The sequence below is a fragment of the Manis javanica genome, chromosome 6 (assembly GCF_040802235.1).
Source record: "Manis javanica isolate MJ-LG chromosome 6, MJ_LKY, whole genome shotgun sequence".
Classification (NCBI taxonomy): Eukaryota; Metazoa; Chordata; class Mammalia; order Pholidota; family Manidae; genus Manis; species Manis javanica.
The window spans coordinates 141,307,144-141,595,501 of NC_133161.1; the positions used below are offsets into that span (position 1 = coordinate 141,307,144).

General features: G+C 44.4%; 2 protein-coding genes, 3 long non-coding RNA genes and 1 other non-coding gene across 8 annotated transcripts; 5 read left to right on the top strand and 1 right to left on the bottom strand.

Annotated features, from left to right (window-relative positions):
• Positions 1-9,902: 9,902 nt before the first annotated feature.
• On the bottom strand, positions 9,903-96,133 carry LOC108387968 (uncharacterized). 3 transcript variants are annotated; one of them, XR_012132661.1, is made up of 7 exons: positions 95,910-96,133; positions 93,376-93,443; positions 23,235-23,451; positions 22,337-22,843; positions 21,971-22,151; positions 21,762-21,835; positions 10,105-15,864 (listed from the first exon to the last, which is right to left on the bottom strand). It is a non-coding gene; the product is annotated as an uncharacterized lncRNA (long non-coding RNA). The 3 variants fall into 3 exon arrangements; XR_012132662.1 differs by lacking the exon at positions 21,762-21,835; XR_012132663.1 differs by lacking the exons at positions 10,105-15,864; positions 21,762-21,835; positions 21,971-22,151 and adding an exon at positions 9,903-10,082 and having other exon boundaries at positions 95,910-96,131.
• Positions 96,134-100,204: 4,071 nt separating this feature from the next.
• LOC140850023 (uncharacterized) lies at positions 100,205-123,175 on the top strand. Its single transcript, XR_012132664.1, has 3 exons — positions 100,205-102,125; positions 120,422-120,549; positions 121,873-123,175. It is a non-coding gene; the product is annotated as an uncharacterized lncRNA (long non-coding RNA).
• A 25,854-nt stretch (positions 123,176-149,029) lies between these two features.
• CLMP (CXADR like membrane protein) lies at positions 149,030-225,954 on the top strand. Its single transcript, XM_036992605.2, is given in 8 exon segments — positions 149,030-149,434; positions 208,544-208,701; positions 219,911-220,112; positions 220,795-220,962; positions 221,440-221,562; positions 222,106-222,244; positions 222,774-223,018; positions 223,021-225,954. Coding segments are annotated over 8 exon segments (1,116 nt in total). The 5' UTR covers positions 149,030-149,406; the 3' UTR covers positions 223,074-225,954.
• Positions 215,277-217,198, top strand: LOC140850024 (uncharacterized). The gene is made up of 2 exons (XR_012132665.1): positions 215,277-216,914; positions 217,003-217,198. It is a non-coding gene; the product is annotated as an uncharacterized lncRNA (long non-coding RNA).
• Positions 225,955-228,646: 2,692 nt separating the features above from the next.
• On the top strand, positions 228,647-233,255 carry HSPA8 (heat shock protein family A (Hsp70) member 8). The gene is made up of 9 exons (XM_036992604.2): positions 228,647-228,796; positions 229,472-229,681; positions 229,990-230,195; positions 230,443-230,595; positions 230,689-231,244; positions 231,472-231,674; positions 231,906-232,104; positions 232,308-232,540; positions 232,842-233,255. The coding sequence occupies exons 2-9, from the start codon at positions 229,477-229,479 to the stop codon at positions 233,025-233,027; spliced, it is 1,941 nt and encodes a 646-aa protein (XP_036848499.1). The 5' UTR covers positions 228,647-228,796; positions 229,472-229,476; the 3' UTR covers positions 233,028-233,255.
• Positions 231,312-231,398, top strand: LOC118967390 (small nucleolar RNA SNORD14). Its single transcript, XR_005054377.1, has one exon. It is a non-coding gene; the product is annotated as a small nucleolar RNA SNORD14 (small nucleolar RNA).
• Positions 233,256-288,358: the final 55,103 nt, after the last annotated feature.

Sequence of the window (288,358 nt, forward strand, 5' to 3'; positions counted from 1 at the left end):
CATAAGAATCAAAGAGCTAAATGGTAAGAGCTAAAAACTATAAAACTCAAAAGAAAACATAAGCATAAATCCTTGGATCAGGCAATGGTTTCTTAGATATGACATCAAGAGCACAGGCAATAAAAGACAAATAAATTGGACATCACCAAAATTAAACACTTTTGTACTTCAAAGGATAGCCTTAGGAAAGTTAGGACAACCCACACAACAATAATATCAGTCATATCTGGTATATATGAAGAGGTCCTACAAGTCAATAATAAAGACAATAAAGAAGCAATGTTAAAATGCGTAAAAGATATGAATGGACTTTTCTCCAAAAACAATATACAAATGGCTAATGACTACATTAAAAGATACTCAACCTCATCAGCCGTCAAAGAAATACAAATCAAAACCACAACAAGATAAGACTTCACACCCATTAGGACGGTTATAATAAAAATGACGATACCACATGTTGGTAAGGATGTGGAGAAACTGGAACATTCGTTCACTGCTAGTGGGACTATAAAATGGTGTAGCCACTTTGGAAAACAGTCTAGCAGCTCTTCAAGAGGTTTTACTCAGTTACCATGTGATCCAGCAGTTCCATTCCCAGGTATAAGCCCAAGAGAAATGAAAACATACAGCCACACAAAAACTTATACCTATAGCCGAGTTGTTCATAATAGCCAAAAAGTAGAAACAACCCAAATGTTCATCAACTGATGACTGGATAAATAAAATGCAGTACAACTATACAGTGGAATATTATTCAAGCATAAAAAGGAAATTCTGATGTATGCTACAGCATGGATGTACCTTGAAAACATTATGCAAAGCGAAGGAAGTCAGTCCCATATGGTACGATTCCATTGCCCAAAATAAGCAAATCCATAGAGATAGAAAGTACATTAGTGGTTGTCTACAGCAGGGGAGATTGGAGGGAATTATGGAGTGACTGTTGAGGGGCATAGGGCTTCTTTATGGGGTGATGAAATGTTCTAAAACTGACTGTGGTGCTGGTTGCACAACTCAGTGAATACACTAAAAAATGTCAGATTCTGAGGTAATTGTATGGTCTGTGAATTAGAGCTCAGTAAAGCTGTTATTAAGAAAAACAGACCACTAAAACTGTAACATACCGATCCTGCCTTTAAAGTTCAATATTTTGCTCATCATGGATTTTTCTGCATTAGTATTAGGTCAAAAATATATTGCATTAATACACTACTTATCTTGATTACTGAATGTTTGGTCAGCTCCTTAGATTTTGTGCCTGAGGCAAGTGCCCACCTTAGTGATGGCCCTGAAGTGGGTGTGGTGACAAAGACAATGTGTTTTAAAGAGCCTTCCCTGATCACCAGGGGAGGTTTGGAGGCATTCCTCCATTCTCTCCTCCTTTCTCCCCAGCCTGAGTTGTCCACTGAATGCTTCGCCATTAACTCTCCTGATGCATTTGTGCTGCCCCTTCGCTGACACTTCCTTCCACCGGCTTTGTACTTATGAAGATTAAAAAAAGGTTATAAAACTGAAAATGGACAAGTATCCTTATCTTCCCAAAAGGGGAAGAAAAGAAAGAAGATTCTACAAATAACAGACCAGTGAACATGAAATAGATCTCCTAGCAAACTGCAAGACTATACTATTTCACAAGATGGTTTTATGAATTCAGAAAGCAAAGTGGTTGCCCATAGTAGCCAGTAAAGTTTCACTAAAACCAAAAAATGTCAAATGACCTTCATCGCCTTTTTTGATACAGTTATTCGACTACAATAAAAGATGAGGGAATTGCTAAACACAGTGAATATCTAGCTGTTAGCAACGCATCCGGCAGCATCTTTATATCCTTATGAATAGGATAAGGAAAAGTAGGCAAAATGACTGTATATTAGGAAGAGTTGTAGCTATTTGATGACACACAAATTCAGTTTTACTATAAGCTCAATATATGTCAAGAGAGTGAAGCAGCTGTAAAAAAAAAAAACCCGAATTAATCTCGGTCTACATCCAAATCCAAATGTCTGACAAGAGGCCTGTTTTCCTCTCCAACCAGTTTCTCAGGAATACCGTACTCAGTTCTGGAGGTTCCCCTTTTGAGGGGACATTAACCAACCGACGTGTCTACAGAGAAGGACACCTCAGCTGGAGTGGAGAATCAAAGGATTGCAAAACATTTTTTATGAAAACTTGAGGTCAGGTAGTCAGCATAATGTAGTAAAGCCAAAAGGGAAATATGATGGCTACCTTTAAATATTTGAAGGACTTGGGGGGGAAAAAAAAAAGGAAAAATGAAATCAACTTAACACAACCCAGAAAGGCAGAATTAAAGCCAGACAATATAAGCTATTTTTTTCAAATAGTCAACTCAACAAAAAGAAGATTTGCACACACACACCCCCCGCCCTCCCGCCACAGCCTGAGCTGTTCCAGACTCAAATGGTCTGGCTTATGAAGCAGTTACTGTTCATGAAAGCATTCAAGTTAGAAAGTCTTACTGGGACAGTGGAGATGGGATTTAAGTAAGTAGATGAGGTTGGAGCTCATGTCTTATTGGGTCTCTTCCAAATTAGCAATACTATGAATCTGCATTTCGTCTTTTCTCTCCCTGCTAGCCTTTCATGTACTTCCTACGGCAGTATTTGGAAGATGTACTTCAATTAGAATCCGTGAGCTCTACCTTATTCCATTCCCCATACTAACTCTCCAGCCCTCCCTCCCCCCTTCCTCCCTGTCACCATCTTCCATGTTCCCCTTTAGGCTGACAAAGTACAACGCTTCTTGCTCTTCCCACAGTCTCCACTGAAACTGGTGATGTGAGAAGAAAAGCATAATAGGAAAGCCAAAAAGCGAAGAGGAGAATAATAGGAAAGAAGACTGAGCCCAGGTAGCGTATTATGCTGGTGTGCTCTGATGTTAAACCCCTACTGCTTGCCTGCTCTGGGACACATGCAGGTCTCTGAACTGACTGAACCAGGTTCACAGGCATTAGCCTCAGAAACGTCTACATAGCTTTTCTCTTTCTGCATAGCATTCAATGCTTGTAACACATTCGGTGTCTGTTTCCCCTGCTCCGCTGGTAAGTTCCAAAGGCCAGACCATGACAGCTTGGTCTCTGCTGAATCCCCAGGGAGGCACTCAATAGATACCAATTAAACAAATAAAGAATTTCTCCATATATTCCAGACTGATGATGCTGAGGCTGATGGAAATCCTGTTTCAGACCAAGCATTAGACCATGCACAGAACTTGAGAGCTAATAGGGGTGTCAGAAAACACCTAGCATAACCCCTATATTTGATAATGAATAAACTGGAGGCTGGGGCAATGAAATATTCAGCTAGGAAGTAGCAAGCTGGGAGCAAAAATCAGTTCTTCTGGTTTCTGGGAGACATAAGGTCATACGAGTGAAAAAAAAAGCAGAGGCTTTAGACTCAGATGAAACTGGGTTCCAATGCCAACTCTTCCTTTTACTAATTCTTTGATTTTAAGCAAGTTCCTCACTGTCTCCAAGTCTCAGTGTGCTGGAAAGTAGAGGGGAAAGATAATGCCTTTAACTACCTCACGGGCACACAGGCCGTGCTCGGGAAGCGGTGGCTTTGATAAGGATTCCAAGGTCCGTGCTCTGCGCACTACAACACATGGGCCCTGGGCTTGGTGCCTGTAGGAAAAGAAACTTATCCAAGCTAAGGGGGTGGGGGAAAGGACAACCAAATACTGGTGGCTGCTATGTGCTGCTAAGCACTTTCCCACAGTCGGTCGAAAACACAGAGTTGTACATCCAGAGTGGCTCCTTCCCCAGGAAGTCCTCTTTCGGCTGGGAGCTCATAACCATGGAAGGCAATCCATTGCGAGCTGAATACCTTTGGTGAGTCATCTCCTTGGGCATCTAAACCTTCTCAAGTTCCACCTTTAGGGTCTTCCATACAGAAAATAATAGAGAGCCACTGGACCTTCTGAGTGCTTATTATCTGTCAACTATTCTAGATGGTACTTGAGGGCAGAGGACCAGGGAGCATGTCTAGTGCAGAGATTTGTCACTGTGGGAACGTAATAAAGCAAAGAATGAATAAACAGGGCCCGGGGATGACTCGCCGCTGCCCTTACTATTTGCTTCCTTCCCTCCTCATCGACTGCTTCTGATGTTCACCAGACCAGCTCCAGCTTCCTGGGTGACACAGCCCCCTTCTCCTCTTTCTTGATGGTGTTCCTGCTGAGACGTCACACTCTAGAGATTCCTTGACTCACTTCCTCCAAGGGAACTTTCCCATTTCCTGCACCCAGCACACACTCTACTCTGTTAGGTCTGATGCTTTGTCTACCCAGAACATCTCATCAGACTGCGGGCTGATCATCCCATTCTCATGAGTAAGATCAATTCTGGAATTAATCTGGCTGCCAATGTATTGAGGCATTTATCTTTGGATTTTTTAAGAGCTATCATTTTGGTGTGAGGTATACAGGCAAGACAGAAGAGGTGCTTTCCAGAATAAATCAGCCTAGAGAAATGAATGCAATAATCTTGTCTTATTGGACTTATTTATCAGACTGTCAGAGGAATTCAGGAGCTGAGAGGAGAGATGGCTGAAGGGAGGTCTGGCTTGTTTGTCAGAATAGACACCTGTGTTCTTTTAGAGCAGTTCTTGGGGATGATTCAAGAAGGTCGGGATGGATGGGAGGGGAAAGGATGATGCTGATTAACATAGGTGGAACTTCATGTAACTGTTGTGGGTTCAAGGCTTACAGAACTGAACTACAAGAATCATGGACTACAAGAATTCCACATGTGTTCCTCTAGTTAACCAACAGCCACTGAGTTTTCAAAATCCCATGGCAATTCTAAAACACAGCAACTACTTGGAACACAGACTGAGCAGAAGAGCAGCCTAAATGAATCCCCTGTGGGAAGGGAGAATCCAGATTCCAAGGACTTGGGTCCTCCACACCCCTTAACCAAGGAAGTTCCTGCTCCTTGAAGAGCTGCCAGACAAAAGAGCAAGATTTAGGCAAATAGAAATGAAAAAGAGAATCATGCCCATGGTCACAAGAGATTGTCTTTGTATTTACCGTAGTTCCTCTTAGGAGAGGATGGCATTCCAGAACCCTTATCTCACTCCTGCCCATCAAGATTCCAAGTCTTCTGATTTCACGCTAAGATATTTCCAATTTCTATATCAGGACTCAATACTATAAAAGCAGCAGGCTGGGGAACCTTCATTGCCCCCATCTCTAAATAGAGAAAACAGAAGAAAGCCGGGGGAGGAAGGGCTTTCTTCCTCCTCTGAGAAGGAGTACATCTTGTTCTTGGGAAGACTATGCATCAATATTCATTTACTCAACACATTTTTAGGAGCTCTAACTCTGTAAATAAAGCAGAATGCAAAATTATACACACTCTGTGATTACAAGCATGCAGAAAAAACATTCTTTCCGTGCTAAGAACGACAAGAGATTACACCTCGGTTGTATGAGGGAAGCAGGATTATAGGTGACTGTCCATCTTTTTCTCAACATTTTTGAAACACTACCATATTGCTTTGATATATATATATTTTTTAATTTAGAAATAAATCAGTACGATGGATATGCCAGAGCTGTTCTCTTTCCTTCTGACATGTTGGCCAGGGAAGAGAGACTGGAGACAGGGCAAACGCCAGCAAGTGTGTGTACCTGTGAAGGTCACTGAGGGCTGCCGTCCAAACACCAATTCCGGACATGTTTGCATCAGGCAGAGCAGCCAGACACCTCTGCAAAGTACTGTCGAGAGAGGTACAGGGGTGACACCTGAACTTGAATCTGCAAACCCCAATCTATAGGAGACTTGAGGCCCAGGGCTGGGTTGCTGATACTTGGTCTGTACCAAGCCAGGCGCATTTGCACCTCTCTTCTCTTATACTCTTTTAAAATTGTTCCATAAAGAGAACACCAGCTATCTGAGAAATGACATGGTTCTTATTCTTCCATTGTCACCTCCTCAACTCCATCCTCCAGCAGTGCCAAGCATGATTCCAGCATCGGAATAAATAATTATTGAAGCCTAAAGAGGCATGCAAAGCAGTAAAAGAGAAGTCAGTTCAATGACAGAAAGCTGCATTTTGTCAATTTTCAGTGACCAGCCTAGGGAATGAATCGGATGTCTGCTGGTTTAGCAGGGAGAAGGCCCTTAGGTACCGGTCACAACCTATGCTAATGATACCCGGGCTCCAATGCCCTTCCTCTCTGGCTTTTTCTCTTTTAACAGATAAGATACATGTTGCTTTGAGTTGGGTGTCTTGCCTCTTCGACTGCGTGGCACAGAATGTTATTTACTGGCAAGTAGTCCAGTCTCCTGATATAGATAAGTCTGTGTGGCATACACTGTTGATTGGCTACGTCAATACTCATTTCATTTCAAATGCCATTTTTCCTTGCCCTTCTTTATTATGGAAACTGGAAAGAATAAATGTTTAGTTCCAGCCAGTAGTTCTCTTTCCAGATTTGACCAATGAGCAGAAAGAAGTGTACTGAGAAGCTTCTAGAAAAACCTGTGCTTCCTAGGAAAGGAACACACAATGCAGGCACCTCCACAGTCCCCATCTTTCTACCTTGAACATGAACGTGATACCTGAGCAGTAATAGCCTTCTTGTGACTGCAAAGTAACAGTTTGAGAATCAAAAACAAAAAACGGTGAGAATGTTGTACAGAAATGAGCCTGGGTCCTCGAGTGCATTGTCAAGTATCTAAACTAATGCCAGAACTACCTTTCTCTGGGCTTCTTATTGCATGAAAAGATCACATATTTGTTTAACTGTTCTTAGTTGGGTTTTTAGCAAGTTGAAGCAAAAGACATTCTTAACTGAGTCACTCTCTTGAGTCAATCATTTGCAACCAGGCAAGATCTGCACATAAATACGACTAAGACATTACCCTGCTTAACTCCTCAGTAGCTCCCCATTGTCTCTAGAATAAACTCTAAAAACTCTAAGGGTCTTAGCATGGCTCCTGATAATCCCACCTAGATTTGCTTATATATATATAAGGTTCCCTGATAATCTTACCTTGTACACCTACCCAGGCACATCTCTTTCAAGCCATCTTTGACTTCACACTCTAGTCATTCCAAAATAGCTTAATAGTTCTATAAAAAACACACTTTCTTTGGCCCTGTGACTTTGCTTATGTTTTCTCCATCCAAGATGTTCTTTCCATCTTTTTTTGCCTCTTCCCACTTATCCTTCAAAAATATCATTGCTTAAGCATCACTCCCTTCCAGCAAGCTTGTCTCCATACTCCCAGCCAGGGCGGAGTGCACCTCCTCTATATTATGGTAGCACTTGGACATACTTCTGTCTTGGCACTAATCAAGTTAAAGTGTCCATTTGCAAATCTGACTTCTTCCCTAAAGAGTGGGGTTTCTCTGACAGCAAGGCCTATCACTTCACTATTGTTTGCAACCTAACACTGATCACAGTCTCTGGCACCATAGGAGCTGCTCAGTAGGTAACTGTTGAAACACATCATGTTCCAGATGTGCGTATACACACACAGACACCTGTGTTCTTGGGTGGATGAATCTTTGTGCCAAATATTCATTCATTCATCCACTCATTCATTCATGTATACAAAAGAGAAAAGCTTCAGTAATCCCAAAGTCTAAAGTCACAAAGACAGAAAACTCAAGAAAAACAGCCAAATATGTCTTTCGAGTGTTGTAAACACCCTCAACATGAAACCCAACTGCTTGAGTAAAGAGAAGGCCTCTATAAAATATTGACCAACGTTGACATACAGTCATAATCCAGCAGCAGATGGGTTTAAAGCTATGGTTAAGGTCAGAGAACTGAGTGGGGGGTATGAAAAGAGGGGATACTGTACCAGTGAAATCGTCCAGTTTTTAAAAGTTCTACCCATCCAGTTATCATTAGAATATAAAGCTATAAAATCCCAATGCACAGGAAGAGTTCCCTCTGTTAAATCTTTTGTTTCCAGATTCTTCAATTTCTTCATCTATCAATATCCTACATCTTCAGATATGTACTTGTTTTGCTTAGTGTGAGAAAAAAACCTTTGATCAGTTCTGTGCCCCTGTGTTATTTTCATTTCTTTCTCCTTTGGCCACCGAACCTGTAAAATGAGTGGCCGTAGCACTGTGACCACTGTCTCCCGTTTTATTTATTAATCCCCTGCAACAGGGAGCTGTCCCCACTGCACTGCTGAAAATGTGTTCTCAGGATCACTGATAGACCAATTACGAAGCGCAATCATCAAATTCAAAAGCCTCAAATTTCTCTTGGTCTGTGATCTTTGGCCTTCTCTTCGGTGCCTCTAACGCCCATGAGCCCTTCCCCTCTATGCTTTCTTACTCTGAGCTTTGGTGACAACAGGAAGCCTGATGCCCTAATTCTCCAGTCTATCCTTCTTTCACTTTTACTGGGCTTTCCTTCTTCCCCCGTTCCCGGACATGGGCACTCTCCACAAAGGCAAAGGATGTTTTTGTCAGTGGAACGCCCACCACCCCCAATCTGAGGTCCACAAAAACCTGGAGAAGGGGCACACGACAAAGCAACCAGTTTGGAAATCTGTCAGAGAATGTTTTGAAATCCATCTGTAGCTCCCGGACTACTGATGATAAACTCCAGGTCTACAAGATACAGTCCCAACACCCAAACCTGCTGTCAGCGAGGCTCTAATCTACCTTTTCACCTTCTCTCTCATCCATCCCCTACAGAACAGCTCCATGGAGAAGGCATTCAGGAAATACCTGTTGACCAACCGGATGAATACACAAATACTTTATGTCTGGGTAACTCACTGTCTACCCCACCCCCACCACTGTGCATCCTTCAACAATGTAACAGGCCTTATACTTGCTCATCCTTAGGGTTTATCCACATCACCTTCCTTGCACGAAAGGCTTTTTCTGTTTATTTACCATTGATGGAAATCTCGTCCAGTATGCAAGGCCCAGTGTGAATCTCACCTTCTCCAAAGGCCTCCTCCTCATTTATATAATATTTCTGATATCCTATATTGAGCATGTAATGCATTATTATTTTTTAAATGAATTCTTGCCCAGCGACATTTGAATCCACGTGGAGATGGGCGGTATCATGCCTCTTTGCACCGTCCTGCCTATAAACCTAATAGGGCACCTTACATAGGGGAGATGCCTGGAAAATCGTTCCTGGCTGCCTTCTTTCAAGTACTATAGTTGTCTTGGAAGCTCTAGCTTGAAATCAGACCTAGATTTCAATCCCAGCTCTGAACACTAGTAAAATAACCTGAGGAAGTCATTAAGTCTCTGCAGCCTTGGTTTTCTGATCTGTAAAACTGGGTAGTTCATAGCACTGACTCACGCCCATGTTGTGAGCTTAGTGGGATCATGAAAGCACTGTGCTTATGCAAAGTGTTTGACACACGGTAAAAGCTTCAATAAAAGGCTGTTGTTAATGATGAAGATGATGATTCTTCAGTTATAGATTAGACCTAGATCAATGCCATGGTGAAATGAGTATCTTTTTTTTGAAACTCTGTGACCACTCTGAGGGAAGCTCAGTCACAGGAGAGTACTTGCTTATTCTAAAGAATAAAGAGTATCTTATTCTAAAGGAAGACAGATGCCCTCACGCCCCACCCATGCTATGGCAATGCAGCAGCAGAGCTTTAAATTATGTTTGAATATAGCCCATTTCCAGGATTGCTTCTCCCACAGCTGTCATGTCATGACCCAAGCACTCAGACAGAGGAAGACCCCATTAGCTCCTCACCAGGGTGAACAGGAAATAAAAGCAGAGGGTCACTGTCTCTCTCTATGCAATAATTTCACCAAATGGCAGACAAGTGCACCAGGAGGCTGTTACTGAAATAAAACCTGAAGGTTGTGATGACTATAGGGTCAGTGATCTGAAAGATGACAAGACTGTTTTTAACTTACCCTTCCTGCGTTAGATGGTAGCTAAGCTGCTCTCCAGCTTTTATTCCAAAGATAGCACATCTGTGGTGAGAAATCTCTGGACCTTAATGATATCCGTGTCTGAAAGATGGCTCTCTGAAACTCTGGACTGCAGTTTCATTTCAAAGTTCAACAGAGACCGTGGTTTATTATGAGAAAGGAAGAGGCCTGTAAGTAGTAGAGTGGTGTTTACTTTGCATCACCATTTTCTGTCTCCAGGTCTCAGGAGTCGAATGCCTACCTTGGAAGACTAGATTCAGTTTGACTAGAGCAGGGGAGAACTGGACAGACAAAACACAAAACTACTGAATGAGCAATTTAATAACATAGGGAAACAATAACACAGAAAACATAGGGACAATCCAGATGACGAACACATACTTTAACATTTTGGAAGCAGTTAATATCATTTGAACAGACCAGGAACATAATCAAAGCATAAAGACCATTGATATATTGAAACCCCTCCCATATCTCCCATTTCTCTTCATGGCTAGCATGTCTGAGTACAAACTTAGCAAAGCTGTTAACATGGATGACTACATGGCTGTTAACGGATCTTTTGTCCAGATGGGATTCTCTTTGGGCAAAGCAAAATCAGCAAATTAATTAGCAAATAGGAAACAGTTCTGCAAAATGACCATGAGTTCTGTACAGCTAAACTCAGGGACCTCAAGTCTGGCAAAAAAAAGCCCATATGATTTCTCCGAGGGTCCCACAATATAACTTTTTATTAACTCATGTTGCAGGGAGGCAGAGATGGGAGACCAGGAAACTTTCTCAGATTTTCCATAATTTTCTCACAGGCTATTTGATAAGTTCCCATACATTTTCTTGTCTAGAGTCAAATGTCCTTCTCCCACCTACATATGTAAGAGACATATGCTGGAGGTTTTCTTCTTTCTAAGTATGATTTACCCTTTGCCAGTATGCCCTTCCTGTGGGGTGACAACAACGCCAGAGTTAGAACCATTTGCTTAGTACCAGCTTCAAAAATCCTGAGGACATAACCCACCAAACTGACTGACTACAGGCCCAGAGCAATGACTTGGGAGCCCTTTTGACGAGTCAAACACCAACACAGATGCCCCTCCTAGTACAGGTCACAGGGAGAATGCGTGCCATACCTTAGCAGACCAGAAGCTGGGTGACTGATGACTGGCAGCAAGGGAAATCCATGCCCACACTATCGAAAACTCATGCACACCCCCAACCTTCCAGCTGAGCAGGCACACTCTATGGCTGCTCTCCCTGCTTCTAGCCTCTCTGCTGCATAAGAACCCAGTAATGTCTTGGAAAGGGTCAGCTCTCAAGTCTTTGCCTGTTTACAGAGGATGGAGTTATAAATCATCAGAAGGTTTTTATTTGCTGCTAGCATGCATATGACATTTAAAAGTATGGTGGTAAAATGGAATTTACCCATTCAAATCACTCTCCCTTACCTACATACAATGAGGGAAGGAAGGGACAGATTCAGTGGGTTAGGATGAAAACTTTTTAGGATAATCTAGATTTAGGGTAAACTGAGGCCTAGAAATGTTACCTGTTGCCCCACAAGCTGTCACCCAAATAGGAACACCATTCCACTTCACTTCAAAACACCCTCCTCTAGCAAATGGAGATTTAGTTGCTGAGGCTGAATTCTGTGTCAGGAGATGGGGGTGCTGGTCTCAGATCTTCCATCAACCAGATTTAAGGATGTGGAAGATTGACTTCTCTCCCCTGAGCCTCATTTTCCTCTTTTGTAAAAGGTTAAATGACCTGCTTCTAGGCTCCTAAATAGCCAGGAATATATAAAAGTGAAGCCACAGAAGGCAATGGAAATCCTAATTTTTAATAATTCTTATCCAGAAGCCACCCATAAAACTAAGACTGAATCATTAGAAGGACATGTTAACAGATTATTTCCTGGCAATTGTGTCTGACCTCTACATAGAAGCCCTACATTTAATCTCCTACTGTAATAGCTGTGAAAGAAACCAGAACTGCCTATAAGGAAGGATAACAGACCGACAGAAAGGATGTTTTAAAACCTGGCTTTAGGACTCTGTAATGGAAGCGAACCAATAAACAGGCAGATAAAACACAGCCGAGACTATATTTTTCTGATTTCTAGAGCTCTTTCTGGATGACCCCAATTGGTCACAGATACCTAGAGACCTGTGTTCTTTTGGTGATTGTATGCAGAACAGAGACATGCAGTCACACCAAACTACAGATGTTGCTATGATCCAGCAAACAACACTGAGAAACGGCCGGCCTGGAGGGTGGTTGTCAGGATAGACAAAGTATCGAGGATTCTAATAGAACAAGTCGGAAAGGGCCAGACACACGGGCCTCATCACCTGCAGCTGCTGCTGCCTGAATGACAGAACGATCCTTTGTCTGCCTCAGCAGGCCCATCATATGCTTGGCTTCTGGTGACAACACTTGTGGGAAGCATGTGGCTCAGGGGTAAATCAACCCCTTGGAACATGCTGGATCAGATGAAAATGGAAACCGTCATGTTATCTGGCTGGAGTGGAGGTATGGGGAATGGCCTGGAAAATTCACTTCACGAAACTAAAATTTCATGAAGAGAGACAGGAAATTTTCTCTGGAAGGGACAAATTTCTTTTAAGGCATTGATGACATAAAGTGAAATAAAGCCAACTAAAAAAAATAATTCTGTGGCTTAGACTTTTCAAAAGTCCCAGGTGGAAAAAGCTTGTGATCACATTTTAGAAACGCTTCAAAATATCTGTGAATTGGGCTCTGCACCCACACGTAATCATGAGCCTTGGTGGTAGACAGATGGCAAGTTATCTAGCACAGAACCCGATTCTGTCCCCAGAAAGACCTAACTAATCCCAGACAGACAGGGACTACTGAGTGTTGAATTCTACAGCCTTTCTTGGGCACCCATTCAGTAATAACAACCCCATCCTTGGATAATACAAAGACGACAATGTCAATTTAAGCTAGGTGGTCATGGCCATGCATCCTGCTGAAATGATCTTTTATCCAGATGTCAACTCCAGAATCTCAAAGGACCTCTGAGATGTGCCAAGATCTCAATTTCCAATCCTTTGAAGTTTCTCATTCTACCCCTCCCCTAATCTCTTCTTCCATCTCATCCTCCTCCCAGGTTACCAGTCACCTCCTAGCTCTCCTCTAGGTCTCTGCTCGCCTTCCCCCACTAAAGTGTCCCCAGGACTCTCAATGCCTTGAGGTTTTGCCAAACTTTCCCCATGCATCTCCTATCCCACCCAAGAGAAATCCCACCAGCCACTCTCCCTGCTAGTTCCTGGGCCGGGGTGAAGACACCCAGGTGAACAGTGCCCCAACAGAGGGCGTTTGCCAACTTCACCAGGTATCGGCGCGGTGGGGAAATCGCTTTGCTTGCCCACAGTCAAGAATGTGGCTCTTTAAAAACTTCTCCATTCTCCTTGAACTCCCTATCCCACTGTACTTTACTCTCAGAAGATGATGTCTCCTCCTCTTCACGGAGGAAATAGAAGGTATCTCTTAAAGTTACCTATTGAAGTAACTCTCAGAGGTTCTTCACATATGCACTTCTGAAAGTAGCACTCTTTTTTTGTGACTTTCCTACTTTCTGCAGGAAGGGGCATTCCTTTTCTCCCCTTGTAGGGTTTTAATGAGAATTAAATAAATCAATGCACGTAAGATGCCTAGTACAATGCTTGGAAGGTCATAAATATTGGTTCCCTTTCATTCTTTCCTCTATGAATTTAATTCTTCCTTTTTTTTTTTTTTTTGCCAGATTCTGTTACCTTCTGAGTTCTAAGGGACCCTACTCTCTTAGCTTTCTTTTCTCTTTCTTATATCTTCAATCTCTCCCTTTCTGTCTAGCTGTTTCCTCTTTATTGACAAGCCTACTCAAGTAATTCCTCGCCGTTTAAAATTATTTTTTCATTCTGACATCTAAGTTGTCACGTCCTCCTTTTGTTCAAATATTGAGAGGAGTGGCCCCAAACTCTCAGCTGCCTTCACTTCCTAAGCTCTGGGCAATGTCCCATTTTCCTTCAAAACTTCATTGAAACTGTGTTCACTAAGTTTATGAATGACTCCCTATATCTCTATACCAATGGCTTCTTTCCAGTCCTCACCCTGCTCAAATTTTTATCTCATTGACCTGTTCTTTCAACTACACTTCTTTTCTGGTACTTCCTATCTCAATTTATGGCGAGTGACCTAGTTCCAATAGCAGCAAGCTAGCATATTAATGCAACCTGTGGGGCCTCCTTTTCCTTTCCCCAGCCTACATCACCCACCTGATGTTTAATGACCCTTCTTTTAGCTAATTCTCAACCCTAGATAGTCCTTTCCAACCTTTTTTGCCAGAGTTCAGACCCCCATCAAATCTCACCCGGACTACTGAGCAGCCCTTTAACCATCTGGCCTTCACACCCTCCCTGTTTCTTTTCACCCTCCACACTGCTGCTGGAGTTCTTTTCTTAAAAATTAATCAGTTCTTCTCATCCACCTGCTGACAACCGCGAGGGTTCCCAGTTGTCTCTGTTGTGTACAAGCTGCACAACTGGACCCTCAGAATCTGCCCCAGCTCTCTGCTCCAGCCTCCACACCTCTCCTCCATCACACCTTATGGTCTGACTAAGTTACTCTTCACCGACACATCAAACGCCTCACAACTCCCTGTTTTCGCACATGCTAACCAACTGAAATGCGATTTCACTATTCTCCATCTGGAACATGCCTACTCACCTTTCAAAACTCAGCTTAAACATAACCTTTCCTGAAAGCGCCTCACAATCACCTGGGCTGTTCTGCTCACTGCTCTGAACTCAGTGTGCCTATGGCACCTTATTCTTATCTCTTGAGGACCATTAAGTCGTCTCCAACTCGTCTACCTTGTCTGGGTCATGAGGTTCATGAGCTCTTTGGAAGAAAGAAATACTCTATTCAACTCTGTATCTCCAATACCCATCTGGTTTCTTGTTTAACAAATGTTTATTGCAAGAATATAAAGAAAAGATAAGGTAAAAATGTATGTATAACAGAAGTAAACAGGAGCAGAATAAAATTGAATAAGGGCACATTATATCCTCTCCATGACTGACAGATAAGATACCCTAGTAGAAAAGAATAGGAGATAAGGACACTTCACCCATGCTCCGAAAACCTAGATTCTACTCCATCAACTCATTTCTTTCCACTGCCCACACAGGAATGTAATCCAGGAGAAGTACAAATGACTGTACTCTTCTCTCTCTTTTAGGCTTGTTGATACCACTTTTTATCCTCTTCCAAGATCAACTGTCAAAATCAAACTTGATCATAGTATCATCATTTTAATGCAGGTATACAAGACAGTCCAAATTCTCTGTCCCTAAATTAAATTTGGCTGTTGCTAAGAGACATCAGGCTTCAGTCCAAAGAGTCAAAACCTGGCACTACCACTGAACTCAGGTTCGTGAGGCACCCAGATATGTTAAGAATGCTCACCCTTTGGGAGAAATAAAAAATATAGATGAACTATTTTATAAACCCAGTTTCATAAATCCTCTCATCTCATCCACAGGCAAACACTCTCAGAAAACAGACAAGCCAAAATATATCATTCAGCATGGCTTAGTCTAACTGCTCAATAAAGCCATCAGCACGGCCTTACTTACCTGGGTTTGCACTTTCTCAGACACATAGCAGGAAGCTCATGCATGCAAAAGCCTAGCGAGGACCAGAAATCAACATTCTCTATTGATTGTTGCCAGCTGAGTTCAGATGGAGGGAATGGCCTCCGCCAAGACAAGGAAAGACCTCAAAAGGCTGATGTATACAGACTTGCATCCTAACAGACTCGCCTCAGCTCTCTTTTGGAAGTGGTAGTTTCCCTCAAATTCTGCTAGAATTTCTTTGCTTTGCAGAAATGTATTTAGCCACTGCTTCAACTGGAGCAGACTATGGGGCACGACTCTTCCTTCAGGATAATCTACAAGAAAAGGAGGGATATCATGGTTATAAGGAGCAGGTATAATGCCAGCTTCCATTCGGCATTTTCTTTGACTTAAATGTCAAGAAAACTCGGCAGTGATTAACATATCAAAACCTCAAAGAAAGGCAGTAGATGCAAGGAAAGCAATACAGTCTATTTTCCCTGCTCTAAATTCCTTTAATTAGGTTTGCACAGGTATCCATATTTTAGGGCATCCTTTTGTGCACGAATTACAAAGCGGTACTTATATACTCCTACTTGCAGAGATAGAGAACTAATGAAAGATTATGGGAAAGGCTATGAGAAAAAACGTGGCACTGAAAATTTAGGGTAGAATCCACAAGAGACAGAGGGGCATCATAGTATTTAAGAATGGACCATAATATTTAAAAACAGAACCCAATTTAAGTCCTGGCTCTACCACTTCCTGCCTGTGTGCTCTTGGGCATCATGCCTCTGTGTCCCAGCTTCTGCAACTATAAAATGTGGATAATAATAATTTATTCTGCACTGGGTTCTCAAGACTATTAAATAACACAAGAGCTCTATGAGCAAAAACACCTAATAACAGTGACATTTTGGTAGTGATAAAATAATAATTATGAAGAGTTCAAGGTACTTTTGTTTACTGTCACACTCATGAGATGGCTAACTCATGACACTCGTCAGAAGTCACCCTCACCAGGAGAGGGGAAACTTCTGGGTAAAGGCTTTGTATAAGTTCTCTACTTCTGAGCAAGTTGATGAACTCATTCTGGGGATTCACTTAAAAACAGACTTGAGCATGAAAACTCTCAGGAGCTAAGTACCAAAGTCTGGAAGCATATGACCAAGCAGTTGTGAGGACAGTTGTGTTCCACTCCAACGGCTGTGGGACCAACACCGTGGAACTGTGCGCAGCTCTGAGCACCGCTGGGCTGAGACCTGAGTGAGAGGCAGAGGCTTTACACCTGGAATGCCATTCTTTGAACTGGATGCTGTAAGGGAAGTTCTGGCTTGGGTTCATCTTTCTTTCCCTTTTTCCCCAAGATGCATGATAAGTTTCCTCAGCTTCAAAGCCATGCCTTATGAACTGCCTGGACTAGACAGCAAGGAAGAAAGGGTGCCAAGAGAAAACACACGTGGATGTGTGATTAGAGGGAAGAGAAGGAAACTGGCTTCCGCTTTTACTCTTAATGGGCTGTCAATCCTTCATTTCCTCGGGTGTTTGAACACATCCGTGTGGCTCATGTCAATACTCTCAATTGCCATCATAAACGAAGATACATTTTTATAGTCATTGCAGGGAAAAGTCTCTGATTAGTAAGACTGTTTAGTTCTAGAGGGAAAGACCAGCCTCTGCAAGGCTAGCCGGCAAGAAGAATTCCTTTCTGAGTCACACTGTCTGATCCATCGTCTTTCTGAAGTCAGAACTGACTCAACAGTAGTCCTTTTTGCTATCTTGTGTCTCTCTTGTTGCACTTGTCAAAACAGCATTTTAGAGGTTAATAGATGGGAAATCATACAAACATTCAATACGTTTGGCAAAAGAGCCCATAAATACCCAATTAAACACAAGCATGTGCATGGAAGTGACAAGCCTTTTGAATAGTCTTACATTGTTACATTTACCCAACCTTGTCTTACTAATTGGTTCCCTAAACACATACTGATGTGTGCAAAGGGGCATTCATTTAATTGCTGCTAAGTCTCCTGGGACTTACGGAAGTAAGTCCCTTTCTACACCAACAAAACATTGTCTGCTGTGTGTCCTAAGGCAGTACAAGGTATTCAACATCTTTATTCTTGCTCCCTAAGCGCTGTCACGTCAGCAAAACACACATGAGCTTCCAATGACCAGACTAAGTAGGGCCAATGCCCAAATTCTATGCAGGGCCTCCACTCAGGGCGGGTTCAGCCAAAATGAACCCCTTTTTGCCATCAATGAGATCTCCAAGGAGAACAGGACAAAGAAGATTCACAAGGGCTCGACTCAAACCCAACACCACCAAAAGAGGAAAACAGAAAAGGAGTATAGGAGGGGAAATGCTAAGCTCCCCCAGAATTTAGATAACCAGAATTCATCCTGTTAACAAGCCCACCCAAGCCAGGAGAACACCGTTCCTTTGCAGCTTCGGCCCACCTTCATCAGAGCAGCTCTTCATAGGCTGTTACCAAAGCCCAGGCTTCTCTCAAGAATGGCCTCTTATCTGATTAAGTAGAATATTATGCTAAATATTCAGCCACCCCAGCACTAGCTGTGTGGGTGTGCGGGATAAAATCTTCATGAGAAAAATGCCATCACAAGGTCATTTGTTTAATTTCGATTCTGCAAAATGTAAAAATAGAACAAGCTGCCGGAGGGTTGAGGCTTGACAGCTTCAATGAGAAGGTCCCCATGGCACAAAAACCACGGGCTCTGCCAGATCACTTGCTTTCTCCCTCTGCCAAAGGCTGAAGGGGAAGCCCACGGAGCTCAGAGCAGCCTGCTGCCTCCATGAATCTCCGGCTCTCTCCCCTCTTTCGCCTTTTCTTGTACTTAGTCTCTGCATCTGCCTCTTACTCCATCTGTTTCCTGTCTCCTCCCACTTTGCTTTCTCTCTGCTGCCTCGCTCTCCCCTCCTTCGTCATTTTTACATGCCATTTATTTCTTTTTCTCCTTCCCAGGGACAGGCTCTCCTCCCGTGCTCCAGCACCCCCACTTGGGCTGCGCTTGCCTTCCCAGGCAGCCTATCTCCAGGCTCTCTGGGTGACAGGATTGCTCTATCACCCCTTTCCCACCTCTGTCCCCTACACCTTCCCCGTGTCCCAGACACAGAAAATGTCTTGAAAGATGGAATCTCAGAGATCAACTAGATCAAACGGCAGAGGAGCCCTAGAGGCTGCCTTTTTGCGTACTCCTTCATCAGTCAAATAGCTTTGTTATTTGTCAGTATGTTGGACAATATCAAGTCACTGAGCTCAGCAACTCCTAGGGGAGGGGAGCAGGCGGGTAATACCTCACTGGTTGTGTGTCCTACGCAAGTCAATTTTAAATTTTACGGAGTGTCTTTTCAATAAATGCTCAAGTTGCACTCTCCAATTCTGATTCCTGAGGCTCAGAGCCATGCCTATATCAACCTTATTACAAGTGTGGCTCAGAAAAGGAAATTTCTCTTTTGCCAGGGGGTCCAGAGCTATACCAAAAGCCTACGTGGGTGCTGAGCATGGACAGGTGCCTCCTGTTTTGTGCCTGTGGGGGCCTCGGGAAGGTCCCACTATTTGCCCTAGTTTCAAACTAGAGCATTTGGTTGTTTCAAGTCTGTTAATATGACTGATGGAAGCAACTCAGTTCAGCACATTACTACGCCCAGAATGGGCTCCTTGACTGTGGTGTCCATGAACAAAAGGAGGTATCTTTTTCCCCTACCGTGCATCGCCAGTAACTTTCGCTCTGAAAACGGAACTTCACAGTTCATTCAGAGAGTCTAAGGGGAAAGGTGGATAGCAGAACACTAACTCACGGATTCACCAACATCAACCCACTCTAGAAAAGAACTTCAATTCGTGTTGCTACTGCTATCTTAGAGATCTGAACTAGAGTCCACTGCCAAGTGTTCTCCAGTCTAAAGAACTCTGTTTTCACACACACCAAATAAGCCGTCACTAAATTAAGATGGCCCTCACAACAGCATACGCCTACTCTGGATCCCGTTGCCTAAAATACCCCTTCCCTTTGCTCTGACAGTGTTTCCGCCCTCCGATGCTCATTTGTTATACAGATGTGCAATGCACACCCACCAGGTACAAAGCAAAGTGGATACCGGAGTGTCCGTTAGAAGCTATATTCCGAAATAAAGGGTATATGGAACCCCAGCATCTAAAAGACATATGCAGTGTTTCTCCTTTGTGCACATTAGGGTTCTGGATCAAATCGAGGAAATGGTCATTTTAGTACAATTCGTAGAAAGATCACGCCTGGGCAGGAAATGGAATGTGGTTCCTGATGTACCACTCCTGACAGGTGCAAAAGGGGGAAAGGAGTGGAAGAAAGAAAAGATCCTAATCCACCTTTTGAAAGAACAATGCAAACCAAAACAGGGTCTAAATTGCTGTCAAGCATCCCCTGGAGAAAGCAACCCCCTAGCAGGGCAAGTGGAATGGGGGATAATTCATAGCAGAATTGTAAGTAGCAGCCCAAAGCCATGAACAGCTGAAAACTACATGCCACCTGTGTGAAGGCAGCAGCCAGTGGGAGCAGAGCACTGGGAACCCCTCCGGAGCACAGCCGCACCCTGGGGCTGGTGATATGTTACAGGCCTACGCCCTCCAGAGGGTCTGATGGGAGGGTCCCGGCAGGGGAGTCCGCAGTGAGCTAATGTGCAAAGACAACAAACAACTGCTACTCTCCAAAAGCAAAAGCTGGAAGGAGGTGGCAAGTGTCACCTTTATCATGCGCTCTCCTTATACAGATGTGATTTAATTCAAGGCCCATGATCCCTGAATACAGCTGAGCAGGAAAACAAATAAGGCCCTCGCATTCGGTGACACTGTCAAATCGGGGTCCCACAGCAGCATCCCAACCCGGCTAGGTCTTGGTCGGTCGTTCATACTGCTTTCTTTCCAACAGTAACAACAGAGCCCAGCCCCGAATCTTCAGAACCAAAGAGCCTCTGAGTGTGAACAGGGGAAACCAGACCTTCCTTCCACATGGCCTTTGAAACCCTGAACTTCATGACCATCCATGACTCCCAGCAGAGTTCTTGGCCCAAAATGCAAGTAGAGCACAAGGTCTGCTGAGCTAGTTCCAAAGGAAAGAAGCCAAGGGGAGGGTGCCTCGGGCAATCACCGGTGACCTCACTGTACACCATCAAAGGGGGCCACTTCAAGTCGGGAGCAGCAGCGAAGGTGACACGGAGGGACATCACGTATGAGCAAGAGACACTGATCTTCAAGTAAGGAACAAAGGCAGAGGCTGCACTACATAGAGGAAATAAACGTTAACCTCACCCAGACCACAGGACTGAATTGCTCACCCGGGAGACACATTTTTGCCCTTTAACCTTCTAAATGCTGCTTAACTACAAACAAGAGAGGGAGTAACAGGTCACACTAGAACAGGGTAGATGCCTCTTTGAGCCTTCCAGTTAGCCTCAAGATCGGGTTAGGGGCAAAGTGGGAGCTTGGGGTAGGGATAGAAAGTCAAGATTACCTCTTTGTCCCCCAGTGTTAGTTTCCTGAGCTCAAAGAGAGAGCCGCAGCTAAGATCTGCCCCCCAGGAAAAGCCCCTGGGCTGCAGGCTCCTCATCCATAATCCATAAAACACTCTCTCTCCAAAAGGTGATGTGCCCACACAGGCATTGGCAGAGAAGACAGCTCAGCCCCCTGCACAAACTTCTCTGTCCTCTCCCACAGTGGTGGGAGTTACGCATCTGCTGCTGTCATGAAAACATTTTATTATTTTTTTTACAAGTTTTTTTTTTTTAATTTCCTTGCATAAAGCAGGGGATCTTCCAAGTATATGTGATGTGTACAATCCTCTCACCTCACCCCTCTTCAGTTCTGCGGGTGTGCTGGAGTCACCCCCAACAACTGCTCCAGGCCCACCAGAACTCAGAGCCTAGGACCATGTTCAGCTCCTCCCTCATGGGTGGCCCTGTGGCCTGTGCATCCTGCTAAGGAACTTTGTGAGGAATGAAGTTTCTCCGGGCATGGAGTGGGCTGATGGGTGCAGACAAGGTGTTTGGGCTCTAACAACATTCTATGGCCACACCTTTCCTCCCTTCATCTACTCCATAAGAGTAAGTCCGTTTCTTCTGGAATGGGGCTCCATGCATCCCTAGGTCCAAACCAAAATTCCTCCCATTTCTAAAGTCCTACCTCCACCCTAGGAGGAAATCAGGAAAAGCAGAACCTCTCCCTAGTCTTACTGGTACCTTCAGATAAACCCCATGCTGTCCACTGCGTCTTTCTTCCAGACTTGGGCTTCCACAGTGCCAAGGGAACAGGCCTGTGGGTGATGGGGGGGCCAGACGGGGTGAGGAAACTGCTGAGAACAAGAAAAGTCAGTGTCCCCCATCCAAACTTTTGCCAGAAGCCTGAAGAGAAGCAGGCACGACCCTGCTGCCCGCAGCCCTGCCCTCACCTCTTGCCTGAGCACATCTCCAGAACCAAATGAAGAAGCCAGCTCGGCCATCTCTGGAAATTCATGATTGAGGTAGTCTATCCCAGCGGTTTCCTAGGGACACCAACTTGCCGGTGTGGACACCACAGCCAGGCCACAATCCATGTTAATAGCTTTACTGTGCCCTCTGGTAACTTTAAGGCTGTACTGAGAAAAATTCAGGGGAGACCAAACAGCACACCCAGCCCCCAGCCCCACAGCCTCCAGTGCCACCGGGATCCTCATCACCACCTCCAGCCACCACCCAGCATCCAGGTGTGTCCTTCCACCCCCCCACCCCTACCCCCGGGGCCCCCGCCCCGCTCCCGAAGCGCAGGGCGTTCTCACCTGGGTCTGCTGGGAGGGGCACTCATGCGGCCAGGCGCGCGGGGTCCGTGGCGTCCAGGACCCACCGCTGCCGGCGGCTGCTCACCACGGCGCCCGGGAGCCCGGCTTGGCAAGGAGGAGAGCGGGTCCCATCGGGAGGAGGAGCAGGAGCCTGGGGCCGCCTGCAGGCGGCGGCCGGGGCGCGGGCCGGGCAGGAGGAAGCGGAACCCCCTCCCCGGGCTCCGGCGCCGGCCGTCTGCGCGGCCCGTTCTCGCCGCGTCGCGTCCCCTCCTGCTATATATACATCTGCCCCCCTCCCTGTGCCGCCCGCCGCTCTCCGCGCCGTCCTGTCCCTGCCTCGGTGGTCTGCGCCCCGTCTCTCCGGCCCTCTGCCCTCTCCGCCTCTCCCCCGCTACCCGGCCTCTCGGGGTGCAGCCTGGGTCCTCCGGGTACTGCCCCGCTCCAGCGTTCAGCACTGCAGTGTAACTCGGGGACACCAGCAGACAGCTCCTTTAAAACCGGCCGCGCCTGTGAAATCAGACCATCAAGTTTAGTGCGGAAACCGACACCAGCCTTGCTTGCGGCGGGGAGGAGACAGGAGCCCATCTGGGGACCAGATTCCCCTGTTTCACGCAAAGCTACGGAAAGGGGCCTGTGGAGGGCGAATGGCACCGAGCACGAGTCCACAGGTGACCTGCAGGGCCTTCAGGACGGGGTGGATTCGCACTGGGTAATGTAAAAAATCTGGGCACCCGCCAAGCAGGACAGAAGCTGAGGGGTCATGAGGTTCTGTGCACTCATAATGCACATGAGAAAAGTAAGGCTCAGAGAGGTGTGTTGACTCGCCCAGATTCACACAGCCAGCTAAGGAAAGGGAGACCTGAGTTACCTGATTGTCTGTGCATCCAGGTTTTCATACCTGAAAAAGAACGCCCTGGGTGTGGAGTGGCCCCGTCAGTCTCCTTCATTCACACTTGCAGGTGCACCCAGGTTCCTGGTAGGTCGCCTGAGCCCGCGAAGAAAGCATACTCAGCCAGCTTCCAGGTTGACACTCCACTCTCACCAGAACCACGTCTGAAGTCCCCCATTCCTCCAGGAAGGGTGTGAGGCATGAGAACCCCCAAGCTGCAGCAGTGCTGAAATGAAAAGGGAGAAATGACAAATCCGTTTTCATTGCTACCTTCCAGAAATCCAGCTAACAAGACCTACGTTACAAAAGCCCCGCGGACCACTTATTATTGCCCACCCCCTTTCATGACATCTGACCACTCTCTGACACAGATATTTTCACTGTAACCACAAAAGAAAACACCTGTTCCCCACCTGTTCCTTACACCTGAAGTACTTACTACCTGCCAGTACAGGTCAAAGGGGCTTTCTCCTTGGAAGACCGCCTTACCTCCGTTCCCAGATGTTACCCCTGGCGGAGTCTTCTCACTCACAAACGGCCTTCCCTGGGCATTTCACAACCCCGAGGACAGAGCGAGCTCCTCTGCAATGGCTTCTTAGGACAATGGCGTTTGGTGACAGCTCCGTCCCACTGGGTAGATGCCACTATTTTGCATACACTCATATAATCTCTTTGGGGAACTTATGATCCCTATTTCACAACTATCTGTACAGAGGCAACTGAGAGAATAATGAAACCTCCCCAAGAGTTATTCTGTAAATCAAGAAGAATTCCTTTGTCAAACGTCACTGAAAAGCAGGTAGCAGAGTGAGCGAGTTTGGACCCTGGCTTCCGCAGTCCCACCCTTTACCAGCTTTGTCAACTTGGACAAGTTCCTGAACCTCTCTAAGCCTTAGTTACCCTGAATGAAAACTGGAGAACGTAATAGAGGCTGTCTGTGGAGTAAATGAGATTCTGAATGCAGACTGCATGGAAGTCAGTACATCTTAGCTGCCGTGTATTGTTCACACTGCTATTCAGGGCCAGGTAGCCTTCTGAAGGCCTCATACCTGCACTTACTAGCTGGATACCCTGCCCATTCTCTCTTAATCCAAACTATTTTAATCTCTAAAATGGAGATAATAATAATATGTTCCTCCTTGGACTGTGGAGAGAATTAAATAAAATAATGTACATAAAACACCTAGCATGGTGCCTGATACATAATACATATCCAAAGTACATTAGTTCCATCTTCTTCATCTCCAGTTACCAGATGTGTGATCCTGAGCAAATGACGTAACTTTTCTAAGCCTCATAGGGTTGCAAAGATTGACATAACATCTGTAAATTATCTGGCACATAGTAAGCAACGAATACATGTTAATTACCTTCCTTCCTTATTGCAACTGCTCAAAATTTATTTTTACCTGGGAGCATTCCCACCACATCTCAGTCACTCATGATCTCATTTATTCTTTACTTAAGATCCTGTTATACCCACTTTGTTTCATTTAAATCAATTTACATCTTTTTTTTACCTTCTCTCACTTAGCGAAAATGTATGACTTAAGCATGTACAGCTAGGCTGTGCTCTGATGTGCATGCATTTCTCTTTTATGACTGAAAATTTCCAGAAGCTAGGCGGGTGTTTTCTATGTGTTTTAACCTTTACAAATGTAAGAATTTTAATCCTACAAATGTAGCCATAGGCATAGACTCATTGAGCTAGAAGGAGGCCCAGAGATTATATTAGACAACATTTTCATGTTACAGCCCGAAGAGGAAAATTGACTTACACGCATTATGAAAGCTAAAATGGTGTCAATCTTCTATCTCCTCATCCAGTGTTCTTTGAACTGTGCAAGCATTTCTGGCCATGTGTTCCATGGAACGCTGCTTAATGGGTGGCACCCCACTGAAGGGTGCTAAGACCAGTGTGTTTGATAAATAATGGGTTAAGTAAAGTAAACTATGTTTTATTTTGTTTGCTTAGTTTTGTTATTGTTTTTACTACAAGACTTGTCAGAGCCTGTATTATGTTTATGAGCACTGTGAATTTTCAAGGGAGACATACAGTATATTTCACTTGTTAAATATCCAATCAGGAAATCGTTTCTCAAAGAGCATTGGGGGAACTAGTGATCTAAGATTAAGGGAACACAGAGCTGCACCCTGGAAATCACCCAGAGCTAATTGGAAATCCCATCAACCAATGGGACTGCTCAGTTTGTGAGACCTCCAGAGAGGAGGCTAGTGTTAACTCATCCTAGGCATTCACTGAGTCCTCTTTCTAGGTCTAGGAACTTGTCTTATAGATGCAGTCCTCAGATACAAGGAGAACATCATTGTGGGTCCCCTCTTCCCTGAGCAACTTCTGTGGCATGGGAAACTGGAAAGCAGTTGAGAGACTACGGGGATACAGTTCTACCTTCCCTGCTGTGACTCTGGGCAAATTTCCTGACTGCTCCAGCTATAGAGCACAGTGCTAAGAGCATGGGCTTGGAGCTAGATAGTCCTAGGTATTAATCCCATGGCTATTTTTCACTGGCTGTTGGATATTGGACAAGTTGCTTAACCTAACCTTAAGCTCAGTTCTGTCATTTATAAAATCAACATAATAACATCAGATGAAAATATTACTGCATTAAAACTCCTGGCACCAGGCCTGGCCTAAAAAATGTAAGCACCCAAAAAGTCTCTTAGTACCACCAAGAGTTATAACAGTTACTACTAATAGTAATACCATACTACTTCTAAATAGTAGAGGAGCTGTTACAGCACTTAGTTGTCAACATACAGCGTGGCAATATAGCAGAATTTTGCTGAATCTGAGAGTCCAACCTTCATCTTTCCTCTTTCCCCATGCCATGCTGGGCCTTCAGTAGGACCCAATACCTGCTCTGCCCCTTCAGAGCTGGGAAGAAATGAGTAGTAAATACTCCTGGAACAAACTCAGAAATAAGCAAAAATGGATATTAATCACCCATAAGAAACTTCCTTTGATTAAGCAGCAGCTGAATGCCAGGCATGGGGCTAGGTGATTTTTCTTTATATTTACAATCATTATCCATCAGTATCTATATCTGTCTGCAGCCTCACAACCGCACTAAGAGGGAGGTTAGATAACGCATGAAGAGCGTGACAAATAAAGAAAATAAAGAAACTAAGGTTCAGGAAGTTTATGGGGCAAGAGACCAAATTAATCCAATGACAAAATGAACAACTACTAACTTCCCTGAGGCCATCTCTATCCCAGGGTATCAAAGGCTTATTGTGTACTAGAACACTCTTTATGGGACATGGCTGGGAGAGGGAATACCTCTCTCTTGAATGGGAGGGGAAATTGTGCAACAGATGTTAATTAACAGGTGTTAATTAATGCCCAATTAAGAAAGAAACGGAGCCAAGAAAATTCCTTTCTCAGCTGTCTCCCCAGAGCCCCCCCCCCCCCCCCCCCCCGTGTCAGTCTGGACTATGTAAGGCTGCAAGGCTCCCATGAGCCCACCAATAGGTACAGTATTACTGTGGGAATCATTTCACAATATATGTAAGTCATTATGCGGTTCACCTTAAACTTACACAGTGCTGCGTGTCAGTCATCTCTCAGTAAGACGGGAAAATAAATAAAGGAACTATGGTATCAGCTGAGCAGAGAGGACATTTTGTATAAACAGAAATGAAGACATAATTTTCTCCCCACTGTTCTTAGGAACCCAGGCATGTGGGACCATGATGGTGAATTAATGCCCTCTCTTTCCCTCTCCCTCTCACCCAAAATACCCTCTCATATTCCTCCCATCCACCTTACCTTTCATCCTCAGCAAGAAAGCTCCCCCTGGGGTGAGCAGGTAGCTCCTTGCAAACTAACCCTTCCAAACATCTAAGACCCAGCTCCTGACCGGGTCAAGTCAAAGCTTCAGGCCCCCTTTAGCGGCAGCCTCAGGATGAGAAAAGGGCTGCCTTAACACCATCCAGGAGGCCAGAACCTTAATGGCAGTCACAGCCATCTCCAACTCCTGCCAGAAAATACAATCAGGCTATTTTTTTTCCAAGAGCGTTTGGAAGGAAACCAAGCTAATAAGAGAGAAAAATCAAGAGGAAGAAAGAGAGCAAAGCTTTGTTATTTCTCCAGGCAAAAATATAACGAGAAGCTTCTGCAGCCAAAATTACACCTGCATAGTTGAGATTGGAGAGGACAAAACACCCAAATGTCCATGTTCTCTCATCAGAGGATTTTATATGTTTGTCCTTCTCAGAAATATCGGCTGTGTGGCTGTGTATGTGATGTATTAAGGGGCTGAGGTGGGGGTGGGCAGAACCCCACCATTTTGTAACAACTAATACAGTGTATGAGATCCTGTACCGAGTGCTATCAATCAGTGCAAGATTTCCTGAAATCCTCACAATAACACTATGATGTTAGTTTCGTTATCCCCACTTTATAGAAGAGAAAGTGTTAACAAAGATCCAGTAACGTCCAAAGCCACACAATGGAGTCAGCATCTGGGATGGGAATCGAATCCCTTATCTGTGACAAATAATAATCTCAATGAACTCACATTTGTATTTAGCATTTCAAGCATTTTCTCTCTAGATAGTGTGAAAATGGAAAAAGGGAAGCCTCCTTGAGGTGGGGGTGAAAGGCCTGCAGGGAGAGCTCTCAGGCCTACCAATCCTCAAACCAGACACCTTACAACTCATACTATTTTGATTATGTCACCACCCAGTAGATAAGGGAAGAGTTTCTGCTGCCCCAGCAACAGCCTGGCAATAGCTCAGCCAATGAGAGACTGTTACAACTCAGCCAATGAGCAGTCATGACACATGGGACTCCCAGTTTCCTCCAATGGACTTCACCCTTATAACAGTCCCTGAACCCTTTCTCTATAAAAGAGCCCCCTCTCCTTTGGTCTCCCACATGCCTGTGGCTTTGCAATAGCCTAACTTCCTGAACTATAATTCTCTGCGGTTGCAGAATAAACCCATTTTTCTGGTAAAATAAGTGATAGCTTTATTTTTAATGTTAACAAAAGCAAACAGTCTTGTGAGATAAATCAAACACCTCTCCCAACTTACACGTGTGGAATAGGGGCTTAGGAAGGTGAAGTGTCCCAACTGAAGTCAAACAGGTAGTAAATGACATGGGTAGGTCTTGGCTTATTCTACCACTCAGTCATCTTGCAAAACAAGCACTTTACAGATTTTGGAATCTTCATGTCCTGAAGAATCAGAAAACATGTCACTTCTGAAAAATGCCCCTGACATACTCCCATGGCCAAGCCAGTCACTGCAAAGGGTAAATGCTAGGGGGAAAATACAAACAACACAAAAAGGCCAGAAGAATCTCCGGGATCTCTGGACACTAGGCAAAGGTTCCAGGAACTGGAGCCCCTCTGCCTCAGTCTCTCATTGACCTTCAGACCAAATGGTCAGTTTTCCCTGTGTAGAAAAAAACTTAAGGATGAATGATGATAATAAAAACATATGCTTACAAATTAGGTCTTACAAATTTCAGGCACTGTTAGAAGCACTTTACATTTTATTTACTCATTTACTTGGGAGTCGTGCCATGAAGTAGGTACTATTATTATCTCCATTAAATAACGCACAGAGAGGCCAAGTAATTTGCCCAAGAGACGTAGCTGGTAGGGGAACAGCTAGAATTTCAATCCAGAGAATCTGGCGCCCAAGAACAAGAGCAAGGCTAGTTAGTAGCTATCCCGGATATTGCTAGCTGCTCTGATGAGGTCCTTGGAGCACCAGCTGACCAGAAGAGGTACGGGAGGCTCTGGGGTCAGTGCCTGTGTCTGAGGGAGGGTGCTCAGGGACGTCATTGCCCCTCCTCTGAGTTGGCCTTTGCCCATGGATGCTTGGCTAATTCCTCTGCCCATCTCTTTGCCAGCGTCACCAGCTGCCCCTTGTCAGCCCAGCACAAAGGGAAGCCAAATTGGCTGGGGGAGGGGTGGCAGTGCCGACACCGTCCAGCTTGCCAAGCAGGGGCTTCTCTTCCCCTCGCCCTTCTCCTGGGAGAGCCCATCTGGCCTGTATCACCGGCTGATTTGTGCTTTGAAAAGCCTGTTTTTAAGAGAGGGCAATGGGCTTCACTTCCATGAACCAAGTCCGTCAATCTGATCAGGTGTTTTTCCCCTGCGTCTGGGCAACACCCAGCCCCGCAGGGTCCGCTGCTGGCTTTGAAACGAGGCTCTACCAGGGTCCAGCCACAAAAAGCTACAGGGGCATTCAGGCCTTTTTCAGGGGGCACATTTGACCTCAGGGTTTTAGAATGGCTTCCTCCATCCTCTCTGCCCACCAGATTTGTTGGCACAGTTGAAAAACACAGGCAAAGGGCCTGAGTAGGGTGCAGAAGAGTAGCAGCCTGTGGCGGTGACCAACACAAGCCTAGGGCCCAAACTCAAGTCCAAAGTTCACTGGAAGCACGCTGTTTGAACTTGGGAAAATTATTTCCCCTTCTGCCCTTTACTCAAGGCGCCACTTTTCTCATCTATAAAATGGGAGAGTTGGATTCGATGGGCTCTGAGGCTCTTTCCACATTGTTTGGAATGGAAAAACTCCTCCAGAAGACGCTTTTCCAAGGGGAGGATGGGGGAAGAGCCCAAGGCTGCGGCCATCCCCCGAGCTCCTCCCTGGGGACATTTCCTCTGTCACCAAGGCACAGCACTCCCGCTCTCCACACCCGCCCCACTGCCGTGACCCTTGATGAGGCAGGCCCCCGCGCAGGCTGCCCGGCCAGCCTCTAGCCCTGGGGAGGACACCCCAGAGCTGCCCTCTGACCCAAAGCAGCAGACGCTCCTGTCCAGGTTCTGAGGAGTGCCCCACTCTCAGCCTCATCCAGCTGCCAATCTTAGGGTTCGGTGCTTATTTGCCTCTGACTTTGCTTTCCTCTTCTGAGCCATACAAAGAAAAGACTAATGAATCCTTACAAGGTGCCAGGCAATGAGCTAATCAGAAATACGGTTATTAAGCTTTGCGACATAAAGTGTCTCACAGAGAACATTTATCAGACTCCTCAACCATGTCAGACTCTAGCCCTGACAGGCAGCAGCTACTGAGAACAGTAGTCGGTTAGACACTTTGTTTCTAAAGGGCTATCCTCACTCTAATGGCCTCCAATCTGAAAGAAATAAGGCTAAAAAGAAACCAGGTCAGAGCACACGAGGAGAAAGCAGAGTTAGGAAGCCAGCCTGGTGTCTCGGGTTATGCTATAAATCTTAGGGCTGGGTGCTGAGTCTTGATCAGATGGCTTCCAGCACTGAGTAGAGCACCACACACCAACAAGCCATTGGTAAAGCCTCTTACCCTGAAGGCTCGTGATGAAATGCCCTGTCCTTTGTCAAAGTCCCGCCGCTCATTCTCTACCACCAGCTCCTACTGTTGGGGCTTATCGGACTTGGAGTCTGGCTGTAGGACATTCCAAAGAAAGGGTCTAGGAGCCAAAAGTCAAGTCTTCTGCCATGGATGGGATCTGTGTTCATGGACAGACATGGCAGCAGCTAATGAGAAAAACCCTCCTGGGCAGATGGCACATGACATTTGGAGAGGCTGGTGACAGACACTAGGCAGTGATCCAAGCAGAGAGGTCCCCAAACAGCCGATGCTCTGAAAGGTGGAGTACAAGGACACAGACAGTGTGTGGGGCAGGCAGTTAACAACAGGGGGTCTGTGGGGAGTGTCCAGTCTCTGGATCCCACCCCTGAGAATGCTAGTAAGAATGTATAGGGTTTCTATCCCAGAGGAACTGTGTTTTGGGCAGGTTATAAAGTCAGGACCATTTACTGATAAGAAAACTGAAGACCCAGGTTTCATCACCAGCGCAGGGTAGAGCTGGGCTGCAAACTCAGGGAGCTGGAATCCAGATCCTGGGTATTTCACACTCTACCGCCTCCCTGAGCGAGGGTGGAGCTACACATTTAGGCAGTTTAGGTGCCTGCTGGGAACCCAGGAAGTCAATACAGAGTCAATCCTGGAACATGTTTACTGACTGACTATAAAGCATTAGGTGAAGTCTTTCCTGTGGGTCTGAACAGGATACTACAGACGGGGCAGCACAAGGTGAGAACCGGGATGTGAGGCCCAAGTCAGTGAAGAGACACTAAGGAAAGCCTCTAGTCACTCTCATTCAGTTCAAGTGTCCACACTCAGTCAGATGCACCCCAGAGTGCAGAAAGAACATGCCAAATGCAATCCCAGACCCTCAGCAGTCATTCAATTGTAGTTTCCAGAAAACCAGAACTTGAAGAATCACTGTCAAAGTACTAGGAGAGATTATTAAACACATTACACTACAAAAGCAGAGTCAAACTAGATTCCTTAGGAACCAGTCACGTCAACATAAATTAACTTACCATTTTGATAGACTTGTTAGGGAAGTAAGATACTCATTAAATCCTTGTGTATATCTTTCATTCATTCAACAAACATTAACAGAGAATCTGCCATGTGGGACAACAGTAGTTAACAAGACAATTATACATCTTTTCTCTCACTGAGTCTGCTGGGAAAAGTCAGAAAATACACACGTAAACAAACAAAATTTCAGATAAGCAAAGATGCTGGGGAAAAAAATTTAGCACCGCCACAGACTAGAGATTGGCTTCTAAGTGAGGGGCTCCTTAGCTGGAATGATGGGGAAGCTTCTCTAAATGTATCTGTGCTGAGACGGGGGTGATAAGGAGCCAGACATGTGGGGATATAGGGGAAAGTTGTTTCAGGAAGAGAAAACAGTAAGTGCAAAGTTCCAGGTACTTGAGCAAATTTGTCATGTTTCAGAAACCAAAAGAAGGCCAGAGGGTCTGACCTACACAAGGGAAGGGAAAATTGAGGCAGATGAACAGGGGACGTGGGCAGCTTCCACTGGTCTGTAGACTGCGATCAGGAGGTTGGCTTTTGTGCTCAGCGAAAGTGGAAGCTGTTGAAGAATTTAAACAGAGGACTGACGTGATTCAAATGACTTTTTAAGAGGATGGCTTTGGCTGCTCTATGGAGAGCAGTTTGGAAGTAGAGCAAGAGTGAACATGGGACCACTTAGAGAGCCAGTGCATTTGTTTAGGGGGAAGAAGTGGTGGCGTGCACAAAAGTGGTCCTGGCAGAGAGGGTGCAGTGAGTCAGATTCAGGATGTGTTTTGCAGAGAGAGATGGTACCTTCAGATTTTGAGCAAATACAATTTATTTTTAATTTTCATATTTAATTCTTGTTAGTGACCTGGAGCTCTCTGGGGCAGAATTCTAAAGGAGCCCTGCTAGAGCTTTGGCCCCAGCCGTTTCCTATTTGTTAACACCATGCACGTCTCTCCAGGCTTATGACTTGCCCGGTCCCTTCTGGTGTAGTGTCTCCCTGATGGTGTAGTGTCTTCCATGTTTGTGGAACCATCCAAGCAACATCTAATCTGGGTTTTTCTCAGGCAGCTCTCAATGGGTAGAGCATGCATGCTTTGCTGTCAGTCTCTAGGCTGCTCTGGCCGGGGTGATGGAGGTAGAGGCCTGGCAGGTCAGTGATGGCCTACTGCGTAATGGCTGATGCAGAGGGGACTCCAGCACCAGGTGAAGGGTTCTAAGTCTCTAGCCTATTACACAATGTGTGCAGTCTAACTTTAGTCTTGGTCATTCCCATGACTTCTGAGCCACGGGTTTGGTGGACCTACTCTTTCCTAGACTGTGTACCATTTGCATATGTGGTATTTTCCCCCTGTACTACCCAAAAAGCAGCAGGAATGCATGTGGCTTTTTCTTAAACTGGGTGCAGAAAATTTGGTTATCCCTAGGCCTGCAAAGTCAGCCAGATGCTGCATGAGAAGAAGGGCTTCTAGAGGATTCTGAAGGATTCATTTTCCTTTAATATGCCCGTGAAGGAGAGAAAAGAGAGTTCTAATAGGGAAAAAAATTTTTTTTCATGAAATTTAAAGATTGTAGAAATGGCCAGGCTTATGCCAAAGGACTAACTTCTAATTTCATTGGAGGTCCAATGACTGAGTCTGTACTCAAAGCCTATTTCTCTTGCTGAGGATACGGCATATTTTACACCCCCCAAAGGAGCAGTTTACTTGGGAGACATAGAGTCATGTAGGATAATAATCCCTGCAGACAGATTGGAGGAGACAGCAATAATAAACAGCCCTGACGAAAGAGCATAAAGAAGTAAAAGCTTAGGGCATCTTGGGAGCACCAGTGGCTTAATAATAAAGGCAATGATGACATGATTCCTTGGCCAGGCTGCAAAAATATCTTTTAGTTACAGGTGTGAGAGCCCAAGTGTCTGGCCCTTGCTTTATTACTGTCACTTAGTATGCTGGCGGTGGCAGCTCCCAGCACAGACATTTCTCTCTGACACCAGAAACGCAAGGCATTTTCTCTCTGAATTCCCATAGTCTCCCAATCCTGAGGCCCATTTCCTTCTCAGTTTTCTCCTAGCCCAAGATGGTCTAGTCCTTTTTCTATAGAAAGTAAGGGGACCTATTTTCCCTAGGCTTACATAATTGCATCTGTATTCATTAGACTGTTAATCCCTATCCTGTCTGGGGGCTGGGGTAGGGTATACAGTTATAAAAATGATGATAGTAAGAATACGGTTTTCTTTTTTAATTCAATTCTGTCTGTTGATCAATAGTAAAAATACCAACTGTTTTCTTTTGAATTCAATTCCATTTGTTGATCACAAGCCTCAAGTGTTACAAGAAAGTGAGACAACTCCCTCAAAGAATCTGTGCTGTAGGAAGGTTGAGATAAGCACAGGATCATAATACAGGTATGAAACAAATCAAATGCAAACAAGGGATTCTAAGGGCTATAAGGGATCCCACAGAGAGAAATAAATCCATATGGCTGAGGAAAAGAGAAAGGCCAGGGACATCTTCATGACATTGGTGGCATTTGAAGTGAGTCTTGAGAATTAGGTTTACGGTAAGGAACAGAAGCAGAAGGCCCAGCTGAAACTAGAGAAAATCACCTTAGCTGCAGAGCCTGAACCATTAAGGATACTAGGACAGTGCTGGGCCCAGAGTTATAGAACAAGAAAACTTAGATGTAACTCAGGAAAGTATTGATATCAAGAAAGCCTTCTCTTTCCTGGACACAGAAATGTGAAGTGCTAAGTGGTCCAGTAAGAAGACTGAGAAAAGTAAGATGCATTATGATTCTAAGATATCTGTTCGTTTCCAGAGAGCATCTAGAGTTACAGGAAGTAGAATTCCATCTATCAGGGGAGAGAACTGGCAAGAGCTAAGCATGGTAAGAGTCACTGCCAAGTGGGCAGCACTGGGGCCAACATCTAATCCTAAAGAGATCATGGGACCTTATGCAGGTAGCAGACTGACTCCAGAACTGGGAGTAAGATCCAAAGAAAGAGTCCCAATCTGGGGCCTGAAACAAAATGAGGAGTTCAAAGATCGATTTCTCAGAAGTGTCGCCATCCAAACTCAGCCCGATCCCATCAGACACTCATTTCAGTATAGCAAGATGTCTTGATGCCAAGCCTCACCAGATGGTAAGGGTGATAGACTGACATTTTTTCTGCCCTGAGCAGACACTAGGGTTTGTGTGTCCTCAGGCAATACCCTGTGTCAGAGAGGAGAAAAGCAGAGAAAAAGGGAGCAAGGCAAACCTCTTCCTCTTCTGGGAACGTCTGACTGTGTTCTCCAAAGGGGCTCCAGCTATCGAACGGCAAAGCCTGGTGGGACACATTATTTGAGATATTACCAGTTTCACAAGAGGGAAGAGATAAAAGGCAAGAAAAAAAAAAAAGAAGTAGAAAGAAAGAGGTCAAGCCCTATCTACCAGAAGGTTAATAGTGGTTGCAACAGTACTGCCAGGACATTGAGTCTGGGACCAGCCTTGAGATAAGGAAAGGAAATGTCAGAGTTCACCATGAATAGAAGTCCTCAAGAAAGAGCAAGGTCACTGACATAGTCCCACAATGGCTGCACCATCTAGTTACTATCAAAAGCAAAAGAAAATCTCTGCAAGGTTTCTCCAATCCCCAATTTAACCCCTCAGATGTTTCACCAATTATGACAAACAATGAGTTCACAAAGATAAGTAAACATAGATTGCAAGCCACTGTTGCTGAGAGTTGGCAGGAATTACAATAATGGATTTAGGATCCTGTGGATTACAGATATGAGATCTGTCAGATACAGAACAGTGAGTAGCTATGCACACACAAGTGTTTTTCTAACCCACAAGAGATTTGGGGACTAAAAAGATGGATTTGTGGGAAAAAATAAAAACGGCAAGAAATAAAAGTTGCAATTGTTGATATAAAAATACTAATGAGTTAATTAGCAAATTGGTACAGCTAAAGACGGCATTAATGATTTGGCTGATATACCTGGTGGAGTTACCCAGAATTCAACGCTGAGAAGGGGCTGAAAAATGTGAAACAGACACTAAGAGATTTAGGAAGCATAATATATGTACTCAGAATACCAGAGTGGAGGACATGGAGAAGAAGCATTAGTCAAAGTGATATTGGCTACAAAATTTCCCAATTTATGAAAAATGTGGGATTACAGATCTAGAAAGAACAGTGAGTCAATATTTTTAAATATGCAGAGGATCAAAGAAAAGATCTTAAAATCATCCAGAGATAAGTTGAGCTGGTGGGCTCATGTGGAAATAAGAGCAGAAGCAGGTATGAGTGGACTAAAACAAAGCCACCAAAGTATTTAAGTCCCACCAAAAGTTCTGCCTGGCCCTGGGACTTGGCAGAAATGGTAAGTGTGAATGTTGGTCCCAGGGCTGTCTCTTTGTCTCATTCAGTAAAGTCCAGAATATTGTCATAGGCAAAAGGTTTTATTTTCTTATCTTTTCAGCACCAAAACCAACTATCCTTGACTGCCACATAACATGCCAGTAAACACTGGAAATAAAGAGAATGTCAATATCATGCCTTGCATCTTTTTCCATCCAGTTGCCAGTTTCCCCACATCTTCATCAGCAACAGAGAGGATTATGACAAGCATGGACTGCCATCCATCACTATGGAAATCCTCAAATGAATGGTGGCTCACCTTGCTGTCTGACAACTGGTCAGCCAGAGAGAGCTGGTCCCCAGACAGGGGAGCAATACCCTTGATGACACATTTCACCTTTGGGATGAAGTTTTCAAAGTGATAAAACCAAATAGGTGGCTCAGCAAAAAGCAGAGAAGGTCAGATTTGTGATAGAAAAGACTGACCCAACAGAACACATAGGCATCCTATCTGCCAAGGGCAACTCCAAAGCAGCTAAACTGGCCACACTGTAAGCTGCCTAGACTGAAAGCTCAGAGGACATTGTGTACCATCCTTCATGTACTTGAACCATCAGCTGCCTGCCTACCTCAGCAAGGCCTATTCTGATCCTAGGTCCTTCAGGTGACAAGACCACGGCTCCATTCTTAACATAGCCTTCCTGCAGCCCTCACCCCACCAAATAATTCTGAAATTAAATGACTGGTTTAAAATAAAAGGGGGAAAAATTATTTTAAGATCTCAGATGGGAAAAAAATAGAAAGAAAAAGAACAGGTTACCATGAAGGAATAATAATTAGAATGACAGAGGAACTTCCCATCACCAACCCTAGAAGCCAAAGATGGTGAAATAATATCTTCACAGTGTTGTTAGAGGGGGAAAAAAGTCTTCCAACCTAAAACTTTGTACCCAGCTAAACTATCTTTCAAAAAGAAAGGTAAAATAAAAACATCTATTGACGAACCAAAAATGAGAAAGATTATACCAAGAAAACTGCTATAATAGAATTTCTAAAGGATATATTTCAGGAAAAGAGGATATGATTCCAGAAGGATAACCTGAAATGCAGAAAGAAATGATGACAAAAGCTGGGAAAACATGCCAACCTAATATTAAGAAAATAGGAAAAAGCAGTGATAACAGGAAGGATTTACACAGCTGTAAGTACAGTATTAGATTTACATAGTAGCTACAAAGAAAGTGTTGCAAACAGAGTAAATGGCCAAAAGAAAATGGAGAGATAAGAAAATCTGGACACATTGAAGGCATGACAGATCTTTATGAGAGGGTGGCCAGGTTGCAAAAGGCATCCTCTCTCTTATTTCATTATTATTAGTGTTGGTCTTAATGAGAAAACTTTAGGATCTCTCTCTGCTCTTCCCTTCTCTCTTCTGTGTCCTTCCCAGGAGATGGTCTGGTTTATCAATTCCAGATAAATCCTAGTTTTCTAGGGTCTTGCCTTCCCACCAAAAAGTCAGTGCATGAAGATATGTCTTCTGTCCTGATTGCTCATAAGACTGGAATGGGAAGTCAGGGCATCTGTTGCATAGAAGCAGACCAGGAATATTGCTTGTTCTTTTCCTATCTCTTCCTTTTATACAAAATTTCTTTGAGTACTTTTCGCCATGTGAAATACTTCAAATATACTTACAGCCAGGTAAGCCTGCTGCTCCAGCAACAGCCCAAATCAATTCAACCCCCGCCGTCCAAGACAAATGCATTTTCTTTTGCCAGCTGTGGCTCTCCAGTTCCACCTGCTGCAAAGGCTAGGCTTACACAGCGCACCTTAGCAGTAAGATCTGTGGCATAGGAGCAAGGAAAGTAGGCTGGGAGATGGTGAGTCGGGCAAACCCCATAACCTGTCTGGAACTGGAACTTATACTAGTTGTGCCTAACTAGCATAGAAAAAGAACACTTTCCCATTATATCCAGCAGAGGGCATTTGAATTCTGTGCACCCATGGGGAAGGTCGATTGTGATTTAGAATTTAGGTATTTGGGAGTCCCTTGACTATGGCACCATATAATAGTGCCTACTTATTCTAAGAATTTTGACAATTTGTTGAGACTCTTGTAATTTAAAGAAAAATTTTAAAAACTTCTTTATTGAGATATAATTGCCATACAATAACCCATACACATTTAATATGTACCATTTGACTAACTTTGATGTATGTATATATCCATGGGGACTTAATCCGTAATAAAGAAATTGAATATATCCACCATCCTCAAAAGTTTCCTTGAGCCCCTCTCTTAGCCTCCCATCCTGTCTCACCTCCCCCTCCAATCCCATCCCCAGGCAACCACTGATCCGCTCTGTCACTAAGGATTACTTTCATTTTCAAAACTTTTATATAAAAGGAATCATACAGTATTTACTCTTCTTTCAGTCAGCATAATTATTTTGAGATGCATCCATGTTTTTGCGTATACTAATAATTCAGTATTTTTATTCCTAAGTAGAATTCCTTTGTATCTACTCACCTACATTTGAAGTTGTTTCCAGTTTAGGACTATTACAGAAAAACCATACTATGCACATTTATGTAAAAGTTTGTGAATGAGCAAAGAAATTTACCCATTTCTCTTTAATAAATACCTAGGAATGGAATCTGAATCATGAATCATATGATAGATTTATGTTTAATTACTTCAGAAACATCTATTTCCTAAAGTGGTGAAATTTCTAGTTCCTTCACATCTTCATTGACACTTGATACAATAAGCCTTTTTAATTTTAGCCATCCTTAAAAGTGTATAGTGCTACCTTACTACGATTATGAATTTGATTTGATTTCCCTAATGACTAATGTTTTAGGGCATATTTTTCATATGTTTATTTGCGATGTGTTTATTTCATGTGTTTATGTATCCTCTCTGAGGAATGTCTGCTCTTAAGCAGAAATATTATTTTTTAGTATATTAATCTGTGTCCTAAAAATTTACTTAATTCACTTACTAGTTCTAACAGCTTTTTTGTAGATTCCATCAGATTTTCTACATAGGAAATCATGTCTTCTGCATATAAAGACAGTTTTAGTTCTTCCTTTCCAATCCAGATTTTTTTCTTATGCTTTAAGAACTTTTAATAACACTTAGTATTATTAAACACTCAGTAATTTACAATTATACAGATGCAACAGAACCCAAAGAGGTGATATTTCAAGTCTGCTTTGTTAGTGTCTAAAAGACCAAATCTGCAAATTTAATGAAGCTGACAGAACCTACCAGGTACAGCACTTTTAGGCTGGTATATCAATTATCTACTATCATAATAATAGTATATAAAAAATAATTTCAAAATCTCAGTGGCATATGGCCATAAACACTTACATATCTCATGAGTTTGAGGGGCTTACCTGACCTTGGCTGGGTCCACACATGTGTCAACAGTCAGCTGCGATTGACTAGGTCACTCTACTTATTCTAGCTGGACTCACTGTCTTGTGTGGCGTTGGCTGGCTGATGGCTGATCCAGGGTTCAGTTGAGATGATTGGGTGAATAAACTCTGTTCTACATGTCTCACTCTCTATCAGGCTAGTCAGGTCACAGTTTTCTCATGGTAATGACAGAGGCTATAGTAGTAAATGGAAATGCACAAGTATTTTTCAAACAGTTAAAAATTTTCCAAATATTCCATTGGTCAAAGCCATGGCCAAATTCAGAGTCAGAGTGGGAACCTGAAGTTAAATGACAAAGGACACAGATACTGGGAGGCATGACGAATTGGAGCTATTGCCTTCCTGTCTATGTCTAAAGCAATTTACAAATTCAATCCAATCACCATCAAAATACCAATGGCATTTTTTCTATGAACTAGATTGTTTAAATGACTGTTATTTAAAATTTGAATTTGTGTTTAACCTTTCACTTTTAAGGTGATTTTAAGTATTTTAGAAAAAATTAACTTTTTGGAAACCTCTATGAAAATAATTTTATATTTTTATGTATTTTCTTTGTTTTCTAGATATATGTTCAAATTTTATACATTTTTATTACAATGATATTTTATTTTTAATTCCTTTAGAACCGGGGTTGACAGGCTATACAAACTACAGCCAACAGACTGATTGCCTGTTTGTAAATAAAGATTTATTGGCACACAGCCATGTTCATTCATTTATGCATTGCCTAGACTTATTCTCACAGTTCAGTAGTAGAGCAGTCATTGAGATAGAGACCACACAGAACACTTAAATATTCACTATTTTGCCCTTTAAGAAATAATTTTCTGCCAATAGAACACAAATTATATGAAAATATTAATTATATATAAAATAAATAGTGATTGTGCTAGGGTGAAAACAGGACAAATACATTTTTTGGAATAACTATGTAATAATTTGTGAAATATGTATTTTACTACTCATCTGGATGTTGCCAGTCCATCAACATTATAGCTAGATATGGAAATACAATTAAATTCAGTTGTATTGATTATTTTGCTGACTTCGTCATACAAAACCACAGTTTTACACCTAATTAATAATTTTGGCATCCTGAAAGTAAAACACAGCACATGCTTTATGTTACAGTTAGTTTGCTTAATATATAGCTTTATAATGTTCAGGTATATGGAGGGGGGGGCACCTCCATTTTAACTATTTTTCCTGGGTCCTGGAAAAGTTAGTAACAGTATGAGGGAGAAGTTAGATTCCCCAGAAGAAAACTAAGCTGTTGTTACAAATAGTAGGAGGCAGGGAGATTGGACTGATTAAAACAACAGTTGCCAATTAGAGCTGACAGTTTGCCAAATTGCCCTTTAAGAAACAATTTTCTGTCAATTGTAATATAGACTCCCCCCAGATATAACTCGATTTTCAGTGCAATTCTATCAAATGCTACTGTTCTTTGATTCCAGAACAGGAATTAGTGGGGGCTGGGAGGAAAATATTTAGACCCGTGGAACAATAAGCAAACTATCTCATGACATTTCTGGTCAGTGACATGTTTGATCAGAAGCTCAGTGTCATCCAGGCTCCTGCAGAAGGAACTCCTGCAGTGGGAAGGAGCCTGGACTAGGTTAGTTTAATTACCAAGTACTTGTTGGGATCTGTTATGTCCCAGGCTCTACACTGGGTTCCAAGGTTTGGACAATTTCATGATTCCAGTAACCACCTGCAAATGCTGGAAATGAATAGACCAGTTCCTGCTTTTGCAAATGTACACAGTTCAGAAACATCCTAACAGGCAGTCTAGCTCTGCTATTAAGAAAGCTCTGGGTCTATTTATGTACCAGGGATACACACACTCAGAAGCCATCACTGTACGAAGTAATCTGGGAAGTTAGCTGAGGACAGTCTATGGCCTTGACATTTCAACTTCAGAAGGAAAGATTAAGCAATCTTTGTAATATAGATTCCCCCAGATATAATTCGATTTCATGTAATCAGCTCACCAAATGCACAAGATGAAATTCTAACAAATTAAATTAAAATGCAGATAGGCCACTCATAAAAGCAGAGTTCAAAACAGATTTTTCTCTGATTTCCTGTTTGAATCTGGAAGTTAAGAGGTCTGTGGAGAGAAAAGGATACAACTGCCTTGATCAAAGTTACCAAATCAATTTATTCTGTTTCTAAGGAATTAATGGAAAGAGGAGAGACACCAGCATTTTATCTCACAATAAAGGGAAAGAACAGGGCTTCATTTTCATTCCTCGCAGACTAAGGGAAGTGAAATGCCCAGCATAGCCTGTATGATTAGAACACCATTCTCCCCTCCTTTCCTGCCATTTCCTCCTTTACATAAAATCATATCTTTGTCTTCTATCGGGCTCAGACTAAAGCTGTAGAACTATTGAAATATATTTAGAAATATATCTTCTAAATACAGCTATCCTCTAACTGAGGATTTTTTAAACTGGAAAAGGCTTAGAGATCATCTTGAAAACTTCTTTAGTACCCAGAAAAGTTAAATAAATGATCCTCAATTACCAAAATTTCTTGGTAACAGAAAAAATAGTCTGTGACCCAGATATCTCAACTTTCATTTAAATATCTTTCAGCTTCAAAAATGAATGAGATAAAACACAGGCCATCACAAATGCCACGGACTAGTAGCAGGTATATAAATGATTACAATGTAGAATGAGTATATGCATACAAAGCACTGTGGAAGCACAAAGGGATTTGCTGGTGTCCAGGTTCTTAGGAAGGCTGGGTAGCCAGAGTGAGATTCGGATAGCTGAATCCAAGTAGAAGCTCTCTACGCAGGAGAGGTCAGTGAAAAGAAGGGTGGAAATTAGGTCATTCCAGGCAACTGTCATGTATTTGCATGTTTACACAAAAGCAATTAGCCTAGAAGTGCTTGTACATAAGACATGACAACCACAACTATCTTCTAGAACGGCCTCTGAGCTCCACACTTTTCATTCACACTTAGAACCTGCACAGTGACCTTCCATGTTCAGTAGCATTGCCTCAAGATTATAGGTAAGAAAACGAAGGCTCTGAGAGGTTAAGTCACTTGACTAACATCACATAACTGATAAATAGGGAAGTCAGGTTTGGGACTTAGGTCCCTGTACTTTTACTTAATGTACCACAGTGCTTCTCATAAACAGGGGAATGTTAAGAGATGACTGACTGGAGATGTGGGCAAGAGACAGAGTGCAGAACTTGGAATACCAAAGCCCAGGAGGTTGGATTTTATTCTACAGATTGTGGGAATTTATACTGAAAGATTTTAAGCAGTTTTAGAAATCAGTCTAGGGCCAGTGCATAGAATGGATGGAACAGGGAGGAGACCAGAAACAGGAAGACCAGCTAAGCAATGTTACAATAATCCAGGCAGGAGAATATAAGGATCTCTGAAACTGTGTGTTTATTTGCTCACTGAGGCATGTGTGTGGCGCAGATGATTATTTCATTAAAAGACATTTATTATCTCGCATAACAGAAAGTCCAGAGGGAAGCCAGGCCCCAGGATCATCAGAAGCCCTGGCTTCTTTCCTTCCCTCTGCTCCAGTCTGCAGTTATCCTGATACAGGTTCCCTTGAAGACCCGTGGCAGTTAGAGATCTCCACGCTTCTTTGTTCACATCCTACCAGAGAGGATCCTCGAGGACCAAACTGCAATCAGTCTTCCCTTCATGGGGAGAATAACTACTGCCGGTAGAACCGTGCTCTAATGGGCTCAGATGAATCCGGATCCTCCTCTGGACCTGGGTAGGGTATGTGTCTCTGCATCTTGTATGGTAGATGCACGACTTGAACCAAATTACATCGGGTTAGCTGGAGATGGATGGTAATTATAGATTTGCTTTGTTTATGTCACCGTATTCCTATTATGTTAATATGTGAGCGCAAATTAGTTGGTAGTTTAAAACCTATACATACTTAAGGTACTCTACAAGAAGATATGTCAAAGAAATAACCAATCCTCCCATGTTTTCTTCCATCTGCTACCTCTATAGCTTTTCTTCTTCCTTCCTAATTACAACCCTTAAATAGAATTCGTGCCTCATATCGAATTTACCGAGTATCATAATTCCTCCAGGTGGTAAAGATACCTCGAGACAAGTGCTGGGCATAGAAGCCACAGGGCATAAATCTGCAAAGAAGTAAAAAGCTAACCTTTTCAAACAATATGGCTTCTCTCTCACTTACCAACTTTACATTTCCCTGTATGGCCCCGGAAGATGACTGGTTAGCCAGAGACGGGTAAGATTCCTCAAGGGAGGAACAACCTAAGACAGGCACAGTTGCAGGGGGGCCATCAGGTGAGAAATTGGGGATCAACAGAGGTGAGGCTCAGAACCTCACCCCCCCTGTTTTGAGAGAAATCTTCTGCATCCGTGGATGTTTTGCTGCTCTTGTCTAGCTTGGATTAATACTTAGTCCCTAGGCACACACCTGATCATCTACATTTGCCCTCTTATAGCACTAAACTATGTTTTCTACCTTTATCTTGCATCTACCTACCACTTCAGCATTTTATTAAAAATAAAAATAATAATAATAATAAAGGGAGAAATGTGGGATCCACATATAAATCAAGTATAAAAATCAAACGATATTCATATTTGACCTGATTGTTTATAGTTCATAATGCGTGATCAAAACCGAAAGTTTCTGTGATGACTGCCCTTACACTGTTCACCATGTAACTTATTCACTATGTAAGAATTCGTTCACCATGTAAGAACTTGTTCGTTATGCTTCAGAAGATTGGAGACTGACGAGAATTAGGCTTGAGATGGATTAATGATTGTACATTGAGCATTGACCCCCCTATACAGAATTTTATTGTTGTTAACAACCATTTGATCAATAAATATGAGAGATGCCCTCTCAAAAAAAATATATATATATATATCGTGTTAGGAAAGAGGAAGTGGATGCTGATGCCAAATGCAAAAAAATAACATCTACAACTGTCAGCAAACTTTGGGCAGCCTTGAAAGGAATGGATTTCCTTATTTATCTCTTTGAAAACGGATCTGCCTGAGGATGGGCCAGTGGGAAAGTCTCAAACTAGCTCCTTTCCGACTCCCCTGCCTTAATCTGCTCCTATTTTTCAAAAGAAAGGCAGACCTCTCATCTATCCCAAATATTACGGTGATGCCTTGGCTCAGGAAAAAGTTCTTCTGGGATGCCAAAAAAAAATTTTTTTTAACATTGCAGGTGGTATTGAGAAAGTGAATGATTATAATGACAACATAACAAATATTTTTGCAGGTCAGGTAGTTTCTAATTCTTGAAATTCAAAGAAGACCTAATGACCTAATGAAGTTGTTACCTGATAGATCACTAAATACATTTTTAATGACCCATCATAGCGCTATTTTTGTCATATAAAGTAGAAAAAATAGAAAGAATAGAATTAGTACTGAACCTGTTTTATTCTGATAATAATACATTATATTTAAACATAGATATGTGAACTGATTGGGAAAATAATCAAAGTCATATCTATCTCATTAAGTGATGCATTTCCAATAAAATGTACTTTGTATGTTTATGTTTAATAATAAAAAAAAGTCAGTATCTTTACAAGTTGATTGTGTATCGATAACAGTTCTCAGAAAAACTTTTTGTGTACTTAGGCATCAAAATAAACATTTTTAAAACTATATGTTTGTTTCAGAGAAGTATGAAGGGTGATCAATAAAAGATTTGCAAGCATTAAAGTGGGGAAGTTAAGTGGAAATAATAAGTTCAAGGATAAAATATAGAAAATGTGTAACCATTAAAAAACAGTTTGAGGTGTGGGTTTAGGGGGAATTGGAAGAAGGTGATCATAAGGTACACATTTCCAGTTATCAGATAAATAGGTACTAAGGATGTAATGTACAACATGGTGACTAACGCTAACACTGCCGTATGACATATGGAAGCTGTTGAGAGAATAGAAAGAACCTAAAGAGTTCTCATAATAAGGAGAAAATTTTTCTTCTTTTATTTTTATCTTTATTATATCTATAAGAGAAGATAGATATTAGATGAGCCTACCTTGGTAATCATTTCACAATTTATTCAAGTCAAACCAGCATGCGGTGTGCCTTAAACTTATACAGGGGTGTATGTTAATTATTTCTCAACAAAACAGGGAAAATCCGAGTTTGTTCATGTATTTTCCAATGAGTGAGTCTGAGAATCAAATTGGTAATTGAAATTTCACTGGATAAGTTTTTTAATGCCATAATAATTTTGTTTTAAATGTTAACACTTATGCTATGTTAAAAACTATATCTCTTGAAATACATAAACTTATAACAAAAAAAATTTAGATGTCAACTTAAAAATGCATAGGGAGAAAGGCAGTTTTTCCAGATTATTTTAGGGGATAGAAATAAAAAAATGTTGATCACCATTGGTTTAAAGGGGACAACCAAGATGCATGAAAGAACAGCAGGCTTGAGGCGGTGCCGGGCAGGTCACTCATACTGTTCCATCCTAGTTGTGCTGATTTTGAGATTCCTATAAAACATCCGAGTCAAGATGCCTTTTAGGCGATTGAAATTCGGCAGAGGAGTCTGGACTAGAGTTGTACTATTTGGGGATAGTACAAGCAGAGGCCAGTCAAATAAAAGACATATTTGCCTCCATCAAGAGAGAATATGGCAATGGAGAAAAGCACCAGAATCATATTTTGGGACACAACGATGGCGAAGGAGATGGGACAGAGATCAGAGAAGTAGGAAGCAAGAACAAAAACCAATGGAACAAATTTAAGAAAGAAGTAGTGGGCAAGAGTGCTAAAAGAGGTCCAATGAGATAAAAACTACAACATATCCATTGGATTTGGCCATTAGAAAGTCAACAGTGACCTTAATAAATGTCAGTTTCAGTGGAATGGTGGGACGGAAGTGATGACACTGGCTGTGGTGTTGGGGGGAAGGGGTGGTCAAGTAAAATACAGATGAATTTGAGGCTCTAACCATGAGTGAGAGAGATAAGAAAGTCAGAAAAGGGAGAAAATGACAAGAGTGTAACCATCTGACAGTTAACTTACTAAATGATTAATTCGGTTTTAGAAATTTGGGGATCGAGAAGATTCAGAATTAAATGAACAGGGAGAATTGAAGATTTAAAAAGAAGTTAGTGGCATCATATGTGAACACAAGAATTCATTGTTTTTTGACTACTACTAAATATGAGGTCTGCATTTGAATATAAATAAGACTCTCTTTGCTTCAGAGAATCATCTATGCTCTGTATTAGTTGAAGATGTACATAGTGAATAAGATCTGAGACGGCGAAAGACCTGAAGATCACAGTAGACCCTTGGAGTTCAGTCCTCACAATGCACAAGAGAGGGGAACAGAAGGAGAAGTGGTAGGGAAATCAGAAGAGTGAAGTACCCCAAAAGCTAAATCACATGAAATTTCAAGAAGGCGCTGGAACTGAATGTTGCAGAGAGAGCAACAGAACTGAGGACAAAGGAAAAAGTTACTGGATTTAGTGATTAGAAAGTAACTGACAACAGTGGAGAATGGAACTTCAGCTACAGAGGGTTAAGAAACAGGCGGATGGTGAAAAGTGGAGACTCTTGATGCGCACTGCTCAGTCAAGAGGCTTCTTGACGACACTCCCATCCCAAATATTCCTTGTGCTGCATTTGTATTCTGGTTGGTGCATGAGTGGTAGAGTGGAGATATTGCACATTTGGTAAATTAGGCCCCCAAGAACTTAATGTCTTTGAAAATGAGAACTGTTTTGCAAGTCATAGTCATATTACAGTTATGGACTCAGTAATAGTGTGAGTTTTCCCATAATAATAGTACTTATCTCATCATTTAAGGCAAAGAGGATATTTTCCAGCATAGATACACTTTCTAATCATTAGTTAGGCAAGTTTTCTTTCTGTGTGTGCACCTTATTAAATGATCTGATTCGGCTTTTATCTTTCCCCTAGAGACCTAATCAAATATGTGGTAAAACCACTTGGAACCACATTATGAATTTCCTTTCTTCTTTACTTATTTCTCCTTGGCTATAAAAGTTTGGTACCCATCCAAAAACATCACAAAACAAAAAAACACACACTTCACTGGCAAGAACAAGGGCTCTGTTTTCATTATGAAACCATTAGCCTCACACTCAGAGCCTCTACCATATGGGGTGAGCCCGGGACCTTGTATTCTGGTGGCAGGTGGTGGGAGGAAGCCGAGTATACCTTCCAGATGCTCACAGTCTGAGAACGCTGCTAAGAGCCCCAGCATAAGGGCGTGTTTATACGAAACGATAATGATCAGAACCTGACATGTTTCTTTCTGCTACAGATATTTGAAGACCTGAACTTGAATTGAGAAGCATGGACTCTCATGTTTGAAGGACCTCAAATTACAACTGATCCAACTGCCTATCTATTTGCATCTGTTCCACAACATTTTTGCTAACCGATAGGAACTTTCTAGCTCTTGAAGACAGCACTGACTCCTAGTAAGTTCTTCCTTACAAGGATTCAAATGCATCTCCTTGCACTGTTTGATCCTAGTTCTATCGACTCAGGCCATTCGGAACAAACGCAGTTCCTCTAAATCCATACATATTTTTAAAGGCAGTTTTGTTCCTCAAGCCCTTGAGGCTTCTCTTTGCCTTCAGCTTCTACCATGAGGTTGACTCTCAGTCTCCCACTGCCCTAGCTACTCCCTCGAATCCACTCAGGTTTTCCTCCGTCCTAAATATCACCGTAATACTGAATGCGATTCTGACTCCCCAGCTGTCCTGAGAAGGGTGTGGAGAGAGGTATAATTATCTCTCCCACTTAAGATTCAACAACTCTACCACTCTAGAGAGCAGTCGTCAAGGTACACATTATATTTGTGTTCTCCATGCTGTTCCTGGCTTGCAAGCCTTCAATGTCGTGTTCTTTGTTACTGAATCACATCTAAGGTTTCCCTGGTTGATCTTAAAGGTTTTTCCTACTGGCTTCATTCAGCTTTATTTTATATTCCACTTTAATGAACATCCGTCACTTGGGTCAGCCTGGTTTTGTCAATATATCTCAAACAGAGCATGCTTATTCATCTCCAACTCTGTACGCACTCTCATGTTGTTCCCTATCCAAAATGCTCTTCCCTTTGCCCATTTAAATTCCATCTTCTAAGATGTAACTCAAACACTACCCCCTCTATGGAGCCCTCCTATGTTATTCCAGCCTGAATTATCTTGTATTTTCCTGAATGTTTTTATCCCTCAGAAGCTGATAGAGCAGGACCCACTTTTACCCCATGACTCCAAAACATCTTGGTCATTTGTCTTGTATTATTCATAATAAACTATATGTACAGCTATTACACTCCCAGGAAAACATGCACCACATTTTAAAATTCACTTTGTTTTGTTAACTAGTTGTTATGGACTGACTGACCCACAGAGAGGATGGACTCCTCATGAATGCAATTCCAGTGCCTCATAAAAGAAACCACAGAATGAGTATTTAATAATATGGGTAAATGTTGAACCACTGTGTTATGTACTTGAAACCAATATAAGGTTGTATATCAATGATACTTCAACTAAAACAAAAGAGAGAGAAACCCTAGAGAGCTCTCACCCTCTTTCTACCAAGTAAGGAGATGATGAAGAAGGAAATCTCCAGAACTATGAGAAATAAATGTTTATTGTTTAAGCCTCCTAGTGTATGGTACTTAGTCATGCAGCCCCACCTGACTAAAACACTGAAATATTGCCAGCACCTGGAACAGTGTCTGGCACATAGTAGGCACATTTTGTGCAACGACAGAGAAGACGAGTAATGACTCCAAGAGCATCTTATTATGCTGATAGACAGTGACTGCAATGGGCGAGGTGAGGACTTGATAATGTAGGTTAATGTTGAAACCGCAATGTCATTCATGTGAAACCTTCGTAAGAGTGTATGTCAACGATACTTTAATAAAAAAAATTTGTGCAATGAACGAATGAATGAATACATGAAAAGTACCTAAGAAATGCTTGCTGGTGGACTGCCCTGGACTGGACAGATGATTAATCGGAACAGAGATTAAATAACATAGAAGGCCAGGATATCATTCTTAAAAATCAAACAGTACTCCACATGCTTGGGTCTGATTCAGATTCGCAGAAGGAGAGGGAAGAGGTGGGCTGTCAGCAGAGAAAGTCTCCAAGTTCTCAGGGGAGTAAGATTATGTAGGGAGCTCTGACTCATCTCAGGAAATCATCAGCAACCCTTCAACACTCCCTAAAAACAGGGGCTCCCGGTTGAAGCTTGGAGGCACTTTTGGATCTTCTCTTATTTTTCTCCCTTGATATGCAGGAGCTCATTTTGCAGAATGACTTGCCCAGCCTCCTGGCTGCTATGGGAGATACGTTGGGGTGGGTCCTGCTCTTGTCAGTCACCTTCGTATTCACATTTCTTCTGAAACCAGTAAAATATTGGAGGCAGGAAAAATTGAAGCAGAAAAAAAAGGGATTCAAAGAGGGACATAAACTCTAATGTACTGCCTAAACTCATTTTTTTCTGCCCACCTCGCCCACCTCCCAGCAACCTCATCTTACTCCTATTAAGTTTACGGCTCCACCATATCTTCTTAGCCCCAACTGTCATTTCCCATTCCTCCCACATTCTCATTTCCAACACCCAGGTGAGCACCAAATCCTGTCAGTTCTACTTTGAAATGTCTCTCAAATCTGACCTTCCCTGTGCAGCCCTACTGCTGTACCCTTTGGTAAGTTCTTATCCTTTCTCACCCAAATTATTGCAACAGCTTCCCGCTGTTTTGCCTGCCTCAAATCTCTCCCCTTCTTCACTGCATTCTTCAACTGCCACAAGTCAAATCACAAAAGACAGATCTGATCATGTCATTCTGTTTGAAATATTCGATGGTTCCCTGCTGCCTACAGGATAAAATCTAAAACTCTTTTTTTCTAAGGTTATCATTGATAATACAATCTTATGAAGGTTTCACATGAGCAACATTGTGGCTATAACATTCACCTATATTATCAAGTCCCCCCCCACCCACCCCACAATTCACTGTAAGATCTATAGAGTCACTACTTGTCTTCTCTGTACTATACTGCCTTCCACATGACCCACCTACATTATGTGTGTGTGGGCTTCACATATAAATCAAGTATAAAAATCAAATGAATAATCATATCTGACTTGATTGTTTATAGTTCATGATGTGTGATCAAAACTGAAAGTTTCTGGATATGACTGCCTTTGCACTGTTCACCATGTAAGAACTTGTTCATTATGCTTCAGAAGACTGGAGACTGTTGAGAATTAGGCTTAGGGTTGATTAATGATTGTGCATTGAGTCCCCTATACAGAATTTTATTGTTGTTAACAACCATTTGATCAATAAATATGAGAGGTGTCCTCTCAGCACCTCTCTTGTGCTGTTACACCTTGAGTCCCCTGGCTGGTCCTTTCAGATCTTTCATATCTCATCGTGTCTTCTCCCTTATCTGTGGGTCAGAGGCAGGGAGGGACCCACATGTGTGACAATCATAATGTCCCTTAATCCTCTTCTCCCTCCCTCCCCACTCCCCCACCCCTTCCCTTTGGTAATCTCTAGTCCCTTCTTGGAGACTGTGAATCTGCTGCTGTTTTGTTCCTCCAGTTTTGCTTCATTGTTATACTCCACAAATTAGGGAAATCATTTGGTATTTGTCTTTCTCCGCCTGGCTTATTTCACGGAGCATAATACCCTCTAGCTCCATCCATGTTGTTGCAAATGGTAGGATTTGATTTCTTCTTATGGCTGAATAGTATTCCATTGTGTATATGTACCGCATCTTCTTTATCCACTCATCTACTGATGGACACTTAGGCTGCTTCCATATCTTGGCTATTGTAAATGTGCTGCGATATACATAGAGGTGCATATGTCTTTTTGAATCTTCTCAGATTCATAGGGTAAATTCATAGGAGTGGGAGTCCCAGGTCAAATGGTATTTCCATTTTTAGTTTTTTGAGGAGCCTCCATACTGCTTTCCACAATGGTTGAACTAATTTACATTCTCACCAGCAGTGTAGGAGGGTTCCCCTTTCTCCACATGCTCACCAGCATTTGTTGTTCCTTGTCTTTTGGATGTTGGCCATCCTAACTGGTGTGAGGTGATATCTCATTGTGGTTTTAATTTGTATTGCCCTGACAGTTAGCAATGTGGAGCATCTTTTCATGTGCCTGCCACCTGAATTTCTTCTATGGAGAAATGTCTCTTTAGATCCTCTGCCCATTTTTTAATCAGGTTATTTGCTTTTTTGGGTGTTGAGGCATATGAGCTCTTTATATATTTTGGATGTTAACCCCTATTGGATATTTCATTTATGAAAAATCTACAATTCATCTAGCATTCAAAGTCTTTCATATCAAATCAAATCATAACTCATTTTTCTTCTGCCCATTCATGGAAGACTTCTATTTTGCCCGATTTCTCCACCTTAAGATTTCTCTGGCCAAAATTTTACCTATCTTTCAAAAATTAAGTCACATTTCACCTCCCCTGGAAATTCTGTTTTAATGAGTAAAAAACTAGGAGCATTCAGAAGTCACTCCTTAAAAAGCAGCAATAAAATTCAATTAAATCTTGGAGGCAAAAGGTAGATTTGAGGAGTAAAGCCAAGCTCAATTATTATGGGGTCATGGTCAAGTGTTAAAAAGCCATACCTGGGATGTAGAGAAAGTCCAAAGGACAAGTCAGCTTTGGTCCTAGTTGGGGGATCTAATAGATGGGAACTAACATTTGCTGAAGGCCAACAAGATGTAAGTTCTACATTAAGGACATGTACATATATTATCTTGATTAATCTTTCCAACACCCCTGGGAGGTGCTACTGTCACCATTTATTAGATGAGGAAATTCAGGATCAGGGTGTTTTCATAGGTTCAACATCATATAATGAGCCATTAGCATACCTAGAATACAAACTTATGTCCTTTTGACTCAAACAGTGTTCTCCTCACCCACCACAGTACCCACAGCAAATGAGAGCAAATCTCACAGTCAGAGTATCAAACACATACAGGGACAGGAAACAGTAAAGGAAAACAGGATGATGGGAAATAACAGGGCTTCTCAAAACAGCATGTGAGTGAGAGATGTGCTTATTTCCAGCAAACAGAGTCATGCTGAGACAGAATTTCCTTTCAAGGGTCTGTCTTAAGAACAGTTTTTAGAGCTTGATTATCTTCCCTGTTTCCCACATCTGCCCTTCCTACCCAGTTTCCACCCAAATTAACATCATGCTTTCCTTTGAGGTCCCATATTCCTGGTTCTGACACATAATGTACCTTCCATTTAAGGCATAATAATAATAATAAGCACCCCAAAACTTAGTGGCTTAAAACAAGACCAACCATTTTTTGATTCATTGTTTCTGCAATGTGGGCAGGCCTCAGCAGGGGAACTTGTTTTAGCTACCCATGGTGCTCCCTGCCGCAGGTTGTCTGGGTCTAGAGGATCTAAAATACTCCAGCTAGGGAGGCTGCAATGGATTAGGGCTGGCTGGGCCTCTCTCAGGCAGAGTGATTGGACTTCTTTGTATGGTGGCTGGTTTCAAAGGAAGAAAGAAGCTTCAAGACCTCTTAAGGCTTAGACACAGAGATCACACAGTGTCACTTCTGCCACAATCTGCTGGTCAAAGGGAGTTATAAGATCAGCCTAGAGTGCAAGGGCGGGGAGCAAAACTCCAACTCCAAAAGGAGGGATGTCAAAGTCACATTTCAAAGCACATGTAGGATGGGAGGGATTTTTCTGGTCATCTTTGGAAACAGTCCACCATCCTGATTTTTATACCCATCTGTTTTCTCCAGTAGATTATTTCCCTAAGGTCCAAACCCCATTTGTACTCATATGTCCCTCCCAGTACCTAAGGTGAGCTTGCAGCTGTCCTGCTCTACTGTTTCCTCCTCTCATGGGTAAGAGCAAGGACTTAGGTTGAAATCCTAGTTCTGTCACATAAATATTGTGTGAACTTGAGCAAGAAATGTAAATTTCCTACAAATGTTTCTATGTTGTAAACTGTTTCCTCATTGTAAAATGGAAATGAAAATTTGTATTTCAGTAGTGTGAGGATTAAAGAAATTAATCTATGTGAAGAGATTAGCGCAATGCCAGGGATACTGTAAATGTTCAAAATAAAGTCAATATCCCTCCTCTCTTTCTCCCACTCCCCAACAATCTCCACCAGTCCAGGCACTATGGTCCCCTCAAAACCATCTCTTCCTTGCAGCACAACCCTGATGGAAATGAGCTTTTTATCACCCAAATAAGAATTTTACTTTGGTTTCTTCCCTTGTATTCTAAAAATTATATGACATAGAATTCCAGAGCTGATAGGAAATTAAATCTTGTAGTCTCATATCCTTCATTTATAAATGTGGAGAAATTCAGACCAGATGAAGCAACCTGATCAAGAACTCATACCTGGAACTGAACCCCAAGACCTCCTCACCTTGCGACTGTACTGTGTTAGAACCCCAAATATCTTACTATATGTGCACTAAGCCAAAGTTCCGATATGAGAAAGGGTTGTTGGAGGGGGAGTAAAGGACAAAGGCTATGGTGTTCAATTCTCACTTTGAACCAAAGGACACCAATTCACAAAGAGGGGTGGGCTTGAGCTCACAGAAAAAATGTAGCCAGCATATGTGTTTTGCTTGGTTCACATACGTATTTATAAAAAAACATCTGAAGAACTTGCCAACATTTAAAAAAAAAAGTTCATATCAAAATCCAGATCATCAGCTTCTCTTGAAAACAACTGGATCATCCAGCTATCCTGAGCCTGCCTTCAAGTCTGACAACCATCTGCTGGAGCCATACGGCCGCTGCCCTGTTAAATGGGGCTGTGAGTGTCCTTGGTTTAGGGAAAGTTCAGCCAGCTTTCCTCATTTGTGTTAGCTGCCTGGCCAGTGGAGACAAGTGAATTTATAACTCCTGCCTTAGATGAAGGCATTGAAAAATTACACAAATATCTACGTTTGTATGACAATTATTTGCCTACATGTTCCATCTCCTTACAAATTATAAGCTCCCCAAGGGCACTTACCATGTCTCATTGACAGAAATAATATTTGCCTAGCACTGCATACCTCCCAAATCACATTTATGTACACGATCACATGTAGTATTTAGTAACTTACTGATGCGGGTTTTATTAAGTTTATTTATCTTCTTTTAAATTTTTCTATCAGATGAGAAAATTGAATCAGAGAGGTTGTGATCTACCAAAGCTCCTCCAGCCATTAAATGTGCAGCTGAGTGTAGAGGACATTTTCTGTCCATCTTCCTTCGGGAATCTATCCCTTTCCCTCACAATCCTGGTGGCTTGGGTGAAGCTGACCCCATAGGCATGTGACTCAGGCCCACCCAGTAAAAGTTCTGATTACCCCTAACCTCAGTGATTGGTTTAGATGTGAACACGTGACCCAAGCTGGACCAATCTGAGTGCATTAGTACAAGAACCAAGACTGGTTGCAGGACCTCCTTCTTCTTGCACTAAATTGATCACTCCTGGATTAGACTGTCTTCCTTCAGACTTCCACGGGAAGTGATATTAGAGTCCTGAGAGGTCCCCAGCTCTGCAAAAGACCAACCCACCTCCCAGACATCGCCAACGGGAGTCACATGGGCTCTGAACCCTGCCTGATCCTGTAAGAATCCTCTCACCTCCCTCCAACACTCACTCACCCACCACCACTACCTGCCTTGAGACGACCAGACTACAACTTATCTTGATATACTCATTATCCATTTACATTAGTCTCCAAAACACTGTAGGACTCCCAGATCATCCTACCTACCTTCCCAGAACACTAGAGTTCCTACTACCATATGGGCAACGAGGTGTGAGTGTGCGCACACACACACTGCCCTCACAGACCTTATCCCCTTTCCCTGCCATTTTCATTTTCCACAGAATTTTCATTCTGAGCATCTACACTTACTACTTTTCTTCCCAAACTTTACTGAGACTTAACTGATATGTAACACTGTGTAAGTTTCAGGTGTAGAACCTGTTGAAACACTTAAATATTCCAAAATGATTACCACCATAGCACTAGCTAACACCTGTATCATGTCACATGATTGTCATTTCTTTGTTGTGGTAAGAATATTTAAGATTCACTCTCTTAGCAAAGTGACTTACTTCTTTTATGTCTGTCTCGCCCACTAGAATTAAAGCCTTATGCGGGAAGGGACCTTTCCTGTTCAACTCTGCCATTTATTCCCCAGTACTTAGAACCGTGTTTGGGGCAAAGGAGAGGCTTGGTAAGGATCGAGTTAATGAGACCAGGTTATCAAGACCCATCATGTCTTGACAGGGATAAGCCTGCCTGGGAAAGAAAACAATAGAGAAGAAGGCAGATGCAGGAAGAAGAAAGAAAAATACTCCTGCTACATTTTGAAAACCCTTGTGTCTTCGTCTGCTAGAGCTGCCATACCAAAATGCTATACGTTGAGTGGCTTAAACAGCAGAAATTAATCTCTTCGTAGTTCTGGAGGCTGGAAGGCCAAGATCAGCATGTCAGCAATCTAAAAGCTCTACAGTTACATTGGATATTAGGGCTTCGCCGTATGAATTTTGGGAAGGACATGATTCAGTCTGTAGCACCTTGACCCCAGATGTGCCTTAAACTTTTCAGTCACGTGAAACATTCAATTCTTCTGTTTTGTACCTTAAACCCAGATGGAGTTTGGCTTCTGAAGTTGCATTTAAAAGAAGCCTAACCCCTCCAGAACAACAGAAAAAAACAAACAGTCCAATCTGAAAATGGGCAAAGGACTTGAACAGACATTTCTCCAAAGGAGATATACAAGTGGCCACTGAGGACATGAGAAGATGACTTTGAGGCAAGTCTTAAGCATTAAGTCACTCTTTCACTAAGCCCAGGTAACTTTTACATTCTAGATGTCTTCAGCCTCTCCATCTTCATTGCATCTCCATCATCACCTGTCACCCCCTACTTGTAGGATCCTAACCAGTATCCTTCTTTCTCACTACCACCCCAGCCCCCAACATCCTAGTCCATTCCCCACAGAGCAGCCAGGCTATTTTCCAGACTATCAATCTGATTACATTCTTCTCAGGCGTAAAACCTTGAATGATTTCCCACTGTAAACATCCAAGCCTTACAGGGAACCACCTTCTGCACCTTCTCTGGGATCCAGCCATATGCTCTGGGTCTTCCATGCCTAAAATGCACAGGTCTCCCCACCACAAAACTTTGTGCACACTGGCACCCCTCCCCTGTTCAATCCTTATTTCTCCTTTCGCTCTCAATAAAAATCTTTTCCTCAGTAAAATCTTCTCTGATCTCCTCCCACAGCACACCCAGGCCAGGTCAATTTCCCTTGTAATAAGCTGTCCTGCATCAGTGTCATGGGTCAGACTTTCCTCCAGGCACCTGCCTCAGTTAGTAATTACTCATTCCTCCGTAGCGCGATTTGACCAAGGACTAGGTCCCGTGCAGGGCAGATTCTAAGCTCCGTAAAAACAAAAGCTACGTTTGCTTTTGCCCATCACTGGATCACCATAATCTAATAATGCCTGGTGTATGTAACAGTTGCTCAGTAATGTGTGGAAAGAGAGAAGGGAAGGAGAGAAAGAAGCAAACAATGGTGTCCCCATCTGGAACTGCAGAAAACCATTCAGTAACATGTATATTTGCACAGCCCAGGACCAGTTGGTCATAATAGCTGCAATCAGGAGAGAGAGTTTCTGGTTTCATGGGTTTCGTGGGCTTGGTCAATGTTCAAATTGCCAATGTTCTCTAACTTTTTGTTTCTTCTACTTATTTCAGCTGACAGATGTAAAATTCCTACTAAGTGCGAGGCACATATTATTAGAAGAGTATGTTCTTCTAATGGAGTTCATTCTACTGGAAGGAATGCCATCCATAGAGTGGTATATCAGAATGTCAAGGGGAGTCTTACTCAGAGTGCAAATAAACCCACAGCCAATGTGATGGGCACGTATGAGGTGTGTGAGTGCGTGAGCAGGTGGAAGGCAAAGCCCGGAGATGAATAAGACAGTTCATGACATCTAAAAATTACCCTCAAATGTGGGGAAGACCCGCAGCTAGAACTATGCTACAAGGCATTTTGCTTAGGTTTGTTAGTAACTTCTAGAAGGCCTGGAGAGATAGATAGGTCCTTCCCAGTAGCCAAGAGGGACAGCTACCTGGACCTGTTTCCAAGGGAAGACGGGGAGGGCTAACTAGTTAAAGGCCTCGGAAGCCTTTCTCCAGAGGCTCTGTGAGCATCAAGTGCTGTTTCTTGAGAGCGGAGAATTCTAATATACGTAACTACCCAGCAACTGTACTCAGCTGACCAATGATATTACTCCTGCAAATTGAATGCATCTAAGCTTTTTCCTTCACTACCCAAGAAGGTCTTGATTTAGCAAAATCAGTTTATGTCCACAATTAGTCCAGCCACCAAGAGGGGATTCCTTGGGAGGAATTTACTGGCATCTAGAACTCACTGGTAATTTCTGCTCTATTTCTATTCTTGCTGGGCAGCCAAATGTCTGGCACTCTCTGTGGCTCTAACAGTTCAGTCTGACCCCCGGAGAAACACACGAACAAGGGCAGGTCTTTCCAGAACAAGTTATGGGGAAACAGAGATGGTGCTAGACAGAACCGTGACATCAGCCACATGTGTGTAGGAGCGCCTGGGCTCTTGGCTGGAGCAGAGCTCACTAGTAATAACAGTTCATCTTCCTGGGATCTGGGCATTATTCTAAATGCTTTGTATGCACTGAGTCACTGAATCCTCACCTCAACCCCAGATAGGCAGTCATCTCCAGCTACACTGGCTAGAGAAGAGAACTGAAGCACAGACGGACTGAGTAATGTGTTCAAGGTCATGCAATGGTAGGATTTGAATTCATGGCCCCTGCCTCTTAACCACCATATTAGACTGACTCCCATCCATAGAGTTGAAAGTAAGGACATTGGAGTCATGCAAATCTGGCTTTTATAAGGGCTTTTTCTCTTTCTAGCTGTGTGATCTTGGATCTATTATCTAACTTCTTACAGGCATTTGCATCATAATAAGCCTCAAAACCTTAAACTTGGGGAAAATTCCCAGCTGGAGGAATTTGCTTTCCCAACCTGCTAGCCAGCTTTGCTCCCCAACAAGTCCCCAGCCCTCACCCACAGCTGAGCCACTGCTTTTAATTCCTGCATGCTCAGCTCCACCTTTTTGCTCAGCCAGTTCTGAGTAAGGATGTACGGAAAAAGGCTAAGCTAACCAGATGGAGGCCGAGTCTTGAAATACTCAGTCCTTTGGTCTAATCCAGGCCCCAGAGCTCTAACGTGGGCCCCTGGGCTCCCATGGGGCTGCACCCACTTTCCACTTGTGTGGTTCCTCTGTCCTGTTAATGGAACTCTGGGCCTTGTCTTCTTTCCCCGGATGCCCCCATGCACTCTGATCTGTGTGACTAGGCTTCTGCTCTGACACCTCTTCCCAAGTTCTGGTCCTGGAAACCTACCTAACGCCCAGCCCTGGTCTGTGGGTTGGGCCCTGCCTTTCACTACCAGCCACCTTCCCCAGTTCAAGAGAGGAGCACGGCTCCTTAGCCGACCCTCAGAGCTGGGCCTCTGCCACCTTGGACGGGCCTCTTGGCTGACTGGCTCCTTGACCTCTTGCCACCCCTGCACCCCCCAAGCTGCTCTATCCACAGGCAGAGATACCTAGTATTTCTTTCTGTGTTTTGAGATATAATTCACATAACATAAAATTCACCATTTTAATCATTTAAAACATACAGTTCAGTGGTTTTTTAGTATGTTCGAGGTGCTGCGACCATCACAGTTACCTAGCTCAGAAATGTTTTCGTCTCCCTGTGAAAAGATTCCAGAGGACATTAGATCTGATGGGACAACCAGAAGGCCAGAGGGACCTGGCTTCCTGTGACATGGCAGGGTGAGTCAGGGTTCACTAGCGAGAAGTGGGGAGAGTATACCAAAGTCGGGGATGGGGTTCAGGGCATCCATCCCCAAATGTGGCACCTTGACATTTTGAATGTTTCAGGCTGAAGGAATTTGAGAAACAGCAGGTACAGAAAGGATCGTCTGACCTTCCTCTGAAGCAGGTCATAAGACCCTCAGATGAGAGGGGCCCTTCCTACACTTGGAGGAAAGCAGCACTCCAATCTCTGAAGACAGAGGGCGGCCAAAAGGAACTGAGTGGCTGGGACTTGCTGTTTCCCCTGGTTTACTACTCCCAGCTCATACTTTTCTTGTATGGTCATATTTTTCCATGACTCTCCAATCTTCATCAAACCTAGTGTTTTGATGAGTACAGTTCACAGGAAAAGAGAAAGAGACAGAGAGACAGAGAGACAGAGAGAAAGGGAGAAAGGGAGAAAAGAAAAAAGAAACCCCATATTCATTACCAGTCATTCTCCATTTCCCCTCCCTTCAGCCCCTGGCAACTACTAATTTACTTTGTCACTACAGATTTACCTGTTCTGGACATTTCATATAAAGGGAATCATGTACTATTTGTCTTCTTTTGTCTGGTGTCTTTCATTTAGCATAATTTTTTGAAAGTTCATCCATGTTGTAACATGAATCAGTAATTCATTCCTTTTTCTGGCTAAATAATATTCCATGGTGTAGATAAACCATGTTTTATTCATCCATTCATCAGCTGATGGAAACATTTGAGTTGTTTCTACTTTCTAGTTATTATGAACAATGCTCCCCTGAACATTTGTGTACAAGTTTTTCTGTGAATATGCTTTCAGTTATCTTGGGTATCTATCAAGGAGTGGGATTGATGGATCAGATCAGATGATAATTCCATGTTTAACTTTCTGAGGAATTTCCAAACTGTTTTCCAGTGGCCCTGCCATTTTACATTCTCACCAGTGATATACGAGCATTCCAGTTTCTCCATATACCTGTCAACACTTGTTAATGTGCTACCCAGGATTTCTTAGGTTTCCCCCTGGCAGTGGGTGTTCTCCTAAAGTTGGTGAGTTCTTGAACAAAGTAGTTAAAAGCATTTGATTTTGATGACAGAGTCCTAAGTGTGGATCTGCCCTACAGGGCTGGGCACTAAGACAGATATAGTTCTTGAGCAAGTTTTTTTTTTTTATCTTCCTAACCCTCAGTTTTCTCATTTGTTACAAGAGAATGATAGGGTTGATGGGCTAATTAAATGAGATAATGCATGTCAAATCCCTGGCACGATGCCTGTAAAGCCATACCTTTATTAATGATAGCTCTCATTATTATCATCTTTTTTTCTTTTTTGCCTGCACATCTAGGCCTCTAGTCAATAGGTCATCATCTCAGTCATTCGGCCTGTTGACCAATATGTCTGCAGAGCCCACCATGTGCTGAAACACTCTTTTAGGAACAAGGAATATAGTGCCAAACAAGTACGAGACGCCACAGTTAAGGAACTAATATTCTGTTAAGGCAAGAACCACAATAAATATGTAAATTCAAAAATAAAGAAGATAATTACAGCAACTAGAAAAGCCTTGAAAATTAAAATAAGGTATGCCGCAGTGAGTTGGGCATGGGGTTGCTCTGCCCGTGTGGCCCGGCCAGCCTCTTGGAGGAGGAACACTGGAGTTAAGACCAAGGGGAGGGACAGGCGGCCACGCAGAAGTCTGGGAAGAGGGGACACCCAGAAGGAAGGAGCCTCAGACAAGGGTCCCTGCAGCCAGGAGAGCTTGTGGGGGCCGAGTGGCTGACAGAAGAAGTGAGGGGAGGCAAGGGGAACGGCAGTAGCTCCCAGCAAGCCCGGAGGCACAGGGGAGGGGCAGCAAGAGCCAAGGAGCTGCGGAGGCACCGTGCTGGGGACAGTGGCAAGGAAATGCAACTAACAGCAGGCCCCCAGACAAGCTCGGCAGTGAAACTGGGCCAGACCCCGAGTGTGATAGTTGGCAAGAGTTCTGGGCACGAAATGTTCTCCGTAGTTGGCAGGAGTCAGAGGGCGCCTCATCGGACAGCTTCGGCGTGGCATGCCCCCTCCCTGCACACCACTGTCACTCGCTCTTGGGAAGTCCTGTCCTTGTTCAGATTTCTTTATTCCTGAGACAGAGCTCCCGATCACATGTCTGCTGCTGGTGTTTCAGCCCTTGAGAGAACCATGTGCATTGACACAAGCGCTTGCATTTGGGGAAGTGGAGAGAAGGAAGCCTGCACTCCCTCTGCCTCTCTGGGAACATTCTGGTTAGGGCTAGGGGGACTGAACACTCGTCCTGTGGTGCCATAGTGTCCAAACACAGGCAGCAAGGAGCCTCAGAGAGAGCCCAACCCACAGGTGGCCTGAGAGCTGCCTATGACCTCCGTGTGGCAATCCACACATCCGCGGGGAGACTCCAGGAACATTAGAAGAATGCATCGCCAAGGGCAAGGATTTGGGACTGGCCATTCATAGGTTTTACCTGTGCTCTGAGCTCTACCACTTCCCAGCGACCTGGCTATCAGCAATTTCTTCAACACACTCAATTTCAGTTCCCCCATTCGTGAAACACCTGCAAGATGCTGTACAGAAAGAGCTGAGCATGGAGCCCAGCCCCCAGTAAGCCCTCAGGAAGTGTCATTTATACCACTTGCTATTATTTTTATTCTTCCTCCTCCGACTACTATTTTAAGTGCCTCTACCCATGAAGGGACACCATGCTTTGAAAAGTGGAGAGGTCGAAGGTATCCCAAGAAGAACAGTGATCAAAATGATAATAAGAATTTGAAGATTCTTAGAAAAGGTCAGCCCAGGAAGGGCGAGGATAGAGTCACAGCAAACGACATCATGAACTAGCTTCTCAGGCATGAACACTGAAGAGCTGCAAGACAGGAAAGGGGAACAAAACTAACATTTTCTTGGCATAACCTACCAGATGCCAAATTCCAGACTGGGGCCTTTGCACTTATTATTGTATTTAATCCCCCTTACAACCCTCTGGGGCTATTGTGGTGGTGGTTCTTACCCTTCCCATCTTATAGATGAGGAAAACGAGTCTGAGAGACCCAAGCCAAAGACTAAGGGATATGCTGGCTCCCAAACCAAGAAGCTTCGGGCAGAGCGCAGGGCGGCGAGGATTCCTGCTGCTAAGAGTATTCGGGGAAGAGGAGAAGAAAGTCTGGAGAGGTTTAGGTGAGGCTTGTCTGGCGGGAAGGCATGGGCATGGCACTCTTTGCAGCTGGGGCCTGTGCAACCTGGTGTGGAGATGGGAAGGCACGTGGCTTGTTCAGGAAAACACGAGACCACCTGGACAGAAGCATCGAACAGGGTTCCAGGGGCAGAGGAGATGGAGACGCAAGGTGGCACCTGAACACAAGACTCCTTGTATGACAAACTGCAGATTTTAGCCTGTCCTGTGGGCAGCAGGGGGACACTAAGGCTCTTCGGTAGGTGAACAGCCTGATCACGTGTACGTTTCAGAGCATTTCCTCTGGCCACTGTGTGAAGGGTGCAGCAAGAAGAAGCCACCAAAGTCAGGCTCCTCTAATTCACTTTGCCGTATGCCTGTCTTTGGATGCTTGGGCCCCTCAGCATAAATGTTGCCCCTTTGAAGGCTACACACTTTGTGATACCCCTTTTTATAGCTTCATGGAAGATCTTAGTGCCCAGCTCAGGGTCACCCCCTTCACGGAAAGGCTTGCCACCATCCTGACTGCTCTGTCTACAATGGGGACCTGCCCCGTGGACACCTTCAGCGTCATGCTCACGTCCATCCCACTTCAGCCACTCACACTGATACCCACACCCTGGGCTTTGTCACCCAAAATGGTTTCGTCCCTGAAACCTTTGGCCCCAGGGTCCACACCTCTACCAAGTTTCTTACCTTTCCATTTTGTTAACTCCTTTATTCCCACTGCACCTAGTCTCTGATTTTAGTAAGATGTCCAGCTCTCCTGCCCCTCCATTTGAGCGATCTGTCTCCTTTGCTCGCTCGCAGGGTTGCTCCTACTGACCTGTCCCATGTCATCTTCCACTGCTCCCCATCCAGAACTGCATACTCAGCTTATACTCAGTTATTTATAGCTCCCAGAACATGTTACTATATTCACTCGTGCTTCCAGATTTTGCACATTCCATTCCGTCTGCCTACGTATTATTCGCACTTGCCACACCCTGTTGCTGGTGTGGAGCTCAGTCCAGAATCCACTCAGATGCTTCTTTCTTCCTCTGTGAGGCTGGCCCTCCCTTCTCTGGACAGCCTAGCTGACCCTTTCCTTAAACTCGCCGTAGGCTGCGTACAACATATCATGAAGGCAATTGCACCAAACATATGTGACTGATTATCTCCCCACTTAACAAGCCCCTTTTAAAGGAAAGCATTATCTCTCTTTTTTGAAGACTTAATTTTTTTTAGCAGTTTTAGCCTCACAGCAAAATTGAAGGCAAGGTACAGAGATTTCCCACATATCCTTCACTCCCAAAATGCAGAGCCTCCTCCATTATCAATATCCTGCACCAGAGTCATACACTTGTTAAAAGCCATGAAACTCCATTGACACCCCATCATCACCCGAGGTCCATAGTTTACATTAGGGATCACTCTTGGCGTCATGCAATCTGGGGGGTTGGATAAATATATAATGACATGTATCCATCACTACTGTAGTATTATAAAACTATTTTCACTGCCGTAAAAATCCTCTGTGTTCTGCCTACATATCCCTCCCTCCCCACTAATCCATGGCAACCACTGATCTTTTTATTGTCTCTATAGTTTTTCCTTTTCCAGATTGTCATATAGTTGGAATCATACAGTATACAGCTCTTCAGAAACATTATCTTTTAATGCTTACATCCAGTGCCTGTGACATCATTCAGCACAGAGTAGGTGCAAACTATTTACAGAATTAATGATTGACTTAGTGTGCGTGTGTTTAGAGAAAGGATATTCAGCCACCTGAAGTGCAGACGGTGAGAGCAGCTCTGCTCCCAGCCATTTCGAAGCTAGTAGACTGTGTCTGCTTCGGTTCCTCTCCAGCCCTCATCCCAGAGCTGAGTACTTTTAATATGATGGAGGCTCAATAAATATGGAAGGAGGATGCAGTCCGTGCCCTCAAAAAGTATACAGTCAACCAAACTATGCTCTTCCTGTCCTGCATTTTCAGTTGTAATTAACAAGTCCTACGACTCCAGTCACCTGTCCTTTCATGCACTTATTCAACAAAGCTGTCATAGGTCCAGAACTGTGTTCTTCCTTTTCATTGGAAACTTCTGGAAGGGCAAGGCTGTCGTTAGATGGCTGGTGCTGGATTGCACAGGCTAAGCATCCCACAGGAATAGACCCTTTTCCGCAAAGCGTTCCGTACCCAAGACCTGGGGGTGGGTCTGCGGGGAGTTTCTCCTGGCCCTGCTCCGCCCCTACCCCTGCCCTGCTGGGCGGACGGCTCCACCTCACCCCCCTCTCCAGTCTCTGGAGTCCCGCTGTACTCCAGTCAGAACCAGACAGTTTGACATGAATTGCTCTCTCATTGTTTCAAGAGTGCTATTTTTTATCTCCTCGGTTCACTGCACTCTCCTTGCAAAGGCCTGGCCTTGGAGTTTCCCGTGGCCGCTGTGCCCCCAGCGCTCCGTGAAAGCTCACTGGCCGATTTTCTATGAGCTGTAATTATTTCCAAGGCTGCCCTGGGATACGGATCTCTTCGGAAACCCTGTTGCTGCTTCTACCGCCTGCGGTCCTCCGCGCCAGCCCAGCCCCTCCCACCGACTGCTTCTCCGATGGGGTCACCAGGACCTCTTTGTTCTCCCCTCCGAGAGACCAAACCTTATGTCCCCGGCCGTCAGTGCCACTGAGGTCCTCGCGTGCTCTCCCTTTTGGCTAGTCCTCCGTTTGCAGGGGGCTCTCTTGGCAGGACATATTTTTACTGGCTGCCTCATGATCCATTTTTCTGTCTCCACGCAACGTACAAAATACTTATGGGACCTGCTGGAGTGAATGAACCTTCTGCTTTGATTGGATTTCTATGTTTCCTGCTTTATTATTTCAAGATACAGGAAGGGATTCTTGCAAGAAAGAGGGAGCTGAGGCGGGGTCAAGGGGGAAAACAGGCTTCTTTCTAAAAGGGTGAGCTATGATTGCTGACAGGAGGGGCGGGGAGGTGACATCCCCCTGGCTGCCAGCCCCTAGTTGTTTGGTCTCTGACAAGAAGACAGGAAGGTAGGGTAGGGACAGCTTGGCGCAGTTTCGGGAGTGCTTCTTAGGGCTCAGAGAACTACAGAAGATTTCCTCAGACCGGCCGTTATAGCTCTCCAGAGGGTCTGACACCGCTTTGCCCACCCCAGCAGCAGACAGAATCGTAAAGGTTAGACAGATCTGCTGGGGCTACAGGGGGGGCCTTGTCTGATCCCCCTCTGGATGAGATCTCCTGACAAACTCAGAGCCATTTTGGTGACTGGGAACCACAGATTTACAAGGCCACTCATTCTATGGGGAAGAGGGCACAGTGGTGGTGATTATTTTTCACATCAATTCCACCACCCTTACTTGTTGTCTAGGATGCTGGTAGCAGAGCATAGGCGTTAAGAGGCTGGGCTGGGCTTCAAAGTAACCTGGGTGTGGATCACAGCTGCAGCGTTTCCTGTACGGATTCAGGCAGGCTGCTTAGACTCTGAGCCTCAGGTTTTCCCTAGATAAGTGGGTGTAATAAAGCCCGCTTCATGGGGTTATTCTGAGGATTACTGAGACATGTAAAGCACTTACTGCAACGCCTGGTGCACGGTAAGAGCTCAGGGGTTGGTAGCTCCTAATATTATTATCCCAAGGGCAACTCTTACCTTCTTCCTAACCACGACTCCACCCCAGTGCTCACCCAAATTCTTTGGGAACCCAAGACAAACTAATCTAAATAGTAACCAGTTCTTGCGGATTTTTCTTGTGTGTCCAGTAGGTTGGGGAATTTAGAGAGGATACTGTGAACTTGAGCTTCTTGCAATGCTGTCCTGGGAGGTGGGAGTTCCCTTGGTCTTTCTGTGAATACAGTTCAATGCTATCCAAAAATACTCCATGCCACTGTTTAGCTTAAAAATAAAACTGTCAGTTGCTTTACCAGCAAAAATGGGTTTCTTTGGGAATAGTAAAGAATTGCAATTCAGGACATGAAAACTACAGTAAAGCCACAGGCAGATCCAACAAGCAAACGAGAGGAACGTTATTTTATGGAGAAGAAGGAAGTCGGAATGAAAGTCCATCGGAGAAAAGCCGGAGTTCTGGGTGATGACAGTTTCTCCCTGGCTGAGTCTCAGGGTGTGTGATCACAAGTCCCATCAAACCCCAGTGGTTGCAATGGGAAAGCACCGGAAAGACCGAAGGAACGAGCCTCCATATGAGATATGAGGGTTCACTGGGCCTTATGTACACAGTCCGGCAGGCTGGACGAGGTTGTGCACCAGGCCCTGGGCAGGGAGGGACCTGCTTATATGGGGGAAGGAGACAGAGATCCCACGTGTGCCGGGGGTGAGGGGACAGACAGTTTGCTTTGCTGGAAAGGACCATTCTTGAGCAACCAGTAGCCCAAGGAAAAAAACCTTGGTCACAGGGGTCTGCCTGTCAGTAAGAAGTTTCCCTAAGGCAGGCCTGGATTTGGTCAGCTTCAGGCCATCAACACACCACATACTTAGCGTACCCCTGCAGGAGGGGCCCAGGTGGACACGTGGTTCTTCCGGAACAAAAGGTTCCAAGCTGGCGGCGCTTGTCCTCACTTAGGGGTAGTTGGTTTCTCCTAGGAAATGAATATACCTCTTTTCCCTCTTGGGGCCTGTAATTGATGACACCTTCCTGCTGAGGTTCTTTTGTTGGGGGTCTGTAATGGACACATCCATTATAATTGACTATTTTTCCTGTAATTGACCCCGAAGGCTAGGGCTTCCCCTTTGAAGCTTCCCCTTGGGCTTCCTGACCCTACTTTAATTCAATTTACCTTTATTAATTTTCACACCATAAATGATTTCCCTCTCTTTGCCAGTCATTATGGTGATCTAGGTAATTTATTACCTGTTCAATGACAAACAATTTTTTAACTGATGACAGAGAAGTGGAGGTATAAAGAGCAAATGATCAGAAGATGGAAATCCCTGGATTCAAATAATGCCTCCATATTTACCATTATATACCCTTAGCGTAGTTATTCCACATCCCTAAAAGAGCTTTGGTTTTCTCATCTGCAAAATGAGGTAATAAAAACATGTGATTAAAAGAACATGCATGAAAAACACAGCAGAGTTCCTGGCACGACGTAACTGTTCAGCAGATGGTGGTGTCGTTGTCGGGAAAGGGTGTTGTTAGTGGTTGAGGCTGTTGCTCCCGTACTGGAACACCTGCTGCTTTTTGCTCCTTCCTTGCAAATGTCTGGTGCTCTTCTCCACACCCAGGACTTGAAGCTCAGTTTACACCAACCTAGACTTGAACCCAAATCAGTCTGCAAACAACCTCATCAGAGCACATCAAGTTACTGCATCTTCATCAGCTCAGCAGGTCCCAGATGTGCTCAAGAACTTGGAAAAGCTCCTTCTGGCTGACTTGGCACCACAGGAAAACAACAGTGTCAAAGGCTGCAAATGCTGCCTTTCACAATGCAGAGCAGGCGCCACACACCCAGACTAGCTCCTAATTAACGACGCATAATCAGTGTCTTTCAAATGTGCATTTGCTATTCTCTGCCCAACTGATTAACTAAACATTCCATGGTGGAAGATGGAGCCTGTGTTACCAAAAAGCCCCTTAGCACCAGCCCAGGTCCAGAGCTTAGTAGATGTGAAAGTTCCGATCCAGGTTACCACCAAGCTGTGGAGTTTCACATGGTCACTTAGCCTCTCCACCCTCTCTAAGCCTGTCTGCAAGCAGGGCCACAGAGATGTCCTACCTCTGAATGTTACTACAATCCGGCAGTCGTCATGATGTCCGGGAACAGGCTCTGAAAGGTGTAAAGACTTCACAAACACCCGTGAAAATCACTCCTGGCCTTTGCTGGGATGTTGTTTTCTAGATGGGAAGGATGGTCAGTGCTGGGTAAAAATGATGCATGTAGGTGACTTCTAAGAAGTGGGCTTTACAGTCTCATGCCATCCTCATGCCACCTGTAGCCAGGAGGAAAATAAAGCTCCTCACAGGTGCTTCCAATGGACTCACCCAGACTGGGAATGGCTGAGCCACAACATGAATCCAGGTTGGTCTGATTCAAAACACCCAGGCTTCATTCTCCTTTCTTCTTCACACAAAATATAATACTTCTTGTATGACTCCCCACAGATGGCTTTAACCTAACCTTTCTTTTCCGTTTTCCTCTCCTCCATCCCCCTGCTCCTCCAGCTCACCCACCTTGTCCCCTGTTAAAATACACTCTCCTCCCTCACACCGTCTGAGGGCCCTGCAGCCTCCCTTCCTCAGTGAGGTCTAGTTAACTGATAGAATATTCCATGCCAGCGTGCCAGCGTAATGCTGCCTCTCTCTTCCTACCCCAAGTAATTTAATTATTTTAATAGGAACCTTCTGGAAAGAATGTGATAATCTCAAATCACACGGGAGATTACCTGCGTGCCCCACCCCCCCATCCCCAAGCAATCATGCAGATGGAAACGTGCGTGACCATGTGAGGAAAGCCAGAGGCTTCGCTCGGTGAATTCATCAGTGAGATTAGTATGAGCCAGCGTCATAAGGTTGGGGGTAAGTCAGGGACACTGGGAGATAAAGTTGGCACAGCCATGATCGAATAAAGTATATGATGGTGGAGAGCTGGCTTTACCTGGGCAGAACAGATGGACCAGGGAAAAGCAAAAGTCCCTTCTCTTGGAAAGCCTGCATTCTCCCCCTCCCCCTGTTCTCTGTCCAGTGTCTTTCTGGTCACACACGCATCTCCCGAGGCAGTGAGTCGCAGGTGGCTGTTTAGCAGTAATTTTTTATTTACCACCAGGTTCCAGACAGGGAAGGGGTAGCTGACAGGGCCTCATCTGAGAGTTTTGCCATGGAATCAATTGCCAGAGGGTGTTTATTCCAGAATATTACACCCGAGAATCACTTTCCAAGACTGCATAATAAATGGCAGCTGGGAGGTTCTGTGTTTCTGCACATGATGGACGCCCACCACTTTGCATTCTCTCTCTCTCTTACACATACACACACATATAACTATAGAAATTGGGAGCTGGTGGACAATGATCATTGTTGTGAGACATCACAAAGAAAGACAAAAATTCAGAAAAAAATGATGCTACACTTTATGCATTTAGCAAGACAGTGCTGTCTCCACCTCCTGCCTGTCTGCTGTAGCTTTTGCTCAACCCCTCTGCCCTCACATCTGAGGTCTGCAGAGGGGCCCTGCAAGAAACGGCTGCTCCGTGATGCTGCGTCAGGAAGCAGTAGTCTGGGGAAATGTCCTGAACCAGTTGCCTGTGTGTTCAAACCTCCCATTTACTGGGGTTGCTGTTACCTTAAGATTGAATTAAAATCAGGTCAGAAATCACCATTCCCTCTGTCACAAAAAGCCAGTATCCCTGTAATGTAACTGGAGCTTTTCTCTGCCCATGGGATGGGCCCTGATAGCGCTTAATTTTTTATCCATCTTGCCAATAGGTTTCAGCGCTGGGCAAGTTCACTATGGTTTCAGTGAGACTGAGGAATGGCAATGGAATGTTCTTGGGGTAAAAGGGTTCATTACCCGGCTTGTTTTCCCGGCGATAGGTTGAGCACTAGAATCACATCTGCCTCCAGCAGTCTGCAGGTCCGTAATCCACCCCCATCTCTGCCTCCACCCAGAGCCCTGGGCAGAGCTCTTTATATAGTGACTTAGTAATAGCTTATTGCCTGCGGGTGTGGAAGCGGTAGCCTAGCAGCAGGCCATTTATATCATCAAGTAGTTTGGGTTCAGGTGAGGATCCTGGCCACAGGAACCCCAACTTTCCCCACATCATCTCTCTTCCGTTTCCCTCCTGAGCACACTGTCACTTTTCCTTAACAAATTGCCCCCACTGGACACCCCCAGGTCTCTCCATCTCTTCATTCCCAAATGGCTGCCCCATCCAGGCACTGTGTTGAACAGGTATTCCTAAAGAGTTGAGGTGCCAGAGGAAAGTGACACTACATGAAATGACTTACGACTAAATATTAGGTATTCCAGTCTTTGTAATTCCCTTGAACCACTTCTGTCACCAGAAGGGCTTCACTGCTCACCTTCCTCATGTTCTTAGTCACCAACCTCTTGCAGTGCTGCTGGACCTTTTCTCCATCAGCCTTCGTCCCTGTCCTTCCAAGTTAGATTGCCTCATCCCCCCAAATTCCTGCATATTTTTAGGCACAACCATGTAGCTGTCTCTTACTCCCTCTCAGCCATGTGCAAAGGTCTGAGAGACATCTTTCCACAACCCAAAACGATCCAGCAAGGTGTCTGCTACACCTGTGTTGCCCCATATTTAAATTTTAATTAACTAAAATTAATTAAATTTAAAATTCAGTTATTTGGTAGCTCTAGCCACATTTCAAGAGCTTAAAAGCCACATGCAGCTAGTGGCTGCTACACTGGATGGCCAAGACAGCAGAAAGTTCTGGTGGATGGCACTGTAGCTAAACAGAGATCTATGTCCCTTAAGAGACTGTGTCACCGGCTATTGGACCAATGCTTTCTCCTACCTCATTAATGCTTATTGAGTCTCTTTGCTGGGGGAGGCAGTTTTCATGTGTTGTTTCATTTAATCCTCATAACATTTCCTCAGAGTGGGTCGTTTTTGTCCTCGCATACAGAGGGAAACTGAAGTTCCTGCAGCCAGTCCAGCTCATCCATGTTCCTCTAAGCCAAATGCTGAGGAATTATGGAAACACTAATATTTGGAAGATAAATGGGACCAGAGTAACTGAGAAAAGAAGGAAAGGCCATGTGTCCTACCAGTGGGTTTCAGACCCGGACAAGTTCACTATGGGTGCAATGAGACGGAAAATGACAGTGGAACATTCTTGGGGGGACAGAGTTTATACCCAACTTTATTCCAACGGGGGCAGGTCAGTCACTAGAATCCCATTCACCCAGAGCGAGTCTGCAGGCAGCAAGCCGGTCTCAGCCTCTGGGCCTCTCTGCCCTCGCAGCCGCCTCAGCCTCTGTCCTCGGCACTGCCACCACTCCAGCCTCTGCTCTCCTGCAGCCCTGCAGCCGGGCCACCGTGTTGCCCAGAGCACTGGGCCGAGCTCTTATAGAGAGTCAGTAGCGACGTACTGCCTGCATATGTGTAGTGAGCAAGCCAGCCAGGGCCAGGTGGGAATCCTGGCCATAGATACCTTCACTTTATCCACACTATGTCAATCACGTTTGGTATTTTTATTAAAATTTAGAAAGACTTTTCTTACTCTTAATGGCTCAGTCCGAAAATGGGATTACTGAAAGGAAGGTCAAAGACTGTTTTGCCAGGGGATGGGATGTTTACTTTGCTGTGATGAATGCCGTTGCTTCTGGAGACTGGCCAGGCAGAACCACGTATGGAGGGAGAGATCAGAGGCCCCTTTGGGGGAAACGGGCTGTGAAAATGGACATAGGGGTGGTTGTAGAGCTACCGAGTCCCCCCCCCACGTAGCTGCTCCCAAAGCTTCCTTCTGCTCTTCCCTCTGCAGAGCAGCCCTGCTGGCCAGAGCCGCCCCCTCCTGCTCCGGAAAACCTGTCTTCCGGTAGGTTGAGCCCAGAGCTGACCCATTTCCATCAGCTCTCGGGGGAGGCCTGGCTTCGATGCTGGCGCCATCTGCTGGCCCTTTCTAGTGCTGCAGCCCGCTACGGGGTTCCTTCTCAAAGCTAATGCGATGATTCTCAAAGCGTGGTCTCTGGACCAGCCCCATCAGCAATACCTGGAATTTGTTAGAGATGCGAATTCTTAGACTCTGCCCCACACTTATTAAACCAAAATAGAGTGAATCCTAGCTGTGTGTGTTTTAACAAGCCCCTCAAGTGATCCAGGTGCTCTCAGAAGCTGGGGATCACTGATTGAAGACATCCAACTCCACCATTTATTCATTCATCAAGTCAATAATTACTGATGATCATCTTCTAGAAAAACATGACACCCCCCTACACACACAGAATGGACAACTACTTACTGCATCTTTACATCTCTGCAATAGGGAAGACAAGCATTATGATCACAGACAAGGAGGAAAAAGCAGGAGACTGGCCCAGGACCACACACCTAGTAAACAGCAAGCTTGGGTCCCATGCATGTCGAAGCCTGGGTTTATTCACCAACTTTTCCAGATTGGCTTGTGGTTTATTTGAGGAGAGGAGAAGAGAGAAGGGGGGAACCGCCCCAAATCATACACAAGTGAAACTTGTCACACTGCCTAACATTTCCAGCACCCACATAGGGCTAGAGATTTGTTTTAGAAAGCTAACAAATAGGCTGCCTAATTATCACTCTGCTAGAACCTTCCACTGAGCCTTCCCTTCTCCGTCTCTTCCATTGACGACATAGGGTGTTACTGACAGGGAGAGCAGGGAAGAGGCGAACGTGTCGGTGAGTGCTGGCTGAGGGACCCAGCTTTAGGTATTGGGGGAAGCAGGAGTTTAACTCCAACTGCCTATTCAGTATGAGAAGGAGAGACAGTGGGACTGAACAGGGGCAGAAAAATGCTGAAGGGAAGGGGAGGTAAGATGGAAAGACAAATTCCGTCGTCTTTGGCACTCCAGCAGTTTCGGAAGCGGCCCTTCAAGCGCTGATTGGCTGTCAGTCAACCACAAAGAGCTGAGGACTGAGAAGCACCTGTGAGCACGTGCCTTGCTCGGTCAGGTCCCTGCCCTCAAGGGACCCGCTATTTTGCAGGGAAGGAGAGACACACGGCTTAAAAATGCATGGACACTGTGTTTAAAATTGCCTTGGCCATAAAAACAGTTTAACAAACAAATAGCAACAGCTTTGTAATGATAATAACACTTTCCGCGCACTTCGCTATGTGCTAGGCACTCCGCCAGTCCTGAAATGGGACGAGGGGGCGCCAAATGACCACCTCCTTGAAAAGTCCCATTTTTCAGGCCGCTTGCTTTGCAGGCTTGGGAATTGGATTCTATTCGTTCCCTCTCTGTTTATCTGGCTCATGCCAGCAGATACACAAGACAAAATATTAACTGGAATGGAAATCTGTCCACTTGCAGTCAAATCTATTCCCGCCAAGTGACCGCTGGTCATACTCATGAGTCAACTCACCCTCTTTGCTTATGAAACCCTGTAGTGTTGTCACTTTGCGGGCAGGGAATCAGAGCAAGAGCAATTGGATGAAGGGAGTGGGGCGCTCAGAGGGCTACATGGCCTGATGCTCTCTCACCTTCAGCCCTGCAAACACCCTGAGCTGATGGCTCAGAGCACCGGCCTAAAGGGCTCAAGGGCCCAGGGCACCCGCTCCTGGGGTGGGGCGTGGAGACCGCGTCAGGCTGCCCGTCCCCCTGCCTCCCTCCTCGCAGGGGTTCAGCCAAGCTGCCATGGAGCTCGTCTGGTTTCAGCATTAGTCTCAAGGCTCTCCAGTCCTTTGATTGGTGTGTCTTGCCCCACCTCTAGGATCATATCCACAACTGTCTCTCAAAGTAGTCTCACCAGTAGACAGCTCGGTTTCATCTATTCTGTGCTGACTTTAAAGTTGCCCTGTGAGGAATAGGCTTTTTACTGACCACGTCTCCCAGCGCCAAGGCTGCCCTCCATGCTGGCTGGCCACCAGACACCCTGGTCTTCTGCTCTCAACTCCCTCTTCTCAACCCCTTGGGCTCTGACCCCCTTCCTCACCTCCCACTCACACAGACACCCCGAGATTGGGAACAAATGCTTACAGGGTGAGCCTCTGAACCATTTGCTTGCTTCTCTGTCTCTCCCAAGAACTGTTTTTTTCTTACTTATCTTTGTGTTCCCAGAGGTGAGAATAATTTCTAATGCTTGTTACCAATGAATAAATCAATAAATGTCTGTTGGATGAATGGAAAGAGTTCTGGCCTGCAGACCAGTACACTTAGGAGCGTCTAAAATTGTTTCAACACCACCGCTAACTTAATTTGGGACCTGACTCCTCCTCACTTCACGGCTCTGTACCCCTTTCTGCAGACACAGTGAAGGAGAGTCTTCCTTCCTGGTTCCCTCTTCAGGTGGACGTTAGGCAGAGGATCGCTGCCGGGCACTGGCACCCTGTCAAGCAGGCTGTCCATCTCTGCTCCCCACCCTTCCTCCACCCCGAGAAAGGTAATAAAGCACACACGCTTCTAGGCCTTCTAGGTTTTTCAGTTGCATCAAGACAGTCTTTCAGGGTTTCAAAAATTTCAAAACACAGGAAGGAATACCAGTGAGACTGTGGTTTCCCCGCTGAAGATTGAGTCAGACCTCATGAGGGATATAGGGTCGAAGGACTTGGACCCCCAGGCCTTCTTCCCCCATGGAGAAGCCACCCCAGGGCACTGTCTCATCGGGGACATCGACAGGTCAGTCCTGAAGAATGCGGAGGATGCGCCTGGTTCCTCCCGCTTGGCACTGAAGGCTGTGTGTGCTCTGCCCTCTGGCCAGCCAGGCATATACCCTTTCTTCTTTCACCCTGGGAAATCTGGGTTCCTAAGGACTCTAAAAGTATCATCAGGTTTCAGATACCAAAGGACACACATAATAGGCAACGATCCATTTCGAAGCCTGGGGCCCAAGTGAATAGCAGTAATAAAATGAGTTTTAGTTTTATAATTGCTAAACTCCCCAAAATATTTCCTGGTAATATCTCCCGATAATCTCTCTCCCCCCGACCCTCTCCCCTGCCTTCATTTTTCCCGCCTGCTCTATCTTCCTTGACTGAAATAAATCATTGAAATGGCTTTTCTTGTTCGTGAGTTTTTTAAATAAAGTTGTATAATCTCCTTTCCTATTTTTAAAAGCAGGATAGTTGAGCATTTTCCATCGCCTAAAAGAAAAACAAGTTGTTTTCTACTTTTTGTGGGGTGGGATGAGGGGTAGGGTGAGAGGGTTGATTGTGTGTATAGAAAAAATGATCCCCTGCCCTTGACACAAGTCTAAATGTTTCTGTTTGACTTTCAAACTTTTTGCTCATTTGGTGCCGCCCTACATAAGCAACTGAATTTCCAGTCCTATCCCAGCATGGCCCCTGGTCTCTAGCCTGGAGCCTCTACCTAAGGACTTTGACTTTCAAACCTTGGTGGCCTCCTGAAGGACAGGAGCTAATACCAGCTGGAACGCTTACTAGCTGTGAAAAGTCAATTTTTCTGAATTTCAGTTCCCTAATCTGCAGCTTGTTGCCTGACTGGCCTCACAGTCAACGAGAGAACAAAGCTGTGGCTATGCGGACGTGTTTGGGGAAGTGTGAAGTCCCCTGTGAATGGACAGCACTCTATTTCCTGGCCCCAGAATGAGTTTCCCCAATTTCCTGGTCAACCAGGTCCGACTCATCCTCCAGTGATCACTATCAATCCCCGCTCTTCTATTTTCCTCTTTTCTTTCTATTAAGAAAGAATTAAACATATTCAAAAGCAGAGAGAATAGCTTAATGAACTTTCAGGTACCCAGTACCCAGCTTCACTGACGGCAACATATGGACAGTGTTGTTTCACTTATACTCCCACCTGCCCCGTGATAATTTTGGGGGAAAAAAAATCTCAGACAAAAGATAAAGAACTCTTAACACACACACCTACACAATACCATATACCACCATGCATTTAAAAACCGCACAGTAATTCCTTAATATCTCAAGTATCTGGTCAAAATTTATTCCATTGGCATCTCTCTCTCTCTCTCTCTCTCTCTCTCTCTCTCTCTCTCTCTCTCTCACACACACACACACACACACACACACACACACACACACACACACACACACACATTTAAAGTTCCTTTGTTTGAATTAAGATTTAAACAGGTTTCACTGGTATTGGCCAGTAAGTCTCTCTCCTCCCTTCTATCTGCGTTATCTATGCCCCTATTGTTTTCCTTGACATTTTTTGTTGAAGAATCTATGGAATCTACCACATTTTGGACCTGGTTGACTGCATTCTGCATTCCTGTACTTTTATTTGATATTTTCTTCCTTCCCCTGTGTTTCGTGTGAGCTGATCCTTGGAGCCTGAGGCTAGACTAATTCAAGTTTGATTTCTTTGGTAAGAATATTTTGTGGTTGGTCTGAGTGCTTCCTGCTGTATCACAACAGGAGGTGAATGACGGGCGGTGTTGCCAAGAGCTGTTAACTTTCATCGATGGGTTTGGGACAGGCCAACTGAATCCGTTACTTTGTGAAGCTCCCCATCCACTTCTCTCTTGATTTTAGCACCGCCAAAGACTGTGGTGGCTTAGTAATGTGACAGCGTCGCTAGGAGGGACTAGATTTCCGAGAATCCCCTTTTCTTGTGTTTCTGGTTAGGATGGGACACAAGGGAAACTGTCGGGAGATGTGGAGGCCGGAGGGGAAGCAGCAGCCGTTCTGCATCTCACACATACGGGGCTGGACTCTTGGGTCCAGATACTCACTCAGCTTCTCCACCATCTGGCTAGTGTGTGTGTCACCTCACCACCAAGGCCCACACTTCTGCAGGACACTCATACCATCCACCAGAGACCCCAAGAACTGCGCCTCTTCCTGGACTCCAGCTGTTCTTGCTCTCTTGTGGTTGACATCCATCTGCCCTTTCTAACCACCTGCCCTGTGGTCTCCAAGCTCTAGCCCCGAGGTGGAGCCACTGGTTCATTAGGGATTGCAAAATGGTGATGTTCTCGTTGTAGCATTTCTTTGCATAAGTACTTGTTTCTTCCCCTTCAGTTTTCTTTACCAGTTTTCACAATAATGAGTTGGTTCCTAGGTTTCATTTATTTACTTTTTTAAGTGACATTTTGAACTCACGGATTTTAGTATATTTGATGTGGTGTCATAGTTATTACTATCGTGATTATTATTGCCATAATGTTCCCATTATCCCACTTTTGGCCAATGGGAGATCATTCAAGTGGGTGCCTGGATCTTTTTGATGCAGCAAACGGTCTATGACAGCTTCTTCGCCATCCAGTACAACAGAATGTTCCAGATCCCCCTTAGATGGTTCCTGTCCCAACCTCAAAATCAACATTTATCCACAGAGGCATGGTTCCTTTTAGTTGGAAATTCTATTTAGAAGATACCATCTGGGTGCAGGGATGTTCATTATTTGGGGGGTAAGTTATGGTTTCTAGACCTTTCCAGAGAACAAAGAAATACGTTTTTTTTTAAACTAAAATATGTAAGTTCTTACTATATGTTTTCAAATTTCAGGTTATAGGATTTTCCATTTGAATATTTATATACTATTCTATTAGAAGATTTGGATCCTAAATATATATAGTTGATACATTTATTTGATGCATACTAGTACACATACACACAAATATTTAAGAGTTACAGAATAATACTAATATAGTATTATACTAACACAGTAGAGATAGAGAATATATGTTCTGAAATATATACACTTGATACTTTCAGAATAATATTACTATAATTACTGAAAACAGTTCAAGATTTCTTTAAGCTTTTATCCTTTGAATATATTCTTCAAGGATTATACAGTCAAATTATTCTGTTTTAAAATAATTGAACTAATTACTACCTCTGTGTTTAAACTTGATATATATTTAGGTTCTTTCTTTCATTTTGTGGTCAGCGATTAGGGGTTATATTTACCTTTTTTTCAATTCTATTCAATTTACTTTTTATAATTATATATGACATTAAAATGTTAATGTCTTACATAATTGTATAATTACACAATAATGTCAAATGTATAAACTTGGATACCATAGTGACTTAAAATGTCCACGAATTCTTCCACACACCCTTCCAAAGTTGGTGCCTAATTCTCCTCTCCTTGACTGTGGGTTGGTCTCAGTATCTTACTTCTAACAAATAAGATATAAATGGCAGTGTGTGACTTCCAAGGCGAGGGCATAGAAGGTATTGCAATTTCCTCTGCTCTTTTTTTGTTGTTTTTGGAATATAGTTGATATACAATATTATATTGGTTGCAGATGTATAACATAATGATCTGATAATTACACACATTACTAAATGCTCCCCGTAGTAAGTGCAATTACCCCATTACCATACCAAGATACTACGATATAATTGATTATATTCTCTTTGCCGTACTTTCATTCCTGTGACTAATTTATTTTATACTTTGAAGTTTGTACCTCTTTATCTCCTTCACCTGTCTCACCCCTAACCCTCTGAAACCAACAGTTTGTGGTCAGTATTTATGGGTCCATTTCTTTTGTTTGCTTGTTGTTTTTTAGATTGCACATATAAGTGAAATCATATGGTATTTGTCTTCCTCCTGTCTGACTTACTTCTCTCGGCTTGATACCCTCTGGGTCCACCCATGTCCTCTGCCCTTTATAGATAAGTTGCACTGGAGGAAGTCAGCTACCATGTCATGAGGAGACTCAAGCGACCCTGTGGAGTGAGGCGGTCCATGTGGTGAGTAGCTGAGAGGCCTCATCGTGCAGGTTCTCTGTCCACGCAGGCAAACCTTTAGGTGACTGAGCCCACATCTTGACTACAATCTCACGAAATATCCTGAGTCGGAACCACCCAGCTAAGTTGCTCCTGGTTTCCTGACCCTTGGAACTTGTGTGAAATAATAAAAATGTATTGTGATTTTCAGCCATTAAGTTTTTGGAATAATCTGTTCTGCAGCAATCAATACCTCATTCGTTCAGACAAGTCTAGTTTCCATCCCTGTCTCCTTCCTGCCCCTAAAGTTCATCAATTTTCCACTTGCTAGTTTGTTCTCCTGTTGCTTTTTATTCTAAATGTAAGCTCATATGAATATATTTGTATTTTCCACCCTTTTTAGGTAAAAGTATATTATACTCTTCTGAACCTTGTGGTTGTCAATTAATTACTTTTACTGGAAATCATCTGAAACTAAATATAGACAGTTTTCCTTCTTTTAAACAGTTGCTTAGTATCCTGTTCTACTACAGACTATTCAGCTGATCCCCTATTGTTATGTTGTTTCTAGTCTTTAGTGTTGCAAATAGTGCATATGGAGTAGGCTGCATATGTTTCTTCATAGTTTTTCCACGCATCTTTGGAATAGGTTCCCAAGTGCACTCTTTTTAAAAAGTTTTCGCTCTTGCCCCCTCCCCTACCGAAGAGTCTCTTCCTTATAATTGAGTACTTATTTGCCCTGATTTTATTCTATTCTGAGTTTCCCATGTGCATCTTAGTTCTATAATCACATGATTTGCTGTTGTAGCCCAAGGAAGGCAGTTACAGCTCTGACCCACTGCTGTCAGAGACTGGGTTTAATGCTGTTTGTGGGATTGAAGATGTGACCTAGAAGGGACGGGGAGGGGAAGGACAGGGATCAGAGTTCACAAAAATGGGACATCTTCTTTGGTAGGTGATCCACACATAAAGCCACTCTTCTCGCCAAAGGGAAAAAAATTTTCTCTCCGACTCCTATCATGACAACAAGGAGGATAGTGAAGATTATCTTGAAGATTAATCTTCAAAAGTATTAAGACTTAAGATACGAAATAGAGGGGAACTCAGGACAGAGAAAGAGAATCTTTTCCTGGGCTAACCAGCAATGCAGACAGCAAACATTTTGTCAAGCACAGTGGCTAGAAATAAAGCTTTTGCAGAAATAGTGCTGCAGGAACCACGGGAACTACAAGGAGTCAGGACACGGAGGCGTCTGGCGAGAAGCAGAGTTGATTAGTGCTGCACAGGCTCAGTGGATACCTATCCAAAGGTTGAGCCCTGAGCCCAGCAGGACCATGCCGTTCATACATTCACTACAAGGTTAAGGGAGAGTCACCACCGAGGAACCATTGCAGTGGGAACTATTAGGTCACTATAGGTGTAGCCAGGATGCTAGTTGTATTTTAATCTATCTCTGTAAAGGTTACCCGGATGCCCTAGTACAAACTAATGGGCATGACTACCATCAACAAGCTGTTCCATACACTGGGTCCCAGTAGGGGGGGATACACTGATCACAGCCTCAGCTCCAAATCTCCATCACATTCTATTTGTATCCTTTCCTTTCTCCCTGTCTTCATGTGAATTAAATGTCAGTGCACACGAACCTTTATATATGCAATAGACGAAATCTTAAAAAGTTGCATATGAATCTACTTTTTATTATTGCAAGGTATTTTTATACACACCATGTGCTCGTCACAGAAAATGCAAACACATGTCTACAATAAACATAATTTCTGCATTTTGGAATTGATTGGTCAGGGAGACTGAGTGCAAATACAAAGAGAAAGACAAAAATTGTTAAATGAATTCAGCAGCATGAGAGTTCACCTAGGGCTCGCCTGCCGGAAACACCACTTAGGGGCTGGAGAACTGGCTGAATGTTGAAGGGTTTGACAACAGATGAATGGAGAAGCAGGAGGAAGGTTTTTGGCAGGAGGGATTGTGTGAGCTAAATAGAGAAACTGGTAATGTGCCATGTTGATGACATTAGCTGTGGTGAGGAAGGCGTGGGGTAGCAAATCCCATGAAAAATGAGGGCTTTTCAGCTGGAGACGAAGAGGGTGAACCGTGGAGGAAGATGAACAGACAGTGATGTGTGGGATGGATGGACTGGGGTGGGGGGAGGCGGGCAGTTGATTCAATGTCTGTAAATAGAATATTTTTCACACTAATATTGGGAACCCAACAATAATTTATAATTTCAGATAAGTTTCATCCTCACTTCCCATTAAATGTTAATACTGCTTCAGCCTCAAGCATCCATCCACATCTGTTAACCTCAGTGTCTATATATACATACTGGCCTACAGTCTGGCTTTCTATTTTTGTATATCCTTTTGAAAAAGGTGAGCAAGTATTTAAAAGGTAACTGATGGCTGGTGAATTGGTCTCTGGCTAAGTTCAGTCTTGCATACTGGGATTGCTCAAAGTGTCGCATGCCGGTTCCTCCTCCTGTGTACAGAGGACAGCCTGACCTAGGTCCCAGGTTGCGGTTTCCCACTCCTTTCAGGAATGTGGAAGGAATGGGAAGTAACATATGGCCTGCATTTTAACATGCACCATCTCATTCATTATCACAACAAACCTAGGAGTTGTACTAGTCCCAATTCACAGATAAGAAAAATAAGACAGACCCCAGTGAAATGACCCGCTCTAACTATACGCTGATAAGTGGCAAAGCAAACATAAAACCCACTTGGGGCTCCTTCTAAAGCTGAGGTTCTTTCCTCCAACCCACACCACCATACTTGAAGGGGGGATTGTGGGAGGCTTGGGGGAAGGTGTGGTGCCATGTTTGAAGTGAGAGGGAGTAGTTATTACCTAATGTTAAGGGGGGAATAATGAAACAGTGCAGCCATATACAGTTCAGCCCCTCCCTGCGCTTAAGTCATTAAGATTGGCTATTGCTGGAGATAAGGCTTTTTCTGCATACGGTTGTTCGTGGTAGAGAAAAATGTTTAAACTCTATCACTAAATCACTATTACTGCTCATGTTATTAGGATTTTTGCCTGCAGTGTCCCTCTATCCTTAACTTAGTCTTCAAAGTGAGTGAAGCTCAACGTCAGCTCACCTCTGAATCCTTTGGAGCTTTGCACATGATCTATCCCCTCATTTGGTCTGCAACCCTTGGCAAGGGATTCAGGTGTTCTAGAAAGAGAACTCTTGCTGCCAGCCAATCGCAAGCCTACGTGGAGTGCAGAGATCCCTGATAAAGGTTCCCTAACTTTTCTCATCAGTTGGCTTCTAGACAACCTGAGTTAAGTAGGGAGGAAGATATTTCCTCTACCCCTCGGGCTTCTTCTAGCTGGTCTAAGAATCAAATTGACATGAGACAAATTAACAGGAGAAGATAAAACATAAGTGTAATTATGTTCGTACAGGGAAGCCATAGACGTGGATTCCAAAGACAGTGGGAGAGAATGAGGTATCCACGCCATCCCGAACCAAGGTGTCGGGGGTGGGAGTCTGAGACTTCAAACGGAAAGGGAAGCAGTTCACAGGAATAGGAAAGAGCAAATATTTGGTAAACAAGATACTTGACACACAGAAACAATGGGGTACAGAGAGAAATTTTAAGAGATTCTGTCACATTCCTTCCTGCCTCTCACCCCTAGTTTGGGGGTAGCTCTCCTCGGGGAGCAGGTCCTCCACCGAAATCCTTTTTATGCAGCTTCAGGGTGGAGGCCAAACTATCTTCTAAGTCTTTGGTGCCATGATGGTTTTCAGCTCAAAATAATCCGCATGCCAACCGGGCGCATGGTGGAGCAGCCTGCCCTTGGTCCCCACAGCGGGCTGAGGGGTATCTGACACCCCTTTTCCTCCTTGTCTCTCTCTCTTTCTCTCCTCCCCTGCATCATCCACCATCTCGACCACCCTCCATCCTCCCGTCCAGGGCCCTGCCTCCATCGCGGAAACCAAAAGGAAAGCTCACAGTCCTGATTGTTCTTGGCCATGTTGGGTGGGAGTTTCGGTGCCAACTCGGTGGGGCATCCCCCAGGATGGTCCTGCACAGTTATGGGCCCATAATAAGCATGTGCTGGATAAAAGACATAAAGTATTGCTGAGGCCATTTGGATTCTACTGAGTAGAAAATACATTAGATTTAGAAGGTTTATTGCTTGGTTTTTTTTTTTGTTTGCTGTTGTTGTTCATACCATTTCTGACCTCTTAGCACAGCTTTGAAATGTTAGTGTAGTGGACACTGTAGTTTCCTTTCACAAGGGTGTACACTCCCCTTTAATTCTGTAACAAAATTCAGGTTTTCCTTCAGGGAACCAATCCTACTCCTCTGTCGGCCCACTGGGTTTGGGTGGGCTTGCTTTTGTGCACTTGTGACCACGGGACACTATGCCTCCCCCAGCTCACCATCATGAACTGACCCCCTCTGAGTCAATAAGTGTGAGACTCATGCGTCTGTGTGAACTATTGATAAAGCAATGTTGTTCTCTTCTAGAAGGTTCTAAGCTGGTTGGATACAAAGCCAGAGCAGCCTGTGGCCATCCTGCCACCCTATAGGAAGGTCCTGATTAAGAATAAAGTTTAACAGGAAAACACAACAAAGACGGAGAGACAGTCTCACTGGCTTGAGATATATAGTCGACCATGCCTGGACTTCTCAGTTTTGAGAGCCAACACAGGATCCTTTGTTACTTGGGCCAATTGAAGTTCTTATCATCTCCACAGAAGTCCTTAGAGGACAGTTCTTATGCTAATGAAGTCCCTGACCCTTTCAGTAAAGCCCACCTGCCCCTGAGCAATGAAGAAGGGGAGCTAATAAGGGCTGATGGGGGAAAGAAAGCATGCCTTGATGCAATCACATTGTGGCACCATGTCCACATGTCTGTAAGAATAGAAGCACCGTATGAGCACACATCCCCAGAATCTAGTACCATGTATGAACATTAACCTCAAAAAGCACTTATTTGCTGAATAAACTTGATTTGTTCATAGTTTTTAAGCTTTATGTTTGGATCCTGTCTCATTTACTTACCATGTTCATTTTGGCCAAGTTACTTCGCCTTTATGAGTTTGATTTCCTTATCTGTTAAATGAGCACAGTAATAGTATCTACTTCACACATTGTTCAGAAGATCACACATGGTGCATATTGCATAGTAAATATGCAATGATATGCAAAAGACTACTATTATTATTAAACGAACAAAAAAGAATGATTAGAACCTAGACTTTCTCATGTGGGAATTTCTATAAAATGGTATTGACGATAATGACATTTTACCATATATTGGTGTGGGTGAAACTGTAGTATTTCTAGAACATCTTGCCTGGCTTTAGTGCATCTACATACCAACAGGCATTCCTCAGGGGTGGAGAGTGGTAGTTCATCTCCATATCAATGGGTATTTACCTGGGCAACAGAGAGCTTATCTGAACCTGAGAGGTTTGAGGAGGACTTGATTGATTCTGCCAGAGCAGGACAGAGAAAGGGCCCAGACTGGACTGCAGTTTATAAGCAATAAATGGATTTTAAGCTGTATTTCTCCCTTTGACTGATTTTGGTTTTAGAGATATTTTGCCCGGGATTTCCTCTTCCTGGAGTTACAGTTAGCATATTATATAATTCTTTATGTATAGTCCTGTGATCCTAGACAAGTTACTTAACCTCTCTGAGCTCAACTTACTTTGGTTGAGCGTGACTGTAGTCCCACCATGCATATCTGTTCTCAGGTTAAACTCCATAGGGCACATTCAGATGCCTCGTTGGGATGCAGCAGTGGGAGGAGGAGCCTCCAATCTGGCCCTCCTGGGGGTTCAGGCCTCAACTTAATCCCCTCCCTTCTCAAAGGCTGCATTTCCTCCAAACGTGTTCTTTGTTCCTTGTTCACTGCTCTGCTTATTTTCACCTTCTAGCCTTTATTCTGGTCCCTTGTCTGGAGCCCACCCCACCCCTGGTCACCCACAGCTTAGATACGCTAGAGACCCATTTCATGCCATCTGTTTCACGAAGCCTTTTCTGATCCCTCTGCCCCAGTGCCTGCTGCTGGAAGTCAGTTTTTCTTCCCCTGCAATTCATAGCAAGTATTTATACCTTTCTTATTACACCATCTGTATTTTTACATCATATCAATTTTCATCATGCCTGATGTCCTAGAATGCTCACATTATAGATTTGAAAGGTTAATGTCCCATTCATCTTTGTACCCCTATTATATGCTAGGGCACAGTGACTTATAATAATGGGTGCCCAGTATGGGTAACTGATGCTGTGAGAAAGCATTTGAATGAATAGGTGATCACAAAAATAATGAAATTTATGTTCCTATTTCCTTCTTCTTGAAAAATGACATTTTCCATTTTGCCTTCAATATCTCCCTCTAAGTCATATTTCCAGGATTCTCACATTCATTAGTCAATTCATGAGCAATCCACCTCAAAGGAAATTGCAAATCAGCAAAAGGGAACATTTTTATCCTGTTATCAGGATAACATTATTACAACTATAATATTAAAGCATTTCACAATTTGTACTAAGTATTTATCCTTCAGTCAGTCAGTCATTTATCCAAAAAAATGTGTCTATCACCTGAAAATGGCACTGTGGAGTGGGATAAAAGCAGCAGAATGTATTAATTCCTGCTTTAGTGAAATGGGTACTAAATCAAAGTGTTAGAGGACAGATCTCTGCAGATAGGAGTCAAGGAAGACTTTTAGAGGTACTGACCAAGACATTGCAAGCTAATGTTCAGACAAAGGAATTCAAATCCATTATGATTCGAAGTTCAAAATTATTTTGGGCACTGCCTGAATTCAGTGCTCGTTGGAAGTCTACCGGATTTGACAAAAGCTTTCCCTAGCCTAGTAGGAGATGCATAATAATTAAAATGTCAGTAGAACTGCTTTTGGATTTCCATCAAATTAGTACCTGTGGTTCTGTATTTTTTTCTCCAACCTGTCCGTGTAAATCTGAGAAACCATTCAAACATGATTCCTCCTCTAATAATGCAGGTGTTACCAGGTGCTGAATACACAGGCGTCAGGATGAGGAGGGGCTCTGCTCCCAGGAGGAAAGTAAAGCCTTAGGACCCATCTCAGATACTGGGTTCTAATGTTGAGTGGCCCAGTTCTACATCTTCCACTTCTCAACTGTCTGGAGGTTTCAGGGTACCAACCCCAAGATGGAAAGCGCATTAAAAATCATTTCATGTCACATGCTGAAACCTGGATGAACCGTGAGGACATTATGCTCAGCCAAAGAAGCCAGTCACAAAAGGACAGATACTGGATGATTCCAGTTACATGAGATACTTAGAACAGTCAAATTCATAGAGACAAAAAGTAAGATGGTAGTTTCCAAGGGCTACGGGGAGGGAGGAATGGGAAAGGGTTACTTAATGGGTACAGAATGTCTGTTCTACAAGATGAAAAAGTTCTGGGGCTTAGTTGCAAAACAATGTGGATGTACTTAATACTTTGGCACTGTGCACTCAAAAATAGGTGAAATAGTAAACTTGATGGTATGGGTCTTTTACCAGAATTAAAAAAAAATAATTTCCATTCCTCCTCTGCCTTCAAACTGGACACAACTTTAATGTACTCCAAACATGTGGGAGTTTCCTGTGCACTTAAGGTCTTGAGACAACACTGTCTCCTTCCTGCAACCATGTCAGCAATAGTCTGAGTCCTTTCTATGAGGGGTTTGTTTTTAAATATGCCAGAATACCTTTTGGGCTGCGGAGGCCTGTTTTCCAGACTTTGCCCTCCAAAAATTGAATCTACCAACCTTGGGCACATGAGAAAGCCGGTCTGGAAAGCGCTGTGTGAAATCATTTTATGGGGCCTTTCTCCCTTCCTTCCCTCCAGGCAGGAGCCGCAATGGGCTACTGACTATTGGGAGGGTATCAGGTTCCACCATCACTAAGAAAGGCAGCTACGGGCATTCACGCTGAGAGCGCCCCTCCGTGCGGCCTCCCAGCAGGTGCCGTCACATGTGTTGACCCGTTCAGCCTGCAGGACAATCCTGCAGAGCCAGGACTCTGACTGTCATCCCTAGAAGGGGAAACTTTGGCAGAGATGTTAACTATCCAAGATCACACTCCAGGAAGTGATGAAGCCAGGATTTAATCCTAGGCGGTCCAGCTCTTGAAACAATGCTCTGAAACAGCAGTCTGCACGGCCCTTAGACCCAGTCAGGGAGGGCTCCCATTCTGTGCCCTGTGCTCTAGAGGACCCCCCCTCCACCCGCCACCTGGCTACCCCTCTCCCCAAAGAAGGAGGAATCTGCTGGCCAAGAAGCAGTGACCACCTGAATCCCGAACCACTACCCCTAACCGCAGGCTGCCATTCACAACAATCCCAAGCCTGCCTCCAGGGCCCCAACGGGCTTCCTTGTTAGATCTACCCTCAGGGTGGTCCTGTGCCCCCAGGGCATGCACTGCTGGGGGCATTAGGGGCCCAAACAGGACTGTCTGGCGGAGGAAGGATGGAGCTCAGATGTGCAGGCTGAGGTGGCCTCACAGGGTAGGTCAGAACCAGAAGTGGAAACAGAGGGGCGAAGGCCACAGGCTGGGGGTTGGGGACCAGCCTGGCCCCCAGGCTCCCACGCTCTGACACAGAACTCCAAGGCGCCTGCGGATTCTAAATGTGAGCTGCACCCTTTGGGTCATTATAAGGGTGCATTCATTGAGGTAGGAGAATAGACCATATTTCATTTAAGTTTGTTGGCTTGTTTCAAACTAAATATCCAGAGGCAAGTGAGCCTGTGCTTGTGGTCTGGCTGGGGGCCCACAGATGGTAGGGGGGCCTTCACCCTGATCATCTTCTTCTCAATAGTAGCTAATCCTACAGAGCTGTCCAGACACGTGAGGCACTCCTGTGAGCACTTCACACGTACTCTCCTTCTGTCCTCAGAAAAACACTATGACACAGAAACCTCCATCCTTCCACGCACCATTTATGATCAGAAGCTGTCCTGTGGCGGGGTTTTCTTCCCTCCCTTATCCCCCAGCAAGCCTGATCTACAGCAAGAACCAAAACCCACTCGTTTTGTGGCCCTAAAATCCTTTAAAACACGAAACAGGGGGAACTGCAGTCATATGGAGATCATTTTCAATGCATCCCCTGCATTCCTTTCCCCTCCAGACAACATGAGCAATAAGCAGGGCCATCCTGCTAGACACTGAGCCAGCCTGGGTGGCCGTCCTTGCGAAAGGGGTACAAAGCCAAATCCCCTCCGAGAGGACTAGTTCTGGGCCCTGCTGCCTAAACACGCCCAGGGGACACAGCGGGCGCTGTCTTTTCTGCAGGAGGGTAACTTCCAAAACGATCCCATTTAACCTCCTATGATCCGTGTGGTGAACGGAGTTCAGGGGTTCTTGGCTCATGTTACAGAAAAGGCAATGGGCTCCAAGGGTTCTTGAGAGACTTGCCCAGGAAATTGGAACCTGTCACAACTAAAACCAGGCCTGGGATCCAGGTAAACGTTTTATTCCCAAATTTCCATCCTTATCCTAAAAGGAATCTTCAAGGTGATAGACATTAATTCTGCCTATCGAGATGCCTTGATGCTTCCAGTGCACCGAACTAAAATGTCCCTGTCCCTTTCTAGGGACGTATATCCAAAAGGTAGTTGCCAGTGTCCAAGGTCATCACTATATCAATGCTGAAGGAGAGCTCTGCTGGGGAATTAAGCATCAAATAGGATTGCAAATTGAAGATTTCCCTCCCAGCAGCACGAACAGGCAGTCCAGAAGCAAGGTGCGTGGCCCTACTATGCACGGAGCTACCACTACACACATTTCCTGGCACCATTGTTTCCTTCTGCCCATAACTGTCACAGGGCATGATAACCTTATATAATGAGAGGGATGTCTTCCCCTACAAGAGACTCCCCAGTTTCTCTCCAGTGCCCCAGGCATGGCCATTAGGAAGATGGAGAGAGGGAGAGCTGCCAGAGCTCAACACTCACTGAGCTCTGGCGCTCCTATAATTGGCTTTTTTAGATACGAAGCCATAAATGGAGTGAGGATAGGTGGGTGGTCCCTTTGCAGACCCATTATCAGTAACCCCTTGTCAAGGCTGGCATGCTTTGTCCTCTTATTTAAAAATAGTCAGAGGAGGAGGAGAAGTTGGAGGAGGGAGGGTGGGCAAGGAATGTCTTTCTTTGTTCCTCCTAAAGCTTGAATCTGAGAATTTGCCTCTGGTTTTCTCTTTCCAACCAGGCAGAAAATCTTAAAAGTGAAGGGAAAAGACAGACAAATGACTTTAATCAAATATTTCCAATCTGAGAACTATGTAGAGGCTAGGAAGGGACATAAGATTAGATTATGATTGGAGCAAAACCATTTTTTGTTTTGAACCCACGGTTTCTCGTCACCAGATTGTGCCAAGGCTTCACCCAAGATTCTTACCCACCTGGCCCTTACCTGGCCTTATCACATCCCACATCTGTTTCATGCTTACCATTTGGCTCAGTAATTTGGTTAGAATCTCAGGCTGGCTTCCCCAGTTAACAGACTCTGAGAGGCTGAACCGAGTGCAGGAGGTTAACAGGGGTGTGCTCTCAGAAACAACACCTGCAAGGGGATGGGGGAAGCGGAGCTGGGCAGAGGGAGCGGCCAGGCAGGTGCAATAAGGCCCACGGGCACCTCCGGGGCTGGGACGGGGGCCCTTCAGAGTTATCCTAAATGGAAGGGGGGCTCAGGCTTCTGTGTCTCCATAAAGGCAGGTCACTGGTAGGCTGCCTCCAGTCGGGGACACAAAACCTTGGGCTAGGAAGTCCCCTGCAGCCAAGAGTGATTCCCAGAGAAGGATGGAGGTGTGAGCCAGAAACGGAGGGAATGAATGCCTTGGCCCCAAAGGGGGAATCTGGGCCCCACATTGCTCAATATCACTTTATTCTCCTCCTCAGAATGCAAGGTCATGAAAGCAGGCATCTTGTATATATATTTCTACTACATTTGTATCCCCAGTGCCCACAGCGGCACACTTGGCACATAATAGGTGCTCAGTGTACGGTTGTTGAATGCGCTAACACTTTCTATTCTACGTACCTATTTATTGTTTTCAAGAGGTTGGCAAATATATTCATGTCACAAATATTTAAACAAATATCTCCTAAGACCTGAGGATGTTCTCCTATGTGACTATATTAAAATGAACACATTTCAGAAATTGACACCGATAGAATGCTATGGTCCAATATACAGTCTATATTCAAAGTTTTCCAGTTGTCCCAATAATATCTTTTCAGCTTTTTGTTTCTTTCTTTTTAAGTTCAAAATCCAGTGTAGAATCACTCACTGCATTGCGGTCATATCTCTTTAATATCTTTTAGTCTGGAAAGTTCCTCGGCTTCTTTTTGTCTGGCATGACACCGACTGATACTTCAGGGACACTCAGTCTGGTTGTTCTGTGCAAAGTCCCTCAATCTAGATTTGTCTGATTGCTCCTCATGACACATTCAGGTGACACATGTTTGATTGCAGGCCTGATGGGTCATAACAGCAGGCTGGTGATGCTGTTTGCTCCATTACTGGTGATGGTAAGTGGGATCATTTGGTTAAGGCAACGTCTGCCAGCCTTATCCACGTCAAAGGTCCTTTTCTCTTTGTGCTTAATAATCTGTGACATGACTCCCTGAGTTGTGTAAGGATCCTGTGCCCTCAAAATTGTTCTCGTGACAATTTTAGCACCCATTGATGATTCTTGCCTAAATCAAGTATTCTTGTGATGGTTACAAAATAATGTAACACCTTTGGAAATAAAAATATCTCACCTGGTTGGCAAACCGTAATTGTGGAATATCTGTAATTAGAAATCTTACATATTATAAAACCATCGTTGTGGCATTTATCATAGAAGGCCTTATTAGGAGTATAATTCTGGCCTGGAAACATTTCATTAAACTGGAGAGTTACCCTCCAAAGGTTCATTTTTATTGAACCAACTAGAGGTGAGAACTAGAAACCCATGTTATTCTTGAGATTAAACTGGAATTAGGCTGTATTTAACATCAATTTTACACTCTGTTACTTTAGTTCGGGACAGAGTGGCACTAGTCCAGTGTCTAATCTACTGTATTTCCAGAAGTCTCTCAACACTATTTTTTAACTAACCTGTATATCTAGAGTATCTTTCCATATCAGTGGGGAGACGGCTTTTTGCTTATTCGTAGTATTGTGCATAACTCCCTTAATCAACCCTCTAGTTACGGATGTCTGGATTACTCTCAAACCTTGGTTATTAAGATAATGCTACAGTGAACCTCCCTGGGAACACTGGTGGGCATTTTGAGCAACAGGTCTGAGCAGGGTACTCACCTTAAGATCGGCTGCTTTCACAGGTGTTCAGGGAGCAGCAGGTACCTGGCTGCTTACAGGGTCTCCCTGTACAGATCTGGTGTCCTGGGGATTTGTCCAGCCTGTTTCAGTATCAGAAACCTGATACTGAAAAACACAGCCTTTTATTCAGGATACAGATGGAGTCCTGGGGTCATGTTTAGAGTGGAGTATTGATCTCAAGATTGTGCTCAAAGCTGAGTGATGCGCAGCTGAAGGTGAGGCCCTGGCTACCCTGCAGGAGTTTAAAATCCTCTGCAGTGATAAGAGGACCAGTAGAAGTGGGCAGGAACCAGCGGTACCTCCCTTGCTCTGAAGCTGGGCAGGAATAGGATCATTGCAGAATAACCAGTGTGTGTTCTGACTGCCTTGGTGGGCACCCCGGAAGACATGTCTTACAGAATAAATGGAAAAGAAGAGAGTAGTACCAACTCCCCCAAGTGCTGATGAAGCCATGACTGCAGGTGTCCCGCATCTGGTGACAACCCCCCCAGAGGACCCTCGGGAATGACCGCCAGCCTCTCCTCCTTCCCTGCCCAGTGATGCAGACCTCACATGGCACTAATCTAGTTCACAAGCTACCCCTACCAGGCCTGTGCCCTCCCCCTGTCCCCTTTGCAGCTGTCTAGCTGACCCTTGATGCATCTACCATTTGGGAAGGAAAGTAGATGAGGTTAAATTATTTAAATCTGTGCTCCCAACAGTCAGAGCAGGAAAGCAGCTAAAAGTTCTGGCTAAGGCATCGAGCAAGAATTTCTTTTCTCAGTTTCATATTTATTTCGCTCCCAGAGCTGGTCAGATGTCAAGTAGGGTTAAAACTCGGGGACAAAACAGAAGCAAAGCCACAGAGATGAAACAGAGAACCCAGCACCTAACATTTTCTTCTCTATGTTTTGTTTAATCCCACTTGGATCTACCAAACTCCATTAAAGAGAGTGATGATGCATCACCTGTGCACTTTTCAAAATATTGAGGTAATCTACCTAGAATATATTTAAAATAGCAATCACCCCTAGTAATAGGCATCATTTGTTGCCTATTTCTCAAGAGCCAAGAGCTTTGCATACATTATCTCATCTGGTCACTCTCCACAATCTGTGATGGGCGTTTGCCTTATACCCATTTTTTACCCTGTATTGTATAGATAAGGATCCGAAGCGAAGGAAGTTGAAGACATTACCCAAGGTCCCAGGCTTTGGGACTTACTGAATCCCATGACTAAGTCATGGGATTTGGGCCCAGCACCCTGGCCCTTGAGCCCACACCATTTACCACAATACCTACTGTCAGTTCTTAAAATCACCTTCCAGTCTTAATCCTCATGCATGCGTGTAGTTACAGTTAATGTAAGTGTACCACGTACTTTGTACTCTATTCTCTCCCACTTAACACATCAAACGTGTTTCTGTGTTTCACCATCAGTATAATTGTAATATGCACTTTCATAGGCTCATAGTACTAGATTGAATCATCATAGCATCATTTACCAAACCATTTCCTTGTGGAGGGATTTTTTTGTTCTCACTATTTTTAGTTAGCATAGACAACACTCCAATGAACTTCTTTGAGCTCCTAGCTTTTGTTTTAAAAACATATGTTTCCTAAGGATGAATTCCTAGCTGTGGGACTCGTCCCATATTACCATATTACTTTCCAAAGTGTTGTACTAATTTAGAGTACTATCAGGAGTGAATTAGGAGACTAATTTCAATGTCTCCTCACTAAAATTAGCCCAGTGGAGCCCTTCCAAGCAGGAATATAAAATAAATGGAGTCCTGTTATGATTACTGTTGCAAAGAAAATTATTACCAGAAATCAAATTATCCTTGGAGACTGTAGCCCTCATTTCTCTGTGGTCTCCTTTCTTATCACTTTAATGTCCTCATGAAGCCACAAGTGATGAGTTTAGCTCCATAGAGGATATCAGCAACATGGACACGCACGGAATGAGGCAACCCATTCGTCAGATACCAACAGCTGGTGCTCAGACTGTTCCTTCTCCTGCCTTCCCAATGGCTGTCTCCCTCCCATTTACGTTACTCTGACCTTGGAACATTTTGGCTCCTGCCTCCCCATTTCCTCATCAGCCTCCACAAACTTAAAACAGTCTCCCGTCCAATGCTGGCCCATCATCCTCTCTGCTCCCAAAACCACCGCGGAACCGGATGCCCGTCGTCACCCTCCTGCACGCAGGTTCCATCACAAGCCCCCCATCCTGCCCTAATCCATCCCATGTGCAGCTCCGCACTCACCCTCCTGAAGCACAGCCTCTGATCCCGTCATTCGTCTGCCTCGAAGTTGGCTTCAGTCTTCAGTAGCCCTAGGAAAGACATCCAGCCTGTGGAATCCCACATGCTCCAGCCCGTGGGCCCTGCCTCTGCCTGCCTTGCTTCATCCACCATCTCCATTCAGCCCCCAGGGTGCCCCATCAGTGGTCAAAACGTGGTCTTTCCAGGTCTACTCAGGGGACCGGTGGGAGCTACGCGCAGCAGCTTGGGCATAGTCCTGCCACCTATATGTATTTGCTGACTGCTTCAAATCACTCCTGGGCTGGGAGAACCTAGAAATGTCTCTTACCATCCTTAAACCCACCAGTAAGGAATGACCCAGGCTCTCAGCTGCTTTTCTGCCTGCAGTCTTGCCAGCGCCCTTTCCTGGTCCAGCCTCTGCACAGCTGCCAGTGGTCTTTGTAACTGCAGGCTGGGTCACGTCCTGCCCACAGCTTCCTGCTGTCTCTCCCCTGGTGTTAGCTCAGGCTCTTAGGCAGCTGATTCCTCTTGAGCCCTGCAGACTCATCCCAGAGCTCCACACTACTCACCTGTCCCTAGACCTGGGCCCCGGCTTCACACCTCCTTTCAGGTCCCTAAACAGAGGTGCTCTTGTGTATCTCCAGACTATACCACAGATGCTGGACTCTGCCTGGGGCATCCTCTCCCTCCTCAATCCTCTAGCACATTTCTATTCCATGGCTCAAGTCGAATGACACCTCCTCTGGAGAGTCTGCTGAGATCTTGTCTTGCCAGTGGGTTTCAGCCCTGGGCAAGTACACCCTTGATTTGGTGAGACCCGTAAGTGACAGTGGAACATTCTTGGGGTGAAAGAGTTTATACCCAACTTTATTCTCATGGTGGCAGGTCAAGCACCAGAATCCTGTCCACCTCAGAGCAAGTTTGCATACAGCAAGCAGGTCTCTGCCTCTGGGCCTCTCTGTCCCCGCAGCCATCTCAGTCTCTGTCCTCAGCGCTGCCACCACTCCAGCTTCTGTTCTTCTGCAGTCATGCACCCCAGAAACCTGGGCAGATCTCTTTATATAGAGTGTGCAGTGAGCAAGCCGACCAGGATCAGGTGAGAATCCTGGCCACAGAAACTCATTCCTCTACAGACCTTCTTAGACAGAGTTGGGTTTTAGTGAATCCCCAACACCATCAGCATGTTTGTGCTCACATCGTATTATACTGACTGGCTGGAATCTGTCTCTCTCCATTAGATACGAATTCCTCCAGGAAAGGAGCCTTGTTAGATTCATTTTGGCTTTCCCCATACCTGGCATTGTTTGTGGCATAGGTACTTGCTTCCGAACGAAAGTCTAACCAGAGCCCTGCCTGCCTCACATAGGGGAGGGGAGGCCCACATCTCCAGCCCTGTAATCTTGTGAAAGAGTCTGACCAAGCAGAATGGGAGGATCTAGCTTGGAAAGAAGTAGAACCAGACCCCTGCACCTCTCTTCTCCCGTGTCCCTCTTAAGGAAAGGACTGGAAACTTCTCCAGGGACCTCTTGGTTCTTGGTAGAAAAAAAAGAGGAGGAAGCAGAGGCTGCGTGATCACTGGGGAATGAGAGGCTTGGGGTTTTCTCTAGGTCCATGCAACTTCAGATGCAGGGAAAAGGGTGGATGGGCAGAAAATTATCCAAAGTGATTATCACTAACTGCTTGTCTATTTACAATGGGCTGATTTTCAGTTGTGAAAACAAAGATTTGCAGACCTGAAAAAAGGATACAAGGAGTGCCTGTGTTTCCCCAAAGCATTAGTCCTGTAAATCGTGAAGAAGGGAGTCTGCAGGTGGAGAAGCTGTGGCCGTTCAGTTCCACACCCACACCCCACATTCCGCTGCATATGCTGGGTCCAGGATGCTGCACCCTCACTTCTCCTCTGTCAGTGGATCCCAGTTAATTACCACAGTAGGGTCACCAGAGAGCAAAAGGAGGGAGACAGATGCTTCCCATTCTTGTTTGCCTGCTCCTCCTACCAAGTTCACTGAAATAGCGCTGCTTCACCCAGCCAGCAGCAGCAACCAGTTTCAGCAGCAACTGGTTCCAGGTTCCAGGGGTCTTCTGCTCTCCTGACGTGCCTGCATCAGCCGCCTTGGACTCAGAGGTCCGGTTCCCCGCCCTTCAGCCCCGCCCTGAGCTCTTGGGGTACCTGCACCAGCCAGTCAGCGCCGCCCTCCCGGGGAATTCCAGCGAAGCCCCTCCCCTGGGTTCTGAGTCCCGACAGCCTCAGTCTCTTCCCCTTGTTCCTCCAGCCGTGGGGCAGCATCTGCTTCCTGCTGTAGCTGCGTCTTACCTCACATGCCCTTCTTTTGTGTCAGTTTTCCAAGCCCTGTAACCAATTTCTCATATTAAACTATCTCTGTTAAAATAACTGGTACGCTTTCTGTTTTCCTGACTAGAACAGAGAGAGCAGCTGCTGGGAAGCCCCCACTAATGTCCAGCTCGATTACAACTTTAGAGCCACTGCTGATCATTGTGACTATAATGCTAATAATGACCGCCATTTACTGACTTACCTGGGACTGTCATACACCATGTGACAAGCTTTGAGTGCATTAGGAAAGACTGAATATACAGAAGGACAGAGGCCGGCCCATGTGAGACAACTGAACGCCGACCCACAGCCTCTGCAGCAACCGGCACAGGAAACCAGACCACAGTGATCCGCCCAGGACCAGCAGGACTCCGGCACTGGCTGCCAGCATCCCTAATTTTTGCCCGTGCTTCCGACTCAGAACCAATCAGGGAAAACCAAATATGTTCCCCAAACCAATCATATAAGAATGCCCCGTTTCTGTTTAGCCCGCCAATCAGAGCGCACCTGAAGCCTTCCCTTTCTGGGCTGTAAAGCTTTCCTACTCCTCTGCTTGATTACGAATCTCTGCAAACTCAGCCATGGTGGCTGGTTCCCTTGCTAAAGCAAGCTCTGTTCGTTCTCATTCGGATGATTTCTTTCCACAATTAGGCTTATTCCTTACTATCGTCCAGCAAACCAGACATAATTATGTCCACTTTACAGATGAGAAAACTTCCCCAATCACTTCCCCAAGTATATAACAATTAAGTGACAGATCCAGGATTCAAGCCCGGGTAAATCTGACTGCAAATACTGAACTGGCCCTGTTATACCCTCTATCCTGGCACTTGGCCTCTGTCCTGGCATTCCCCACCTATTATTGTTTCCTACTTCAATTTTATCTTAACAAGGCTGTCTCCCTGAGCAGCCAGGGCACTTCTCAAAGTTAGGCTGTAACTCACAAACGTTGCGTTCTCAGCCCTTCCTCAAGGCATGACCCCTGGCTGATGCTCCTAAACGTCACTCATACGGCACTGAGGAAATGTCTCTGGCTCTCCTCCCTGGACAGGTGGTTGAGAACCACCTTGAGAAGGAAACCAGAACTGTTGAGTGAACAGTCTTGGATGTCCTAAACCCTCTCACTATCTTCCTGGTCGGTGATGTGAACTGTGGACACGAATTTGGACGCCATCTGTGCATTGATGGGGCTTACAAGCTGGTATCAGTGGGGCCAGAGATCTGAAAGAAGCAGAAGCCAAAGCACTCTTGTGCTGTATCTGCCTAAGGTCAAAACACAAAGTTGTCCATGTCTGAAAATCAGCCATCAGAGTCAGTTAGAATTTTGCAGCTATATGAAGTAGGTGGTTGCCGCATTCACCTCCTCCCCACACCCGGACTTCTCTGGCGCTGCTGTGAAAACGCCTGTTTGAGGACCTGGAGGAGGCAAAGACCAAAAAGCCCTGCCCCATCCTGGAATCTGCAATGCGGGGAGGACCCTCTGACACCCCCGCCGGCCACCAGGTGGCACTAGTGCTGAGCTAACGCGGGCTCTGGCCTTCTGCCCAACCTTCCAGAAAAGGCCACCTCATTTATCAAGAGAGGCCAGTCATAGGATGTAAAATAAAAACTGGAGCTGGAAATGGGACTGCTCTTATAATTCCACAGTGAGCCTTTTATGTCATTGCGACTTTCATCATTAATAGGACATCTGTTCCACCCCAGAGGCCTGAATTAGCGGTGGTTTAAGGACTAAAACCAGCCTCATGTTTAGACAAGGTCAGTGGGGCTTTCAGAGAAATGTGCTGAGCTATTTCCCAGCAGGATCAATGTGAACGCAGTGTTTCTTTGATGGGCTTCTGTTGCTCTGGGCTTTCAAAGTTACAGGTTTTCTAAGCATCACAGTTTAATTACATAATTATACAAACATAATACTGAATAAAGTACCAAGTAAACAAAAATGACATCAACATTTCCCACGTTACCAGCTGTCGGAGACCGTCTGCTGTAGGCTAAAGGATGGTTGTTAGCATTGAACATGGGTTTGAGTCACAGCTCTGCCTGTTCCCAACTGCACATCCCTGGCCACGTTCTTTCATCTCTCAAAAGCCTGTTTCTTTATTAAATCAGGATGGTAAGGTATATTTCATAGAACAGTGAGTGTTAAAGGATGTGACTGAGAGCTGTAAATGCCTAGTACAGTGTATGGCTCACAGTAAGTGTATAGTAAATAAAAACCCCTTTCTCTGCCCCCCAAATGGCAGGGTTTCGCATGGGTAATTAAAGTGAATGAGCCACACTTTTGCAGCCTGCATGCCCAGGATTTTATTCCTTGAAAATTTCTTATCCACCATTCCCTGTTAGCGTGCAGGCTTTGAAATATAGCTACCTAGGGCAGAGAGCTGTGGGGGGGGAGGGGGGCTTTTGTTTAAAATGCAGACCTCCGCGATCCCGGGTCTGTACTAGCACCTCCTACGTGGCTTGCTTTCAAAAGCCTCGCACTGTCCTGAAGACAAGCCCTCTGCTGAGCCCTGCACGAGGACTGGTGCACCTGCCAGCATCCTTGCTGCTTTTGCTTTATTACCTTAGAAACATGGACGTCCAATTGTGGATTTGGTCTAGTTTCAGCCAGGCAAACAAATGCAAGGACAAAGTGTGGTTTCGAAATACCTGAGACTCCTTTCCAGGTCTGCAGAAGGACAGAATCCATGCTGGCTTCTCATGTTCTCCTAAACACACAGCCAGAAAGCCGGGTGGGAGCCAGGTGCTGTGGGTCTGGTGTGGGGCAAAGGGGAAAGCCCTTGACTGGGATTCTGCGGACATGGGGTCAAGACCTGGTTCTACTTCTGTTTATAATAAACAATTTGCCTGGTCTTTGTCCTGGGTTCCTGGGACAAAGCTTCTAAAACCTTTGGACTTTCCCACGAGAGGCGGGTCTATGATCCACCTGAGTTTCTGGTAATGAGTTGGCTTAGGAAGAAGGCTGGTAACCAGAAAGACCAACCCTGTGACTAGCCGGTTGGGGCTTTGAGCCTGGGGAGGGGTGGGTGACTGGAGAGTGAGTTATCGATCACACCTATGTGATGAAATCCCAGGGAAAGTTCTGGACCCTCGGTGGTCAGCACGTTGATGTGTTATAACAGAGGGTGATACTATCTGATTCCATCAGGAGAAGACAAGGGTCCCAGATTCACCACCATCCCCACCCTCACCTTATGTGTCTTCATAGGTTGGTCCTGATTTATATCCTTTAGAATAAAGCTATAATTGTAAGCATAAAATTTTCCCAAGTGTTTGGAGTCATCTACAGGTGATCAAACCTAAGGGAGGTCATGGGGATCCCTTAAATTTGTTAGCTATTTGGTTAGAAGTGGGGTGGCCTGGGGCCCCCACTGGCAGATGACATCTAAGTGGGGACAATTTTGTTGGGGACCATGCCTTTGACTTGTGAGGTCTGTGTGAACTCCAGATGGATAATGCAGACCTGAACTGACTCTTATGAGCAAGTCCTTTCCCTCCTCATTGCTAGGCAGGCATCTCTCGCCAGTTCAGTATGAAAAAGCAGAACTGAAATGGGCTGGTGCCCGTTTTGTGCTGGGGTGCCAGCGTATGCAAAGTGGAAATCCTCTCCCATTCCCCACCCACCTGCTCCTCCTGTGGGAACTTGGACAGTTCCCAGTCTCAGTGGGGCCTTAATGGAAGCCACTACCCATTGCCCTGAGAAGAAACCTGGGGGTTGCTCTATTCCTTAACCCCTACTTCCAGTCTGCTAATGAGTTCCACTCATCCTGCCCCCTCAAGATTCTTCTCAAAGCCCTTTCCTCTTCTCCCCACACTTTGGCGCTGACCCTTGTTCAGGCCCAGAGAAGGTCCAAGTCTGTGGGTGAGCCTCCAGCTAAATACACATTTGTTCAGAAAACTGGGGGGCTGAGACCACAGCCTGGGGAGTGGGGCATCAGTGACTTCAGCTTGAAGAGATGAGGAAGGTCAGGCTACCAGTGGCTCTGTCTCTCTGCCAAACATGTCTTGGTAAAGCAAGGGGCTACACCTGAGCCTCAGATCTTGTACCAGTTTTATTCAGAGCAGTATCACTTTTACCTTTTATCCAATTATCCCCAATTCCGCTTCAGTTATCCCTAGACTTTGGACCTGAAGCCATCAGAGAACAGATGAGGATGGACTTTGTGAAGGTAAGTGTGCAGAGGGGACGGTGGAGAGAAGCTGGAGCCCAGGACCTGCCGTCGCCATGGCAACAGAGGACCACAGGCTCCACCCACTGGAAATCTCCTGACTCTTGCAGTGAAAGGCAGATAATTCAAGAGTTTAACCTAATGTCATTGCAATTAGAGTGATTATCTGAGCAACTTGCCAGAGAATCAAAATGAGGTCTCCATGCTCAATGAGGCATATTCTCCAACCACACATCACCCCATGAATATGGGGAGAGAGAGAGAAATAGACTGGGAACGGGAGTCTCCTGACAGGACCAGAAGACAAAAGGACACGGTGAGTAAGGGAGCAGAAGGGAGCAGAATGCAGCTCACAGGACCAAAGCTCCTCTTGATCCCAGCCACCGGGACATTCCTGTGTGTGCCCTCCAGAGGTCCACAAACCTGCCCTGGCCATTTAATAGATGCCTCACCCCAAACTAGGCACTGGGGCAAGAAAACAAATACATAAATAATCTCCGTCCTTAAAGTATAGTTTGGAGAAGACAAATATGAAAAGGGATTGAGAATCTAGACGAAAGAGACAGGAACCATTTATAATCAAGTTCCCACATTTGGGACCAGTACCCTTACCTGCTATTTTTCCTATTTGGTTACTTATTTAATCCTCAGAACATCTTGGTGAAACAATTATTGTATCTCCATTTTACAGATGAAGTAACTGAGGGTGAGAGTTTAAATCACTTGCCCAAGCCACATGGCTATTATTAGGCAGAGCTAGGATTCAAATGGAGATCTTCGATTCCAAAATTTTACGTTCCCTTCATTATACCATTCTCCCTGCAAAATATTACCCCTTCCCCCCTCAGCTTAATGCCATCTGCCCCGAAGCTCTGCCCACACCCTTTATCTTCATCTCCGACCTCTCGTTGTCCCAGGCATACCTCACATAATGTTATCAGTTTCCCGTCCCATGCACAGGCCATGAGGATTTGTTAGTTGGAAAAAGAGCAAAACCATTTTCCAGGTAAAAAAAAAATCGTTGCCCTCCCCAAAGGTTTAGAATGAGGAAAAATACCTATGATTAACATTATAATATAAAGACGAAGGTGGCTGAAGGATAAGCCTTCCCTGCTGGGTGAGCTCCCCGTTCTGGAAGAAAGCTGATGGCCTTGCATCCCAGGTTTGTGAAGCCTGAGCTACTCGCCGTAGCCTAACCATAAGCTCTCCGGGAGCCCGGCAGCTCTTCCTGCCCACAAGAGAGGAAGTCGGGAAAGAGACTGTAATGGAGAAAGTGAGAGAGTTGAATTCTGGGATGGCGAGAGATTGCGCGAGGGTAACTCAGAAAGCAGAAGGCTGAAGGGTGAAGTGGAAGTGGCTCCGGGAAAGAGACAGGGGAGGAAAGAGAGCAAAAGAGATAGGGAGTGGGGAGCAAGGAAAAGAAGAGGATTTCTCAAAACCCAGAGTGAGGGATTGATTGAGTGGTGACCTACTTTTCTGTATCGTCCAACTTTTTCTAGAGGTTATGAAGAGAAGGCATTAGACGTGGAGACACTGAGACCCAATACCCTTCCTAGAGAATTTAGTAACAATACCACAGGACCAACTATTTCTGCTTTTTCTTGTTTACTTTTAAGGAGGCATGCACATTACTGTGTTGCTGTTCTGATCATCAGTCTCTTAAGATGCTCTCTAAACATCTGTTTGCTGAATAACAGCACTTCGTGGCGTCCCCAGTTGGACTTATTCCCAAACAAATTGGGGACCTCTGCCATGGGAGCTAAACCAGGAAAGGGGTGATCTGTCCCCTTAAGGGAGTATCCACTGTGAGCTGCACCTGTTCTGGAGGCAGAGGGAAATGCAGGGAAAGAGCAGGCACGGGTCCTGCCCTCTGTGGGCTTCCAGTGGGACAGAGAGCTGGGGCACCCACAGCTGTGACTGGGCAATCAAGTGGGCAGTGGTGTCCTTCACAGAAACGGTGCACGGAGGACGAGCAGGTCTGGAGAAGATGGGGCAGGTGAGTCCTGTGTTCAACGGGCTGAGCTCAGGCGAGTGCTATGTCCAGTAGGTGGCCAGGGAAATAGATCTGCACCTCAAGAGAGAAATCTGGCTGGAGATGAAAACTGAAGCCACAGGAATGGACCGTCCAGGGAACCAGAAAAGAAGGCAGCCTGGGAAGCAGCTCATCTCTATTTGGATGAATAATTGATTCTACGAATAGGTACTGAATACATCAATGGGAATGTTGAGTTGGAAGCTACAGCAACAAGGTAAGTTGGCACAAGATCCCCACAGTCGTCCAAGTGTCAATGTGGCAGGGTGCCAGGCTCCCCTTGCCCCTTCGGCTGTCTTCTCAACAATTTCTAGCTTGGCAATGCCCTGCCAAAAAGTCTGCCTAGAAGTGAATGCAATATCACTGGTATAGAGGGAAAGACAACCTTCCCCTCTCTCATTCTAGATGTTTATACTCCCATTATTGCAGCTCAAACTTGTACTAAGCTTTCTGGCTACACATCACACTGATGACTCATGGTGGCTTTGCTGCCTGTATTCGTTTCCTATGGTTGACATAATAAAGTACCACCCTGGTGGTACAACAGGAATTTATTCCCTCTCAGTTCTGGAGGCTGGAAATCCAGAATCAAGGTGTCAGCAGGGCCATGCTCTCTCTGAAACACGCAGAGGAGAATCCTTCCTTGTGTCTTCCTAGCTTGGGGTGGTGGCCACCAATCCTCGGCATTCCCTGCCTGACAGCTGCCTCGCTCCGACCTCTGCCTCTGCCATCATTTGATGTTCTCCTGCTGTATCTGTGTCCAGATTTCCCCCTTCTTATAAAGAGATCATGCATATCAGATTAGGGTCCACCCTAATAACTTGACCATAACTTGATAACATCTGCACAAAAACCTTATTTCCAAACTAGGTCTCATTCACAGGTATGGGGTTAGAACCTGAATATACCTTTGTTGGGAGACAAAGTCCAACCTCTAACACCACCAGATAAAACCTCCCAACTCTCGCTTGCTGCTCTTTCCCTCCTAAGCCTCACTGACCACCAGGCATAAGTCTCAGTTTCCCTTGGTGCCGAGAAAGTCAGAGCAAGCGCCCTGGTGAAGGGCGCCGCTGAGAATGTGAAAGCCGCAGGGCTTCTTGGGTGGTCGGTCCGGTCTATAACCTCAAAGCGAGGAACCAGAGGAGACGTGGCTCATTCACACTCTGTCTCAAGTTTCTAGCTTCGTGCCCTGCCTCTCTCCACCTCCGTCCCGGTCTCTCTTTCTGTGTCTGTCCCTGTGCCTCTCCGTCTCTCCTTTCTCGTCTTTTTCCCCTTCACACATGGGCTCCAGTGAGCTCATGCCCGCACACCCTCACACGCACCACCCTGCCTGCGTCAGCACAGACGCAGAGGAGACAGGCAAGGAGTCACACAAAGGAAACCCCGAGAGGCAGCTGGACACCCACCACGGTTTGAATCTCCAGGGTCAAGAAAGCACTGGAAACTGGTGATGAAAGACACTGACACTGCTGCCAGATGTCCAACATCATGACTAATTGATCTTTTTCTCAGCTTCAAATGAGGAATGGAGCTTCCAGGAGAAAAAAAAAGGCTCCTAAAAACTGAATGAGCCCTCAATTAGTTGCACAGTGTCGGATTCATGATTTTCGAAAAGGAGTTGTGCCAGAACACTGAGCAGGTTGCTTAACTCAAAAGACTGTTCTAGTTCTTGTCCTGTGGTTTGGAGAATGGGGAAGTCAGCCAGCGCACTGTTTGGTTGATGAGATGTGTGCCGCCCTTTGGTCTATGAAGCAAGCAAATCCAACATTAACACCCCCCAGAATTATTCAGAGCACGAGTTCTTGCTTGGAAAAGTAGTAATATTTGCTATAAATAAATACATCTATTACTTGATTATTTCGACTTAGGAAATGATTATTATTTAATTATGTAATCAGGTTTAGGAATAGGCTGTCTCTCAAACTGAAAACCATCAACAAGGTGGAAAGGCAAATATCTCTGATTCTTCATTTCTTCCCTAAATCCAGTTCTGCTGCAAGTCCCGTGAGCTCTTCCTCCACGGTGAGTCCAAAGCTCATGCGTTTCTTCTCATCACCCCCACTGCCGGCAGCATGTCTGAGCCCTCCTCCCAGCCAGGTGGACGGATGCAAAATCTTTGCTGGCTTCCTGCCCCGCCCCTTCATGCTCCCTTACGGACCATTAGCCAGGGAGCAGCCAGCATAACATCTGAATAATGTAAATGAGATTATGTTCCACCCATAAAATCCTTCAATTGCTGTAGGATAAGAACCAAATTAACTGTGGCCTGGCTGCCTCTCTGGCCCTCCTATTCTCTCTACAACCTCGACAGCCTTCATTTAGGTCCTGAGGTGCAGCAAGCCTGCTCAGATGGAGAGTATTTGCACTTGCTATTCTTTTTGCCCAGAAAGATCTTTTCCCTGCTTGACACATTTCTGGCTCTTTCTCATGATTAGTTCTCAGACTGAACACCAGCCACTCAGAGCAGCCTTATCTCCACAGCCCCTACTAACACAATTTCCCCATCACCTTGCTTTGTTTTCTTCAAAGCACTCGTCAAAATCTAAAATAATTCATCTGCTTTCACGTTTCTCTTCCCTCCATGAAAGCAGAAAGTCCGTCTATCTTTGAAATCACCGAATCCCCAGAACCTAGAACAGCACCAGACCTACGGCGAAGTACTGAACGTTTGTTGAGTGAACGAATGAAAAAGTACTTTAACTGTTATGGCAGACTGAGGGTTAATAGCTCCAGTCTGTGGGAATCTTTATTATTTAGCAAGGAAAACAGAAGGAGGCCCAAAGAAGGCTGCAGAAGCTACGAGTCAGAAGCTAAGAAAACATTCTCAGTCCAGATAACAATACTTGGACAGCGGCCTTTTTCTTTCTCTGACATTGAATGTCAAGCAGGATGTTAGGCCAAAGGACAGGGGATTTGAATCTGCAGATGAGATAGATAACAAAGAAGAGGTCAAAAAAGGAGACAGGGCTCTGTAGCCAGACTGAGTGATCCAAGGAGAGGAGCTGTTTCATTTTCTGACCCCTCCAGCTAGCACTAATGAGAACAGGAATAAATCAGCATTGTTTGCTTCCTAACACTGACTCATCTCCTGCTGCTCCCCTTTTCTCCCTGTTATCTTGTTCCTGGAAGAAATGAGTAAAATTAAAGTAGAACCAGAAGAGAGAAACAGGAGGAAGTCGGGAGATTGAGGAGGAGGGAGAATATGGCATGATAGCAACAGAGTATCTCTCTGGTAAGGGATAGGATAGAGGGTGTGATTTTTAATTTTTCTAAAATAAACACGTTACCTGTATAATTTAAAAAATTTTAAACATTTCTGTTTTTAAATATTAGTTTAAAATTTTATATTATAACAAAAAGAAACCCGATCATGAAGTACAACCTACGTACGTACGACATCCCACAGATGCGGAATGCCATCCATTCCCGCGAACGACCACCTGACCCGGGGCTGCAACGGTGTCGGTACGGTGATCCCATTGATATCTCCCCAAGTCAGCGTGGGGTTGATGAAAAGCCAAACGGCCATACAAGCTCAGGGCAGGAGAAAGGAGGACTAGAAAGGCAAGCCACAGACATTTCATCTACGTCCCCGAGGAGAGCAAAGTGGTTCACAGGCTCCCTGCTCGCAGCAGGCACTGACACCGGTTGCCCACAAGGGGGCAGAATCCAACTAGTCGCCCGCTCGGCCCAGAGGGAGCTGCGCGGACCGAGTTAAGTCCTCGCAGCACCACCCAGCTTCCCGGAGGAGGAAAGGCGCCCCCAAAGACAAGCCCACCTGGAAGTACCAGAGCTATGACTTTTGAGGTCAGATTCAGGACCCCCTCGAATCCCCAGATCCCAACAGATCAAGGGAATCAGACTCTACTTCCTCCTAAATCTCTGGTCCTCAAACTTAGCTTGACAAAGAGACAGTGCGACACTCACTGAAGATCGATTCTGAATGATCGTCTCCGAGCCCACCTCCGTGGTTTGTTTTCTTTAGCTGTATTTGTGAACAATACCATGAACACCCACCGCCCCACACGTACACACATGCACACGTACTCGCTTTTCCCCTGGTTGTGAACCCACGAACACACTAGGCTTGCTTTTTTTAAAAAATATAGTTGATACATAATATTACATTGGTTTCAGTGTACATACAACATGGCGATTCGATAATTATACATACATTACTAAGAGCTCACCATGGTAAGTGTAGTTTCCCCCTGCTCCCACACCAAGATGCTACAGTTTGATTCATTATATTCTCTATGCTGTACTTCCATTCCTGTGACTGATTAATTTTACAATTTGAAATTTGTGCCTCTTTTTATCCCCTTCACCTGTTTCACCCACCTCACCCACCTGCTTCCCCTGAGGTAACCAACAGTCTAGTGTTAGCATTGATGGGTCTGTTTTGTTTGTGTGTGTGTTTTCTAAATTAAACAGAGTTGAAATCACGTGGTATTTGCCTTTCTCTGTCTGACTTATTTCACTTAACACACCGTGCTGGCCTTTCTCTAGAATCAATGGTTCTCAGACTTCATATGTGTCAGAATCACCAGGAAGGTTGTAAAAACACAGATTGTTAGGTACCACGCCTCGAGTTTCTGACTTCAGAGGACTGAGTGGTATTGATGCTGCTGGCTGGGGGCCCCCCACACTCTGAGAACCACCATCATCATTAACACGGTACAGAGGGATTTGTCTCTGGTCATGTCATTATCCTTAGGCACGTGAAATAGCTCAGAAACACCAACCAAATAAGGAAAAAGGACTAATGCCTGGTGAGACTACTGTGTGCTGCATGCTCTGCACTCATTATCTGAGTCTGTTTAATCTGCACAAACCCCTGGGAAGTTGGTATTATTCTCCCCACTTTCAAATGAGAAAACAATGGGTTATTTGACCATGGCCATTACCTAGCAAGTGTCAGAGCCTGGATCTGATCTGGTTTCAAAGTTCATGCTGACTATTCTACCTCCCACGTGAAAAGTGGATGAACTGAAATGAACAGAAGTGTCAGAATAAGTGGTGTTTAAACAAAATGAGAAAGTTAGCCATGTAGGAAAGCTCTGCAGTCACTGTTGGTGTCAGAGCTGGAAATGAGGCTGCCCCTGTAGCCCGTGAACCACACAGCTCTTGGAAGGATGGCCAGACTAAGCAAAGAGTTCACTGATGTTGAAGACAAAGTAGCTACGGGCAGGCATAACTGCTTCACAGAAGACTATACATTATTCAGAACAGAAAGGAATTTCTATTTTGGCGTTCTGAGAAGAAGTGGTATTTGTACAAAAGGGTGTTGGGGATGTTTGTTAAAAAGCTTTTTGCAGATCAGAAATCCCCAAGCGGAGGCTTGATGAATGCGAAAAGCAGAAAAACAAAATGTGGTGCAAAGCTTAAATGCCCGAGAAACTGATTAACACCCCTTACAGATTTTAGGTTCCTGCCTTAAAATGGAAGTGTTTGTTTCCTTAAGCAGTTCCTTTCTGTTTTATTAGGCAAACAGTAGGCATTTTGATTCTGACTTTTTTGGGTAGTAAGTGTGTGTGTGTGTGTGTGTGTGTGTGTGTGTGTGTGTGTGTGTGTGTGTGTGTGTGTGTGTGTCAGAAGGGAGACTTTCATTTCAAACTAATGTACCATGAGGAAATGTATTTTTTGCATGAAATAATTTTGATATCCGAAACAGACTCATAGCTGGTATGTCGTGCACAACAGTTAAATGGATTTTCATTAATAGCAATAATCAGTGTGAAAAACCCTAATTTCAACACATTTGGTAACACAATTTAAATCAACAAGCAGAGCCTCCTCAAACAAGGCATTGCCTTCCAGAAATGTGCCATTTAATGGAGTAGTATGATAGACTGTTAATAATTATGGCAACTATTATGGAGTGAATGTTTGTATCCTCCCAAAATTCTCATCTTGAGATCCTGACCCTCAAAGGAGTAGTCTTAGGAGGTGGGGCCTTTGGGAGGTGATTAGGTGATGAGACTAGAACCTTGATGAATGGGGTTAGTGCCCTTATAAGAAGAAACACCGGAGATGACTTTTCTCCTGGGCATGTGAGGACACAATGAGCAGGCAGCCGTCTGCAGTAGGAAGCGGGCCCTTCCCAGACACCAGCTCTGCTGCCCCTTGAGCTGGGCCTTCCCAGCCCCGGAACCGTGAGGAACCCGTCTGCTGTTGAAGCCGCCCAGTCTGGGATCGCTTCTTTGACTGAGACAGTAACCGTGACCCCGCTAGGAAAGAAGCCCCACAAACTGCTTCTTTTTTCATATCCTCTCCTGTGTCTCCTAGTCCCGTTCTGGCTTTTCCTCTGCCAGCTGCCATTTAAACACTTCCAACTCTCCTAGTGTCCGTGTTGCACCGGACTCTCATTTACCTGACACACAGAGACCTGGTTTATCCTCTAAGTTAAAGGCAAGCTGATGCTCCCTCTCAAAGCCTTGCACGGATCTTCACTGCCTGCAAAGTGGACGTGATGCTAGCTGTCAAAGTCTTCCGCAATTCAGTTGCAAACCGCCACCCACCTTGTCCCCTTCAGCCCGTGTGAGCCTCAACCCCAGGCTAGCTGATGGGCACTTGCTGTCCCTGAACCCACTGCAGAGCTTCCCACTTAAAAGCCAAGGGCACCGACTGTACCACTTGTTTACTGTTCAGCATAGGCTGCCAGGAGATATTACTTAGTCTCATGGCTTGTCAGGATTCCCAAGAGGAATCCTATTCAGAATAGCTAGACGGAACTGGGCGTGAAAGGCCTTCTGGCATCTCTGCTGGGCTCTTCAGATTAATTAGTGGCTTTTCAACACAGACCTCCACTCAAATGCACCTTGTGATTATGGCTTATTTCTCCTAGTCTGCCTCTTGCTTTGGCATGCTGTTTGGGTCAATTGGCTACTTGTTTCTAACAAAGGTAAAATAAGAGAGTCGATTTCCTCTGGTCTCTCAACAGCGTTTGAGGTCATTGTTCCAGACTGATAACAATAAAGTCAAATAGCAGCATACATACAAACTGTAAAATGCTTTTCTTATTCCTCTTTCTCACCACCATAGTGGCTGATTAGCCATTCAGTTCTGTTTAGGAAAATGATTACATTTAATTAAGTGTTATTCTGAGATCAGAAACAACAAGCGCTGGCAAAGTGGGATAGGTGGGTCCCACCCTCCAATGCTGCTCCCCAGCAACAACTGCATATATACAACATACATTGTTTATTTAAGAGCTGATGAGCCTCAGGAAACTTCGGCTGTTCGTCCATACTTTTGCTATAATTGATTTCCAAGTTGGCAAAATTAGAGAATCACTATCATGCTGGGTTTTTGGAACTCAAAATAGTTGAATGATTTCAGAGAGAAATTGCTTAGAATTGCTGCTCTGGAGAGTGGTGGAGGAGTCCTCATGGGTGTTCAGGGTTTTAATTTTAGTATTTCAGACTCAGATTATTTTAGATTTCTGGATTTTAGTATTTCAGGATTTTCTTATTTTAGAAGTTTTGCTTTTACACAAATATTTCTGAAATCCTGTTGGAGACAAAACCTCACTCACAGGAGTATAATGACTAATCAGCCTTGGTCTCCTCCTGCCACCCACTATTTCCGGTGCCTCAGCGTATGTGTGTGTGTGTGTGTGTGTGTGTGTGTGTGTGTGTGTGTGTGTGTGTGTGTGTGTGTGTCAGAAGGGAGACTTTCCATTCAAACTAATGTACCATGAGGAAATGTATCTTTTGCATGAAATAATTTTGATATCCGAAACAGACTCATAGCTGGTATGTCGTGCACAACAGTTAAATGGATTTTCATTAATAGCAATAATCAGTGTGAAAACCCCTAATTTCAACACATTTGGTAACACAATTTAAATCAACAAGCAGAGCCTCCTCAAACAAGGCATTGCCTTCCAGAAATGTGCCATTTAATGGAGTAGTATGATAGACTGTTAATAATTATGGTAACTATTATGGAGTGAATGTTTGTATCCTCCCAAAATTCTCATCTTGAGATCCTGACCCTCAAAGGAGTAGTCTTAGGAGGTGGGGCCTTTGGGAGGTGATTAGGTGATGAGACTAGAACCTTGATGAATGGGGTTAGTGCCCTTATAAGAAGAAACACCGGAGATGACTTTTCTCCTGGGCATGTGAGGACACAATGAGCAGGCAGCCGTCTGCAGTAGGAAGCGGGCCCTTCCCAGACACCAGCTCTGCTGCCCCTTGAGCTGGGCCTTCCCAGCCCCGGAACCGTGAGGAACCCGTCTGCTGTTGAAGCCGCCCAGTCTGGGATCGCTTCTTTGACTGAGACAGTAACCGTGACCCCGCTAGGAAAGAAGCCCCACAAACTGCTTCTTTTTTCATATCCTCTCCTGTGTCTCCTAGTCCCGTTCTGGCTTTTCCTCTGCCAGCTGCCATTTAAACACTTCCAACTCTCCTAGTGTCCGTGTTGCACCGGACTCTCATTTACCTGACACACAGAGACCTGGTTTATCCTCTAAGTTAAAGGCAAGCTGATGCTCCCTCTCAAAGCCTTGCACGGATCTTCACTGCCTGCAAAGTGGACGTGATGCTAGCTGTCAAAGTCTTCCGCAATTCAGTTGCAAACCGCCACCCACCTTGTCCCCTTCAGCCCGTGTGAGCCTCAACCCCAGGCTAGCTGATGGGCACTTGCTGTCCCTGAACCCACTGCAGAGCTTCCCACTTAAAAGCCAAGGGCACCGACTGTACCACTTGTTTACTGTTCAGCATAGGCTGCCAGGAGATATTACTTAGTCTCATGGCTTGTCAGGATTCCCAAGAGGAATCCTATTCAGAATAGCTAGACGGAACTGGGCGTGAAAGGCCTTCTGGCATCTCTGCTGGGCTCTTCAGATTAATTAGTGGCTTTTCAACACAGACCTCCACTCAAATGCACCTTGTGATTATGGCTTATTTCTCCTAGTCTGCCTCTTGCTTTGGCATGCTGTTTGGGTCAATTGGCTACTTGTTTCTAACAAAGGTAAAATAAGAGAGTCGATTTCCTCTGGTCTCTCAACAGCGTTTGAGGTCATTGTTCCAGACTGATAACAATAAAGTCAAATAGCAGCATACATACAAACTGTAAAATGCTTTTCTTATTCCTCTTTCTCACCACCATAGTGGCTGATTAGCCATTCAGTTCTGTTTAGGAAAATGATTACATTTAATTAAGTGTTATTCTGAGATCAGAAACAACAAGCGCTGGCAAAGTGGGATAGGTGGGTCCCACCCTCCAATGCTGCTCCCCAGCAACAACTGCATATATACAACATACATTGTTTATTTAAGAGCTGATGAGCCTCAGGAAACTTCGGCTGTTCGTCCATACTTTTGCTATAATTGATTTCCAAGTTGGCAAAATTAGAGAATCACTATCATGCTGGGTTTTTGGAACTCAAAATAGTTGAATGATTTCAGAGAGAAATTGCTTAGAATTGCTGCTCTGGAGAGTGGTGGAGGAGTCCTCATGGGTGTTCAGGGTTTTAATTTTAGTATTTCAGACTCAGATTATTTTAGATTTCTGGATTTTAGTATTTCAGGATTTTCTTATTTTAGAAGTTTTGCTTTTACACAAATATTTCTGAAATCCTGTTGGAGACAAAACCTCACTCACAGGAGTATAATGACTAATCAGCCTTGGTCTCCTCCTGCCACCCACTATTTCCGGTGCCTCAGCGTATGTGTGTGTGTGTGTGTGTGTGTGTGTGTGTGTGTGTGTGTGTGTGTGTGTGTGTGTCCTAAATTAGGAACTTCCAAAATCTAAAAAGTCATTGATGCTGCCCTCTGCTCCCCAGCCCACTGCTTCAAGTCCAGACCCTTATCCAGACATGTAAGCTCTCCAACAGGTGACCTAATGGGGACCCAGGTCTCTCCCTGCTCAGGTCCCCTTGCTGCCTCTAGGTCCCAGTTACAGTCCTGCCCCCTGCCCTACATACTTGCTTTGATCCATTTTGACAGTTGCTAAAAAGCTAACAAGCAATTACTGATCACCTACTATGCATCTTTTTCCTCTAAACCTGACATTTTCATACTTAATCCTCATGCCAATGCCACCAGGTATTTTTCAACTGAGGAATGAGATTCAGAAACTTGTGATACAGTAATAAGTATTGGGTTATCTGGGACTCTAAAACTTCAAGTCTTCTCACTACATATGTTCTCCTGCTCTTGGTGTCTATTTGATGCTCAATTTCACCTCTACAAATTCTACTCCTGCTCAAAGCCAGAACTCACTACCTACTTCCTGCTAAAACCTTCTCCTTACTCTTCACAATACATTGCCTTCCTTGGAATCATAGCACATACTGCTACTTTTGTATTTTACATAGGGTCTTGAATTTTCTGTATTTCATGCATGTATGTGGTACTTGGTCAGCTAGTCTGAAAGCTCCTTAAAGCAGGAACCATGAGTTGCCAGGGGTGTTTACTTGATACAATGTACAGAGTAGGTGCTAAAGAGCTATCTGTTAAGGAACATGGCACTACCAGATGTATCTAAGTCCACTGTTGCCACAGTCCCTCCCCTGCAGTTGAAATAATTCAGAACACCCCGCTAGCTTAAAAGAAAAGCAGACAGATGCTTAACAAAAAAGAAGTTTTTTGGAGAGGAGAGAGGCAAGGAGTCAAACTTTGGAGGTATTTTAGAAGCTTGTTCTATCTTTGATGATTACTATAAAGGATAAAAAGTAAAAAGAGATCCATGATTATAATTCAGGGTTACATGGAGATTAGGACTAGAGCTGTGTGGCACATCCTTCTAGGAAAATACCCGTGATAAACGGCGCAACTGAGAATATTAGTCTCAGTTGCCTACAAACGCATATTTAGCACCTACTCTGTATAGACTCCATTGGGACTACTAAGTGGTATAAAAGCCTTTGAGTAAACTCAAACTGTGAGTGAAGGCCACAGAAACATACGAAGTGCCAGGTGCATGCCATCCGCGCTAGGCTGCTTACATTATGCCCCTTGTAACATCTTTGCCTTTTACAACTTTGCAGTGAGGCAAAACCAGACCGAACCAAAAACTACTGAATGCAACAAATTTGTGGGTTACTCGTTTGTGACAAAATTGACTGATAAGAATCAAAGGATATGTGTTGAGCTTCGTGCTAGGGATTGTAGAAGAAATGAGAAATTTAAGACATGGCCCCTGCCCTCAAAAAGCGAAATACCTACTTTAAAGCAAGACTTAAGTTTTATGGAATGTTTAAATGTGCTTTAAAAGACTAGCAGAATCAGTGTGAAATTATATTCTTCTGAGTGTGATTACATGGAAGTATTTTAGAGATTAAAAATACTAGTATGGACACAGGTGTTTAGGAGAGGTGGCGTTAACAGTAAATCCCCTGAGATGGCCCATCAGAAAGCAAAGCCAACTGTGGGTAAGGCTGGGTTTGCGCCCATTTCTACTTTCATAATCCAGCTTTCGCCAGACACCAGGGGTCTCTTCTAAGAGTTTCACAAGTGTTCTACTTTTACCTGAAGACTTAACAATGGAGAACAATTTCAAAGCCAGGCAAGAGCCATCTGACTAGAAAAGAGCCAGCCTGAAAAGTGGGAGAAGCTGAGGACACCATTCTCCTACGGATTCCATTTCTACAGAGACCCATCCAGTGAGAGATACCCAGCCAATCTGCAGGGTATTAAAAGGTGTAGACACAGTCACTCTTCGCTGTGACTCATAGAACTGAGTCAGTGTATTATTCATGGGGCAGCTTCTAATTTTTATGGTTTTAAAGCCCACAAATGCAGCCTATGGCAAGAGCAGCTGTTTTAGGCTGCCATTTAAAAGCCTGTCTGAAATCGTACGTGTGTCTTATTTTAACAGTTCCCAAAATGTTTCAGCTCATGAGCTTGCTGAAAACTGGTCCCACACAGTTGTCGTCATTATCCCTGTAACCTGCAGGAATCCAGCAGCCCAGGCAATACCTCCCGGATGAGTCGGGCATGTGGAACAGATGTGCAGAGTTCCTTCGCCCCCGGAGCACAGCGTCTCCCTGGGGGCAAGTTGACTTTCTCAGCTCTGCTGACCCCTGGAGAGGGAAATAACGATCTCTCCCAGTGACTGAAACACAGAACCAGCCGTAGAAGCAAAACGAATTCAACCGCTGAAGAGTCAGCTGCCCAGTGACAAGCGTTGTCCTCTCACTGTAGGAGGAGGAAAAGCACAGAAGTCCAGGGTCTACATCCAAGTCAAGGATGAATGAATGAATGAAGCCACAGTTCTCTAAAGATGCTGACTGACAGGGTGAAAGAGGCATCTTAATGACACAAGCTGCCATTACTGAACATTGTTATGTGCCAGCCACGCTTTTAAGGACTTTACCTGTATTATCTCATTTTGCCCTCCCAAGCCTCTGGGGTATAGACCATTATTATCCCCATTGTACAGAGAAATAGATAACTCACCTCACTTGACTTGAAATCACAAGAGGCTCAGGTTATAAAGATGTGAACTGAGGCATTCTTCCTCCAAGCTCTTGAACTCAGTGCCCTACAGCCAGATTCACAAAACATTTAGGACACGTACAGAGAAAGCACTGCATATTCACTCAAGGTCCCTTGGGCAGGAATTATAAATGGCTTGCGTTCTAGTGGGACTGGCCAATGGCTGCGGCCAAGACTGTGGCTCAGCAGGAGGAGCATGAGAGCCGTCAGCCCAGGACACAAACAGGAGGACAAAGGAGGGGAAGCTAAAACTTCCTGCAGAAGGTGCGGCTCCAAGAAATTTTGAAACATCGTGTAAATTAGAATTGGAGATGCATGTGGCAGATTGATTGCAAAAATGTCCACAATCTTTCACTCCTACCTGTATCCTTACCCCTTGCAGCTCTTCTCATGAAAAGGTTGAATCTGATTCTCAATGTCTTGAGTCTGTGGCCAAAAGTGTGCCATGGAAATGTTGTGCCAGTTCCAAGCTGAGGATTCACATGGTTTTTCTCTCTTAAACTTTGCCACCGACATGTGACAAGCCTGGCTGGTCTCCAGATGATGACATGCCAAGTGGTACAGTCACCCACATCACCCCAGGTAAAATTCCATCAACCATCAGACATAAGAATGGACCCGCAATAGACCAGCCGTCTCCCAGGCAAACCACCGACACCTTACTTGAACCCGGAGTGAGCTCAGCCGAGGTCAGCCGAGCGTGGCCCAGATTAACGGAACTGCGCAGCTGACCTCTAGTCTCCTGAGCAGAAGTCAAGGTTTACGGTTATATGCCCCTGAGGTTCTGTGGTTGTTTGTTATACTGCTGTATTATCATAATAGAGGTAGGCAGACCCTCTCCATAGAACAAAAACCAGTGTGATACAAACCACACGGTGGTCTCTTTACACGTTGCTCATTTTAGTGGAGAAAACAGGATGCTTCCGTTGGTCCACACAGCCTTTCTCAGACTTGGCACTATTGGCATTTGGGGCCTGATCATTCTCAAGGTGGACTATTCTGTGCACCATATGATGTTTAGCAGCATCCATGGCCTCTACCCACTAGATGCCAGCAGCACCCCCAGTTTTGACAACAAAAATGTTTCCACACTGTCAAATGTCCTCTAGAGGGCAAAATCACTCCCAGTGGAGACACCCTGGTCCAGAAACCAAAGCAAAGAAGTTCAACTATCGAATATAACACAGTCTTCCCAACCTGGTCATATTTTCTATAAAACAGTTCCAGTGGTAGACCAAGTTCGGGCCCCATGTGAACACAGTGCCTTCGGTGAGAACGTGTGGTATTGGACTAGTCAGAGCCAGGTGGGGCTCAACAGAGAGCCTCTGTGAGCTGTTTCAGCTCATGTAAAAGCCTGCTCTGGGGAGGGCAGGTGTTGACTCAGCATACCGTGTGCTGTCCATACAGGGATGTTCAAAGAAAGCAGAAACTAAAATGCAGAGAGGCAGGAATCACAAGTCATCGCATAGATCAGACCACTGGCATCCAAAGATTTCTTCCAGTTTCTCTGTGGCTTAAACTCCTGTCCCTGGTGCATTGTTTTTCACATGTAGGTTGTTGCGCAAAAGAACAGTTCATGATCCCATTCCCATGCATATCTGGATATTTACATGATGGTCCAGAGAGTGCAAGTCTCCTGTCTTATCAGACAGTTTCTTAATTCAGGGCTAAGAAAGATGGTTAGAAATTCTCCTGTTCCAAAGCTAAAGTTTAAATGAACATCTCCAATCATAATTGTGCTTTCCAGAAGCTAATTCCACCTCATGAGAGAACCCCACAGCCAGGTCTCAGAAAAACTTGTACACCCCAGCTTAATCAGCCCATTCACTTGTTCCCAAAGACAGAAAACAGTGTAAGAAGAAGGCTGTGCAGATCAACGGAGGCATCCTGTTTTCTCTACTGTAACTCACCGATGACGCACACATTTCATTGATTAGCATATTTGAGACTTGTATCCTTTGGGGCCTCAAATCAATTGCTTACCTTTCCCACAACTCCATTTTCCTCTAATTAAAAAAATAACAGTATAACCTTTACTTTTCCTGCTTCATGGGAAAAACTGATAGATTCAACATAAATGATAATGTGTTTCGCAAATCCATGAAAAATATAGAGAACATCCATTAAGAAAAAGAAGGGCAAATACAAGTTGAAGCTATCTTGAACTCTAAAGTTTAGCATCCCCCAGGCAACTCTGTCTTCCCGATTTATTTAGTTTCCCAGGGGAACTGTGCCCAGCCGTGCATTTTAGGAGTGCTTCAGAAAAAAAGGCGAAGTCATAGATTCTTGGCGTCTCTGTGTTGGACGCAGCCAGACTTTATGAAAGTGAGCTATTAATTCACTCTCTCTGTGATTCAATTGTTATTTTTCCTGCAGGGCTTTGTGGTGATGGTTCAGGTTTATGAACACAGGAGTATATTGGGGCAGAGAGGAGAGAAGAGGGTTTGAGAGTTGAGGTGAGGTTCCCTCTATGGCTGTTTTGGGGAATTCACACCAAGTCTATGTGTTAGCCAGGACCAATTAACCACAGGTTTCAACAAGTATGACTCCTATGGTGGGACAAGCAATGCAAAGAATGTCTCCACTGGCCAATGGCGAAGGATGCTGCAGAATGCACCATCAGAGGCAGCTGTGCATTACTTGCAAGGCTAGGTGACAACCCCAACATGTCCTGAGCCCAGCAGTCCATCTAGGGGCAGCAGGTGATGCTCAAGGGTACTTGACACCCAGATGAGTCCACACTCAAAGGGGCTGCAGATGCTAAACTAGAAAAAAAGAGGGAAGGCTTGCCCTTGCCCATATCATGCCCACAGTCCAATCGCCCTCTCCTTGTCTCTGCAAACCTACAAATACACTGAGAGGGAAATGACAGTCTGCATGCGTATAGTGCCTTGCCAAACTCAGCACTTTTTCATAAATTATCTTGTTTGAACCTCTAACATACATAGGAGAGAGATCATAATCCAGATTTTTTAAATGAGGAAACTGAGGTCACTGAAGACCTGGCTTGTGGTTACAGGGTAAATGCACAGAGGCATCAGGGTTGGAACACAGTTCTACTGACTCCAAACCATGAGCTCTTCCATCCACATTTGCTTCTCCAAGCAGACCTAGAACATTCGAAACCATGGGTGATGTTTCAGAGAGGCAACAGCTATTCACATCACCTTCACCTCCCCTGACTCTTGTTCGACCCACTCCAGCCCTAAGGAAGCTGGTGTCCACTGCTAAGGTGACCTATTCAGAAACCTAATGCAAACAGGTGAGGCCACAGCATTCCTTTCCTGTGACATGGAAGTCCTAGTGGTCTCATCTATTTCTCTGAGCGTCACTGACCACCCAGTAATACAACTGATAACAATGAACAAACGCTGACTGATTTAATGTGGCAAATGACACGAGTAACAGTTCACCAGTCCTAACTGGTTAAAATGCACCACGAGGTAGGTTTGCTATGCATGGTTAGGGGTTGAGCTCTGTGGGGTTGCCCAGCCCAGGTGTGAACAGAGCCCAAGTCCAGCCTGTGATACCCTTCAGCCAGCCTTGCTCCCTGGCACAGGACTGTGTTCACTCTCTATAATGTTGCATATCAGTCGGCCCCTCACTTCTAGAAGGTAGCATCCACCCGCAAGGTGGCCTTTTCCTAATTCACACCTGTGTGCCCAGTGGGCAACAGCAGCGTGGTGCTACACCTGTATCGCATTTACCACAACCCTGCTGGGTAGATAACATTATCATCATTTTACAGGTGAGGCAAGCAAAGCTTAGAGGTTAAATGATTCAACTGAAGCCTCACGGCTGGTAAATAAAAAAGCCACACTACAAATCCCAGGAGCATAACCATGGTCTCAGGGTCCTTCCCAAGGATGGTCTGTCGAGCTCTCCCCCAGTGACATGTTAACTATTCCCATACCCATCAGGTGCCATTGTGAGTGAACTTCTGAAATTTTATTCAATGAAGCAACCTCAAGATAATCATCAGAAAAAACTATTTAAATGCTTCCTGCTTACAGATCTGAGCCAAGATCCTCAGCACAATTTTCGTAGGTGATGGAAAGTCACACTTTATCATTCCTATTTCCCAAGAGAACTAGAGAAACAAAATCAGTGCCACTTTTTCAGTGCAGCAATGAGTTTTGGCTACCCTTCCTCCCATCTCCATAATTAAATATCCTTCCTTCTCAGCTGCTGTCACAGTAACAGCTTGGGTCACGTGGCTGTTATTGTACAATCTGCTTATGGAGCTGTTTGCAACCCTCACTCCAAGGCATCGTGACAGCTCATTTAGAATCCATGAAACATTTATTAACGGAGAGATAACCATGAGGCACAATCTCCTGATTGGAATTCTCTGGTTCCCTGGCAAGGGTGAGAGCAGGGGGCGCGGAATACCTCACAGTTAGGGCTGGGAGGCCCTGTTGTGTTGGGGAAGGAGTCCACTCTTGGAATTTCGAGCTAAGAAGCGTCAAGCCCTCCTTTCCAGCCATGTGTTGTAAGCAAGTAAAGAAACCTTGCTGAGTCTCCATTCTTTCAAGAGGTTGTTGTGAGGCTTAAAGATAGTGACAGTAAAAGGCCCGACCCCTGGGAAGGACTTAATAACCAGCAGCCATTATAAATGAGAAGGTTGTAAAGGTGGGAAGTGGAGTGAAACAAAAAGAAAATTAAGACTTAAGGCTGCCCCTGAGGAGATAGGATTATTTAACCTAGCAGCTGTTTTGAAGCAGAAGTACTTTGAAACACAGACAGTGTGAGCAGTAGGAGAAAAAAAACAGGAAGGAAAAGATAGAGAGCTGTAGGGAATGTGTGAGGGTGTTTTGTTTTTTTTTGTTTTTTATTTTGTTTTGTTACCAAAATCGTAACTAAGGGACTGTCTTGCGATATCTTCTCTGTTGATCTTCCGTTCAGTGTATGATCTCATTTTTATGGCATAGGTGGTCCTGCTAGAAGCAGGCCAACAGTAGCCTGTATGGTGCCTGGTTTCTACAAAGACCTTGTTAAATAATTACTGAATGAATGAATGAATGAAAAGTAACTCTTTAATGGACCTAATGACCCCATAAGAACACTTGGGCTCTATGAAAAAGGGAGAAACTAATGCTTAATTTCTTCCTTCCGTGTCCTAGTTTCTGACATCTAAATGCGTTAAAGATTCGTCTTGGCAAAAGCATTTGGAAAAAAAAAAAAAAAAGCAGAAATGTCCAGATGGATCTGACATGGGTGACAATCCCCAGAAGAGAAAAAGTTCAAAGATTGATGTATAGACCTCCTCCCTCCAGTCTCTGCCAGTAGAGTCTCATCCAACACTTTTCCGTTAGAATTGTTTACAGCCAGAAAAATGAAACTGGCCCCAGGCTTATTCCAGCTCCACTTGGCCAGCTCCCGTGGTGGCCGAGGCCAGGGCGGCCGCAGGGGGCAGGGCTGTGCATGGCCACTGGGAGCAGAGCTCATCCCCAACTGTGCTCTCCCTTCCCTCCCGCCCTCCTTCTGTCCTTCCATTTCTTTTTTCTTCTCTCCAACACCTTCCTCTTTTTTCTCTCTTTCCTTCTTCCTTCTTTGACCTTTTCTTTCTCATCTTTCTTTGCCTGTGCTCTGGGATTGTCATTTGACATCAGTGTTACTCAATAATGTGCTGCTTTTTGCTGAAGTTGCCTTGTCACCCTGGGTCCCCGAAGACTCCGCCTGTAGGTGCACATTCAAGATATTACATGACTTGTCCATTTAAACTCCACAGCTGTGAGGGCCAGAAACATTTACATGAATTTCCCTCCTCGGGAAAATCTGCCCTAAGTCATCCTGTCCTATTCCACCTTGACCAAGATGACACCAACTTCTCTCGTCCAAGACTTTTATTATAGACTGATGTCACCAAGGGCATTGGCCTGATTACCCCACATACAAAATAACTGCATTTTTCTCTGCTATCCTATAGCTCTGATGTGTTGCTTACCTTATCCTGCCCTGTGTCACAGATTGTAGCTACCAGGCATTGAAAACTAGCTATAGGCTCAGGGCTGCTCCAGGGTTGCTCACACAAATTATCTTTACTCCTCACCATCCCATTTTACAGATGAAGTAAATCATTTTACAGAGATCCCGCCCAAGGTCACACAGCTGATCAATGGTGGAGCTGGGAATTGAAAGCAGTTGTGTCAGACTCCGGATCGCTTTCTATTACATCAGGCTATCACAGAAGAGGTAAGGCCTTGGGCATGTGTATTCACAGTCATTCATTCAAAAGCATTTATGTGTGTAGAGCAGGCACCAGGCATGATGCTGAGAGTCTGGTATGGGAGGTGGACAAGTAATCCAGGGCTTAGGCAGCACCAAAGCAGCAGGTAAGCATTCGTTTTCGAAGAACATCTACGTATCTCATCTATGAGATTCTAAACTTTTTGAATGTGTGTGTGTGTGTGTGTCCGACAATTCACTTTTTGCTATGTGAGTAAGGTTTCTGCTTTAAGGAAGCAGGCTGAAGTGTATATAGACTCTCCTAGTGCTTTCTGGTATTATCTTCATTGGCACTACCTAATTCTTACCTTCTTTTTAAAAGTATGGGAGCTTAGCTCTGGAGAGAGAAAGCCATCTGCTAGGAGTCATCCAGCAAAATAGTGGCAGGGCCAGGATGAGAAGGCAGGGTTATTTTCCTCTTGTCCGCATGGAGCTAGAGACCCGGGTCCCTTGGCTGCCATCACGCTCCATCATTTTCCGTGCGTTCCCTCCCTGACTTAGTTGTCAACATTTAATTCTGGGTGGTTTCCAGGCTGCAGTCTTCAACCCCAGGTCAGCAGAAGCCTGTGAGTTGCAGTGAGAAATTTCAAATCCGACACTTGCCAGCCCCATCCAGCTCCGGGTGGGAAATGTCCCTGCCCTCATCCATGTTTAATGTCACAGTCAGTCTAGCGGAACAGATCACCTCCAGGTAAAGTCATTCAGAACGAGGGTTTGTCATTTTAGTGCCATTCAACCGAGACAGATACGAGGCCACACTCACTCACTGGCCCTGGACATCCCAGGGTGTGGGGCTTGGGACAAAGGACAAGGGCCGGTTTCCCTGCACCTCTTCCCGCCCCACCCCAGGGTAGTCAGACGAGTCCACCATGATGACAAGCCCCTGTCAGTTTCCTGGGCTCAGCCCTCAAGAACACCAGACCTGCAGTTCTACTCCTGACTCTCCTCTAACTAGCTGTGTAACTATGAACTGCTCAACATGTCATCACCCCACTTTCTTTATCTATAGATGGGAGCAGTAGCCCTATATTGCAGCTTGACTTTTGAGTACCAAGTGAGATAATCATGAAAGTGCTTTGAAAATAACTCACTACAGAAGCATCAAGTGCCAAATTTTTAGGTTCTATTAGACAAATGCCTGATTTCCTTCAGGATACAAAATACTGGGTAGGTGGGGTGTTTAGTATCCAGACATAGAGAAAATAACTTTCTTGGCAGATAGCTGTTTAGGCATCATCGCACGCGGGAAGCTTGTCATTCTGAGTGACCTGCTTTTCTTCATCTTCACAGAGGACAGAATGGGAGGAAACTGTTGTCAGCAATAAACACCACACATTCCTTCCTTTCTTCCTTCAAAGAACATTTATTAAGCACTGAGATGTAACAAGCATTGTGCTGAGTTAAGGGCTAGGAATATGGAGATTTATGTGAACTTACATCTCTAAACACTGAGAAAAAAGTCCGGAAGGAAACCCATCAGAATATTCCTTCCTCACGCTGTTCCTTCCTTCATGAAATTAACTTCACAAAAGTCGAAGTCCTGAGCCAAGGGAACTCGACGTGGGCACCTCCGGCTCAGTGGCGTCTGCTGTGCATCCTCAGGCAGCCTGCTTCGCGAGGCCGAGACGAACACCAAACACGCCGTGGACCAGCTGAAGCAGCATAGCTCTATCTCCCTGTCAACCCTTTTTACCTTTGAGGAAACTTTTCCACATAGATTGAAGAATCCCCTTCCTTTCTCCTTTGTCTGAACTGGTCACACGTCCATCCTAAATCACCGGTAAAAGAGACAGTATCACTGGTCTAGACCAGTAGTTCTCAGAGTATGCTCCAGGGAACCCTGTGGGTTCCTCTCAGAGGGATCTGTGAGGTCAAACCTGTGTTCATAACACTACTAAAATGTTTTTCCCTTTTTCATTCTCATTCTCTCACAAGTGTACAGAGAGTACAAAAAGCTTATAGATATAACGCTACCACTTTTTTTTCTTTTTTTAGATTTTGTGCCTCTCTCTTTCACCCACTCACCCTTCCCCCTCCCCCATGGTAACCACCAGCCACTTCCCAGGGTCTATGAGTTTATTGCTGTTTTGTTTGTAGATTCCACAAGTAGGTGGCTTATTTCAATTAACATGATACCCTCTAGGTCCAGTCATGTTTTGGTAAATGTCAGAACTTCTTTCTTTTCTATGGCTGAATAATCTTCTTTATCTATTCATCTATTGGGGGACACTTGGGTTGCTTCCATATCTTGGCTGTTGTAAATAATGCAGCAATAAACATAGGGGTGCGTGTAGCTGTTTATATCAGAGATTTTGTTTTCTTCATGTAAATTCCTAGTGTCTGCACCAATGTACATTCCCACCAATGCTGTAGGCTTTGCCACTTTTTGAGTTTTGGTGTATCACCACATCAGAACATCAAGAATTATTTTTAAAAGTCATTAAAGTACTCCTCACTTTTCTAACCTACCTGCAAGACCACATTTTTCCTTCCTATTTTCTTAACCAAAGTGACGTTTCATAACAGATTGAATGTGGAACAGATATGAAAGTCCAGCTGTCTATGAAGCCAGACAATAAAAATATTTGCAAATATTGCCACTTTTCTCACCAAATATTGTTTTGGAAGATACTTTTTCTCCACAAAATGTATTACATACATTAGCTTGTAATAGATTTATAATTGTTATTTTGAAATGAATTAATAGATAGTTTTAAAATTTGTATTAACAATGAGTACAGTAAATGTTAGTAGATGTAACCTACATAAACTGAAGCTCTTTGGGGTTTTCAATAATCTTTAAGAGTGTAAAGGGGTCCTGAGGCAAAGAAACTTGAGAATGCCTACTTAATCAACACTAGATATGTCCCTGCAGCACATGTTGGGTGAGCAGACCCCTGCACTTTGCCAGGAAGGAAGATGTAGGAAAATAGCTGTTGGGGAAATACCCAGAAATGCTGATAGCAGTTTTTTCTGAATTCTGAGGTTATTGATCATTATTATTTTATTTGCTTTTCTTTTTAAATTGTCTGACCTTTCCAATGAGAATATACTGCTTTTATGAGTAGAAGAATAATCAATAAGACAATTTTTACCTTGAAATACGTAAGTAAAAACAAGGATGGATAAGATCCCTGTTATTCCGACTCCTCCAACACCAAATGCACTGGTATATATTTTCCCTACATGTATGTGTAACAGTAACAATATTATACCCAGCAGTAATAGTAGTATAACTCCATATGGGTTCCTGGACCTGATTCCAATGTATGTAACTATGTGGGAGGGGGTCTTTCCACACATACTTACACCAAGCAATTCTTGAACACCAGCAGGGTGTCTGAGAACTCAACTCAATTCTGATGCTATGTGCCCAGAGACAGCACCAGATTTCCAGGCTAAGGGTTCTGTCCTCTAAGACTGCCCTTCACCCCTCACTCTGAAGGCCAGTCACAAGCCACAGGCAGTTCCCTATGCTTCTGACCTACTGGCTACAGATTGGAGGTTCCCACAACCTTCTCCTTGGGTTCAATTAATTTGCTAGAGCAGCTCACAGAACTCAGGAAAACACTTATGTTTTCCAGTTTAATAAAGGATCCTACAAAAGATACAAGTTAACAGCCAGACGAAGAGATTCCTAGGGCAAGTTACCAAATAAAGGAGCTTCTATCCTCATGGAGTTGGGGCCTGGCTTGGTGGCACATGGAGGCCTTCTGGTTTGGTAAGCATGGAAGCTCTCCCAGACTGAGAAGCAGCATTCAACCGAGCGGAACAGAAAGAGAGAGTGAGCTCTTCTCAGGGGTTTTGTGAGGCCTTCATTGCATAGTCATGATTAACTAAATTACTGGCCATTGGCTGATTCAGCCTACAGCTCCACCTTTGGGTGGGAGTCCAAAAGTCTCTCATGTACAAGACAAAACACCCATTTCACTTTTAAGACTGCAGTATTTTCTGGAACTGTGGATCAAGACCAAATGTACCTGGGAAATATACACTTGGTCATACGAATGACCACATATGTATTTCTTATGACTCATTATATCGCAATCCTTCATTACAGAAGCAGAGAAGTAAAAACTGAGGATAGGCTACCTTGAAGTTGTGATGTCCTCTTTCAAAAAGCTTGGATGTGAAGAAAAGGGGTGGGAGTGGTGAAGATGGGGCCCAGGAAGGGTGGAATTCTTTTAAATAATAGAAACACATCATAAGCATATGCTGAGGGTAGGATCCAGTGGAGAAGGGATGGTAGAAGGGAAAAGAGAGACAGAGACAAGGGTAAAGCTAAGTCCTGTGAGAAGGGGCTTCCCAGGAGCAGCTGGGTGGGGGGCGGGAAGAGCTGATGAGTGCCGGGAGGAAGTCTTCAAGTCCAGAGATGGAGAGAGAGAGAAAGCACAGGTGTTCTGATCATGTGTCTTTGTAAAGATACTGGAACCAGAAACAGAATGGCTGAAAGCACAAAGGATATAATCCTATAACCTGGGCGCAGGCAGGTTGTAGTGCCAGATAAAAATTCGGCTAAGAGTGCCAGATAAAAATTTAATAGGCACAAAGCCCCACTTATTTGTCATTCAGAAAACTGAGATAATGCCCTGCTATGCCATGCTGCTTGTGTAGACAGATCATTTCAATCTTTTCCAACCTCGACTTTTAAGTTACAAGGATATTGAGCTATTTAAACAATATTAACTCAAAAAAGGAGGAAAAAAGTAATAGTCAATGGTGAGTTCTTCCAGTAGATCTGAAGCAATGTAAAGTTCCATCATTTATTTTAAGGAAATATAAATATGATTGATAATTTGATACAGAATTCAGCAAACTAAGGCTGCAGGACAAATTGTGCCCGACACCTAATTTTGTTGAGCCCAAGAGTTAAAAATAGTTTTTCTATTTTTAAATGGTGTGGGCAAAAAATCAAATGACGAATGTTTCATGACATGTGAAAGTTACATGAAATTCAAATTTCAGGGTCCATAAGCAAAGTTTCATTAGAAGACACACACACAAGTCCAATTGGAACATGCAGCAAGAAAGCTAACTACAGCTCATAGAATTTTTATTAATACATATCAGTGCATAGGTGGGCTTCCAAGAGAAAGCGCTTTTCACATTTTGAAGATGATAAGGGTTGTAGTTTGGTAGGAAATTGGAAGGGAAAGCGAAGAGAAAAGGGTCTGCTGCACATGTCCTGTGAGCTGGGATGCTGGACGCCATGGGGCAGACCTGGGGGGAACAGGGAATGGGGGTTGGGGCGCGGCCAGCCGGTCACAGAGGTGAGTCCCTGACCGTCTCCATTTCAGGCCACAGGCGTCCACCCTGGCGCCTTCGGCTGAGGTGGTGCATCTTCTGTTTACCCCATTTTCGGGGTGCGTGTGGAGTGATGGAAGTTGTGAGACCCTGCAGAGGGAATACAAGTGAAATAGGGTCCTGGACTCTGCCTGCAGGATACTGTGATCTACCTGCAAGGTTCATCCCCTGCAAGAAAATTAGAAAAAACTCACAGCCTACATTGTTTGGAGTAGATTGTACAGACAGTCCCCAAGTTAATGCTTATTTGACTTACAATTTTTCAACCTTATGAGGGTGTGAAAAGGATACACATTCAGTAAAAACTGTACTTCAAGATTTTGAATTTGGTTCTTTTCCCAGGCTAGTGACATACAGGGCAGTGAGCCAGCCCCAACATCACCAGGGCAAACAAGCCCTACACTTAAGTCCATTCTGCTTTTCACTTCTGATTTCACAGTATTCAATCCATTACATGAGATTCTCAGCACTTTTGATTATAAAATAGGCTTTGTGTTAGATGATTTGCTCCAACTGTGGGCTAATGTAAGTGCTGTGAGCACGTTTAAGGTAGGCTAGACCTAGCGATGATGTGCAGTGTCAGGTGTATTAAATGCATTTGCTACTTACCATATTTTCAACTTAGGGTGAGTTTATCAAGAGGTAACTCCATCGTAGTCAAGGAAGATCCGTATATACAATGGGATATAAAGAACGTCTGAACTAAGTAAAGGTCTCCCAAATGATATTCCAGAATGAATGAGGGGAATTTGCAAATGGGTATCTTATATTTTTGGCCTAACATTGTTCAGACATTACAGTCACCATGAGGCTCACCCCACTTCCCCCAAATATGTTTCCTCTTCTGTCTTCACCTTTCTCTCTCCACCCCTCCCTCCCAGTCTCTGTCCCCTACCTGCCATCTTTCCCACCTTCTTCCTTTCTCCCTCTCTCCTGATTATTTCTCTCCTCCTATTTTCCTGCTTTGTTTTCTTTGCTTGATCATAGTAATGAAGTATAGAATGTTCATTTGCGACAGGAGATTACCACTAAATGAAAAACAACACCCACTGCCTCGAGAAGCAATTTTAATAATCTCTAACTACTTCTAATCCTACCATTTATATGGGCATAATTTTGCATCGTTGCTATCATAAAATCTATATCAAAGCAATGTTTGCTGAAGGCAGAAATTGGAGATTATGTGCATTCTCTCTAGTTTTAATGGTCCACTGCTCAGTTAACCCAGCCAGAGCTGTCAAAAGCAGCCAGGCACTTTCACTGCAACGGGATGCCAGCAATCTCTAGAAAGGAAAACATACAGACAAAAAAGGCAACCACTCCAGTGCCACAGGGTAGGAGCACCTTCAGGTGTCCCATATCCTTCCCACATAGAACCACCCTACCTGATTCGCTGAGTCCCCGTTGCTGTATAAAGACCCTGGTTCTCCCCACCCTGCCCCCATCTAATAACATACTAGATAGTAAGCCTGTTCTCTTCAAGGCATGGACTGCTTTATATGCCTATAGCTATCATTTTATGTAAGCACCAGTTTGGGAATCTGATCAGCAGACTACAAAATCACTTAGCTCAGCCTTGATATTCTTTAGAGAAAACTTATCTGCTTAGCCAGCCAACCTTCCTATTAGATGCTCACTTCTGGGGCTACGAAGTTAAGAAACAAACAAAAATCAACTCCTGAGTGACCCAGGAGGCCCTTGCACTTGTGTTTTGAAGAAAGAGTCAGTGTGAACCTGGGGGTGTTCTCCTGTAATCCTCACAGTAACTCCATGGTACAGGTAATATAATTACACCGTTTTTCAGAGGGAGAAACTAAGGTTTAGTCACCAGCCAGAATTACACAAATGTTAATGTGAAGTCAGAACCCTGTTTCAGCAGTCGGGCTCTGGCGTTTGTACCCTGGACCCTCACATCATGCCACTTCTTAGACCTTGTTGCAGGGTCACATCCTCTGGGGAACCTCCCAGCCTACCAAGAGGCACACACAGCATCCCAAACAAGCTTCTGTGGAGCCCTCATCACAGCACTCATTCGTTTTCTCTCTGCCAGACCATGAGCTCCTTGAAGACAGAAGACATGTCATCTTTGGGACCCCACTCCCTAGCTCATGCTATTTTCTCAGCAGATGTGCACAGGCTGAGTGGACAGCCTGTGAAACACATCCCCTGTTACCATGACGGTCTTAGAGAGCAAGCATTATGTTCTGTATGGTGCCCTCTTGTTTTCTGGACCAATTTTCAAACCCCATCTTTCTCTTAGTCATTCCTTCTTCCCTTCTCTTTGTCAGACCTTGGAATTCTTTTTTCTGAATTGCAGCCTCTATCACAATTACCCTTCTCTCCTTCATCCAGCTCATCAAATGTGTTTATTTTTTTACTTTGGTTTAATATGTTTCTCTTGGAGATGGTGAGCTCTTTTCTTTGTTACTCGTATTTGCTTGCCAGAGACGTATGTTCTAAAACAGAAGGGATTTTGTGATAGATCCTGACAAAGGAAATTGAACCTTGCAGGTGCATAGGTGCTTCATAAATGAGCAAATACAATTTTTCTGGAATATCTTTCAACCTAGCACCACCCATAATCCAACACCCTCTCAGGATTTGTACAGTTATTCATTCATTCAGTAGATGAATAAGTGGCTGTTACATACAAAGTCATATGTTACAGACTGAGAACATGAGGAAGATAAAACATAGAAACTTAGCCTTCAGAAAGTACATGTCCACAAGGAGAAATAGAGAATATTCCACCAAAAATAAATAGGTAATGTGCTATGATCATTTCCAGCAGGACAGAGTAGAGAAGACTTCACAGAAAAAAAAAAGACTTTGCACAAAACCTTAAGAATCAGTAATATCGAGAAAATTGACAAAGAAAGAGACAGAAGGGCATTCCAGATGTTGCAAAGAATTTGAGCAAAGACAGAAAAGTGGAAGAGCCTGGCGTATGTCCTTGGGACAGAGCGAAGGTCATTTGCTGGGGCATGAAGTGAGGAAAAGGCTGGGTGAAGAGCGGAGATGGGAATGGTTGTGAATGCTGGATGATGACGCAGTCCGAAGGACTCTCAGGACCTCACACCCCTGGAAGACTTCCCCTAATTTGCATAGCTCCTCTGTGCCGTCTCGGTGTTGACCAATGAAGGCCATGGCGCTGGCTGCTGTGCATTTTCTAACACTAGTCATCTAGCAGAGGCTTTTTTTTTCTAGTAGATTTTTACTTCTGCAAATACCATGCACATCATAAGCATATTTATTAATGCCTTTTGCCCTGACATAGCTTGGTGCACACAAGGATTCCATGAATTTACATGTTTTATTAGAAACTTCTATAACACCCTGGGAGGAGACTTCGCCTAGGTCCTCCCTCCCATCTCCAAATCCTTCCCCACCACCCATCTTCCCACAGGATAGGAGTGAAGCCCCAGGCAATCTCAGCAGCACACAGCAGATTGAAGTATCCAGGGACTTGACCTCCTACGTTGCAGTTGGAGATAATATTCTAGACGTAGCAAGATGGCACCACAGGAAAAATACATCCAGATAGGGAAGCATCATTATTGCTGCTGAATGCATCAGCACCCCGGACCTGTTGTGCGTGACACAGTGTTGGCTACAGGAAACATTCTCTGTGAGCCTGAGTAAATAGCTTTGCCTCACTAGGCCTCAGTTTCTTCATCTATAATGTAGTGGGGAGGAGAGAAATTGCTATCACCCACTTTGCAAGAATATTGTGGGGATCTACGAGGTAACATAATAAAAGACTAAATACAGTTTCTCATGTAAGGGGGGGTGCTCACTAAATGGCAACTAAGTATGTATTGCAAAATTTTAAAGGTGTATATTTTTATCGTATGTACCTATTTATGTGTGTGTAAATCCACACTCAGGCATATAGCTGCACAGTGCTTTTTCACCGTATCCTGATGAGACAGGGAGGGCAATTTCCCAAAGAAATGAATCCCATAGGACAGCTGAGGCATTTGCCCAAGGTCACATGATAAATTGATGGCTAGGCTTGGAATCCAGGGCCCCCTTTTCCTTAGACTAGGCTAGTTCCAGCACATGGTATGTCCAAGTCCACTTCAAGACCACCTGTGAATAAGCACAAATGAGAATCGAGACATGAGCTGCAAGGATTCTCTAGCAGAGAAGCAGAAGGAAACTGTCAACTCTCCTTCAGTCGCTCTTTCTTGACGAGGTACGCCTAGTTCTCCTGCACTGCTCCATAGAGGCCGCTTCCCAAGCTCTCGATCATATTCCTCTTGTCTTTTCCAGGCTTTTGTTAGAGACCTAGACTCCTGAGAGCTCCCGCTGGCCAATGTGCATGTCTTTCTCATCTTTGTCTCCCCAAGACCTACCCCTCTGGGCTCTCACCTGTACTCCCAGGGCACTCTGAAGAGCGGGTGTGAGTCTAGTTTTAAGCGTAGAGGTCCACAGGTCCACTGACACGGGTATTGGCTGGAGGACAGAGCCGGCCATGAGCACAGAGGACAGGCTGCAGGCAGGCAAAGAGCAAATGGGTCAAACCAGGCTGACCCACGGTAGCAGCCAGAAAAGGGAAGAGGCCCCCACTGAGGGTGTGTCTGAAAAGCATTAAGGGCTGGGTGCACGCGATCCAGGCCAGCAACACTGCAGAACTGGGGCGGCGCCAGCTGGCTTTCTTCCTTCGTCCTACATTCTAACGTTTTGGTCAAGAGGAGTGTAAACGGAAAGGCATGGCTTGGAAGTCTCAGAGCACGGAGGCAAATAAACCCAGGGAAAAACAGAGAGCCAAAAATCTTTGATTAGATGAACTGATGGTGGTCACACCACAGTGTGTGGGCGTACACCAGGCCGGGCAGTCAGCTGATGAACACAGGTGCCCACTTCGGTGTGCTCCTGTCTGACCCAGCACTGTGGCTCAGGAAAGTATACAGAAGAACGGGAAACACCGCATCCAGGATGCAACAAGATGCAAGCTGAGAAAAATCAGCTCAACAGACTTAAAGGGGTTTGACTCACTTTTAAACTTGGACTGTTATGTTTCAGACCCGGTATCTAACTTTGCTCCTGAAGCTGCAGTGCTAAAAGCATCTTTGAAAAAAATAGGAAGCCAAATCGTTCATGCTAATACCCATCCAAAAAAGCAGGCCAAATGGGGGGCCCCAGAGGAGCAACAAAAGACCCCACCTCCCTCTCCGGGGTGAGAAAAAGTCAGAGGTTCAAATTAAAGCATTACTTTGCGGGCCAAAAAATTGCTGTGTCCTTTTCTAGCAATGAAACACGAGCTCCTGTTTTCATTTTGAGGCATTAAATATCGCCAGGGAGAGGGCATTCTAGGGGTATCTCAGTCAAATGCTAGAATTTCTTTTAACCCTTTAGAATTCTAGCCAAATTTAGAGGATGCTAAGTGGAGATTCTAAAAGCAGTACAACAAACTTTTTCTGGAACCCTAACAAAATACTTGCAATATTGTTTTTTTCTTTTAGAAAGCCCATCAGATCTCAGGCAACACTGCACTCTCTCTGTCCCCCTAAAATGATCCTTGTGAGAAACTTCCATGGAACATCACTAGAGTGTAGTAGCTCTTCCCTTCTGGTATGTGGTTAAATTCAGGCTGGATCACGACTGGGAAAGGGTGACCTTCCTGGCCTGGTTACTCTCCAGAGAATGATTCCAGGTTTTCAGACGCAGAGGAAGTCACCACTTTGAAGGTTTCTTACCCAGACACATCTCCACAGGCCATTTGGAAGCCCTAAACCTGGCACTAAAAGACGACTTTCAAAGAAGCCAAACTCTGAGAAATAGAGAATAGAATGGTAGCTGCCAAGAAATGGGGAGATGTTGGTCAAAGGATATAAATTCCTAGTTTAAAGAATAATAAGATCTAGGGATCTAGTGAACAGTATGGTGATTGTAATTAATAATACCACATTATATACTCAAAATGTTGCTAAGAGAGTAGATCATAAATGTTATCACTACACTCACACACACATAAATCATAATTATGTGAGGGGCATGAGGTGTTAACTAACCTTACTGAGGAAATCATTTTGCAATCTATACGTGTATCTAAGCATCACGTTGTACACATTAAATGTACATGTTATATGTCAATAAAATATCCATCAAGCTAGAAAACAAACAAACAACAAAACTAAAGACCAGAATTGACACAAAGCCTGGGGCTGATGATAATTCCTGGGGTTTCTTTCTAGAGGAGCTCAGGGTAGAGAAATCAGTCACATTATAGGGAAAGTACACAAAACAAATGATTCAAGGGGAACCTATGGTTTCTAGTAAAATATGTTATTAATCACAGGGGTGTTTTACCTGGGAAGTGGCTGAATGACAGTGACACAATGTGCACATGTGTGTCTGCTAGAAACATGGTGGTGGCAGCAGGAGCTTGAATAAAATGGTCAATATTTTAAGCACCATTGCAAAAAAAACCAGTGAAGTCCCTAGGAATGAACCAGTCTGCCAAGAAATTATTAACAATCTATTCTTCATCCTGGAAAAATTAATGAAATTTTTATATAACTGTCTGTTTCTCCCCTGATGCCAACTGTCGCTAAGCCCTAAGAAGCTCCAGTTCCCAAAAAGGCACATGAAGGGCCACCCAGGCACCAGTTACTTATCCTAGGTGCTTGAGGTGAGGTGTTAAGAGTTAATGAAATTCAGGAAGCTGTCTCATACACACTTATATTACAGAAATCAGGAACTTTCATATACACAAATAACATACACTAAAATGAAGGAAAAGACCTATTTTGTAACAGCTTTTAAAAAACCATAAAAATATCTGAAATAAACTTAAGAGTTTTGCAAAATGAATAAAACATTAAAATGCTGAAACTAAAGTAGGATGGAAAACTTAGCTGACTGAAGAGGCTTACCATGCTCTTTGGTAACCAGACAGAACATTATTAAGAAGTCAGTATTCCCTAATGTACCTATAAGTTTAATGCACACTCAGTGAAATACCAAGATTGTTTTTTTAACCAGTCCAACTGATTCTAGAGTTGACATGGGAAAAAAACATACAGGAATATCCTGGAAATGTCTAAGAGAAATAAAATGAGAAGAGCTCTACCCTTACTAGATACTAACACACTCGAAAACTACATTAATATAAATCATGCAATGAATAGACAGATCGTGGACTAGACAAGGAAGCTTAAAAGATGAACACAAATACATATGGCAAATTACTGTATAATCAAGCTGGGATCCGCAACAAGTGGAGAAAGACAGAGACCCAATAAGTGGAGAAAAACAGATTATTTAATATATGGCTTAGGGACAATATGGTAACCATTTGGGAAATTAATAAAGCTGGAATCATACTTTATACCTAAGACCAAAATAAATTCCAAATGAATCAAAGACTTAATATGAAACTTTGGACCATAAACTTACAAAAAGAAACCAGGAAGGGTTCTCCTATAATCCAATTGAGAAAGGCCTTTCTAACATGACATAAAACCAGAAGCCACAGAAGAAAATATTGACAAATTCAACAGCATCAAATAAAAAGTCCATGTATTATAAATCACCACTTCTGGGAATTTATCTTACATAGATGTACAAAATGATGTATGTACATAGTTATTCAATGCATCATTGTTATATCAAGTGATTGGAAACAACCTAAATATCTAACTATTAATATGAGAATGGTTACATAAATTATTAGATTAAGCTAGTGGAATAGTATATAACTATCAACAATGAGGGAGCTCTTTCTGCCCTATAATAGAGTAATCTCCAGGATATATTGTTAAATGAAAAGGCAAGTTAAATGACAAGGCAGGACAGTTTGAAGACTATTCTGCCATTTATTGAAAAAACAAACAGAAAAAGAATATATATATATATATATATTTTTTTTTTACAATATATGTAGTAAAACACTGGAAGTTATGTAAGTTGCCTTTGGGGAAGAAGACCGGGTGTCTGGGATAGTGGTGGGAGATAAAATCTTTGCTATATACCCTTCTGAATTTTTCGAAATTGAACCAAGTTGATATATTACCTATTTTAGAAAATCAACAAATACAACTTTAAAAGCGTTTAAAAAATACAAAGAGTGACAAGACAAAAATTAACAGATGCAGCTAACATGCATAAACATCAGTTCAGGAACAGAACTCAATGTGTAACCTCAGATTAAAGAGCAACGAATGACTTTAGTAGTGTGATATGATGGGAAGAGCTTGGACTATGGAATATCAAAACAAAATTTCTGAAAAAGTTAAAAATGTGATTCTCTTATAAAATATAATGACTATTTGTCAAAGATTTTATTTAAATTATTAATCCACAAGGAAATCAGTAAGATGGGAATGCTGATTCCAAGAGCAGTTGGGGAAGTGGGTTTATATCACTCCTACGAGAAGGTACACCAAAATAAGTATTTTAAGGTTAGAGACAAATCTAACTAATGTTCCGCACAATAGGCAATAAAAGCATAGGTTATCTTTTTTAATGGGCAGAATTTGCACGTCTACGTAACCCATATGTACACATTCACACGCACCCTCACAGAGCATGAGCCTTTACGTGATTGTAAAGAACAAAATCAAATGTTGGTTTATTCTCCTAGAGAGAACTGGCTACATCATTTGCTGAGCCCAGTGCAAATGAAAATTCAGGGCACCTTGTTCAAAAATTATTAAGAATTTCAAGACAGCAGAGCGTTAGATCAAGTTAATGGGCCCTTCTGTGGGGGGTGGGGGTGGGGGTCCAGACTGCAGAACCTTGCCTGCACAACGAAGTAAGCTTTAGGGAGCTCTCCACAGTGCCCCACCATGACACTGAGAGGACAGTAGTCACCCTCTTACTTTATTTTCCAAGTTTCAGATAATTTTTCTTTACAGAGTCAAAAGAACCACTTCATAGTTGTGTGGTTTGGGGCAGGTTTCTTAACTTCTATAAAGCTCCGTTGCCTATTCAGTAGGTGAGGATTAAAAATCCTTGCCTGGGTTTGGGACAGTGGGTGAAATGGGTGAAGGGGGTCGAAATGTACAACCTTCCAGTTTTAAATAAATGTCAAGGGCATGTATTGTACATCATGGTGACTATAGTTAATAATACTGTCGTATATTTGAAAGTTGCTGAGAGAGCAGATCTTAACAATTCTCACTGCAAGAAAAAAAATTAGCTATGTGTAACTATGTATTAACTAGACTTATGGTGGTGATTATTCACAACATATACATATATGGATTATGTTATGCACTGAAATTAATATGTCAATTATATCTCAATAAAAAAAATTTCTTACAGCCACATTAAATGAGGTAAAAAGATGAAATTAATAAAATTTTTTATTTAACCCAATATATTCAAAATACTATTTCAATAGGTAATTACATTAAAAGTATTAATGAAAAAATAATTAAAACCTTTGTCCTTATGCTTCATAGTGTTGTGATGATTACTAAATAAGATGAGTGCTTGACAGTCTTATACACTAAGTCCTGTACAAAACTATTTAAATATTTAGTATCGGAATGGAGTTTTGGCATCCCGGTCTGCTGCTTCTTTCACATTCTCTTTTAAGAGTCAATTCTCTTCCCTTACAGAAAGCTTCCTGGGAAAAATGACCTTGGGTTGCATTATAAAAGGAGGAAGAAATGTGCTCTGGCTGTCAGGAGGTGGGGGTTGTCCAGACATTAGTGACAGTTTGGGCAAAGGCTTGGCAAAAGGAAAGAGTGAGCCCATCCCAGGAGTCCCCAAAATTGCCAGCCTAACAGGATGACAGGAGATGAGAGCCGACAAGTCAGATGCACAAACACCGCAAAATCGCAGTAACTCACCTGTCCCAGAAAGTATCAGAGCAGCGCCTGTTAAAGCTTCTCCCAAATATCTCCGAAGGCAGAAGAAAGAAAATAACTCTCCAAAGAGGACACTTCTTTATCTTCATAAATTCATAAAATTTCTACATTCTCTTCCATCCCATTCCCAAGATTACTCCACAAAAAGAAAAAAAAACCTTTGGTTTTTTTCCATCAAGTTGTTCCTTATTAATTCTGGAACATTCTTGGGTCCCATAACCCAAGAGGCTGCAGTATCCATGCCTGAAAAGCAGTAAATATTAGCACCTTATCAGAATATTCCTCTTGACATCTGAATGGTAAAGACTACTGCACAGAAGATTGCACACTTGACTGAGGTCCATTTGACACTTTGGGAATTGGAACTCCTTGGATGGGGTGGGGTCCCAAAGAGGACATGTCCCCTGCAGAAATTTCACTCCATACCACAATTACTTCCAGCCTCCTCTGCAGGCCTTTCTCTCTGCACATATTTGCATCATCCATGAGCCTCACCCCCTTCTTGATTCTAGGATGAGATTTATGACTACTTGGGTCTTCCTATAATTCCTTCATTCTCATTCTTTTACCCCTTTTAGGTTTTTTGCTCCGTTACTGGGCACAGAGGTACTGCAACAGGAGTGGGTGGGGCAAGAGATGGGAGAGGTGCGCTGTAGACACAGAACAGAGATTTCCAGGAGAGGGAAGAGCAGCCTTTGAAATCCGTGACTTGGAGACCACCCAGGTGCCCTAGCTCTTGCCTGCTGCACTGAGCCCCTTGACCCATGCACATATTTCTGCTCTCCAAAGCTTTGCCCCTTGGAGCAGAATTATCATTTGTTTATGATTAGGACCAGGCTGCTGAATGCTAAAAATATGCTAGTAAACTCAGACTGCAATCCTTCTGCTTCTAACTGGCCCCAGGAAGAGCTCGCTGTGTTCTTCCCCTTGTCTGAGTCCGCACATGTTGCTCAGACACTTGGTAACAATTTGAAGGAGCAAAATTCGCGACTGCCTCTTTGTATCTAAAAGGAAAATTAGGGGTAAGCTGATGATTCTTCTTTAACCTTTTCCTCCCATCCTCAGAGCTTGTTTTTATGACCAGCAAAGGCACAGTAGGATTGTAAAATAGGAGATCAGAAAAGCGTATAAAAATCTCTTTCTCCCTGTTTGGGGCTCAGAGTGCAGGATGTGGATGAAATCGGTGAAATAGAATAGCCTGGTGCGGCTACTTGTTGAAGTGGGGTCATGGGAACATGGGGTTGGTTATTCTATTATTTTTGTTATTCTCTCCCGTTATTCTTGTTATCCATCATTCTAAATTTTTTCAGGTTGGACATTTTTCACAAGAGGTTTTTAAGAAATCCCTGCCTTTGTGGAGCCTACACTGTCTTTTTAAAAGGAGGCAGTGTGTAGCCCTCAGTAGGAGGCACAGGGATTGCTGTCCTTTGGGGTGGGTCCCCCACAGGAGCTCACTGTCACCTCTCTGCAGAGGGCCCCCGGCAGGGCTCCCGCCTCCACCTCTCTGCTGAACTCTGGCCCGTGTGAGGACCAGACTCCAAGCAGCTCTCTTTCTCCCCCCAGAAGGAAAGGAAGGGTAAGGCTCTGCGGAGGGGAAGGGGGCATAAGCACCAGGTTGGCAGCTCCAGAATCCGCCCTGCAGTGAGCAGCCAGGACTGATCTCAGCAGAGATGAGAGCCCTAATTTCCCACTAGACTAAAGCTTGGGAACCAGAATCTGAAGTGAAACTTAATAAAGATTTCCAGGCCCCACCCAGAACTAATGAATCGGCCTTGGGGTAGGGGAGGTAGGAATATATCATTTTAAAAGCTCCCCTGTGACGGCTGCATCGCCGGCTGTGGGGACTGCCGCACCAGGCTAGCACTTAGCATCTGGTTGCTGGGACTGCCTGCCTGACCTAGATGTTGTTTAACCTCCTGTTCCCCCGGGGGCCCCCTGTGGCCTTACTGTTGGCCCTGAGGGTGCCTGGGGATCTCATACCCCGTAACCCACCGCATTTGCTCAGAAGTGTTCACTGGTTTTCAGCAGGCTTGCCCCCGGGGCTGCTCTGGTTCTGCCTGGCTGCCCTTTCCTGACATAGAGAACTAATAACCCAAACTCGAGCTGGAACACGAGGGGACAGCCCTGCATGTCCTTACGTTTCTCAAACTCAGTGTAAATGAGTTCAATGGGGTCTCCTCTCAACCAGCTCCCTTTCCTGGTTTCTCTGTTTCTTTCTGGTTATAGAAAAAACTATTATTATTATTATTATACAGTATATATGTATGTTATATATTATAGAATTATAATTCTTCGTGTCATCCTGGCTTGAAATCAACATTATGACTGACTTCTTTCTACCCTCGCCCCGTCTCCTGTGCTCCCCTCTCTAATCAGTCACCAAACCTCCTTACTCTCTATTCAAACATTGACTCTCTGTCCTCTCTTCCTTGGGGACACATGGCTTCTGTCCCAGCTCAGCCTGCCTGGCCTCTCACCTGGAACACTGAACCCTGTAAAGGCAAACTTCCCATCTCCATCCTTTCGCAACGCCCTCCCCTACCCACCTCAACCATTTCCAATCCCACCACTTGCTTTAAGGTATTTACAAGTTAATCTGACCAATCTTCATAAGTTGTTCTCCAGATCAAAGAACCTTTAATGGCTTCCTTTGCCTATTGAATAAAGTCTAGACATTTTTGTAATGATTTTGGCCCAACTCCACCCTATTGGGCTTCCATCCACCTACAAGTTTCTTATGTTCCTGAAAAATGTTACCACACATGATACTTTGAAACCTCTCGTGTTCCTACTCCTCTGAGCCTCTTCCCTTGCCATTTCTTCCTCGGGACTTCCACCTGCTTCTTACTCGTGTGTTGAAAGGTTGCCCATCCTTCAAGGCCTCAACTCAGAAGTCACCTTCTCCATGAAGTTTTCCATGATCACTCCAGGCAGATGTGACCTCATGCTCCTGACCCCCAAGATGAGTATATTTTTCTTATAACATTTTTTTATGCACTGTTCTTACTGACATTACTTGATGATATGCCACCGGTGTCCTGCTAGACCTTTTGTTTCTGTAGGTATGTTTGTTTGCTTTTTTTTTATATCCCCCACTGTGTCTGACCTAATGTGTTGCACAAGAAGCTGCTCAAAAACTAAGTGTTGACGGACTGAATAAATGAAGAAATTAATAAAAGATTACATTGGGATATTCAGTTCATATACTTGTTATTAAATATTCTATACTAGATATTGGAATATCTCCATTCTGGATGGTACCCCTAGTCACCATCAGCTGCCCTGGGAGCCCCTGAACTCCTTGCAGGATCCAGCAACTAAAGAGGTAATACTTGATGCCGCAGAAGATCTCCAGAATTAGCGGTCTGTCCACAGGAGTTTCCAGTATCACCCAAGGGGAGAAACAACATCATAATCAAACTGATTTAATGAAATTGATTTTAAGGCAGGATACTGTACTCACCGGGGCACAGAAAGAGCTAGAAACATAGACATAGCTCCTGTACACCTTAAATAGGAATGTCCCAGGGGACAGAGGGCATATCAGGGTTTGTGTGATGACTGGTGAAGTGGGGGTGAGCACCCCTCTGAGTATTAATAATACCAGCATCCAGCATTTGACAAAACATTTTTACTACGTCATTTAATTTGCACAAGAACTCTTGGAAGCAACTGCTAGTATTTCATTTACAAGTGGACTGATGTTACCAGAAGACCAGAACATATTAAGCGTATTAAAATATACCCACTCTCTAATTTTTTTAAACTATAAAATATTGCCATACATTTTATAATTTTACTTTTGAAATCTGGCCCAATAATGATTTCTTGGTGATCACCGCACATAATCAAGAACACTGCCAATGATGAAAAATGACCCCATGAATTATTTTCAAATAGGTAGAAATCTCATGATGATACACGTAACAACGAAAATCATGTAACAGCTTTGTAGATGTGGTGAGATACTTACTAATTTTATTCTTATGGTTTTCTTTTTATATTGTGAAACTGATTATATTTTTTAGATCTTCAACAGTTTTAGGTCTCCAGCACCAGCCCGAGAGATCAACAGCCCCGTTTGCAGGTGTTTGGTGAAGTCAGCAGAGGTCACCTGTGACCTGAATGGGTGTATTTGAAGTGCCAGGGAAGTGCCAGCGACCCTCTCCCCAGGCCATCTTTGTCTATCTTCACATGGGGTGTAGACCTTTGCTTCTGCAGTGGAGTTAATCCCAGCTCCCAGTGGCCCTCTCCCAGAAACTGCCTCCCCACTGTGGGTCTGGCAGAGCCACTGGAAGCCAGGCAGCCGAGGTGAGCAGAGTGACACCAGGAGAGAAATTGTTCAGCCAGAGGTCTTGAGGCTGGCGAGCTCTCTGCTTTGCCCATCCTGGGACTCAGAGGGGGAGGCACAGAATGGTTACGAGTGAACACTGTTTACTTGGGCCAACCTGAGCACATTCCCAGCCCAGGCTGCCGTCAGAAATGACACGAAACAGGCCTCCTTTGCTTTGAAGGTTGCTATGACAGCCAAGGAATTTGCAAACCCAACCAAACCTGGAGAAGAATTCTGTCCTTGGCCCAAAGAGTTAGTGGTTCTAAAAGGTTCTGCTTATGTCCCCTTTGACACCTACCAGATGGGCGACTCTTTCAACCAGAGATTTGGAAATGTCCCAAGGGAAAGGTTATTTCTAAGCTGGCTGAAGCTCTGTTAGAAGGAATTTAGGTGCGATTGAAGGAACTTCTTGGCAAGAAAAGTCGGAAAATATTATAATAGGTCTCAGAGAGAGCCTCCTCGTCCTCTTGAAAAATCTGTTGTATTTGTTTGGTGTTCTGTGGTTTGCTAGGCACAACATGCACATAATTTAACTCACTGGATCTTCACCACTGCCGAGTGAAGTAATCAAAGCTGATATTGTTGTAATCTGACTAACAGTGAGGAAAGTGAGGTTCAGTAGGAATAAGTTCAAACAAGCATAGCATTTAAGATCTGAATCTGGACTTTCTGATGTGAGGTTTAGCAACTTGAATTCTACCATGATGAGCCCCAAAAGACAGAAGAGGTCAGATCTCATCTGGACAGTATAGAAGCAGATTTTTTAAAACAAGTGATGTTGTAGGTAAATGATTTTTTTATCATGAAAGAATACACATAGCATAAAATTGTCCTTTTAACCATTTTTAAGTGTGCAGTTCAGTGGCATTAAGTACATTCTCGTTGTGCAGCTACCACCATCCATCTCCAGAGCTCTTTTCATGCTGCAAACTTGAAACTCAACCCATTAAACACCACTTCCCCATTCCCTTCTGCCCTGGGCCCCCTGGAAGTTACCATTCTACTTTCTGTCTATGAGTCTGACCATCCTGTGTCCTTCATATGAGTGTATTCACTGGTCATCAGGGAAAGCACTTGATAACTTGAGCATATCCGTGACTTACTTTTAGGGACCATGAACCCGGAGCACAGAGCCTCCTCACTGTAATTTCACATGCATTCACTATGTGAGAGAATTCATGATATGCTGTATATTAGATAAAGGCCCCTCCCTCTCTAAATAGAAGGCACGTGTGCACACCACAGAGGTGAGGGTGTGCATCTCCACGGATTAAGGTGAAAGCAGAGAGTTCTAAGAAAGGCTATGGCCAAGGGGGCAAACTTGCTCCCCAAACAGCTCTAGAATCTTGGGATGTCACTTTAGGCCTGTGTGTTTCCTTCTCTATTCTTGGTCCACCCCTGCCCACTGAAGGGGGATGAGTTAGATAGTATCTTTAAAGGACTTTGGGGGGAAATTCCCTGTGAGTACACGATGTAATTATCTCTGATTATATCCAGAGTTATAATGACATCCCCTGGCAAGAACTATTGGGTTCCCTATAATGTGGTTCAGAATAGTGGGGAAGCTTGGGACTGATGAGATAAGGATTGGGGGACATGGCTGCCTCTCCCAACCTTGGGTGTTCAAGCCCTATCTACCTCAAATGCCACCTCCTCCATGAAGGATTCCCTGATCACTATGTAGGAAGAAATCATTCCTTCCTTTTCCATTTGACAGCACTTCCCCTATGCCTTTCTTAGGCCAAAGGCTATGTTTATCCTATGCTTATGGTTATTTAAGAGCATGTTATATGTCCCCCTTTAAACCAGATGCCCCTTAGAAGCAAAATCCAGTTCTGGCTTGCACATGCTATAAAGCAAATGTTTGCCAAAAGCTCTCCAGCAAACTTCTCTTGTGCTTGAGTCATTGGCTAGAAATGTGTCACATGGCCTACCCTGGGGCAATGCAGGCTGGGAAGGGGTTTTAATTTTTTAGCCTCTGTGGTGGAGCTGTGCGGGGAATGGGGACAGGCGACACAGTGAACAGGGTCTGCCAGACCTGTCTTTGTAGTCGGCAACCCCCTGGAAAGTCGTAGGGGAGGAGCCCCAGCGTGTGTCCTACGTGTAGGTTCCGCTTCCTCTGTGTTCCTTGCTGTGTCCGCATCTATCATGGGCTCCTGCTAAACTCCCGGATTGGCTCATTTCCTGGAATGACTCTTAGACTGATTGATTCTCTACTCCAGCTGAGAGACAGGAGGCCCAGAGAAGAATGACCAACTCGAATTAGGTCATGCCATCTTCTATAACTTATAGTCGTAATGATGCTGACCTCACATTCATAAAGAACTGAGAGTTTATGAAACACTAGCATCCCTATTTTCTTCAGATGAAAAATGGAAACTCAGATGTTAAATCATCTAGGTAACTCAGTGACAGTGCTCAAATGGGCTCAGTCCTGGTCCGATGTCACGGCTCATGCTCTGTGCCCGGCTCAGGCCACGGTCGTCCTACCTCAGCCCTCCTCCTGGGAACAGTGTCGCCAGGGAGATGCAAGACAGGGGCCTGAGTTCATGCCGTGCATTTGTGGGTGTATAATGGTCAGGGAGGCGGGGGATGTTTCTCCCTCCTCCATCTCCTCAGCCTGGCTACCACAGACATCAGTTTTGTCACTGAACAGCTGCAAGCAGCTGCTGACAGTGCCCAGCATCTCAACCCACAAAAATTTGAGTTCCCTACAGGACACCAGTGGCATATTCGGGCTTCACAGATATTGTCCTCAGTTTTATTCTATGCTTTCAACAGTCTCATCCATTTCTAGAAAAAAAAATTCCAGCTCTCCCCTGGGCCCTATCACACCTGTTTCTGCCAGCAGACACTGTGCAGTTTTCTGTTCTCATTCCTGACCTTTTCGGATGAGACTGTGTGATAGTCTTCCACGCTGAGAAGAGAGAATGACAGAGAATCGGGGCTGGTCGCTAGGCAACTGGTCTCAAGCTTGCCTCTGCCTCTAACTCGAGTGTGACCCCGAGATAGCACATCCCCTGCCTGGCTCTCAGTCTGCAAAATGAGGAGGTTCAACCTAAAGGAACTCTAGGGACCCATCCAGCTTGCTAGGGGAGACAGCAGCCGCGCAGAGGTGGAGCTAATGCAGCCTTATGGGCTAGAACACATCTTTCAGGCCCAGATGAATGAGAAGCACATGAGAGCTCATGCTCGCCGAGGACCGCAGGCCATGGTTCCCCGGCTGGAAGGTATGAATTCTTTCTATCCTTTGGTTTGGCACTTTGTGCTCTCTGCCAGGGGCTTACATGTCACAGAGGAAAACACGCTGCTGGATTCACAGAAAAATCACCTTGCTCTTTGCTTGACTGCAGAATGAAGCCAGGTGTGGGTCTGGCCACCCATGGGCTCACAGCAGCCTTTCATGAGACAGTGGCAAATGAAAAGAACACAGAATAGGACTAGGGTTCTTATCACTTCCATGCCACTGACTAGCTGTGTGGCCCCGGACAAGCTGCTGCTGCTCTCTGAGCCTGTCCTTTTCAGTGAAATAAGGAAGTTTGACTGCATGCCTCTGATACCCCTGTCAATCGAAGATCTGAAATTTAGTGCTTAATTTTCTTCTCCTCTCATGTCACTTCCTTATGACAGCTTGTTGCGTGGGTAATTCTGAGTATTATTCATCAAAGGAAAACCTTCTGAGTTTGATCTCCACTCAGACACGGGAATGATGTGAGGAAGGGAGAACACCCAGGAATACTTTATACGATGCCTTTTGCTGTGTGTTTCTAAGGAAGGAGATGCTATCTTCCCAGTTTGAGGGAGGTAAAAGGAACCCCTTCAGATCTGGTTACAATGCATCTTGGAGTCATGGCATGTTTTGTTTCCTTAACTAAGGGGGTGTGTAGGAGATCGTATAGGTGAACACTTGTAGGCTGAGAGAGGGTACGAAACTTGCCCGAGTTGGGCACAGTAAGGGGAGCAGGGGGAATTTAGAATCAGCCTGTCTTCCACCAAAGAACTGCTTCTCTGAGGGTGTTACTTTAGCAGGAACTGAAAGTAGGATGTGAGGAGGAGCCAGGAGCTCCCAGATCTCAGGGAAGAAGTGATTTGTAGAGCAAAGATTCTACCTATAAATCCTTGGGCTCAGCAGCTCCACAAATCTCTGTTTTTCGTTTTGGCTCTCAACTCTCCCAATAGTCCCCTCCAAGCCCACTGGGGTCAAGGGGCCTGCTTGTACATCCTGTGTCCTGGCAGGCAGATGGAGGCACAGATTACTTCTGCACTAAGAAATGCCCTATAGGAACACTGGCCCCCCAAAATCCCTGCCACCTGGCTGGCCACCCAGATCGCAGCTGGGGACTGTCTTTTTATGGCATGAGACAGAGCAGAGCCCATCCGCTGTCATCTCTCCCTGATTTCCAGGCCCCTTGGGAAGCAAACAGCTGTGTACTCTACCTCGGGGACAACTCCTTGCTCCTTAGCCACTGTCAGCTCACCAGGTTCCTCAGACACAGCCGCAATAAAAGTTGTCCAGTGAAGACCCTGAAAACCAGCTGGGACTTCTTACTGTTGAGTCAGAAAAAGGACCAGTGCACTGAATAGCCAAGTCAAGAAGTGTCCTTGCAGGACAGGAAACAATATATAAAGATAACCTGGTTTTAATAGAAAAAGGAAATGAGACAGAAGTTGGCTCTTTTTTACAGCAGGAAATGGAATTCTATGAACTCCACTTAAGTTTCAGCTGGAACAAATATTTACTGAGTCTCCTGTATGTTCAACACCAGGGTAGGCACCTTCACCATCACCTCATTTCTTCCTCAGTCGAGTGTTGGGAAAAGAGGGAAGGCAGGCCCCGGGGAGTCACATGAGCTGTTCAAAGCCACCGAGAACTCATCTCTCCGCCTCCCAGCCGGAGCTCTTTCCATGATCCCCCAGCTGCCTTCCCTTAAATGCCCTTCTGAGCGCATATCTCCATCCGAGGCAACCGGGCCTAGGTGGACACTGGAGCTCAGAGGTGGGAAGACATGGCCTCAGGTTTCCCGGAGTCCTAGGAGAGGAGGCAGTGGCACAGAGTTGCCCCCACTCCCTCGGGTTTCAGGGCTTTCTGCAGGAGGTCCTCCTAGCCGTCTGCTGCCCCTGGCACGGGGTCCAGCCTGCAGCGCCCCAGCTCCTGCACGTCCCCTCTCAGAGCTGTTCTCACTCACACTGTGATGGCTCCTGTGTCCCCCACCTTCCCTAACTCACCACAGGCAACTGGGGGTCAGGACAGCTTTTGCTTTGTCCACCATTAGTTTCCCTGTGCTGGGCACATAGTAGTTAGTGCATAACAGGGATTTACTGAATCATTGATTGAAAAAACAAATAGAAAGATGGGTGGGGGTGAATACATGAGTAGAGAGATGATGGTTGATCATCCCCTCAAAGTTACCCCATCTCAAATTAAATGTGTCTTCTCCCCCACCAATGAGTTTACTTGATTTTCCTAGTGTGTCAGTAGTAATAACACAGTCAATCTTCTGACTTTAAAGCCTGCTTCAGTCACTTAACTAATCATGAAATGATAGACAGTTTACATAATCTCTCTGAACCTTGCCTTCCTCCTTGTGATAGGGCATTGTGGGGCTTATTGATGACGGAATGTAGAGGACGTCAATAAATGGCTGCTATTAATCTTAGCACATGTAACAATATATCAGATCACTTTTATTTACCTTTGGTGCCTCTGCTGTTTTCCATTCCCTCGCCCACCCACAATGAACTTGAGATATCTAACCTCTGTGATCTTTTTTCTTCCAAGTATGTTTGTATATGTGTTACACCTGCCTCATCTCATCACCCCATTTAATGCAACAGGTTCTAACCAGCTCTTCCACTTCAGGTTTTTTGTCCAATGTTTCCTGCCTACCCTGAAATCAGGTAAGTACAGAGTGTCACTCTTTGGCTCCCCCTAGAGTACGGAGGGTAGGGGTACTGTGTTGAAGCTGTGGAAGCAAATCACTACGAAATACTGAGAAAATTGTCCACATTGAAGCGAGAGGGTAGGGAGCTTGATGGACATGAAAGGGACACTAAAGCTCTCCAGGCTTGGCCAGCACTTGGGGTCACCTCTAAGCCAAAGCTGACAATATACATTCAGGACTTTTCACAGTTTTGCTTCACACTAACTGTTCAGGGCATTTTGCGCTACCACCAATTTTTCATTTCATGTATTTCATTTCATTCAATGCCTTCCTGAATACAACAAAGCTCTTCCTAACACCAGGTCATTGTCCAGGAATGCTGCCTCATCGGCCTCCCCGTCCCCTCCTCTGATGGAATTCTATCCATCACCTGAGGCCTGGCTCAAGAACTGTCCTTCCACGGGACCTTTGCAGCCAGCCCAGCTTACAGTGCTCCCTCCTTTCTTGGAATTCCCAATGTTTCTTACTGTCAGGATAATTTATTCTGGCACTTAACTGCATAACTTTCTTGTATTGCTGTTGAAATATCTCACATGTTGGTGTTCTTTTTTCTCCCATTGGACTGAGAGGTCCATTTAGGGTAAGGACTGTCATATACCTCTTTGGGTCCCCATGGCACCCAGACCAACAGTGTGGGACATGGCGTGGGCAGGCAACGGATTGCTGAATTACAAGCCATCCCCAGGGGCTCTCTGCTCTTCTAGCCCAGAGTTGTACAACAATGGAAAAGAGACTTCAGGTTTATGGACAGTCATCTCCACGGGCCCCAGGACTCTCCTCAAGGAATATAATATACCAACTATCTACTGTATAGAGGACTTAGCACCTGGGAAAACTTGAGTGTTTATGGCCCAGTCTCAGCCTAGTGAAACCATTTCCCATGCTGCTGACCAATGATGTGGAGCTGAAGGCGTCTTGTTACCTTCAGCTTGAGCAATGTGGGTTTCAACATGTCTGCCTGTGCCCACACACATCTGTGTCCATGTGCACACCAGCTCTCCACATAATTGGTTGTCACCAGGTTCATGAAAAAGGCCACAGGGGTGGAGGATTAGAGATGGCACTTGAAAACTTTTGTGAAAGTATCTCCTTTAGAAAGAAAGAAAAAGGAGGAATCTGGGTGATGAGTATCCAAGAATTCTTTGTACTATTTGTGCAACATTTCTGTAAGTCTGAAATTATATCAAAATACTAAATAAAGTGCTGAAGCAGAAATAACAAAAGGTCACCTTCTCTATATAGTTTCCCTCCCATCTTCTTCAGCCTTTTAGACGAATTAACATTTTTTTCAACACATTCACATACAAATTATAGTTGTATTTCCATTTCCCTGATTAGACAAGAAGTATATAATGGAAAATGAAAACATGAGTCAAAGAGAACCTTTAAATATTGTGTGATAAAACAACAATATTTTAGAATATTAACATTAGAAGAGAGTTCTAATATTTTGTGATCTGGGGCAAGATATTTAATCTTTCTAGGTTACAGTTTCCTCCTCTTTAAACCAGAATTTAAGAAGTCTATCCCTTAACATTGTTAAAAGAATTAAATAAAAAGATAAATATCGATTAATATGATCTCTGGTCCATAGTTGATACCATGACTAGTTCCAAATGTTTAAAAAATTTTCATTAACCAAGTTCTATTCACTTTGTGTACTCACCACCTAAAAAAGCATCTGGTACAGAGCAGATGGATCATAAATAGTTATTGAAGAAGCGGGGGAGGGGAGTAAGTAGACATTGTAATTCTTCTAAAGTAACCCTACAGCCGGTCCCAAAGCTCCAACAACAGCCACCCCTTCTGCTGACCCTATGAGAGTCCCAAGCCTCTGTTTTCCTCATCTACATAATGGGTTGCTTTTCATTGCAGCCAGAAAGAATTAGTTAGGACTATCTTGAGATTTAAAACTCCTGAAGAGGATAGGGAGCAGGGCAAATATGCGATCGGTGCAGCCTGCCTGCCGGGCCGGGAGGGGTTCATCTCTCTTGCAGCCACCCCCACCTCCCATCTCAAATCGCTTGAAGGTAAGCAACACAAAGATTGAAGGTAAGCGGTTCCTCACGCTTCAGAGCGGCTGAAAGAGAAGCCACTGCTCCAGGGCCACCCAGAGGCTGGGGACCAGAGAGCGCGGGTCCAGGGCTTCTCAGAGCCCCAAGACACGTGTGCAGGGCAGGAGCACCACGCAGTGGAGACCTGAGCGTGGCGGTCCCCTCCCGCGGCCGCCGAGCTGCAGGGTCCTCGGGGGCAGAGTCCCGAAGCCCACCCGCTCCAGCACCGGCCTCCTGCTTGGTGGGTCCCGAGGTCCCGCAGCGCCGGCCCTCGCCGGGAGGCACCTAAAACAGTGCCCACTGCCTTCCTTCCTGCTGAAAGGGGCTGGTGCGCATCTGGGCTCCGGCCGCGCGCGGTGCGTGAGCTCCCGCTTCCCACCCGCCCCCCGGGGAGCCGGCCGGCTGCGCCTGGCGCGGCTCCGAGGGGCTGCCGAAGACCCTGACCGCGGAGGGCCGAGGGGCCCATGCCCACGGCCCAGGCAGGGCGAGGCGAAGGGTGGCTGCGGAGCCCGAACCGGCGTGAAGCCGGGAGAGCACGCGCCCGGGCCGCCGCTTAGCTGTGCTAACGGCCGCCGCCACGTCCACTGTCCTGTGGTCAGCGTGCGGGTTCCTCCGGACACACCCGACGGGGAGGGCAGAGGCGCGGGGAGGAGGGGTGAGGAGAGGCGGCAGGAGGTGAGAGATGGCAGCGGGAGAAAGGGCGGGCTGGCGAGGGGAGTGGAAGCGGAGACTGAGCGCGGCAGGGATGCGCGAGAGACGCGGGGACAGAGCAGGACGGCGCGGGCCCGGAGGCGGAGGCGGCTGACGGGGCCTCCCGCTCGGCTCTCGGCCGCGGCGCCCCCGCTCCGCCCGCAGAGCCGGTCCGACGCGGCGCCCCCGGCCTCCCCGCGCGCCGATCCTGAGCCGCAGCCGCCGCCGCCGCAGCCGCCGCGCGGGGCGGCCCCTCCCCCGGCCTGGGGCCCGCGGGGCGGGCGCGCGGGGAGCGGGCGCGGGGCGGGGCGGCCGGCGGAGGCAGCCGTGTGGCCCGGCTCCCTTTCCCCCCCTCACTCTCTCTTCACTCCTTTTTCTTTCCAAACAGGGAAAAGTGTTCCCCGCAGCGGCGGCGTCCTTCCGCCTCGCCCTCTGCGCCCTGAGCCCGGCGCGAGCGCGTGGGGCCCCCGCTGGAAGCCCCCCCGGCGCCCGGGAGCGCGGGGACCCGCGAGCGGGGCGCGGGGTGGGCTCCCGCGCCGGCACATGGCCGCGGCCGCCCCTCGCGCACCCCGAGGCGCCGCGCCCAGCTCGCCCTCGGCCCGTCGGCTGTGCCCGGCCGCCCCGGCGCCCGGCAGCGGCTGCGGCTGAGCGGGGCTGTGCCCGCGCCCGGCCTCGGGATGACGGTCCTGCCCCTCCTCTGGCTCGGTGAGTGCCGCGGGCGGGGCGGGGGACCGGGTGGCCCCGGGCAGGTCCCCGCGGCCCGGAGCGCGCGCGACCCCCCAGGCCCGGCCTCCCGGCTGCGGACGAGCGCCTCCGGCAGCGCGGGGCCACCCGGTCGGCCATCGGAAGATCGCGCACATCTGGGCCCCGGAGCAGGCTTGGGGCGGGGTGTGTGTGTGTGTGTGGGGGGGGTTTCCTGGGCGAGTTTGGCCGAGAGGCGCTTGATGTGGAGGGTCCTTTTGGGGGTGGCATTTAGTTCCAGGAGTATCTGGGGGAAGGAGAATTGGAGGAGGGAAGGTTTATTCAGGGATTCTTTCTGCCAGGTTCCTGAGGGTGGGGGGAGCTTTTTTGTTTCAAACAGGCGCCTTGAGGGCTCAGATTAGAAACAGATGTGTTGAAGGGTAAGAGGAAGGGAATGGGGGAAGAGAGGGGAGGGGGACTGGGCAGAGCGCAAGGAGAACCAGGCTGGTGCCAGCGCCAGCACGACCCACGGAAGGGAAAAAGAGGGAACAGGAGAGGGTGGGAGGGAGAGAGAAAAGAGGAGAAAGGACTGTGAAGCCCAGGAGGAGTGATTGAGCAGAGATGTCAAGAAGACAGAAAAAATGGAGTGAAAGAGAAGAGCAGAGAGAAAGAGATTGTGGGGCAAAAAGAACCCCACATGCAGCCCTTCTGGGTGGCCCCAGGCAGGACTCCTGAGGCCTCGGAGGCCCTAAAGCACAGACCCCCATGGACCGAAAGCCTGCAGCTTGGCAGACAGGACAGGACGGAACAGGTCAGGGATGCATGCCGGCAAGAACAGACAGAGGCCAGACGGAGTGTCTGAGGCCTGGGGTGGGGAAGGGCCGGTGGGAGAGCTGAAGAAGAGTCCCTGTGCACCCTGGTAGTCAGGGCCACCTGGAGACAGGACCAAAGCTTAGCCGGAGTCCAGAAAAAACAGAGCCAGCCCGTGTGGTAGAGTGAGCACAGCCCTGGACACCAGGCCCCTGGAGAGCTAGTTCTGGTTTTGAACTGTCTAGCTGGGTGACCTTGGGCAACTCACTCACCAGCCGGAGCTCCAGTTTCCTTAGCTCCAAAGCAAGCCACTTAGGTGGTTCTTAAGTGCCTTCTAGCTCTGACAGCCTTAAACACCAGGAGTCTGACGGTGCCTGATGTCTAGAAAAAACCCCAAACAAAAATGAAGAGGTACTAAAAAGTAACCCTGAAATAGATGTCTAGAGCTGTCTCTCTCTCTCTCTCTCTCTCTCTCTCCCTTTCTCTTTTTTTTTTTTGAAAGCTTACAAACTGGCTAGACCATATGCATACCTTTCTAGGCCAGTCTCACATCAACAATCACCAGGTTAGAGGAATAAAAAAAGTGGGTTAGCCTAAACTTGCTCAAGTAGGGCAGGTGGAGGACCACTATTTTCTAAGCTCTTTTAGATACTGGCCAAGTATTGCCATACTGTTCTTATACACAGCTGGCATATCTGGATGGCACCTTTGTCACCTTTACTGGACTTGACCCTTAAGCTACCAATCACCAGGTGTTCAGTAGACACAGAGGTAAGAGCCCCATTATTAAAAACAGCTGGAATTCATTAAGTGCTTAGCTGAGCACTTTATACCTACTATCTTGTTAACTCATTTAGTAGACCAACCCTATTGACTACTCACCATTATCCTGACTTTACAGATGAAGAAATCAAGGTGTAAAGAGGTCAGATAACTTGCTCAAGGCCATAGATTCATAATTTACAGAGATGGGATTTGAATGCGGGTTGTTTTGCCTCCAGAGGAGATTACTCACCGAACCACCATGTGTAGAGTCCTCCTCCCTCACTACAGAAGGGCTCTTAAAGATGTTCTCTGTAGTGGAATCCAGGTTAGTCCTCCTCACGGAGTGTAAGATGCCAGTGTGGTCCTGCCCTAAAGGAGGGGCCCCGGGAAGGGAAACAAAGCTCAGAGTGTTCCCACACCTACTCTGTACCAGCACCATTTGGGCCCACTTAACAGCGGCATGTGGAGTGACCTTGACCCACATGGTCAGTTGAAATCAACTGGCTTTGAAGATAGTTGGCCTCCTTAGCTCAAGGGAGAGGGGAACCTACCAAGACGTGGATCAAAAGACGCCATCAGGTCACTGGCCCCTCTTTACTGAGTGCCTGCTTTGTATAACCATTCCTCTGGTGAGAAGCTGACCTGCTGAGCTGATGTTCTGTCTTTATCACAGAAGCTACCATTCATGATTTCCTTCGTGGTTCTGTCTTTATAAAATTGTTACACATTGAAGGCCATGCAGGAGAGAGAAAGTGGCATACTGACTTAGAATTCTGCCAACTCGATGTTCATCATTCACACCTACTGTCAAGCTTTTGCCACACCTGTGTCTTTGTCAGACGTATTCAGACTCATGACATCCCAGGTCTAAGTTGATTAAACTGTTAAAGTAGAAAGTCACAGAGTTGATGAGCTGCAGGGTCTGGACAAGGAGCAAAGCAGGAGAGCTGCTGTGAGCCGGGTGAACCCGTCTCTGACTGCTGGCCCCGCGTCAGTCAGAAGCCCCCAGGGAAGCACTCCTGTGGGCTGGGTGATCCTTTGTGCAAAGTGGTTTTGAACGGTGGAATGCCTCGGCACACTTAAGCAAAGCCAGAAAGAAACCCTCAGACTTGCCTGAATCCTAAAATTCTCTACTGGCCCCTTAAAGGGACAGTTCCAGGGCTGCTTTGTGTGATTTCTGGCCTCTTTTTACTGGAGAATGCACAGTATTGAAGGGGAGTTAGGAGGGCTCAGAGGTCATAATCTGAACAAAGATGCATCAGTTGACTCCATGCTTTCTGGATCTGCCGTGAGTGAAATCAAATGCCCTGCATCTCTAATGTAAATGAACAAGTGATGCTCTCAACTCCCTGGAGGAGAGAGGGGACTTCATAGGCTCCCCCTTTCCCAGACCCCCCTCAGTCCCCAACCCCACCCCTCTCTGGTGCTCAGATCCTCAGGATTCCACCAAAACTTCTCTCCTGGACTCCTGTAATAGCTGCCTCCTTGGTCTCCTGCCTGAACTGTCTTCTCCGCCCTATACACTGCTCCAGAGTAACCTTGCAAGGCCGCTGGTATAATGCAAACAGATTGGATTTAGGAACCTGGCAAACTGTGTGGGGTTTTGTTCTGACTCCCTTGCCTGTAAAGTGTGGGTGTGCATGGGGAATCTTGAATTCAGAATTTCTACAATTCATGATTTTACTCTTCTCTTCCATAATTCTTTAGCAGTCTCCATTGCTTTATAATATCAAGTACAAACACTTCATTCTCATGTGAAAGATTTTACACAATATCATTCACAACTCCTCCCACCCCCGACAACTCTCCAGGATATCTGGATCACTTCCTATGCCCTAAACATGCCCAATGCTTTTTTTGGTTCCATGCTTTTGCTTATGATAGCCCCTCCATCAAAATGCCCTTGAATGCTCTGCTCCTGCCCATCAAAATCTTGTTCACCTTCCCCATGTTGCCTCCCCCATGGGGCCTCCATGATTTCTTTCCTTCCTTCCTGTGAATTTCAGTAGCTCTTCTGTTATGCTGCTTTGTATTATAGTGATCTGAATGCTAATCTGGTACCCCATGAGAGTGTAAGCTCCATGCAGAGACGGACAGTGTTTTACTCAGTTGTGTACCACCTCCAGTATCTTGCATGAACTATTTGCTAAAATAATTGGATTTTCAAAACATTTGGAACATTTCAAATCAAGAGAGGTGAAAGACTTGGAGGAATATCACTCTTTGTGGAACAACACAGTGCTAAAGAGCCCTGTTTTAACTGTTTGCTTTTGTGTTAATGCAAATAGGACCAGTACTATTTTTTTTAAAGCATATATAGAACATTACATGAACAGGGACCAGAAAATGTATTTGTTATACAAACTTATTTTGTTATACTGAGTATGTTCGTACCAGATCAACAATAGACATCTTGTTTGAAACTTCTGCCAGGATAGGGAATGAGCTTTGCTTCCCTGTAAATGAGTTTGAGGAAGACTTGACGGCATAGTCCACTGGTCTGTAGTTTAATGACAAGTCTTAGTAGGATTCCACATCCTTCCCTCATCTTCCAACATTAATGTTGATGGTCATAATCATGATATATTCCCAGTAGGCTCATATCTTGTCTCATCCTATTTTTCTCCTGTGTATGCTGGGCAGCGTACGCATGAGCTTGTCATGAGCATACCAAATGGTGATAAACTAAACAGACACTTTTTAAAAGTGGAGTCAAAGATTGTCAGAACTAGGGGAAAGCTAAGAAAGTATTTAAATCAGTGGTTCTAAGAATTTTGAATCCCAAACCACTCTGAGAATCCAGTTCTTAGAAAAAGACACCTATACATCAAATTTTGACTATAACTTCTAGGAATTCATTGGCAGCCCCCTGCCCCGCCCTAATCCTTCCTTGGAACCCAAGTAAATCCTTGATCCAAACCTACCCCTTCTTTTAACATGAAGAAGGAACCAAAGTTTAGAAGAATTTAGCTAAAGTTAAACAGCTAGCTTAGTTGAGGAGCCGAGACCGGAGCCCTAATTCCATAATCTGTCCTGTCACACATTTTTGAGGCGGAAAATGTCTCTCCCTCCTTTTCAGCTCATGTAGTTAAATTCCAAGATCACAGTTGTTCTTCAGATGCTTTAGTTAAATGAGCTAAATGCTGAGAATTGGCATTGATTTTTATGTTGAGACATTGCCTGAAAAAATAGGGCAGATGTTGTAACATTTCAGTTTAGCCATCATAACTGGAAATCCTGGAAACTTCTGCAGTGCCCTGTGTAATATGAAGATGTGGGTGTGTACCCAAGGAAGAGAACAGGAAGTCAATAGCTTTAGGTCATTCATAGCTGTTGGGTTATTCTGACCAAGTCATACCACCCTGAGCCTGTTCATTTCTCTTCAGATTCAATTATTGGGCTAAGGATATCTCTCAGTTTCCTTATAGCCCTAACATTCTCTGACTTTTCTTTTTTAATTCTGAGACTGCTGGCTGGTCCAGATGTGGCTGTGATGAGGAACACATGGGTGTCAGCGTGCTTCTCTGATATTTTTCAGGCACTGTCCACTCATGGCATTGGTAGTATATGATTATAAATCCAGAAGGGCCGACTACCTACTGGGAGGAGAGCGGGAGTGACTCCATCCTGGTAGATGGGTGGGTCCTGGTAGCATCATCCAAGGTCAGGGTGGGTGGCCAGAGACCTCTGCCCAGGAAGTTGAGTAACTGAAATACTCATCAAAAGGACCTCATCCTAAGCAGAGTTACCTGCAAAACAGCCCCAAGCATGGACACCCAGGGTAGTCTTCTGTATAGAGGGCCTATTGTGTGAAACAGTTTGCAAGCTTTCAGCATTCTCTTCAATTTTTAAAATGAAGGCATAATATACATATAATAAAGGGCACCCAGTGAGCATAAGTGTGCAGCTTAATGGCTTCCTTGCATGGACCTGAACTTGGGGTTGGGTTTTGAAATATAAATTATATATTATTTAGTTTATTGGTAGTACGTGAGAGAGGATTACATGGATAAACTTATTATGATGGTAGAATTCATTTCTAACATTTGTACAAGCTCTAGCAGTTTACAAAGTAGAGTAACATACCTCATCTCATCCTTTATCACTCTTTGAGAGTAAATGTCATTATTATGCCATTTTACAAATCAGTAAACTGAGGCTTAACGAAATAAAGTGAGTTTCGCAAGATTACTCTGTTAGTAAACAGCTGAGCCAGGCCACCAACACAGTCCTTTAGAGTCCCAAGATCATTTGCTTTCCATTGGCCAGGAGGCACGTTAGTTACTCTGAAATCAAGGCTTCCGTGTTACCAAGAAGAGAGGGTCAGGCTGAGGCAGATTTCATTTACAGGATGCCAAATGATAAATTCCACAGTGGAAAATTCAGTTGGAACATTTATCACCAATGCCCTCCCCCCAACTCCATCTAAGTGGGTAACAAATGGTCTGTTTGGGTTAATGACTATTGTTTATAACTCAGAATTACTGCATATGTGGTACATGGATTACTAGTTCCTTCTAATTAATCAGGAGACTTGTACTCAAGGTTATAGTTGTGGTGACCTTGCTGTGCTTCGGGGTCAGAAGTATGAACCCCCTTTATTAGCACGCAGTCCTGAGGTAAGGTAAAGGTGTGTGATTAGGTATAACTTGCCCTATTTGTTGCTTTTTCTAAATTCCTGCTCTCAGCAATTTCAACTTCTTTGTTTCCCATCCCTGCAGAAAGAATGCAAAGTATACTAAAAAAAAAAAAAAAATTCTGGTTATCTGAGCTTCCTAACGGTCTGGATTCTTGAAACATAAAAGTCTATTTCCTTTGGCCCCATGTAGCCCCAGATGGGGAAGAATGCTGAAATCAAACAACCTTTATTTTGTTAGTGGCAGTCAGTTGCATCACTCTTGTGTGTAGCCTCAGCCAATGTCTGGGGGTGATAAGACTGAAGGCTGCTTTGTTTCACTAGAAGGCAGGGGAGATGGCTGTTTCCTTTGTGCCCAGACTGAGGAGAAAAAATGGGCACCCAGCTTCAGAACAGGTCCCCAGGGGGTGTGGAATGTTGGAAGGTTTTCCGAAGGGACACAGCCGAGGGCAACTGGAAAGTTCAGGTCACAAAAGGAGATGGAGGGGACAGGAAGAAGAGGAAGGCAGAGAAACAGAAACAGTAGAGGATGAAAAAGCTAAGCTAAAACTTTGCTGACCTTCTAGTGTTTACAGAGCAGCCTCTCTGAGCTCTTCTGTCTCACGCATGGCCCGGCAGCTCCTTGGCCTCCCTCTCAGGCTCGTCTTTAGCACTCACGCGTGCACTGTAACATTTTCTACTTCATTCACGCACACTCATGCACAGAACAATTACAGAGGATTGGTGCCTCCTATAGTTCAGGCCCTGTGCGAGGTTTTGAGAGGTCGATGGGGGACGAATATTCCTCAACAAGGAATTACAGATACACCAAAGTGCTGTGATCACGGAAAGTACCCAGGTTTCTAGGAGTCCCAAGGAGGAAGCAATTTAATGAAGCACTGCCTTGTAGAAATAGGGTATTTCTTGCATCATAGGTCTTCAAGGGCTGTGTCTGATGTTCCCCTATCCCTTACAGCCCTTGACATCAGTGAGACGGGTGCCAAATAAATAGCTGATGGGTTGATGGGTCACCGCCACCCTCATCGGAAAGGATGTTTAAGTGGTGTGTGTCCTTGGCACCCAGCCGGGTGCTTCCGGGAGGGATCGAACTCCCTATGTCCTTGCCTATTAAAAGTTACGGTCTCATTCTTCATCACAACCTGCCAGCTACATAGCTATTCTATTTCCTCATCCCTCGTGGGATGTTAAAACCAGAGAAAAGAGAAAGAGAAGGAAATAACACCCGATGAAATAGGATCTCATAATTAAGCATGATGATCTATTTGCCCACAGCTTCAATGGTATTTGTCCGCATGGAAAGAAAATAGGTTCATGCCAAAAAGGAATTTTCTGTTCCAAAAGATGTGCATTGTGTTGAACAGAGATTCAGCCCCTGGTGTAGTCTTACTTCTTTTCTTGTTGGGAGTGGTTGCCGAGCTGGAGGGGGAATGAAACCTGGAGAGGGAAATGACTTTGTGACTGCATTGTTTAAATTTAGGCTTGGGTTTACGGAGATGGTTCAGATTTGGAGCAATGAGCCTTCTAACCTAGCCTCTGTCACTTCTCATTACTTCCAGTGACAGTTCCAATGATTTTCAGTCACCCTTCAAAGGAAGCGTGGGACAACGACATGTTAGCCTTGTGTGTGGACCAACAGTGTAGCAACTTCTCCAAGAGCACCGCCCTGGGGAACTCAGACCCCAGCCTGGAAGCTCTGCCCAGCCACCTCATCATCGTGTGACCTTGGGCTTTCCCCTTCCCGCCCTTAGTTTTCCCATCAGTCGTTGGCATCTAACAACAATGTCATAGTTCTGCTGTGAGAATCAAATGAGGCGAATGCATGTCAGGAATTGGTACATTATAAAGTAAATAAAAGTTGCCATAGGGGGCCAGCCTGGGGGTATTTGAAGGGTGTGCTTGAAGTCAGCTGACCCCAGGCCAGCAGGAGTAGCCTTCAGGGTTTTGGCCAATGCTGGTCCTCCAGCTTGCAGACAAGTTCGCAGGACCCTTCCCCAGAACCCCAAGGGGTGCAGAGACCCCATCTGTGCCCCAGTAGTCTGGAACTGCTCTAAGAGAGTAACTTTTTGTGTATGTAGCCCTGGGCAAGAGGCGCCCTTCCCTACGCTGCTTGGCACACTGTGTGCAGGTTGCTAAAACCCTACCCTAGCAAGCCTTCTTTTTGGACTCTGTCCCCTCCACTGCATGTTCTGGGACCCCTGTGCCTGTGTGAGCTGCTCCAACCTGCACAAATACTGGGTGATTGATTTCTGCTTTGGGTGTCAAGTCATGCTTTACGGAGCACTTGTCCTAAGGTACTTTCAAACAAGAAATTTCTCATATCCTCATGACAACCTGTGAAGCAGGAAGCTTACGCCTGCATTCTAGGTCAGAAGAGGAGACCGCAGTGGTAAGGTGTTCTGTTCTAGGCTGTGTCGCTTGAGTGTAGCGAAAGGGAAGTTTGGAGCTAAGTGCCTAATGCTTCATCACTGATCTGGGAAAGACAGGAGCAGAAAGACAGGTGGATAACATCCATCTAGTGACACACAGATAGGGGACCACCAGGGACCGAGATGCCCCTGGTCTTTGAGGATTCGCCCCCACAAGGAGGTGGAAGTGCCCGCAGTCCCCACTTTTGAGGCAGTTATGTGTTCTGACCAAGATTATATTCAGTGAGCCCAACACCCACATTCAAGATGTGTTGAATTAGATTTCCTTTTTTGATTTGGGAAGAAAGGAAAACCTCAAGGTGAGAAGAAAAACGTCTGTTTTTTTGTTTTTTTTTCCTACTGACCTGAACAGCAAAGAGTGTGATTTCCCTCCCCACTCAGAGGGCTCAACTGAGTGTCCCAGATTTCTGCAGACCTAGAATTCCTACTCAGAATGAATTCTTGGGCCAGGCAGGTAGAGTCTGGGTTTCCAGAGGGGGCCTGATCTCCATCTGCTTTCCCCTGGCGCTGTCCCCCACCCCCCCAATCCTGCTCCAGCCAATAGCGAAGAAGTGCGGCAGGTTCCACCAGACCCCCTCTCCACCCTCCAAGGAGGGAAGGCAGAAATGGGGCCACCTCTCTGCAGCCACCTTCTCTGCTCCACTGCCTCTTGCTCCCTGTTCCTGGAGTCCTACAGCTCCCCAAGCCCGGAGGGATCCAGGTGACAGTCCTTCACAGCCTGCCACCTTAGCCAGACCTTCCCCTTGCTCTTCCTCTGTCCCTCTGGGCCCAGGGCAGCCTGCTTTCAGACCTGGCACACAGTGAGAGAGAGAGAGAAACGTACCCAGACAGACATACACGAGAGATCAAGAGACAGAGATAGAAAGAGGGACAGAGACAGAAACACAGAAACCGAAGACAAAGGTGACTCTGTAAGGCTCACCTTTCACCCGCGTCTCTTCTGCTTGCTGTCTGCTCTCCCACCTCTCCAAATCCACATTCCACAACCTCCAGAGAGCCCCATCCCCAAAGGGTTTGCTACCAGCTGATCCTAAGCTAGTGGGGCTGCTCAGCCCCTGGTCAGCCCCCAGGCCTCACCGCTCACACCCTTCAACACTCCACCATGTGGGGCTGACATTTCCCTTTGCTCGGTTACCTTTTCACCACTTCTTCCCTGCCTGGTGCCCACCGTCCCCTCCGGACCGCAGGCTCACCGTCCTCTGTCTTATCTGCAGGGGCTTCCCTGACTCTCCCAGGCAGAGCGTGGCCCTCCCATCTGGACTCCCATAGCACCTCTTCACCTCTCTGGAACGGCTGTCACATGACATTATAGTCGGGGGTGCTCCGCCTATGCTGTGGATCATGAGCAGGGGGACAGTATTGTACGGTCTACAGTCCCAGGCCCGGGGGCTGGCATGTGTCAGATACTTGGAAAGGGATAAATGGGTGAGCAAGCAGCTTGGTATGAATGACCAAGCTGATGAATGTGAAGAATAAGCTTATAAAAGTAAAGATGGCACCTCTTCTTAGAGTATCTTTAGTGGAGAGTCTTCGTCATCAAAAAAACCCCAAGAAGGAAATAGTAACCTTAGGCATGGAACAGAAGATGGTGGAAATATTTGCAGATAATGGGGCCTGCCTAGTGCACCTCCAAATCTGCCACCTGGGGGTTAACCGCACTTAGTCCGTGGAAGGACCGACTCCCAGCCGTTGTAAGGGGAGTGTTAGAGCCGAGCAGTCAGCAGTCAGCGCGTGGACAGGGCCATGACACCCTGAAACCCTCTGCTTTAGGTCTGGTTGTGGGCAACCTGTAGCACTTCAGCCCTTTTAGTCTTTGATGATTTACTTTCCATGTAATAATTTTCGGGGTATGTGGTTTCTTCCAGTATATTCTAAACGTGAGCCTCACCAGGGAACAAAGGCAGCCCGGCCATGCTGCACAATTCCTTCCCTGGACCTTTTAGGGCTTCTCGGGAGTGAAGGGCAAGTCAGGGGGCTCCTTCCCTGGTACATGGAGTCAAAGGTCCTCCCCCCTTCTTTCTTTCTCCTCAGTCTCGGCCGATTCACCCTCTACATTACTAATTATACCGAAGTATCACTGAGGCCGGGCAGGCAGGAGAAACAAGTCAGTCAGTGATCTCAGGAAGTGCTGGTGCGATTTTAACAATACTGTTTGCAGGCTTAGTGCTAATGCGTATTGTAGCTCCTTTGCTCTTCGTGACAGCACTGTGAGGCAGGTACTGTCAGCCTCCATCTTACAGAGACGGATCAGAGAGGTTAAGAAAATTGCCCAGTGCCACCCAGCTAGTTAGAACAAGAAGCCAGTCCTTCTGGCTCCCAAAGTGTGCTTGTCACACGCCTCCCCAAGCCGGCAGCCCCCCTTGGGAGTGACAGCCGTGTCCCACAGCAGGCTCTTCGCTGGCTTGCTCCTCATCCCCACTCCCCTCACTGAGTGGGCGTTGCAGGGCACTGGGAAAGATTGTTGCCAGGTAGGGCTGCTCTGTACTCTGGGAAGACTCATGGTTTCAGAGGTGCAGGACTGAGGGGTTTTCTCAGCACATGGAACGCAGGAGTTTAGCAAAATTAGAAGAGTCCTGAGACAAACATTCACTGGGGTCCCCCCGGCAGTGGAGTATCTCATTAGTCAAAGCACGATCCTCAGACTTGCCGTGGTTTTATCACGGTAGCTTGTCAGAAATGCAGGCTCTGAGGCCCCACCCAGACCCAGTGAACCAGATTCTGCAAGATCTGTGTGGGATCTCCACAGAACATGAGAAAACAGTGGAGGGACTCCCAGCAGGACAGGAGACGGGGAAACAGAAGACCCACCCCTGCATTATCTGACCTGGGAAAAGCTCTGTGATGACCTCAGCTGGTGTGCGTTGACACACGAGACTGAGGTTCATAGGCTGAGAGGCAACCAAGGTCCCACATCTGACCCAACTGGGGTGAGAGGCTGGAGGGAGTCTTCATGCCATATGGGCAAGAAGTGATTGATGACAAAGCTTCTGTCTACCCCTGAAATGACGACATTCTTATAAAGGCTCTGATTCATTCTCCCTTTTACTGGGAGAGGCTGGAACTGTTGGTAGCAGACGGAAAATTAGCCAGAGTGTGTGCAAGGGCCCCAGCATGCTCTGCTCTTGGAGCCAGGTGCTCAGCCACTTGGATTAGAAGCATAGAAGTCAAAACAGATAATAGAGCTGTGCTTGGCAAGTAGTAGACTCTTAATAGTTATTGTTGAAGGAATAATGAGACTCCAAAAGTGATACGACAAACCTGCAGGTTTTCATCTTTATGCCTGGCTCCTTGTCACAAGAACTACCCCAGCTTTGCAAACAAGTTATCAATGGTTACCTGGCGTCTTCCCCGTGACAATCGCCTTGCTTGGACATCAGCAGAAGGGGTTGGATCTGGGCTGCAGGTGAGCAGCTGGCTGGCCAAGTCCTCCTATGCGCCGGCAGCTTCTCTAGACCTTGTCTTATCTCAGAGGAATCCTGGGTCAGAGCAGTTGTTCCAAGTCCTTTCAATGATGGTGGTGGTGTGTCATCTTTTGTTCATCTTGTTGCTCTCAAACCTGACTGTCAGATGTTAAAATAACAGGCAGCCGGCAAGGCAGGAAAAGAGATTTGTGTTTCTGGGCTTGCCAAGCAGCCTCGTACTAAAAGAAGCATAACCCACATTTGTCAACTTTCTCTCTATTCCAAGTCACATGCCCAGCAGGAACTCTGAGCTAAGGGCTGCCCCAGGGAGGGCACGACGGGCAGGCCTGGGGATGAATGTGTTCATCTGTTCAGGTAGAGCTGTTTCGGACAAAGCTGATTTCTGCTGTGATATCATCCCACCCTGACACCATGACATGAAACCGACACCGTGAAATGAAACCATTGCTTTTCTTATAATAGGAAGAGATGGTTTTAGAACAATTTCTCCTGTGTGTGTTGTTCTCCCTGGGATCTCAAAGGGCTTGGTTTGTGGGTGAATTCTCTTAGAAGATGCAGATTTCCATTAGGCAGTAACTCCTGTGTCCTTGGCTCTGTGGGTGGAGATGGACCCGTATGTGATGCAAGACCCCACTCACTGAAGTGTGGGTGGGGGGACCAGCCTGACAGAGGGAAGAGGAAATGGTGAAAGATGCCAGACAGAATGTAATTAAATGCCAAATGTTTGGAACAGACAGGAAGTGAAATGGGAGTTCAGGAAAAGAGTAGTCATTAAGGTGTAGGGTCTGACTTCAGCTAACGTGGAGCAAGAATATGTGTCACATGAGGTGATACACGATGACTTGGAGGCATTGCATCAGGGCGAGTGAGGGGGCAGGAGCATGGAGCCACAGAGCCTGGGGGCAGAGGAAGAGAGAAGGGCAAGGACATGGGGTTGAGACGATTGTAAAAGAATTGTGCAGTCTCACTCTGGAAATACACATTTGTAGTTCAGAGGCCAATTTGGGGACCTCCCCTGGGCAGCGTTGAGAAGTGACCTCAGTTGGGCACCTCACTCTTTGGGCCTCAGTTTCCACCCGGCACTGGGAGAAATTGAAATGGGGAATTTCTAGGTCCTTCCCACTCTGCAGGTAGAGGGCTCTGCAGTGTTCCTTTACGGGAGGCCAGGACAGCAGAGCCGGGTGATTCCTCAGAGCCTCCCCACTGCAGGCACTGTGAGACGCTGCCCTCAGCTACACCCCTCAGCCCCTCCCTGCCCCCAAGCTCCCTGCTGCTGCTCTGGCCAGGCCCCCAGTGCTTTTCCCTTGCATGCAGAATAGACCCCACACAGGCTCTCCCTGCCCCGGACCCTGGCCCTAAAGATGAACCTGGCTCACCGTCTTTGCCCTGGAATGCTCTTACCCCTCATTTTTGCAAGGCTGGCTCTTTGCCTTCCAGGTTGTAGTGCAAATATTGCCTCAGTGAGACCTTGTCTGAGTCCCACCTACCTTCTCCAGTCTAACCAGAGCCTTGCCTGCTCACTCTCACTTCGCCCTGTTATATTTTCTTCCTATCGGTCATCACAATCTGAAATAGTCCTTACCTCTGTTCATACACTCATCTACTGTCTGTTTCTACAAGAGTCTGGACTTTATACCACTGACTTTTGTATCCTCAGTGCATAGAACATGTCTGACATGGAGATAGATGCTCAGAGATTGGGTGAATAAACACATGCTCTGTTCTGTATGGCATACGTAGCAACAGAGAAATTTATAAATGAAGAAAGTCATGCAGGAGCCCTTATTATGTACAAAGATCTATGTACACATTATTTCATTTAATCCTCATAACAACTCTACCAAACAGATACCACTGGGATCCCATTTTACGGAGGAGGGCATGGTATGGTACAGAGAGTAATGGTACCACTACAGAAGGTTGCACAGCTGTAAGCCATGAAGTCAGGATTTGAATCCAGGCAGTCCGACTATAGAGCTGGTGCCATTAGTTAATGTGCTATTAAGTCATCTAAGCCAGTGCTTCTTGGACTTTAAGTTGCTTATGAATCCCCTGGGGATCTTGCTACAATGCAAGATCTGATTTAGTAAGTCTGGGGTGGGGCCTGAGATTCTGTTTCCAGCAAGTTCACAGCCAGTGCTGCTGACCCATGGAAAATACCTCTCAGGAAGAAAGGGAGAGAAACTGAGGCGTCCTTAGCTCATATACCTAGTTAAGGGCAGAGCTGGGATTCCGGCCCAGAGTGCTGGCTAGCAGCCCAATGCACTTTCAGCAATTCAGAACTCCAAGGTTTTTAAAGCATATATAAATCGTCAAAGAACGTTTGCAGGAATACAGCCTCCTGGATTAGAGATTATGAAGGGGGCCCATGGTACTGACCTACACTCCCTACTGATTCCAGCCAGGGTTCTTGGTTGCCTCTGGGCCTCCATGCCAGGGCATGACTGTTTCTTATTTTAAGAGACAAGAGTGATTTCCCCAGAATTTCTGAACCTGCTGCTGGCACACTCAGCCATCCAGGCGTGTGATGTCCAGTGTACACCCCGCCACCTCTGCCTCACGGAAGGAAAGCACCGTTACCTCGGGTTTTCCAAGTCCCTCTGGCTGCCATAGGGTCTGCTATTGGAGTGTTGCTTATAATGAGAGTTAGTCAGCTCGTCTGTGCGGCCTCCACCCTTCCCCATCCTTCCCAGCTCCTCTCCTCCTGACACACAATATCAAATGTAGGCTTGTCGAAAACTTTTACAAGTCGGCCCGTATCCCCTTCCCCTCAGCAGAAATTCCTTTGTGGAAATGACGGTCCCTTCTCCATTTGGGCAAACAACAGGACGCTAAACACTCGCACAGAGCCCTTTCCACCCTGGGACAGCTCTGAGTGCTGAGAGGGACTTTCTGCTCCGAGACGGAGTCGCCCTCCCTAGAAACTGCCACCAACTGAGGCTACAAAGATCAGGAACTGCCGCCATCGCCTTGCAAGTAAAGCGCCTTCCAGCTTATGAAGTGAGGTTTTAAATCATCTGGGCCAGGCACTGTGCTGGACATGTTCATGTACATGTCGCCTCACGTAGTACAATCACCCTGAAGTATGCAATGTCAGCCCCCATTTGACAAACGAGGAAACTGAGGCTCAGAGGGAGGGTGTTTAAGTGACTTGCCGCAAGACAGAGGGCCAGTAAGCTTCAGAGACAGTGTCCTTTCTACTATGTCATAGCCACACATCCTGCTTCTACTGAAAAGCCTCGTGGGTAGCAGAAAGTTCTTTCCTCTATGTCTTCCATCCTGCCCTTCTCTTTTAGAACCAAACCTTCCCATTTCCTTTAACCATTCTCCCTTGCTATCATAATAGGCTAGCGTTAACTGAGGGCATGTGACATGCCAGGCATCCAATATATAGGCTAAATTAATCTCCATAGGAACCTTAAGATAACCTCCACGTTACAGACGAGCAAAACGCTGAGACCAGAGGAGTAATTTGTCCAATGTCAGGAAGTGACGGCAATCTAGGATTTGAGTCGGGGTCTCTTAGTCTGTGAAAATGAGACAGTGCTGGGGTGAGGGATAGAATGAGGACAGTGGGAATCTGAGTGAGAGACGATGCAAACTTAGATGTCTCCCATCGTAACCTTCCCCTACAGACGAATTTAGCACTAAACAGGGCCCTTTAGGGGAGCCTAATCTGTGCGGGGGAGGGGAGGTAGGGCCTGGAGTTATTGACGGCATTGCCCTAGGGACTTATTTGACACCAATTGTAAGTCTTTCAAAAACAGCTTTATTGAGATACAATTGACAGACAATAAACCACATATATGTAAAGCATACAGTTTATTAAAGTGTTGGCACATGTATGTGCCACTGAAGCCATCGCCATAGTCAAGATATTTTAAATATGTCATAAATACAAAAGGATGCTATTCCTAGTAATACATTTTTGAGGTTCTTATCTTTATGGGGGGGCCAGAAGGACTCAGGAGAGATGGAAACCTGTCTCTGTTCCTGGAAAGGTTTGGGGAAGGTTCAGATCCCAGACTTGGCTGCAGACCCGACTGGGAAGGACCCTTCGGCTTCCCTTGTGGATTTCCATACCACTTTGTAGTTTTCTGATTTATTTTGATCTTGAGGCCAGTGCCCACAGTTCCAGCCCTGTTTGGCTTCTCCAGATTCCCACAGACCTTCCATTTGTGTCCAAGACTAAGTTAACCATCAAGATTTTGGGGCTGAAAATTAAGTAAGATGGAATCCAGTGGGGCTGGTCCTCCAGCTCAGAGGAGTCTCATTTTAGATTCTTAATTCAGCAAAGGTAAGATGACCCCCCAGAACCTTCAAGGGGATCTCCAGGAGGCACAGCGTCAATGTCTGCTTGCCATCTTCCCAGATGCCTGTCTTCTCTCTCACCCTTACCTCCTGAAATCCTCCCACCCCCAAACACACACTATATCAGAAGAGCAAAAACACCCCAGAGTGGTGAGGATTTCCAGCAAGGGCTCTGAATGCACAGAGAGAAGCTTGCTCTAGGATAGCTGAAGTGGCTTAAACACCATCTTTCCCCTAAGACCATCTTCATTCCCTTCAATCCAGGTACTCTCTGTCCTCTCTCAACTCCCATAAATGTCATCAGTCCTTTATGTCAAAACTCCCTTTATGTCACCAGTTACCCTCTACCCTTTGAAGTATAATCATTCCCACACAAGTTCTTTCACTCTCTGGCCTGCAGCTTTCCAAAAGCATGATCCTGGTTTGTTCCATTTCCTCGTCATCAGCAGTGACTAACCCATAGTGTGCCACCTTACTTCTGAACAAATGAATGAATGACCCACCTTGTCCTAAACCTCAGGGGAGAGCTGTGTCAGTATGTAAGACCTCAGAGCTGAGCAGGGCGTTACCCCAGGTGTCTCTCACAGCAGATGTCACACATGAAGTATTCGTATATTACATCAAAGATGGCCATTCTCACTCATGTGGTATAAATAGGATGCAGGAGGTACACGCACTGTCTGTCTTCTTTACATATGCTGTTAATGCTCAGCAAAGGTGAGGCTTGGCAGGCTTGGCTTATGGAAAGAAATCGACTGCTGTCATTGGGGAAGCTGTCCCTTGGGGGAAAATAGCTTCAGCAGATGCTAATGAGCCAGGAGAGGACAGGTACAAGTGGGAGAGAGAGTTCTGAGCAAGCCTGGAGGAATCTCAGTGACAAGGGTCCTATTTGCTCCATCTTGACCTTGGAAATAAATCTACCCAGTTGTGGTGCTGTGGACCACCTGTCTAATTCCCTGTCCAGAGAGAGCCATTCCTTCTGGACAGATATGGAAAGGCCCAAGCAGTTATGCCTCCTTAGGTCCACTGAAAAGAAATTCATTTATGGAGTAAACACAATTTAATGTCAAATGTAGACATGCCAAATTAGACATTGCTCAGCCTTTTAGATTTCAGCAACTAGTAAAATTTCAAAAATAAATTTAGGTATGAAACCAAGGCCCATTTTTTAGATATTGCAGACTGTAGATATTAAACAGAAATACAAAGTACCATCGTGCTGTACAAATTTTTCTTAAAAAGAAATGGCATCTCAACAATAATAGCAAGGATAACAAAAAGACAGTTGATAACCATAAAAGGACAGCCCTCTGTCTACAAAAAATATTTACTGAGTGCCAACTGCATGCCCAGCACCATTCTATTTAGAATACTGTCTCATTTTACACCATACATATTGCATTGCTTATATGTTTTCTTATTTTGTCTGTGAAGCTATGAAAATTTCACCATGGACCAGTGGCACCAGTTTATACCCAAGAGTTAGGGAATCAGTAGATAAGACAGCCCTAGGAGGGAAATCTTTGGAGAACCTTCAAGTTTCCACCTGAGGCAGAGGCCAGGATGTGATCCTTTGGAGTAATAAGCTCCTTATGCAGGATCCAGATGGCAAACATCGTCCTCTGATACTTTCTTTGCTTTGTGGGACCCATTGAGGTCTACTCTGAGCTGCAATTGAGACTCACTAGCTTGCAGCCTTTATCGACAAACGCAATGGCCCACATAAATCATAATTCAGCCAAAGCTGAAACACTTCCAACTACATTTTTGGGTCATGAAAGTTGAAGGAAGAACTACCACGTTTGCAAGATAGAGCCTTCTCCCCTTTTCCCTGCCTGCACTTTCCAAAGCTTAACATCCCACTATCATGTTTCACAATGAAGACAAACCAGATGACTTAAGTCTACGGAAAAAATGCTGGGTTGAGTAACAGGGTATGAATTAAATAACCCTTAAACAAACATAAAAAAAAACACCCTAAGTGTTTCCTAATTTCTAGATTAAAGGAAATCCATGGGGGCCTGAAATAGAAAGAGAATATGAAGGACTTCAGGATGTTGCCTTTAAACAGAAGGGCCTTCTTCAGAAGATGGACAGGCCAGCAAGGTCGTCCACAGCAACGTCTCCCCAGAGACCAGACACGTTTTCAGAAGGGGGAAGCGAGTGGGAGGCTGTGTGATTTCTTTTTTCAGTGCCTAACAAATCAGCTCAAGGAGACCCACTGTCAGGCCTAGATGTGAAATACGACATTTTGGGAGATAGTGCTTTAGTATCCGGATGGGAAAAGAGCCAGATTCAGGAAAGACGGTAATTGAAGTCCAGATGATCTTCGCTTGTGCCATCCCTTCCTCTTCACCATCTTGCTTCCCTGGACAGGAAAGACAGACACGGCTGGGACTTCCCATTGAGCATAATAATGCAACAAAAAGAAATTTCAAATTATGTCCTATTCCCAAAGAGCAGCTAGGTTTAGAGGAAAATATACTGTAGTGAAAAGAGGCACATATTGTAGTGCCTACACATATTGTAGTTAAAAGGGGCATTGAAATAAGTGTAAGAAGAGCTTATTCTGAAGGACAAGTCCTGGCCTCGACATCAGGTGGGAAGCTTAAGGTTAGAAGTTTAGACTCACAGGGCAGGAATTTTACAAATCTGGTGGGGAGTAGGACCCCTGGGGTAGTTCCATTTTTCCATCAGCTCTGTGACCCTAGGGAAGTTACTTATCCCAGAATCTCAGTTTCCGTATCTGTAAAACAGAGATGCAACTACCATTTCACCAAGGAAGAAAGTAAGGCTCTGAGAAATTTAGAAGCTTGGCCTAAATCACAGCCTAGCATATATCTTATTGCAAGCCTCTGCTCTGTTCCCTAACCACGCCAGCCCTCCAGATGAGATCATATACATTAAAATGTGTGTAATGAGCCAGGACTGTGCAGTCATTCCTTTGCGGTTATCTGGCCCAGACTCCCATCTGGCATGTACAGACGTTTCAACCCACATCTACATGTGTCTGTGAATATGTTCATGTAAGATTTCTTCACAAATATAAGCAAGTTTATGGTCTGACTAGCATGAGAATACTTGAGGAGTCACAGGACAGAACCATGGAGTCTCCCAGAAATCCAGGCTATGCGGTGGCTCTAGCCGTAGAAAAAGTCCTGGATCGTGGACAGTTGCTCGTGCCATCATGCCAGCACGGATCTCCCCAGCATGAGGGCGCGTGGCCCGCTCTGGGATGACCTTCATACAGCTGTCCTGTCCTTTGTAAGATGTTAAAGCAAAGCGTATCTGCTCTTACCGATCATTATTCTGGAGAAGTCTGGGAAAGAGAGTGTTGGCTTTGAGGAAATCAATGATAAAGAAGAGCGGGAAGTTCCTGGTCTGTACCCAAGGGTTTGAGGGGTGACACTTCCTGCCCCCTGGAAACATAGCATCCAAACAGTAAAGAAAGAAAACTGTAGCCTTTTAGAAAGTCCCTCCAGGAACGGCCACACATTTATTATTGGGGTGCAAACAGCGCAAACCTACTTAAAGAACAGTTTAAAAGTCTGCTTTAGGAGTTTTAAAATTATTCATAGCCTTGGCCCAATGATTCCATTGTTAGGAAGCCTGTGCTAAAGAGATAATCAAATAGAATGTGCACAAGGTTGTGTACAAAAATGTTCACTGAAGTAAAAGCACTGGCACAAACTAAATGTCCCAAAATAGGGAAAGTGGTTAAATAAATTGATATGTAAATCCATATGATTGAATATAATGCTGTTAGGAAAACAAAACAAAGAATTTTCATGACTTGGATAAATGCTCGTGATATAACATTGAGTAATGAAAAGACTACAGAACTGGATATATAGTGAAATCTCAACTTTGTGTATAAATGTGTAAAAAAAAAGACTGGAAGGAAATTTTATAGGTGATAGTTATTTTCTTCATTATTTTTGTCTTTATTTTCCAAGTTTTGTATAGTAAGTATGTGTGACTAATTTTTTAAATGTTACTTTAAAATTCACTTAAATAGCTAAGTGTTACTCCTAAACTGGCTTCTGTTCTGCTTAAATTAAGCACAGCGGCTTCCCAACTGCCCTCCCACCTCCCATCCCACCCGCCTCCCAGCCTAGCCTGTATTGTCTCCAGGATTATTGTCTATGACTCTAAAATGACCAGGTTTATACCTTTGGCTTAATACAAACATATGAAGATAGGCTTCATATGATCTGCTGTTCCCTACAAGCCAGACGCTTTCATATCTTCCAGTCCTCATGCATGGTCTTCCCTCTACTTAGAACACATTTTCCCTCCTTTTCCCCCTGGGAAAGCCTTACCCACCCTTTAAGGTCAAGCTCAGAGGTGAGCTTACCTGCGACCTCTTATCTGTCAGTCCCAAGCAGAGCTGGCTGCTGTTGGCTTGTTCCCAAAGACTTTGCCCAATGTTCCGTGTTTAGCAAATATCATAAATTGTTGTAATAAATGTATTTTAATGTCTCTTGCTCCCACCCTTCCCCACTCCCCCACAATTATAAGACCATATGATTGTGAGGATGAAGTTTGAGACTCACTGGTCTTGGCTGGTATGCCCAGTGCCTGGAGCGGAACGGATGCCCAGGGTTCGCTCATTAAAGAAATCAGTACCAGAGCTGGGACACAGGAGGCAGCAGGGAGTTCTAATAACAAGTAGATAGTCTTTATAAGATGGCTATGAACTGGATTTCCTTCTCGAAAGCAGCAAGAAAAAGCAGGCTTCGTTGCTGCAAAACAGATTTCAGTTAGCCAAAAGGGGGACTTCCATAGGCTGCTATCACTGGAGCAGGCGGATGATGGGGGGAGGGCAATGCCTTCAAAACAGGGTAAAAACCTTATGATGTAAGGGGGCCTGGACCCTGTCCTCAGAAACTGGGAGGTGGACAAGGTGACCTGAGCTAGACTTAGGTTTCGAATATTGTCCGAGGAAATAGGGTGGGAAGCCCTGCTACCTCCCAGAGGCCACTGTGATTCTGCTATAGACCCAGGCAGGTGTCCATGTCAGATGCACTTCCAAACCCAGATCTGCAATTTCAACCTAAAGCCCTGCAGACCAGAAGGCTGTTAAGAGTAGGGCTGATTGTTCACAGCCCAGCAGGGTTCTTGGCTCCAAAACACTCATTAGCATCTTAAGTTCACATAAATATATATGAGGACTGTGGATTCCGCTGGGAGTCCCCGAGCCTCCTGCAGCCAAAGCAGAATCTCTCCCTCTTTGCACCTACCTCCTCGGGGACCTTCTGTGTCCAGCTCTCTCCAGGGAGCCCAGCATTGTGAGCTTTTTTGCTATCAGGGGCCAAGACAGCTCGTTTTCAGGGTGCAAAAATAGACTATCCAAGGGACCAGCTCTGTTCTGCTTCTCCCCTTCTTAATGGTGGCCGAGGGTCCTTGAAGACCAGGGATTTCCCCACTGTGCTCTGTATGGCCCAGTCCTGGAGACGGAGGGCAAAGTGAACCCATGTGGGGAAGCCCAGACTGGATACTGCAAAATTCAGGGCTAAGGGAGATGAGGAAACTTGGGGCTTTTTGTTCTTGAAGGATTCCCAATCTAGTGGAATACACAAAACAAAGAAGGAAAAGCAAAATGGAGAATCTAAGACTCAGAGAAATATAAATGAGAACATAATTAGGAGCATATGAGCCTTGTAAATTCCACAGAGACGAGGCAGGACAAGAGATTGATTCTTCTGGAATCAATCTCAGAAGGCTTCTTGGAGGAGGTTGAATTTTGGCTGTAAAAGGATAGATTTGGGAAGGGTGCCGACGTGGGTAGGGACAGCAGAGCGGGTGTCCTGTCTCCCTCCCAGGGGCACCGCAGGGCAATGGAGCAGGAGGAAAGCCCCTCCAGAGGTTCGCAGGCTCCCGAGCCAGCTCCGTTCCAAGGAACTAGCCCAACTACCACAGTCGTTTCCAGAACTGGAAAGAAAGAAGGGCCTTCAGAGAAAAGCCTCCAAAAGAAGTCAGTTGAGTCCTGATGTACATGGGGAGAGGCTGCTGTGGGTGGTGTTTCCTGGCTGCAGCAGGAGGGCCCCAGCGCTCACTTAGGGGTGTGGTGCTACAGCTCTGCCCCAGCCAGATATATGATCCTCCCGCTGCAGCTGCTCTGTGAAAAAAAGCCCACGTATGAGTTAGTGGACTGGAGGAAAGCAGTGGATGAAGTGGAAAGAAGAAATTAGGAGGGCAGATTTCCAAGCTCAGACAGCATTTTGAGCTCAGATTCTTTGGAAAAGTTTTCTCCAGTCTCACTTCCTTTGCTGACCTTAGCAGGCTGGAGTCCCGCGGTCAGTTTAAGCAGTTTAGTCAGGCATTCTGCTGTCTGACGCATCTTTCCCCCTGGCAGTGGGTCCATCATTCTTCCCTGGGCCTGATAAGAGAGCCCAGGCTCTTCATTTTGCCTCCTGAGGGGCTTCATCTCCCTCCACATCTGCACAGCTTTCCCTTGGACAGGGAAAGAGGCAGATTCCTCAACCAGGAGGAGCTGGCTCCCCTTTCCCTGAGTTCAAAGTCACAGCAGTTTGCACTGGAAGGATCTTTAGAGGTTGTTCATGTCAACTATCCTGGCAGGTACCGTGGTGACTTACTCAGAGCTGGGGCTGTCATCCGCAGTCATCCCCTTGTTCTGTGGTAAGAGGTGGCGCAGGATGGGTGCTACAGCAAAACCTCTGGAGTCCAGCCAGCTGACTGCACACTGCATCTTTCTGACTTGATGGCCATTGAAGGCCTGAAAAGTTTTGAACTCTGAAAGTCTGTATCCTCAGCTACCAAAAAACAAAAGAGAAAGAAAGAAGAAAGGATAATAATAATAATACCTGTTTGTGGCATGAGCTGTAAGATTATGGATAATCATAGTATCACTTGTCATACGTACCACTCGCTAAGTGTCGCACGAAGCACTATATGCACGTTGCCCCAAATGGCCTAGTGCCGTGCCCCAGCACACAGTCACATTTGCTGTGATTATTGCTATGGGCAAACCTAAACGATCGGCACTAGTAGGCACCTGTCTCACTTTTGGCTGCCAATTTCTAAGATAACGAAACTCCTGGGGTCCTCAGTTTCTAGAAGTCAGGAAGACCCCAAAGCAGGAGAGCAGTATGTTCAGTCTGAGAAGTGACTTGCTGACCAGCTCTCCAGCAGTGGGGATAGGCCACCAGCCTCCTAGTCCAAACACAGCCTGCTCCCTCTTGTTTAAACAAGACCACGGAGGCAGGCAGGCAGCCTATAGTTGGGAAGGAAGAAACAAAGGCTTGTTTGGGATTCCATGTAGACTCTGGGCTGTGGAAGCTGTCAGACTGATACACAAGCTCTGTCAGGCTAATAGCTCTTGGCATTCTGGCTGCTTCCCCATGACCATTTATAGTCAATCCCTCCGAAGTCGGTGTAGCCCTAGGGTTGGGTGAAAGTGATGAAGTTGGAGCAGAGGCACCTGCCTGTGGGGAGGCAGGCAGTAACTACTAGAAGCCTCCCTACCTCCAAGTGCTGCAAATTTCCCAGAACTTGGGCTCAACTGCTCCCCCTTCAGGCCTGTGAGGTAAGAACAAGCCAGTGCCAAAGGAGAAGGTGGGAGGGAGGTGGGATGACTTGAATGGAAAGGTCATAGCCACAAAGCATGAGTTTTTAGTGGAGTTCTAATACAGGACAAGTCCAGAAGCTTTTGTGGCAGGAAATGCAGTGCCCCTTGAATTTCTCTTTTAATTTTCCCTTGAAATCGAATTCAAGAAACTTTTATACATAGTGGAAGTAGCAAACTTTTAGCAGAGCTTGGCGGAGGGAAGCTAGACAAAGTCCACAGCCCGTCTGGCAGTTAACAATGGCAAGTTCTACCCCTCTGGTTCACCGTGATTTCCACAGTTTCTGCTGGGAGGTTGAAAGATTGAGAGGAGCGTTTGGAAATGGTTCCCACGGACTTAGGGTTAGGTAAAAAGGGCCCTGTCCCCCAAGTCAGCTCAGTGAATTGCTTGCTAATAAGCCAGCAAACTACAAATGATGATAAAGGGAGAGGGTGGCTGGCTGCCAAGGCCCCAGGTAAACGGTACTTTGAGGTGGTCCCCATGGGCCTTCATGCACCTGCGGGGAGGCGGAATAGTAATGTCCTGATTAACCGTGAGAGGGGTAGCTGGGGGCTGGTGAGGGAAGGATGGGCAGGGGCAGGGCGTGGACATGGAGTACTGACAGTATTGTGCTGGGTAACTATATGCTGGGTTAGGAGCTTTATGCACACTAGTTTGTTTTTTAATGTTCATGACCTGGAGAGGTTAGTTTCGTTCTTACTTGACAGATGAGGAAACTAAGGCTCATAGAAGCCAAGTCAGTTGCTCAAGGTTTCAGACTTAGCATATGGTGGAGCTGGGATTCAAACCTCTTTCTATTCTGTCAGGCTGTTCTTAGCAGCTTCTACCTTATACCAAGGTTAGTTACTCGTTCAGATCACTCCTATGGGGGCTGGGGCTGTTATATAACCTCAGGAGGCCAGATTACAGGCCCAGAAGTGGCTAGAGTGGATATGGGGATCCTTCCATTAGGCTGGAATAACTGGAGAAGCTGTCTCCAGGTTGAGGAGGTGTCTGTTTTTATTGGAAGAACAGACTGTTTCCAGCACAGTGTGGAATGACACTGTCAGAATCTCGTTTTTTCAGGTTCCTTTCCCTAGCATTTTAGAGATGGCGACCCTTCTGGATCTGGTATGACATCCTTTCTTCCTTGGCCAAATGAAAACATACTTGCTTATGTTATAACGTTCTTTGGTTAGTTTCAATTCTGAGGAGTCTGAGGTCCCTCTTAACTAACTTTAGAAAGAGTTTATTACCATGTTTTAAAAACCTTTTAGTGCAGATGCTCCACATCACTAATCATCAGGGAAATGCAAATTAAAACCACAATGAGATGTCACTTCACACCAGTAAGGATGGCCAGCATCGAAAAGACTAAGAACAGCAAATGCTGGTGAGGATGTGGAGAAAGGGGAACCCTCCTACACTGCTGGTGGGAATGTAAGTTAGTTTAACCATTGTGGAAAGCAATATGGAGGTTCCTCAAAAAACTAAAAATGGAAATACCATTTGACCCGGGAATTCCACTCCTTGGAATTTACCCAAAGAATACAACTTCTCAGACTCAAAAAGACATATGCACCCCTATGTGTATTGCAGCACTATTTACAATAGCCAAGATATGGAAGCAACCTAAGTGTCCATCAGTAGATGGATGGATAAAGAAGATCTGGCACATATACACAATGGAATACTATTCAGCCATAAGAAAGAAACAAATCCTACCATTTGTAACAACATGGATGGAGCTGGAGGGTATTATGCTCAGTGAAATAACCCAGGCAGAGAAAGACAAGTGCCAAATGATTTCCTTCATTTGTGGAGTATAACAATGAAGCAAAATGGAAGGAACAAAACAGCAGCAGACTCACAGACTCCAAGAAGGAACTAGTGGTTACTAAAGGGGAGAGGTGTGGGAGGGCAGGTGGGTGGGGAGGGAGGGAGAAGGAGATTGAGGGGTATTACGTTTAGTACACTTGGTGTGAGGGATCACAGGGAAGACAGTGTAGCACAGAGAAGGCAAATAGTGAATCTGTGGCATCTGACTACACTAATGGACAGTGACTTCAATGGGGTATGGGTGGGGGCTTGATAATCTGGGTGAATGTAGTAACCACATTGTTTTTCATGTGAAACATTCATAAGAGTGTGTATCAATAATACCTTAATAAAAAAAACCTTTTAGTGCAAACTACACATTGATTCATTCATCTGAACCTATCGGGCACTTATTTTACATGCCTGACTCTGGGTTCAGTACTGGGAACGGCAGAATGATTAAACTTGTCTCTTCCTATATGAGGCAGATGAATAAACAAGCACAATGTGACATGTGCCAAAACATCAGATGTTTAAAGCAGTACAGATAGCTATTCTCACTCGATTAGTTTTCTTTTCTTTTCTTTTCTTTTTATTTTGGTATCGTAATGTCCAATTACATGAGCAACATTATGGATTGGTTTTCTTACTCATTAAAAAACACTAAAAAAAGCCCCAATGGGTTCATCATAAGGCCCTTTGTTAAGTACTGGGAAAACTAAGAAGAGTCTATTGAGGTTGACAGATGAAAAAATACTTAAATTATATGGTAAAAAGGAGCTATAAGTCTAAAAAGAATAAGGGCAGTTTTTGGTAGGCATGCTACTGTTGATTTGCACAGAAGTAAATAATTTTAGCAAGCACTCTGTTGCTATACGGTAGTATATGATGTTACGGTTGGCAATTTGGGTTTTTTTCCCTATGAAACTTACAAAATCTGGGCAATATTGTCATTTCTTAATTTTACAGAGAAAATTTTATGTGATGTGATGTAAGTGCCCCCACCATACAAGGATTTGGATTAAAGGCACAGAAGTGAAGCGAGTGGTCAGGCCCCTCCAGCTACGGGCCCTGAACCCACAGCTGGTCATCAGTTTGATCTTCTCAGGCTCAAAGCAAACTTATTCCAACTCTGCCCCCAACCCCTTTGTCTTGCCAATAGCCTTCAGCCCCAGGCAAGTTCACTATGGAGTCAATGAGACCAAAAAGTGACAATTGAACATTCTTGGGGTTAAAGGGTTTATGCCCAACTTTATTCCCACGGTGGCAGGTCAGTCACTAGAATCCCGTCCACTCAGAGCAAGTCTGCAAGCAGGAAGCCAGTCTCGGCCTCTGGGCCTCTCTGCCCCCCGCAGCCATCTCAGTCTCTGTCCTCGTTGCTGCCACCACTCCAGCCTCTGCTCTCCTGCAGCCATGCAGCCATGCCACCGTGTTGCCCAGAGCACTGGGCAGAGCTCTTTATATAGATACAATAGCAACGTATTGCACACACGTGTGTAGGGAGCTAGCCGAGCAGGGCCAGGGTGAGAATCCTGGCCATAGGAACTTTCACTTTATGCATACCCTTATTATCCAAACCTCAGCATCTGACATTGTCTTAGCATGCCCTTCCCCTGCTCCCTGCCTTCAGTTACATTGCCAGGCCCAGTAACAGTGCTTTTCTAACCTGCCTGAGTATTCACATCACCCAAGGCTCTTGTGAAAATGCAGCTTCCAATTCAGTAGGGCCCTGGGGTGCAGCCTGAGGTCCTGCGTTTCTAATAAGCCCACTGCGAGTGGCCAGCTGAAGTTTATAAACTCAAAGCCTTTTTTTCAACTCCCTTTCTTTCTCTTTCTCTTTCTCTGTCAGTGTCAGCTCAAGCCATCCTTGCTCCTCTGCGGATTAGACGCAAGCCCCCAAGAGGTCTCCCTACCTATAGTCTCTACTTCCACTCCGTGCTGCATGCTTCTGCTAAACTCACCTTCCTAAAATACGGTGTCCCTCGTGTTACTCCCCTGTGGTAATGCCTTCTGAGACTCCTCGCCACCTAGCAAACTGGACACAAATTTCTCCAACTGAGTTAAGACCCTCTAAGATTTAGCCCCCACTTGTTCAGTGGGTAAAATAGCATGCTTCCCAGGGATTTATCCTGCTCTTTATCTCTGTTGCTCATTCGCCTTGGGGGAATTTGCGGATACTCTTCCTTCACTGACGCTCCTTCCTGCTTCCAGCTGTGGCCCTAACCTCAGCACCCAAACCCTCTCCCTCCTCCGAGGTGTGGGTGTCCCACTTCCACACGTTGGAAACGATGTCGAAACCGCCATAGTTCTTTGCCCAAAAAATGGTTATTTAGGTGCATTTTCACCTTCCCTATGGGCTCCTGCATCTCTCAGCAAATCCCTTAGCACCTCTCCCAGGGCCTTGCTCCCAGCAAGCCCTCAATTAATTCATCCCAGGAATCCGAAAGATGTGTCTCCCGCTTTGGTGTATTGGGACCCTGTTCTCTTTGCATTTTTGATGTTCCTGTGTTAGATGTGTTTTAACACTGTAAACCACCTCATATCCTTTTTGGAACTGGTAAACTGTTAAGTCATAAATAATCAGCTGCAAGAGTAGACATGCAGGAAATTTTGTTCAAGGATAAATGGATGCTTTCTTCAGAGCTGGACAAAGAGCAGGCTGTCCGCTCTTCCACTCCTTCCTGCCTCTGGCCCTTTTGCTCATCTTTCCCTCTAAAAGGTCCTCCTACAGCAATTTGGAATCCTTCAGGCTGAGCTCCAGCTCCTCCAAGAACTTCCCTCCAGACAGAGCTGTTCTCTGGCCTTCAGTAGCTTTCAGTTTAACATAGTTCACGAAACTGAGCTCCTTCTTGTCTGGGTCAGTGGTCTCTGCGTCCTTGCATCTCTTGTGCCACAGCACCATGATTCCCGATCCTGGCCTCACATCAATCTCTCTCTGAAACTTTGGAAATATTCAGGAGCACAAACTCTCACATCCCACTCCAGGCCTATTGATCAGATGGTTCTCGAATTTGAGTGTTGGTTCCTCATAAGCACCTCCAGGGTTTGTTAAAACAAGAGTCCTGGACCTGGCCCCAGCCCCAGGGACTGTGGGATGAGACCAAGAATTAGCATTTGTAACAAGTTCCCAGATGATGTTAAGGCTGGTCTGAAAATGGCTTGGAGGACCACCGCTCTAGAGGTGAGGTCCAGCCATTCGGTATCTGAAGAAAAGACATCACAGTGGTCACAGAGCTTGAGTGTGATTGGTTTAGCGCTTGATAAATACTTAGTGGCTGAAATTAATTTGCTCCATCTGTCTTAGTTCTACTTCCCCAAACAGATTATAAGTAACTTGCAGCTAGAGACCAAGTTTTAGACTACTTGTTTTGCAAACTCCATCGGGCAGAGCCCAGGGCTGGGCACCAAGTTTGCACACAGGAAATACCTTTGAATGAGTAACAGCCTTTCCTGCTCCCTTTCAGTGTCACTGCCAGAAGAAAGCCAAGGAAACTGAAAGTTGCCCGTTTCAGTCAATACACAGGGGAAGGCAAGTTCCTTGTACAGTTTCTTCGAAGGATTCCTGCCTGAGATGTTTACAGGGGAGGAGGCCAAAGCCATTCATGTACACCTTAGAAAGTCAGTAAATCAAGGACCTGCCTCTAACCTGAGCCACCCAAATGACTCGGCACACCTCCGGCTCTGTTTCCAAGGTCCCTCTGTTGCATATCTGCTGCGCTCTCTGATTTTCCCTTCAAACTGTGTTCATGTGAGCCAGCATTTAGGAACTCACTGATATGCATAGAGAAGCCACTCAGCAAAACATGCTTCTAAGGACTGTCCTTCCCCAAATGTCAGTATTTATTTACCTTCACAGGGAAAAAAAAAATGAAGTGCCTGAGAGTATAGCTGGACTACTGCAATAAATTCTTATCACCAGGGTTTGTTTTGTGACTCTCAGAGCCTTTAATAGCTTGTTAGAAAAATTAAGTTATCATCATCGCCATTAGGTAGGAGGTCTTAATAACAAAGATGGTAGATGTACTAAAAAAATGAGTAAATTCTTCATTTCTTTCCCTTTTGGACTTGAAATTGAAAAGAATTTTTGAAAGCAATAGTTATTAATCAATCGAGTATTTGCAGAGAATTATGGAAAACACCTCCTCAGCCTGCAGTCTCAGGGTGCCCCAGCCCTTCTCAGCATGCTCCCTCCCCCTCACCCCCAGCCCAGGGAGCTGCCCCTCCCCTGTGTCCCCTGGCACCGCTCAGCACCTCTCTACCACGATAGCACTTACCTCACTGCCTTCTCATTGTCACTTGAACATCCCCTATTCTGTTAAGTGTGAGATAGTTACCCCAAGATTGAAGCAGCAAAGCTACTATAAATTGTAACCGATGGACCACACAAATTTGTTGATACCATCCAGGAAGCTGCATATTCTCATGTTCTCACTCGCCTGTCGTATTCAGATGACGCCCACACTTGCTTGACGGGTGTCATTCGTTGCCTGACACCGTGGCCCAAATGAGACTCTAGAAGGTTCTATTTACCATTCTCACCCCCCGGGTCTCTGTTTCTTCCTCCTCCTCCTTCCTCTCATGCCCAGGCTTGCCCAAGAGGGGCACCAGACAGCTCTGGCTTCACAGTGGCTCCGTGTGAGCACATTCTGGAAGTTTCGAAGCCTGATATTTATCTTGTCACTGAAAGTAGCCATTACATAGTTCCCAGGAGATACTGGGTTTTTGCTGGTCTTTACAGACACTGTTTTCATCATTATAAAAGCAATGGATATATGTCCATATTTAAGCACATTCATGTCTCTAATGCTTTGACACATTACTGGTCTTTCCCACATCTTCCAAATGTGTTAGAACCAGGCCTGCCTTCATGAACTTCTTGAGGGAACGACTGTCTTTTATATTTGAGTTCCCAGGGCCCAGCACACTTCCTGGCACATAACGGGGACTAATGAATCAGATGTAGGAGGGCAGGAGTCATGGCTAATAGTCACTGAGCATTTTCTCTGTGCCTCACTGTGAAGCCCTTTATACAATGATCTTACTTAATCTTCGTAACCACCCTGGGACCTATGTAGTACTAAGCACCACCCTTTGTAGATGCAAACAAGCTGGGGCTCAGAGAGGTGCAGTAACTTGCACAGGTCCACCAGCCAAGAAGTGATAAAGCAGATTAAAGTGTTTAACAGCAAAGCACAACACCAGGATGACTGTTGCTCTAAGCCTGATCCTCAGGACTGCAGACATCCAGGTAGTCTACTGGCTCCGTGATTTATCACAAAACTAAAGTAATATACCCAACAGCGTAACATGTATGAGAAAATGACGAACAATGCCTTTTAAAGAGGGAGATGGTATTGCCCAGATGGGTGCACAAGTCCACCTAAAGCCAGCAGGCCATGGTAGCTCTGTCTCTGGAGCCCCCAAGTCTGATCTGTAGCAGTGGAGATGGGCAATCAGCCTTCCACACTGCCTAAACTCCCCACCATTTTCTCGCTCCTAAGTAGTCTTCTCTGGGAGAGGCATTTTACCAAGTTTGCAGCATTACAGTATCTAGGCACACTGAGAGTCAGCTGCTTACCCACGAGAAGGGATTGTGTTCCCTGATAGGTGAGAGGGCAGGCTGTAATCGGAAGGGTACTTTGAGGTTGAGAAGCAGTATGTGACCGGCCTGAGAGCCCAGGGTAGATCTCACGTGGTCAGTGTCAGAACCCCAGGTGTCTAACCCTGCCTTCCAGAGCACACTCCCTTACACCTTCTCCCTACCCGGACAAAGGCTTGCTGCGTATCACAGTTTGAGCAGGCAGCGTAGAGTATTTTTCAGGTGGAGTGACCGATCTGTGTGAGCAATCCTTGCAGACTAAGCCTACGGGCTGTGTGCAGAAGCAACCACGTAAGGAGTGGGAAATATTTGTTTAATAAATGACTGCAGGGACGCCAGGGGTGCCTTCTGAGTCAAGTCCACCACCTCCCTTGGGAGAAAGCGATGGCTGCTCACTCTCTGGAGGGCACCCAGGAGGGCAATACAAACCACGTGCAGTTCAAATCCAGAGGGTGGAGCCCCCTTCTCTGCTCCCTCGTTTACACCTGGGCAAGTGACTCCGCCTCTGGGCCTTCATTTCTTTATTCCTGAAATGAAGAGGTTGTCCTGGTGATTTCTAACATACTCTAGTTCTGACATTCTAGGATTCTCCGGAGCTGGGATTAGTTAAGGTTAGGCTGATGTCCTAAACCTACTCAGAATATTCCATGACAGTGACGGTCACCTCGTAAGGTTCCTCTGAGTTTATTTCGAATGTAGAGCCAGCTGATAAATGGCTCCCAGGGATTTAACCTCTATGATCCCTCCATTCTCCTGGGAGTCTAGTGTATCCCTCAGGGTTCCTGCTTCTAAAACTGTTAAACATTACTTTGGTGAGAAGCCTCAGCATTCAATTGAAATACTAACCAAAATAATTTATTAGCCAAGTAAAAGAGTCCTGGAAAGAAAGTGTCTAATTGGTGACATCCTTGGAGGTTTTCCCTGTGGCTGCATGCACTGGGGAACCGCTAGGGATGCTAAGCAAATCTTTCTAGGAAGAAGGAAGCATCATTTGGGAGACATTATCTGGGGGATGGCCCCTAGCCTGGCCTCTGTACACCATGTCTCCCCACCATTTGCACAGATGGAGGAGGAAAGCATCATCTCTGGGATTTGTCTGTGGCATGGCGCCTAGCTGGGTTCCATCCCACAAGTCTCACAAATGGTGCGTCCTTCCTCCAGCTGTGCAAATGCTCTTGGGGCGAGCGGACCTCTCCCTCACTTCTCACATCAGTTATCTGTTGTGGCACAACAAATTACCCACCCCGAACTTGCCCAGGCTTCACATACTTTTCCTGGACAATGACAAGATGAGAATGCTATAATATCAGTGTTAGAGGCACGTCGTATCATCTAGTCTAATAGTTCCCAACTTTTTTAAACAACAAGGATCTTTCTGTTGTTTTTCTCCCAGTAAGCCCCATATTTTGAAATATTTTTGATCCCCAAACAAATTACATAAACTACATATTTCATTTCCCATTATATTCATCGAAGACATGTATAACTGCCCATCAGAACTTCTGATCAGAATCCCACTGCCTTCTCTGAAAGGAAACAGATAAGAACCAAAGGAAGAACTGCAAAGGAATTAAAGAGGAATTTCTTCAGCCTAGAAGTGGAAAGAATAGTGCCTATGAGCAAATTAAGTGGGCCAGTTGTTTAAAGACCGAATAGTTCCCTGAATCTGCGGTACTCTGCATACGTGTTTCTTGCCCCCTCCCCTTTTAGTTCATGCAGAATTCCTTCTGAATGTTCCGGGCTGCTCCTACTTTATTAAAGGGCGTCAGGGAGGAAGATTTTGTATTTTCCATATGTGGGCCGAAATTTTAAGTGGAAGAGGTGAATCTGTAGGGCCAGATGTGGTCGTGGCAACTGCACTCAAGAGAGAGAAGCTGGTAGGAGAACAAGGGAAATGCAGAGAAAAAGATCAAAGTTTTCAGTTGCGCCTTCCCCTGTAATGAGAAAATGGCTGAAACTCTTAAGTGTTCAAACGCTGGAGGCAGCTGTGGGCCCGGAGAGGGGAGAAGAGTTCAGTGTTCCGGACTGTGGGCGGGCTTGAATGTCAGCGCTTGGCGCAACGCAAGCCCTGGAACCTGGGAAGCGCCATCAGCAGTGGTCCAGGGAGATGCTTCGACGTCAATTACAGTTAGTGTCATTGCTCTGTCAGCCAGATGCGTTTCATGGCAAGAGATACAATTTCCTAGAGAAAAGCTTTAGAAAGGAGGACAAATGACCTCACTGAACTTCCTTTGAGGGCACTGTGTATCAGCCCAGTGGCTCAAACACTTTTTTCAACATGCCTTCCCTTCAGGCATTTCTTACACAACCTCTGTGCACGAAGTCCTTTACCAGGCCCCACTGAGTATGTGCAGTAGAAGACATGGCCCCGTGCTTTAGTAATTTACAACCTAGTTGAAAAGGTACGGGGGGAATCTGGAGCCAAAGGGAAAAAAAAAGACAAGGTAGTGGGCAGATATTTCCCTTATTTGAGCTCTGGAGAAAATAAAAAGTGGCTTCCCTCAGGGGCTGTATTGGTATTAGTTTTCTACGGCTGCCATAACAAAGTATCGCAGACTGGGTAATTTCAACAACAGAAATTGATTTTCTCACAGTTCTGGAAGCTAGAATTCCAAGAGCTGAGGTATCAGCAGGGGCGGTTTCTTCTGAGCCTCTTCTTGTCTCATTGACATTGTCCTCACATGCTCTTCCCCCTGTACCTGCTTGTGCCCTGGACCCCTCTTCTTGTAAAGACACCAGTCCTGTTGGGTTAAAGCCCACCCTTAATGACCTCATTTTAACCTAATTACCCCGTGAAGACCCTGTCTCCAAATACCTTCACATTCTGAGGTTCTGAGGGTTAGGACTTCAACAAATGAATTTTGGGTGGATGTAATTGAGCCCCTAACAAAGGGGTGTTAATTTAGAGGAGGAAACAATTCACACTCATGTGAAAAGTTGTATAAGTCTGTTAGTATGGCTGCTGGGCTACCTGCCAGGTGTGTGGCACCACGGGAGGAACTCAGCAGATGGAGAGGTGGCCGTGAGCCAGGGTGGGATGGAGAAACCTTTCCTGAAGAGCTGAGAAAGGCGAGGGTACAGTGAAGGAGCGCAGGATGAACAGACAGTTTTCCAGGTGGGAGGAGCCGCATGGCAGGTGACCCAGATGGCACTCTAAGAAGTCACGCTCAGAGGGGCTGGCCAGACCACCTTTGTGAGATTGGAGCAGTCATTGTGTGAACGAGCAGAAGATAAGAGCTTGAAGCGGACTGTGGAGGCCTGGGCTGCAGATCGACTGTCTCCCACTGTAGGCTTTAAGCTATGTAGTAAAATGATAACAGCAATAACTGTGGATAGGCCCTTACAGTTACTAAGACTTTTCATAAACATTATCCCATTTCCTCACCACAAATATTTAATGAAATCAGCAGGGCATCGTTATAACCATTCTATAAATGTGCAGATTGAGGTGGAGAGAGTTTAAATTGCCTGAGCCGCGGACATAAGGGCTACAGTTGGAACTGTGCTCTGGGCAAATTAAACCAATGGGCTGTGAGGAATGCTATGGAGAGTGTGAGGCAGGGGGCAGGGAGCTAGCAGAAGTCAGAAGGGGGGTGAAGTTATGAGACCCTGAGTTAGCGGACTGGTACTAGAACTGGAAACACGTAAGCAGTCATACTATGTTGGTTTTGATTAATGAACATGCTAAAAATTAAGATGTTGCAAACTAAGTAAAAAGGCCCCTGGGAAGGGTAACATATTTGGTTCTCATCAGACTTCCATATCTCAGCCTGAATTAATTTATCAGATTCACCCCTGACTTCAGTTTGCAGGGAGATCATAAGTGCAGCTACGTTCCCATATGCCCTTCCTAAGCACTTAGCGTATTACACGGTAATTACGTGTTCGTAGATCTGTCTTCCCCACTAGACTATGAGTTTCTCCAGAAAGTGAGGGTATTTTATTCATCTTTTATACCCAATACCTAGTAAAATAAATACCTTTGAATGAATGAATGAATGAGAGCGAGCAGGTGGGACACCAGCACAGGACAGGGCAAGAGCTTAAGAAACAGAGGTAAAGGCCCTTGAGGACAAGTGTCAGTCACTTCACAGGTGTTTCCAGAACAGCCTCAAATGCAGTCAGGTAAATCCAACCTAAAAGAGAGCTCTGTGAAACCAAAAAACTCAAGTAAGTGGCTTGGACCCCCAGGTCACTGTAGGCAGCAGCCTTTTTTACATACAGACTTTATTGCACGGAATTGCCAGGGAAATGGCACCAATGATGTGAAATAACTTATTTTGTAGAATAGGTTTCTAGGCAGCAACCAGTGGTTTTCCTCTCCATGGCCTCACCCTGGTAGTGCTGCAGAGGTCCCTCTGCAGCTCTGGGTGGTCTCCCGTCTTCCTTCCTGGTGCCATCCTCACCCTGCATCTCTGCAGGGCACAGGGCAGGGCCTCTGTTGGACGGACAAGTCTGGCTACAGGAGGAAGGTGGTGAGGAAAGGTGGAGGGCCAAGTACATCAGTGGCTTGCTCTCCTCCCACCATAGCTATCGAGAGGCCTGGGTGGGCTGGAATCTCATGACCTGCTGTTCTCTGTTCCCCTGAGATATAAGTGTAATTGGGGGCTCCTAAATCCATTTGTTTCAATAAGTAGGTTTTGTGAAAACTACCAAGACCAGCCACAGACAGTTCTTCCTTGCCTTCCGGGAATTTATTCTTGCCATGGGAAGAGTGGCAGCTCCTTGATGCTGTTGAATTTGTCCTATGCCCATTCTACAACGAGTAAATGTCCACAAAAGTGCTAAGATTTTGAGAAGCTAAAGAATACTTACCTTGGCTCAGTGAGTGCCTCAGAGCCATGTGGTGTGGCCTATGTGGTACAGGCATCTCCACTGCTCATCATTTACACACCTGCTTCCTGAAAATACAGGGCCCCTGATACCCAGCCCACCCTCACCACATCCTAGTCCACTTCCCCTTGCTTGAGCACAGGCTTTGATCATACAGGATATAGAATATAATCCTCGCCTCACAGAGCAGTTAGCAAATGCTCTGTGAGGGTCCAGCCATGACAGGGTGGAAGTAGCTCTTAATGTGCTACTGATGTTTCAAGGAGAAGTCAAAACATCAAGCCGACATCCTAGACCTCAGCCCCTAAGAAACAACAGAGGCAGTAAATGGGCAGTGCAGAAAGTTGGCCATAGAACCAATTGGCTTTCTTCCCACTGTAACTGTCAGGGAAATAGAAATGGGATGAGGGCAGGTTTAGGGGAATCTGGCATTCAGACTTGGAGTTCTTCAATACAGGATCTATTTATCTCTTACAAGGTCAGAATTCTAGGGGTAAAGAGCTCCACAATCCAAGGAAACAATCGAAAGCATTAGTGCCCTCCCACCTTCTAAGTCAACAGACAGTCTGTGGCTGTTATGTGGCTGATGGAAAGTAAAACAGGAAAAGCAACTTGCTTTATGAACGTATAAACTTAAGGCGATCCTATTAGGGGGGCAAATTTTCTCCCCGTTCTTTTGCCATAAGCAGGCACATTTCTGCGTGCAAGCTTGAAGATGCCAGAACTTCACACCACTGACACTCTCTCCCCTTCTATTCAGATTCCATCCAAATGCCTTTGTGCAGAATTCTTGCAAATCTGCGACAGCATGGCGTAGTGGAAATAGCATACATAAGCTTTGAGGTCAGGCAGGCCTGCGTCAAATGCCAGCTTTGAAAGCTACCCTAAAGCTCCTCAACTCTAGACATAGCACGCACTGTGTAGCATTTATTGTGCCTGATTCCCCCTCTTCTGCCAAACAGCAGGTACTTAATACAAGAGGCATAAGGACATAAGCACTTAAAACATGCCAGATACTATTCTATGTATCTTACAGATAATAACGTAGTTAATTCTCAACACTAACTCATGAGGTTGTGTACTGTTATTATCCCCATTTTGTAGATGGGGATACTGAGATGTGGGAAGATGAAGTAACTTAATTCTAGATAAGCTGCAGAAGCAAGATTTCAATGTTCACCGTCTTGCTTGAGACTCAGTGTTCCTAACCACTACTCTATCTGCTTCCCTGCATGGTAGGTTACATTACCTCCATTCATTCCTTTAACAACCATTTCCAGAACACGATCTCTGTCCCAGCACTGCACAAGGGGCTAAAGATGCAGCGAGGAAGGGATGGCCTTGACCCTCCAGGCCTGGCAGCTCAGTAGGGGAGACGGCTTAACACAAAGTGCTAGGCTGGCTGTATGCACGCAGTGCTGGGGGAAGAGATGAGCAGCAGTCAAGAGGCTTGTTGGCTGATGTGACCCCCTAATCCTCAAGGGACCAGTGGAAAGTAGACCATGGGACCACAGGCAGCATGAAAGGTAGGGAAGGATCCTCCAGGGGGAGGAAGCGATGAGTACAAAGGCCAAGGTGTAACGGTTCCTGTGCCGAGCAGGAAGCAGTTCACTGTAGCTAGAACACAGCGTGGGAATGGACCGGTTACAAGGGGTGAGGTTGGTGAGCCAAGCAAAGTCAGATCTCCAAGGATCTCTCTGCCATAATAAATAAAAGTTGAACCTGAAAAAAAAATAGCCTTTTAGAAAATAGGTAGAGAAAAATTGGAAAGTATAAAAAACTGAAAGCAAGGAGTCCGTTTTGGAATGTAACTCACTGAAGAGCCTGGGGGTCTGCACTACAGCAGGGCAGCGAGGGTGGAGAGAGGTCAGAGTCAGAGGCATTGGGGAGGCAGGATCCACAGGACTGGGGTGGGCTGAGTGCAAAGGAGGAGACAGGGATCAAGTGGGACTCTGGCTCTGGCTGAGGAAGTAGGAGACAGCGCCATTCAACCAGGTAAGGCATAGAGGAGTCTGGGGACACCCTGAGTTCGAGGTGCCCGTGGGACATCCAAGGGGAGCTACTCTAACTGGATCTGCTGGATGTAGAGGAAGAGGTCTAGGAGGCAGGGCTGCGGAAAGAAGTTACCAGCATTTCAGTGCACGGAAGCCCAGGGGGAGTGTGATAAGAGAGATGAAAGAGAGCTAAAGGTGGTACCCGGGCAGCACCAGTACTCCCAGGACACGCCCATGAGGAGGAGACCCTGAAGAAGCCAGGGTCACACAAACTTAAGGGCGGAGTCTTCAGAATGAGGACGTGGCTCAGAGCAGAGGGGTGGGCCTACTTCTCATCTACATGTCTACCTGCCCACTTGACAGTGATCTGACACCAGGGTTGTGCCTGATTCACATTTCCCCCAAACAGAAGGCATTTAATACAAGAAGAAAAAGGGCATAATAAGAAGCAACGTTTATTGAGAGTGTGCATGTGCCAAGCACTAAACATTTTGCATGGGTAATCTCATTTAATCCTTACAACTGTACTATTAGGTGCACGCTCTTTTTTTAATTCAATGTCATTCAACCTTTAAAAGGAAGGAAATTCTGCAATATGAGACAATGAGAATGAACCAAGATGACATTGTACTAAGTGAAATAGGCCAGTCACAGAAGGATTTAAATGAGGTATCTAAAATGGTTATTTTTATAGAGTCAAAGAGTAGAATGGTGGTTTCCAGGGGGGAGGGTGAAATGGGTGTTGCCAACCAAACGGGCATAGTTTCAGTTCAGCAAGATGAGTAAGTTCTAGAGATCTACAGTATGACATGGTAACTATAGTTAACAGTCCTGCATTGTGGTCTTTAAGAGAGTGGGTCTCATGCTAAGTGTTCTTACCCACAATAAAATACAAAAAATTTTTTAAAGGTTATGATGTTCTTACCTACAATTATGGATGAGGAAAGCGAGGCATGGAGAAGTTAGAAACATGCTCAAAGTCACACAGCTTTTAAGTGGTGGGGCTTGATTTCCAGCGCAGGCCACCTAACTCCAGCTTCCTTGCTTTTAACCACTGCATGCTTTTAACCAATACATGGAAGCGGATGGCGCAGTCAGTTACCCCTCCCAGGGATATCTGATTGTCACAGGAAAAAAAATCCCTAAACCTTTATGAAACGCTACCTAACTGACGGAATTGTACGTTTCACTATTAGAACCGAGAGGGAATCATGCTGGGGAGGACGGGCTTTATGCGCAGTGATTGTGCACTTAGCCACGAACCAACCAACCGTGCTGAGCTGGAGAGCCCCACCCGGCTGGGAGCGACCTGTGCTTGGCCCAGAACCAAGCATGCTAGTGTCATGAATCTTCTCCTCCAGGGAGCTGAAGAGCGGGAGGGGAGGTGCCGACTGATGGGTAATGCAGTCGGGGCTTGGTGTGCTCATCAAACCCACCAAGGCCCGAAGTGTGATGTCATCCTGCATTACTGGCCCATGGGCAAAAATTGCGGTCCAACTGCTACAGCTAATCCCTCTAGCTTGCCTTCCCCCCCCCCCAACCTTATACAATTACAAATCTCATGTGCAAGGTGAAGGTAAATCCTTATATTCTAGCATACAAAAGCTTTCAAAACCTACTGAAAATAAGTTGCAAACAATACATACAACCAAATCCCTTTTTTGTTCAATGTAAAAACCAAGTTTTCCATTTCTGTACATACACATGCGCGGACTATAACTAACAGCATAAAGTCTAGAAGAATATTCATGGAATTAGTAAGGGGAATCCTTGGCAGGGGGAGGGGAGGATGGAGGAAGGTGGGTCAAGGGGGGCCCTGAAGTGTTTCCATTTTCTTATAATGAAAATATATTATGTATTAGTCCTGTAAATTAAAAGAGGGTTAACGTGTATCTTACGCCAGTTTGATGGTTTTGTGTCACTGCCCACGCCCCCGGGGTCCTCCCCTCCCCGCCGTCCTGGCTAAGGGAGTTGGGAAATCTCCCCCCGGTAGAGAAATCTGGGTCAAGGCGGGGACAGAGGCCACAGGTCTTGGGGGTTTCTAGTCATCTTCCGTCATTTTGGAGACGTGCAGGGTGGGAGGGGGCGATGCCCTTTCATTAAGTTTAAAAAAAAAAGAGAGAGAAAAGGAAAAGTAAAAAACAACTGCTCTTCCTGCCGGGATCCGGGTGGTCCGGGGCCCTCGGAGGCTCTGACTTCGGAAAGCAGAGGCAGGAGGGAAACGAGCCGGGGCAGCAGTTCCCGGGCGGCTGGGTCGCGGCCCGGAAACGCCCGCGCATGTGGTTTTAATCTCGCAGCCGCGCAGAAGCCCAGCAGCACGGGCGCCCCGCCGGCTCCTGTCTGCGCCGCGCCGGGGCCGGCGGGGGCGGCCGCTTCCCGGCCTCACCGCGCGGAAATGCGGCGGCGCGCCCGGGCGCCCGGGGCTGCTGGGGGCCGCCCAGGGTCCCCGGGGAGCGTGACCCCGAGACCGCCGGGCCCGCCCGTGCAAGGCAAACAGGCAGCACACGTCCCCAGCGCCGCCGCGGGAGAAGCTGTTTATTCTTGGGAGATGGCCATCTGCCCTCTGGGACCCGCAGGCTCCTCCAGCCTTTCTGCCCCCACTAGCTCTCCGCCTCCCTCCTCCTGAAACAGTTCCCTCGGAATTTGATACCACTTTGGGATCTTAAAAAAAAAAAAAATGGGTCAGCAAGGAAAATCCAGCATTTCCACGTGGAAGGTTAAGTTGGTTATCTAGAAAGGAAGGGTTGCACGGAAACTTCTATGAGGCTTTGGGAACAAGGCACTAGGACTTTACTTACCAGTTTGGAAAGAGGACAAACAGCCTGTCCCATTGAAAACCAAAGGCTGTTAGCGAGCCCATCAGAGAGATTCCATCAGTGGCAAGTTATTAAAATTACACTTTGGGCCTGCATTGCAGAAGTACTGCCTAAAAGTCATAATCTAAGTTCCAGCCATGAAATGTTTCACTGCAAATACCAACCTATGGTAAATCATCCTACTTCAAACAACCCGGCACCTAGCCTGCACTCCTGGAAAATATCTAGGACTGACTCATTCATTATCTGCCCCCCCTCCTTCTTCCCTCATGGGACATAGCTGTCAGTCCTTAGTCCTGACCGTACTTACGTATAGTTTAGACTCAGTACATCAGGACTGCCCTTTTCACAGGGATAACTTTTTGCAAAGGTCAGCACAAACACTGCAACAATCTTTCACAACTTCCTGGAGTATTTTGTTCTGCAGGTGAATAAGGAAAAAGGAAAATTTCACAGGATCAAAAACAGTTCATTTTGTTTATTGCTGCTCTCAGATTTATGTCAGCTGGCCTCCCTGAAACCAAGTCCTCTCCTTGCAGTCGATTGAAACATTGCTAACAGAGCTCTCTTTGAAACATGAAACACCCTTGCTGAAAAATTCTTTTGGCGCTCTGTTGCCTGTGCGTCAAAGATAAACTCTAACCTCCTACGTCATGCAAACTTTTCCTGGTCTGGCCCTATGATACTTTTCCAACTCATTTCCATTCATTGGGTCCTGTTGATTCTATACCCAAGTTCCTGGAAGTTTCTCGTCTTTCCCTGAACATACCTCCAAAGTCATCCCTACAACACTAGAGTTCCTTGGTGTTCAGTTATAACGCCATTGCCCAGAGAAATGGGAAACACTGGGGTAACTTATTTAAGAAACTGCCTTCTCAACATCAACCCTCTACTCAGCTTTACATGTAAGTGGAACCATATGGTATTTATCCTGCTGATTCCCCAAAGTAATCATTCCTTTGCCAAGTTCTTACTAAGAGCTGCTGTCCACTCGTGGGCCGGCCGTGTGCCCTGGGACAGGATTGAATCAGCCTGGAGGAAGATATAAATCCTATCTTCTGCAGTTTGCTCCAAAAAGGTACTCTTTGTGCTAGCAGAGGCCCTGCCTCAGTACTTAGGGTCAGCTCTGCTCCTTGTTTAGAGGCTTCTGACATATATGTCCCTGTCTCCCTAGGATTATGACTTTCCACTTTTATGCTCTTTATAATAATAGGTAAGATATATTTCATACTGTGGTTATATGCTTTAGAACAAGCATTCCTGTGTTTAACCCTTACAATAGCCTTATGAAATAGGGACTATTATTATGCTGCTAATAGAACTAAGTTTGAAAAAGTTAACTATCTTACTTAAGGCCACATAGTAAAATGTCAGAATCAGGACTCCAATCTGACCCAAGCCCACTCTCCACTGTTTTTAAAACTACTATTTTAAGGGTTTGGGGGAGGTAGTTTGGGGCTTATTTTGTAGTTATTGTCCTTTTATTTTGCTTCTAATCTTAAATACATAAAATTAAGATGAGTTAAGAGTTCCCTCCATGACTCAAAATATTCTTTTCCATATTTATTTTCCAACCTGTGTGGCTACCAGGAAGTGTTTCTTAGTGGAACTGATGAAGCAAGTGAAATTTCTATACCCACTATATTTGAGGGAGGAGAACGAAGAACTGAAACTCAATGGTCAAATTATTTGGGGGGAAACAAAAATGATTATCTAAATCCTATTTTGGAATGATGTATATTATTTTTGAAATCCAGTGGAAGGAAAAAGATCTCTCAGGTCTCAGCACACTTTGTCTGCTGTGTGAATATCATATGCAAATGTGGACCATGGTGTTTAGAAGCAACTTTCAACCAACTTTTAGATTGGTGAACAGTTACTTTGCTCCTCAACCGCCCGCCAGCCCTTTTCGACAGCCTAACCCTCGTCATTCAAAATGCTTGCTCTCCATTCCCCTACGTTTGCAGGACACGGGACTGGTGCCAGTCACACTGCGTGCCTGCCAGGGAAATTGAGCTCCTTTCTGTCTGGGTGAGGGCATCATGCAGGGGATTTTAACCTGTGGAAAAGGAACAAGCTGCTCTTGTTCTTCTCCTTCCTGACCTGCCCTGCTAGGACTTAACCCGCCCATACCATTTTTCTTCCTTATTTACATTGCTCGGATTGCAAAGGGTTTTTCTTTTTTTTAACTTTGCCAGATCTTTCCAGGGAGCAGGGCAAGCTCCTCAGCCTTGCTTCCCAGCATCTCCCCAGTTGGCTTTGGTGGCTATGAGTAGGAAGATGGGAACTGATCTTTGTCCCAAAAGGGCTAGTTTGAGGCTTCCCGGAGCACGTACTCCCTTGATATGCCTCTGTTCAGGCCTCAGAATTTCAAATTCCTGGGAGAAGTATAAATACCGTACAGTGATCTCTGCCCCCACTCCTACCTTCTTTACCACCTTTTCCCTTTAATACTTTTACTTTCTCACCATCTGCATTCCTGTGAGGGGAGGATTCCACCCAATCCTGCCTTAACATGCTCTTTTCCCAGTGTGGGCAGCATCCTCTATGTGGCTTAGTGGTTTTGAGTGCTAAACAGAGCAGGAGACGAAATTCAATCCTTGACTCTCTAAATTATATTTATTTCTCTAGTATTTTGGGTCTGGAGCATCTAGAGAGGAAAAATGTGTGTTTTGGTGAAAAGGAAGAGGTGGGAGGATTAGATGTGAAAGTAACAGAGTTTCTGGGAAAAACAGTGGCCCGGGTGTCAAAATGCCTGTCCCAATTTTGCCGTGAATTTGCAGCAGCGGGACCTGACACTCAGTCGCCTACCTTACAAGGTGAAGTGGCTGGATGAGAAGCAGCACTGAACAATGGTTAAGACTGCAAACTCCAAGTGACGGACTCCTGCCTGTGCCATTTATTGGCTGTATTTCCTTAAGCAATATGAGTTTTATAGTTTTCCAAGCTTCAGTTTCATCATCGGTAAAATGGGAATAAAAATAATGCCTATTTAATAGGGTAATTGTAAGGATTATGATAAGAGAATATTCGCAGAGCTCATGGCATGTGCTCAGTAAAATGCACCATTAGCATAGAAGTTCCAGAACGTTCTTCCCACATCTATATGTTTTATGACTCAATTTGAGAAAAGATCACTGATGATTGGATTTCTAATTATTTTTCACTTTTTAACTGGTAGTTCTATTTTTTTTTTTAATTAAGTTCCCTTTCTTCCAGTTTTGCTGAGAATTTTTTTTTAATCATGAGTAGATGCTGAGTTTGTTAAATTCTTTTTCTTCATCTACTGAAATGATACTATTTTTCTCCTTTTCCATATATACAGATAATTAAATTACAATGATTGATATTTTTAAGTTAAGCGCACCTAACCTACTTGATCTGATGCTTTATCCTTTGTATTTATTCCTTGATTTGGGTTGTTAAGCAATGAGTGCACCTTTGTTCATGAGGGATATTGGTCTGAGATTTTTCTTTTGTGTGTATGATATCTTTACCTGCTTTTCAAGATCAGAGTAATGCTGCTGAAGTATGTTGGGAAATGTTCCCTTCTGCTCTGTTTTCTGAAACAATTTGTGCAGAATTGCTATCATTTTCTCCTGTGGAAGGTACAGCTCGGGTTTTTAAATGTGAAGGAGGCTGGTCCTCTCAATGTTGCCTTCTCTGCCCGTGACATTTTATTTACCAATATGAAAAAGAAGTCATTACCTCAAGAGATGAAACAGTATCCCAATACAGTTCAAAAGGCTTGAATAAGGAAACGTTTAAAAATGAAGAATTCTCTTACAATCAAACAATATGACTGTGTGGGATGTTAAGAAATGGAAGTATATTTAGTGATGGAATTATACGTTCATAGCTTCCTGTACTTTTCCTTTATAACATTCATCATACCTACAGGCTTGATTTAATTAATCAATTTATCACATTTACTATAATTAAACACTTTCAATTATTTTTTTTTATTCCTGTGAGTCTTCACACAGTCATAAGCTTTATGAGGGGAGAGGCAAATCCTATTTTGTTTAGTATTACTTTCATAAATTACTACCTGGCTCAGTAGTAAGAAGTGGGTAAATGGTTAATTACTGAATGGATAGATGATGAGCATGTTAACTAATGCTTTCTGATCAGCTTCCCCGGAACTTCTATGTCCATCTGAAAAATTAATGAGTTCAGCTTATGTTTGTGGAGGGGCTACTTGGTGACAAGTATTGTGTAACTTCAACGATGGAGGCAACCATGTGCCTGCTAGGGAGCTTCACGTTCTAGTGGGAGAAAAGATGAGCAAATATATAGGCACAACAAAAGATAAAAACTATCATGGAAGTATCTACTGAGTGCTATGGGAAACAGAGAAAAGAAATGCAAAGCGACATGTTTGAGCTGGCTCCTTGAAAGAGGGAGAAAGATGTTCCAGGCAGGGCTAGCGAGTCAGTGAAAAGCCCACACAACTTCGCATGGCTGTGGGCGGGAATGTGTTTTGCCATATACAATCCCTCCCCTCATCCTGGAGCCTAGAGGGTGCTCCAGATGTGCTCATTAATTGAAGAGCTTAGGGAATGGCCACTCCTGCCGTCAGCAGAGCATGAGGAAACCAGGGGAGGGAGTGCTGGGAGATGGCCGAGGACTGTGTCTGGAAGAACCTTGAGTGCCCACGAAGCATCTCCCACTCGATCCTGTGGGCCACAGGAAGGCCACTAGAGGTTGTTAAGTGGGGCAGAGCTGTGCACACTTCCCCAATGACGTGCTCCTAAAGGCAGCTGCGTCCATGTGTGCCTCTGGGGACTTGGGGACATAGCCCAGAACAGCCTGCCACAGGGCATGTTTTTAAAGTCTTGCTTTAGCTTAAAAATGCTTGTGAGTTTTGTATTCTACTTCCTATACAGGGCATTGTTTTCAATTACTTATTGTTAAGTAAAATGACATTCCAAGAAAATACTGTTTCCATGATTGTTCTATGACTCTATGTGGCCATGTCACACTGTCCATGACTCCCAAGGAGGTGAACGCATTGATTTGAGAAGTATGAAATAAGAATGCCCATTTTGTTCACTTGTGTATCCCCAGCATCTCAGTTTCTGACACTTAGCAGGTGCTCAATAAGGATGTGTTAAAAGAGTGATGGACATGAAATGACATGATATGACCAGATACTCTACAAAGTGATATAAGCAGGTGGCTGTTAGATTATTTCAGAGACACAACCCACACTTGAGGCCCCTGCCGCCAGGTAGGCCTGTATGCTGAATGAAATGCCTCCACATCCTTGTTTATCTCAACGTACTCACCTGTGACCCTACAGCCCGCCAAAAGCCTGGAGATTGAAGAGGGGTTGGGTGGGTGGGGGGCAAAAGTAAGTCTCAAACCTTCTTTGAATTAATCTCAAAGAATGACTAACCAGGCAGCTGGGAAAATAGATAAAAACAACCACGAAAAAATAATGAGAGCTGTTCTCCAAGGGTCAGTTCAAATAGTATTTCTCTAGAAACTTCCTTCTAAATCCCACCTCAAATGGCTCCTCCTCCCACTCTGCCCCTCATCTTTCCCTTGTAATCCAGCCTTGAGTGATGCGTTCACTCCTGCCCAAACCTCCAGCGCCCATTCCTGCCTCTCTGACTTGGCAAAGTTCCCCCACCCTGTCTCCCATCCTACCTGCTGAAAGGCTGTGATCCTGCAGACTGGAAGTCTTATTTCCTTCACTGATTTTCATTATCCCATAGTTGCCATCTCCTCTGAGCATGTGTGGCTTTGCCTTGCAAAGGTTGTGCCGCCTTTGTGCTGCCTTACAGTGTTCTTTGATCCTTTCCTATAACTGAGAAGCGTATTGGGTGCTCCATGAGGGCAGGAATCAGGACTCCCATGTAAATCCTGCTCACATGTCTTCTACAGAGTCCCTGTGCCATGCTGGAATGTAATATGTGGGGTGTGGTTCTCTGACTGATAGAAGAGCTAGCAGTCAAGGTCCTCTGCCGGCATGTCCTGTGCAGCTCTTCAGAGGGTTCACCCCCAGTTTCTCATTAATAAGAGTCTTCAGATCCCTGCTAGAGTTCTAGAGGGTTCATCCACCCAGAAAGGTCAGCTGGAGGGCCATGTGATATGCCCAGAAAAGCTGATTCCAGACTGAAAACCACCGTGGTTTTTAAAGACCACAGAGAAAATGAAAGATTTAAGTAAAGATTTTTCCTGGGAAGGCCTCAGTTTCTGGTAGGGTTTCCAAGTTGCAAACACAGCAAAAGAGACAGAGGAAAAGCTCTGGTGGGCAGAACGGGGTTTCATTTATATTGGGCATGATGGTTTCATCCCTAGGATTTCTGTACTACTGTGTTCTGAAAGCTTTGGTTCACTCTGCCGCAATCTAACCAAAATAGAGGGAGGGAGGGAAGGAGGGAGAAGGGAGGGAGGGAGAGGGAGGGAAGGATGGAGGGAGAGGGAGGGAAGGGATGGGAAAAAGGAAAGTAGGAAGGGAGGGAGGGAGGGATGGAAAAGGAAAAGAAAGAAACTAAGTCATTGAAAAGATGGCCACACACTTTTTCTCTATGGGTTTCATAGGTCAAAATGAGCCAAATGATGGTCAATTTCCCCATTCCAGATGAGGCTTGCTTTCACATTTTTCCGGCACCTTTCTCCCAAGCAGAATCCTGTGGGTTAAAGACTCTACTGGGAAATAGAAGCTTCCTTTCTCACAGGGGTGTGACCGTCCTGTCTCCAATGGGAGCATCCTGAGTACAGGGATGCGTGGTTCTGCTCCTAAAGAACTGCCCTATGGGGCATGCAGTTAGATGGCAGCATCACAGTTGGGGGCACAGCCTTGCAAGGTGACTATCTGTTGAACAGGGGAAGTGGGAGGATGAAAAGCCACAGACATGATCAAGTATTTAGTTGTTCTCAAAAATGGTGCAGGAAAAATGCCTACAGTATTGAAGACAACACCTGCCTGACCCACTCAACACTTGCTGATTTAAGAAGAAAGTAAAGGAATAAAATGGATGTAAATCCACAAGGACAAGAGAAAGGGATGGGGGGGAATAAAGGTGGAAGAAACGTTGGTAGATGTTTGGGTGAAGGAAAGCAGATGGAGGAAAGACGAGGGACTTTCCCCTCTGCTTCTGGAACGCAAGCCAGCCATGAAGAGGCTCAAGGCCTGGAAGCTACACAGGAACAGCAAAAAGCTGAGCCGAGGTGTGTTCCTAGAGCTGGGGGATCAGGAGAAAAAAATATGTTAAAAAAAGGTGTAAGTCTCTCCTTCTGCACCCTCTACAGAGAAACCCCAGTTATCCCCTATCCCCCAAGTGAAGGGAATTGGGGACAACCAGATTCAGAGACATCAGGCAGAGCCAAGGGGCAGCTGTAGACACAGGGACTCCCACCATCACCGGACGCCTCTCTGAGGTGGTTTCATTTGACCCTGAACTGGACTCTCCTGACCCTTTCCCCCCGCAACTCAGAGATCCCTGGCAGCCAGTACCTGCCTCCCACTGACAGACGTGTGATTTAAGAATTCTCCTCTGGAGAAATACAACAGCTCCAGGGAAACAGCCTACAAACACTGACATTTGGGGTGAAATGAAAAAGCCCACAGAGAAATGCTATGTGCAAAAGCCCCGTTCACTCATAGGGCTTTGGGACGGCTTTCTCTCTCCAGCCTGAGGCATTTGAGAGAAGCCGGGAAAACAAAGGAAGCAGGGACTCTGCAAGGAACCCTATGATTAATATCCTCAGATATAAGGGAAGAAATTATATGATGTTATGCAAAAGGAACAGATTAATAATAACAATAGCAATATATATTGAGGTATGTATTATGTACCAGGCATGCATTAAAACTAAGTTGATCCCCATAACATCCTTTAATCCTCATTTAATGCCCATGAGTTGGGTATAGTTATTTTTCCCATTTTATAGATGAGAAAACTGAGGCACAGAGAAGATAAAGAATTTGTCAAAGGTTATAGAACTAGGAAGGAGTGTACAGTAAATGTGTTTGAATCCCTGATTTTTATGACTACCTTATAATGTCCCCCGAAGAGATCCTTTGGAAAAAAAATTCCTGAAACAACTCAGTCAAACAACATGAGAAAGAGATAAGAAAAGTAGAGGTTCAATCCAAGGAACTATTTTTAGGTGTAAAATAACATTTCCTGACATTTAAATGAGTTTTCAGATTAAGCAGCCTAACAATGAAGGGATGGGGAAGAAATGGCTAACGACCCAAAACCCACCTTAGCCAAATTTTACAACTCCAAGGGTGAAGATAAGACTCTAACAACTTCCAGAGAGAAAAAGAGAGGTCACTCACTTATGAAAGATTGGAATTAAAAACGGCTTCAGACTTCTCAACGTTAACCCTGGCAGTTACATGTCAATGAAGCAATGCCTCCTTAAATTTGAATGAAAATTATATCCAACCTAATACTTTACATTCAGCCAAACTGTGAATCAAGTGCGAGGCACACAATGCATGTAAACTGATAGTAAGTGTTGCCTGTAGGAGGGAAACGGGGCCAGATGTCGGGGAGAGACTTTTCACTGTATACTATTTTTGTCTTTGAATGTTTACCATATGCTTATGTTAGACTGCCCGAAAAAAAATTTTTTAAGCTTTTTAAGCAATGCTAATAAGTAACTAGACTTGGGAACCACCCGTCCTAAAAAATGCAACCCTTGGGTGATTTCTTATCCCTCACTACTCCCCTCCCAGGAGCACGACGTATGCTGGGTCTGCAGGCAAGGAGAAGGGGAGGTCAACCAGGACCCTGTTTCCTTCACTGGCAAAAATGCAAAGTTCGTCTGACAAGCCAAGGCCAAGACTCATCCTTAGGTCATTTGAATAAATTCATGAGTGAATGACTGAGTAAATGAGCATGAAGCGGCCCTTTGAGTCACTTGGGTGTGGGTGAGTGACAAGAAGAAAGTAAAGTTAGGGGAAATGACTTGGCATTACAAATCCTCCCTTGCTGAGACCTGACATTTTCTGCAGGGATCTATCCTGGGAGCAGGGAGCCCAATTGCAATGCTGGGTCTGTTCTTGTCGCCTTAACGTGAGAAGCTGAAGTCCGCTTTAGCTGATTTATCTGCATACCATCATTAAGTAGCATAGAGCTCAAGGTCCAGATTTTTAATGGCCATCATCTGTCTCTGGGAGCAGGGAACCTCTGAGATGTTGCTTGTGAAACATGAGCTAAGCCTGATTATAGCTCTGCTCCCACTCTTGATCTAAGAGCATATTAAAGCTTATTGCAGTCCTTAAGAACTGAACTAATACCCTAGTTATTTTAAAACCCTTTCAAAAGAGTCTGTGTTAAATGAATGGTATGATTCATATGGCCAACTTTTCAAGAATATATTAGTAAGAATATATTCCTAACACTTTACCAAATGATCCTAGGTCAGGTACACCAGTGTCTTGGAGAAAGACGATCATATTCTTTAATGTTGGATTTAAGTACCATACAGGGAATTACTGTCTTTCTATCACATTCTACCTGGCATAATCTCTGAAGATAATTCCTTTTCCCCACTGTGAGATCAGGATAGCACAGCTTTTATAAAAATTTCCCCATGACATATTCCAGGAAAATCTATTGTCAGAGTGATATGAAGGTTATAGCTTATATCATTTGTAGAGCATAGGGGATCTGAAGTCAAGACAATTTGCGTTGAAATCTTGGCTTACCATTTCTTAGCTCTGAGGTCTTAGAAAGTTGCTTAATCTCTCTGAGTCTTAGGTTTTTCTCTGTAAAATGACACAAAACTCTACCTCATAGGTTTAAATGATTAATTTATATATTTGTATATCTGTATATATATATGTATGTATGTATATACATACATATATATATATATATCCCATAGCATACAGTAACTGGCATATAACAGCACTCAATAAATGTTAGATATTATTAATGTTATAAAATATTTTTATAATTTTCAGAGTAATTTCAGATACACTAACACTACACTACAATTCCCAGTTACTTTGCATAACAAAACTGAAAATACGTTTGGGAAAGAATTGTGAAATCTGAAAAATCCTGCAATATCAGGCATTTTATTACATTTCTATAAAACAGATTGAAGAATTCATGTCATAACCTACTCTTAAGAGATGTGGTTATCAAAAACTAGTGAATTGTTAAAGAATTTTTCTGTCTATAAGACAAGGATTATCATTGTAAGAGAGAGAGGCAGAGGAAGTTAATGTATAATTTTAAAAATTTTGTTAAAGTATATGGTAGACAGCCTCTAACACTGTTCTCAGTAATTCCAGCCTCCTAGTATTATTTAGTTCCTTATAACAAATAGAATATGGCAACCAATTCCCCTCTGAGTTTCCATCTTAGGCATATTCTTATGCTTCCTCTTGGGTCCCTCACCCTGGGGGAGCCAGCTGTGGAGAGATGCAGTCCTGTGGAGAGACCCAGGTGGTGAGGGATTGAGACCTGCCAATGTGTAAGCTTAGAAATGGGTTCTCCTGGCCTCAGCTGACCCTTCAGATCAGACCACAGCCCCAGCCAACAGTTTGATTGCACCTTATGAAAGACTCTAAGCCAGAGCTACTCACCTAAGCTGTGACTGGATTCCTGACCCACAAAAACTGTAAGATCTGTTTGTTGTTTTGGGCTGGTAAGTTTGGGGACAATTGTCAGGCAGCAATAGATGATTAATAAATAGTATAATATGTATACATAAAACACAACCGTAAGTGTTTAGCTTGATGAATTTCACAAAATGAACAAATCCAAATAATAAGCATCTAATCAAGAAATGGAACATAGTTGTATTTCTAGCCCTCACGTTAGAAGCCGCCTCATGTTCCCTTCTACTCATTACTTCTTCCTCTAAGTAACGACTACTTGGACTTCTAACAGCATAGATTATTTTTCTTCTGTTTCTGTACCTTCTAATACAATCACATAGCATGCACTATTTTTTTGTGTCTACCTTTTGATCAACATCACATTCAACCATGTCTAGTTTCTCAGGCCCACTCTAAAATGCCATTGTTTAATCACAGAGTTTAATCTATTCCAAATAGTAAGGGTGTGAGTTTATATATATATATATATATAAACAGGAGCATTAGTAAAGCAAGATTGAGAAATATTTCTGTTTATGACCAACGGTAGATGAAAAGCTTTGAGGGAAATCACAAGGTCCCTGGCATAACACTAGATCAATACAATTTTTGTTAAATATATATGCTTGGAGGCAGCATAATACACTGTTAAGGATATCGGTGTTAGAGTTAAAATGGCTGGATTTGAACTGTGGCTCTACTCCTTACTATGTGACGTTGGGCAAATTAATCTCTCTGCTTCTCTGTGTCTTTATCTGTAGAATAAGGATAAAAAACAGTCCTTACTTTGCAGGGTTGTTGAGAAGATTAAAAATGGAAATTAATATAAATCAAGTAGCACTATGCTTTGCACATAATAAGCACTCAAAAACTGTTAGCTGTTGTTAATAAATGTTTCCATTTGGGGTTTTTAATTGGTGGCAAAGGTGTACTCTTCTTTTTTTATCATATAGGAGGTGATTTTCCTGTGAGTGGAAAATAGAGCTCCCTTGATTCCTTTTGTTTGCTTTGTCAACCTTGAAAATAGAATACACAAAATGGGTTTCTTCGGGAATAGCAGAGGAATTGCAACTTGGGACATGCAAACTGTGCCAAACCATTGGCTGGTACAAAAGAGAGGAGTGGTCTTTTATAAGGAAAGAGGGAAGTTGGGAGGGGCTGATTGGAAGGAAAGTCTGTTGGAGGAGAGCAAGAGTTCAGGTTTGTAGTGATTGAATCATCACCGAGTTGTGGCACTTCTCATTGGCTGGGTTGCTGGTTGAGGAGAAAACCTTCCTCCTTCCTGCTGGGGTAGTCAAGTAAGCTTCCACGGGAGCACGTGCATTGAGAGCGCCCCCTGCAGGATTTCCCACTGCCATTTTGAATGAGGTTTTTCCTTTATTCATTTTCAGTTTCGTGGCTCTACGGTCTATCCCTAAAGAGGGTGGCTGAGGGGTAAAGAGATCTCTCTGAAGATTATCTTCTCTTTATCATTAGTTTTTATAGGAAGGTGGAGGGGAAGGACAGTTAAAAGCTGAACTGAAACCTTAATTTGTCAGTGGATTTTAATTATTGGCATCATCTTAATTCTCCATTGCCATGAATCCCAAAAATTGACTAGTATCCTTTCAGTAGTAACTCTATTTTTGATTTCCCCTCTCTTTTCAAATCTCTCTGCTAATGGTAATAAAAGATTTAGATTTAGAGAGGGACTTAGCGTTTGGAATGAGACAGAGGCTATAAGTAGACACATCAATGAAATAAGTTAGGGAGGGAGCTGGTTCTCAGAGTTTTAGAATCAAAGGCACACATTCTTGTCTTGTACTGACATAGGGTCTCTGGACAGGTATGTGCATGTTTTCCTGCATATGTGAACATGAATTCATGCATGGAACATGTACTAGCTAGCATAGTATTGAGAACTGAATTCTGAGCGATGACTGATGTATTTCTGCGCACCACAGTGATAGATCCCTGTGGACCAGGTCAGTGTCCTTTCCCCGACAATTGCTACTGGAGATACCAGGATAAAACATTAGCCCCAGACAGTCAATCCCCGTCTATAGGATGGTGACACAGCTCACATGCAACTGGTGATGTTACTGACCAGTTTGGGGTCCGTGGTGATGTTCCAGTTTGTCAGGTGCTAAGGCCACCTTAGCGACAGGTTTCCTAAGCAGTCAGGCCGCCATTCCCAGTCTTTGGAAGACCATCACCTCATTACTGATGCTAAAATTCTAACCTAGTCTTCAGGGCCCAGGTTAAATATTTCCTTTTCTGTGAAGCCCTCCCTGATCACCTTGGTGATCTTCCTCCTCTGAATTTCTGTAGCCCTTTCTGACCTTCACATTGACATTGATTTGAATGAAATAGATTTCTTTGGTGCCTGTTTTTCTATTATCATGATCTTTTCATAGACAAAGGACAGTGTCATTTATCCTTGTTTCCAACAGTACCTAGTCTGGTAACAGGGAGCCATTCATATTTGCTGAACAAATGTACCTCCTGCTTACTCCCCTGCAGATGCCAACTACTTTGTCCATATTCCTGTTTGTGGCACCCAGAATCTGATGCACTGAGGTTTGTTTAACGACGTTGTATAGAAGTCAGTATCCCTGAATATCCTATGTTCCTTAGCTTTTTGCCTTTTCTTATTGACTCTACAGACAATACTTCATAGTGCCTGAGTAATCGATGTTTCGTAATAAATTCTGCAATTAAAATCAGGGTTTTTTTTGGACTCAAAGTAAACATTCATTTCAGTTGGAAAAAATTAAAACACTGGCCTTAAGTTATTAAAATAGTCTGTGTTTCTATTTCTTTGATAAATTCCTGTCAAATACCTGATCATACTTTCTAAGATTTCCACTTTTCCCATAGCCCTTGAAAATGAAATGCAGATTGTTTGAAATTTAGCATATAATCACCAATGGCAATAATATGCTTAAAAACTTAAACTCAAGGTAGTCTATAATTTTTGTCCACTATAATCCTTCTTACTAAGAATAGAACTGTATTAAAGGTAGACATGACTAATCCTTTCTAAGTAAATTCTGCCCCCTTGTGGATTGAAACATCCACAGATAGGGAAAAAAGGCTGACAACTGCATAGGTCCGTTCCTTTCAGTTCTTTCACAGAGCACTTCAGCCATCCTTAAAGGTAATGCTGACACAATGGAAAAAAAGCTAGACGCGTATAAACTGTGTAAGAGCTAGTTGATGTTCGACAAAATATGTTGGCAGATAATGGTATACATTTATATCTTATACTTTGCATCTCATTCAACTAGGAGTACCTTGAATATTGCCAATAAATATTTCATACAATATTATAGTTAAAATGGACTTTAAATACTGAGCTCAGCATCCACATAGAAGGATCCCTTTCACTGCCACTGATACATCTCCACTTGAATGACTCCAGTAATGGAAAAGTCACTAAATGATACAGCTCATTCTCTTATCAGAGAGGACTGCTACAAGTCTATTGACATTTTAAGCCTAACTGGATTTCAGAACTGGAAAAAGGTAGGAAACCTTCCAATCCGTCCTTTTATGGCTGATGCTATTGTGCCACTGGGGTCTACCTCTGCTGTCTGGAACAACGCCCAGTGAACCTGTTACTGGTTTCATAGTGTCTTAAATGTTGGAAGGTAGCTACCATGCTGCCCCTTGGTCTACCATCTTCCTAACTTTTCACCCATAATTGTGTCAACTATTCCTCATGTGACACGCTTTTCAGACCCCATCGTCTCCTAGTCACAACTCCTTGGACGCCAGTGTTTTTATCAAGTCCCCTCTCACCGTGCAGCATCAGGAACTGAGCCCAGCTGCTCTGGGTGTGCTTGCTTGGTGGTATCGAGTCTGTGGAGCTGTCAGTCCCCCGTGTGCAGGACTGCGAACCTCTATGAGTGCAACCCAGGCCCCGTCAGCTCTCTCAGCAGCCACATCACGCTACTGCTTAATATAAGCTATGTAGGCTCCCAGGTCCTCTGTCTGGGCCATTCCCACACTCTACTTGCGTCTACCTGTAACTTTTTAATATTTGTCTCTATTAAATTTCATCTTGCTTTTGGCTCAGGATACCAGCTGGCAGGTAATTACATATCCTAAGCGTGTCCAAGTGGATCAGTTCTGCTACCTAGCTCTGTGCCATCCACATTCAATAAGCATGATGTCTGTGTTTCCAACCAGCCTGTTTCAAGGCCAAGGCAATGACCTTTGGTGTGGAGGAGAGAATGAAATAAAAATTGGCGGTGGGCTCGTGTCTCCACAGTGCCCATCTGCTGCTCATGGTCCTCAGTTTTCTCTAAACAGAGGCGATAACATGAGGTCAACGTGCAGTCACGGGGCTCACGTGAGACCATGCGTTTGAATGAGCTAAGCTAAATAAATGTAAAGTACTAATCATTAGCTTTCAAATGGTTTGAGGGTGGAGAAGAGATGGGACCATCTTTGTATTCCCAGCACTGTACCTGACAGCTGAAGAACTCAGTACAGTTTTTTCATGTGGGTGAATACACACAAAGTACATACCGGACAGTTTTTCACAGGGGGAAGGGAGGTGAGTTGATCATTTGTAATCAGTCTATTTAGTCTGAAAACTTCAACTCTCTCCTGTCAGTACCAGCTCCCCCTTTCCTCTCTCTGCTCCTACCTCCAGCCGGTGCCCACTCCCTCCTGTGCTCAGTCTGAGGCCTGCATGACTGCATTCTGCACATGCACAGAGGCAGTCCTCACCATGCCACCTTACAGCGCCCCTTGCCACCGTTAAATACTGCGAGAGCCCCAGACGCCCAGTGGAGACTATTCCCTTACTTGCAGTTCTGCCGCTAACTAGTTGTATTACTTGACACTTCAATTCTCTGGGCTGCAGTTTTTTCATAAGTTAAATTTTAAAGGCCTGTAATGTCTTTCTTAAGGAAGGTAAGTTCTTCAATGCACAGATAACCCAGGGCTAGCCATTGGGTGTTTGAATTAACCTCTTCCCACTTAACCACAAGATGCAGACATGCCCAGCAGCCCCCTGTACATTACCAGGCTTGAGAGTGATACACAGAGCCCAGGCCCTGTCTGCTTGGGCTGCAGAACAGGTGTGGGTCAAAAAGCAGGAGAACCTGAGAAATTTGCAGGGATCCCATGGCCTCTTGGTCTGGGATGCTGAGGTTTAAAGAAGACGAGAGGTACATGCTCTCTAATCTTGAGGTTCCCTGCCTTGGTAAAGTCATTTGTATTCATGAGTGCCTCCCTCCTTGTACTGCTGTATTTAATTCAGGATATGGTATAAATAGAACATGGTACTCTGGCAAAGCACACCACCTACCAGCATGTTCCTTTGGGGACATTAACCAAATCTGAGCCTCTGATTCCCTCTAGTGGCTCAAATCAGCAACTTTCACAGCTGATTCTTTGCATTTACTTATTCAGTGTATAGTAAGTGCCTACTGTGTGCACCAAATGGCGTTGGGTTCCCTAACGTTTCCAGAAATGTTGGACACTGGTTTCCTTGATCATTGTGGTATCCACTGGAAAGGGATGGGAGTAGAAGCCAGAGCTCCTTCTTACCAGCCTAGCTTAGTACAGACGGGTGAGATCCCTGGTGCTCCACAGCTGCTTTCTAGGGACTGAGGGACGATGGGTTTTATATGGGTCATTTCTGCCACTGAATGAGTTGTAGGGCCTTGGACTGACTCCTTCAATCCTGGGCTTCAGGCTGCTCATTGGTAAAATGAGAACATCATTTAAATTCAAACCATGCAACAAATATTTATTGAGCACCTGCAGTGTGGGAGAGCCCCTGGGCCTGAGCGCTGTGGAACACAGTGGTGAATCTGTTGAATGGCACCTAATCTCAAGGAGCTTACAGGCCAATGGGAGGACCAGACATCCAGGAAACCACAAAAATGGGGCAATAGCATGGGTGTCAGGGCATGAGCTCTGCAGTGAGGCAGACCTGGGGTGGAGCCCTCATCTGTCACTTCCTAGCTTGTGTGATCTTGGGCAACTTGCTAACCTCTTCGTATTTCATTAATAAACTTAGATAATAATCCTTTCTCCAGAGGATTGAGTGCTCAGTGTAAAGCCAAATGGGGCCACTCCTACCGCAACCTCAAGTTCTAAAGAGGAGTAACAGAAACCTTATTGAGGAAGTAAGGCCCTACAAGGGGTTCTGAAGCCCCTTCGCATGCCCAGGAGATTTCTCAGGTTTCTTTCTTTGCCATAGAGCTTGGCAGTCCACCTGCTGCTTCTCTTGGGAGGGTGTCTCTGAGGGCTGCACCCCTGCAGCTCCAGCCCGTCGGCTCCCTGCAGAGAGAACCTGTCTCCCCTGCTCCCTGCTTGCCGGTTTCATTTCTCTGCAGGCAGGGATACAGGCCCTTGTCCCTCCCACAGTTTTGCTGCTGATCAATTTCGGGAAATGAACAGGGAATAAGAGAGGTAGCTTCTATGCTTCTGTTAGTCATGATCCTTAATCGTTAGTGCTTCAAATCCCTCTGGAGTGGCAGAGTGAGTTCTCTCCAGGACAGAGGAAGGGCGTCACATAAGCCCTGGCTCTTGGGGCTGTTCCAGTCTGGAGGCTGTATGACGCTGTGACACTGTGAAGGTCTCGAAAGAGACCGTTTGCGTCCTGCGCTTCCCAATTACTGTGTGAGGAGATAAAGGAGGATCCAGAGCTAAAGCAGCCCTTTTATGCCACACTCATCATACCCCTGGCATCCAGGTGAGGTTTCATCATACCAGTTCATCAGTCAGCAACACTGTAGATTTCAGAGTCAGCAATGTCAGATCCTTCGCCAGGTGCTAAGAGAGATTAATAGGAAGGTGAAGAGGTGAGCTTGGCATCCTGAGTTGCTGACAGGATACCATTCCTGGAAAAAGATGAACGTTAGAGATAAAGGAAGCCAAAAATGGAACTGAACTCCTGTGACCAAATGGATATTGGATGCAGGGAGGGACAGGATCCCAACGTGGTAACTTGGAATTTTGCTTTGGATAAAAAGGGTTGCTTCATATTTGGAAGCCATATGAGATGAAGCTGTAGGGAATGGAAACTGGGGGATAAGAGAATGAGTGCCCCTAAGGGAAAGAGGAACTGCCCAAAGGGGGCCACTTGATCGCTGAGGCATTCCTGTAGTACTCACAGGTCTGTGGGGTCCCGGGCCTCGGTGGAGGCTCTCAGGAGTGAACCGGCCTGGAGTCTGCTCTGGGCAGGATGCCAACCCCTGCCTTCCCTTTGGTTTCTGTCCTGTTGGAAGCCTCCACTAGTAATGGAGAGAACACTTTAAAAACACAGTTGCTGTTGACCTGAATGATGGCATCATTCATGAAAACCCAGTAAGGTCAGAAAGCCAGGAAGCTGTAGGAGTGTAATTCAGGTGGGTAAGGGAGAAATGATGAATTCAGTTAATGGAGGAGGAGTGGAGACCCGGGACTTCTAGTACTTCTGGTCCGGGATTCTTCCAGTACTTTGACTTGCCTCTTGCCCCCAGGGACACCCGAAAATCATTAGTGGTAACATTTGCTTCCCACGCGCTGCCGCCCGGTTTCTGCATTACTCATCAGAGGTTTTCCTTTTCCAGTTTCCTACTGTGTTGGAACCTTGGGGACTCATACTGAGATCAAGAGAGTGGCAGAGGAAAGGGTCACTTTGCCCTGTCACCATCAGCTGGGGCTTCCAGAAAAAGACACCCTGGATATCGAATGGCTGCTCACCGATAACGAAGGCAACCAGAAAGTGGTAGGTGTACACCCCTACCTGGGGGTCCCCCTCCTCTGCTTTTCCCTTCCCCCCTCAGTCCTCCAGCCTTTCTTATTGGGGTGGAAAGGACTAGAATTATTTTCTCATCTAGCTTATAGCTGAAAAACTCTAGATACAAAACTATACACAAGAAAGGGCATCTGGGCTGTGAGGGTAAGAGATTCTGTGTTCTTAGGGCAAGTAAAAACTGCTAGAAGGGCATCTATCATTTGCCCAAGGAGGAGACCTGTACTGTCAGTGTCCTTCCTAAGAAGGGGACTAAGATGCAGTGGCTTGATTCCCTAGCCTGATGGGCCAGAACCCCTACCCTGTACTAGGAAGGCCGCTCCTCTTCCTCTTCGGAAGCCATCAGCCATCATCACCCGCCGTGCTTACACTTTGCGAGAGTCACAGCTTTGGAGCTCTAAGATTGTGTGGTGTGACAAACAACAGAATGATGCAGAGGGACAGTCCAGGGCATGAATGCAAATGTTTGACACATGTATAGTTGGCCAGCAAAAGAACTGACACTGGTTCTCAAGTTGGAGAATAAAGGAGCTGGCCCTGGACCTTGGCACCCAGGTGGGGTAGGTCCGCCACGGTGGCCCGTTGGTTTTTATGTCCTTTGGCTGTAGGAACAGGACTGGCAGGGCTTCTCTGCTGACGATCGCCGGGCTAGAGAACGAGAACTTGGTGCCCTACTGCTGTTACCCTCTCGCCTTGGCTGCGTTCAGCCCAGGGCCTCCCCCAGCCTAGCCTTTCTAGCATGACTGTTTTCATTCCCTGTTCCCACAGACTTACTTGGGAACATCCTTTTGTTGAAAGTTTCATGATTTTTTTAAACAGTCACACAAAATAACCTAGGAAGCTGACTTGCGGCTTTGCTTCTTGTTCAGAACTTTACTTCTTCCCCTACAAAACAGTGATTCGCCTTGCCTCTCCTCTGTCTATACTACTGATTTCCTAAGATGGTATATACTGGAAGAAGTTAAGGTTTTCACTTTAAAAAAATTCCAGGATCTCTATTGGAGTTAAACCTGCTTATGTAGCTGCCTACACCATCCTGTTATTTTGATACCGCTTGTCATTTTGTTCTCATATTACATCATCTTAAGACTCTGTTCTCTGCAGAGCAAGTTCACCTTAACCTGAGCATGTTTATTCCAACATCCTGTAAGTCGATTATGGACATGACACCGTCAGTGTTGAAGGAAGCAAATGAGAGCCATGTTCCTCTAATAACAATCCAGTGAGGTCTCTACTCGTCTGATTTTTCACACAAGTGTTTTCACTTAAACTAAAGAAAGAGTTGCTTGCTTATGTAGCCAAGTAAATGTAAGGGTTGGGAAGTCCATTGTTGATTCAGGAAGGGCACAGATATGGCTTAAATCAGTTATAGTTTCCTACTTGTCTTCCATTAATGCTCTAAGGTAAGGATGCTTGTCTTCCAATAAATGCTCATTTATTCAGCCATTCAGATTACATGAGTTTGTTTAGCAATGACTGCCACGCTAGGCATTGGGGTACACTATTCAAAAAGATATGAGTCTCTGCTTTCTTGGAGCTTACAGTGTACAGTCATTCAATAATTTAAAAAGAAATTGAAGTAGAGAACTATAAAAACTATCCTTGTGCCAGGAAGAAGTCTGTTGAGCTTAATCCTCATAACCAGGATCATTAGTCCCATTTTATAAATAAGGAACTAAGGCATGTATATATATACATACGAAGTGAGAAATTCCTTACCACCACCCATATTGCATTTTGAAATTAGGCACTCTGACATTAGTACCTGGGCTGTAACCAGTAGCTATACTACCTTCATATATAATTTGAAATTATAATAGGTGTTACATAGGAAAGAAGAAGAACGTGGGGAGAAAATTATACCAGACAGAACTAATTATGCAGAGACCCTGATATTGGGGAAAGCTTGGCACAACTGGAAGTTCTAAAAGATCAAAATCCAATTTTCCCACTATATTCCCACTATACACACACTCCATCGTGAAGGAGCTAGTTGAAGAGAAAATGCATCGATACAGTTTTAGAACTAAGTGATGAATATCACGATGAAGATGAACAGTGTTCTAGATGAATACAAAGGGAAGAGCCCATGGCCAAGAGTGGTTGGAGGAGGGGAGAGGCCAAGGACAGCTTCCTATAAGAAGGCACACTTGTTGAAAGAATGAATTGCCCTAAGGAAATCACAAGCGCATAGACACAAAGGCTGGAAAATCCTGAGAAATCCTAAGCAGCTCGTGTAGGTGGAGTGGAAAATGTGAGCTTGCAGAGACTGCAGGACCAGAAGGTGAAAGGTCTGGTGTAACATCCTAGGGAGCATTGGTATTTTCCTATAATGTCATGGAGTTCTTGAAGGATTTTGAGAGAGGCATGCTTGCATTTCAAATGATCACTCCGGCACTGTGCACCACACCAAGTTAAAGGGGCCTCGAGCACAAGCAAGAACAGTTGAACAGTTTCAGGCTGTACAACAAGGGCTTAAACTATAGTCATGGGCAGTTGAGATTTCAAGAAGGGGATGATAAATATTTGCTGGGTAAGGTTGCCAAAGCTTTTTAATTGCCAGGGTGTTGGGAATGAGTGAGTGTGACTCAGAAAGAAAATAGAGAAAGGGTTAGAAAGGATGTGGTGCTTAAAGTAGGCTAACCAAGGACCTAGTTCCCACATTTAGCTTTGCATTTCAAACTGAGCAGAAATGTTTTCATCCCTTTTGTCTAGGATGCTCAGATATTCAGGGAACATTTGGGGGTGGATAGGCAGTCTCAGGAATATTTGAATTTCAGCCTTCATGGCATGGCCACTAGAACTCAGGAACTTTCCTGCTGGTCCTAAGGGTGGAGAAACAGTTCATTTTCAAAGTCAGCATGATGACCTTCCCCAAGGTCAGTCAGGAACACACAACAGAAAGAAAGCTTTGCCCTCTATTTTTCAGATGGAGAAATTAAGACAGAGGAGTTCTGATTCCCATGCCAAGCTTCTCTGGTCACCCCTTTCCCACCGTTTCTTTGATTTTGAGCAAGAGAAAAAAAATAGAGAGGGACTTGCACCCATCTCTGCTCGAGCCAGTTTCACAGTGTCTGCACAGGGCATCACACAGCAGAGCAACTGCCAGGAAGTTGAGCTGATGCATCTGTTCCAGACGAATCCTAACAAATTGTCTTGACTCCTCTCTTTAAAAAATGCATCTGGGACAGTTCCCCAGGAATGTCATAAGACAAAGAGCCCCAGAACAGCTGTAGTTCATATATTTAATGTTTTGTTTGTTTGCAAAAGGATGAAATCTTTGTTCCTTGTTCTCCCATCACACCCTCATCCACTCCTTATTCTCAGCTCTACATTTCCTAGAATTAAAAGCATAATAAAACAAAGAGACACGCAAGTGTCTGAGATTCAGTGTACAACTGAAAAAAACTTAGCTGAATTGCTAGGCTGTAACTGAGCCTTGATCTGCATAGGAAGTGTGTGTAAAATTCTCATATTAAGTAACGGCTATTTACTTATATTAAGGTTATTTTGGACTTATATAGTCTCTCCTTTCCAAAAGTGTTAAATATTTACCTGGTTATTCCTTTTCCTTCATTTCAGTATCGGAACAGGATTCTGGGGAAAGGAGAGGAAAGCAGACTAGAGTCAGCCCTACTTGAATGTGCCAAGGGCGATGGCGGAGGTGCACGCAAAGTGCTGACACTCGCAGAAGCGAGTTGTGATTCTAGTGGGGGAGCCAGGAAAGGTGAAGCACGCACAAGTGGCCCTTCACCTTAGACCTTGAGGCCTGTGCAGGTGTTGTTTAGGCAAAAATACAAGGAGAGGCATTACAGAAGGAGACGGCTGCATGGTCTAACACAAAACACAATGGAGGACATTGTTCAGAATCGAGGAACATCAAGTTTGGGGACTAGGCTCTCAAGAGATGTGGGAGCAAGGGGCAAAGACGAGGTGTAGTCCAGGCTGCACCAGCCTTGGGTGCCACGTTCAGAGGGCCAAGCTCTAGTCCACAGTGCGCACAGTGTGTCCCATCTAGGAGATGAGAATCAGGGGAGCTTGGCTATACAAATGTATGGAATGACTGATATTGGGGTGCTGGGCTGAACAGTTTTGGAAACCTTAGGGGCTTTCTTGAACCCAGAATCAACCTAAATAAAGGTGGTCGTGAGGACTTACTATCTCACTCCTGCAATAACCCTAGAAGTGGCTTATCCCACAGTTGAGGACCTTAAGGTTTAGGAAGGTTAATTAGCTGACCAAGGTGCACACCTGTAAGGGGAGGCATCCTGTGTACATGTGGACCACCTGACTCCCCAACAAGCCCTCTCCATCATGGTGCCCTGGTTCAGTGTTTTTCAAAATTAGGAGCCAGTAGGAGATCCTAAGCAAGCAGATGTTTTGTTTTAACATAGACTAGAAAATACCAGAGCATTCTGCACATGTTTCAGTCATATATGTGTATGCCATCTGTGTGCTGGGTCATGAAGAAAAGGTATTTCTTAATGTGAACTGGTCACAAAGTTGAAGGCTCCTACTATCACATGCTTCCAGCAGCCCGAAGCAGCCAGACTCAACTCTGGACCATACTTAAGGCTCTCCAAATCAAATGTACCTTTCAAGACAAAGGTATCTCCCAACATTAGTTCAAATATTAAAATGAACAAGAAAGAAATCCCCCAGACAAAAATAGGTCACAACCTCCCAAAGCCCGCAAAATCCAAGAGTTCCTAACAATTACCCAGCTCATTAGTGATTTCTAAGTTTAGAATCTCGTCATTCTTCCTAGGAAATGCAAGCTGACTTCCTCACAGGTGACTACACACTCATCCGGTGCATAAATATGAAAAAGTCAGAAAAAAAATAACATTAAATGAGCACCTACTGTGTCTTGTCCTATCTCCAAATTTCAGCTCCTGGCTTTCAGTCTTAGGAAATTAACTTTCAAGCATCTAGTTCTTCCCTGTTGCTAAATGTATCTCCTCCTGTCCCCACCGATTTGGCATTACTATGGCAGCCCCTTCCACTGCCCCCCCTGCCACAAGAGACCTGTCCATCCTGTGGAGCACAACAAGTTGTGGGGCCAGAACACCCTCCAAACATTCACAACAAACATGTGCCGTATCTGGAGAAGGGCTGGGTTCCTAGCTGTTCCTGGTCTCAATATAAAGCATAGTATTTTAGTTGAATGCTAGGAACCCCATGGAATTATTTGCAAAAAAAGTGTGTTGTGTACATTTTTTGTACAGAGTTCATAGGTTTTATCTGATTGGGAGAAAAACAAAAAGCTGTGAGGTGGGACTAAGAAATTACTCAGAAATGGTGCTGGCCACAGCCTGGCACATGAGGTTGGTTGCATTTTAAGGAGTAAGAATAGGCTAGAAATCTCTCCTATGAACTTCCAGGGATGCCCAGCCTCAATGGGAAGCACAATTTTTAATTAGTGAATACAGGACAGCCCGAAAGAACTACCCCATTCTAGCGGGATTGAACTGCAGCTGCCCCAGTTTCAGAGTAAGACATATGTGCCCACCTCATGGATGGCACTCTACAAATATTTATTAAACAGAAAATGGCCCTAAACTAAACAGTTTATTAGAGAGACTAACTTCTTAAGCTCCTTAATCTTTTCACTGGATCATGCTACTTTTTTTTAATGCAAACAGTTAATAATTAGGGAAGTATTTAGTACAGCGCCCAGCACAAAATAAATACCTCATTAACATGTTCATTAAGAACAAAAGCCCTAATGGAATGTATTGCATTGCATTGATGGGTTTTCACTTCTATGTCTAATTCACATTCCCAAGCCCAGAGCCAAGCACTGGGCCTCATTAGCTCAGTGTAGTCGCTAAACGGTCACTGCGCAAAGGAACAATGCCCTTTCACAGACACCTCTTAAGATTCTTACTTTAAGACTGCAGAGTTGGTAGGATAAGAGTCGTTATCCTGATTTTCTTTTAATACATGAGGAAGATTATCCCTTAATTCATCTCCAGAAAATTTGGACTCTATGCCTTTTAGACTTCTAAAGGTCAAGCCCTTCCCCAAGGTGGATTTCAGAGCTAGGATCTCAACTCAGTACTCCCACAGCCAAATCCCTTTCCTTCCCTCTGTCCCCTCCTCCATAGCTTGCTGCTTCTATTGAAAAGAATGCAGAAATTCAAGAGGAAACATCTGTCTGGGGGTAAACACTGGACATGTCATTGAAATCACGCATTTTCTATACTTTCCAGAATATTCCTCAGCGTGAAGCTGATGTTTAGGAGGCACGAGGTGTGCTGTATGCAGGGAATGTAGGCAAGTTTTCAGGCCAGGTTGGGAGAGATGTGACTGGCATGATAAAGAGGGGAATTCGATCTCTTTAAGTTGATCCCCTGCCCCGTCTCCCCTACTCCCTCCTCCCTTAGCATGTGGTCTCACATTTCAACCCACTGAGTCTCTGAGAAAGGAGGAGAAAGAGGAGTTACTATCCAGAGGTGAGGCGGGACCTGTGAGCAAAGCCTGGGCTTGAATGTTCAGCGGAAGAAATCCAAGATCGCAGTCATTTATTTTACTCTGAGGTTGGTGATATTTTACTCTTGAGTTCTCGTCTTTGCAGTTAGATATCTGCTATTCGTATAGCTTCACTTTCCCTTCTCTTTTCTTGGTCTTTTTATTCATGCCCTGAGCGATCTTATCCTCTCTCATGGCTTTAAATACCATCCACATGCTTTTAATTCCTAAATGCACATTCCCAGTCCAGACCTCACCCTAGAACGTCAGACGTGAATCTCTGTTTCCTCCACGCTCCACTGGATGCCTAACAGGTATCTCAGATGTAGTGAGTCCAACACGGAACTCCTGAGTCCCCTCCCCACCCTACACGCTCTGACCCCAAACCTCAGCCCAGTTTCCCCCCTCTTGGCTGGTGGCAGTTCTCTCCTTTCATGAGCTGGATGCAAAAACCTGGTGATAGTTGAACCCTTTGCCTTATACTACAAATACACATTTGAATAGGGTAGTCAGTCAGCTGGGAAGTCTGTTTGGTTCTGTCTTCACAACACAGTCACAATCCAATCACTTCTCTTCACTTCCACTGCTGCCACTCTGGAGGCAGTGCATCTCTTGTCTGATCTTAACTCCAATAGACTCATTTTCCTGTTTCCACTCTTGGCCTCCTACAGCCTATTCTGAAAACATAAATCATATCATGATACTCTTCTGCTCAAAATCCTATTGCAGCCCTTCCATTTCCCTCTGAGTAAAAGCCTGCAGCATCTTTACAACGGGCCTCGAGGCCCTGCCTGATCTGGCCCCACTGCCTGACCTCATCCACTGTTCCGGTACGTTCCAGCTACCTAGGCTCTGCTGTTCCTCAAACATGCCAGGCACCCTTGCACCTAAGGGTCTTTTGCATTGGCTCTTCCCTATTGCAAGAACTCTCTTTCCCCTAGATAGCTCCAAGGCTACTTCTCTATCTCCTTCAGGAGTCTGCTCTAATATCACCCCCCAGTGAGGTCTACCTTGACCCCCAGGCCCACAATCCCCCTTCCTGCTCTATTATTTTTACAGGATTTCACACTGTAAAATGTACCATACAGTGTCCTTCTATGTCTGTTTCCCACCACTAGAATATATGCTCCTCAAGGGCTGGGATTTTTCCATGTTGTGTTTACTGACATCTCCCAAGCACCTGCCACAGGTGCTGGCACATTGTGGAGGCTCAGATTTTGTTGAATAAATGACTGTTGTCTTGGATCTCTTCAGCTCAACACTGAAGTCCAAGCTTTGCTCACATTTCCAGCCTCACCTCTGGATGGCAATTCCTTTTCTGGCTGCTCTCTTCTGTCTCCTAAACATTCTCTGATTGGTCATGCTTACCGATTTGCTGAACATCTTTGAGGAGTTCATTTCGGCCTGCGGGAGCAGCCTAAGGTGATGTCCCGGTGAAGCTTCCCGTTCCCCCTCCACCCCTCATACCAGTCAGAAGGAACTCTCTCCCCAGTGCTCTTCCCTGCAGCCCTTCAGATGCTCTAACTCAGAGACTCTGAGTTCAACCAGGAGACGACCGGTCACCTGCTAAGAGAGGCGGCAGTAGGGGAGAGGGCGCCAGGGAGCAGCTTCAAGGGATGGAACTCCCTCAACCCACCAATAGAGGCTCTCTCCCTAAGCAGCCTGAAAACTGGCCTCTCCCCGCGCCGCCCCCACCCCCGACCGTGCCACAGGTAGGTGCCTCCTGACATCATCTTCATGCTTACAAGTTTTCTGGAGATGAACTAGGATCTAATTTTCCTCCTGTATTAATCTCTGCAGAAACAGAAATTAACCTGTGGGATGCTGATGGTGATGCCCATGTTTCCTGTCCCTAGCAATGCAGATGGCTCCGTTCATAGAGATGCCAAGGAATCTTGAACAAAGAATATAAATCTTTTAGTCCAATTCTTTTATATCATCTTCCTGGTTCCATCATTAATGAGTTAAATAAAATCTGATGAATGTTTATATTCTATGTAGATGATAATCATGATTTTACCTTTTTTTTTTTTTTTAAGTTGCCTTTGTAGGAACTCTAGGAAAGGGAAAAAAAATTTTTTCCCTCCACCTGCCTAGGTTCTCCCACTGGAGAACTCCAAATTACACTGAGAAAAGGCAGTTTTTTGTTTCCTCTTTTTAAAACTTATTTTACATTTTTATTGAGATATAGTTGACATGTAACATTGGTTTTGGGTACACAACAAAGAGGGAGATTGACAAGAGAAAAACAAGAGATGTGTATTAACTTCTGTGCACCGTGTATAGAACACATGGGAGTACCCAGGATGAGTAACTCAAAGGGTAGTTAGGATTTGGGCTCCATAAGCCTAACTTAGCAGGGAAAAGGGAGGGGGAGAAGGGGCACTTACAGAAAAGCAGATGACTTTTGGGAAGGAAAAATGGGCCCCTAGGAGAACAGATGGGAGATATGCTAGTCTGTGACGATGTCTGTCTGCCTAGGTGTGGTGCTGACTTCTGGTGTCCCAGAAGGACAATTAGAATTGCTTGGCAGATGGGGTTTATGACCCAAGTTCTTTTGGGTGGCTCTGCTTTTAGGCAGATAAGGGATTCCAGAAACTCAAATGCCTTCAGCTGAAGTTAATTCTTAGGCATATGCAAAATGGCACATTTGGGGATGGCATGTCCAAGTCCCCAGCAACATTAACTTACATTATTATGTAGAATAGATTGGAGAAGACACATGTAGAGTGGACAGGCAGCTGGATATATGCAATTGGATCCCAAAATATGTTAGGATAAAGATAAGGATATGAGAATTACAACAATAGTGTTGTTGGTTGAAATGAGGGGGCAAAAATACTGAAAATGTTTTAAGCTTATTACCAGTTGGAGTGTTTATTTTCTCTTACTTGCTTCTCCCCCAGTTCTTTCCCCCACAGGACTGTGAGGTCCTCAGGGTAGGAACTGTGTCTTATTCCTGCTTGCTTTCCAGTGCCCATGACAGTACCAGGAATATGAGGTCCATAAATATAGACAGAGAATATTTGAAGAAAAAGAATATAGATAGACAGGAGAAAAGACTTTTTTTCAGAGAGATGGTGAGGGAAAATGGATGATACTGACGTGTTCTGATAAAATGGAGAAAGACTTGATGGACATATTATAGGATGGCTTCAGATCTTTTCAGGAAAGCATTTGGTGAGTTACACAGCATTATGGGGGTCAAGGGTGTGAGTAGAGTGAAGCCATTTGGAACAGCTGCTGCCAGAAATGAGCTCGGGAGACTCCCATTTGCTTGTGTACCTTTTTTTAGTGCTGTTCTGTGTATTTGGAACATGTCTGCAGCCCTCTCCACCCTGCCTCTATCGTCTCTTGGTCAGCTCATCTTTCAAAGCCTAACTCAAATGCCATCAACTTTTCTGGGACATTCCTTCTAGTAGTATTTCAAGTTAATCATTCCTTATTGTATGTTCATATTTCTTTCCTTGCTAATCCCATTAGATTATAGATTAGTAGAAGACAAGAAGAGGGTTTTACTCATCTGCTGAGCCTCCTCCTTATCTGATGGGAGGCAGTCAAACATTCCATCAATGTTTGCTGACAGTTAATTCAAATGAGTTTAAGAACATGACTGCTGAGTGGCAGGACAAATACAGCTGGCCATCTTGGGGGACTAGGTCAGCATGCTTTCTGTGACTAATACGTGTGAGGTGATGGGCTAAGGCAAGCAGAAAGGGTTCAAAAACCAGAGGTTGTGATTTTTTTTTTTTTTTTTTTGGTCCTGTTGGGGAAATCTAAACTCTGGTCTCCCTATCTGGGAAAACAAAGGCATGAAGCTCATGTGTAGTTTATGAAAGGAAAGCACACAATTCTTTCTCACATTTTATTAATCCTCAGTGAAGCCAAAAAAATAGGAAAGCTGAATGATGAAGCCTGGCTCCGTATCAGACCTGCATTTTAACCATTAACTTCTTTTCCTCAGTTCTTCTAATCCCTTCCACTGGACGCTAACCTTTTGTAAGAACAAAACAAATCCATTTCTTAGTTCCACTTTTTGTCCTTCATTTCCAAACTCTTAAAGAGGAATGAAATGAGTGGCGGTAGGAAAAGGAAGCAGGAGATACCGCAGTATAGCCGAACAGTGGGCTAGATGGCTTTAGATGGATGTGTTCAAATGCAAGTTCTGCTATGAAATGGGGATGACTATTTGGAAAAATTAGGAGAAATACATGTAAAAGCAGTTGGCACAAGTTTAGTGTACTTTGAATATATCACATGCAAGAGGTGGAAAATCAAAAGTTAGAAAGGGTATATGGGGGACAGGTAAGTCTCTCCCATCCTAATTCTGTTTTCTCAATTCTCCTTAGAGCCAACTCTTGATTCCAAATGATCGTACATTTCCTTCTTGAATTAGCTTGTGACCTTGAGCGTGTAACTCAAATTTAAAATCCCTTTAAAATGACATGGTTCTGAGCACTTAATGAAACAATGACTACTTTATATTAAAATGTTACACAAATATGAGGTGTCACTATTCTTACAAGAAGGAAAGCCTAGACAAACAATGTATTTTGTAACTCTAGAATAGGGGTCTTTTGGACCCTTAGAATCAGCCCAGGCTTGACTACTTTGCTCCATTAGCAGTGTCCCCTTTCCTCATCTTGACATCAGCAGGAAGGGAGGCAGAAAGCCACATTGCTTGACCCTTCCTTGGTCTGCCCTGCAGGTGATCACATACTCCAGCCGTCACGTCTACAATAACTTGACTGAGGAACAGAAGGGCCGAGTGGCCTTTGCTTCCAACTTCCTGGCAGGAGATGCTTCCCTGCAGATTGAGCCTCTGAAGCCCAGTGATGAGGGCCGGTATACCTGCAAAGTGAAGAATTCAGGGCGCTATGTGTGGAGCCACGTCATCTTAAAAGTCTTAGGTAAGATAGGGTGCCAAGGTAAATGTCTACATCTTAAGTCTTCTGCAAGGGATAGCCAGTGCATCATAGTGGCACAAAACTTCTTGTTCAGTATTTTTTACTATATATTCAGAGGTCACCTAGTCCAGTTCCCTGGAAAGAAGTGTGTATGTTCAGTATTTTAGCCATAGTGAAAGAAAAAACTATCACAATTCCCCATGGTAGCCCAATATAAAATTTAAATATCCTCTAATATTTAAATGATATCCTTATATTTAAATCTCTCAGATATGATTCAAATCTATTTGTTTTTAGACAGAAAGAGGTACTAAGTTCTGTTTAACTGCTTCCAAGTTAGTTAAGTTCTGTCCATCTCAGTGTTAGTAAAATCACACTCAACTTCCCTGCAATTTCCAATTACGTAAGTTTCTCCTTGAAAAGTGATGTGGGAGTTCCTGAGGGAGCCAGTGAAAATTACAACAGCACTAGTGGAAGGAGCTAGACCTGGATGTGTGTGTGTGCAGGGGATGGAGGTGGCTGTATTTCTGGGGGTGGTAGAAAGCGTGACCAGGTAGCAAAAGGCTGTTGAATCCCCATGCAAAAGGTGTACATAAGGAATGGCTGCTGAAAAGAACAGGACTCAAGTTCTCCCACTGAATCTGGTAACTGAGAATCTTTGGATTTCTTTCTTTTTTTCTGCCAGTGAGACCATCAAAGCCCAAGTGTGAGCTGGAAGGAGAGCTGACGGAAGGAAGCGACCTGACTCTGCAGTGTGAGTCATCCTCGGGCACAAAGCCCATTGTGTATTACTGGCAGCGAATCCGGGAGAAGGAAGGAGAGGATGAACATCTGCCTCCCAAATCTAGGATTGGTAAGGCATCTCTCTACCGTCCATGGAGACGACAGGACCGTACTCTTTCAATGAATTCCAAACCTGGTTTGGCCAGCAACTCACCATGACCCTGAATACACTGCTGAACCTTTCTGCACTTCCATTTTTCATCCATAAACTGGGACAGAAAAATCTGTTTTTTCTTTCCTCAAATGTTACGGGAAAGTGGTAGAAGAGATTAGGAAGAAATGTACTATATAAGCCCATTGTATCTAATTATTGTGTTTAGTATCCCCTAACTATTCACAATCTTTTGTAACATTTGAGGATACACTACAATTTAAAAGAATGTTCCCTTTTCTTCCCACATTCCAAACAGGGATCTATTCTCTCTCTATTCTCTCATTCCTACCAAACTTTATTAGAGAATCTGAGGTCAGTGATGCAATGAAGTAAACAAAAAATACAGACCATGTCACCAAGGCAATTTACAGTCATTCTTCCTGTATTGTGTAGACTACAACAACCCTGGGCGTGTTCTGCTGCAGAATCTCACTATGTCCTCCTCTGGACTCTACCAGTGCACAGCAGGCAACGAGGCTGGGAAGGAAAGCTGTGTGGTGCGCGTGACTGTACGGTGTAGGTATCCAAAAGGCTCGAAAGGCTCGTCTTTGTTTTTGCATTGTGGGTCAGTGTGAAACATTTTTATTCACAAGAAAGAATGAGGTCAAAGTCACAATCTTCATTTCCAGAAGGACATGGCTATCACTAAAATAAATACAGTAGTCCCAAGAACCATCCCCCAGTTGTAGCTAACTTTGTATTTACTAACGTGTGGATTTACCAACCCCCTAAAAAAATGTATATCCAGAAGGGGACCAAATGGAGATTTCCTTTATAAATGTAGATTTCCCTTACAAAAGGGTAACTTCTGCTCTTCGGAGCTTCCTCTGCGTCTGTTTTCTCTAAAATAATCCTAATGTCAAAGAGGCATACTTTGGGGTGACCTATTCCCTATCCTTATCCTTCAATATCTAGAGGGAGTCATAACAGCAAGAGAAGGTAAACGGGGAACTCAGGAAGATAAAAATCTGGAAAAATTCATCCTGTCCTGAGCTTATAAATTCATGATTTCCTAGCTGATGATTGGTTTTACTTCTGCTTTTGCTTCTGAGAAAACAGATGCCCAAAGCATTGGCATGGTCGCAGGAGCAGTGACAGGCATGGTGGCTGGAGCCCTGCTGATCTTCCTCTTGGTGTGGCTGCTGATCCGAAGGAAAGACAAAGGGAGATATGAGGAGGAGAGACCCAATGAAATTCGGTAACCCTCATCCGAAATCCGCTCTTCTACTAGGCTTCCTTTCTAGGGCTAGCTGCACGTGACCGGCCAACAAAAATATCCTGTTTCTTCCTAACCATGAATTTGTTAGGTTTATTCTGTTAGGTATAGAGTTCCAGCCCAGAGACAGAAGGTCTGGTTTACCTTGACTTTACTGTGAAATCATCCTCAGCAGACACTTAAAAGATCAACTTTACACGACCTCCGATTCACCTCTATTTATACAGGGAATATGCTGAAGAACGGGCCTAGCTTCTGTGCCTTGGAAGTAGACGTAGACAAACCCCCAGTCAAGGGAGTGCAGTCTAGACCTTCCCCGTGGCTGACCCCTGGGCTGACAGACATAAATGTATTTGAGCTAAGCAGTAAGTCTCAGGGAAAGGGAGTCCCATTTCCCTCAATGGCGGCCTCCCAGTGGTTATCACTGGAGGTTTACCGCCGAGGCGCTTATTGGGAAATCAGGAAGCAACCAGTCCTGCCAGTATTAACACTGATGTTTTCTCCTCTCCAGGGAAGATGCTGAAGCCCCGAAAGCCCGCCTCGTGAAACCTAGTTCCTCCTCCTCCGGCTCCCGGAGCTCCCGCTCTGGCTCCTCCTCCACTCGCTCCACAGCGAACAGTGCCTCCCGCAGCCAGCGGACACTGTCCACCGAGGCGGCCCCCCAGCCAGGGCTGGCCACCCACACGTACAGCCTCGTGGGGCCCGAGGTCAGAGGTTTTGAACCAAAGAAAGACCACCATGCTTCCCTGACCAAAGCAGAACCCCACCCAGCTTGAGCCCCAGATACAGCAGAGCCTCAGGAACTGTCTGAATCAGAGTGGACTGACCCCCATGTTTTCCTAGGACTCAGGATTTAGGACTGTTCTAGCCATTGGCACTCAGTCACCAGCCACACAGCCCCCAAACCAGATGAGAGGTTCCTTTAAGTAGCAGTGAGCATTGCATGGAACAGATTCAAATGAGCACTTATATGACAACAAACAAGGAAAAGGCTGTAAGCTGATCATCTCCAAAAGGGCATTTCATTGTGTCTGCAGACCAGAGATCCAAATCTGTGTTGCTGACCAGGACCTGTGGTAGAAAAGGTTGGGGAAAGGGGAAATGAACACACTTAAAACTTCTCACCTGAGATGTTTTGTACCAATACTTTGATTCGCCATTGTCAAGAAGAAATAAGGTGGTGTTCATAAATATTCTATGCATTTCTCAACCTACTGAATAATTGTGATTGTTCACAAACAGAACCCACAGCCTTATATCACACCTGTCTGCACCATGTACTGGGGCTTACTGCTTCAAAGAAACTTCAAAAAGGAGACATGTCTCTTCTATTCTGACTTGATTTTGCTTACCACAAAATTTGGATATTAACTTCAAGAGTATTTGAAATAGTGGGAGATGGAGACGAATGACTGAGTTTCTCCCATTCTGTCTACTACTAATCTTCCTACTTACATTGAACCATAGAACTAAAAAAGGAGTCCAAAATGTGCAACAAGGGACTGTAAACAACTTTCCATCGTTTTGATGTTCAGAGAGTCACTGATGAATATAAAATATATATACTGGAACAGTTGTGGGCTTTCCCTCAAATCAGATGTCTCTTTAAGGCCTTCCCTGCTGGATCTCTGGAGCAGGAAAACATGTACCACATGTCATTTAACAACGTCTGTACAAAGAAATCTTCTAGAGTAAACCAGATCTTTAAAAGACGCTGAAAAATCATCTGACATACCATTCGTTCTATTCTCTTCTTTCTGAGAACATAGGAAACCAGAATTTCAAGATTGACTAGACTAGACCAGTTTTCTCTTAATATGTCAAGGCGTGGAGTAAGAAAATTTAGGATGGCACCAAACTTGGAGCTTCTTCCATTTCCTTCATTTTAGGAGAAGGATGTGAACCTGGAACTTTTGATGATTCTAGGCCTCAAGTTATCAAAAAGATCAGAGACTGCCAACATTTTATAATGGCACTGCAAGTATGTCATGATCATTTCCTCCTGACAGGTTGAGACTGAGAGAAATTTGTTATTTTTCCAGCTAAGCCTCTAAGAAGTCTAGGTCTGGGCTGGAAAGAAAGGGAAATAACAGGTAAGAGTTGGTGAGGACAGGTGGTATATGACAGGAGAGGGTTGGTTAGTGACTGTTGTTAACACTGTAATTGTCAGCATCTTGGAATTAGTAGAGATGATTCACCAGGATAGCTATCAGAAGAGCTGATTCATAGAAGAAAGGTGTCTGAGAATAAAAAGCAGCCACTCCCAATTACAGTAACTTGCCTTTTTAGTAGTTTTGACTAATCTGCCGGTCAAAATCATTCTATGGCAAGGATGCTAAACCCGAAATCGCCCTTCAAGGATCCTACTGCAAATGTCAACAGATCACCATTTGTAAAGCAAAATATTTGTTATTAAAAGGACAGCAGGACAAGGAAAGGGAAAAGTAATGCTGAATATGGTGATGAAAGCAGTTTCTAAATTGGGAATCAGATGCTTAAAGGGGAAAGACTGATCTGGGATTTTGCCTCATTTCCCTGGTTTTTCATTTCTACATTTAACCTCACACTAGAACCCTCATACAGTGCAAATGTATTACCTTCTAAAATCCTTTAAGAAATAGGGGTTTATCCCTGGGTGAAAGTTTTAATCCGAATTTTGTCTTCCTCTAAAAAAAAAGGGAAATGAGAGACACAGAGGAAGTAAAGAATGTCTGCTATCAGTTTAAGAGGGCTGGCATATTTGGAATGTTTCTTACACTAGCACTGCCTCATTGTACGATACAACTCTTACTTAACACCACTTTTCTTATTCTTCCGATAGTGTGGTATCTAGTTAACAAGTCACTTCTGCTATGTAATTCTGAGAAGTGTAATTTCTAGAGTACCCGAGCCAAACAAGTGTAGCAGGGAGGCTGCAGCCACACCATCACAAGCGACCTGCTCTTAGCACTAGTTACTCCCTCTGAACCTAAGGTTCCCCACCTAAGCCTTCAAAAGAAGAGATCCGTCCCTTACACGCAACAGAGGTTTAGATCATTTAAACCTGTTAGTTATTAGAAGACCAAAACACCAGCTGAATATCCAGATTATTTTGGGAACCTATTCACACTGGAAATATACAAAAATTTTTCACCTAAAATCTGAGAAGTCCTAAGGAATTGAAGATTCTGAGAACAGGTGCTGGAGTTTTAGCAACAACAGTGCACTTCTCTTTGAGTCAGTCTTTTGGGTCCAGATATGAGTTTTTCATTTCAAACGAAATGGGCTTAAAATAGTTTGAGCCACTTTTGGTTTCAAACCACATTCCATTAACTTGCAAGTCAAATAAATTTAATTCTTTAATATGAAACAGAAAGGATAAAATAACTAAACGGTCGGAGGAAAAATGTTTGTAGGAAGAAGACACTGATGATATGGACGGTTAGAGAATAACCACTTCAACAAAAGACGTAAACCAGACCTAAGTGTGTGAAATATGAATTTGATGCCTTTGTTGTTACACTATGTAAAAAGTTTCAGAATTACCATTGCAAAAAGACATGTAATTTTTCTTTATTTCTGATGTTAAGCTGTTTATATTTCAATTTTAACTTTTAAATTGCCTTGTTATTGGGACTGTTTGATCACAAAAACCAAATATTTATTACAGATGCATCTGTATCAGCAATTAAAAAATAAATAAGTAAACGTGATATTGTAGGGGAGGCTGAAGCTTATATAACCTGTACTGGAAATGTATTAGCTTGCTGCCAACTGGAGAACAGGAAAACTCAGATTTAATATGATCTATTATATCTTGATTTCAGTCACAAATATACCAAGTACTATTTTTTCACAAGGCAGTATGCTAAGCAGTACTGCAGATACCAAATTATGATAGAGTTCCTGCCCTTAAGGACTTTATCAAAGTAACAACATTTACTAAGTAAGTATTTTACGCCAAGGTGAAATGCCAAAAGAAAAGTACACGCTGAGGGGTTCAGATAAATCTGAAAAAAGAAGTGAACACTAAGAGATTCAAATAAATCTGAATAAAAATTCTCAGAATTAAATGGGGTAACATGTGCTGGGCATGTGACAGGCACTCAAAAATGTTTATCATGACCCCATTCCCCATTAAGGAATCCTAGGCTTCATATTTCTCCTCTGCAGTCCCATGCAACCAAACTTTAATTTTAAATCCCCAATGTCTCTGAAACCCTGTGTAAATAATTAAAGAGGTGGAGACAGGACTTTCATCATATTGGGCTTTCATTGTGTAAAACTGTGAATCATTCTATTCGTAAGAGCAGAGTTCAAGTCCTAGAATGCATTTTCAGAGTGACCGGAAACTGAGGTTATCTGTTCTTCCTTTAATCACTGCTATTAGGTGGAATACCCAAAACCAGTGGATTTGGGCCTCTGTTCTATTTTCCACCGGTTCAGTGGTTAAAATGTAGATAGTTCATAAGTTAGTTATAAAAGCTGCAAAATGTTGGGAATTGTTCAGAAATTGTACTTAATATTTTGGGTGAGAAAAGAAAAGCTGCGGCTACCAAAAAAAAATTGAAAGGAGCCTCCTATAATACACATCTTCCTTCCCCTTTCTGTAAGTGGAGCTGCTACGTGTTTCTGGAAAGGAAATCACACTACAGCGTTAACTATAAAACAGTCAGCTAATTATCTTTCCACAAGTAACACCTCTGAACCTCATTTTTCTCCTAATACTAGGATGACGAGTAAGTAGCTCTGAGACTGGTTTTCATTACATGAGATAACAAATGAAAGCACTTTGTACGTTATAAAAGCATCATATATAATTCACTTCTTGGAAGATGGGAGAAATTAAGTACATGCCCCCATGGATTCAAGACATTTCCTATCAAAAGACAAATATGGAAAGAAAATTCTTCCTCTATACGTTTAAACCTGTCTCTAGGCTTTACTGGCCTTGACAGGGACAGGGTGTCCTCAACGCTTCCGCCCACCTTGTTGGAGGCGCTGTCCGGAGACCTTTTTAATTCCAACCACCACTGCAAGTTGACAGGTAGTCTTTTCTTTTCACGTTTCTGCCCACTTTACTAGAAATATGCCCATGGAATAGTAATATTAAGCTATCCTGCCTGTTTGCAAAAACGTATGGGAAAAGGTACTGAAAACGGCTCTCAGAATGACAAGGCCTCAAATACCTGTCACCTTGCAGCACAATTTCAGATTCTAGGTGCTGCTGTTCGTGCGCTCGATCGGTCCGATTTTCAAAGCTTCTCTACATGGTCACTTGTTTAGTTTTTGAGAAAAATCAAGACAAAAAAGATACTACCTCATGTTACTGAAGATAAAACTCAGAAAACTTAAGTCAAGGGCATGAGGCTATCGGAACCTAGGTTCCCAGTGCCTGGTTTTACCTATACGGAAAAATTCTCCACCTTTTCTAATACGGATAAGTGAGAAATGCGGGGCCTGGGCGGGTGGAGGAGCTGCGCCCAGAAGCCAAGGGGTTCTCGTCGCGAGGCGGGCAGTGGCGGGGGAGTCCGGGCTCAGGGAAGCGGGTTCGGCCGTTTACTTCGCTAAGGGACCGGACACACTGTCGGAACTCGCCCAACGTCCGCGCCGGAGGCCGCCGATCGCCCGCTGCCCTAGTGAACGGTGGGCTCTGGAGCCTGCCTGGCTCTCCCCTCCCGCCCCGCGGCGGCCGAGCGGCTCCCTCCAGTCCCAAATCTGGGTGCCCCCGGACGGTTGCATTAGCAGCGCCCGGCAGGGCGGTGGGGGTGCGAAACCTTCGCCCCGCCCTCCAGGGGCAGCCCTAGCCCAAAATACACTCTCTGCGTAGCGTGGGTATATGAAAACCGGGGCAAAGGGGCCTAGAGGATCGTCTACAGCGCCGGAGGATTGACGGGAACCGAGTGCGGACCCTGGTCGGGGGAGGGGCACGACAACCTTCGCGGCCATTTTGTCCTCATTCCACTTCCGTTTTCTCTCCCGGGCTTCCCGGTCCGGACCCCGCCCTTCAGGCTCGGCGGCATCCGTCCTCCCATACCGCACGGATCCAGATCGCAGCTACCGCTGCTGTCATTGGCTGTTTCCAAGTTTGCCCGCCCCTATTCCTCCTCCTTCCGTCCTGCCCCGCCCGCGCTTTTGGGGAGCGCATGCGCAGAGGCGGGCGCGCCCTCTCCGGTGGCCTGAGGTGACTGAGGACTCCCGCGCGCGGGCTATCTGGGCCCCACCCTCCCTCCCTGTCTCTGGCCGTCCGGGAAGCGGGGGCGAGAATGAAAGTTCCAGAACGCTGCGGTGAGTGCGTCATCGCGAGGAGGAGCGGGATGGGGCGGGAGGGGGCGAGGCCGAGAGGTAGAGCCGGGTTAGTCATTGGGGCTTGTAGAGCGGCCGCACGCCCATTGGTCAAGGACGTATGATGGGCAGCCGGCAGGGGTGGGTCCCTTCTGGAAGGTTCTGAGGCAGGGTATAAGAGACAGAGTGGCGGGCGGAAACCGGTCTCATTGAACGCGGCGGTAGTCTATTAGGTTGCTGTATTTTCTCTGAGCCGAGCTGACACTCCAGGTAAGGCTTCTGCTCTAAGCCCATGGCACAATCTTGGGTGTGTTTCCCGCGTTAAACGTCTTTGCGGCGGCCCGGAGGTTTCGGAGCCTGTAACGCAGACGGCGCGCGGCGATCCTCCTGCCCCGATCGGTGGCAGCGGCCCGGTGCTGCTACGGCGGGGAGCGGGCCGGGGCCGCATCCGCGCTCGGCGTGCGGAAGTGAGCGAGCGCCTTGGAACTGGCCGTTCCTTGGCTCCCTTCCGAGACGGGCTGTTCCTACAGCACCACCCGTAGAAAGGGAAGCCGCTATGGGCGCCTCCCAAGATGGAGGGGGGTTCTGAGCGCGTTCAGCCGGGCGTGTTATGTACCTCCGGGAGCACGGGGTCGTGGGGATGGGGGAGACGGGGCGCCGGGCTGGAGACCATGTGCTCCGCCGTGTCGCGCACCCTCCGGGCCAGCGCTCTCTCAGCCGGGGAGGGCTCCGCTGCGGTTGGCACGGCCACCTCCACTGCAGCTTTATTCGCTGCGACCCTCGCCCGCCCTCGTGCTTTTCAGATAAGCGCAGTGCTTCTGGGGGGGATGCTAAGTATCGTTTTCTTGGCCAGGCTGGTCGTGCTTTGATAATCTGACTAGAGAAACAATCTGTTTTTAAGTGTTGAGTCGGTTTATAGAACTCGGACTGCATTTTTTTCCACAGCAACTATGTCTAAGGGACCTGCCGTTGGCATTGATCTTGGCACCACCTACTCTTGTGTGGGTGTCTTCCAGCACGGGAAAGTGGAAATAATTGCCAATGATCAGGGAAACCGAACCACCCCAAGTTATGTCGCCTTTACTGATACCGAACGATTGATCGGTGATGCTGCCAAGAACCAAGTTGCAATGAACCCCACTAACACGGTTTTTGGTAAGCTGCTAATGGAAGATTTGGCATGAATTAAAGTGGCAGCATGTAATTTGAGAAACTGTCGAACGTAAGGCAGCCATGAAAGCCCTGAGAATAAAAGCTTAAGTAACTTTATAGTTACGGTAATAATTTGAGGTATCTCTGCGTGCCAGGGAAAAAACTTAGGCTATACAGAAGTCAGATGCATTTACTATGGCCTTGGGTTGATAGGCATTTAGTCTTGTTATTTGAGTAGTGTTGGTGGACTGGGAGGTTTTTATTGGAAAACTCAAGGTAACGAGATGTTTGCATTTGGTAACCTTTTACAGATGCCAAGCGTCTTATAGGACGTAGATTTGATGATGCAGTTGTCCAATCAGATATGAAGCATTGGCCCTTCATGGTGGTGAATGATGCTGGCAGGCCCAAGGTCCAAGTGGAATACAAGGGAGAGACAAAAAGTTTCTATCCGGAGGAGGTGTCATCTATGGTTTTGACAAAGATGAAGGAAATTGCAGAAGCTTATCTAGGGAAGGTGAGTGGTGCACAATAGTGCTGGAGATTACAGCCAATCAGTACCAGGTTCCCTGACAAATGGGGAATTTTGACCAGGAGTACAGTTAAAACAGCTATCAAACCTCGGTGACAATACCATTTTTTTCACTGGGTTTCTGTAATTGCTGTACCTGAAGTGCATGCCCAAGGAGACAGTAATCATGGGGCTGCTGACGTTTACCAGATGACTATCAGAGTTTGACTTTAACCGTTTTTCTTATTCCCAGACTGTTACCAATGCTGTTGTCACTGTACCTGCTTATTTCAATGACTCTCAGCGTCAGGCAACCAAAGATGCTGGAACTATTGCTGGTCTCAATGTACTCAGGATCATCAATGAGCCAACTGCTGCTGCTATTGCTTATGGCTTAGACAAAAAGGTATGGGCTGTTTGTGATGCATATGTAAGTTATAGGTGGATTCAAGCCATCAGAAATTTGACCAGAGTAATTGTTTTCTGATTTAATTTGCAGGTTGGAGCTGAAAGGAACGTGCTTATCTTTGACTTAGGAGGTGGCACTTTTGATGTGTCCATCCTCACTATTGAAGATGGAATCTTTGAGGTCAAATCTACAGCTGGAGACACCCACTTAGGTGGAGAAGATTTTGACAACCGAATGGTCAACCATTTCATTGCCGAGTTCAAGCGCAAGCATAAGAAGGACATCAGTGAGAACAAGAGGGCTGTCCGTCGTCTCCGCACTGCTTGTGAGCGGGCTAAACGCACGCTCTCTTCCAGTACCCAGGCCAGTATTGAGATTGACTCACTCTATGAAGGAATTGATTTCTATACCTCCATTACCCGTGCCAGGTTTGAAGAACTCAATGCTGACCTATTCCGTGGCACTCTGGATCCCGTGGAGAAAGCCCTGCGGGATGCTAAGCTAGACAAATCCCAGATCCATGATATTGTCCTAGTAGGTGGTTCTACCCGAATCCCCAAGATTCAGAAACTTCTGCAGGACTTCTTCAATGGAAAAGAGCTGAATAAGAGCATCAACCCTGATGAGGCTGTTGCTTATGGTGCCGGTAAGAATCCCATTATCCTGGTAAATCAGTTCTAACAGGTGGCCTTTTCCCAGGGCCCACGACAGACTCGCTGTGATGAATGATCCTTAAACATTCGTAGTTTCCACCAAAAGCTTAGCTAATGATGGCCCAACTTCCTTGGATGTCTGAGCGATAGATAATTTGGTAGTAAGATAAGTTGTTAGGCTTCTTTTTTTTTTTTAATTACTGGCTTCCTTTTATTCTAGCTGTCCAGGCAGCCATTCTGTCTGGAGACAAATCTGAAAATGTTCAAGATTTGCTGCTGTTGGATGTCACGCCTCTTTCCCTTGGCATTGAGACTGCTGGTGGGGTCATGACAGTCCTCATCAAGCGCAATACAACCATTCCTACCAAGCAGACACAGACCTTCACTACCTACTCTGACAACCAGCCTGGTGTGCTCATTCAGGTATGTTTTTATATTCATGTAAGATCCTATGAACACTGGGGGAAGACTTGTTCCTGCTGTGATGATTGACTGTAAAATCATTCGTAGTTTCCACCAGAAGTCATCTTGTGTTGGCCAGTTCCTTCCTTGGATGTCTGAGCGATCAGTCTTACCTAACTAATGTTTGGACAAATCTAGAACAAGAATAGTCAGTAGCCTTTGTAATTGCCCAGTAATCTCTTTCCTACCAAGGTTTATGAAGGTGAGCGTGCCATGACCAAGGATAACAACCTGCTTGGCAAGTTCGAACTCACAGGCATACCACCTGCCCCTCGTGGTGTTCCTCAGATTGAAGTCACTTTTGACATTGATGCGAATGGCATCCTCAATGTCTCTGCTGTTGATAAGAGTACAGGAAAAGAGAACAAGATCACTATCACTAACGACAAAGGTAAGTTTAGGCACAACTTTGAATATATGGTACTGTTACCTAGTATTTATAACTTGGGTCATAATGGTTCTGTTCTTCTAAACATTCCTGCCCAAGGGTATTAAGCCAGATGATTATTCTTAATTTCTTAATGGAATTGCAGTGTAATAGGTAATAGAGTATGAGTATTAATCATGCTTAAATTTATTGATTAAACTTCCCAGGGCGTTTGAGCAAGGAAGACATTGAGCGCATGGTCCAGGAAGCTGAGAAATACAAAGCTGAAGATGAGAAGCAGCGGGACAAGGTGTCTTCCAAGAATTCACTTGAATCTTATGCATTCAACATGAAAGCAACAGTTGAAGATGAAAAACTTCAAGGGAAAATCAATGATGAGGATAAGCAGAAAATTCTTGACAAGTGTAATGAAATTATCAACTGGCTTGATAAAAACCAGGTCTGTAATTACTACTTAAAATTGAGGGTGAGGTGCTAGGGCTTTAGCAAAAGTTAAGGTAGATGGATTTACAAACTTGGGTCACAATGATGAATGGTCCAGACATTCGCGGTTTCCACCAGAATCACCAGATGTTGGCATGTTCCTTCCTTGGATGTCTGAGTGGCCCAAATTTCATGTATAGTCAAGACTTAAATATTACCACTGCAGTTTTCTTGTCTAGTGCCTTAGCAGATTCTATCAGGCTTAAAGATAACTAAGTAATTTGAAAATTTGTAATAAGGTATTTTTTTCCTTTCAGACTGCAGAGAAGGAAGAATTTGAACATCAACAGAAAGAGTTGGAGAAAGTCTGCAACCCCATCATTACCAAGCTGTACCAGAGTGCAGGGGGCATGCCAGGAGGAATGCCTGGGGGCTTCCCTGGGGGTGGAGCTCCTCCATCTGGAGGTGCCTCCTCTGGGCCTACCATTGAAGAGGTTGATTAAGCCAACCTGAATAGAATTTAGCATTGTTCCACACAAAACATTGAAGGACCCAAATTTGTAGCAGTTTTAAATGGCAGTTTTTAAGTTAAGCTGCTAAAGTTAACTGGGCATTCTTGATACTTGAATATATGCACAGGGAAAGGAAATAACATTGCACTTTATAAGCACTGTATATTATAAGTGGAAAATGCAATGTCTTAAATAAAATTATTTAAAATTGGCAAAAAATTGTCTGACTCCATGCTTTATAAGGGCAGCAGATAGCATTTGTTTTGGGGGTGCTGGAGCCCATTGAATCACACAAAACTATCTGGGTCTGAAGGTGTTTGAACTTAGACAAATGACCGAGGAAGATTTTTAATGTTTGGCTTTTTGGCATCAGGCAATTACTATTTAAGTGCTCAATCTGAACTTCAAATAGCAGTAATGGAAATCTCACAGTTGGGCAAAACTTGGGAAGTACAAATAGGAATTCAAAACATTTTACTATCTAGATCACAAATGCGAGGGTTCAGTTACAGCTACTCTGAGCAAGAGAATAGCCAGAATTCAGTGTGCATAGAATTGTGAACCTATGGGAGTACAAAGGTGACAGCTAAGTACAGGTAGTGTCTCTTAAGCCTCTGTTTTCTATGGGTAGGTTTTACTATTCTCAAGGGCTGGGTTATAATGCAGAACTGGCTATTAGGTCAAGATCCTTCACACCCTTGAACTAAAGGCAAAAAGCATTGAGCCTTTAATTTTGATGTCCAACTTAACAACCTTAACTCAGATGAGCTTAAGGCTAGAGGTGTAGAAGGTGGGCTTGAGTGCAGTCTTTACCAAATCTACAGTGGACTGCTTTTTAGATAACTGCTTTGGAGCAAAGAACTGTATTGGTCTCTGGTGCTTTCCTGGGTTACTGTCATTAATGAACTTAAGATCCAGGTTTTAGCAAACTGTTCAGCTGCATGTTAAAGGTGCTCTCTCTTGGAATCAGTCCTGTGAAACAATTGGGTGTGTCACTGCCCTGGTGGGTCTGTTTAAAGCATGAAACATGGGTAAAGGTGATTGTCAAGAGTTTTCTAAGGTCTGATGGGGCCAAGTGGCCCAAATCGGTGGTCAGTTTAGAAGTACCCAACTAATAGCATGGTTAAGGTATCTTAGGTTACAGTTTATGCTCTATAACTGCATGACTGAACAGCCTTAGCCTAGCCTAGTTCAGTTTGAGTATAGCTGAAATAGCTGAAGTTGATTTTTAACAGGTTCCTAACACTGGCTAGATGTGCCTTAGAGACCTAACAGTGTATGTAATGTTTGGAGTCCTGGGGAAGTTGCAGTGCCATGTATGATTGAGGTTCTATGTGTTCCTCCAAAGGTCACAAATGAAATCTGAAGTAATGCATAATCTTTGAGGAAGGTCTGAGTATATAAAATTTGCATGTGGTTTTTCCTTTTATTCACCTTCTTTGATGACAATTTGGCCTGGGTTTTATATTAGTTTTATATCTTTGAAATCGGGATCTTGGTAAGCAGTGGGTGGGAATCATGTGATGAGTACAAAATTAGCACATGACCTAGCCCCATTGAAGATCAACAGTGGTGGCCATTGCAAATTGTTGAACTTCCAAGCTATATACCTGAATTTCAGTGAAAATGAAATTGGAGAAGAGCTGCAGCGTTTCCCTTATGCAGATCAGAGAAAGTGCATTGCCAGGCCTGTATAACAGAAAATAGAGCCTTGGCATGAGGGTAGTTCGCTTTGCCAGATTTTCTCAGTTAACCTGAACAGGAAGGTTTACAAATGACACTAAGGTCCAGAAGTTGAGTAACCTCAAATCATACATGGGGGAGGGGATCCAGGTATTCACATTCTCAGACTTTACTCCAAGACCCTTATTTTTACCCTTAAGTGGCAACATAGTAAGCTACGAAGCACCCCCTCATTTTAACAGGGCATATGGGATTCAAGTTTACAGGAAATTTTTTAAGTCCGTGGAGTTCCATAATCTCAAAATACATGTAATTGTATATTTAATTACTCTGGTAATTTCTGTTTTGAGTTAATGTCAGGTGTTTTTTTCAGTACTTGCGGATTCACACTTGGAGTTTCACCTTTTGCAAGAAGTCTAGGAATCTGCATATTGAAGGATCCTAGCAACTCGTGTCTTTGTTCTTAAGTTTCTGCTGTTAGCTAAGCTCTCATAAGAGTAGATAGAAAAGCTGGGAAAAACGTGTTCTAGCTTGATTGTATGGTAGTGGGAGAGGCTGATGTGTACAAAACAGGACAATTACAAAGTACAAGGTGGCATAGTTATTGTGGGGAATGCTGGCAAGAAGTACAAGATAGAGGAAGCTGAAAGATGCGGAGGAAGTAGCCAGAGGACCAGTATATTTGCCATATTTGCCACTTTCCATTCAGTTTAGAGTTAGCAAATGACTTCCATTTACTATCTTAACAACCTTAATAAGGGAAGAATGGAAGTATGGTCTAGCTTGTATACATCAATCTATTTAGGGTGGCAAAAACTTAATTTTGCAGAATTAATTGTAAGGAGATTGTAGTCATAAGAGGAAATGTCATGGCCCTAGATGGCTGGTTCTTAAATTTTGCACAGGGCTCCAACTGGATTGGTTGGGAAAGGGAACAAACAATTCACTGTCCTTCAATCTCCATGTCCAGTTTCAAGAGTTATGTACTGGTTTCAGCTGAACTTACTTAGCCATCACATGGCTGTGTTTTAAAATGTGTTTCTATTACCATAGCTCAAATTTTACTCGAGTGTAAGTGTTGCATCTATTACCATAGCTCAGTTTTTACTCGAGTTTAATTGCTGCACTTCTAAATTACTAAGGGAAAAATTGTGTTCAAAGCCATAGCAATACGTTTACTCCCAACAATATTAGGTAATATTTAAGTGCCTAAAAATGCAATAGACATAAAATGATAATGCCTGAAAACATCCCTTTGCTCAAACAATATTGAATATCTGTAATTTTCCAGGTCTAATGCTTTCATAGGAAAACTAGCCCCTTGGAGTCTGTTAAGGTGGAATGGAGTGACTGGTGGTACTAAACGGGAAAGGTTGAGAATTTTCTCTGTATGTGGTCTATATGTGGCTGTAAAGACATCTTTGTCCACTAGATGGCAGTAGCTATTTAGAAAACGACTACCAGGGTGGCTGTTGAAGGGGAAGCTGCTGGAACATTTTCAGTAAGGTTTGTGCTTTTTGTTTCACAGATTGCATAAATGACAGCATAGCAAATGCTGAGGAAGGAAGTCAGCACCCAGTATTCACGTTCACGTTCCAGACAAGCACTCCCAGCTAAGTAAGTAAAGCAAGTGCCCTGCTTGCTCGTATGGCTTTGCAAAGAGAGCTCAGGGTACTTGGAGGTGAAGGTAGGGGTGGGGGGCTTTGAAACATGGAAGGAAAAAAAGATACATCTCAGAAGAAAAAGTATTTCCTGATCTACTCTTCTTCCTAATTTTAAGCCTCTGTTTTTTCCCTCTTCACCACTAAACTTACACTCCTGATACCCCTGTCACACTTGCATGAAATGCTAGAATTCACCACCAACCTCAAAACCAAGAAGGCAATATCCACACACTCCTATATTCCCAGTGTCCAGCACATTACAAGCATATACATCAAATAAACAATAAGAAAGGGTGGAGCCAGGTACCCAAGAGCCTAGTGGTGGAACGGGTTCCCTTCGGGCTTTGTGATGGTTCGGTCATGCCCACAGCCCCTGGAGCAGTAGGAGGGTGGCTGGCGGGCTGAGCTTAGGCTCCCTGTTGCTCTTTGCTGGGGTTGCTCCCTTAAGAGCTGGGGAGCCGACATAAGAGTTGCGTGAGATGAGGAAATGATCGGGCCTGGAATAGCTCTATAGGCAAATGGAAGTTGGCAATAACAGGACTTTCAATATCTTTGGCCTAAAGGACCCCCTGATGTTTCTAAGTTGCCCTGAGATGGGCAGTATGTGGAGTGAGGGGTGAGCTGAGGCATCACAGCTGGTCTTTGCAATGAGAGGACAATCCAGGCCAGCCTGCAGGAAGGGTGACTGGGAAGAGAGAGGGAGGAACACCAGAACATGAGAGAAGATTCTACTCTCAAGGAGCTAAGTAGTCATGGTTGTGCTGTTGCTTTTCTCCCCCAGCTTTACTGACATAATGGATACAACATTGTGCCCATTTGAGGCCTACGACATGTTGATTTGGTATTGTGGGATGATTACCACAGTAGTGTTAGTTAATACCTCACGTCATTGCAATTTACATGGTGAGAACATTTAAAATCTACCCTCTTAGTTACTTTGAGTAATATAATAGTACAGTACTGTTAACCATAATCACCGTGCTGTACATTGAATCCCCTGAACTTACGTATCTGATAACTGGAAATTTGTACCCTTTGACCAACTTCTCCCCATTTCCCCCACCCCCATGTGCTGTTGTTTGCTAATGTCTGCACTTCCATTGAGACACTGTGGACTCTCAAACCAAGCAGACACAGGATCCACACCCAGGGGTTGAAAAAAATTAGATTGGACTGAAAAGAAAGGCTGCAAGCAAGTAACCACTTGAAAAGACATTGGAGCTTTTCACCGGAAACCTTTTTATTTGCTTGTTGATTTAGTGTCTCGCGTTTTTCTGTCTGAGACCTGCTCTGCCATTTACTAGGTGTGTGAATTAAGCAAATTATTCTTTCTCAAGCTGAGTAGTATCTTTACCTATGAAGTGGGGATTCTAATACTCAACCATTAGGTTTGTCATGAGGATTAAATGAGCCAGTATATGTGGAGTATTTAGTTCTGTGCGTGACTGATAAGAGTATGTTATGTGTTCAGTATCGGTTATTAGTATTACTATTAACTATTAAATAATAGTTATTATTAATGTTTCCTAAAGCTGTCATAATGAAGTACCAAAAACTACGAGGCTTAAAACAACAGAAATGTGTCAGTTCTGGAGGCCAGCAGTCTGAAACCAAGGTCCTGGCCAGCCACACTGTCTTTGAGTATGCAAGGGACAGAAGTGGTCCTGTTCCCGCCCTGCCACTGATGGCTCAGGTGTTCCTTGGCTTGTGGGCCAGCGCTCCAGGCACACAGTGGCCTCCTCCTCCACGTGCCTTCACATATTCTTCCCTCTATGCGATCTGTTTCTCTGTCCAAATTTTTCTTTTTAAGGACACCAGTTACCGGATTAGGGCCAACCTCCATTACCTCATTTTAACTTGATTACCTCCATAAAGACCCTGCTTCCAAATAAGGTCACTTTCTGAGGTCGTGGGAATTAGGACTGCATTATATCTCTTTTGGGAAGCAGGGGACGCCATTCAACCCGTAACAGTCACGTGCCCTGGTATCACAGAAGAGAAATCTCCTCTAGCTTTTGCACAAAAATAGAAAGTAAACCCTAAACAAAATCCAAATACCTGCTCTTTCTGGGCCCAATGAAAAAGCCTTTTCCTTACAGCCTCTTTGCCAGAAGCTGGTCCCCCTGCAGGCTACCTGTTGTGGACAGTGTTCCCCTCTATCCCTTTACCGGGCCCTGTCCCTCCGGATTCCCAAACAATGCCTAATTCTATTATTTTCAGTGATTTCCCTGTGGGCAGCAGTTTATTTCTGTCATCAAGTCTCTGATGAAATCTTTAGCCATGAAATGTGTAGCCCAGTCCCAACAAATCGTGTATAGTGTTACCATGTCACAAGCTGCCCGTGGCCTGCATTATGTGGTAATTTGGAATCGAGAGAAGTGGTAATATGGGGCCGGGCTTCTTTTGTGAGCTCGCATTAATGCTGGAGCTGGTGCTGTCAATTGACAGCCCATCGATTTGGGCTAATAGTGCCTGGAGGGGGCAGAATTGGGGCCAGGTAGGGAATAAAGGATGGCAATGACTGGGCGCCAGGATCCCGGCAGCTTTTAATCTATTATTGCCCTCTTTTAATGCAACTTCCCAGTCAACTGCATTTACTTCCACCAGGTCTGCCTGCTGAGCTGAACTGCAGAGCCAGTGGGACGCCACCCCCAGAGTGGCCCAAAGTTCCCCAGTATTGATTCTTTGATGCTCTGGGGTGTGAATTCTAATTATTTCATTAAGCCCTCTAATGGGTATCAACCATGAACCTTCCCCAGCCCAGGCTGGGGTGTCCAGGGCGAGGTCGGCATTATGAATCTGTGTTCATCCTTTTGCCACCGATTGTTCTACCCTCCACCCTTTTTTCCCCTTCCTATTATCGCCTCTATGAGTTTTCAGGGGAAGCAGGTCGATCTCCTCAGAGAGGACCAGGGAAGGGGAGATGGCTGATTTGGAGAAGCCACAGTTGAGCAGACAGCAGTGTTGGCTGTTCGCACTAAGGGACGTGCTGATCACTGTCAGAGCTGCTGTGCCCAGTTCTCGTCTGCCTGGGCAGGGAGGTGATGCACAGTAGCTCGGGACAAATGGAGAGATCTTGCAGCCACTTCCTTGTATGGCTCTGAGACCTGGTGTAGCTCAGAAATACCCCAGATCCTCACTTAAGTCATTCGTCAACTTTACCAGGGTGCTGTGGATACAAAGGAGGACAAATCCTGTCTTATGCCCTCAGGGAGCTTCAACTCTGGTTAGAGGTAGAGGCATCAGTAACTAAATCGGTAGCAGGACGACTAATGAGCACTGAGGAGCAAAGCACAGGGAGTTAATGGCACCCCATGAAAGGGGCCTTAACCCAGGTTTGGGGATCCAGGAGGCCTTCCTGGAGGGGTAAATGCCTACACGGAGCCTGAAGAATGAGAAGGAGATCGTCTTAGGAAAGAGGATGGGCATGCTACTCAATGAGAACAGCATGTTTAAAGGGACTGGAGGTGAAAGAGAGAAGGCACGTGAGATTTGTGTGTCCTCATCTAGTTGAATAAGGCCAACATTTCATACGAGGTGGGGAAAAGTCTCTCTCCCACCCCACTTTCTTGTCTTTCCCCTCCTGCTGTTGGCTGCTAAATCCCATCAGAAGCTTTAGGAAAGCTCAAGTCCCAGATGGCATGTCCCATCATTTTATCAGATGCTTTCTTGTTTTTTCTGCCATACTTTCTCTTAGGCTGAGAGTGATTTTTGCCTCAGGACCTTCACTGGCTTGATTCATGTGATGGTTTTAAAACATGTCTGCAACTTTTTTGACACTCATGTCATCAGGGTATCGTGTGTAGTCCCTCTCCCCTTGCTGGCCTCAGGGACTGACTTCGAATGGCTAATTCTGGGCAACTTGCAAGCCTCGATTATTAAGCCCATGCTGCTTCCACCTAGCTCTCTGGATATTCACTGTGGGAGTCTCCAGCTGCCCTGGGGAAGTCTGGCTGCCTTGAGGCCCTAATGTAGAAAGACCACATAGAGAGAGACGCTTGAGGACCCCTCGCTGTTGCGTGTCCTAGTCTTTGAGTGAAGATGAAGAGATTATTCCAGCCCCAGCCATCCACTGCCTACATCTTCATTCAGAAAGAGACCCTGAATGAGAATTAGTCAGCTGAGCCCAGTCAACCCCAAACAAAATAAATGATTGAGACTGTTTCAAGTTAATATTTTAGGTGATTTGCTCCACAGTGATAGATAATTGGGACAGTTAGATTTGGTTTGTGTTTGTTTGATTACTTAAGCTTTATAGTACATCTTAAAAATCTGGTAGTATAAGTTTCCCAACTTTGTTCTTGTTCAAGCTTGTTTTGGCCCTTTTATTTTTCAATGTAAATTTTCAAAATCAACTCAATTTCTAACAAAAAAAAAAACCCAACATAACAGCCTACTTGAATTATAAATGGGATTTTTATGACTGTATAGATTAAATTGGGTAAAGTTGACATCTTAACACTATTGAACACCAATCTATGAACATGATATATCTCTCCATTTATTTAGGTTGTCTTTAATTTCTGTCAACAATGTTTTGTAGTTTTGAATGAAGAAATCTCCCGTCTTTTGTTAAATTGGTTCCTAATTACATTTTATGCTGTTGTGATTAGAACCGTTTTTAATTTCATTTTTCAGTTAATTATTACTACTCTGCAGGAATGTCATTCTGAACTTAAAATACTGACCATGTATTGTGTGATCTTGCTAAATTCCATTTATTAATTTTAATAACAGTTTTAAGGAGTTCCTTGAGATTTTCTTCTGTAAATAATAGTATTGTCTATGAGTAAAGGTGGTCTATTTCTTCCTTTCCAGCCTGTGTATGCCTTTTACTTCTTTTTCTTTCCTCATTGCTTTGGCTAGACCTCCAGAAAAATATTAATCAAGAATGGTGAGAGTGGACATCTTTGCCTTGTTTCTGATCTTAGGAGAGAAGCATTTAATATTTCACCATGAAGTTAACCTTGGGTTTTTCATAGATACTCTCTAACAAGTTGGGTTTCAGTGTCATGTTTATATTGAGGGTAAATTTGTTGAGCATGACAAACTATCCATGACCTAACCACCAGCATAGACAAGAATGGAAAAAGAGGACTGTTTTTCCATTTAAAGGAAAGGACCGAAACCGAAGTAACAGGAAGTGTCGCAAAAGGTGGCTCTTAGGGGTAGCCTGGGAAGAGTGGAGATAGGTAGAGCCAAGAGAGAATAAAATCCTCAGATGGGACTTGTGGACCCTGGATGGCTTCCTGCCCCCTTCCCACCTGGTGATCTATTCACTTTTCAAAAGGCAGCTGAAATATTCCCTCTCCAGACTTCTGGGTCCAGTTGGTGACTTCTCCACTTGCTGCTCCCTATATACTTTGCACCTGTAGTATAACAGTTTTCACATATTTGGGAGACGTGTGCCTGGTGTGTCCCGCCCTCCGGACTGTGAGGTCCTCTGAGGTGAGGGCAGAGGCCTCTTTGTTTTCATCTGTCCCCTTCCCGTAGGCCCTGGCTCTCTGGGACTTGGGGAGCAGGGTCGGAGCTCTGTGGTTTCTCATGCCATATTCCCCCAGCTGGGCAAACCTCAAGTTTTCCCTCTGAAAATGCTTTTCTTTAAAATATAACTCCCTTCTGAGAACTTGTACCAAGGTTGTTACTTACTTCTCACTCGGTTTTCTCATCTATGTAAAAGAAATAATAATAATACCTATCTTAGAGGTAGCTGCTACCTGCTCATGTTTTAGGCACCTAGTACATATTTGTTGAATGAAGGGACAAAATTTTGTATTGGAATGGAGGTGTGGCCTAGAGATGAACAAAGGGACAATATTACATGATCCCCAAATACCAGAGTGTGAATTTGAATGGAAACTTGATTAGTTAAATCCTACCAGGCTTTACAAAGTGTAAGCTGTAATGCACAGGTTCCCAACCCTATTAGAGCTTGAATTACTTTTTTATAACAAATATTTTTTAATATCCTCTTTACTTTGCTGAAATGAAATTCGTAGAGAACCAAAATATTCCATATAATGTTCTAATTATAGACCTAAAGGAGAATTAAAGAAAAACAACTTGCAATAAAATAATGTGTTTCAGTAGATAAATGTTCAAGTTCAGTTAAACTTGAAGACATAATGAGCTAGTGAGATGTGCACATGCTCACTCCTTCCACAGGACTTTGCTGACAGTAGGTTACAAACGCAGACGGATTCAGGCTAATGCCACGGTGGCTCACACATCCACGGCACTGCTGTCAAGACATGGTTTTCTGAAATGGCGACTAAGTCTCTGTATTGTTCCCAAATGAAACAAAGGATATTCATCTCTCATTTGACATAGGAATTCTGGGAAAATTCAGTGTATTTTAAAACTGCAAAAATAATCATGTTATTTTTGTATAACATCATAGTTAATTATGGAAAGTTTTCCACCTACACAAATATCTGGAGGATACTCAGAAGTCATTTGGGATGTGGAAATTTCTTTGATGTGCTGAACTGAGCTGTGCCTAGTTGTAAGTCAGCAGACATCACTCCTAAAGGTCAGTGGTGCCTCCAGTCACACCAGATACCAAAGGTGCTTCAGCAAATTTCCTAAGTTCCCGCTAGGGGGCAGTAATGCCCCTGAGCCCTGATTCTGAAGGTAGCCCTGGTTCAGAAATCCCAGTCCTGCCCCTTTTTGTGTGGCCCCTACACTTTCAGTTTCTTCACCTGAAGAAAAAGGGGGGTGACATATCCAGTTACAAGGTGTGTCAAGGTTTAAATGATGGGGTTGTAAGTGACACTTAGTACCATGTACCTAGCACTCAGAAATAGCTAGTATGTATTGAGCATGTCTCATTTGTCATGAAGAGTAACAATCCTAGGAGTTTAATGCCATCATTTATTCTGATTTTCAGTTGAGTAAGTGAGGCATAAGTTATTTACCTGGGGGTCACGTGGGAAGTAACATGGCAGAAATTTGAGCACAGGGAGGCTGATTTACACGCCTGTTTGGTCACCCTCCACACCATGAGCAATACCAGGCAAGACTCTGTGCCAGAAACTTGCCAAGATTTAATGCCTCCCGAGAGGCTGCCTGTCTTCTGAAGGACCTCCCCCGGCTAGCCCTCTAATGCCGGCAGGTCTGAGGAGGAAAGGGCAGCGAGGCCAAGCGAGAGGGAAAGGAGTGAGGTGGGATTCAGAGTTCTCATCCTGGGGGGATGCCTGGACTGGGATCATACCAGAGAAACTGAGGCCTGGAGTGGGTGGGGTGATTTGCTGAATCAGATACTCCACTTAAGACAGGCTGATATGGACTCAATATGAGGACTAATCTCTCAACGTTTAGAACAACCTGACAGTTCTCATCAACGCTGAGAAGGTATCTGGTGTGTCCACCGTGTGCGCAGGCTCTGGTGGGGCACAGACACGAGTCCCATAGACAAGAGCCCGCGGCGGACTGGACAGATCAGCAAGGGCTCTGCTGGGCAGGCGAAGGAAAGCCTAGGAAGGCTGAGTAGCTAGGTGAGAGCAGTTGGAGAGAACAAACGTGTCAGTGTTACTCTGGAGGTCAGAACTGCATCTGCTGCGGAGCTGAAATAGCAGAAAGCAGTTTAGGGGCTCTCGGGTCAGTGGTAAGTTACTGTCGCTGTCTCCAAAGCCATGTTTAGAGTCTGCTTCTTGTTGCTGGGCCTGGGACCCTGAAAGCCACATTTCTCCTTGCCAACTGGATCCCTGTTAATTCCCCTGGTCAGGGGCATCAGAGGGACCCAGGGCAGCAGGAGGAAGGACAAGGGACTGCCATCCTCTTGTTCCCCATTACAGCATCGCCCAGCAATGCCCTCCGCCATGACAGCGGCAACTGGGGCTAGTTCCCAGTATACTGGCGACTAATATCACTGTGCGCCTCAGAGGCCTGAATCCCAGCTCTGTGAGGCTCTTCTCCAAGTTCTGGAGGCACCCGCCACAGCCGGACCTCAGAGGTCTGCCCCAGCCTCGCGGGCCCTCCTCCAAGCTGCTGGCTCCGATAGCCCCCTTCCCTGTGGGCCCCGGCCTTTGAGGAGGTGACCGCTCCTGAAGTTCTCTATTACCTCCGCGTCCCCTTTAGGCTTTGTAAGTTATCCAATACCTATTGAACCGGTTCCTTACAGAAAACTCTCTCCATTAAGACCCTTAAAGTGATTTCTGGTTTCTTAACTAGGCAAGAAAGCTTACTATCAAGAAAGCTTTTATTACAACCAGTTAGACTGGTTTAAAACTAAATACATAACTTGGGAGGTTACAAAATCTTCATGTCTAAAAGTATGGAATAAATTTGTAGGCCTGAAAGTAGTCTTAGAAATCATTTATTACACCCTGTTATTTTACTGAGCCTAGAAAATTAAGTGGCTTATTGAAAAGTATGCTATTTCATTTAACAGTTATATATAGCATTGTTCTCTGTGTGAGACATTGTTCTGAACACTATGATAAATAGCTTATTTAAACCATAACAGCATCTCAGGTAAGCGCTATTATTATTCCTCCTTTTCTAGGGTAGGGAACCGAGAAAAAGAGAAGTTAAGTAACTTACGCAAGGCCACACAGATAGTAAATTACAGAGCTGAGATTTGGAGCAATGATTTCTGGCTTGACTTCCTTCTTTTAACCCTTGTCTCTGTGTTGCTGTTAACTAGCAGCAGTGCCCAGACTAGAGCCTAGGGCAACAGACTTCTGTTCTAGCAGTCTCCTGCGGCCATGCTGATGGTCAGGCAGACTGCACTGTGGACCAGACTCCCACTTGGTGAGCCGTCCAACACTCAGACGTTAATTTCTATTAGATTTTTATAAACTTCCTGCCCCCTACCCCAGGAAATTCTATATTTATTCACCACCTATAATTGGTAGTTCTCTAGGGCTTTGCACAGTCTCTGGCACTGTGCAGAGTGGATACTCAATACATTTTTAAAGAAAGTCTGAGTACGTAATTGCTGCTAGTATTGTAGCAGCTACATTTAATATTTATATTAAACATTATTTAAGTTCTTTAAGATTTAAAATATCTGTGGTAAAACACATAGAACTTTACCATCTTAACCATGTTTAAGTGTACATTTCAGTAGTGTTCAGTGTATTTATATTGTTGTACAACCCAAACTTTTCCAATCTTACAGAACAAAACTTTTTACCCATGGATCAATAACTCCCCATTCCCCCTTTTCCTCCCAGCTGTTGGAACCTTTCTGTTCCTAAGCGTTTGATTACTCTAGATACCTCATACATGTAAAGCCTTTTTATAACAAACTAATTCTGTATTCTTAATCATATATATTTACATCAATAATCTTATGAACAGACAGGACAGAGCCTCTTAGAAAGAGGCCTGGACTATTTCCATTTTTTTAGGCTTTCAAGATATTAAGAAATGCCAAACTGAGATGACAAGAATTGTGGTACATATAAATTTTTATGTTGAATGAATGAATGCTTTAATCTTATCCCAGACAAAATCCATTAAAAAAAATTCCTTAGCATGTACTACAGAAGGTGTGGGCCAAAAATGACACCTAGGTTTCTAATTGGATAGTGAACATTTTTCAGTCTTGTGTTTCTTTGCGGTTGAATGTATGTTTATTTCAAGATAATGTCAAAATCTAAATTTGAGGTCCTTCGTTAGTGCCAGGTTCAGATGAAACGACCTCCTCTCCCTCTCCACCAGCTCTTCGCATTGTGAGAGGCCATGGGGTGGAAATCACCTCCATTTTTACAAACCAGAGGAGTCCCAGCAAGTATTGGTTCCAGTTGAAGATAAGCCAGCAAATTTGGTGGTGGGGTCCAGTCTTAACTCAGGTTTTTGGCTGTAAGCCAAACGCTCCAATCACCAAGCCTAGCTGACCAGAACTGTCCACCTCGAACCCAGGGTTAGTCCACCGCTAACCCAGAATGTTCACTCAGCCGTCGTGGAGGAGGCCCCTTGGTTCTACTGAGTGTGCTAATTGAAATGGCTGCCTTGGGGGTAGTGAGATCCCAGGCTCTGGGAAACCATCAAGAAGAGGTTTGACTGGCATGATTTAGGTTTGCTTGCAGAGGAGATTCAAGAATGGGGTGTGGGGGTGAGGAGGAAGGAGTTGCATTAGATTATTTCCCACTTCCCTCCAGACAGCCCGGCACAGGGCTGGGCCCAAACCTTCAGCACATCTCTGCTCTCCAGGGAGAGGCAGTCCAGGGCTGCCCATTCATTTCCCCAGCTTCTCATCTGCAGCAACCTGCCGCCGGTAGTTGGGCAGCCACAGCTTAATGTGAACAATTGGGCTCTGGTTTCCTGAGGCAAACCATCCGGCGCCTCCGCCGTCCATCAGTATTCTCTTCAGTCCCCCGACAGCTGCTCACAGCGGGCTGGCTCAACCTGCTCTGACCTCATCTTCTCACACAGAGCAGAGGAGGATTTGGAAAAAATTAGTTATATTAGTGACTCCCCGAAACACTCCGTTTACTTGTGATATAACAAATATTTCAGCCATTAGGATCTCTCTGTCTCTTATCATCTTAAATGCACTCACTTATATTCCAAATCACTACTTAATTTAAAAGCCTATTTGTTGAGATTGTCACAGGCCCAGGGAAAAGGAGAGACAGACACTCACTCAGCTCTGGCAGGAATAGAATCAAACTTGAAACTTTGATTGAATCTTTCTCCCCAAGACTTATGCTCAGTCAGGTATGATCTAAACACTTAGGAATGGAGAGACGCAAAGGAAACCCACAGTGTAGTGATTTATAAGCCCTGCTTTGCAGCGGTACTGTGGCATGGTAACCTTGAGCAGATGACTTTACTGCTGGGTGTCATGCTCCCTGACCCCTGGAGGTGGTGACTCATTCAGTAAACACTGATTGAACCCCTGTCGTATGCTAGGCAGCACGACAGATTCTGAGAGTACAAAGATGAATGACTCATGCCCCAGTGCTCACAGCTGTTCTCAGTTTCTTAGTAACAACATTTATTGAGCACTTACTGTGTGCCAGCTATGCTAAATACTATGCATGCTTTTTTAATTTAATCTGCAGCACAATCTGAGAGTTATAACTACATTTTATTTCCATTTTACAAGAGGAGCCTAGTCCATCCAACTCTTTAATTCATAAAATGAAACACTGTGCACTACTGTCTCCCCAGATAAAACTTCCCCCAGTGGAATTTGTAAATGGAAAGTTCCCAGAACAGACCGTGTCCGATATACACGGGTTGCATGGTCAAGATAAGCTGTTGAACCTGCAACAGAGACAAGAGTACTCTCAGCACATGAGAAGTAATGACAGGTAGACTCTGTGATGCCCGTCAGAACTGTCTAGCACACGTCAGTTGTTCTTTAGATGATATATACTTGGGGTTTTTTTTGGTGGTGGTGATGGATGTTTTTTTGTTTTTGGTCTCTTTGGTTCCTCTTGAAATTTTGATAGTTTTTTTCAAAGTTTCAGCATTTTTCAGCTGTGTTAAAAGGAAGCAAGGGAGGAGAATCACCCTGTCTGGACTTGGGTTTGAAGGCTGGAAGCAGAGATAGCAAAGTCCTTAGGACACAGCTTGGAGGTGACAGATTTTACCTTGGATGACTCCTAGGTCCCCCGTCTGTGCTGGGAGATGTGGACCCTCACCCCCTGCCATAGGTGGTTGATTCAGAAGTAGACTCCAGAATTAAACTTGGAGCTAAGAGACCTGGACACCAGATTTTGGAGCACTCATGTTAATGACGACTCAGAGAGCCTTTGCGCAGCTCTGGCTATGGAGGGCCCCCGTGGCACCTGTTTACTGCTGTGGAACAAACTACCAGCAAAATATACTGGCTTAAGCAACAGTTGATTATTTCTCATGATTCTGTGAGTACGTTGGGCAGTTCGCCTGGGCCCACTCAGGCAGCTGCATTCAGGTGGCAGATGGACTGGAACTGAGCTCAGCAGGGGGCCTGGGATGGTGTTCTTTTCATGGGTCTTGCCTGCTCATGGCGTCTAGGCCAGGCTTCTTCACATGGCAAAGACATGTCCAAGAGGGGAAGGGCAACACCTTGGTCAGAGGCTGTAGCCCAGGTCTTCCCTGGCATTTTGCCATTCAAAACATGTCGCGAGACCAGTCCAGATCAAGGGGTGGAGATGTGGATTCAGTTTCTTGGTGGGAGGAGCTGCAAATAATTGTGCCCAGAGGACAGATTTTGGTGGATTAAACAGAGACACAAATTATTTATGGCCTTTCCCACTAAGAAGTGAAGTGGCCTCTACTTCTTCAGCCCTGGGATCTGAGATAGCCTGGTGATGTTCTCTGACCAATGGAACAAAGCAGAAGTGATGGTCAGCTGCCCAGACAGGGCCTGACAGCCCCCTTTCAGCCCCCTGGAACATTTCCCATCCCTGCATGAAGAGGCCAGGTTTGGCCTCCTTGAGAATGAAAGACCATGTGGGATGAGAGGCCCAGTGTTCACAGCCTTCCCAGCTGAGCCCAGCCCCCAGTCTGTCCGCCAGCTGAATGTTGTCCCGTGAGCCAGTCCAGGGCAACCCACAGAAGAATTTCTAGCCAACCCATAAAATTGTAAGAAATAATACATTGCCATTGTTTTAAGCCACTGAGTTTTGTGGTGGTTTGTTATGCTGCAACAGATACACAAGACAGCTCCCAGAATGCCCTGCTCGAAGGTTGTCCCCAGAGTGTGACAGGCCAGCACTTCCTTTGTCCCAGGGACTAGCCTCCTAATAAGTCGTTTCCCCGCTTAGGCAGCCAGAGTCTATTTCTGTTGGTTATAATGAGTTCTCAGTATAAGACAACCCCAAGCAAAGGGAGAAACTCGGTGTATTCTGGACCCCTGGCCATGTGGAGGGTTTCTTTCCAAAATAAAGAAAAAAAAAGAAAGAAATTAGGATGAATTGCATTATCTCCTTATTTGCTAGGATCCTTACTAGCTTTTGAAACTTACCCTTTACATCTTATTTCTTTGAAAATCTTGGTTCCTGACAACTGTAGTGTAATTATTTATTACCATTATTCTACAATACATAAAATAGTTTTAAAATAATAAACCTAATATTACTGACAATTAGACAAACAAATGAAGTTTAAAGTTTCTCTCCAGCTTTGTCTTTAGAATACATTCCTCGATTACTGTGGCTAAAGCCACTTGGGATAGTTATTTTCTCTGAGTGTTTATTCATCAAATTGATTTATAATTCTGTTCATTTTTAACTTTTAGGGATTAATTTTTATGTAATATTTTTTAATATATAAAACATGTTTCCAAAGTCAAATTGATATAAAGTATATTTAAAGAAATCTTGTTTTTATGATCCTGCCAATCCTCTCCCACTGTTATTAGATTTTAAGCTACATTTCCAGTGCTTCTTTTTGCAAATATAAGCGAATACATATGTATATTTGCACTTGTTTCTTTTCTTTTTTACACAGAAAACTGACATTCTATATACACATATGTTCCACATCTTGCTTTTTCCATTTAATATGTCCTGAGATCACTCTACATCAGCGTATACGCTCTACGTCATTACTTTCTACAGCTTCAGTTTTCCATTGTGCGCATGTACCATACTTACCCAAGTAGTCATTGATGGGCATTTGAATTGTTTCCAGTAATTTGCAATTACACATAATGCTGCAAAAACAAAGATGAAGTTTGTGTACAAGTCATTTTGAATGTTTGCTAGTGTATCTTTGGGACAGATTCTTAGGAGAGATATTTCTGGATCAAAGGATAAATGCACCTATTTTTCTGGATGTTTACAAATCCCCTTGTAATAGGGCGGTGCCTCTGAGTCCCCATGAACAATGAATGGGTGCTTATTTCCTCACCACTTCCTCAGTAAAGTATGCTCTCGAACTTTGGGACTTTGGGACTTTTTGCCAGTGTGATAGATGAAAGGTAGCATCTCAGTATGGTTTTCTTCTGCATCGCTCTTATTATGAGTGAGGTAGCACATTTCCATTCTGACTGGCATCAAATAGGGAAGTTCTCTAGACACAGCAAATCTTGACATAATAGGGTGGTTGAAGAGAATCAGTGACAGAATATTTATGAAAGCTCTTGGCACATAGTAAATATGTGATAAATATTAGCTGTTCTGCCTGTTCAGATCTTTGCATGGACTTCTAAGTATATTGACATTCAACAACTTTTAATCTCACAGCCACCCAATGAGATAGTGAGCTGGTATCATTACTCCCTCTCATAAAGATGTGAAAATGGCAGATTAGTGAGGTTAAGTAATTTATCCAAAGTTACACAGCTAATACGCGTCTGAAGTCAAGCTTCCTGACCGTTAGGCTCTATGGATTCTCTATGGATTTATTTCCAGGAGGGAGAATTGAAGTTCTTGTGTTCCGCTTTTGATAAAGAATCAGTGTCACATCTCTGACATAGACCTGCTTCCGGAGGTCCTGGTGACTGGGCCTGGGGAAGGGCAGAGGAGCCCGTGCTTATAAAGAGGAGGATGGTCCCCACTGTGTCGCCAAGCAGCACCCAGGCGCTGGGGCATTTGGGATCTCAATGGTAGACCACAACGGTGAGAGACCTGCAACCTCTTTAATTCTGTTAGAGAATCAGTGAGGTGCTTGATGAAGCCATTAACTGGGGTTCGTGTCTCCATTCTACTTATAAGGCTCCAGGAGGGCAGATGCTGATGGAAATTCATTGATTTCTTTTTCTGCCTTTACCGAATGGGTCAAAAACATGGTATAACACTGCTGGTTCCAATTAAAATCACCTGTTAGCGTACAAAGGTTGGCCCTTTCCACCCTCCCTCTTCTCCCCCATTTAAAAAGGGTTTAAAAGATTTTCATTTAATTGATTTGCTGTAAAATGCCCTTTACAATTACCCAGATAAACTAGGTGTCACCTGTGGAGTAAGAGCCAATTTGAGCTGTTTATCAAGACTTTGCCTCTGGCCACTTCTCACCCTGGGATCTTGAGTCTCTGTATTGATAGCTTGCATCTGTCAACACTGGATATCTTTAGTGGGCTGCAGAAAGCTTTTAGGGAGATGGGGATGTGGGGCTGCATCTTTGAGCAGGTGAAGAAAGCATGATGGTTTTTTTTTTCTCTTTCTCTCTTTTTTTTTTTTTTTTTAATGAGAATGCGCTATTGTGCTGAAAACAAATTCAGAAAATCAGCCCTGGCCCCATATGTATAAAAATAATCAGACTGGGCCCCAGTTAAAAACCAGGCAGTGGGCCCCAAGGAAATGGGAATGTGAGCAATGGATAAAACTGAGCAACAAATTTTGCCCCGTTTCTCTTGGTCAGGGTTTCATGTCAAGCTGTGTTTAATGTCGGGAGGGAGAAGTTGGGGCACCTCAGCAAGTTGTCTGTGAAGTGACATTTATGCTCTATGAGGTGATGGGTGGATAGGGGGAATTATAGAGGGTAAGCAACAAAGAAAGGATTTAGCTGTATTTATTCTAGGAATTGTGTATTTCCAAAACCATACCCTTGAATCCACTTCATCATGGAAACAGTGCCAAATGGCTAAAAAAGTATGAAAAAAAAAATGGTGCCAGAAAACAAAAGCCAGGCAATATGGGAGAGGAAAGGTAAATTCTGGGAAGTCTAGACCAATAATCTTGGAATTGATCATGGCAAAGTTCTAGCATAAATTATGAAAAAAATGTTTTGTGAGCCTTTGAAAAAAGATTCCACTAAGAATGAGGCATGATTTCCATTCTGACTGGCATCAAATAGGGAAGTTCTCTAGACACAGCAAATCTTGACATAATAGGGTGGTTGAAGAGAATCAGTGACAGAATATTTATGAAAGCTCTTGGCACATAGTAAATATGTGATAAATATTAGCTGTTGACACCATCAGAAGAACTTATGATATGGGAGAATATATTCATAAACAATTCATGCAATAACAGTTAACATCCAAAATACATTAAGAACTCATATGCCTCAACACCAAAAAAAAACAAAAAACAAGTAATCCAATTAAAAAATGAATGGAGGACCTATTTTTTAAAAATGAAGACATTTCTCGAAGGAAGAAATACAGTTGGCCAATGAGCACATGAAAGGATGCTCCACATTGCTCATCATCAGGGAATGCAAATCAAAACCACAGTGAGATATCACGTCACACCAGTTAGAATGGCCAGTATCCAAAAGATAAGAAATAAGTGTTGACAAGGATGTGGAGAAATGGGAACCCTCCTACACTGTTGGTGGGAATGTAAATTGGTGCAGCCTCTGTGGAAAGCAGTATAGAGGTTCTCAGAAAACTAAAAATAGAAATACTACTCGACCCAGTAATTCCACTTCCAGGAATTTACCCAAAGAAAACAAAATCCTTGATTCGAAAAGATACATACACCCCTATGTTTATCACCATATTATTTACAATAGCCAAGACATGGAAGCAACCTAAGTGTCCATCAACAGATGAATGGATAAAGCAGATGTGGTACATATACACAATGGAATATTATTCAGCCATAAAAAGGAAGAAATCCTGAATTGAGACCACATGGATGGACCTAGAGGCTATTATGCTATGTGAAAAAAGCCGAGAGGAAAAAGACAAATACCATATAATTGTACTTATTTGTGAAATATAAAACAAAGCAAAACAGAATGAACAAAACAGCAGTAGACTCAGAGACACTGAGAAGGGATTGGTGGTTGGAGTGGGCAGGTGGAAAGGGTGAGGGGGATAAAGGGGCACAAAAATTCTCAGTCATAATCAATTGGTCACAGGGATAGTAAAACAGTATAGAGAATACAGTCAATGATTCTGTAACATCTTTCTATGTTGACAGATAGTAACTGCACCAGTTGGGGGTGAGAATTTAATATGGGTAACTGTTGAACCACTGTGTTTTGTATCTGAAATCAATGTCAGATTGTATATCACTGACACTTCAATTTAAAAAAATAGCATAAATCCCAAATCCGAGGGCCTAGACAGTGCGGCTCCCCAGCACCCATCACCCAGTCCTGGGAGGCGCTCCTCTCCAGGGAGCTGGAGAGTTCCCAGCTAAGCAAGTGCACACACACACACACACACACACACCATGGGCACGGCTGCTGCAGGACCCTCAGACGGAGCCCTCTGCTCATTGCATGCCCTTGTGCACTTCTGGCCAGCTGCTTCCCCTCCCTCCCTCCGTGTGTGTGTGTGTGTGTGTGTGTTAGTTGCTCTACTTCAGGCTTTTATACTTGCATCATAGCCAAATGCGATGTGTATGTGTGTGTGTGTGTGTGTGTGTGTGTGTGTGTGTGTGTGTGTGTTGCTCTACTTCAGGCTTTTATACTTGCATCATAGTCAAAACTACTTCAAGGACTTAAGTACTTCTGCCGCCTCTACTTCCTCACCTCCTCCCATCTTGCCTCTGGTGTGAACCTCCACCTGTCCACTAACACCTGTGCAATGTTAGTGCATTTCCCTTTTATCCTATTACCAGTGCCACCTGGACCCTAAAATCAGTGGATACACACGGTGCTTATTTTGCTTGAAGTCTTCAAGAATTCTGACATTGCTAACTTCCCCTTTCTCTTCATAACTTTTTTCTTACCTTGCGTGTCCTCTGACACCCCAATCTCCAGGACCTTAACTGATAGTATTGCTCAGGGTTCCTTCCTAGATTCTACTCCCCACTCTTCTTGGGAGCAGTTTCAACACAATTCCTCTCAAAATCCCATCAAGGTGGACAACTGAATATTCATATGCAAAATAAGGAATTTAGACCCATATATAAAAATTAACTCAAAACTGATGAAGGACCTGAATGCAATTGCTAAAACTATAGAACTCTTGGAAGGAAAATAGATGTGAGTGTTGGATTTGGTCAGTGGTTTCTTAGATATAACACCAAAAGAACAAAAGCAACAAGAGAAAATATAAACAGGACATCATATAAATTAAAAGCTTTTGCATGTCAAAAGGTATCATCAAAAACATGACAGACAACCAAAAGAATGAGGGACAAATTTTGTAAATCATATATATGATAAGAGATTTACATCAAGAATACATAAAGAACTCTGACAACTCAATAATAAAAAGAAAACCCAATTTAAATATGGGAGAAAGATCTGAATCACATCTCTTCAAAGAAGATACACAAATGGCCAAGGAGCCCATGGAAAGATGCTCAACACCAGTACCCATCAGAAAAATTCAACCACAAACTAGGTGACACCATTTCATGCTCGTGAGGATGATGAAAAATTGGAACCCTCCTACACACTGGTGCACATGTAAAATGGTGCAGCCACTTGGGCAAAAAGTCTGGTAGCTCATCAAAAGGAATTACCATATGACTCAGGAATTCCATTTCTACTTACATACCCAAGAGAAATGGAAATATATATCTACACTAAAACCTGTACACAAGTGTTTATGCAGCACTGTTCATAATAGTCAAAAAGGGTCAACAGCCCAAATGACCATCAGCTGATGAATGGATAAATAAAAGGTGGTATATCCATACAGTGGACTACTATTCAGTCATTAAAGAATGAAGTTTTGATACAGCTAGAACATAGATGGACTTGAACACACTGTGCTAAGCAAAAGGGCACTTACTATATAATTCTATTTATGTGAAATATCCAGACTACAAATCCATGCAGACAGAAAATTGCCTGGATTGTGGGAAGGAGATTTGGTGCTAATTAGCTCGTGTGGTGTGACTGCTAATGCATATGGGGTTTTGTTTTGGGGTGAGGAAAAATGTTCTAAAATTGTGGTGATTCATGTGCAAATCTGTGATTGTGCTAAAAGCCATTGAGTTGTACGCTTTTAAGTGGGTGAATTGTATCTCACTGAAGATGTTAAAGAAATCCTCCTCTCATAGTACTCATATTAAATTGATTCAGCTTTCTAACTATGTTCTGTATCTGTCTCCTTCTCCCTGTCCCACCGCCACTCTCTCCAATTTGGATCACCATAAAAACCTCCCGGCTCTCCTGGCTCTGGTGGGGTCCTCTGTGTATCTCCACTTTGCTGCCTTAGAGATCTTTTAAAGGGCAAATTGGTCACAATACCTCTTGCCTCTAAGTTTCCCATAGCCTTAAAGATACAGTCCAAGCCTCTGAGCCCAGCCTAAGGGGCCCGAAGACATCTGGTCCCTGCTGACCTATCTTTCTCACCTCATTTCTCTCCACTCCCCACTCATCACTCCAGACATTTACATCTTCTTTCAGTTTGTGCATCTCTTTGCCCTAGCTTATGTCTGGGCGCTTTGCAAAGGAGAATCATCCTGCCTTTGGGGTCTCAGCTTGCATGTCACTTGTTCTGGAATATTTTTTCTTCAATACTCCCTTTCTCCATATGTTTGGGTTAGATGTGCCCCTACCCATGTGTTCCCATTTATTTTATAAATGCTTACTATGTGCAAGACACCATCCTAACTGCTTTATAAAATTAGCTCATTTAATTTTCACAACAACTATAGGTTGTAGATGCTTTTATTGTTGTCTTCATTGTGCAGATGGGAAAATGGAGGCACAGAGAGGTTTAATCGCTTTCCCAAAGCCACACAGCTAGTGGTAGAACCTGGACTTGAACCCAGACAATGTAGCACTAGAGTTTGTGCTATTATGTTACACTGCCTGCAGTTCCTTAACACATCACAACTTATTATGCTATATATATTGTAATCGATGGTTTGACTACATGCCATGTGACTTTTTAGTTAATTGAAAGTAAGGATTGACAGGCTTATTCATTATTGTAGTCATAGCACGAGGTTTAGCGCATAGTCCTTTAATTAAAAAAATCAATGAGCGAAAAAGTAGTTAATTAAGATACAGATACATGAAATGTACAAGAAAAGGGTTATTGGTTTTCTAGCTGGTAGACCAATGTTCTAATTATTTGGTATTATTTTGAAATATCTCTGTGTCTTGAGAACTTACATTCTGGTGAAATGCTTTATACATAGTAGATGATCAAAAATCCTTAACTTTGTTTTAACTTTTCATTTTAAATTAAGGTAAGACTTAACAAAAAATTACAAAAATAGTACATAGAATTCCTAAATTCTCTTTACTTAACTTCCCTGAATGTTAACATGTTACATAACTACAATACAATAATACAACCAGGAAATTAACATTGCAACTATACTATTAACTAATTATAGATCTCATTTGATTTTTATTAACTGTCCCACTAATGTCCTGCTTAAGGTCCAGAATTACACATTGCATGTATTTGTTATGTCTCTTTAGTCTTTTTAAACCTGAGGCAGTGTCTTGGGTTTTCTATCTTTCATGACCTTGACATTTTTGAAGCTCCTTGGTCAGTTACGTTGTAGGCTATCCCTCAATTTGGGTTTGTCTGAGTTTCCTCATGGTTAAATTCATGTTATGCATTTTGTCAAGGATACTACATAATTAATATTGTGTCCTTCTCAGTACATCGTATCAGAAGGCAAGCAATGTCTTTATGTTTAATTCCTGGTAACATTAACTTAGACTAACCACTTGGTTAAGGAAATACCTGCCAGGTTTTTTCACTGTGAAGTTACTAAGTTACTACATTTCTCACTGTAATTAATGAGTATCTTGTGGAGAGACACTTTGAAACTAGGTAAATATCCTGTTTCTGGTCATATTTTTACCCACAAATTCTAGCTCCCATTGATGATGCCTCCTTGAAACAGTTACTACTGTGGTGTTTACAATTCCCTTTTCCTCAATTTACTTATATTTATTTATTTAATCATGTACTTATATCAATATGGACTCTTGAATATTTGTTTTATTCTGTGGACTATAATTCATTCTTATCATTTCTTATTTTGTTTCCCCCAGTGTCTCAGATTTCAGAGCCCTATCAACTTAGTTTGTATCATTACAATTCCCTTTTCCTCAATTTACTTATATTTATTTATTTAATCATGTACTTATATCAATATGGACTCTTGAATATTTGTTTTATTCTGTGGACTATAATTCATTCTTATCATTTCTTATTTTGTTTCCCCCAGTGTCTCAGATTTCAGAGCCCTATCAACTTAGCTTGTATCATTTCGTCCCCATCATTATTTGAACACTTCCTATGGTACTTGCTGGTTGGTACCAGAAGATGCTCCAAGTTCACTCTATACCCTCCTTGTCCCAGTCACATAACCAGCCACCTCTTTAAGTAAACCTGGTTCCTTTATCTTGTAGAATAATATTTAGAAACAGAGATCTGAACACTACGTGCTTATTGTCAATAGGGCATCATTGTTTCTTCATTCAGTGGGCAGAGCTAGGAAATAAATCTCCACCCTAAATTTTAAGCATCATTCTGTCCTTTTCCTTGCTTATTTTTAATTCTTTTCTCTGGCAGAAAAAAACCTGGTGCTTATTATTAACATATTTACTTCTTTACTCACCCCTAGATTATACATAAAGCAGGTTTCAGAGTTGCTAACCTATAACCTACTTGAAAAACAAATTTACTAATTAGAGTATGATACCGTGTAGCAACCTTTAGTTTTAGAGTGTATAGCTTAAATTACTGTAAAAATTATTTAGGTTATTCTTTTTATCCTTACACCCTTTGTTGTGGTTATGTTATTGATTTGTAATAAAGTCAATACATGTTTTTAAAAGTGAATAACATTTGTAAAAATCTTTTGAAATACACCATGCATATGGAACCGTTTCTTTCTCACATAACCCAGAAGGCAAGGAGAAATATTCCCAAACTAGGTACTCCAGAGCCTGCAGGGAGATTTGAACTCTGATCTCTTTCCACGCCACTCCTTTCACCATCAGCCTTGTCTATCACCTGTTTCTTTAGTGCTCGGAGAAGAAATTCTCACAAGTGCTTTAAAAGCCCTGATTCAATCTACCTCACCTCCACTGAACCCCCACTGCTTTGGCTGGAGCCCAAGTAAAACCTTTCGACACCTATACCACCACCTTCATCCGCAGGGAGTTTTCTATACCAAGTAACAGATCTATCTGCATCAAACATCCATTCAACAACCCCTTTTCCTCTCTCTGGAGCTGAAAGAGGCCACCAGGTGGCGCCCCAGCGTCTACGGCTGTCCCATTTTAAAAGTCTGCTCCTCCAGTGGTTGGGTTGACTTTAGGAATCCATTTCTTTCCTGAGAAGGGAAGAGACATTCTAGTTACACCTTTAATTAGTTAAGACGTTTATTTGCCATTCATGTCTTCAAGTCAGCTTTCAACAAAATGACAAAGGAAGCACAATTCAGTTTCTGTCTTTGCCTAAAAACCTCAGGCTCCTTTCCTTTTCCTTTCATTGTAACTTGCTCCAAGCCACTGCTGATGGGAATGTAAATTAGTGGAAAGCAATATGGAGCTTCCTCAAAAAACTAAAAATGGAAATACCATTTGACGTAGGAATTCTACTCCTAGGAATTTAGCCGAAGAAAACACCATCACAGATTCAAAAAGACATATGCACCCCTATATTTATTGCAGCACTATTTACAATAGCCAAGACATGGAAGCAACCCAAGTGTCCATCAGTAGATGAATGGATAAAGAAGATGTGGTACATATACACAATGGAATATTATTCAGCCATAAAAAGAAAACAAATCCTACCATTTGCAACAACGTGGATGGAGCTAGAGGGTATTATGCTCAGTGAAAGAAGCCAGGCGGAGAAAGACAAGTACCAAATGATTTCACTCATTTGTGGAGTACAAGAACAAAGAAAAAGTGAAGGAACAAAACAGCAGCAGAATCACAGAATCCAAGAATAGACTAACAGTTACCAAAGGCAAAGGGGTTGGGGAGGATAGGTGGGGAGGGAGGGAGAAGGGGATTAAGAGGTATTATAATTAGCACACATAATACAGGGGTGTGCACGGGGAAGGCAGTATAGCACAGAGAAGACAAGTAGTGACTCTATAGCATCTTACTATGCTGATGGACAGTGACTATAATGAGGTATGTGGTGAAGACTTGATAATAGGAGGGATTGTAGTAACCACAATGTTGCTCATGTGAATCCTTCATAAGACTGTATATCAATGATGCCTTAATTAAAAAAAAAACAACTTGCTCCAAGGAAGATAGAAGTTTGTGGACAGCCCTATGGGTTACTACCAGGGTGCCTGCACCATGAATGTGACTGAGCTCCTTGGTCTGTCTGCCTCTCTGCAAAAGAAGTTCAGACAGGACATCACGTGGCTGCACATCATGAAAAAACTCCATCACTGTCAGTGCCTCCCTGAGGTGTCACTTAACTCTCTTGGACTTTAGTTTCTTGGTGTGTGTGCAATGAAGGAATCTTTGAACTCTGTGGTCTCAAACGCAAATTCTTCAGGAACCAGGGGATAGTAGAAATTCTATAAAGACACTGAAGTGTGGTAAAGACAACAGGAAGTTGTGTTGGCTAAACTTGAATTGGAAAGTGCACAACCTTGCTAAAATGCATTAGATTTAAACTTTTAAAAAAACATTGAATAGACTAAACCAAATATGTCTGGGCACCGAATGTGTCCAGAAGGCTGTCAGTTTACAGTATGTGTACTAGAGAATCTTTATGGCTGAAGTTCTTTCTAGGACCAAGGTTCTGTGCGTACTCTGTAATTTGCCCATGCTCTTCTGCCTGGAATATTAGCCATTGCCATTGATCTCCATCACCGCTGCATGTTCAAACCCTAATTCCTTCTCAGATAACCCACTCCAATGCCACTTTCTCTAGGGAGTTTCCTTTTATTTGTCTAAACTGGAAACAATTTTCTCTCCTCTGAGTTCTTCTAGCATTCTAGCATACTCTTTTATTGTTGTTTTTTTTAACTGTGGTATGGTTATTTATGTAGTGGTCATCAATCTTTCCCCACATATATCTTTTTAAGTTCCTTGTGGGCAGAATCCTTATCTAATTGAGCTGCTTTTCCACCATCTGGAAAATTAATGAACAAATATTTACTGAGACCTACTCTGTGCTAGACATGGTTTTAGGCACTACACTCAGCACATAGTGGGGACTCCGTAAATGTTTGTTGAATGAATGGTATTAAATGGCAAGCAGAATAATGAAAATAAAAGAGACAGACAATACCAAGTGTTAGGGAAGATGTGGAGCTTCTCCTCCTTTGCTGACCCCTGTAACCTTTGCCCACTAGTGTTTTCTGATCATTATCCCATGTTGCAGGGCAAGAGGGATTTTGCAGGTGTAACGAAGGTTATTGATCAGATAACCTTAAGATAGAGAGATTATCTGAGTGGGTCTGATGTAATCATGTGAGTCCTTTAAAAGCAGAGGGTTATCTTCAGCTGGTGGCAGAAGAGGCATCAGAGAAATTCAAAGCGTATGAGAAGACTATGCATTGCTGCTGACTTAACCTTTAAGTGGCCTCTAGAAACTGGAAGCAGCCCTCAGCTGACAGTCAGCAAGAAAATGGGGAGCTCAGTCCTATATACTTGCAAGGAACAATTCTGCCAACAACCTGAATGAGTTTGGAAGCAGGTTCTTCCCCAGAGTCTCTACATAAGAGCCCACACCAGCTGACACCTTCATTTTGGCCTTGTAAGACCTTAACGCAGTTGAGCTCTCCTGACGTGTAGCTACAGAGCTATGAGGCAATAAATGAGTGCTATTTTAACTACTAAGGTTAGAGTAGTTTGTTATACAACAACAACAAAAAAAAACTAATATAGATACTCAGCCAGCACTATGGAGAGACCCACATGGAGAGGAACTAAGGCTTGGAGATAGAAGCCAGCACCAACTTGCCAACCACGAGAGTGAGCCACCAGGCACAGAAGTGGGTCTGCCAGCCCCAGTCAAGCCTTCAGATGATGCCGCCTGGGTCAGCATCCTACTGCAACCTCACAAGAGATCCTGAGCCAGAACTACCCACTGAGCTGATCTTGAATCCCTGACTCACAGAAATCATGAGAAAAGACATGACCATCATCATTGTAAGCCACTAAGTGGTGGGGTGGTTTGCCATGCAGGAATATATCACTTGCAGAATATATCACTGACAGTACAGTAATATATCACTAAGTACTCAGGAAATATTCAGGGCTTGACTGGCTACTCTAGGGCATTGTAACCAAGCAGGGGCATCTCCGGCCTCTCTAATCTCCGGCTCCCCAGAATTAAGACTAGGCACCCACACTCTCTGAGGCAGATCCTTTGGGTCTTCAGTGTTAGAGTCTCTCCAGCCCCCTGTTGGAATTCCTGCCTCAGATTGGCAGGTCTTAGAGCTGCCTCAGTGGCTCCGGTGAGCATGCTTAAGGGCAAATGAAGCTTCCGCAGGAGGAAGAGGAGAGAAACATGGTGTTTTTTAAAATGCGAAGAAACATATTTACTTCACAAGAGTATTATTAATTAAGAGACAATGGTAGGAAATCAAAATACTGTAGTCATTAGACAGAGAGGAAAAAAACTCTCTAGATGTGAAATACTGACCAAGATTGTTAACAATACGAGACAATGGTTCTATTTTTAAATGAAAAGAGCCAGGTACAGAACAATGTGTACATTTAACTATCACTCTGCTACAGGAAAGACATTTATGAGTACATACTGTATAGGCATAGAATATCTCTGGTAAAAGATTGCCTTGTGGGAAGAGACCAGATGGTTGGGAGCAAGGCTGGGTGGGAGATGTCTTTTCACTGGGCATCTTTCACACCTTTTGAATCCATGTACATGTATTACCTATTTTTAAAAATTCCTTTCTTGGAAAGAGACAGCAGGAGCTCACCAACAGTTTCCTGCTTCCCTACTTCCTTCCTGTAACACACTCACACACAGCTAGGACTCTCTGTACACACACACACTCCTTCCACAGGTACACTTGAATAGTAAACATACAGCTAACTGTTCTCCCTTAGAAGCACAGAGGCCCAGTGTGGACACAAAGGCAGCTATGCATTTTTGGCCACAGACATCCCCACGCATTTTCCCAACAATGCAGTCCTGTGTGTGAATGTGTGTGCGCGTGTGTACATGTGCATACATGTACATGTGTGTGTCTGTGTGCATATATGTATATATGAATATGCATATGTGCTTTTGACCCAGCTTCTTTACTGTCTGCCCTCACCTGTGCCTGTTTCCTGTGTGTGTGCACCTGGATGGATGCCCCCAATGACAAGGCAAAATAGGTTAAAAGTGTCCTATTCACAAGCATTAGAAGGGTCTCCTTATAGGTGACTGTAAAACTCTAATTAGGGGAGGAATCATTAGCTGCTAAAGAAAGGAGGAGAACAGAACCTAAAATTAAAAAGCCCTGAAGGACAAATGCAGCCTCATAAGACAGGAGAAAGAGGCTTAATTGTCCTTTGACAAAACAGGAATGGGGTAGACAGGAAGGAGGGGGAGGCCAATAATCAAAGGAGGGGAATCCTGCAGACAAGACCTCTCCTGATGCGCAGACTCCTCCCGCATCTGCCTGGAGGCCATTTATATGAAAACAGTCACTTCCACTGCTGGTGGACAAACAGGAGGAACTTGCTACACTCTGCCCTCTCCTTCCTCTCTCTGAGCTGCCTCTGGGCTCCTCCAGGAATCCTGGATCCTTGGTCCCCTCCTGCCAATCAAAACCCATTCTTTGGGGGCTGCAAGCACCGCTGTGTGGAAAGGCACCCGTTCTGGTCCTGACTCAGCCACTCACTAGCTGTGACTTTGTGAGTCGCTTACCAAGTGGTCTGGTGGCATCTCTCTTCCAGAGTTGTGAACAAGCACAGAATGGTGAATGAGAAGGGGCTTTGTAAACTGCAAGTTGCTACATAATTATGAGCCATTAGGGACCAGATTGGCCAGGCCAGACTGAATGTTCCTGGACAACAGAAATCACGTTCTATTCATCTTTGCTTTCAGACTCCTGCGACAGTTACCCAACAGAGGAGAACTGGGGAGTCATTATCACTGTGGGTTAAATGGCAGACCAGAAGGAAGAGGTTCTCTCTGCCCTGGTATGAACAAATGGACAGAACCTCTGGTAATGGGATGCAGCTGTGGTGGCCCTGCCATTAATTCTAATTCTCACTGAGCACTATTGTGCAGAAGGCACCATCCCAGGCAGTTTACATGTATTCATTCATTCATCTTCACCATGTCCTTATGAGGCAGAACATTATTAGCATCATCTCCATTTTAAAGATGAAACAATCTCCGGCTTAGGAATTTACCCAAAACTGCACTTCAGGAAAACAAGAAAGCAGGTCTTGGGCCAAGAGAGTCAGGCTCCTCAGGCTGCACACTTGACTGTGTAGGATTTAAGCACCAGCTGGCAGGTGGTAAATGACACTTGGGGGTCGGCGGCCTTTCTGATGGCCTTGAATTATAGTTACAGCTGACATTTCTTGAATGCTTATAATATATCAGACACAATGCTAAGACTTTTGCAAGTTATCTCCTTGAATCCTTCCAAGAACCCTATCAAATAAGTGTTTATTTCCCCCATTTTCCAGATAAAGAAAGGAGGGCCCAGAGAGGTAAAATAAGTCACCCCCAAGATCACAGTTAAGAGATGAATGTAGAGTTAAATTCGGAACCTCACCAGTCTCACTCAGAGCCTACATCCTGAACCACATAATGTCTCGCGGCTACTCGGCATGAGCAGCTACCTCCCTTGTTGAAGCTTTAAGATGAGTTCTCTGTGACCCAGCTAGTCTGGCTCTGCAAGAGGACGGAAGTCTGGTGGCAGGTGCGGAGAAGACTGCCGTGGAGGGGGGTAGATCCTGAGCTGGTCCTGCCGCATGAGGCCGGGAAGAGGGGGCAGGAAAGAGAGAGGTGCGGGTGACGGTGGTGGGTCTTCTAAAAGCAAAATGCTTTCCTAGTCCCTTTGGGTAAAAAGATGACACAGGTGTCCAGCGTCTGTGGCCTAGAGGTGGCGCAAAGCTGCCCTCACATGCTTATGCTCTACAGCTTATTACATGAGAGAGGCAACGAGCTCTGGGGGCCCATCACAGGGGGTTACACATATGGTGGGTGGACTCAGAGAAAGGGTCAGAGATGAGGAGGAATTCGACCTGGGTCTTGAAGGAAGGAGAGATCAGTAAATGGAGGCAGGTGAGGGGAGCTTTCTAGGAGCTGTGGTTGCCATGCCTAAACTTCTCTTTCTTGCAATGGCCCCACATTTGAAAGATTTTCCTTATCAAAGTAGATTCAATAAGTAACACATATTCCTATTCATACATAAAGACAACAAAACTGTCCATGACAGCTCCTGGTCACCACACATCAAACAACATTTCTTCAACAAACAAGTATTTAGCACCTTCCATGTGTGTGGTGCTACGCCATGCATTTGGAATACACTGAGGGTACATGGACAGAAAAGACACTGCCCTTCCGTCAAGGAACTTTCTGATTTTCCAGTTGAAATTGAAGAAACTTGACATTTCTGTCCCACACTATCTTGTGTGGGGAAAATGTACATGTGTTATTAGGCCTTTCAAAATATTTGAAAAGAAAAACCATCACCATTTATTGAGAAACAACAGTGTGCCCAGCATGCACCAAGCCCTTTACATGGACTTGGTAGTATCTGCTCATGTGTGTCCTTCACCTTCACTCAAATGCAAGTTCCCACATTTTGGTCATTGCTGTATCTCCAGTGCCTACAATGATGCCTGCCACATCATAGGTGCTCAACAAATACTAGTTGACGTGACCACATAAATTAATCTCTCGACAACCTTGCAAGGTAGTTGCGATTATTTTTCTTTTCTGGGTGAGAAAACTAAGATTTGGATTGAATGAATCCTCAGACTCATGTAACTCTCAGTGACAGGCTTTTGCTTCAGGACCATGGCTTTAAACCAGTCATTTTCTTAGCAGAGCCCACGGCTAGTCATTTCTTCAGCAAATATTTAGGGACACATACATGCTTACTGCGGTGGCATCAGCCCGTTTGTACTTGGGGCTGAGGTCAATAAAGTGCACCAAGGCCCTACTGTGTTAGGGTTTGGAGATAACAAGAAACATCCCTATGGGAGTCTATCAGGCTTCCTGGTTCAATCTATATGTAACCCTCACCTTTCAGTTTTTTCTCCAGCTGCAAAATGGGGCTAAGAATCCCACCTATCTTAGAGGAGTGCTCTGGGGATTCAATGAGTTAATGCAGGTTAAGCAAACAGAATAATGCCTGACATGTAGTGATTGGCAAGTGCTTGCTCATGTTATGTATAACAACGTGCCCTCCCTTCAAGGGCACAGTTATGTAACTGGATTTATACAGTCCAGCAAGACTCTGCAATATGAAATGTATGTGCAAGGGACAGAAAGAGTTCCAAAGGGGGAGAGGCTTATGGGTACTTGGCTATTGTTCACCCCGATCCCTCCCATTGAGAGGCAAGCTCTTCATAAACCCCAAGCCTAGTGTTTCATCCCTATTCTTCTCCCCAAACTCCTTGGTGATAAAATGACTCTCGACTCTACCCAAGCCTCCATAACCCTAGGATTTCCCAAGAGTGTGCAAGAGTGAAAGCCCCCTGTGTAATTTTGGAGATGACCTTTATCCCCTTCCAGCTCAGCAGACCTGCCAGGAATTAAATCTTTGCTTGGGACAAATGAGATTATGTTCCCTTTGGAGAGAGAAAAGAAGGACAATCGTCACCTCTCCCTAGATGTAGATACTCATTTGCCTGATCACCTGCAAAGCAGATGACCCTCTGAGACGCCTTCTTTCTTGTTCACTTAGGGGTGAGAAATTACCAGCAAGAAACCAATTAGCATCCTCTACGAGCAGGTCCCAGGCCTTCTGGAGCCAATTCTTTTACTCCATCCTCTGTGCATAAGCAGCATCTGCCTTGGGATCTTGTCCTATAATTATGTTGAACCTGTGCTGTTACCGTTTGTTAATTGTAGTCCCAAGAGGGAGGCGGGCAGGAGAGGGTCTCTGTGCCTCCTTTGTCTCCAGCCCAGAAGTCGATCAAGAGAGAAAGCGATAGCCAGAAGGGTCAGAGGTCGGGATGGAAGAGCTACCTAGAGGCCTGGGTGGTGGATTTACATGCAATGAAGAATTAAAAAAGGAATCTTTCTGGGTATTATATATCAAGCACTATTCTAAATGCCTTATAAGAGTTTGCAGATTTAATCACAACAGCTCTCCAAGTTTGGTGTTCTTACCAGTTCTCATTTGCGAAAGAGGAAAACGGAGGCACAAGGAAGTTAAGTACTTGCCCAAGGTCATGCAGCCAGGCTGAAGGGGAAACCAAGATTTGGGCCTTCCTGCCGCCGCCGCGGCCTCGGCGCTCGCAGCCAGCGGGCCGCATTACCTCTCCTCTGGCCCGGTCACCGGACTCGGAGAGCTGCATCGTCAGCTACGACATTGCCGGGAAGACCCAGTTCAGTTGTTGGTGCTGAGAAATCACCAAGCCCCAGTCTCTGTGATCCCCCCCCGTTACCTGTGGGGAGGGCTTTGATGGGCATCAGGCAGCGCGAGGTCCCTGAAAGCACAGCTCCGCTCTGGCTGCAGAGGGAGAGGCGGGCCCTTGGGAAGCCCTGGTCTAATGGCGAGACGAGGCGTGCAGAGGAAACTGAACGCTGGCCGTTCAGGGCGGGGTGCCCGCGCTCCCTCTTCAGGGATTTGAGGCCCTTTGCCCTGGAGCTTCTGCCGACCTCCCCCAACTCCAGGTGCTCGCCTGGACCAAGCCTGGGAAGAAGCATTTCCTCCCTCCTTGCAGCTCCTGCTCGTTTCCCCCCTACTGGCAAAGCCCCACGTCCCTCACCGGAGTAAAACCGCCTGGGTTCCACTCCACATGCCAGATTCCAATCCTTCAATTTCTCAGGGCACAGGGTTGCGTGTTCAAATGTCCTCGGGAGCCAGGCAGGTCAATAAGCACATCGCAGAGGTGTAATCCAACAGTGAGCAGTGCAGCCCGTCTTACCTGAAGAGCACATTTTGCCTAAAGGCTTTCAGAATTTAAAAAATGTAAACACAGGACGCTGAGCAGTCAAAATCCCTCTGGGTCCCTCACTACAAGGCTCTTAGCTCCCAAGGGGAAGGAGTGATGGGCGTGGACACAGAATTTCTCCTTTCGTGTGAATTCCGTTATAGTAAGGGACCTACACAGGGTGGCTCATCCGATCTGTAAACGCTTAGATGGACTATAAAGCCAGATGGCGTGATTTGACCCCAGCTCTACTATTTATTGCTTCTGTGACTTCAGACAAGTTACATGCCTCGCTCTTCGTCTGTAGTTTTCTTCATCTGTAAGACTGGACGAGTGGTGGCTCCAATTCATGAGAGCGACTATAGGTATTAAATGAGTTATATATGAAAAGTGCTTAGAACAGCGTCAGGCACGTATTTAGTGCCATATAAGTGTGAGCAAGGATTATTTCTGTGGTACCCATTTCACAAGTCCTGGACACTGTGGACATGTAATGATAATTTACAGTTTTGTATATAGTCTGACATCCAGAAGGTAATCAAGATTTATATTTGTGGCCATATCTCTAATTTCCTGGGTTTCCTCCACTTATTATCTTATAATACATAATAATTAATTGGTAACGTCATTAGTATTATGTATTATATAATGCAGTATATTAGCAATAAATTATTTAAAAATCATCACAGAAGTAGATTACACAGAGAGAGCTTTCTGTGAGTTGGGCTCCAACAGGCCCTGTGTAACTGGACAAACAGTGATATCACATTCTTTTTCTTGAACACCCCTCCACAAGAAAACTGTGAGAGAGGCACTGTCATCCCCATTTGACAAATGGGAAAACTGAGACTTGGAGGGTTTAGGTGACTTGCCCAAGTTAAGTGCAGTGGCAGGACTCAAACCTAAACCTCAATAATTGCCATCTAGCAGTGTTCCCCTACCCTGTGCCACCTAACAGAGTCCGTGCCAACTGCCAGTCGAGCCTCCATATTCATGACTCTGTACTGAATGCCACTGAGGAAACAGAGAGCGTCCGGACTAGATAATCCTTACCCTTGGAGTGGAGGATGCAGATGCGCACAGGGAACTGAGTTCATGGTAGAAATGTCCCAGCTCAGTTGGAAATGAAGGGACAACAGTACTCAAATGTCAACGGGGAAATGAGATTCTGTGCATAGGAAAAAGATGTGTGTCCAAAGTGTGTGGCACAACATGCTGACTGAAGAAGGAAGCCGAGGGGGAAAGGGGCTGTTGCCCTGCTCCGCCCCACAGCCCCATCCAGCCCTGAGCTGGACTCTCCTGCAGGGAATCCTTTATTGCCACAAAACATCTCCTGCTCCCCTTTCTCAAACTGTGTGTGTTTCATTACGATTTTGAATGAGGGCTGGGGAATTTATGCCCTGCGACTCTTCTCTCCAGCATTCTCATCACTTTAATTTGTTGAGCTGCCTAATTACCTAAATGCTTTTGGCCACCAAGCAGGACGGAGATGCTGGGGCTGGTGTCTCTATCACCTTCCTCCTCTTCCCCGAGCAGTGCATCCCCATCTCACTGCAAAAGGCCCAGCAGTTTCCGTTGGGGTGTAGCAGCTCCATTTCCCTCCAATATTAATAATTATGGCATTAGAAGGGTGATCTGCTGCAATCCAGCCTTTCTATTTGCAGGCTGGTGGCTGCATATCAATGGCATGATTAGGCAAATGAAATCAGATTGGCACTGTTATGAAATATTTACATGGCCAGAATGCATATGCTTCAATCTCATTGTTCCCATTATTAAGCCATTTTATAATCTCATAACATTTAGACTCACACTTTGCATTTCTAATTAACTTGAGGAGTGACTTCGCTGGGAATTAATTGCAACTTGTGCATTCTTATACACACAAACTCTCAGAGAAACAAACTCTGGTTGGCAATCATGCAATTCACCCCCAACGTGGACTGCAGGCTGACTTCTGTTCTAAACCATCCTCTCTGTCAGTTGGGAACAGTGGCTGGGGACATTGGTTTTCATTAAAATTTGGCTACAGATCACATGCAGAAACAGTCTGAGTCCCTTTGGAGGGGCTAGTTTCCACCTGAACAGCTTTTCACAAAGAAGCAGATTGATGTGGGCAGTGGTTTTCAGTCTTTTGGATTTCCTGAAGCAATAACATCTCTCTAATAATAATTTATAAAGATTTGGGATATCTTTACAGCTATGATACTGAGCTATTATATTGGCTTTATTTAAAATGACTATAGTATGAAGAATGTGGTGTTTCTCTCACTCTTCATTGTCGGTTAGTTGGCATTTGAAAGTAAAAATTCTGTATCTCTGAAGTGGCTGCTACAGGCACTTTAATGATCTTCATCTCCTGTTAACATCAGTTTTGTTAATACGCACATTTGGTGTTAGGAATGATTTTTCCTGGTGACATGAGTGATGCTCAAGGTATGTAGATTGGTTAGAAATATTGATCATATGCTTTCTCTCATGACTGAACAGGGAATATACTCTAAGTAGCCCACACTCTTCAGAACACTGCCTAGGCCTAGAATTTTGTCTGGTCATGTTTAGAGAAACTTATACAGAATCTATCTGGTTGCCTTTCTCTGACTGAGGATTGATCTGAATCTACTGTGAGTGAAGCTTGCTTGCAAATGTTTGTTGGATTGAGTGATTCTCAGCTGGGAAAGACTTTGCACCCCCCTGCCTCCCCTCCTTGTCAGCCCCTCAGGAGGGTGGGAGGGGCACAGGGAGACATTTACAATGGGTGGACACATGTTTGGTTGTCACAGTTGAGTGTGTGTATTATGGGGGAATGGGATTGCTGTGGGCATCTAGTGGATAGAAGCCAGAGATGCTGCAGAGCACAGGACACCCCCCTCTCCCTCCGCAGCCCCCTATAATGACCTACCAATGCCAATAGTGTCTGTAAGAAACTCTGGGAAAGGCAGAGAGCCTCAACATCATTGAGCTCACAGAACTGCTGTGTGACTGTTGTTCTATCTAATTGCTAATGTTTGTGTGTGTGGCAGGATTCAGTCTGTGCCTGCTTTTCACTGTGATATACTACCTCACGGTGAAGTTGTGGGGGAAGAACCCAGATCCTTTCCTATGTCACCTGTTGGGGGGTTACCAATGCCTTTCAAAAGAATCCAGCAATTGCACGTGACCAAGTTGTCTTATGTCAGTTTGACACAATAATGTAGACACTCAGTTTTTTTATTTTGGCAGCTTTAAATTTTGTTAATGCCTGACTTTAAAAAGAAACAACTACCATTTACTATCACCATGATATAATAGCAAAATAAAAAGCTTTAACCCTAAACACATAATAAAGAGCAACCCTTTAAATGAGACGTTTAACTTAAAAAGAAACTCATTTTTCTTAACTTGTTGTGTTAGGATTTGCTCCTTTCCTCTTCTTACTGGCAAGAACGTGCCCAATTTAGAAGCAAAGGTTGCTCTTGTTTCCTGTAAAGGGATTCTCGGATCCAGGTACTGCCTAAGAAGGGGAACATCTTTCCCACAGAAGGTTGAGAAAATCTTCAGGCAGCTAGCCCACTGGGACAACGTGCAAGCTCCTTCCTTCAAAGTGCTAGAAAACCACAACTGGTACAAATTCCTTTATTAGCCAAAAAGAAAAAAAAAACATTAGTCCCATTTTACAGAGGAGAAAATAAGCTTCAATGACTTGCTCAAGGTCATATAGGTAATATATGTTTTCTAGTACTTGAACCTCTGAATCTACATCTCCCTGCCTTGAAGACCTCAGATGGGAAACGTTTCTGCCGTGATTTGGCTCAAGGGATTTGAACACATTCCCGCTCAGTGTCTGATGGGTCATAGGATTGAATGGTCTTCCATGGATCATCTGGTCCAGAGATTCCCAAACTTAAACACAGTAGATCAACAGACCTCTTGAATGATAATAACAGACTTTGATTTCTTTTCCCAACAAAACATATTTTTTCAAAAACCCTGACACTAGACAGTCAGCAAGTAAGAAATAGTAGCCATAGAAGAAAGGATATTTTAATATCAGGAATATGGAAACAATTCATTTCTTCATTCATTCAACAAATACTTCTTAAGTGCCTATTATTTAGTACAGGGATTCTTCTGGGTGCTGATAAAAAAACAGAATAAGAACAAGTCCTTGCCCTCTTGGAGCTTACACTCTAATGACAGCATCTCAGAGTAAAGCACAGGTCATTAAGTGAAATGTAGTGAACTCTATGTAAGCCTCATTAGACGGTCCTTGTAATACTCATTTTATCTTAATTACTAAAAACTTTGTCAGTTGTCATGTGTCTGCACTGGTCCATGGGCCAGCATTTGGGAACTCTGTATCCAGCTCATTTGCCTGCTCTCAGGGACAGAGCCCTGAAGTTATCTCTGAAGGAAAACAGAACAAAATATAGATGCAGTGCGGAATCTCATAGGCCCTGGATTTATGGCTCAGGGGGGAAATGGAGCAGGTCAGTGGGCATGCAGGGTAGTCTGATCCAATTTCTGTAAGTACAACTTCCGGCGCTTTGATTCAACTGGTAAAGTGGCATTTTCTCCATCCCTTTCTCTTGCCTGCTTTATCTACACCCTGGCTGGTAAGTCTGGAAACCCTCCCAGGCACCCCAAACCCTTTCCATCTCTCAGTTTACTGTGGCTCACTCATAGCCCTGGGAGGCTAAGTCCATTTCACACGCAGGGAAACTGAGCCCAAGAGGAGTGCAGCTGGCTTTGGGGCCAGTCCCCAGTGAGTCTGCTTTTCATCAAGGGATCTACTCATGGGAAACAAGTCAGAGAGGCATCTCTGTTCAGAACAGAAAAGGCCAGAAGCATATTCCCCAGGCCTCTGCAACAGCAACCTTATTTGTTTTTCCCCCTCTATTGTTTGGGTTCTACCTCTTCCAAATCACCATTCCCACTCAGCCCAAAGCAGTGACCTGGCTGGCGCTCAGGGTAATTGGTGTGCATGGCTAGTATTTCTTATTTGCTGACTGTCTAGTGGGCTTGGAAATGGCAATATAATGATTCAAACACTGTACGTGGTATCTGAGAGAAAGTCTGAGGCTGGAAATCTGTTCAGTTCGCTCCTTGGGGTCACCGAAATCCCAGACGTGGAGATAAGGCCAGGATCCTGTCCTAGCTTTGAGAGTTGGAAAATAAACACGGAGCGTCCTCTATTCTGCATAAGCATGGTTAGTTGGTTCCGCTTTAGAGAAAAGAAATTCTGGCTGGCCAGGATCCTTAAGTGACATCATGTCCCTCCTTCAGCCTCCAACCAGGGCTGTGTGTGCACCAATCCTGGTGGCTGTCATTAGGCAGCTTCTCCCTCCTGCCAGAGTTATGCCAGCCTCAGTCCCCTCCATGCCAGTGCCTGCTAATAAACCTCTCTCCCCCACTCACCTCCTGCGGAGGAGGCCTTCCTCGGCTGACTGGAGTGAGGAGCACCCACAAGTCTAATCTTGGTGATTCATTCTCAGTCATTCGGCTACAGCCGCAAAGGAGGGGGATCAGGTAACAGGATAAAACAGTGACTAATACCAAGATCTTCTGCTTAGCTCTGAGAAGTGCAAAGTAACTTTTTGAGGGATACACACTGCTTTCTGTTTTATTCTTTAGGCCAAGACAAGTGAATCTGTGGTCTCTGAGCCCCTAAGAACTAAAAACAAAATGAAGAACCCCAGGAAGCATGGTTGGAATGGAAGCAACATCCTTGGAAGTGATGCTTTGCCATGGATGATTTTAAACAGGTGCAACCAAGAGGTAATCTTTTTTTTAAATTTGTAGAATTATTTTTAGATTGAGATATATTGACGTATAACAGTGTATTAGTTTCAGGTGTACAAAATGATGACATCCTATTGGTATATATTGCAAAATCATCGCCACAAAGTCTACTTGACATTCATCACCACACACAGTCACAAATTTCTTTTGATGAGAACTTTTAAGATCTACCTTCTTAGCAACTTTCAAATGGACAATACAGTATCATTAACTGTAGTTACAGGCCGAAGAGGTTGTCTTTTATATATAGCATTTATTATGGTACTTAATGTCCATATACATGATTAGTTTAGTTCTACTGTCCGTAAATATCAGATTAATTAATCAATGAATGAATTCAATATGTATTTCTATCCAGCATTATTCAGGCCACATTTGGGATATTATGTCAACTTTGGGGCAGGAGCTCAAGTTCAGAGCCCCATAATGGTGACAGGGTTAAAAAGGAATTGTTACGAGAAGCAGTGGGTGTATTGGGAAAGAGAACAGTCAGAGAAATAACAGTAGAGCTTTTTAAATGTTTTATAATTTTTAATTTTTAATATTGGGGAGACTTGTCTGTAGCAGTGAGTTTTCCCTCTATGTGACTGACTGCAGAGGCCAGGACAGGGATCAGTCAGAGAGGATACATGGAAATAAATTAAGACTTCATATGAGGAGGTCACTGAACTGCCTTGGATATTTTAGGTGGAAGGCCTACTTTGGGTGAAGTTTGGACCAGACAGCTTTTAGGGCCCTTTCCTGCTATAAAAGTATACTGTATAATATAGTATATATGTGTGTGTATGCGTGCATGTGTGTGCACATAGCATATGGCTCTCCTCCTATACCCATAGGTTGTTGTTTGCTTGTTGTTTAATAGGTAAAATGTAGGTAAGACCGTTCATTCTCTGCAAGCACACTGTTGGAGGGGATGTGAACAGGGTCATACGCTGATACACTTATAAAGATGCATTAGCACATAGCAGTATTGCCTAATTATTTTTTTTTACTTTTTTAATTTTAATTTATTTTTTATCTTGGTATCATTAATCTACAATTACATGAGCAACATTATGGTTACTAGACTCCCCCCATCATCAAGTCCCCACCACATACCCCATTACAGTCACTGTCCATCAGCATAGTAAGATGCTATGGAGTCACTACTTGTTTTCTCTGTGTTGTACAGCCCTTCCCATGCCCCCCACCCTATATTATGTGTGCTAATCGTAATGCCCCTTTCCCCCCCTTGTCCCTCCCTTTCCACCCATCCTTCCCAGTCCCTTTCCCTTTGGTAACTGTTAGTCCATTCTTGGGTTCTGTGATTCTGCTGCTGTTTTGTTCCTTCAATTTTTCTTTATTCTTATACTCCACATATCAGTGAAATCATTTGGTACTTGTCTTTCTCCGCCTGGCTTATTTCACTGAGCATAATACCCTCTAGCTCCATCCATGTTGCTGCAAATGGTAGGATTTGTTTTCTTCTTATGGCTGAATAATATTCCATTGTGTATATGTACCACATCTTCTTTATCCATTCCTCTACTGATGGACACTTAGGTTGCTTCCACCTAATTTTTAATAAGCACTTGCCATGTGCTTACACTAACCACTTTCCATGCACTGTCTCATTGAGGCTACTAACTATCCTCTGAGGAGGTAGGGACCATTTATCTATGTCCCCATTTTACAAGTGAGATTGGGACTCCTAGAGGTCACAGATAATATGCCTGAGGGCACACAATTAGGTATACAGGGGTTGAATACCCAGGTGTGTCTCATGGTCAGCTTCACAAAAGAGGATGTGTGACTTATATTTAACACAGACAAACGTTTAAAGACTGGGCATGAATCAGAGACCAGTTTCAAGGGGCAGAGCTGCATCAACACCTAGTTGCTGCCCAACTCAATCCCTGGCTTATCAGATGATGGGACTGGAGAGGGGGTGACTTAGCTTCCCTGCTGAGTAGGGGTCTTTCCCTTCCTCCTTTGGTATCAACTGACCTCAAGCTCAAGGAGTCCTGAGGCCCTTGGTCTGGCTGGGCCTTGGTGTTTCCCAGCCACGGCCCATCATGGAATGTAAAAAACCTCAGGATTCTTCAGTTGAAGCAAACCAAGTTTTCTGTGACTTTCTTGTTTTCAGTATTAGTGTGTTTTGTGTCCTTACATATATATATATATATACACATGTGGCATTTTGCTCTTATTTTCCTAACGGGTGTAGCTGAGTTTTTTTCAGTGGGCAGAAGCCTCCAGGTAAATGAAATCAACTGAGAGGAGGTGCTTTCCATAATTCATCTCAAACAATCACTTAATGGGCACAGGAAATTTCTGCAAAATGGGTGAATAGCATGGGTCCATTTTACCAGCCCCTCCCTGAAGTAAAGCCGACTGGCTTTTAAGACCCAGGCAACACACAAAAAGTGGTCTTTATCCTCACACACCAAATCCGTGCATCCTGAAAGTGCAGGCTCTGACAGGAATTTCAATTATTTAATCAAAAAGAAAATGAAAGAGGTCTTAAGTGTTGTGATTCGAAGACAGCCTTTTCATAGACCAATCTAGTGTGCGCTCACATTGAATATGAAGCAAAATGGGAAGGAAATTAAGGCAGCTTCGGCTTAAATCATGTGATTGCAAATAGTAAATTAGTTTCTCGATGTTTTCATTTAAGTGTTTAAGTGGAAGGTTTTATTCCTAATGTAGTGTAGTGACACAGAAGAGAACCCTCAGCCAATTCTAGCTCCCTCGTCCTCGCTCCATGGATGCATTTGCCCTGGGGAGGGACAGGGAGGAAGAGAGGCTCAAATGGAGAGAGAAGGGACAGCAAAGCCTGTCATGTTAAGGTGCTTTTGTTTCAAATTGGTACCAAAGTACGCTTTCACAGCAAACTCATTAATCGAGCAGATGAGTAACGTCTGTTGAAAATGTACTAAGTGAAATGCATTTAATTTGGAAGGGAAATTGGGAACTGCATTAGTCAGAGCATATAAATGGCAACATCATCCATTTGGCTGTTGTTTTGTTTGGTATCTACTCACTGAATTCGTTCTTAAGGGATAAGGGCTAGGTAAAAGCAGCCAACATGGAGCTTGAGAGAAAACACGCCCTTCTTGCTTTCCAAGACCTCTGGGTGTTTTCGCCGGGGCTCCAACTAGATTCTGTAGTCGGGATGGGTGAGGATGTCACAGGAATCTCTTGGGAAAATACTAATTGGGTTGGACTGAGTTAACCTCCACCTGGTGCAACAAGTAGTTGGAGGTCATTTCTTTGCAAATGAGCATCCCTTTGTGTTTGTAATGAGCTTTGATTTTTTTGGCGGGGAGAGAGGTCAGGCTCTGGGGTCCCTCCATAGACCAACGAGTGGACTTTGAAAAGCAAGTTAGGCAATGAAGCTGGGTGTCTCTGAGGGTCAGATTCGCCAGCATCCTTCCTGCAGCCCACTTGGTAGGAGAGTAGAGGTGCCTTTAAAGTGGCAGTGTCCAGGCTCTGCTCACATTACTGACCCTCCGCGAGGGCACATTTTGTTGCATTCATCCAAGCCTCACGTGCTCCATGAAGTATTATTCCTTACCTACCTCAGACCAAACATCTTTTTTCTCTGGACTCTAGGAAGACTTTGGTCTATGTTTCCATGTTGCTTTCTGGGCACTGGATACTGAGATATACTAATTTTTACCACCATCCAACTTTCTTTGTAGGCTTAATGGTATTTTCACACTTCACTTTTTATTGTGGAAATTTTCAGTAAATAGAAAAACAAAGAAAATAGTACAAGGAACTTCCATGTACTGATCACTAAAATTGAACAGTTATTCACCTTTTGTCATATTTATTCCCACCTCCCCCCTCCATTCCCCAGGTTTACTTAAATTCAGTCATCATGAATTTTTGTCCTAATTACTAAAGAATGCACCTTTTTTAAAAGCATATTTTCTCATATAACCACAAAGGCATTACCACATCTATCAAAATTAATGACAAGTCCTTAATACCATTTAGTACTTAGCCTGTATTCAAGTGTCCCCATCCCTCTAACAGTTTTCTTTATGGTTGGTATATTCGAAGCAGCATTCAGCCAAGGACCACACATAGCATTTGATTTTGTGTCTTAAGTCTCCAATCCTCACTCCATTTTTATTTTCTTCATGGCATTGCCTTGTTGAAGGAAGTGAGGGCTTGTCCCTAGAATACTGGACCTTCTCGGTTTGTCTGACTACTTCGTGCAGTGCAGTTTAGCTTGCTTTTCCATCCTTTGTTTGTCTTGTAACTTAGAGTTGGGTCTGAACCTGATTGGATGAGGGTTAAATATTTAGCAGGAATAGCTTACAGGTGATGGTGTCTACTTCATTTAGCATCACAACAAGGGCACATATGATGTCTACTGGTCCCAGCATTAGGGATGCTAAGATGGATCACTCGGTTGACATGGTGACAGCCCAATCACACCATATAAAGTTACACTTTCTCATTTGTAAACCGCAGGTACTCTGTAGCGTGATACTTTGGTAGCGTGAAAAATCCAGTTTCCCCCATTTCACAGCCAAAATCAAAGTAGCACCAAGGACCCTGCATTAGAAAGTTTCCTATTTTCTGCAGCATTGAGTTGTGCAAGATGTGGAGTAATGTCCAAAATTCCTGGCTGAAGGAGTGAGTGAATGAATCCATGGATACATGAGGTTTTGAGTGAATAAAATGAAAAATTTCACATAATGAGAAATTCTGCAAACTCATCTGTGACTGAAACTTTGGTGAATGGGTCCAACAATTTTAAGAGTCATGAAATGATAACTTCACTGGATGTGGAGAGACTCAGGTTTTCTAGCCTCATCTTTCCTGATAATTTGCTGTGTGACTTTGGACAAATCACTCAGCATCTCTGGAACTTATTTGTACCAGAAGAAATACAAAAAGGAAAAATCTCTAAGGTTCTACCAGCCTTAGCATTCTAGGATTCTACAAGCCACAAAGATCTACTTGGATCAGGTAGTTGGAGTCTGCAGATCTTGAACCCACTTGATTCTGGGTTTTTTCAGGGCACTATAGGTTTTGGGTATTTAAAAAGCTTACAGATTGTCATAGCAACCACTCTCCCCACAGTTTGTAATCTGATAACCAGTTGTTCCAAGTTCATTGCCACCTAGAATCCCTGCCCCATTTGATACTGAATTGGAAAGTGATCGATTAGGGATTGATTAGCTTTCATGCCATTTTCTAAACAGTGGAAAACACTTGCTTCTTTCTCAAGGAAAGTAAAATCTTCCAGGCTGGAACATATAAGTGGCTATTTCTCCAATGTGCTTACTTATTTATTCACTTATTTATTCAGTCAATATTTGAGACCTTACCATGTGCCAGACATTGAATTATATGCTTGGGATAAAATTGTTTCTCGTTAGGTAGAGTTTACGATTTTGAGAAGGAGACAAATGATTAAAAAGACAGCCAGAATGTAGTGGAAAAAGATGTTGTCAGAATGTGTGAGCCCAGAGGCAGGGCACCTAACACACTGGCAGGCATCAGGGAAGGCTTCTAGGAGGAAGTGCTTTATTTTAACTGAGAACTGTACAAGAGTAAGCCAGCACTGGAGTGAGAGATGGCTACGGCAATAAATGTTCCTGGCAATGAGGGTAACATAACATGCCACTGAAGGATTTTAAGCATGGACTAACATAATCAGATTAGCACTTCTGAGTTATCACTCTGGCTAGTGAAGAAAGGACTGGAGTGAGTGACAAAAGAGGAATGGAGAGGCTGTTGGCAGTTAAGGTCATGCCATTATTTTGAGATTCAGAAGTTTTAAAAGCAGAGACTGTGTGGTATTTATATTTAATATTTTAAGCTCCTACTCCCATGCCTGACATCCATAGAAAGTGACTAATAAATATTTGTTGAATGAATGAATGGTTGTTTATTGACCGATTGGCTGAATGGACTTACTTTTGGAAACACATCATTTACTTTCTGCACTTTCTAGTACCTTTCCTCTAGTTCCTCATGCATAGAGACTTGAGATAAAATTTCCTAAAACATCGCCATCCACAACCATAGCTCTGCTTAGAAAACCTTCACTGGTCCCTACGCTCTCTCCACTGTCCTCCCGATTAAGAACCGTGTCTTCTGACTCTCCAAGTCAAGACGATCATGAAGAAGAAACTAACCACATCTAGAAGACAAAGACAGCTCCAACTCTCAACCCTGGCCATGCTAATCTCAGTACCCTGCGAATACACTGTGTTCTACTCCACCTGTGAACGTTTGCCCAGTTACTCTCCTTTGCTGGAACTCTTTCCTCATCTCCATTCCACCTGTTCAAATTCTGCCAGTCCTTGAGGGTCCAGCTCCAGCCCCATGTCTTGCACGAAGCTTTCACTCATTCGTTATAGTTGATGCATGATTTAAATAAAATGTTATAAAAATTAAAGCCGTAATAGCAGTTTTTTAAAATTATAAGTAAAAAAGAGGTTCAGTAGCAAGAGCCCAATCTTGGAACCTGAGCAAAACTGGGTCTGAATATACCTCCTCTGCCACTTACCAGATAGGCGGCTTTGAAAGTCTCCTCTCTGAATTTCAGTTTCTTGAAATGTGAAACTAAACTAATTATGTTTACTTTGCAGCATCGATTAGAGAGAAGATATTGAAGCATGTAATATAATGCCTGTCATGGAGTATGGGCTAGGGGCTATTATCCTGTTGGATACATTTTAATGTGCACTTGTGATTTTGACATGTATTTCCAAATTTTTATCCTGCCGGGCAGTTTTTAAAGCTCTTTTGCGTACTTTCCTCACAAAATAGTCCCTACACTAGGTCTCTGGGGTAGGTGACATTATCCCCACTTTGCAGATAGAGTAAGTTCCTCAAGGGTTAAGTGACCTACTAAAAGGGACAGTATCATCCTTGGGTCACTGGCAGGAGAGTCACCTGGGCTTTCAAAGATGACGCAGAGAGGAGTAGAAATCGATGCTACCTTTTTGGAGTACAGTTAGCAAAGCCAATCAAAAGGACAAACTTGATCCAGCAATTCATTGTCTCAGAATTCCTCTGGATATTATACTTGCCCATGGGCAAAATAATACATGTGTGTGGTTATTTATTGCAGCACTCTTTGTAATAGCAAGAGATTGGAACCACCCTGAAAATCTTAACTATCATCAAAGGGGACTGGTTAACTAGATCATGGTACACCCACAAATATTATAATGTGCAATAAAAAAAGTTGTTAAGTAAAAAAAGAAAAAAGTGCAAGAGAATATGTAGTATGCTACCCTTGCAATAAAGAGGGTGAAAGGATGTATGTATGTGTGAGGAATATATATACGTATGTATTTCACCTATGCATTTATTTATTCATATATACATGAACAGCAACCACTCTCCTATATATTATATATTATTATAACTAAATATGTGATTATAAATGTATATTATTATATATAATCTGTGTGTGCTCAATATATCTCTAAAAGGATACCTAAAAAGTGTTAACAGGGATTTCCTCCACAGGGAGAACTGGGTGGCTGGAAGGCAGAGATAGGGGAGATTTTTCACTTCATAACTTCTAATAATTTTTGACTTTTGAATTATTTAAATATATTTCCTATAGAAAAAATAATGCACAGTCTGGTTGGGAAAACAGAACATGGCCACGAAAAGAGATAAAGCATATCAACGCAGTAGTTAGCCTACTCCAATGCCCAGTGAGGGGGACACCTGCTAATCCCACGGTGTGTAAGCACTATGGACCAGAGTGGTTTTCTGCAGAAGGGGATGAACAGGATCTACATTTGGATGGCAATTATCTATATAGATGGGACATGATAAGGATGATCCTTCTGCAAAGAAGACAGGTGACAGCCATTTTTCATATTGAGTCTTGTGAGGCTAAGACCTCACAAATGCAAAGTGGAGGCTCTGTTTTAGCTCAGTTTTGAAGAGACTTCCCCAAATTCATATCTAGTCCCTCCCTCCGCACCCCTTCCACCAAACCATGTTTTGTTTTGTTTTTTAAAGCACATGGTACTGCCACACCACACTGAGGAGCTGCCTGCCTTCCAGCAATAGAGAGATCTGCTAACCAGCCTCATATTATTCTCTTACCTGGGAAGAACTGTCAAATAATACTGCCATCAATCATGGAAGTATTTTTGTGTCAATTTTGAGTGTCCGATAGTGTGCATTGGGAATTGATAAAGACACAGTAGATAAAATTAAATCCTTGCCTTAAAAGTGGAAGCAAGATATATACATATGAGAGAAAACCTCCAGATGATTTTTACAACTTATACATTCAACAAATGCTTGCAGATATGAACTGAATAAAGCACAGAATTCTTGGCTTCAATGTCTCCCAATATTCTATCTTAATTACAATTGAGGCTGAATCATCTTAGTGATGAAAATATTTTTCTAAGTAAAATGTACAGAGGAGCTCTTGGTAGTTTTTGTTTGTTTTATGTGTTTTTGATTGCATGTATTTAGGGGTGTGTGTGTGTGTGTGTGTGTGTGTGTGTGTGTGTGTATTTGAAGCAGATATAAGGCTTGTACTTTTCGTATATTTCTTTGTTTCCTGCATTTTTCTACCCTATCTCTCCAAAGCACCTCACACAGAGCCTAGAAAAGGTAGGGTACCTGGTAGATATTCAATACATGCTCTTTACCTGATCAGTTCTTCCCACCTCCCACCAGAATAAAACAGACTTGCTGTTGATCTTAAAATATTTTCTGATTTAATGTTTTCAAACTCTGTTTGGGAAAAAGTATGAACACAAAAAGCACAACCATTCAATGTGATGCCAAGTTTCTTAAAATCATCTTCAAGGTATCTTCTAGAGCTAAATACATATTCCCAAGTTCTACCTACTTGTACCCAGGAAAACACTCCCTAGTACTTATACCTCCTTCCCAATATATTTTGTTTTTCTGGGATTATAAAAACTGCTTTTATGTAGTAACATGGTATTGGATTCATTAATCACTTAAGTCCATGGAAGCCCTTGGGTTCCAATATTGATCATTGGGCTTGCTTTTCAGTTAGTTAGGCTACAAACACCACCACCACCACCACCTACACCATCACCACTACCACCTCCACCATCACTACCGCCACCATCACGATCAGCAATAGCAGCAGTGACAGAGTTACTTACTGATCACTGTGCCAGGCCTGAACAAAATGCTTTACATATATTTCCTTTTTAAAATGGAGATGTGATTGACATAAAACATTGTGCACATTTAAAATATACACATTATCTTAACTACTCCCCAAACTATCCTATGAGGTAGTTACTACTATTATTCCCATTTTACAAATGAAGTGAGTAGGGCTTAGATAGGTCAGACAAAATCTCCAAGGTCAAGCTAGTAGGTAATGGTGATGGAGCCAGATTCTAATCAGTCAGTTTGACTCCAAGCCCTGTTCTTTTTAGCGCTAGTAACAAGTACTGCCTTCACCACCGTTAAGTGATGATGATTCTAAGTGTGTGTGTGTGTGTGTGTGTGTGTGTGTGTGTGTATTCATGTTCCAAAGTTAAAATCTTAAAACATCTTCTCCAGTACTTTAGGTTCCTGTTACTTCAGGTAATGATATATATAAATTTATAAATCCTCCAATGAGAAGAACTGGTGAGACTGATCTTTTCAAAATCAAGGGCTATAGTTTCAAGTTGCATTCCACATGAGAAATCAGCAGCAGCTGTTACTGCTTTTCTTATTTATTTTTCAAAGATAATGTTGTTGGAATGAACAGAGTATGGACTCTGGGGTCAGATCAATCTGAGTTCAAATCCTGGCATACAAAGTTGAATGATCTTGAACTCATGACTCCACCTAAGTGAGGCTCCATTCTTTTTTACATATAGAAAAGAAGAGCTGTGATATTCAAATGAGAAGGGAGAGCAAAGTATGTGATTTATAATAAAATGCAACAAATGTACCTCATTATCCACAGCACCAGCACTAAAATAGTCAAAAGGCATTCTTCAGTGATCTTCAAGTGATTAAATAGATATTATCCCTAATTTCTGGATGGGAGTGGAGTATGTGATCAAATTTTTGAAATCACATATAATTTATATGAAAGTAAAAAGTTGCAGAACTTTTTTAAGGAATAAAAGCTTGTTGTCCCTTAAAGGCAAATGTCAATGAAATAGAACCACATACTACTAATCTGGGTCTAGTAACTTATGGAAAAGGGCTAAAATCATAATAAAAATAATGTAGTGAATTTTGATTTGGACATTGTTTAGTTGAAAGAAAATAATTCTTCTTCCCCTTTATATTTGAATATTATGTAATTTGTAAGAAATGTTGCATGCATATGATTCTTACTCAAAAGTTACAAAAGGGTAAGGCATGTAGAAGAAACCTCCTTCTCAGTAAGTCCCCAGTACCGGTCTCCAAAGGCAACTAATGTGTCTTTTGTATCTTTCCAGAGGTATGCATAGCATATGTCATAACATTTGTACAGTTTTCTGCTTCTTGTCTCCTTTGAAAGAAATGTTCACATTCTGTACTTTGCTCTCTGCATGTGACAATGCATCTTACAGCTCTTTCCATTCTGAGTTTGTGTAATTTACCATCACATGCATGACATACCTGTTGGATACATTTTAATATGCATTTGTAATTTTGATATATATTTCCAAATTGTTCTCCATAAAAATTGCACAAATTTGCATTCTTTGCATCAGTGTATGAGAGTGATTCTTTCCTCCATGGCTTTGCCAACAGAGTGGGTAATTGAATTTTTAAATTTTTAAAATTTGATTAATTAATGATGATGTCTCAGTGGAGTTAAACTTTTATTGGTCTTATTTTTAACATCATGAGCATCTTTTAAAATGCTTACAGCCATTTATGTTTTATTTTGGGGAATTGTTTCTTCCTATTATTTGCCCATTTTTAAATTGTGTTCTTGATCTCTTTCCTTATTGATCTGTAGAAACTTTTTACATATAACAAATTAGCCCTGTGTCTGCAGTGTAAGTTGCAAATATTATCTCCCAATTTGTTGTTTGTCTTTATCCTTTGTTTATGATAATTTTGCTATGCAGAATTTTAAAAAATTAGTATAGCTAATCTTATCAGTGTTTTTCTTCTATGGCTTCCAGGTTTTTATGTTACATACAAAATGACTTTTCCTATTTTAAGAAAAATTCTTATTTTCCTATTTTATTTAAGAAAACCTCTCCAATATTTTTCCTTCCATTTCCTTTTAAGATTATCTGGTAATTGTTAGACAAATTTAATATTATCTTCTTATAGTAATAGCATTTGTACTTTCCACTTCTTTCTTCCACTAACTTGGTTGCATTATCAATGAGTTAGGAGAATAAACACCAATTTGGCTTCATGAATAGTACTCTCAAGCAAAATATAAACAATCCAGCATTTTAACAAAAACATACCAGATATTTAGTTAAATGCACAAAGTCCTTGTGGGAAATGTTTACAAGCTCATCTCTGTATCTCATAACAGAGCTTGAAAAGCTCTTATATTCCCTAACATCATAAATCCACACTATATAATAGTAATAATTCATGCCCCTTTATTTTAAAAACTATGCATACTAATTTGGTATTGTTTGAAGTACATTGTATTAATAGGTGCTAAATTTTAAATTTTGTAAAACTTGGGTGGCTTGGAATGGAAGAAAGGTTATCTAAAAGGCATTTTTGTTAGCTTATTGCTTTTTTTTCTTATTGGTAATATATTTGGCTTATTTTCTTATTGGTAATATATATATTTTTTATTGGTAATGTATTTGGCTATTCTTCTGGGAGATGATGAGGAAAATGGTGGAATCCCAGTAAGAAACTGATTTAAAGATCATTCTCATCCCACTATATACTTCTTACAGGATGACTAAATGATACATGTACTACAAATCTCTATCCCTGCTTCAGAGCTTTCTTTCTGTCACTTTAGGAAGAATGTTTTGAATCGAGATGCCAAAGACAGCATAGAAAACTTCAAGAGAGAAATGAAATGCAGGTTTTTGACCCTTCACACCGACCCAGTCCTGAATGAAAAAGCTGGACGGATTTAGTCCTCCTTTCATAAGGAACACTGCGATTTGCTATCTCTGAATGTGTTCTCATGTGAGTTCATATTCTAATTTCCAGTGTAAAAGCATTATTTGAAGATGCATTTGCAGGAAGCATTCAGTGGCTCCTGTTCTTTCTCTAGACATGTCATCCACTTTGGTAGTGCTTAAAATAAAGTACTCAGATAGAAGGTAAGTTGAAACAGACAACAAGCAATATAATATAAAATGTTACGAGTAAAGTGTGTTGTTCAGATCCTTCTAAAATACATTTCTCCCTTTATTTTGAAGGCCACAGTATAAGTAACTTGGCTAATGGAAGCAGTCTCTTCCTTTGATCATCAATAGGGCTATCTTTTTGGGAAACTAAGTCCCAGCTCAGATGACAGTTTTAGATGAGGCTCACATAAAAGAGAGAAGGACTGTTTAATTATTAGCTCCCTGAAGAATATGTCTTCTCTCTCTTTCAATTGATAATTTCTCAGCTGAAGCCATAAGCAAGAGCTCTATTAGGTCTTGTGGGTTGGGTGGGGGAAAACTCATTTGATCTTTTATTCTTTTGCTCAGGGCAATATTCAGTATCTGGTTTTATGTGTCAGCCTGGCATACAGCTACAGCCTGCTGGCTCTGGGTGACAGATTTTAGTCAAATAACAATAAAAAATAAGTGTAATGTGAATGCATTTATTTACTCTCTTAAGGCTTGGGCAAACCTTGGGAAGGTGTGTAGTGACTAGCCTGGATGTAATAATTGTCCAATGAATGCTCACAATAATGGAATATAATGGATGGATGAAGGGCAAGCATTAAACGCAGTGCCAGGCTGGCTTCAGCAACTGCTCTCCATGTCTACCTACATTGGAGAGGGGTGAAAGGGATTATGGAAATTAACTAGACATGTGTTGTCCAATAAGTAATCACTAGCCATATGTGGCTGTTAAGCACTTGATGGCTAGTCTGAATTAAGATGTAAAGTCAATGTAAAATACACACTGGGTTTGGAAGATTTAGTATAAAAAACAATGTAAAACAAATTTCAGTATTTATATTAATAGCATGTTGAATAATATTTTTGGTATACTGGGGTTAAATGAAACATTAATATTTCACTTGTTTCTACTTCTTTAAATGTGACATTATATTTTATTGGACAGCTGTTAGTCTAGACTTTATCTGGAGATATGCCAGGCAATGAAACATCTCTGCTTTTAAGGTTCAAATTGTTTACAAACTATCTAAAAATATAACATTCACCTTTTCCCCAGGCTGGTGCTGCTGAGAGGAAGAACACCTCCTCCCCCTACGGTAGGACTTGACAGAATGGCATCTCGAGAGGGGGCTGGACATCTTGGGGGCCTCCTTCACTCTTGGAGGAAGTGGGATGGGTCTGGCCAGAGCCCCGAGGAAAAGGCAGGGCCCGGGCTCTAGTCTCCCGAGCGTTTCTCTGCGGTTCTGTTCAGTAGCTCCACGACCACTGAGAAACTTCCCAGCTTTCTTGACCTTGCGATTTCCCCGAGGGTGTGGGCCACAACTCTAGGAGGAACTCGAGGCCTGGACCAGTAGGGACTTCCCAGAACAGGATCAACCCGCACAGCCCGTCCACTTTGCGCTCTGAGCCCAGGCGCCACAGCCCCACGGCAAGCCCCAGCTGTGCTGATCGGAGAGCCCCGAGAGAAGGCGGTCTCCCTCTCGGAAAAGGGCGGCGGGAGAGGCATCCCTGTCTCCGCCTCCACTTCCGATCCCCTGTTCCCGCCTCCGTGCCCACCCCGGGACCTGCTTCGGTGCTGGAGGCGGGTCACTCAGCCACCGAGCCTGCTTCCCAGCGTCCTTGGAAGGAAATCTGCCGTCGAGGTCCTCCCTCCTCTCTTACTTCTTAGATTCCTGCTTGGTCCCAGGCAAAGGTGGGATAGCTGGGTTCCAGAGGGGAACGCCTTTGGGTCCTCAAGGCGGCGCTGGGCTCTCGGAAGGCGAGGCGGGTCGTGGCCTTAGCAGAGCTAGAAAAAGGAGAGCGTGAGGAGTCGGCCTCCTCCTGCCCCGTGTCTCAGCCAGGGAGCAGGGCCTGGGGAGCTAGCCTTAGCTTATGGGGACACCAGGGTGCTGAGTCCAGGGTATATGAAATAAGGAGGAGGGTAAGGACCGCGCAGGCGGCCTACCCGGCCCCCTCCCTTCCCTTCTCGGAGCCCGAACACTCCGGGAGATGTGCAAGGCTAAATTTTGAGAAAGGGTTCGTCTGGCCTTGGCTCAAAGATGCCTAACCCAAAGACACTTTTTACTGCCCCTGCTCCCAGAGGGACCTTCGATAAGCTCTTCATTTCTGTTTCAGAAGCAGATGTTAGTCCCCGCCCCAGAGTGAAGCTGAAATCCCACCCCCAACAGTGGGCGCAAATCTGTGCGCTCAGTATGGGTAAGAAGGGAGAGCAGGACGCGGGCACAGGAAGGCTCTTTACTAGGCCACTGTCTGGTTGTACACCCCACGTCCTCAGGAGCCACTCAGCCCTTAGGATCTTAGGAGACGGAACAGCGTGGTTTACACTCGCCAGATACCATAGGCTGCCACTGGGAGGGGAGCTGACGTCCCTAAAGTGTAGACCGTCACCCACAGCGCCTCTTCACGAGTCTCCTCCGTCTCCAGGATAGACCCCTGAGAGTCTATTTTCCCTCTCCGTGGCTGCCTGCTTTCGGGGTGTTCAGTTCTTACTACTATAAACTTATTTAAAAATCACATTTCAGACTCCAAGACAAAGTGCTCTTAGTTTAGATTGGCAAGATCTTATTTTAAAGTTCTTTCCCCCCTCCTTCCTCTGCCCTCTCACTCTCCCCATCTATTTATCATTTACCAGTTCATCCGTATGGAATACAAGGCTCCCAGTTCCTGGGGCACTATAGTTTGGGGCCTAATTGATTCTGGTAATTAATTTGTTTTACCTGCTAGATCAGATGGAAATCCTACCCGTGTGCCCAAGGATTAGCACTTGGCTTTCTAACACCTCCTCTAATTATCTAATAGCATGGGTTGTGAGGACTCAGTCTCTATTAAAACACTTTTACTATTAGCAGTAGTGATTGGAATTGTGATGACGACTAGATTTCAACAAATTAGAGCTTAAAAATGGGGAGATGGAAGAGAAGTGGCTTCTTTTAATTTCCCTGAGTTTAACATCAATAATTAGAGCAATTTTCGGAGATGCGAGCCGAAATTACCCCTGCTGTGCTGTAGATGATCACTTTAATTTTAGCAAATTGACTCCAGGGAAATAAATTTAACAGATTAGAAAAAGACAACAACAACAACAAAAATAAGATTGGGAGGGAGAAAAATGAAAAGAAAGATTGGGAAAGGGTACAGGAGACAGAAAAGCCTAGTATTATTTGAGGGAGTAGCTATT

Excerpts from the sequence above, each read along its gene's own strand:
- HSPA8 (XM_036992604.2), top strand. The coding sequence starts at position 229,477 with ATGTCTAAGGGACCTGCCGTTGGCATTGATCTTGGCACCACCTACTCT. Across the intron at positions 229,682-229,989 it reads CCCCACTAACACGGTTTTTG|ATGCCAAGCGTCTTATAGGA; the intron begins GTAAGCTGCTAA and ends AACCTTTTACAG. Across the intron at positions 232,105-232,307 it reads CACTATCACTAACGACAAAG|GGCGTTTGAGCAAGGAAGAC; the intron begins GTAAGTTTAGGC and ends TAAACTTCCCAG.